General features: G+C 49.6%; 49 protein-coding genes across 49 annotated transcripts; 21 read left to right on the top strand and 28 right to left on the bottom strand.

The window, feature by feature from the left end:
- Positions 1–1,346: 1,346 nt before the first annotated feature.
- MYCTH_2130249 (uncharacterized protein) lies at positions 1,347–13,477 on the top strand (the record flags this gene model as incomplete). The annotated part of the gene is made up of 5 exons (XM_003666299.1): positions 1,347–1,397; positions 8,090–8,308; positions 8,684–8,781; positions 9,457–9,557; positions 13,458–13,477. 5 exons carry the CDS (start codon positions 1,347–1,349, stop codon positions 13,475–13,477), a joined length of 489 nt encoding a protein of 162 aa, XP_003666347.1.
- Positions 13,478–32,618: 19,141 nt separating this feature from the next.
- MYCTH_61337 (uncharacterized protein) lies at positions 32,619–33,307 on the bottom strand. The gene is made up of 2 exons (XM_003666298.1): positions 33,100–33,307; positions 32,619–33,044 (listed from the first exon to the last, which is right to left on the bottom strand). Exons 1-2 carry the CDS (start codon positions 33,221–33,223, stop codon positions 32,998–33,000), a joined length of 171 nt encoding a protein of 56 aa, XP_003666346.1. The 5' UTR covers positions 33,224–33,307; the 3' UTR covers positions 32,619–32,997.
- Positions 33,308–42,663: 9,356 nt separating this feature from the next.
- MYCTH_61336 (uncharacterized protein) lies at positions 42,664–43,358 on the top strand. Its single transcript, XM_003666297.1, has 2 exons — positions 42,664–42,879; positions 43,025–43,358. Exons 1-2 carry the CDS (start codon positions 42,748–42,750, stop codon positions 43,181–43,183), a joined length of 291 nt encoding a protein of 96 aa, XP_003666345.1. The 5' UTR covers positions 42,664–42,747; the 3' UTR covers positions 43,184–43,358.
- Positions 43,359–63,026: 19,668 nt separating this feature from the next.
- On the bottom strand, positions 63,027–64,133 carry MYCTH_90513 (uncharacterized protein; the record flags this gene model as incomplete). The annotated part of the gene is made up of 1 exon (XM_003666296.1): positions 63,027–64,133. One exon carries the CDS (start codon positions 64,131–64,133, stop codon positions 63,027–63,029), a length of 1,107 nt encoding a protein of 368 aa, XP_003666344.1.
- A 1,018-nt stretch (positions 64,134–65,151) lies between these two features.
- MYCTH_2310964 (uncharacterized protein) lies at positions 65,152–67,456 on the bottom strand. Its single transcript, XM_003666295.1, has 2 exons — positions 66,511–67,456; positions 65,152–66,450 (listed from the first exon to the last, which is right to left on the bottom strand). Exons 1-2 carry the CDS (start codon positions 67,160–67,162, stop codon positions 65,333–65,335), a joined length of 1,770 nt encoding a protein of 589 aa, XP_003666343.1. The 5' UTR covers positions 67,163–67,456; the 3' UTR covers positions 65,152–65,332.
- Positions 67,457–67,811: 355 nt separating this feature from the next.
- On the bottom strand, positions 67,812–68,973 carry MYCTH_2130243 (uncharacterized protein; the record flags this gene model as incomplete). Its single annotated transcript, XM_003666294.1, has 2 exons — positions 67,812–67,911; positions 68,192–68,973. 2 exons carry the CDS (start codon positions 68,971–68,973, stop codon positions 67,812–67,814), a joined length of 882 nt encoding a protein of 293 aa, XP_003666342.1.
- A 230-nt stretch (positions 68,974–69,203) lies between these two features.
- Positions 69,204–70,526, bottom strand: MYCTH_2096678 (uncharacterized protein; the record flags this gene model as incomplete). Its single annotated transcript, XM_003666293.1, has 2 exons — positions 69,204–70,417; positions 70,503–70,526. The coding sequence occupies 2 exons, from the start codon at positions 70,524–70,526 to the stop codon at positions 69,305–69,307; spliced, it is 1,137 nt and encodes a 378-aa protein (XP_003666341.1). The 3' UTR covers positions 69,204–69,304.
- A 5,259-nt stretch (positions 70,527–75,785) lies between these two features.
- MYCTH_2310960 (uncharacterized protein) lies at positions 75,786–77,177 on the top strand. Its single transcript, XM_003666292.1, has one exon. The coding sequence runs from the start codon at positions 76,082–76,084 to the stop codon at positions 77,030–77,032; it is 951 nt and encodes a 316-aa protein (XP_003666340.1). The 5' UTR covers positions 75,786–76,081; the 3' UTR covers positions 77,033–77,177.
- Positions 77,178–77,970: 793 nt separating this feature from the next.
- MYCTH_39279 (carbohydrate esterase family 1 protein) lies at positions 77,971–78,981 on the bottom strand (the record flags this gene model as incomplete). The annotated part of the gene is made up of 2 exons (XM_003666291.1): positions 77,971–78,350; positions 78,522–78,981. The coding sequence occupies 2 exons, from the start codon at positions 78,979–78,981 to the stop codon at positions 77,971–77,973; spliced, it is 840 nt and encodes a 279-aa protein (XP_003666339.1).
- Positions 78,982–81,436: 2,455 nt separating this feature from the next.
- Positions 81,437–82,224, bottom strand: MYCTH_2310956 (uncharacterized protein). The gene has a single exon (XM_003666290.1). The coding sequence runs from the start codon at positions 82,087–82,089 to the stop codon at positions 81,817–81,819; it is 273 nt and encodes a 90-aa protein (XP_003666338.1). The 5' UTR covers positions 82,090–82,224; the 3' UTR covers positions 81,437–81,816.
- Positions 82,225–83,067: 843 nt separating this feature from the next.
- Positions 83,068–85,779, top strand: MYCTH_2310954 (uncharacterized protein). Its single transcript, XM_003666289.1, has 5 exons — positions 83,068–83,479; positions 83,558–83,628; positions 83,763–83,966; positions 84,102–84,851; positions 84,928–85,779. The coding sequence occupies exons 1-5, from the start codon at positions 83,399–83,401 to the stop codon at positions 85,559–85,561; spliced, it is 1,740 nt and encodes a 579-aa protein (XP_003666337.1). The 5' UTR covers positions 83,068–83,398; the 3' UTR covers positions 85,562–85,779.
- Positions 85,780–86,108: 329 nt separating this feature from the next.
- On the top strand, positions 86,109–87,500 carry MYCTH_90505 (uncharacterized protein; the record flags this gene model as incomplete). The annotated part of the gene is made up of 1 exon (XM_003666288.1): positions 86,109–87,500. One exon carries the CDS (start codon positions 86,109–86,111, stop codon positions 87,498–87,500), a length of 1,392 nt encoding a protein of 463 aa, XP_003666336.1.
- A 253-nt stretch (positions 87,501–87,753) lies between these two features.
- On the bottom strand, positions 87,754–90,311 carry MYCTH_2310948 (uncharacterized protein). Its single transcript, XM_003666287.1, has 4 exons — positions 89,152–90,311; positions 88,305–89,100; positions 87,864–88,247; positions 87,754–87,796 (listed from the first exon to the last, which is right to left on the bottom strand). The coding sequence occupies exons 1-3, from the start codon at positions 89,977–89,979 to the stop codon at positions 88,075–88,077; spliced, it is 1,797 nt and encodes a 598-aa protein (XP_003666335.1). The 5' UTR covers positions 89,980–90,311; the 3' UTR covers positions 87,754–87,796; positions 87,864–88,074.
- A 542-nt stretch (positions 90,312–90,853) lies between these two features.
- On the bottom strand, positions 90,854–93,547 carry MYCTH_2310947 (uncharacterized protein). The gene has a single exon (XM_003666286.1). The coding sequence runs from the start codon at positions 93,372–93,374 to the stop codon at positions 90,954–90,956; it is 2,421 nt and encodes an 806-aa protein (XP_003666334.1). The 5' UTR covers positions 93,375–93,547; the 3' UTR covers positions 90,854–90,953.
- A 2,233-nt stretch (positions 93,548–95,780) lies between these two features.
- MYCTH_2310945 (uncharacterized protein) lies at positions 95,781–98,176 on the bottom strand. The gene is made up of 2 exons (XM_003666285.1): positions 97,482–98,176; positions 95,781–97,410 (listed from the first exon to the last, which is right to left on the bottom strand). Exons 1-2 carry the CDS (start codon positions 97,905–97,907, stop codon positions 95,854–95,856), a joined length of 1,983 nt encoding a protein of 660 aa, XP_003666333.1. The 5' UTR covers positions 97,908–98,176; the 3' UTR covers positions 95,781–95,853.
- A 2,325-nt stretch (positions 98,177–100,501) lies between these two features.
- Positions 100,502–103,832, bottom strand: MYCTH_2310943 (uncharacterized protein). The gene has a single exon (XM_003666284.1). It carries the CDS (start codon positions 103,646–103,648, stop codon positions 100,535–100,537), a length of 3,114 nt encoding a protein of 1,037 aa, XP_003666332.1. The 5' UTR covers positions 103,649–103,832; the 3' UTR covers positions 100,502–100,534.
- Positions 103,833–104,283: 451 nt separating this feature from the next.
- On the top strand, positions 104,284–106,487 carry MYCTH_2310941 (uncharacterized protein). Its single transcript, XM_003666283.1, has 3 exons — positions 104,284–105,141; positions 105,207–106,114; positions 106,267–106,487. Exons 1-3 carry the CDS (start codon positions 104,728–104,730, stop codon positions 106,328–106,330), a joined length of 1,386 nt encoding a protein of 461 aa, XP_003666331.1. The 5' UTR covers positions 104,284–104,727; the 3' UTR covers positions 106,331–106,487.
- A 1-nt stretch (position 106,488) lies between these two features.
- Positions 106,489–108,670, bottom strand: MYCTH_2310937 (uncharacterized protein). Its single transcript, XM_003666282.1, has 3 exons — positions 108,639–108,670; positions 106,729–107,892; positions 106,489–106,664 (listed from the first exon to the last, which is right to left on the bottom strand). The coding sequence occupies exon 2, from the start codon at positions 107,817–107,819 to the stop codon at positions 107,091–107,093; it is 729 nt and encodes a 242-aa protein (XP_003666330.1). The 5' UTR covers positions 107,820–107,892; positions 108,639–108,670; the 3' UTR covers positions 106,489–106,664; positions 106,729–107,090.
- A 3,303-nt stretch (positions 108,671–111,973) lies between these two features.
- Positions 111,974–112,723, bottom strand: MYCTH_2310934 (uncharacterized protein). Its single transcript, XM_003666281.1, has 2 exons — positions 112,272–112,723; positions 111,974–112,164 (listed from the first exon to the last, which is right to left on the bottom strand). The coding sequence occupies exons 1-2, from the start codon at positions 112,578–112,580 to the stop codon at positions 112,021–112,023; spliced, it is 453 nt and encodes a 150-aa protein (XP_003666329.1). The 5' UTR covers positions 112,581–112,723; the 3' UTR covers positions 111,974–112,020.
- Positions 112,724–116,414: 3,691 nt separating this feature from the next.
- Positions 116,415–119,511, top strand: MYCTH_2120970 (uncharacterized protein; the record flags this gene model as incomplete). The annotated part of the gene is made up of 5 exons (XM_003666280.1): positions 116,415–116,428; positions 118,185–118,527; positions 118,710–118,857; positions 118,994–119,159; positions 119,307–119,511. 5 exons carry the CDS (start codon positions 116,415–116,417, stop codon positions 119,509–119,511), a joined length of 876 nt encoding a protein of 291 aa, XP_003666328.1.
- On the bottom strand, positions 119,510–121,067 carry MYCTH_75197 (uncharacterized protein). Its single transcript, XM_003666279.1, has 2 exons — positions 120,550–121,067; positions 119,510–120,306 (listed from the first exon to the last, which is right to left on the bottom strand). The coding sequence occupies exons 1-2, from the start codon at positions 121,060–121,062 to the stop codon at positions 119,770–119,772; spliced, it is 1,050 nt and encodes a 349-aa protein (XP_003666327.1). The 5' UTR covers positions 121,063–121,067; the 3' UTR covers positions 119,510–119,769.
- Positions 121,068–121,199: 132 nt separating this feature from the next.
- On the bottom strand, positions 121,200–124,549 carry MYCTH_2310921 (uncharacterized protein). Its single transcript, XM_003666278.1, has 2 exons — positions 122,078–124,549; positions 121,200–122,019 (listed from the first exon to the last, which is right to left on the bottom strand). The coding sequence occupies exons 1-2, from the start codon at positions 124,280–124,282 to the stop codon at positions 121,828–121,830; spliced, it is 2,397 nt and encodes a 798-aa protein (XP_003666326.1). The 5' UTR covers positions 124,283–124,549; the 3' UTR covers positions 121,200–121,827.
- Positions 124,550–125,828: 1,279 nt separating this feature from the next.
- MYCTH_2310920 (uncharacterized protein) lies at positions 125,829–128,039 on the top strand. The gene is made up of 2 exons (XM_003666277.1): positions 125,829–126,799; positions 126,871–128,039. Exons 1-2 carry the CDS (start codon positions 126,146–126,148, stop codon positions 127,930–127,932), a joined length of 1,716 nt encoding a protein of 571 aa, XP_003666325.1. The 5' UTR covers positions 125,829–126,145; the 3' UTR covers positions 127,933–128,039.
- Positions 128,040–128,574: 535 nt separating this feature from the next.
- MYCTH_38152 (uncharacterized protein) lies at positions 128,575–129,810 on the top strand (the record flags this gene model as incomplete). Its single annotated transcript, XM_003666276.1, has 4 exons — positions 128,575–128,746; positions 129,053–129,198; positions 129,388–129,548; positions 129,711–129,810. 4 exons carry the CDS (start codon positions 128,575–128,577, stop codon positions 129,808–129,810), a joined length of 579 nt encoding a protein of 192 aa, XP_003666324.1.
- Positions 129,811–129,966: 156 nt separating this feature from the next.
- MYCTH_2310915 (uncharacterized protein) lies at positions 129,967–130,722 on the bottom strand. Its single transcript, XM_003666275.1, has 2 exons — positions 130,600–130,722; positions 129,967–130,501 (listed from the first exon to the last, which is right to left on the bottom strand). The coding sequence occupies exons 1-2, from the start codon at positions 130,637–130,639 to the stop codon at positions 129,987–129,989; spliced, it is 555 nt and encodes a 184-aa protein (XP_003666323.1). The 5' UTR covers positions 130,640–130,722; the 3' UTR covers positions 129,967–129,986.
- Positions 130,723–134,876: 4,154 nt separating this feature from the next.
- Positions 134,877–135,860, top strand: MYCTH_39555 (glycoside hydrolase family 43 protein; the record flags this gene model as incomplete). The annotated part of the gene is made up of 1 exon (XM_003666274.1): positions 134,877–135,860. One exon carries the CDS (start codon positions 134,877–134,879, stop codon positions 135,858–135,860), a length of 984 nt encoding a protein of 327 aa, XP_003666322.1.
- A 252-nt stretch (positions 135,861–136,112) lies between these two features.
- On the bottom strand, positions 136,113–139,457 carry MYCTH_2069205 (uncharacterized protein; the record flags this gene model as incomplete). The annotated part of the gene is made up of 1 exon (XM_003666273.1): positions 136,113–139,457. The coding sequence occupies one exon, from the start codon at positions 139,455–139,457 to the stop codon at positions 136,113–136,115; it is 3,345 nt and encodes a 1,114-aa protein (XP_003666321.1).
- Positions 139,458–140,009: 552 nt separating this feature from the next.
- On the top strand, positions 140,010–141,329 carry MYCTH_2310909 (uncharacterized protein). The gene is made up of 2 exons (XM_003666272.1): positions 140,010–140,571; positions 140,641–141,329. The coding sequence occupies exons 1-2, from the start codon at positions 140,282–140,284 to the stop codon at positions 140,882–140,884; spliced, it is 534 nt and encodes a 177-aa protein (XP_003666320.1). The 5' UTR covers positions 140,010–140,281; the 3' UTR covers positions 140,885–141,329.
- An 875-nt stretch (positions 141,330–142,204) lies between these two features.
- MYCTH_2310905 (uncharacterized protein) lies at positions 142,205–144,691 on the top strand. Its single transcript, XM_003666271.1, has 8 exons — positions 142,205–142,247; positions 142,309–142,643; positions 142,800–142,874; positions 143,005–143,219; positions 143,342–143,599; positions 143,680–143,973; positions 144,052–144,184; positions 144,241–144,691. Exons 2-8 carry the CDS (start codon positions 142,494–142,496, stop codon positions 144,406–144,408), a joined length of 1,293 nt encoding a protein of 430 aa, XP_003666319.1. The 5' UTR covers positions 142,205–142,247; positions 142,309–142,493; the 3' UTR covers positions 144,409–144,691.
- MYCTH_2310901 (uncharacterized protein) lies at positions 144,692–145,782 on the bottom strand. Its single transcript, XM_003666270.1, has 2 exons — positions 145,492–145,782; positions 144,692–145,418 (listed from the first exon to the last, which is right to left on the bottom strand). The coding sequence occupies exons 1-2, from the start codon at positions 145,624–145,626 to the stop codon at positions 145,056–145,058; spliced, it is 498 nt and encodes a 165-aa protein (XP_003666318.1). The 5' UTR covers positions 145,627–145,782; the 3' UTR covers positions 144,692–145,055.
- A 736-nt stretch (positions 145,783–146,518) lies between these two features.
- Positions 146,519–148,370, top strand: MYCTH_2310900 (uncharacterized protein). Its single transcript, XM_003666269.1, has 4 exons — positions 146,519–146,694; positions 146,766–147,136; positions 147,199–147,607; positions 147,678–148,370. The coding sequence occupies exons 1-4, from the start codon at positions 146,641–146,643 to the stop codon at positions 147,972–147,974; spliced, it is 1,131 nt and encodes a 376-aa protein (XP_003666317.1). The 5' UTR covers positions 146,519–146,640; the 3' UTR covers positions 147,975–148,370.
- Positions 148,099–149,680, bottom strand: MYCTH_110022 (Aldo/keto reductase-like protein). Its single transcript, XM_003666268.1, has 5 exons — positions 149,445–149,680; positions 149,073–149,369; positions 148,837–148,970; positions 148,499–148,745; positions 148,099–148,367 (listed from the first exon to the last, which is right to left on the bottom strand). Exons 1-5 carry the CDS (start codon positions 149,500–149,502, stop codon positions 148,171–148,173), a joined length of 933 nt encoding a protein of 310 aa, XP_003666316.1. The 5' UTR covers positions 149,503–149,680; the 3' UTR covers positions 148,099–148,170.
- A 653-nt stretch (positions 149,681–150,333) lies between these two features.
- MYCTH_2310893 (uncharacterized protein) lies at positions 150,334–152,211 on the bottom strand. Its single transcript, XM_003666267.1, has 4 exons — positions 151,032–152,211; positions 150,906–150,971; positions 150,746–150,851; positions 150,334–150,690 (listed from the first exon to the last, which is right to left on the bottom strand). Exons 1-4 carry the CDS (start codon positions 151,769–151,771, stop codon positions 150,652–150,654), a joined length of 951 nt encoding a protein of 316 aa, XP_003666315.1. The 5' UTR covers positions 151,772–152,211; the 3' UTR covers positions 150,334–150,651.
- Positions 152,212–153,412: 1,201 nt separating this feature from the next.
- Positions 153,413–156,915, top strand: MYCTH_2310892 (uncharacterized protein). Its single transcript, XM_003666266.1, has 3 exons — positions 153,413–153,574; positions 153,637–153,952; positions 154,013–156,915. Exons 1-3 carry the CDS (start codon positions 153,531–153,533, stop codon positions 156,638–156,640), a joined length of 2,988 nt encoding a protein of 995 aa, XP_003666314.1. The 5' UTR covers positions 153,413–153,530; the 3' UTR covers positions 156,641–156,915.
- A 1,603-nt stretch (positions 156,916–158,518) lies between these two features.
- MYCTH_90482 (uncharacterized protein) lies at positions 158,519–164,281 on the top strand (the record flags this gene model as incomplete). The annotated part of the gene is made up of 1 exon (XM_003666265.1): positions 158,519–164,281. One exon carries the CDS (start codon positions 158,519–158,521, stop codon positions 164,279–164,281), a length of 5,763 nt encoding a protein of 1,920 aa, XP_003666313.1.
- Positions 164,282–165,772: 1,491 nt separating this feature from the next.
- Positions 165,773–168,614, bottom strand: MYCTH_2310888 (uncharacterized protein). Its single transcript, XM_003666264.1, has one exon. It carries the CDS (start codon positions 167,810–167,812, stop codon positions 165,830–165,832), a length of 1,983 nt encoding a protein of 660 aa, XP_003666312.1. The 5' UTR covers positions 167,813–168,614; the 3' UTR covers positions 165,773–165,829.
- A 3,697-nt stretch (positions 168,615–172,311) lies between these two features.
- MYCTH_2310887 (uncharacterized protein) lies at positions 172,312–172,890 on the top strand. Its single transcript, XM_003666263.1, has one exon. It carries the CDS (start codon positions 172,499–172,501, stop codon positions 172,673–172,675), a length of 177 nt encoding a protein of 58 aa, XP_003666311.1. The 5' UTR covers positions 172,312–172,498; the 3' UTR covers positions 172,676–172,890.
- Positions 172,891–174,145: 1,255 nt separating this feature from the next.
- Positions 174,146–178,278, bottom strand: MYCTH_2310881 (glycosyltransferase family 39 protein). Its single transcript, XM_003666262.1, has 6 exons — positions 177,926–178,278; positions 177,569–177,858; positions 177,224–177,507; positions 175,702–177,168; positions 175,015–175,477; positions 174,146–174,941 (listed from the first exon to the last, which is right to left on the bottom strand). The coding sequence occupies exons 1-6, from the start codon at positions 178,183–178,185 to the stop codon at positions 174,787–174,789; spliced, it is 2,919 nt and encodes a 972-aa protein (XP_003666310.1). The 5' UTR covers positions 178,186–178,278; the 3' UTR covers positions 174,146–174,786.
- Positions 178,279–179,134: 856 nt separating this feature from the next.
- On the top strand, positions 179,135–181,079 carry MYCTH_2310878 (uncharacterized protein). The gene is made up of 2 exons (XM_003666261.1): positions 179,135–180,595; positions 180,677–181,079. The coding sequence occupies exons 1-2, from the start codon at positions 179,266–179,268 to the stop codon at positions 180,985–180,987; spliced, it is 1,641 nt and encodes a 546-aa protein (XP_003666309.1). The 5' UTR covers positions 179,135–179,265; the 3' UTR covers positions 180,988–181,079.
- Positions 181,080–181,820: 741 nt separating this feature from the next.
- Positions 181,821–183,509, top strand: MYCTH_2084007 (uncharacterized protein). Its single transcript, XM_003666260.1, has 3 exons — positions 181,821–182,086; positions 182,316–182,637; positions 182,749–183,509. Exons 1-3 carry the CDS (start codon positions 181,868–181,870, stop codon positions 182,775–182,777), a joined length of 570 nt encoding a protein of 189 aa, XP_003666308.1. The 5' UTR covers positions 181,821–181,867; the 3' UTR covers positions 182,778–183,509.
- Positions 183,510–184,288: 779 nt separating this feature from the next.
- Positions 184,289–186,127, bottom strand: MYCTH_2310873 (uncharacterized protein). The gene is made up of 3 exons (XM_003666259.1): positions 185,693–186,127; positions 184,869–185,607; positions 184,289–184,766 (listed from the first exon to the last, which is right to left on the bottom strand). Exons 1-3 carry the CDS (start codon positions 185,863–185,865, stop codon positions 184,554–184,556), a joined length of 1,125 nt encoding a protein of 374 aa, XP_003666307.1. The 5' UTR covers positions 185,866–186,127; the 3' UTR covers positions 184,289–184,553.
- Positions 186,128–187,151: 1,024 nt separating this feature from the next.
- Positions 187,152–188,768, bottom strand: MYCTH_2310870 (uncharacterized protein). The gene has a single exon (XM_003666258.1). It carries the CDS (start codon positions 188,613–188,615, stop codon positions 187,548–187,550), a length of 1,068 nt encoding a protein of 355 aa, XP_003666306.1. The 5' UTR covers positions 188,616–188,768; the 3' UTR covers positions 187,152–187,547.
- Positions 188,769–191,686: 2,918 nt separating this feature from the next.
- Positions 191,687–192,980, bottom strand: MYCTH_2310869 (uncharacterized protein). The gene is made up of 5 exons (XM_003666257.1): positions 192,836–192,980; positions 192,415–192,741; positions 192,232–192,357; positions 192,132–192,176; positions 191,687–192,070 (listed from the first exon to the last, which is right to left on the bottom strand). The coding sequence occupies exons 1-5, from the start codon at positions 192,836–192,838 to the stop codon at positions 192,062–192,064; spliced, it is 510 nt and encodes a 169-aa protein (XP_003666305.1). The 5' UTR covers positions 192,839–192,980; the 3' UTR covers positions 191,687–192,061.
- Positions 192,981–193,120: 140 nt separating this feature from the next.
- On the top strand, positions 193,121–195,162 carry MYCTH_2310867 (uncharacterized protein). Its single transcript, XM_003666256.1, has 2 exons — positions 193,121–193,349; positions 193,410–195,162. The coding sequence occupies exons 1-2, from the start codon at positions 193,334–193,336 to the stop codon at positions 195,056–195,058; spliced, it is 1,665 nt and encodes a 554-aa protein (XP_003666304.1). The 5' UTR covers positions 193,121–193,333; the 3' UTR covers positions 195,059–195,162.
- A 386-nt stretch (positions 195,163–195,548) lies between these two features.
- On the bottom strand, positions 195,549–196,516 carry MYCTH_2310866 (uncharacterized protein). The gene is made up of 2 exons (XM_003666255.1): positions 196,179–196,516; positions 195,549–195,792 (listed from the first exon to the last, which is right to left on the bottom strand). The coding sequence occupies exons 1-2, from the start codon at positions 196,434–196,436 to the stop codon at positions 195,622–195,624; spliced, it is 429 nt and encodes a 142-aa protein (XP_003666303.1). The 5' UTR covers positions 196,437–196,516; the 3' UTR covers positions 195,549–195,621.
- Positions 196,517–197,708: 1,192 nt separating this feature from the next.
- Positions 197,709–199,128, top strand: MYCTH_98410 (uncharacterized protein; the record flags this gene model as incomplete). Its single annotated transcript, XM_003666254.1, has 5 exons — positions 197,709–197,881; positions 198,213–198,461; positions 198,596–198,820; positions 198,938–199,005; positions 199,091–199,128. 5 exons carry the CDS (start codon positions 197,709–197,711, stop codon positions 199,126–199,128), a joined length of 753 nt encoding a protein of 250 aa, XP_003666302.1.
- MYCTH_75151 (methyltransferase-like protein) lies at positions 199,108–201,337 on the bottom strand. The gene is made up of 7 exons (XM_003666253.1): positions 201,167–201,337; positions 200,745–200,974; positions 200,554–200,561; positions 200,378–200,431; positions 200,226–200,258; positions 199,889–200,119; positions 199,108–199,679 (listed from the first exon to the last, which is right to left on the bottom strand). Exons 1-7 carry the CDS (start codon positions 201,253–201,255, stop codon positions 199,488–199,490), a joined length of 837 nt encoding a protein of 278 aa, XP_003666301.1. The 5' UTR covers positions 201,256–201,337; the 3' UTR covers positions 199,108–199,487.
- Positions 201,338–209,873: 8,536 nt separating this feature from the next.
- On the bottom strand, positions 209,874–211,659 carry MYCTH_2113028 (uncharacterized protein; the record flags this gene model as incomplete). The annotated part of the gene is made up of 5 exons (XM_003666252.1): positions 209,874–210,076; positions 210,310–210,634; positions 210,752–210,931; positions 211,194–211,321; positions 211,623–211,659. 5 exons carry the CDS (start codon positions 211,657–211,659, stop codon positions 209,874–209,876), a joined length of 873 nt encoding a protein of 290 aa, XP_003666300.1.
- A 3,985-nt stretch (positions 211,660–215,644) lies between these two features.
- MYCTH_2310857 (uncharacterized protein) lies at positions 215,645–217,584 on the top strand. The gene is made up of 2 exons (XM_003666251.1): positions 215,645–216,513; positions 216,574–217,584. The coding sequence occupies exons 1-2, from the start codon at positions 215,806–215,808 to the stop codon at positions 217,282–217,284; spliced, it is 1,419 nt and encodes a 472-aa protein (XP_003666299.1). The 5' UTR covers positions 215,645–215,805; the 3' UTR covers positions 217,285–217,584.
- The last annotated feature ends 53,013 nt before the right edge of the window (positions 217,585–270,597 follow it).

Raw genomic sequence — 270,597 nt, 5'->3', positions numbered from 1 at the left:
TGTTTCCTAGGTTAGTGCTAACCTCTTTGGTTATTTGGCTAATAGTAGCTTTATTAATCGTACTTATTTCTATAAGCTATTGAGTACTTATAGCTTCCTATTATTAAGTCCGTTTTACTTTTCGTTATATATACTATAGCTTTATCTAAAGCTCCTAGATCCGTAATTTCCTTTTGTCTATATAATAGAGGCAATCGTTATTCTAATATAAGTCCTATATATCTCGTCCTATTCTATAGTGCCTAGGCTAGGCTCGTTTTAGAACTACTATAATGCCTTCTAGATCGCGGGTTTCGATCTTCTAGAGCAATTCGGCCGCTCTATTTCCTATATTATAGACCTATTCTATAGGGCAAAGGCTTCTATCCTCATTTCCTTATTAGGTTAGCTAGTAATTATTTTTAAATTTATCGCGAAAGTGATATTGGTATATAACGAACCTAACTTAGACTTCTTCTAAAAGGGTTTAGACGAAGGTAGATTAAGCAAGATAAGCAGGTAGGTCGTCTAAGAGATTCGGTAAAGCTAAAGGGTTTATAACAACACTAGAGTTATCTCTTACAATAGTCAATGATGCTTAGTATAAGTACTATAATTATAGGTTATTATCACTAGTAAACTCCTAGAGTCTACTATAACGAGTGACTATTTATATGTATATATACTTCTGTCGATCGCTTATAGTCCCCTTCTATCCTATCCTTAGATCGCCTTTAGTAGCTAGCTATCCTCTGCTATCTTTCCCTTTTAGCAATTGTTTGCCTGTGGTAGCCTACGTTCCCTAGCGATCCTATGTCAGCCTTGCTTCGTGCCCTTCTTGATTAGTGGCTTATTTAGCCTACTACACCCTACTAGGTTACGGTATATGGTTAGCTTGTGATACGATACCTGTTACGATTTGGCCGCATAAGGCAACCTGGCGGGGCACGTAGAACCAATCACAGGCAACGGATACATGGCCAATTAGGAACAGATCATCAGGACCGAGGAATGATCCTAGATAGATCATTAGGACGCCAACATAATCTAGTAAGTTAGATCATTGGATCATAGTAATGATCCAAAGATCTAGAAGAAGACTAGGGGGAAGGAAATTATATATAGTCACTCGTTCTGGCGAACTCTAGAAGTTCACCAGTGGTAACAATCACAATCACAGTACTTATACCAAGCATTGCTAATTACTATAAGAGACAACTCTAAGTGTTATTATAAACCCTTTGGCTTTACCAAATCCCTCAGACAACCTGCCTACCTGTCCCGCTCAATCCACCTTCGTCTGAACCCTTTTAGAAGAAGTCTAAGTTAGGTTCGTCATACGTTGTTACCACTCCCTTTGTTCTATCATGGTTCAGAACGGAGGTGACTTCGACCTCGACACCAACATGGCTACCGACGTCACGGCCAAATAACTGCTCGCCTAGCTTGGTCAACTCTAGCAGCGGATCTAGGAGTTAGACCAGAGAGACAAGGCTGCTCAAGCTCGAATCAAGGAACTCGAGAACGGCGAAAAGTACTTGCAGAAATTGATTAACAAGGCCTACGCCAAAATCGAGACGCTCGAGGCTATCAAAGCGAGCCGTATTAAGATCGAACTACCTAGCAAATACGGAGGAACTAAGGAGGATCTTGTAGGATTCCTAACAAACCTCTAATCTTACTTCTAGCTTAATAACGACAAGTTTCCGGACAAAAAAGCCAAAGTCCTTTATATAGCTACAAGACTAGAGGGCAAGGCACTTAGATAGTTCGAGCCTACGTAGAATGACTATCTTACTAAGGAAGACAAAGACGACTAAGACGTATTTATATAGGCAGTCTTCTAATCTTATAACTATTTCAAAGAAGAGCTTCGGAAGGTTTTTGGCGACAAAGACGAGAAAATCCATACGTAAGAAAGACTCGCTAATCTCCGACAGACTAAGTTAGTAGCCTTTTACGCCGTATAGTTTAGATAGGATATATTTAAGTCCTAACTTAACGACGAGGCATTAATGTAATTGTTCTATAACGGCCTAAAGGAAAAGGTCAAAGACAAGCTATATAAGTACGATCGGCCTAAGACTTTAGATAAATACATCGTATAGGCTATTAGAATTGATAATCGGCTCTACGTACGAGAGTAGCAGAAACGAGGTCGAACAAATAGAACTATAGTCAAGGCTAACGACAAGAAAAAACAAACGTACGTTAGTACTTTGTACAGGACGCACCCTAGAGCTATAGATATAGACATAGCATAGAAGCAGGACCAGAAGAAGACAACCAAAGACAAGTCCAATGTTACCTACTATAACTATAGAAAGAAAGGGCACTATAAGCGAGAATATCAAAGCCTAAAGAAAGAGTAGAAGCTAGTCCCTAGAAAAGAAATCGCGGATATTGACAAAACCACTAAGAACGTTACCGAAGTAGTAGCTATAAGCTACAAAGACAAGGACAGTAATACGGATAGTCTTAGACATGATAGCAATGGTAAAGACGAACAAGCACTGTACTCCGAACTGGTCATTGTAGACCTAGAGATAGGTCTCGCCGGATAGGACATAGCAGGAGAATATATACCGCCAGCTTCGATTCTCCCGGCCTTAGGATAGTAGGGTTTTATAGTTACCTAGAGGCAGGATAGATTGTGGACGACCAATACCTAAGGAATCGAAAGACCTGGACCTAATGTTCTATTCCTCTAGGAACGAATCGAATAGTATTATAACAAAGTTTTCTAGCTTAACACGGAACTATACGAACAGGATAAACGCTTGATTCGACTTACCTAGTAGAGTAATAGAATAAGGGATGAGATAAGGGAACTCTGATATATTATAGAAACTATCAAAGGGGAACAGCCTATAACGTATAATGGGCCTGACAGCTATACCGAGTATTTTGACGATTAGCAACTTAGCTACGACATATAGAACCCCAAATACTAGTTTATACATACGAACCGCGGAAAAGACGAGTATATGTAGGAAAGCTACTAGAAGAAACACTCTTACCTTAGCATTAGAGTACCTACGGTCTACATATAGTGGGAAGGATTCGGGAGAGAATTCCAATACCTCCCAGGCAACGCCACGTGATTATACCCTCGACACGAGGCATATACGCAAGTGCCCTAGTTCTAATGTATGGCATATAAATACCGATACTACTTTCGCGACAAATTCGAAAATAATCACTGGCCGACCCGACAAGGAAATGAGGACGGAAGCTTACGCCCGGTGGAATAGGTCTACGATACAGGAAACAGAGTAGCCGAATTGCTTTGGAAGATTAAAGACCGGAGTCTAGAAAGCATCACGATAGTTCCAAAACGAGCCTGGCCTAGGTATTGCGGAATAGGACGAGATATATAGGACTTATGCTAGAGCAACGATTGCCTCTACTACATAGACGAAAAGAAGTTACGAATTCGGGAGCTTTAGATAAAGCTATAGTATATACGACGGAAAGTAAAACGGACCTAATAGTAGGAAGCCGCAAGCACTTAATAGCTTACAGAAATGAGCACGATAGACAAAGCCGCTATTAGCCGAACGATTAAAGAGGTTAGTACTGACCTAGGAAACAGGTTAGGGCCCTTCGAAGGGCCCGGAAACCATTAATGCCCACGTAGCGGCAGGTAGTAGCGCAGTATAGGAGGAACTAGCGTAAGAGACTACTATATCGAGACCTCCCGGCAGAAACATAGGAAATCGCCGCAATTTTTAGACGATAACGGCAAGACAAGCGATTATAGATAACAGCATAATGGAAATAGCATAAAATGCTCGTACTAGTAAATAGTAGAGCAGAGATAAACCTGATTTCGCCGACGCTTGTAAATTAGCTACAGATACCCTAGAGAATGAAGCGGAAGCATGGCATAGTCAAAGGACCATTTCTAACGTAATAGGTACGTAGGGAGACCGAACTAATCGATATCACTATAGCAGGGAAAACCACAGTAGTTATATTTAGCATTGTAGATATAGGTAACGACAAAGATATAATATTAGGGTTACTATGGCATGAAGATTATAACCCGGACATTAGCTAGAAGAATGGTAGCTGCCTACGACCCTAAATGGAGTCGTATTCGACTAGCGAGATAGGGAGCACGTAAAGATCGCGAGAGGACGATGCTCGAGGAAAGGCATATCCTATAGATCTACCGTAAGAGACAGGCAGTGGCAGACAGACTACTACAGACTCTAGAAGAAGCGGCAAAACGACAACGACGATGCAACAGGAGGAACGAGCTAAACCGTCGATAGCTATTCTCTCCGTTAACGAATATAGAGCACTATAACTAGAGCAGTAGGTTAAGATAGGAGAAATCGCTAGTATCGCTATAGACGGAACCAAGTTCGTATACTATTAGAAAACCGAGAGACGAGACAAGACTAGGGAAGTACTAAAGGAATATAAAGGACACCTAGCATTCGAACCGAAACATCTAGAAGGATTACCAGAACACGGCCTATAGGATTATGAGATCAAGCTTAAGGAAGGAGCACGACTAAAGTTCTTTAAGATTTACTATACGAGCTAGATATAGAATAAAGAACTTAAGCGGTATTTAGAGGAGAACCTTCGAAGAGGATATATCTACCTGTTAACATCGCTAGCAGGCTACCTAATCCTATTTATGCCTAAGAAGGATAGAAAGCTATAGTTATATATCGACTATCGGCAACTTAACGAACAGACTATGAAAAACCGATACCTGTTACCGCTAATCTCATGGCTCCGAGATTAGTTAGCAGGAGCCTAATATTTTACGCGTCTTGACTTGCCATCGGCCTATAACTATATACGGATCAAAGAAGGTAACGAGTAGAAAACGGCCTTTAGGACACCCTATAGCTACTATAAGTACCTCGTCATGCCATTCGGACTTTCGAACGTACTAGCAACGTTCTAAGCCCTAATTGATCAAGCTATCCGACCCTTTTTTGACAAATTTACGGTATATTATCTCGATGATATACTTATCTTCTCCAAGATAATAGACGAACACTAGAAGCACGTAAGAGCAGTGCTAGACGTACTATACGTGTATAAGCTATTAGTTAACAAGGAAAAGAGCAAATTCCACGTTAGGAAAACGGTGTTTTTGGGATACAAAATATCCCTAGGACAAATCCAGATAGAACCTTCAAAGGTTAAAGCTATCAAGGATTAGCTATAACCAATATTAGTCACAGAAGTACGAAGTTTCATCGGGTTTGCGAACTTCTACCGGATGTTTATCAGGAACTTTAGAGCGATCGCACGACCTTTGTACGAACTTACCAAGAAGAACGCTAAATTCCAATGGGAAGAGCGACACAAGCAAGCATTTACGCAGATCCGTGACGCCATTACTAAAGATCTAGTACTAGTGCTGCCAAACCCTAAGAAGCTATTTGAGGTAGAAACGGACGCTTTAGACTATGCTATTGGAGGATAATTAGGACAATGAGACGAATAAAGGAAGCTACATCCTGTAGCCTTCTTTTCAAAGAAGCTCGATAGACTACGTCTTAATTATCTAATCCACGACAAGGAACTACTTACGATTGTCGAAGCTTTTAAGGAATGGCGACTATACCTTAGTGGTACGATTGAACCAGTACAAGTGTATACGGATCATAAGAATTTGCGATACTTTACGACAACAAAGGAGCTTAACGGACGACAAATATAATAGGTAGAATTCCTTACAAAATTCAATTTTAAGATCCGCTATAAGAAGGGCAAAGAGAATATACAAGCGGACGCCTTAAGCCAACAAACGGATTATATGGAAGGACAAATGGAAATAACGCTACCGTTATTTAAAGAACGAATAGACAGAACGCTATATCACGAAACGTAGACACCCGTGGAAGACGATCCACTTAACTCGTTCCTAGAATGTTACGTAATCCTTTAAGAAGAAAGGATCAATAAGGTATAGTATTAAGCAACATCCGGACCACCAGTACCTAACGAAGTAGAAGAAAGAGATGGGAAACTCTAGTACCGAGGCAAAGCGTATATCTACGACAAAGATTAATAGCTACGAATGATTCGAGAGCTCTACGAATCGAAACTCGGAGGACATAAAGGAGTCACGAAAACTGTCGCACAAGTCAAGAAACACTACGACTTTCCACAGTTAACGGTACAAGTTAAGGAAGTCGTACGAAGCTACGATATCTGCAACCGAAGCAAAACAGCACGACATAAGCCGTATAGGCTACTTTAGCCACTGCTAATACCTGACAAACTATAGAGTTCGGTTATGATGGACTTCATTACGAAGCTACTAGAATCTAAGGACATAGCTATAGGAGTAATCTATAATAGTATCCTTACTATAGTAGATCGCCTAACTAAATAGGTATACTTCTTTCCCTATAAGGAGTCCTAGATAGCGGAATAGCTAGCAGACGTAATCTATTAGCAAGTCATATTAGTGTACGCTTGGCTATAGGAATAGATTACCGATAGAGATACCAAGTTCGTATCGAAATTCTAGCAAGCGTTAATACGACGATTAGGCGTTAATAGTAAGCTATTAACAGTATATTACCCGCAGACCAATAGACAAACGGAGTGACTAAACTAAGTCGTCGAATAGTATCTTCGTTCTTATATTAACTACCAATAAGACGACTAGGTCATGCTATTACCAATAATATAGCTCGCTTATAACACGACACCAACAAAAACGACTAAGGTTATACTATTCTTCGTAAACTACGGATATAAAGTAGACCTTAGACAAGGACTAGAGATCATAGTGCCGAGAGCAGCAGTCAAAGCAGAACAAATGTACGTACTATATAAAAAGCTCAAAAAGGAACTCGAGTTTGTCAAAACGAGGATAAAGAACTACTACAACAAACATAGGCTCGAGGGACCTTGCCTAGAAAGGGGAGACAAAGTCTACCTAATCGCACGAAACTTACGAACCAAACGACTAAGCATAAAGCTAGACTTTAAGAAGGTCGGACCCTTCGTTATTAAAGAACGAATTTCGACATCTAACTACCGACTATCGTTACTATTATCTATACGACTATAGACGGATGTTTTTTATATTTCACTTCTCGAACTAGCACCGAAAAACGCTAAGGTTGCTATATATATCGAAGTAAAGGACAAAGAGGAAGAATAGGACGTCGAAGAAATTCTAGATTCACGTATTATCAACAGAGAACTATAATATCTAGTTAAATAGCTCGACTTCGGACTAGAAGATAACTCATAGGAACCTGTTAAGAACCTAAATTGCCCTAAGAAACTTTAGCAGTTCTACCAGAGGAACCCTAATCAGCCGAGAGCGACGAACTAGAGACTAACCCGAAATCGGCTAGCAAGGATAGATCTAAAGGAACTTCAGGATATATAGTATCCTAAAGCTGTCCAAAATCGGCGGACAGGCGAGATAGGGTTAAAGAAGACATAGTAACTCTAGAAGTTTCTGCTGCTGCTGCCGCCTTAGCCTCCTTACGCTCTACTCGCTCCAACTCTGTCACGGAAATATGCATGCAGATGCCGCCTGAGCCACTGGCACGAACGGGCCAATCAAGCCGAAGGAATGATGGACCAATCAGGACGGGATCACGCTTGGCAAGAAATGATCCCAACAGAGGATCACTGGCTCACGATATAAGCCAGGTAAGCCAGTATAAATGATCACCACGACTGCTAGTGATCCTAGGAGTATATATACATGTAAATAGTCACTCGTTATGGTAGACTCTGGGAGTTCACCAGTGGTAACAATCACAATCACAGTACTTATACCGAGTATTGTTGATTACTGTGAGAGACAACTCTAAGTGTTGTTGTGAACCCTTTGGCTTTACCGAATCCCTTAGACGACCCGCCTGCTTGTCCTGCTTAATCTACCTCCGTCTAGACCCTTTTAGAAGAAGTCTGAGTTAGGTTCGTCACACGTTGTTACCACTCCCTTTGTTCTGTTATAGTTCAGAACGGAGGAGACTTCGACCTCGATATCGACATGGCTACCGACGTCACGGCCGAACAGCTGCTTACTTAGCTTGGTTAACTCTAGCAGCAGATCTAGGAGTTGGACTAGAGAGATAAGGCTACTCAAGCTCGAATCAAGGAACTCGAGAATCGCGAAAAGTACTCGCAGAAGTTGGTCAACGAGGCCTATGCCAAAATCGAAGCGCTCGAGACTGCCAAGGCGAGCCGTATCAAGATCGAACTACCTGGTAAATACAGAGGAACCAAGGAGGATCTCGTAGGATTCCTGACAAACCTCCGATCCTACTTCCGGCTTAATAACGACAAGTTTCCGGACGACAAAGCCAAAGTCCTCTACGTAGCCACGAGACTAGAGGGCAAGGCACTTAGATGGTTCGAGCCTACATGGAACGACTATCTCATTAAGGAAGACAAAGACGACCGAGACGCATTCATATAGGTAGTCTTCTAATCTTACGACCGTTTCGAAGAAGAGCTTCGAAAGGTTTTCGGCGATAAAGATAAGAAGATTTATACGCAAGAAAGACTCGCTAATCTTCGACAGACTAAGTCAGTAGCCTCCTACGCTATATAGTTTAGATAGGACATGCTCAAGTCTCAGCTTAATGATAAGGCACTAATGCAATTGTTCTACAATGGCCTGAAGGAAAAGGTCAAGGACGAGCTATATAAGTACGACCGGCCTGAGACCCTGGACGAATACATCGTATAGGCCATCAGAATCGATGATCGACTCTACATACGAGAGCAGCAGAAACGAGGTCGAATGAACGGAACCACGGTTAAGGCCAACGACAAGAAAAAGCGAGCGTACGTTAGTACCTCGTACGGGACGTACCCCAGAGCCATAGATATAGACGCAGCGCAGAAGCAGGATCAGAAGAAGACGACCAAAGACAAGTCTAATGTCACCTGTTATAACTATAGAAAGAAAGGGCACTATAAGCGAGAATGCCGGAGCCTAAAGAAAGAATGGAAACTAACCCCTAGGAAGGAAATTACGGCTATCGACGAAACTACTAAGGACGTTATCGAAGTAGCGGCTACGAGCTACAAAGACAAGGGCAGTGACACAGATAGTCTCGGATACGACGGCAACGGTAAAGACAAAGCACTATACTCCGAACTGGTCACTGTGGATCTAGAGACAGGTCTCGCCGAATAGGACACGGCAGGAGAGTATATACCGCCAATTTCGATTCTCCTAGCCTTAAGGCAGTAGGGTTTCACAATCACGCAGAGGCGGGATAGATCGTGGACAACCGACACCCAAGGAATCGAAAGACCCGGACCTAATGCTCTATTCCTCTAGGAATGAATCGAATGGTACTATAACGAAGTTTTCCGACTTAACACAGAACTGCGCGAATAGGATAGGCGCTTGACTTGACTTGCCTAGTAGAGCGATGAGATGAAGGACGAAATAAGGGAACTCTAACGTATTATAGAAACTATCAAAGGAGAACAGCCCGTGACATATGATAGGCCTGATAGCTACACCGAGTATCGTGACGGCCAGCAACTCAGCAACGACGTGCGGAACCCAGAATACCAGTTTATGCGAGCGAATCGCGGGAAAGACGAGCGTACGTGGGAAAGTTACTAGAAGAAACACTCCTATCTCAGCACTAGAGTACCTACGGTCCACGTACAATGGGAAGGATTCGGGAAAGAGTTCTAATACCTTCCAGGCGACGCTACGCGACTGTACCCGTGACACGAGGCACATGCGCAAGTGCCCTGGTTCCAGTGTATAATACACGAATGCCGATATCACTTCCGCGACAAATTCGAAAACAATCACTGGCCGACCCGATAGGAAAACAGGGACGGAGGCTTGTACCCTGTAGAATAGGTCTACGATGCAGGAAACAGAGCGGCCAAATTGCTCTGGAAGATCGAAGCCCGCGATCTAGAAAGCATCATGATAGTTCTAAGACGAGCCTGGCCTAGGCACTGCGGAATCGGACGAGACATATAGGACTCGTGCTAGAGTAACAATTACCTCTATCACGCGGACGAAAAGAAATTGCGAATTCGGGAGCTTTAGACGAAGCTATGGTACGTACGACAGAAAGCAGAACGGACCCAATGGTAGGAAGCCGTAAGCACCTAATGGCTTACGGAAATGAGCACGATCGACAAAGCCGCTATTAGCCGAACAACCGAAGAGGTTAGTACTGACCTGGGAAACGGGTCAGGGCCCTTCGAGGGGCCCGAAAACCATTAACGCCTGTGTAGCGGCGAGTGGTAGCGCAGTACAGGAGGAACTAGCGCAAGAGACTACTATACCGAGACCTCCCGGCAGAAACATGGGAAATCGCCGTAATCTTTGGACGACGGCGGCAAGACAAGCGACTGTGGATAATAGCATAATGGAAACGGCACGAAATGCTCGCACTAGTGGATAGTGGAGCAGAGATGAACCTAATTTCGCCGACACTTGTAAATTAGCTACGGATACCCTAGAGAATGAAGCGGAAGCATAGCATAGTCAAAGGGCCATTTCCGACGTAATAGGTACGTAGAGAGACCGAACCGATCGACATCACTATAGTAGGGAAGACCACAGCAGTCGTATTTAGCATCGTAGACATAGGCAACGATAAAGATATGATATTAGGGTTACCATAGCATGAAGATTACGACCCGGACATTAGCTAGAAGAATGGTGGCTACCTGCGACCCCGAACGGAGTCGTATTCGACTAGCGAGATAGGGAGCGCGCAAGGATCGCGAGAGGACGATGCTCGAGGAAAGGCATGTCCTACGGATCTACCGCAAGAGACAGACAGTGGCAGGCAGACCACTACGGACTCTGGAAGAGGCGGCATAACGACATTAATATCGCGACAGGAGGAACGAGCTAAATCGCCGATAGCTGTTCTCTCTGTTAACGAATGTAGAGCACTACAATAGGAGCAGTAGGTTGAGACAGGAGAAATCGCTAGTATCGCCATAGACGGAACCAAGTTCGTATACTACTAGAAAACCGAGAGACGAGACAAGACTAGGGAAGTACCGAAGGAATACGAAGGACACCTAGCATTCGAACCGAAACATCTAGAAGGACTACCAGAATACGGCCTATAGGATTACGAGATCAAGCTCAAGGAAGGAGCACGACTGAAGTTCTTCAAGATTTACTATACAAGCTAGACACAGAACGAAGAACTTAAGCGATATTTGGAGGAGAACCTTCGAAGAGGACATATCTACCCGTCGACATCGCTAGCAGGCTACCTAATCCTGTTTGTGCCTAAGAAAGACGGAAAGCTACGGTTATACGTCGACTATTGGCAACTTAACGAACAGACCGTGAAAAACCGATACCTGTTACCGCTGATCTCATGGCTCCGAGATCAGTTGGCAGGAGCCCAATATTTCACGCGTCTTGACTTGCCATCGGCCTACAACTATATACGGATCAAAGAAGGCGACGAGTGGAAAACGGCCTTTAGGACACCCTATGGCCACTATAAGTACCTCGTCATGCCATTCGGACTTACGAACGCGCCGGCAACGTTCCAAGCCCTGATTGATCAAGCTATCCGACCCTTTCTCGACAAATTTGCGGTATGTTATCTCGACGACATACTCATCTTCTCCAAGACGATAGACAAACACCGGAAGCACGTGAAAGTAGTACTAGACGCGCTACACGCGTACAAGCTATCAGTCAACAAGGAAAAGAGCGAATTCCACGTTAGGAAAACGGTATTTCTAGGATACGAGATATCCCCAGGACAAATCCGGATGGAACCTTCAAAGGTTAAAGCTATCAAGAATTGGCCACGACCGACGTCAGTCACGGAAGTACGAAGCTTCATCAGATTTGCAAACTTCTACCGGATATTTATCAGGAACTTTAGAGCGATCGTACGACCTTTATACGAACTTACCAAGAAGAATGCTAAATTCCAATGGGAAGAATAACACGAGCAAGCATTTACGTAGATCCAGAACGCCATTACCGAAGACCCAATACTAGTACTGCCAGACCCTAAGAAGCCATTCGAGGTAGAAATAGACGCTTTAGATTACGCCATCAGAGGACAATTGGGATAACGAGACGAACAAGGGAAGCTATATCCTGTAGCCTTCTTTTCAAAGAAGCTCGACGGACTACGTCTTAATTATCCGATTCATGACAAGGAACTACTTGCGATTGTCGAAGCCTTTAAGGAATGGCGACTATACCTCAGTGGCACGATTGAACCGGTACAAGTGTATACGGATTATAAGAACCTGCGATACTTCACGACGACAAAGGAACTCAACGGACGACAAATACGATAGGCAGAATTCCTCGTGGAATTCAACTTTGAGATCCACTACAAGAAGGGCAAAGAGAATGTACGAGCAGATATCTTAAGCCGACGAACAGATCATACGAAAGGACAAACGGGAACAATACTACTATTGTTCAAGGAACGAATAGACGGAACGCTGCATCACGAAACGTAGACACCTGTAGAAGATGATCCACTTGACTCGTTCCTAGAATGCTACGCAATCTTTCGAGAGGAAAGGATTAACGAGGCATAGTATCAAGCAGCACCCGGACCAGTGGTACCTGACGGAGTGGAAGAAAAAGATGGGAAACTCTAGTACCGAGGCAAAGCATACATCCACGATAAAGATCAATAGCTACGGATGATTCGAGAACTCTACAAGTCGAAACTCGGAGGATACAAAGGAGTTACGAAGACTGTCGTACAAGTCAAGAAACACTACAACTTTCCACAGTTAACGATACGAGTCAAGGAAGTCGTACAGAACTGCGATATCTGCAATCGGAGCAAAACGGCACGATACAAGCCGTACAGGCTACTTTAGCCACTACCAACAGCTGATAAACCATGGAGTTTAGTTACGATGGACTTTGTCATAAAGCTGCCAGAATCTAAGGATACAGCCACAGGAGTGACCTATGATAGTATTCTTACTATAGTAGATCACCTGACTAAATAGGCATACTTCTTTCCCTACAAGGAGTCCTAGACAGCGGAACAGTTGGCAGACGTAATCTATCGGCAAGTTACATTAGTGCATGCTTGGCCATAAGAATGGATTACCGACAGAGACACCAAGTTCGCATCGAAGTTCTGGCAAGCGTTAATGCAACGATTAGGCGTCAATAGCAAGCTGTCAACGGCATATTACCTACAGACTGACAGACAAACGGAGCGACTAAACTAAGTTGTTAAGCAGTATCTCCGTTCTTACGTTAACTACTAGCAAGACGACTAGGTCATACTATTACTAGTAGTATAACTCGCCTATAACACGACGTTAACAGAAACGACTAAAGTCATACCGTTCTTTACGAACTACGGATATAAAGCAGACCTTAGGCAAGGACCAGAGGTCACAGTGCCGAGAGCAGCAGTCAAAGCAGAACAGATGCACGTACTGCATAAGAAGCTCAAGAAGGAACTCGGGTTTGTCAAAACCAGAATGAAGAACTACTACGACAAACACAGGCTCGAGGGACCTCGCCTAGAGAGGGGAGACAAAGTCTACCTAATCGTACGAAACTTACAAACCAAACGACCAAGCACGAAGCTAGACTTCAAGAAGGTCGGACCCTTCGTTATCAAAGAACGAATTTCGACATCTAACTACCGACTATCGTTACCGTCATCTATGCGCCTACGGACGGATGTTTTTCATATTTCGCTTCTCGAACCAGCACCAAAAAACGCTAAGGTTGCTACGTACATCGAAGCAGAAGACGAGGAAGAAGAATAGGACGTCGAAGAAATTCTAGATTCACGCATTATTAACAGGGAACTGTAGTACCTGGTCAAATGGCTTGATTTTGGACTAGAAGACAACTCATAGGAACTAGTCAAGAATTTGAACTGCCCTGAGAAACTAGAACAGTTCCACCGGCAGAACCCGGATCGACCGTAGGCACTGGCTCGGACAAAACGGCCAAGTCGGCCTCCGACAAATCTAGGCCCAAAGAAGACCAGTCAAACAGGATGTTAGCACCCTAGGACCGTACATCACTAATAACGCGTACTTCGGACTCCCGTACCCTCCGTTCTTCCGCCTCTATTTCCTCTAGAGACTGCATGCCTTGACGAAACAGCTCGGAACCCTGCTCCTTCAAGAAACGTTTCTGGCGACGAAGACGAGCTAATCGACCGACAGCCGTCTGAAGTTAAGTCTGAAGGACAAAAAGGGCCTCTTTAGCATCGGCCTCTTCTTGTTCTACACGCTTTTGTTCAGACATAATCTTCGTTACTATAAAGAATCAGCTACAAACATTAAGGCAATAAACCAGGTTACGAACAAGCAGACGCTACGTCGGAACTATCGTAAGAACGACCCCGACGTACGCACTCGCTACAGCAAGAAGAGCCTAACGCCATATAATAAGCTAAGTTCCGCTTAAAACACCACGAACACGGTATGACGTCCACGCCAGAAGAATCAATAAAAGAAGCAAGCGCGGCGCGCTGTTGGGATTTCGAAGATCGGCGCTTAGAAACACGATCTGCCATCTTGTCAGTCACTAGTAGTACAGGAAAAGGGAAAAAATTACGAGGTATACATGGAAAGGATGTTGGCGCTATTTGAAACGGCCTAAAAGAGGGCTTTCGGGTCGAAAGCCTCGGAGGGAGGGCATCGTGTCACGGAAATATGTATATAGATGCCGCCTAAGCCACTGGCACGAACGGGCCAATCAAGCCGAAGGAATGATGGACTAATCAGGACGGGATCACGCTTGGCAAGAAATGATCCTAACAGAGGATCACTAGCTCACGATATAAGCCAGGTAAGCTAGTATAAATGATCACCACGACTGCTAGTGATCCTAGGAGTATATATACATATAAATAGTCACTCGTTATAGTGGACTCTGGGAGTTTACCAGTAGTAACAATCACAATCACAGTACTTATACCGAGCATTGTTAATTACTATAAGAGACAACTCTAAGTGTTATTGTGAACCTTTTGGCTTCACCGAATCCCTTAGACAACCCGCCTGCTTGTCCCGCTCAATCCACCTCCGTCTGGACCCTTTCAGAAGAAGTCTGAGTTGGGTTCGTCATAAACTCCTCTATACTATCAATACCCCGAGCGATAGCCTGTGTCATTTTCTCGAACCACATTCGCTTTTAGAGGTATAAACAGTTGACCTTTGCTATAGATGCCGCTAACTCAGCCTTAGCCTTTTCCATCTTAGCCTTAAGCTTGTCATACTGCAAAACGATTTGATTAAGTTGCTAAACCGAAATCCTAAATATATCGCACTAAGACTGGCCGCGACGAACGTATTTGAGATAACGAGAAGAATCGGAAGCCGACACCTTGCAAGACAACTTGCGAGACTCGCAGAAAGAACACGGACGCTGCATGAGGGTAGGCGTACGGAGAATCAATTAAATTAACTCGAAGCGCCGGAGGGACTTCAGATGGAAATTGCGAGACTTCGACCTCTTCTTTACATGGTTAGCCATTGTAGTAACATTGCGAAGGAAAGAAGAGAAAGGAAAGGCTAGAAACGTAACTACTTACAAATATAGGACGTTGGCGCTATTTAAAACGAACCTGGGTCTTTCGAGGACGAAAGACCTGGAGGAGGGGCATCGTGTTACGATTTAGCCGTATAAGGCAACCTAGCAGGGCACGTAGAACCAATTATAGGCAACGGATATATAGCTAATTAGGAACAGATCATTAGGACCGAGGAATGATCCTAGATAGATCATTAGGACGCCAATATAATCTAGTAAGTTAGATCATTAGATTATAGTAATGATCCAAAGATCTAGAAGAAGACTAGGGGGAAGGAAATTGTATATAGTCACTCGTTCTAGCGAACTCTAGAAGTTCACCAATGGTAACAATCACAATTATAGTACTTATACTAAGCATTGCTAATTACTGTAAGAGACAACTCTAAGTGTTGTTGTAAACCCTTTGGCTTCACCGAATCCCTTAGACGACCTGCCTGCCTGTCCCGCTTAATCTACCTTCGTCTGAACCCTTTTAGAAGAAGTCTGAGTTGGGTTCGTCACAATACCCCTTCTTTAGGGCTTTTAACCTAAAAGCTTCTTATAACTTGTTTTAAATATTACTAATACCCCCTTTTCCCTAGTAGGTAACGTCTTTCTTTTACTAGCTTCCTTTCGCTATAGCTAATTATATTCCTAGGAATTATTATAATCTTAAATATAAACGATATACTATTACTATTAAGATTAAGCAAGAGGGTTATAAGGTCGCTATACCTTATAAGTATTGTTAGAATATAAAGCTACGAAAGCATTATATAATAATAGAGGGTTTAAATAAGTGTCAAAACTATATTTGTATAGGCAAGAAGTATAGTAGTTCGAACGTTACAGATACCTATAGGTTCCTTGTTATTTTCCTTTATAGTCTTAGGTTACTAACTATCTTAGTCCTTTCAAATTTGTCGGAGCAAGAGAAGGTTTCAAGGGAGATTACTAAGACTAAGGCGTTACTTGCTTAGACGCTAAGCCATTTAAGTTGATTACATCGTTTATAGCAATCCCTACGCGATCGTGGTACCGAAGTTTTTCGTCGTAGCGTAGCTTGTCTAGAAGAGGAGGAAGAACTAGATACTCCTTTGCTAATATCGGAGATATAGACCCTTATAGGTTAGGCTTAGGCATTAGGTACTTTTGACGTGCTTAATTAGGAGTCGATTAGGTTAGATCCTAGTCCTAATTCTAGTAGGTTCCCCTCTTTTTCTATTAGGGAATAGGCTTTAAAGCCGGTTCTTATAGCCGGTTAGGATTCTACTAGTAGAACTGCTCTAGTTTCTTAAGGTAATTTAGGTTCTTAATAGGTTTCTATAAGTTATCTTCTAATCTAAAATCAAGCTATTTAACTAGGTACTATAGTTCTCTATTAATAATATATATATTTAGAATTTCTTCGACGTCCTATTCTTCCTCTTTGTCCTCTACTTTAATATATATAGCAACCTTAGCGTTTTTCGGTACTAGTTCGAGAAGTGAAATATAAAAAACATCCGTCTATAGTTATATAGATAATAGTAACGATAGTTAATAGTTAGATGTCGAAATTCGTTCTTTGATAACGAAGGGTCTGACCTTCTTAAAGTCTAGCTTTATGCTTAGTCATTTGGTTCGTAAGTTTTGTACGATCAGGTAAACTTTGTCTCCCCTCTCTAGGCAAGGTCCCTCGAGCCTATATTTGTCGTAGTAATTTTTTATTCTAGTCCTAATAAACTTAAGTTCCTTTTTAAGTTTCTTATATAGTGCGTATATTTGTTCTGCTTTAACTACTGCTCTTGGCACCGTGACCTCTAGTCCTTGCTTAAGGTCTGCTTTATATCTATAGTTTGTAAAGAACGGTATAACTTTAGTCGTTTCCGTTAGCGTTATATTATAAGCGAGTTATACTATTAGTAATAGTATAACCTAGTCGTTTTACTAGTAGTTAATGTAAGAATAGAGATACTACTTAATAACTTGATTTAGTCGCTCTAGTTATCTATTAGTCTATAGGTAATATGCTATTAATAGCTTACTATTAACGCCTAATCGTTATATTAACGCTTGCTAGAACTTTAATATAAACTTAGTATCTCTATCGGTAATCTATTCTTATAGCTAAGCATATACTAATGCTACTTGCCAATAGATTATATCTGCTAGCTATTTAGCTATCTAGGATTCTTTATAGGGAAAGAAGTATACTTATTTAGTTAGGTAATCTACTATAGTAAGGATACTATTATAGATCACTCCTATAGCTGTATCCTTAGATTTTAGTAGCTTTGTAATGAAGTCTATCGTGACTAAGCTCTATAGTTTGTCAGCTATTAGTAGTAGCTAAAGTAGCCTATATAGCTTATATTATACCGTTTTACTTCGATTATAAATGTTATAGTTCCATACGACTTCCTTAACTTATACCATTAACTATGGAAAGTCATACTGTTTCTTGACTTATACGATAGTCTTCGTAACTCCTTTATATCCTCTAAGTTTCGACTCGTAGAGTTCTCGAATCATCCGTAGCTATTGATCTTTGTCGTAGATATATGCTTTACCTCGGTACTAGAGTTTCCTATCTCTTTCTTCTACTCCGTTAGGTACTAGTAGTCCGGGTGCTACTTAATATTATATCTCGTTGATCCTTTCTTCTCGAAAGATTATATAATATTCTAGGAACGGGTTAAGTAGATTATCTTCTATAGGTATCTACGTTTCGTAATATAGCGTTCTGTCTGTTCGTTCCTTAAACAACGATAGTATTATTTCCATTTGTCCTTCTATATAATCCATTTGTCGGCTTAAGATATCCGCTTATACGTTCTCTTTACCCTTCTTATAGCGGATCTTAAAGTTAAATTTCGCGAGGAATTTTACCTATTATATTTGTCGTCCGTTAAGCTCCTTCGTCGTTATAAAGTATTGCAAATTCTTATAATCTATATATACTTATACCAATTTAATTATATCGCTAAGGTATAGTCGCTATTCTTTAAAAGTTTCGATAATTGTAAGTAGTTCCTTATTATAGATTAGATAGTTAAGACATAGTCTATCGAGCTTCTTTAAAAAGAAGGCTATAAGATATAGCTTCCCTTATTTGTCTTGTTATCCTAATTGTCCTCCGATAGCATAGTCTAAAGCGTCCGTTTCTACCTTAAATGGCTTCTTAGGGTCTGGTAGTACTAGTACTAGATCTTTAGTAATGGCGTTACGAATCTACGTAAATGCTTACTTGTGCTATTCTTCCCATTAGAATTTAGCGTTCTTCCTAGTGAGTTCGTATAAAGGTTATACGATCGTTCTAAAGTTCCTAATGAACATTTGGTAAAAGTTTGCAAATCCGATAAAACTTCGTACTTCTATAACTAACGTTAGTTGTAGCTAATTCTTAATAGCTTTAACCTTTAAAGGTTCTATTTAGATTTGTCCTAAGGATATTTCGTATCCTAAAAAGACTATCTTCTTAAAATAGAATTCGCTCTTTTCCTTATTAATTAATAGCTTATATATATATAATATATCTAGTACTACTTTTACATACTTCCGGTATTTGTCTATCGTCTTAGAGAAGATAAGTATATCGTCGAGATAATATTGTTACAAGCTAACTATATATCGCGACCTGGTAGGGTGTAGCAGGCTAAATGAGCCACTAATCAAGAAGGTTATAGAGCGAGGCTGACATAGGATTGCTAGGGAGCGCGGGCTACTACAGGCGAACAATTGCTAAAAGGGAAAGATAGTAGAGGATAGCTAGCTACTAAAGGCGATCCTAGGGCAGGCTAGAAGGGGACTATAAGCGACCGATAGAAGTATATATATATATAAATAATCACTCGTTATAGTAGACTCTAGGAGTTTACTAGTAATAGTAACCTATAATTATAGTACTTATACCAAGTATCGCTAACTACTATAAGAGATAACTCTAGTGTTATTATAAACCCTTTAGCTTTACCGAATCCCTTAGACAACCTATACGCTTGTCTTGCTTAATTTACCTCTGTCTAAACCCTTTTAGAAGAAGTCTAAGTTAGGTTCGTCACACGTTGCTATCACTCCCTTTGTTCTATTATAGCTTAGAATAGAGGAGATTTCGACCTTGATATTGATATAGCTACTAACGTTATAGCTAAATAGCTGCTTACCTAGCTTAGTTAACTCTAATAGCGGATCTAGGAGTTAGACTAGAGAGATAAGGTTACTTAAGCTTAGATTAAGGAACTCGAGAATGGCGAAAAGTACTTATAGAAGCTAGTTAACAAGGCTTATACTAAAATCAAGGCACTTGAAGGCACTAAAGCGAGCTATATCAAGATTAAACTACCTAGCAAATACGGAGGAACCAAGGAAGATCTTGTAGGATTCCTAATAAGCCTCTGATCTTACTTCCGGCTTAATAACAACAAGTTTCTAGACGATAAAGCTAAAGTCCTCTATATAGCTACGAGACTAGAGGGCAAGGCACTTAGATAGTTTAAGCCTATATAGAACGACTATCTTACTAAGGAAGACGAAGACAACCGAGACGCGTTTACGTAGGTAGTCTTTTGATCTTATAACTAGTTTAAAGAAGAGCTTTAGAAGGTTTTTAGCGATAAAGATAAGAAGATTTATACGTAAGAAAGACTTACTAATCTCTAATAGACCAAGTTAGCAGCCTCCTATGCTATATAGTTTAGATAGGATATACTTAAGTCTTAGCTTAATAATAAGGTATTAATGTAACTGTTCTATAATAGCTTAAAGGAAAAGGTTAAAGACAAGCTATATAAGTACGACCGGCCTAAGACCTTAGACAAATATATCGTATAGGCTATTAGGATCGATAATTGACTCTATATACAAGAGTAGTAGAAACGAGGTCAGATAAACGGAACTACGGTCAAGGCTAATAACAAGAAAAAACGAGCATATATTAGTACCTTATATAGGATATATCCTAAAGCTATAGATATAGACATAGCATAGAAGCAGGACAAGAAGAAGACGACTAAAGATAAGTCTAACGTTACCTACTATAACTATGGAAAGAAAGGACACTATAAACGAGAATGTCGAAGCCCAAAGAAAGACTAGAAACTAGTCCCTAGAAAGGAAATTACAGCTATTAACGAAACTACTAAGGATGTTATCAAAGTAGCGGCTATAAGCTATAAAAATAGGGATAACGATATAGATAGTCTTAGATACGATGGCGATAGTAAAGACGAACAAGCACCGTACTCCGAATTGGTCACTATAGACCTAGAGACAGGTCTTGCTAAATGGGACATAGTAGGAGAATATATACTACCAATTTCGATTCTCCTAGCCTTAAGGCAGTAGGGTTTCATAGTCACCTAGAGGCGGGATAGATCGTAGACGACTAATACCTAAGGAATTAAAAGACCTAGACCTAATGTTCTATCCCTTTAGAAACGAATCGAATAGTACTATAACGAAGTTTTCTAGCTTAATATAGAACTATACGAACGGGATAGACGCTTGATTTGACTTGCCTAGCAGAGTAGTAAGATAAGGGACGAGATAAGGGAACTCTAATATATTATAGAAACTATTAAGGGGGAATAGCCTATAATATATAATAGGCCTAATAGCTATATCAAGTATCTTAATGATTAGTAACTTAGCTACAATATACGGAACCTAGAATACTAGTTTATACGTATAAACCGTAGAAAAGATAAACGTACGTAGGAAAACTACTAGAAGAAATACTCCTACCTTAGCATTAGAGTACCTATAGTCTATATATAATAGGAAGGATTTAGAAAAGAATTCTAATACCTTCTAGGTAACGCTATATAACTATACCCGCGACACAAGGCATATATACAAGTGCCCTAGTTCTAGTATATATTATATAAATGCCGATACTACTTTCGTAACAAATTCGAAAACAATCACTAGCCGACCTGACAAGGAAATAAGGACAGAAGTCTCCGCCCTGTGGAATAGGTCTATAATATAGGAAATAGAGCAGCCGAATTGCTCTAGAAGATCGAAGCCTACAATCTAGAAGGCATTATAGTAGTACTAAAACGAGCCTAGCCTAGGTACTACGGAATAAGACGAGATATATAGGACTCGTGCCGGAGTAATAACTGCCTCTACTACGTAGACGAAAAGAAATCGCGGATCTAGGAGCTTCAGATGAAGCTATAGTACGTATGGTAAAAAGCAGAACGGACCTAACGGTAGGAAGCTACTAGCACTTAATGGCTTATAGAAATAAGTACGATTAACGAAGCTGCTATTAGTCAAATAACCGAAGAGGTTAGCACTAACCTAGGAAACAGGTTAGGGCCCTCCAAGGGGCTCAAAAACCATTAATACCTGTATAGTAGCAAGTAGTAGCATAGTATAAAAGGAACTAGCATAAGAGACTACTATATCGAGACCTCCCGGCAGGAATATAGGAAATCGCTGTAGTCTTTAGGCGACGGCGGTAAGATAAGCAATTATAGATAACGGTATAATGGAAATAGCACGAAATGCTTATACTAGTAGATAGTAGAGTAGAGATAAACCTAATTTCGCCAATACTTGTAAATTAGCTATAGATACCCTAGAGAATGAAGTAGAAGTATAGCATAGTCAAAGGGCCATTTCCGATATAATAGGTACGTAAGGAGACCGAATCGATCGACATCACTATAATAAGGAAAACCATAGTAGTTATATTTAATATTATAGATATAGGTAATGATAAAGATATAATATTAAGATTACTATAGTATGAAGATTATAACCTAGATATTAGCTAGAAGAATAGTAGCTACCTACGACCCTAAACGGAATCATATTTAACTAGCAAGATAGGGAGTATACAAGGATCATAAGCAGACGATGCTCAGAGGAAGGCATGTCCTACAGATCTACCGTAAGAGACAGACAGTGGCAGGCAGACCACTACAGACTCTAGAAGAAGCGGTATAACGACACCGACGTTACGATAGGAGGAACGAGCTAAACCGCCGATAGCTGTTCTCTCCGTTGACAAATACGGAGCACTATAACTAGAGTAGTAGGTTAAGATAGGAGAAATCGCTAGCATTGCTATAGACGGAACCAAGTTTATATACTATTAGAAAGCTAAGGGACAAGATAAGACTAGGGAAGTACTAAAGGAATATGAGGGATACCTAGCATTTGAACTAAAGTATTTAGAAGGATTACTAGAATACGGCCTATAGGATTATAAGATTAAGCTTAAGGAAGGAGTATAACTAAAGTTCTTTAAGATTTACTATACGAGCTAGATATAGAACGAAGAACTTAAGTGATATTTAGAGGAGAATCTTCGAAAAGGACATATCTGCCTGTTAACATTACTAGTAGGCTACCTAATCCTATTTATACCTAAGAAAGACGGAAAGCTATAGTTATATATCGACTATTAGTAACTTAACAAGACTTGCTATCGGCCTATAACTATATATAGATTAAAGAAGGCAATAAGTAGAAAACGGCCTTTAGGATACCTTATAGCCACTACAAGTACCTCGTCATGCCATTTAGACTTATAAACACACTAGTAACATTCTAAGCTCTAATCGATCAAGCTATCTAACCTTTTCTCGACAAATTTGCGATATATTATCTCAACAATATACTTATCTTCTCCAAAACGATAGACAAACACTAGAAGTACGTAAGAGTAGTGCTAGACGCGTTACATATATACAAGCTATTAGTCAACAAGGAAAAGAGCGAATTCCACATTAGGAAGACAGTGTTTTTAGGATATGAAATATCCCTAGGACAAATTCGGATAGAACCTTCGAAGGTTAAAGCTATCAAGAATTAGCCACGACCGACATTAGTTATAGGAGTACGAAGTTTTATCAGGTTTACAAACTTCTACCGGATGTTTATTAGGAACTTTGGAGTAATTATACGACCTTTATATAAACTTACTAAGAAGAACGCTAAATTCTAATAGGAAGAGTAATATAAGTAAGCATTTACGTAGATCTGCGATGCCATTACTAAAGATCTAGTACTAGTACTACTAGACCCTAAGAAGCCATTTAAGGTGGAAACAGACGCTTCAGACTATGCTATCGGAGGATAATTAGGATAACGAAACAAACAAGGGAAGCTACATCCTATAGCCTTCTTTTTAAAGAAGCTCGATAGACTATGTCTTAATTATCTGATCTATAACAAGGAACTACTTATAATTATTGAAGCTTTTAAGGAATGGCGACTGTACCTTAGTAGTACAATCGAACTAATATAAGTATATATAGATTACAAGAATTTATAATACTTTACGACGATAAAAGAGCTTAATAGACGATAAATATAATAGGTAGAGTTCCTTATAGAATTTAATTTTAAGATCTACTATAAGAAGGGCAAAGAGAACGTATAAGCAGATGCCTTAAGCCAATGAATAGATTATATAGAAGGATAAACAGAAATAATGCTACTATTATTTAAGGAACAAATAGACAGAACGCTATATTATAAAACGTAGACACCTATAGAAGATAATCTACTCGACTCGTTCCTAGAATGTTACGTAATCTTTCGAGAAGAAAGGATTAACGAGACATAGTATTAAGTAGTACCTAGACTAGTGGTACCTAACGGAGTAGAAGAAAAAGATAGGAAACTCTAGTACTAAGGCAAAGTATATATCTACGACAGGGATTAATAGCTACGAATGATTCGAGAACTCTATAAATCGAAACTTAGAGGATATAAAGGAGTTACGAAGACTATTATATAAGTCAAGAAACACTATGACTTTCTATAGTTAACAGTACAAGTTAAGGAAGTCGTACGGAACTACAATATCTGTAATCGAAGCAAAACAGCACGATACAAGCTATATAGGCTACTTTAGCTACTACTAATAGCTAATAAACTATAGAGTTTAGTTATAATAGACTTTATCACGAAACTACTAGAATCTAAAGATATAACTATAGGGGTAATCTACAATAGTATTCTTATTATAGTAGACTACCTAACTAAATAGGCATACTTCTTTCCCTATAAGGAGTCCTAGATAGCGGAACAGTTAGTAGATATAATCTATTGGCAAGTCGCATTAGTATATACTTAGCTATAGAAATAGATTACCGACAGAGACACCAAGTTCGTATCGAAGTTCTAGTAAGCGTTAATATAACGATTAGGCGTTAATAGTAAGCTATTAACGGCATACTACCTATAGACTAACAGACAAACGGAGCGACTAAACTAAGTTGTCAAGCAGTACCTCCGTTCTTACATCAACTACTAGCAAGACAACTAGGTCATACTATTACTAATAGTACAACTCGCTTACAATATAACGCCAACAGAAACGACTAAAGTTATACCGTTCTTCGCGAACTACGGATATAAAGCAGACCTTAGGCAAGGACTAGAGGTCATAGTGCCGAGAGTAGCAATCAAAGCAAAACAAATGTATATACTATATAAGAAGCTCAAAAAGGAACTCGAGTTTGTTAGAACTAGAATAAAGAACTACTATGACAAATATAGGCTCAAGGGACCTTGCCTAGAGAGGGGAGATAAAGTCTATCTAATCGTATAAAACCTATGAACCAAATAACTAAGTATAAAGCTAGACTTTAAAAAGGTTAGACCCTTTGTTATTAAAGAATAAATCTCGATATCTAACTACTAACTATCGTTACCGTTATCTATATAACTATAGATAGATATTTTTTATATTTTACTTCTCGAACTAGTACTAAAGAACACTAAGGTTGCTATATATATCGAAGCAGAGGATAAAGAGGAAGAATAGGATATCAAAGAAATCCTAAATTTATATATTATTAATAAAGAACTATAATACCTGGTCAAATAGCTTGATTTTAGACTAAAAGACAACTTATAGGAACTAGTTAAAAACCTAAGTTACCCTAAGAAACTAGAGTAGTTCTATTAGCAGAATCCTAACCGGCTATAAGAACCGGCTCTAAAGCCTATTCCCTAATAAAAAAAGAGGGGAACCTGCTAGAATTAGGACTAGGATCTAACCCGATTAACTCCTAATCAAGCACATTAAAAGTACCTAATACCTAAGCCTAACCCGTGAAGGTCTATATCTCCGACATTAGCAGAGGAGTATCTAGTTCTTCCTCCTCCTCTAGATAAGCTACACCACGACGAAAAACTTCGGTACCACGATCGTATAGGGATTGCTACAAACGACGTAATTGACTTAAACGGCTTAATATCTAAGTAAAAAGCGCCTTGGTCTTAGTAATCTCTTTTAAAACCTTTTCCTATTCTAACAAATTCGAAAGGACTAAGATAGTTAGTAATCTAGGATTACGAAGGAAAATAACAAGGAACCTATAGGCATCTATAATATTTAGGCTACTATACTTCTTGCCTATGCGAATATAGTTCTAACACTTATTTAAACCCTCTATTATTATATAACGCTTTCGCGGCTTTATATTCTAATAATGCTTATAAGGTATAACGACCTTATAACCCTCTTACTTAATCTTAATTATAATAGTATATTATTTATACTTAAGATTACGACTATTCCTAAGAATATAATTAACTATAGTAGAAGGAAGCTAGCAAAAGAAGGACGTTACCTATAAAAAAAAAAGGGGTATTAGTAGTATTTAAAACAAGTCCTAAGAAGCTTTCGGGTTAAAAGCCCTAAAGAGGGGGCATCGTATTATAAGCTAACTATATACCGTAACCTAGTAAGGCGTAGCAGGCTAAACGAGCCACCAATCAAAAAGGGTACGGAGCGAGGCTAACACGGGATCACTAGGGAGCACGGGCTACTATAGGCAAACAATTGCTAAAAGGGAAAGATAGCAGAGGATAGCTAGCTACCAAAGGCGATCTTATGTCACGGAAATATACATGTAGGACGCCGCCTGAGCCGCCTTCCCCGACAAGCCAATGGGACAGCAGGCACGAACGGACTAATCAGAAAAGGATCACGCTTAGCAAAGTGATCTATACGCTATAGGATCACTATCGCAGCTATAATCCAGACGACAAAGGATCACTAGATAAAGAGTGATCCCAGGATTATATATACATATAGATAGTCACTCGTTATAGTAGACTCTAGGAGTTCACCAGTAGTAACAATCACAATCACAGTACTTATACCAAGCATTGCTAATTACTATAAGAGACAACTCTAAGTGTTGTTGTAAACCCTTTGGCTTCACCAAATCCCTCAGACGACCTGCCTGCCTGTCCTACTCAATCTACCTTCGTCTGAACCCTTTCAGAAGAAGTCTGAGCTAGGTTTGTTACACGTTGTTACCACTCCCTTTGTTCTGTTATAGTTCAGAACGGAGGTAACCTCGACCTTGACATCGATATAGCTACTAACGTCACGGCCGAATAGCTGCTTACCTAGCTTGGTCAACTCTAGTAGCAGATCTAGGAGTTAGACTAGAGAGATAAGGTTACTTAAGCCCGAATTAAGGAACTCGAGAACGGCGAAAAGTACTTGTAGAAACTAGTTAACGAGGCCTATGCTAAAATTAAAGCGCTCGAGACTGCTAAAGCGAGCCGTATCAAGATCGAACTACCTAGTAAATATAGAGGAACCAAAAAGGATCTTGTAGAATTCCTAACAAACCTCCGATCTTACTTCTGGCTTAATAATGACAAGTTTCTAGATGACAAAGCCAAAGTTCTCTATATAGCTATAAGACTAGAGGGCAAGGCACTTAGATGGTTCGAGCCTATATAGAATAACTATCTTACTAAGGAAGACGAAGACGACTAAGACGCGTTTATATAGGCAGTCTTCCGCTCTTACGACCGTTTCGAAGAAGAGCTTTGGAAGGTTTTTGGCGACAAAGACAAGAAGATTTATATATAAGAAAGACTTGCCAATCTCTAATAGAACAAGTTAATAGCTTCCTACGCTATATAGTTCAGATAGAACATATTCAAGTCTTAGCTTAATAATAAGGCATTAATATAACTATTTTACAATAGCTTAAAGGAAAAGGTTAAAGATAAGCTATATAAGTACGATCGGCCTAAGACCCTAGACGAATATATTACACAGGCTATTAGAATCAATAATCGACTCTATATACAAGAGCAGCAGAAACGAGGACAAATAAACGGAACCGCGGTTAAGGCTAACGACAAGAAAAAGCAAGTATACATCAGTACCTCGTATAGGACGTACCCCAGAGCCATAGATATAGATGTAACATAGAAGCAGGACCGGAAGAAGACGACCAAAGACAAGTCTAACGTCACCTACTATAACTACGGAAAGAAAGGACACTACAAACAAGAATGTCAAAGCCTAAAGAAAGACTAGAAACCAACCCCTAGAAAGGAAATTACGGCTATCAATAAAAACACTAAGGATATTATCGAAGTAACGGCTACGAGCTACGAAGACAGGGGTAGTGACACGGACAGTCTTAGATACGATAGCGACGGTAAAGACGAACAAGCACCGTACTCCGAACTAGTCACTATAGACCTAGAGACAGGTCTCGCCGGATAGGACATGGCAGGAGAATATATACCGCTAGTTTCGATTCTCCTGGCCTTAAGATAGTAGGGTTTCACGGTCACGTAGAGGCAGGATAGATCGTAGACAACCGATACCTAAGGAATCGAAAGACCTAGACCTAATGTTCTATTCCTCTAGGAACGAATTAAATGGTATTGTAACGAAGTTTTCCGGCTTGACACGGAACTACGTAAACGGGATGGACGCTTAATTTGACTTACCTAGTAAAGCGATAGAATAAGGGACGAGATAAGGGAACTCTGATATATTATGGAAACTATCAAAGGGGAACAGCCTGTAACGTACGATAGGCCCAATAGCTACGCTAAGTATTTTAATAATTAGCAACTTAGCTACGACGTATAGAACCCTAAGTACCAATTTATACGTACGAACCATAGAAAAGACGAGCGTACGTGGGAAAGCTATTAGAAGAAATACTCCTACCTCAGTATTAGAGTACCTACGGTCTATATATAGTGGGAAGGATTTAGGAGAGAATTCCAATACCTCCTAGGCAATGCCATACGATTACACCCTCGACACGAGGCATATATACAAGTGCCCTGGTTCCAATGTATGGCATACAAATGCCGATACCATTTCCACAACAAATTTAAAAACAACCACTAGCCAACCCGATAAGAAAATAAGGACAGAAGCTTACGCCCGGTGGAGTAGGTCTATAATATAGGAAATAGAGCGGCCGAATTGCTCTAGAAGATTAAAGACCGGAGTCTAGAAAGCATCACAATAGTTCTAAAACGAGCCTAGCCTAGGTACTGCAGAACAGGGCGAGACATATAGGACTTATGCTAGAGTAACGATTGCCTCTACTACGTAGACGAAAAAAAGTTACAAATTTGGGAGCTTTAGATAAAGCTATAGCACGTACGATGGAAAGCAGAACAGACCTAATAGTAGGAAGCTATAAGCACTCAATAGCTTATAGAAATGAGCACAATAAATAAAGCCGCTATCAGCCGAATGACTAAAGAGGTTAGTACTAACCTAGGAAACGGGTCAGGGCCCTTCAAGGGGCCCGAAAACCATTAATGCCTGTATAACGGCGAGTGGTAGCATAGTATAGGAGGAACTACCGCAAGAGACCACTATATCGAGACCTCCTAGCAGAAACATAGGAAGTTGCCGCGATCTTTAGACGACGACGGCAAGACAAGCAACTATAGATAATAGCATAATGGAAACAGCACGGAATGCTCGCACTAGTAGATAGTAGAGCAGAGATGAACCTGATTTTGCTAACGCTTGTAAATTAGCTACGGATACCCTAGAGAATAAAGCAGAAGTATAGCATAGTCAAAGGGCTATTTCTAATATAATAGGTATATAGGAAGACTAAACCAATTAATATTACTATAGCAGGGAAGACTATAGTAGTCGTATTTAGTATCATAGATATAGGCGACGATAAAGATATAATACTAAGGTTACCATAGCATGAAGATTACAACCTAGACATTAGCTAGAAGAATAGTAGCTACCTACGACCCCAAATGGAGTCGTATTTGACTAGCAAGATAGGAAGCGTGTAAGGATCGCGAGCAGACAATGCCTAGGGGAAGGTATGTCCTATAGATCCACCACAAGAGACAGACAGTGGTAGGCAGACTACTACAGACTCTAGAAGAAGTAGTATAACAATACCAACGTTACGACAGGAGGAACGAGCTAAACCGCCGATAGCTGTTCTCTCTGTTGATAAATGCGGAGCACTATAATTAGAGCAATAGGTCGAGATAGGAGAAATCGCTAGTATCGCTATAGACAGAACCAAGTTCGTATACTATTAGAAAACCGAGAGACAAGACAAGACTAGGGAAGTACCGAAGGAATATAAAGGACACCTAGCATTCGAACCGAAGTATCTAGAAGGATTACTAGAACACAGCCTATAGAATTACGAGATTAAGCTCAAGGAAGGAGTATAACTAAAGTTCTTTAAGATTTACTATACAAGCCAGATATAGAACAAAGAACTTAAGCGATATTTGGAGGAGAACCTTCGAAGAGGATATATCTACCCGTTGACATCGCCAGTAGGCTACCTAATCCTATTTATGCCTAAGAAAGACGGAAAGCTATAGTTATACGTCGACTATCGGTAACTTAACGAACAGACTATAAAAAACCGATACCTATTACCGTTAATCTTACGGCTCCGAGATCAGTTAGCAGGAGCCTAATATCTTACGTGTCTTGACTTGCCATCGGCCTATAATCATATATAGATCAAAGAAGGCAATAAGTGGAAAACGGCCTTTAGGACACCCTATGGCCACTACAAGTACCTCGTCATGCCATTTAGACTTACGAACGCGCCAGTAACGTTCCAAGCCCTGATTAATCAAGCTATCCGATCCTTTCTCGACAAATTTACGATATATTATCTCAACGACATACTTATCTTCTCTAAAACAATAGATAAACACCAGAAGTACGTAAGAGCAGTACTAGATATATTACACGTATATAAGCTATTAGTTAACAAGGAAAAGAGTGAATTCCATGTTAGGAAAACGGTATTTTTAGGATACGAAATATCCCTAGGACAAATCCGGATAGAACCCTTAAAGATTAAAGCTATTAAGAATTAGCTACGACCGACGTCAGTTATAGAAGTACAAAGTTTCATCGGGTTTACGAACTTCTACCGGATGTTTATTAGGAACTTTAGAGCGATCGTATGACCTTTATACAAACTTACTAAGAAGAACACTAAATTCTAATGGGAAGAGCAACATAAGCAAGCATTTACGTAGATCCGCGACGCCATTACTAAAGATCTAGTACTAGTGCTACCAAACCCTAAGAAGCCATTTGAGGTGGAAACGGACACTTTAGACTACGCTATCGGAGGACAATTAGGATAACGAGACAAACAAGGGAAGCTATATCCTATAGCCTTCTTTTTAAAGAAGCTCGATAGACCACGTCTTAATTATCCGATCTATAATAAGGAACTACTTGCGATTGTTAAAGCTTTTAAGGAATGGCGACCATACCTTAGTAATATAATTAAACTAGTATAAGTATATATAGATCATAAGAATTTACAATACTTTACGATAACAAAGGAGCTTAATAGATGACAAATACGATAGGCAGAATTCCTTACGGAATTCAATTTTAAGATCTGTTACAAGAAGGGCAAAGAGAATGTATAAGCAGACGCCTTAAGCCGACGAACGGATCATATAGAAGGACGAACGGAAATAACGCCACCATTATTTAAGGAACGAATAGACGGAATACTACATTACGAAATGTAGACACCTGTAGAAGACGATCTACTTGACTCGTTCCTAGAATGTTACGCAATCCTTCAAGAAGAAAGAATTAACGAGACATAGTATCAAGCAACACCTAGACTAGTGGTACCTGACGGAGTGGAAGAAAAAGATAGGAAACTCTAGTACCAAGGTAAAGCATATATCTACGACAAAGATTAATAGCTACAAATGATTCGAGAACTCTACAAGTCGAAACTCGGAGGATATAAAGGAGTTATAAAGACTGTTGTATAAGTTAAGAAACACTATGACTTTCCATAGTTAATAATATGAGTTAAGGAAGTTATATAGAGCTATAACATCTATAATCGAAGCAAAACGGCACGATATAAGCTATATAGGCTACTTTAGCCACTACTAATAGCCGATAAACTATAGAGATTAGTTATAATGGACTTTATTATAAAGCTATTGGAATCTAAGGACATGGCTATAGGGGTAATCTATAATAGTATTCTCACTATAGTAGATTACCTAACTAAATAGGTATATTTCTTTCCCTACAAGGAGTCCTAGACAGCTGAACAGCTAGCAGACGTGATCTACCGGCAAGTTACATTAGTACACGCTTAGCTATAAGAATAGATTACTAATAGAGATACTAAGTTCGTATCGAAGTTCTAGCAAGCGTTAATGTAATGATTAGGCATTAATAGCAAACTGTCAACGGCATATTACCTACAGACCGACGGACGAACGGAGCGACTAAACCAAGTCATCAAATAGTACCTCCGCTCTTACATTAACTACCAGTAAGATGACTAGGTCATACTATTACCAACGGTATAACTTGCTTATAATACGACGCCAACGGAAACGACCAAAGTTACACTGTTCTTTACAAACTACAGATATAAAGCAGACCTTAGGCAAGGACTAGAGGTTATAGTGCCAAGAGTAGTAGTCAAAGCAGAATAAATGTATACGATATACGAGAAACTCAAAAAGGAACTCGAGTTTATCAAGATTAGAATAAAGAACTACTACGACAAACATAGGCTCGAGGGACCTCGCCTAGAGAGGGGAGACAAAGTCTACCTGATCGTATGAAACTTATAAACCAAACGACCAAGCACGAAGCTAGACTTTAAGAAGGTCAGACCTTTCGTTATTAAAGAACGAATTTCGACATCTAACTATCGACTATCGTTACCGTTATCTATATGACTATAGATAGATGTTTTTTATATTTCACTTCTCGAACTAGTACCGAAAAACGCTAAGGTTGCTACGTACATCGAAGCAAAGGACGAAGAGAAAGAATAAGACGTCGAAGAAATTCTGGATTTACGTATTATTAACGGGGAACTATAGTACCTGGTCAAGTGGCTCGATTTTAGACTAGAAGACAACTTATAGAAACCTGTCAAGAACCTAAATTGCCTTAAGAAACTGGAATAGTTCTACCGGCAGAACCTAGATTAACTAAAGGCAAAACCGGGACAGAATCGAAGATAGCGCCCTAGTTAATAACGTTAACGCTACCATTGAGCTATACACCTAGAGCCGCCCCCAATTCCTGCTGCTCCACCTCTTCTAATTTATCCAAAGACGTAAGACCCTAGCAAACCATCTCCGACCCTCGAAATAACAACGATCGCTTTTGACGACAAATACGGTCCAAACGAGCTAGAGACTTATCTAGACGACGCTACGCTTTTGCTAACGAATTGCGGTCGGTATAAAGAGCCTCCTTAGCATCTTGTTCTAATTGGTCGAGGCGCTTTAATTCGTCTATAATATAGGATACTATGGAAGTTAGTATAGGAAAAATATACTAATAAGGGAACACCGACAAGACGAGACTAGAACCCTAGAACCGTCGTATAACCTCCTATGATAAACATATTCGCCATAACAAGAAGAACTCTCTATTATACGGCAACAGAGGCCGCGAGAAAAACAAAAAGAACAAGGCATCACTTTGAACCCTAGCTCGTTAATAGTAGTAGCTAGGGCAATATGCTCCTCGGTCTTTACAGACCTTTTTATCGAACGCTTTGCTACACGAGACATGTTATTAGCAGTATACAGAAGAAAGAGGGAAACACGGGAGACAACTTACTAAGGGTTATTAGCGCTATTTGAAACGGCCTAAGATAGGCTTTCAGGTCGAAAGCCTTAAAGGAGGGGCATCGTGTCACGGAAATATATATATAGGACGCCGCCTGAGCCGCCTTCCCCGATAAGCCAATGGGACAGCAGGCACGAACGGACTAATCAGGAAAGGATCACGCTTGGCAAAGTGATCTATATACTATAGGATCACTATTATAGCCGTGATCTAGACGACAAAGGATCACTAGATAAAGAGTGATCCTAGGATTATATATACATATAGATAGTCACTTGTTATAGTGGACTCTAGGAGTTCACTAGTGGTAACAATCATAATCACAGTACTTATACCAAGCATTGCTAATTACTATAAGAGATAACTCTAAGTGTTGTTATAAACCCTTTGGCTTCACCGAATCCCTTAGACGACCTGCCTGCCTGTCCCGCTCAATCTACCTTCGTCTGAACCCTTTTAGAAGAAGTCTGAGCTAGGTTCGTCACATCTTAGGGCAGGCTAGAAGGGGACTATAAGCGACCGACAGAAGTATATATATATATAAATAATTACTCGTTATAGTAGACTCTAGGAGTTTACTAGTGATAGCAACCTATAATTACAGTACTTATACTAAGTATTACTAACTACTATAAGAGATAACTCTAGTGTTATTGTAAACCCTTTGGCTTTACCGAATCCCTTAGACGACCTATATGCTTGTCCTGCTTAATTTACCTCTGTCTAAACCCTTTTAGAAGAAGTCTAAGTTAGGTTCGTTATAAATATACTATAAATTTGTTAAGAAAGGGTCGGATAGCTTAATTAATTAGGGCTTAGAACGTTATTAGCGCGTTTGTAAGTCTAAATAATATAACGAGGTACTTGTAGTAATTATAGGGTATCTTAAAGGCCGTTTTCTACTCGTTACCTTCTTTAATCTATATATAGTTATAGACTAATAGCAAGTCAAGACACGTAAAATATTAGGCTCCTACTAACTAATCTTAGAGCTATAAGATTAGTAATAATAGATATTGATTTTTTATAGTCTATTCGTTAAGTTACTAATAGTCAATATATAACTATAGCTTTCTATCTTTCTTAAGTATAAATAGGATTAGGTAGCCTACTAGCAATATTAACAGGTAGATATATCCTCTTTAAAGGTTCTTATAACGAACCTAGCTTAGACTACTTCTAAAAGAGTTCAGACAAAGGTAGATTGAACGGGACAAATAGGCAGGTCGTCTAAGGGATTTGGTAAAGCCAAAGGGTTTATAACAACACTAGAGTTATCTCTTATAGTAATTAACAATACTTAGTATAAGTACTATAATTATAGGTTACTATCACTAGTAAACTCCTAGAGTCTACTATAACGAGTGACTATTTATATATATATATACTTCTGTCGATCGCTTATAGTCCCCTTCTATCCTATTCTTAGATCGCCTTTAGTAGCTAGCTATCCTCTGCTATCTTTCCCTTTTAGCAATTGTTTGCCTATAGTAGCCTATGCTCCCTAGCAATCCTATGTCAGCCTCGCTTCGTGCCCTTCTTGATTAGTAGCTCATTTAGCCTACTATACCCTACCGGGTCGCGGTATATGGTTAGCTTGTGACACGATGCCCCTTCTTTAGGGCTTTTAACCTGAAAGCTTCTTATAACTTGTTTTAAATACTACTAATACCCTCCTTTTCCCTAGTAGGTAATGTCCTTCTTTTACTAGCTTCCTTTTGCTATAGCTAATCGTATTCCTAGGAATTATCACGATCTTAAACGCAAATAATATACTATTACTATTAAAATTAAGCAAGAGAGTTATAAGGTTACTATACCTTACAAGCGTTATTAAAATATAAAGCTATAAAAGTATTATATAATAATAGAGGGTTTAAACAAGTGTTAAAACTATATTTGTATAGGTAAGAAGTATAGTAGTTTAAATGTTATAGATATCTATAGGTTCCTTATTATTTTCCTTTATAGTCTTAGGTTACTAACTATCTTAGTCCTTTCGAATTTGTCAGAGTAAGAGAAGGTTTCGAGGGAGATTACTAAGACCAAGGCATTACTTACTTAGACGCTAAGCCGTTTAAGTTAATTACGTCGTTTATAGCAATCCCTACGCGATCATGGTACTAAAGTTTTTTGTCGTGGTATAGCTTATCTAGAAGAGGAGGAAGAACTAGATATTCCTCTGCCGATATTAGAGATATAGACCCTTATAGGTTAGGCTTAGGCGTTAGGTACTTTTAACGTACTTGATTAGGAGTTAATCGGGTTAGATCTTGGTTCTAATTCTAGTAGGTTCCCCTCTTTTTCTATTAGGGAATAAGCTTTAGAGCTAGTTCTTATAGCTAGTTAGGATTCTACTAGTAGAACTGCTCTAGTTTCTTAGGGCAATTTAGGTTCTTAACAGGTTCCTATAAGTTGTCTTCTAGTCCGAAATCAAGCTATTTGACTAGGTACTATAGTTCTCTATTAATAATATATAAACCTAGAATTTCTTCGATATCCTATTCTTCCTCTTTGTCTTCTACTTTGATATATATAGCAACCTTAGCGTTTTTCGGTACTAGTTTAAGAAGTGAAATATAAAAAACATCTATCTATAGTTATATAGATAACAGTAATGATAATTGATAGTTAGATATTAAAATTCGTTCTTCGATAACGAAAGGTCTAACCTTCTTAAAGTCTAGCTTCGTGCTTAGTCGTTTGGTTCGTAAGTTTCGTATAATTAGGTAGACTTTGTTTCCCCTCTCTAGGCAAGGTCCCTCGAGCTTATATTTGTCATAGTAATTTTTCATTCTAGTCCTGACAAACTCGAGTTCCTTTTTGAGTTTCTCGTATAGTACGTGTATTTGTTCTACTTTAACCGCTGCTCTTAGCACTATAACCTCTAGTCCTTGCCTAAGGTCTGCTTTATATCTATAGTTCGTAAAGAACGGTATAACTTTGGTTGTTTCTATTGGCGTCATATTATAAGCGGGTTATGCTATTAGTAATAGTATAACCTAATCGTTTTGCTAATAGTTAACGTAAGAACGGAGATATTACTTAATAACTTGGTTTAGTTGCTCCGTTTGTCCGTTAGTCTATAGGTAATATGCCGTTGATAGCTTACTATTAACGCCTAATTATTGTATTAATGCTTGCTAGAACTTTAATACGAACTTGGTGTCTCTATTAGTAATCTATTCTTATAGCTAAGCATATACTAATGTAACTTGCCAATAGATTACGTCTACTAGCTATTTAGCTATCTAGGATTCTTTGTAGGGAAAGAAGTATACCTATTTAGTTAGGCAATCTACTATAGTAAGGATACTATTATAGATCATTCCTATAGCTATATCTTTAGATTCTAGTAGCTTTATAATAAAGTTTATTGTAACTAAGCTCTATAGTTTATTAGCTATTAGTAGTGGCTAAAGTAGCCTATATAGCTTATATCGTGCCATTTTACTTCGATTACAAATGTCATAGTTCTATATAACTTCCTTAACTCGTGCCATTAACTATAGAAAGTCATAGTGTTTCTTGACTTATACGATAGTCTTTATAACTCCTTTATATCCTCTAAGTTTCGACTTATAGAGTTCTCGAATTATCCGTAGCTATTGATCTTTATTATAGATATACGCTTTGCCTCGGTACCAAAGTTTCCTATCTCTTTCTTCCACTTCGTTAGGTACTAGTAATCTAGGTGCTACTTGATACTATGTCTCATTAATCCTTTCTTCTCGAAAGATTATATAATATTCTAGGAACGAGTCAAGTAGATTATCTTCTATAGGTGTCTATGTCTTGTAATATAGCGTTCTGTCTATTCGTTCCTTAAATAATAGTGGTATTATTTCCGTTCGTCCTTCTATATGATCCGTTCGTCGGCTTAAGATGTCTGCTTATACGTTTTCTTTGCCCTTCTTGTAGTAGATCTTAAAGTTAAATTCCGCGAGGAATTCTGCCTATCGTATTTGTCATCCATTAAGCTCCTTTGTCGTCGTGAAGTATTATAAGTTCTTATGATCTGTATATACTTGTATCGGTTTAATCGTGCTACTAAGGTATAGTCGCTATTCCTTAAAAGCTTCGATAATTGTAAGTAGTTCCTTATTATAGATTAGATAATTAAGATATAGTCTATTAAGCTTCTTTAAAAAGAAGGCTATAGGATATAGCTTTCTTTGTCTGTCTCGTTATTCTAATTGTCTTCCGATAGTATAGTCTAAAGCGTCTATTTCTACCTCGAATAGCTTCCTAAGGTCTAGTAGTACTAGTACTAGATCTTTAGTAATAGCGTTACAAATCTATATAAATGCTTACTCGTGCTATTCTTCCTATTAGAATTTAACGTTCTTTTTAGTAAGTTTATATAAAGGTCATACAATCGCTCTAAAGTTCCTAATGAACATTTGGTAGAAGTTTGTAAATTTGATAAAGCTTTGTATTTACATTACTGACGTTAATTATAGCTACTCCTTAATAGCTTTGACCTTTAAAGGTTCTATCTAAATTTGTCTTAGGGATATTTCGTATTCTAGAAACACTGTTTTCCTAATATAGAATTTGCTCTTTTCCTTGTTAACTAATAGTTTATACGCGTATAATACGTCTAGTACTACTTTTACGTACTTCTAGTATTTATCTATTGTCTTAGAGAAGATAAGTATATTATCGAGATAATATACCGTAAATTTGTCGAGAAAGGGTTAGATAGCTTAATTAATTAGGGCTTAGAATATGATTAACGCGTTTGTAAGTCTAAATAGTATGACGAGGTACTTATAGTGGCTATAGGGTATCCTAAAGGCCGTTTTCTACTCGTTGCCTTCTTTAATCTATATATAGTTATAAGCTAATAGTAAGTCAAGATATATAAAATATTAGGCTCTTACTAACTAATCTTAGAGCTATAAGATTAATAGTAACGGGTATTAATTTTTCATAGTCTATTCGTTAAGTTACTAATAGTCAATATATAACTATAGCTTTTTGTCTTTCTTAGGTATAAATAGGATTAAATAGCCTGCTAGCAATGTTAATAGGTAGATATATCCTCTTCAAAGGTTCTCCTCTAAATATCGCTCAAGTTTTATTCTAAGTCTAACTTATATAATAGATCTTAAAGAACTTTAGTTATACTCCTTCCTTAAGCTTAATCTCGTAATCCTATAGGCCGTATTCCAGTAATCCTTCTAGATATTTCGGTTTAAATGCTAGGTATCCTTTGTATTCCTTCGGTACTTCCCTAGTCTTGTCTCGCTTCTCGGTTTTCTAATAGTATGTAAACTTGGTTCCGTCTATGGCGATGCTAGCGATTTCTCCTATCTTAACCTATTACTCTAATTATAGTGCTCCGCATTCGTCAATAGAGAGAAAAGCTATTGGCGATTTAGCTCGTTCCTCCTATCGTAACGTCGGTATCGTTATACTGCTTCTTCTAGAGTCTATAGTAGTCTGCCTACTACTATCCGTCTCTTACGGTAGATCTATAGGATATACCTTCCTTTAAGTATCGTCTGCTCGCGATCCTTATATACTCCCTATCTTACTAGTCGAATATAACTCTATTTAGGGTTGTAGGTAGCTACTATTCTTCTAGTTAATATCTAGGTCGTAATCTTTATACTATAGTAACCCTAATATTATATCTTTATCGTTACCTATATCTATAATACTAAATACAATTACTATAGTCTTCCTTACTATAGTGATATCGATTGGTTTCGTCTCCCTATATACCTATTATATCGGAAATGGCCTTTTAACTATGCTATACTTCCGCTTTATTCTCTAGGGTATCTATAGCTAATTTACAAGTGTCGGCGAAATTAGGTTCATCTCTGCTCTACTGTCTACTAGTATAGGCATTTTATATTATTTCCATTGTACTATTATCTATAATTGCTTGTCTTACCGCCGTCGTCTAAAGATTGTAGCGATTTCCTATATTTCTACCTAGAGGTCTCGATATAGTAGTCTCTTATGCTAGTTCTTCCTATACTATACTACTACTCGCCGCTATATAGGCGTTAATGGTTTCCAGGCCCCTCAAAGGGCCCTAACCTGTTTCCTAGGTTAGTACTAACCTCTTTAGTCGTTCGGCTAATAGTAGCTTCGTTAATTATACTTATTTCTATAAGCTATTAAGTACTTACGGCTTCCTACCATTAAGTCTATTCTACTTTTCGTCGTATATGCTATAGCTTTATCTAAAGCTCCCGAATTCGCGATTTCTTTTTATCTGTGTAATAGAGGCAATCGTTACTCTAGTACGAGTCCTATATGTCTCGTCCCGTTCCGTAGTACCTAGGCTAGGCTTGTCTTAGAACTATTATAATACCTTCTAGATCGTAGGCTTCGATCTTCTAAAGCAATTCGGCCGCTCTATTCCTTACATTATAGACCTATTCTATAAGGTATAAGCTTTTGTCCCTATTTTTCTATTAGGTCGGCTAGTGATTGTTTTCAAATTTGTTATAGAAGTAGTATCGGCATTCGTATATTATATACTAGAACTAGGGCACTTATACGTATGCCTTATATCAAGGGTATAGTCACGTAGCATTGCCTAGGAGGTATTAGAATTCTTTCCTAAATCCTTCCTATTATATATGGACCATAGGTACCCTAATACTAAGGTAGGAATGTTTCTTCTAGTAGCTTTCCTACATATGTTTATCTTTTCTACGGTTCGCGCATATAAACTAGTACTCCGGGTTCTATATGTTGTTATTAAGTTACTAGTTATTAAGGTACTTGGCGTAGCTATTAGGCCTATTATATATCATAGGCTATTCTCCTTTGATAGTTTCTATAATATGTCGGAGTTCCCTTATCTTGTCCCTTATCTTGTCGCTCTACTAGGCGAGTCGAGTCAAGTATCTATCCTATTCGTGTAGTTCCGTATTAAGCTAGAAAACTTCGTTACAGTACCATTTGATTCGTTCCTAGAGGAATAGAACATTAGGTCTAGGTCTTTCGATTCCTTAGGTATCGGTTGTCCACGATCTATCCTGTTTCTATATAATTATAAAACCCTATTACCTTAAGGCTAGGAGAATCGAAATTAGTAGTATATACTCTCTTACTATATCCTATTTGGCAAGACCTGTCTCTAGGTCTATAGTAACTAGTTTAGAGTATGGTACTTGTTTGTCTTTACTATTACCATCGTATCTAAGACTATCTATATTACTACCCCTGTCTTTGTAGCTTATAGCCGTTACTTCGATAGCATCCTTAGTAGTTTTATTAATAACCGTAATTTCCTTTCTAAAGACTATTTTCTACTCTTTCTTCGGGCTTTAATATTCTCGCTTATAGTACCCTTTCTTTCTATAGTTATAGTAGGTAATATTAGACTTATCTTTAGTCGTCTTTTTCTTATCTTGCTTCTATGCTATATCTATATCTATAGCTCTAAGGTATATCCTATATAAGGTACTAACATATACTCGCTTTTTCTTGTCATTAGCCTTAATTATAGCTCTATTTATTTGACCTTATTTCTGCTACTCTTATATATAAAGTCGATTATTAATTCTAATAGCCTATATAATATATTTATCTAGAGTCTTAGGCTAATTATACTTATATAGCTCGTCTTTAACCTTTTCCTTTAAGCTATTATAGAATAGTTATATTAATACCTCGTTATTAAGCTAAGACTTAAGTATATTCTATCTAAACTATATAGTATAGGAAGCTATTAACTTAGTCTATTAGAGATTAGTAAGTCTTTCTTATATATAAATCTTCTTATCTTTATTACTAAAGACCTTTCAAAGCTTTTCTTTAAAATAGTTATAGGATCAAAAGACTACTTATATAAACATATCTTAGTCATCTTCGTCTTCCTTAGTAAGATAGTTATTCTATATAGGCTCGAACTATCTAAGTGCCTTACCCTCTAGTCTTATAGCTATATAGAGGACTTTAGCTTTATCGTCTAGAAACTTGTTATCATTAAGCTAGAAGTAAGATTAGAGGTTTATTAGGAATCCTATAAGATCCTCTTTAGTTCCTCTATATTTACTAGGTAATTCAATCTTAATACAGCTCGCTTTAGCGCCCTTAAATGCCTTAATTTTGGTATAGGCCTTATTAACCAGTTTCTATAAGTGCTTTTCGCTATTCTCGAGTTCCTTAATTCGAGCTTAAGCAGTCTTATCTCTCTAGTCTAACTCCTAGATTTGCTAATAGAGTTAACTAAGCTAGGCAAGCAGCTATTTAGCTATAACGTTAGTAGCTATATCGATTTCGAGGTCAAAGTCACCTCCGTTCTAAACTATAACAGAACAAAGGGAGTAATAGCAACGTATGACGAACCTAACTCAGACTTCTTCTAAAAGGGTTCAGACGAAGGTAGGTAAAGCAGGACAAGCGTACAGGTCGTCTAAGGGATTTGGTGAAGCTAAATGGTTTATAATAACACTAGAGTTATCTTTTATAGTAATTAACGATGCTTGGTATAAGTACTATAATTGTAGGTTACTATTACTAGTAAACTCCTAGAGTCTACCGTAACAAGTGACTATCTATATGTATATATAATCCTAGGATCACTCTTCATTTAGTGATCCTTTGCCGTTAGGATCACAGCTATGTTAGTGATCCTATAGTGTATAGATCACTTCGCTAAGCGTGATCCTTTCCTGATTGGTCCATTCGTGCCTACTGTCCTATTGGCCTGCCGAGAAAGGCGGCTTAGGCGGCGTTATGACGAACCCAACTCAGACTTCTTCTGAAAGGGTCTAGACGGAGGTGGGTGAAGCGGGACAAGCAGGCAGGTCGTCTAAGGGATTCGGTGAAGCCAAAGGGTTCACAACAACACTTAGAGTTGTCTCTCACAGTAATTAGCAGCGCTTGGTATGAGTACTGTGATTGTGATTGTTACCACTGGCGAACTCCTAGAGTCTACTATAACGAGTAACTGGCTAGCTATATATATACAATGGTCTGTCCCTCTTCAATAGTTATTACCAGTACTACTTCTCCTTTTACTTCGTGATTCTGCGTTGTCGACGGTGACATGCTATTATCACCAGTGACGACCTTAGTCTTGGCGGTGATAATCTTCTGATTAGTCCGTCGAGTGATTGGCTGTCGGAATGTCCCGTGTCCTAGCCGCAGCCTGCCAGGCCGCCTATATGCTTATCTGTGATACGATGCCCCTCCTTCAAGGCTTTCGACCCGAAAGCCTTCTTAGGTCGTTTTAAATAGCGCTAATAACCCTCCGCTTGTAAGTACTGTATTCTCCCTGTTTCTATATCGTAGTCGCCATATTAATAAAATGCCAATAGAGAAACGGAAGTCGTATTCTGTACGTTACTGTGCTTCCCTTGCTTAGAACATCGCCGAGAACGGTTTTGTCGTTATGCCTTGTTCTTGGTGCGCGTCTCAAGGCCTTGTCTGCAAAATGATCGCGCGTATAAAGCGTTACGAGGCCTGTGTTCGTCGAGGTCGTTCTTGCGATGGCTCTGGCATCCCGCTTTCTTCTTATAAGCTCGTCTCCTTTTTTTTTTTTTTAAGTGTGACTTCTGATGTTCTTTCTAGTAGATCGCATTCTCTAGGAGTAGCGTTGTATTAAGGATGCTGAACGTCGTGCCGAACTTGAGCTAGATAAATCCTAATGCCGTCTGGAAGAAGCCTAGCGCGAGTTGTCTAAAAAGCTTACACGGCTCCGGCGTCTTCGTCAGCAGAAGGAGTTTTTAGTGAAGAAAGGTGCCGATATGGTGGCACGTGGTCTGTCAACCTTAGATGAGTTAGAGGAGGTTGAGCGGCAAGAGACGCCTGCTATGCCCTCGTCGTAGATTAATGATGCCGTCGATGCTATTGACTAGGGCGCCGTCTTTGGTTCTGTCCTGGGTTTCCCTTTGGTTGATCCGGGTTCTGCCGGTGGAACTGTTCTAGTTTCTTAGGGCAGTTCAAATTCTTGACTAGTTCCTATAAGTTATCTTCTAGTCCGAAATCAAGCCATTTAACCAGATACTATAGTTCTCTATTAATAATACGTGAATCTAGAATTTCTTCGACGTCCTATTCTTCCTCTTCGTCCTTTGCTTCGATATGTGTAGCAACCTTGGCGCTCTTTGGTGCTGGTTCGAGAAGTGAAATATAAAAAACATCCGTCCGTAGTTATATAGATGACGGTAACGATAGTCGGTAGTTAGATGTCGAGATTCGTTCTTTGATAACGAAGGGTCCGACCTTCTTGAAGTCTAGCTTCGTGCTTGGTCGTTTGGTTCGCAGGTTTCGTGCGATCAGGTAGACTTTATCTCCCCTCTCTAGGCGAGGTCCCTTGAGCCTGTGTTTGTCGTAGTAGTTCTTTATTCTGGTCTTGACAAACTCGAGTTCCTTTTTAAGCTTTCTATATAATATATATATTTGTTTTGCTTTGACTGCTGCTCTTGGCACTATAACCTCTAGTCCTTGCCTAAGGTCTACTTTATATCTGTAGTTCGCGAAGAACGGTATGACTTTGGTTGTTTCCGTTAGCGTCGTGTTGTAAGCGAGTTGTACTATTAGTAATAGCATGACCTAGTCGTCTTACTAGTAGTTGACGTAAGAGCGGAGGTACTGCTTAACAACTTGGTTCAGTCGCTCTGTTTGTCTGTTAGTCTGTGGGTGATATGCCGTTGACAGCTTGCTATTAACGCCTAATCGTTGCATTAACGCTTGCCAAAACTTCGACGCGAACTTGGTGTCTCTGTCGGTGATCTATTCTTGCGGCCAAGTATACACTGATACAACTTGCCGATAGATCACGTCTGCCAACTGTTCCGCTGTCCAGGACTCCTTGTAGGGAAAGAAGTATGCCTACTTAGTCAGGCGATCTACTATAGTAAGAATACTGTCGTAGGTCACTCCTGTAGCTATGTCCTTGGATTCTAGCAGCTTCGTGATGAAGTCTATCGTGACCGAACTCTATAGTTTGTTAGCTGTTGGTAGTAGCTAAAGTAGCCCGTACAGCTTATATTATACCATTTTGCTTCGATTGCAGATGTCGTAGTTCCGTACGACTTCCTTAACCTGTGCCGTTAACTGTGGAAAGTCATAGTGTCTCTTGACTTGTGTAACAGTCTTCGTAACTCCTTTGTATCCTCCGAGTTTTGATTCGTGGAGTTCTCGAATCATTCGCAGCTGTTGATCTTTGTCGTAGATATACGCTTTGCCTCGGTACCAGAGTTTCCTATCTTTTTCTTCCACTCCGTCAGGTACCACTGGTCCGGGTGCTGCTTGATACTGTGCCTCGTTGATCCTTTCCTCTCGAAAGATTGCGTAGCATTCTAGGAACGAGTCAAGTGGATCATCTTCTACGGGTGTCTACGTTTTGTGATGTAGCGTTCTGTCTGTTCGTTCCTTGAACAACGGTGGTGTTGTTTCTGTTTGTCCTTTCGTGTGATCCGTTCGTTGGCTTAAGATGTCCGCTTGTGTGTTCTCTTTACCCTTCTTGTAGCGGATCTCAAAGTTGAATTCCGCGAGGAATTCTGCCTATCGTATTTGTTGTCTGTTAAGCTCCTTCGTCGTCGTAAAGTATCGTAAATTCTTGTGATCCGTATACACTTGTACTAGTTTAATCGTGCCGTTAAGGTATAGTCGCTATTCCTTGAAAGCTTCGACAATCGCAAGTAGTTCCTTGTTGTAGGTCGGATAATTGAGACGTGGTCTATCGAGTTTCTTTGAAAAGAAGGCTATAGGATGTAGCTTCCCTTGTCTGTCTCGTTGTCCTAATTATCCTCCGATGGCGTAGTCTGAAGCGTCCGTTTCTACCTCGAATGGCTTCTTGGGGTCTGGTAGTAATAGTACCGGATCTTCGGTAATGTTATTCCAGATCTACGTAAATGCTTGCTTGTATTACTCTTCCCATTGGAATTTAGTATTCTTCTTGGTAAGCTCGTATAAAGGTTGTACGATCGCTCTAAAGTTCCTAATGAACATCCAGTAGAAGTTTGCAAATCCGATAAAGCTTCGTACTTCCGTGACTAACGTTGGTCGTGGCCAATTCTTGATGGCTTCAACCTTTAAAGGTTCTATCCGGATTTGTCCGGGGGATATTTCGTATCCTAGAAACACCGTTTTCCTGACGTGGAATTTGCTCTTTTCCTTGTTAACTGATAGCTTGTACGCGTATAGCGTGTCTAGTACTGCTTTTACGTGCTTCCGGTGTTTGTCTATTATCTTAGAGAAGATGAGTATATTGTCGAGATAATATACCGTAAATTTGTCGAGAAAGGGTCGGATAGCTTGATCAATCAGGGCTTAGAATGTTGCCGGCGCGTTCGTAAGTCCAAATGGCATGACGAGGTACTCATAGTGGCCATAGGGTGTCCTAAAGGCTGTTTTCCACTTGTTGCCTTCTTTGATCTGTATGTGGTTATAGGCCGATGGCAAGTCAAGACGCGTGAAATATTGGGCTCCTGCCAACTGATCTCGGAGCCGTGAGATTAGCGGTAACGGGTATCGGTTTTTCACGGTCTGTTCGTTAAGTTGCCGATAGTCGATATATAACCGTAGCTTTCTGTCTTTCTTAGGCATAAACAGGATTAGGTAGCCTGCTGGCGATGTCAACGGGCGGATATATCCTCTTCGAAGGTTCTCCTCTAAATATCGCTTAAGTTCTTTATTCTGTGTCTAGCTTATATAGTAGATCTTGAAGAACTTTAGTCGTGCTCCTTCCTTAAGCTTGATCTCGTGATCCTATAGGCCGTGTTCTAGTAATCCTTCTAGATACTTCGGTTCGAATGCTAGGTATCCTTTATATTCTTTCGGTACTTCCCTAGTCTTGTCTCGTCTCTCAGTTTTCTAGTAGTATACGAACTTGGTTCTGTCTATGGCGATACTAGCGATTTCTCCTATCTCAACCTACTACTCCTATTACAGTGCTCCGCATTCGTTAACGGAGAGAACAGCTATTAGCGATTCAGCTCGTTCCTCCTGTCGCGATATCGATGTCGTTGTACCGCCTCTTCCAGAGTCTGTAGTGGTCTGCCTACCACTGTCCGTCTCTTGCGGTGGATCCGTAGGACATGCCTTTCTCTGAGCATCGTCCGCTTGTAATCCTTGCGCGCTCCCTATCTTGCTAGTCGAATATGACTCCATTTGGGGTCGTAGGTGGCTACCATTCTTCTAGCTAATGTCCGGGTCATAATCTTCATACTATAGTAACCCTAATATTATATCTTTATCGTTACCTATGTCTACGATGCTAAATACGACTACTATAGTCTTCCCTACCATAGTAATATCGATCGGTTCGGTCTCCCTATATACCTATTATGTCGGAAATGGCCCTTTGACTATGCCATGCTTCCGCTTCATTCTCTAGGGTATCTGTAGCTAATTTACAAGTGTCGGCGAAATCAGATTCATTTCTACTCCACTATCCACTAGTACGAGCATTTCGTGCTATTTCCACTATGCTATTATCTATAATCGCTTATCTTGCCGCCGTCGTCCAAAGATTGTAGCGATTTCCTATGTTTCTGCCGGGAGGTCTCGATATAGTGGTCTCTTACGCTAGTCCCTCCTGTACTATGCTACCACTCGCTGCTACGTAGGCGTTAATGGTTTCTAGGCCCCTCGAAGGGCCCTGACCCGTTTCCCAGGTTAGTGCTAACCTCTTTAGTTGTTTGGCTAATAGCGGCTTCGTCAATCGTGCTTATTTCCGTGAGCCATTGAGTGCTTGCGGCTTCCCACCATTAGGTCCGTTCTGCTTTCCGTCGTGCGTACCATAGCTTCGTCTGAAGCTCCCGAATTCGCAATTTCTTTTCGTCCGCGTAATAGAGGTAATCGTTGCTCTAACACGAGTCCTATATATCTCGTCCGGTTCTATAGTGCCTAGGCCAGGCTCGTCTTAGAACTATCGTGATGCTTTCTAGATCGCGGGCTTCGATCTTCCAGAGTAATTCGGCTGCTCTGTTTCCTACATCGTAGACCTATTCCATAGGGCGTAAGCTTCCGTCCTCATTTCCTTGTCGGGTCGGCCAGTGATTATTTTCGAATTTGTCGCGGAAGTGGTATTAGCATTCGTATACCATACACTGGAACCAGGGCACTTGCGCATATGCCTCGTGTCGAGGGTACAGTCGCGTAGCGTTGCCTAGGAGGTATTAGAATTCTTTCCCAAATCCTTCCCATTATACATAGATCATAGATACTCTAGTGCTAATATAAGAGTGTTTCTTCTAGTAGCTTTCCCACGTACGCTTGTCTTTTCTGCGGTTCGTGTATATAAACTGGTACTCGGGGTTCTGTACGTCGTAGGTAAGTTGCTGATCGTCAGAATGCTCGGCGTAGCTGTCGGGCCTATTATATATTACAGGCTGTTCTCCTTTGATGGTTTCCACGATACGTCAAAGTTCCCTCATCTCGTCCCTCATTCCGTCGCTCTACTAGGCAAGTCAAATCAAGCATTTATCCCGTTCGCGTAGCTCCGTATTAAGCCGAAAAACTTCATTACGGTACTATTCGATTCGTTCCTAGAGGAATAGAACATTAGGTCCGGGTCTTTCGATTCCTTAGGTGTCGGTTGTCCATGATCTATCCCGCCTCTATGTGACCGTAAAGCCCTACTGCCTCAAGGCTAGGAGAATTGAAACTGGCGGTGTATATTCTCCTGCCATATCCTATTCGGCAAGACCTGTCTCTGGGTCTATAGTGACCAGTTCGGAGTACGGTGCTTGTTCGTCTTTACTATTGTCGTCATGTCCGAGACTGTCCGTGTCACTGCCCTTGTCTTTATAGCTTGTGGCTACTACTTCGATAACGTCCTTGGTAGTTTCGTCGATAGCCGTAATTTCCTTTCCAGGGGTTAGTTTCCATTCTTTCTTCGGGCTCTGGCATTCTTGCTTATAGTGCCCTTTCTTTCTGTAGTTGTAGTAGGTAATATTGGACTTGTCTTTGGTCGTCTTCTTCTAGTCCTGCTTCTACGCTACGTCTATATCTATAGCTCTAGGATATGTCCCATACGAGGTACTGACGTACGCTCGCTTTTTCTTGTCGTTGGCCTTAACCGTGGTTCCGTTCATCTGACCTCGTTTCTGCTACTCTTATGTATAGAGTCGATCATCGATCCTAATGGCCTACGCGATGTATTCGTCTAGAGTCTCAGGCTGATCGTACTTGTATAGCTCGTCCTTGACCTTTTCCTTTAAGCCGTTATAGAACAATTGCATTAACGCCTCGTCGTTAAGCTAAGACTTAAACATATCCTATCTAAACTATATAGTATAGGAGGCTACTAACTTGGTCTGTCGGAGATTAGCAAGTCTTTCTTATATATAGATTTTCTTATCTTTATCACTAAAAACCTTCTAAAGCTCTTCTTCGAAACGGTCGTAAGATCGGAAGACTGCCTATATAAATGCGTCTCGGTCGTCTTCGTCTTCCTCAGTGAGGTAGTCGTTCTACGTAGGCTCGAACCATCTGAGTGCCTTGCCCTCCAGTCTCGTGGCTACGTAGAGGACTTTGGCTTTGTCGTCCGGAAACTTGTCGTCGTTAAGCCGGAAGTAGGATCAAAGGTTTGTCAGGAATCCTGCGAGATCCTCCTTAGTTCCTCCGTATTTGCCAGGTGGTTCGATCTTGATGCGCTTCGCTTTAGCGCCCTCGAGTGCCTCGATTTTGGCGTAGGCCTCGTTAACCAACTTCTGCAAGTACTTTTCGCGGTTCTCGAGTTCCTTAATTCGAGCTTGAGCAGCCTTGTCTCTCTAGTCCAACTCCTAGATCTGCTGCTAGAGTTGACCAAGCTAGGCGAGCAGTTGTTCGGCCGTGACGTTAGTATCTATGTCGGTATCGAGGTCAAGGTTATCTCTGTTCTAAACTATGACAGAACAAAGGGAGTGGTAACAACGTGTAACGAACCTAACTCAGACTTCTTCTAAAAAGGTCTAGATAGAGGTAGGTGAAGCGGGACAAGCAGGCAGGTCGTCTGAGGGATTCGGTAAAGCTAAAGGGTTTATAACAATACTTAGAGTTGTCTCTTACAGTAATCAGCAGCGCTTGGTATGAGTACTGTGATTATGATTGTTACCACTGGCGAACTCCCAGAGTCCACCATAACGAGTGACTGGCTAGCTATATATATATAATGGTCTGTCCCTCTTTAATAGTTATCACTAGTACTACTTCTCCTTTCACTTCGTGATTCTACGTTGTCGACAGTGACATGCTATTATCACCAGTGACGACCTTAGTCTTGGCGGTGATAATCTTCTGATTGGTCCGTCGAGTGATTAGCTGTCAGAATGTCCTGTGTCCTAGCCGTAGCCTGCCAGGCCGCCTATGTGCTTATCCGTGACAGGCGTCCTATATGTATATTTCCGTGATATAGATGTTCTAGGGTTCTCCGAGCTTAAGATCGATATCTATAAATAGCCTTTTAAGTGGTATAGCCTCTCTTATTATAAGGGAGAGCATTAGAAGTTTTGCTTTAGTGCTTAATGTTATAATAGTATCCTAGTATAATGCTTTCTATGTAATAGGACCTCCGAATAGGAAGAAGATATATCCCTATGATAAATACTATATATCTGGATTATTTATATATAAAGCGTCCTTAGCGATTATAAATATTAGACTTTCTAGCACTTGCTTACCTCTATACTAGATTAATAGGTAAGAGCTCCTAAATGAATATCTTATTACTTACTATACCTCTAATAAGTAGTCTAGTCCTAGGTTAGTCAGATATTAAGAGAGTACTAAATAGGCATATATAATATCTAAATATAGTATAACTATATAATATAGGATTAATCTAACAAGCTCTTAGTACTCTTTAATCTATATACTAGTAATGCTCCCTTCGAACTTCTTAAGTTCTTTATAGCTTAAAGGAGTTAGCTTATATACGTTAGGTATATCTAGCCTATATTTTCTTATTACCTTTCTAATATATTAGTTATAGACTAACTATATCTTATATATAGGTTAGTCTTAAATCACCCTAATATTAAGGAACTAACCGATATCGCCCTACTTATAGATATTATATCGAGCTTTAATTCCTTCTATTATATGCTCGGCTATTATAGCGTTACTTTTATAGAAGAAGACCAAGAAGATATCGATATAGAAGATTAGGATAACTCGTTTATCGTAGCTTAGGAAGAGGCATTTCTCTTTGCCCGATAGTTCTATACCTAGATCTAATAGCATTTTATAGAACTCCTTATATTATAAGAGTAGCAAGTCTCTTAAGCCATATAGAGCTCTTTGTAAGTTTACGTATTTCCCTAGCTACTTAAATCCTTCTAGTAATTTATAGACGATAGGATCGTCTTCCGGTCGTTCGGCATTAAGGAACGCTTACGCTATATTAAACTACTTGACTTCCAAGTCAAAGTATATAGCGATCGCTATTATTATATAGAATGACTACGCTACTAGAGTAGCTATATACGTACTTTCTACCAAGCTAATATCTTATAGATCTCCTTATATATAGATCTTTACCTTACACTTCTCTAAGAAACCATCCTTGTCAAACTTATACGTAAAGACCTATTTCAATAGGATAGGTCGCGGTTTTGCCTACTCGTATAGTACGATCTTCTATATTCTTCTGCTCTCTAAGTTACGTATCTCCTTACGAGCCGTATCTTTAAACTACTATCCTAATAGGTAGTTATATAGGTCTCGCTAGTTAGTAGGAACGTAAGTAAGATCATTAATATACTAACGTAGCTTATTCGAGACTGCTCTAAGGTATATAGTATCTTTCCATTATATAGTGGTAGCAAATACTATATATATTGTTCCTATACTTTAGTCCTCTAGATAAGCTTCCTATTAATTAGGTAGGTAAGTCTTATAGAATTATCGCTAAAGTTCCTTAGTTACATAAATAAAGGAGTAGTAATAATTAACCTTCTCTTTATTTTATAGCCGTTTACTTGACTAGATAGGGTCCTTAGGCTTATAAGCCTTCCTCCTACCTCTGCCTTTCCTTATAGGAGGTTACTAAATAGCTTTTCCTTCGCTTCTACCTTCTAGAGGATACGTTAGCTAATCTAGACTTCACTTAACGCTTTACTCCTCTAGCCTAGCTAGGTACGATATATCGGTAGTACCGTCCCTAGCTTCTAGCTCTTCCGTCTACTTGTCGCGTACGTTAGATTCTTCTATAGAAGGTATTCCTCCGTCAGATTCGATAGCTCCCCTGCTTTCCCTAGTATCTAGTTAGCTAGCTAATGACTAGGAAGGCCCTAATTTAAACCTTCCTACTTCCTAGTAGATATCCCCTTTACTAGCCGGTGTAGGGCAAGTTACTAAGGGCTTAGATATATATTTAGGGGTCAAGAGTCCTTTAAAGCTCTCTATCCATTTAGTAAGTTTGTCTATTACTTATATCTTTATTATAAGAGTCTCTAGAACTAATTACTTACTTATAGGCTATATATTAGAGAGCTCCTTTACCCCTAAGTCTTGACCCTGTTAAAGAGGTTAGTCTATTATTAGACTCTCTTATAATAGATGTAGCTAAGCTACTATAATAGAGTCCTCTACTAGTTATCAGGTCTATTGTAACGCTTCCTAGAGAAAATCTATATCTTAAGAATCTTTGCTAAGATCAAATTAATTAACTTCCTAGCTTGCTACTACTAGCGATAACTCTATTAGCTACTCTTTACCTAGATGGTAGAAAGTTTTCTTATCGAAGTAAACATTATAAGTCATAATGACCCTATCGAGCTTAGGTATCTAAATACGATAGATATTAGATATACGATATCCTATAAGATATCCTATTAGCCTATATAATAGCACTTTAAAGTCCTTTATATGCTGCTTAGCTTTCCTATTCTTATAGAGGATATATACCTAGTATCTATATATAAAGATGCTACTCTAGTCTAGGTATAAGTTGCTAGTTAATATAATTATTAAGCTAGGTTTATACTAGCGAAAATACTATTTAAACTAGCTATAGAGCACTTCGTTAGGAGTTCTAAACGAGTAAGTATAGCTTAGGCTTATTACGTATAAGTACGCTACCACTTATACGCTTTCTAACTAGAGCTTTATAGGTAGATTCGCACTATTAAGCATCTTGATTAAGTATAAGATTAGCTCCTGCCTTACTTACTCTACTAGTCTATTAGGCTCGTAGGTATATAAAGGTAAGAGTTTAAGATTAATACTACTTTCCATAGCCTAAGTCTAGTAGTATATCGGTACGTACCTTGCTAAACTGATCGTTATAGTATCGTTATCCTACTTAATCTTGAATAGTAAGCCTATATTAGTGTCTTACCTAGCTCTCGAAGTTCTAGATAACTCCTATAATCTAGTCTAACGACTTTGTCATTAAGAGGAAAGGGAAGAGCTTCTTACTATACTTGTCAATAATTATAAGTAACTATCGTGATCTATTAATCGCTTTAGGATAGTCGAACAGATCCTAGGCTACTTGCTAGAATAGGTATACCAACTTCTGCTTAGGTGGTATTTTCCTGGAGATAACCTTGCTTATATAAGTATAAATATAGCTCTCATACTTAATATATACCGTCCCCTTGATATAGACGTTTCTAGCGTTATTAATAAGCGCTTTTAACGCTTCTAGTCCAGGGTAGCTAGCTCTTAAGTGCCAAAGATCCTCGGTATCCTCTTTTATAGTAGGTAACGCTTATATCTAGGACCTTCTACTATATATAGCAAACATATTCTATAAGAATATATAAATATTTATAATACCTGCTTTACTAATTAAGACGTAGTCTAGGAAGCTCGAGTAATAGGAAAGTAGCTTATATTCGAGGAAGGTAAGATTATACTTACGTTCTAACTTGTAAAGGATGACGTTATTTTCTAGCGTTCCAAAACATAGTAAGCAATCTAAGCTATAGTACTAAGCGCCTACCTTAAGTAATAGAGCTTTTAAGATAATATTAATATAGAAACCTTTAATAATAGTGATATTCTTAAGCGTTAGGCTCTTAGTACGCGGTTTATATAGTCTATCTAGAACGTTCTTAATTACCTAAGTACCCCTCTTACTAATAGGAAAGGTTATTATACCTATTTTAACAAACTTAGGATCTTCTACCTTAACGAACGTCCTAGGCAAAAGGAACTTCTTATTATTAACCAAGTAGGTCGCGCTATATAAGTCTAGTAGAGTGCTTTCCGAGAGAGGATAGCGTTATAGAGCGACTATACTAAATGCCCTATAGTAAGTCGAAAGCTTGCTAAGTAGTTAAGGGCTAATAATTAATATATTAAGGGAACTAAGGTATCCTGCCCTTAATTACCTAAAATAGGATAGCTTCCCTTACTTAGTAATAAGTTGATTTTTTAGTCTAGCCTACTTTGGCTTGTCAAGCTCTTAGCAAATCCTCTTATACTCCTTATTAGAAAGGTATAAGCATTACTCGTTACTATAGATAGCTTACTTAAGCATATAATAATCTACTAGATCCTATAGATATCTTAGATACTTATAAGGATATCTTATATTATACTACTAAGCATATAAGTCTCTACCTCTTTCCTTACCGCTCTTTTAATGTGACAAACCCAACTCAGACTTCTTCTAAAAGGGTTCAGACGAAGGTAGATTAAGCAGAGCCAGTAAGCAGGTCGTCTAAGGGATTCGGTAAAGCCAAAGGGTTCACAACAACACTTCAGTTATCTCCTTACAATGTTAGGGTACTGTGAGTTGTAATTGCTATCACTAGTGAACTCCCAGAGTTCACCAGAACGAGTGACTATATACAATTTCCTTGTCCTTCCCCCTTGAGTCTTGATCATGCGATCGCTGCTACGATCCTGTAATCGTTACCCAAGTGCTCGTCTTGGTCGAAGTGCGATCACTACGATCACTTCCTGATTAGTCCTTAGGTCTTGTGGTTCCTGATTGGTTCTATACGCCTTGCCGGGTCGCCTTATATAGCCAAATCGTGACACGATGCCCCTCCTTTAGGTCTTTCGTCCTTGAAAGACTCCGGTCCGTTTCAAATAGCGCTAACATCCCCTGTCTATACGTAATTGCGTTTCCTAGTTTCTTCCCTCCTTTGCCTTCCTATGATGTTGTCAAGATAGCTGATCGTGTGAGAAAGAAGTTGAAATCTAAACCTGCTACATCGACTCTTCGTGCTAATCACCTTCTTGTGGCGATTCTTTCTTCGGATAGCCTTTTAATGATGCGTCCTTGCTCGCCGTGTGAGTCTAAAGGCCTCAGTTCATGCGAGGTCTCGAAAGCCGATTCTTCTTGATGCGCAGAATGCGTCCGCAACAAACGCTCGAATTGTGACGTTCTTAGCGTCTCCCCTGCTTAGCTTCGGTCTATCGCGGCTTAGCATTAGAAACTTGAGGATAAACTTATAGCTGCTAAGGAGCGAGTCCTTCGTCTTCGGAAACAAAAACGCATGTGGTTTGAGAAGATGATAAGGGCTATTGCTCGGGGTATTGACAGTGTGGAGGAGTTGGAGCGAGTAGAGCGTAAGGAGGCTATAGCGGCGGCGGTAGCGGAGGCTTCTGGGGTTACTGCGTCCTCTTCGACCCTATCTTGCCTGTCCGCCGATTTCGGACAGCTTTAGGATACCATGTATCCTAAAGTTCCTTTAGATCCGTCCTTGCTAGCCGATTTCGGGTTGGTCTCTGGTTCGTCGCTTTCGGTCGATTAGGGTTCCTCTGGTAGAACTACTAAAGTTTCTTAGGGCAATTTAGGTTCTTGACAGGTTCCTATAAGTTGTCTTCTAGTCTAAAATCAAGCTATTTGACCAGATATTACAGTTCTCTATTAACGATACGTAAATCTAGAATTTCTTCGACGTCCTATTCTTCCTCTTTGTCCTCTACTTCGATGTTTATAGCAATCTTGGTGTCCTTTAGCGCTAGTTCCAAGAGTAAAATATGAAAAACGTCCGTCTGTAGTTGTATAGATGACGGTAACGATAGTCGATAGTTAGATATCGAGATTTGCTCTTTGATAACAAATAGTCCTAATTTTTTGAAGTCTAGCTTCTCGCTTGGTCGTTTGGTTCGTAGGTGTCGTGAGATTAGGTAAACTTTGTCTCCCCTCTCTAGGCAAGGTCCCTTGAGCCTATATTTGTCGTAGTAGTTCTTTATCCTTGTTTTGACGAACTCGAGTTCTTTCTTAAGCTTTTTATATAGTGTGTATATTTGTTTTGCTTTGATTGCTGCTCTTGGCACTGTGATCTCTAGTCCTTGTCTAAGGTCTACTTTATATCCGTAGTTCGCGAAGAATAGTATAACCTTAGTCGTTTCCGTTAGCGTTATATTATAAGCGAGTTATACTGTTGGCAACAACATGACCTAGTCGTTTTGCTAATAGTTAACGTAAGAACGGAGATACTATTCGATGACTTGGTTTAGTTACTCCGTTTGTCTGTCGGTCTATAGGTGATATGCCGTTAATAGCTTGCTATTAACGCCTAATCGTCACATTAACGCTTGCTAGAACTTCGATACGAATTTGGTGTCTCTGTCGGTAATCCATTCTTACGGCCAAGCATGCACTGATGTAACTTGCCGATAGATTACGTCTACCAGCTATTTAGCTATCTAGGATTCCTTATAGGGGAAGAAGTATACCCATTTAGTCAGGCAATCTACTATAGTAAGAATACTATTATAGATTACTCCTGTGGCTATGTCTTTAGATTCTAGCAGCTTCGTGATGAAGTCTATCGTGACCGAGCTCTATGGTTTGTCAGGTGTTGGCAGTGGCTGAAGTAACCCATACGGCTTGTGTCGTGCCGTTTTGCTTTGGTTACAGATGTCGCAGTTTCGTACGACTTCTTTAACTCGTGCCGTTAACTATAGAAAGTCGTAGTGTTTCTTGACTTATACGACAGTTTTCGTGACTCCTTTGTATCCTCCGAGTTTCGATTCGTAGAGCTCTCGAATCATTTATAGCTATTGATCTTTGTTGTGGATATACGCTTTGCCTTGGTACTAGAGTTTCCCATCTTTTTCTTCCACTCCGTTAGGTACCACTGGTCCGGGTGCTGCTTGATACTATGTCTCGTTAATCCTTTCTTCTCAAAGGATTACGTAACATTCTAGGAATAAGTCAAGTAGATTATCTTCTACGGGTATCTGCGTTTCGTAATATAGCGTTCCGTCTGTCCGTTCCTTGAATAACGGTGGTGTTATTTCTGTCTATTCTTCCGTATAACCCGTTCGTTGGCTTAAGATATCTGCTCGTGCGTTTTCTTTACCCTTCTTATAGCAGATCTCAAAGTTAAATTCCACAAGGAATTCTACCTATCGTATTTGTTATCCGTTAAGCTCCTTCGTCATTATAAAGTATCGTAGGTTCTTATAATCCGTATATACTTATACTAGTTTAATCGTACTACTAAGGTATAGTCGCTATTCCTTAAAAGCTTCGACAATCGCAAGTAGTTCCTTGTCGTAGATTAGATAATTAAGACATAGTCTATTAAGCTTCTTTAAAAAGAAGGCTATAAGATGTAGCTTCCCTTATTCGTCTCGTTATCCTAATTATCCTCCGATAGCGTAGTCTAAAGCGTCCGTTTCCACCTTAAATGGCTTCTTAGGGTTTGGTAGCACTAGTACTAGATCTTTAGTAATGGCGTCACGGATCTACGTAAATGCTTACTCGTATTACTCTTCCTATTAGAATTCAGCGTTCTTCTTGGTAAGTTTGTGTAAAGGTTGTGCGATCGCTCTAAAGTTCCTAATAAATATCTGGTAGAAGTTTGCAAATCTAATGAAGCTTCGTACTTCCGTGATTGTCGTTAGTCGTAGCCAATTCTTGATAGCTTTAACCTTTGAAGGTTCTATCCGAATTTGTCCTAAGGATATTTCGTACCCTAAAAACACCGTTTTCCTAACATGGAATTTGCTCTTTTCCTTGTTAACTAATAGCTTATACGCGTATAGCGCGTCTAGCATTGCTCTTACGTACTTCCAGTGTTCGTCTATCGTCTTAGAGAAGATAAGTATGTTGTTAAGATAATATACCGTAAATTTGTCGAGAAAGGGTCGGATAGCTTGATCAATCAGGGCTTAGAACGTTGCCGGCGCGTTTGTAAGTCCGAATGGCATAACGAGGTACTTATAGTGGCTATAGGGTGTCCTAAAGGCCGTTTTCCACTTATCGCCTTCTTTGATCTGTATATGGTTGTAGGCCAATGGCAAGTCAAGACACGTAAAATATTAGGCTCCTGCTAACTGATCTCGGAGCCGTAAGATTAGCGGTAACAGGTATCGGTTTTTCATGGTCTGTTCGTTAAGTTACCAATAGTCGATGTATAATCGTAGCTTTCCATCTTTCTTAGGTATAAACAGGATTAGGTAGCCTATTAGCGATATCGACAGGCAAATATATCCTCTTCAAAGGTTCTCCTCCAAATATTGCTTAAGTTCTTTATTCTATATCTAGCTCGTATAGTAAATCTTGAAGAACTTTAGTCATGCTCCTTCCTTAAGCTTAATCTCGTAATCCTATAGGCTATATTCTAGTAATCCTTCTAGATGTTTCGGTTCGAATGCTAGGTGTCCTTCGTATTCCTTCGGTACTTCCCTAGTCTTGTCTTGTCTCTCAGTTTTCTAATAGTATACGAACTTGGTTCCGTCTATAGCGATGCTAGCGATTTCTCCTATCTCGACTTACTGCTCTAATTACAATGCTCCACATTTGTTAATAGAGAGAATAGCTATCGACGGTTTAGCTCGTTCCTCTTATTACATCGTTATTGTCGTTTTGCTGCTTCTTCTAGAGTCTGTAGTAGTCTGTCTACTACTATCTGTCTCTTACGGTAGATCTATAGGATATGCCTTCCCTTAAGCATTGTCCTCTCGCAATCCTTATACGCTTCCTATCTTGCTAGTCGAATACAACTCTATTTAGGGTCGTAGGTAGCTACCATTCTTCTAGCTAATGTCCGGGTCGTAATCTTTATACTATGGTAACCCTAATATTATATCTTTGTCGTCGCCTATATCTATAATATTAAATACGACTACTATAGTCTTCCCTGCTATAGTGATATCAATCGGTTTAGTCTCCCTACGTACCTATTACGTTAGAAATAGTCCTTTGACTATGCCATACTTCTGCTTTATTCTCTAGGGTATCTATAGCTAATTTATAAGCATTGGCGAAATCAGGTTTATCTCTACTCTATTATCTACTAGTACAAGCATTTCGTGCTGTTTCCATTATGCTATTATCTATAGTCGCTTGTCCTGCCGTCGTTGTCCAAAGATCGCAGCGACTTCCTATGTTTCCGCCGGGAGGTCTCGATATAGTGGTCTCTTACGGCAGTTCCTCCTGTACTACGCTACCACTCGCCGCTATGCAGGCGTTAATGGTTTTCGGGCCCCTCGAAGGGCCCTGACCCGTTTCCTAGGTCAGTGCTAACCTCTTTAGTCGTTCGGCTGATAGCGGCTTTATCTATCGTGCTCATTTCTATAAGCCATTGAGTGCTTACGGCTTCCTACCATTGGGTCCGTTCTACTTTCCGTCGTGCGTACTATAGCTTCATCTGAAGCTCCCGAATTCGCAACTTCTTTTCGTCTGCGTGGTAGAGGCAATCGTTGCTCTAGTATAAGTCCTATATATTTCGTCCTATTCCGCAGTACCTAGGCTAGGCTCGTTTTAGAACTATCGTAATGCTTTCTAGACTCCGGTCTTTAATCTTCTAGAGCAATTCGGCCGCTCTATTTCCTGTATTATAGACCTATTCTACCGGGCGTAAGCTTCTGTCCTCATTTTCTTATTAGGTCGGCTAGTAGTTATTCTCGAATTTGTCGCGGAAGTGGTATTAGCATTTGTATACTATACATTAGAACTAGGGCACTTGCGTATATGCCTCATGTCAAGGGTATAATCGCGTGGCGTTGCCTGGGAGGTATCAGAATTCTCTCCTAAATCCTTCCCACTGTACGTAGACCGTAGGTACTCTAATGCTAAGGTAGGGGTGTTTCTTCTAGTAGCTTTCCTACGTATGCTTGTCTTTTCCGCGGTTCGCGCGCATAAACTGATATTCTAGGTTCTGTACGTCGTTACTAAGTTGCTAATCGTTAAAGCACTTGGTATAGCTATCAGGTCTATTATATACTATAAGCTGTTCTCCTTTAATGGTTTCTACGATACATTGGAGTTCCCTCGTCTTGTCCCTTATCTTATCGCTCTATTAGGCAAGTTAAGTCAAATGTTTATCTCGTTTACGTAGTTCCGTATTAAGCTAGAAAACTTTGTTACAGTACTCTTTAATTTGTTCCTATAGGAATAGAACATTAGGTCCGGGTCTTTCGGTTCCTTAGGTATTAGTCGTCTACGATCTATCCCGCCTCTGTATAATTGTAAAACCCCACTGCCCTAAGGCTAGGAGAATCGAAATTAGCGGTACGTACTCTCCGGTCGTGTCCCATTTAGCAAGACCCGTCTCTAGGTTCACAGTGACCAGTTCGGAATACGGTACTTGTTCGTCTTCACCGTTGCCGTCGTGTCCAAAACTGTCCGTGTCACTGCCCCTGTCTTTGTAGCTCGTGGCTACTACTTCGGTAACATTCTTGGTGGTTTTGTCGATATCTGCGATTTCTTTTCTAGGGACTGGCTTTTACTCTTTCTTTAGGCTTCGACATTCTCGCTTATAGTGCCCTTTCTTTCCGTAGTTATAGTAGGTAACATTAGACTTATCTTTGGTCATCTTCTTCCGGTCCTGCTTCTACGCTATATCTATATCTATAGCTCTAGGGTACATCCTATATAAAGTACTGACGTACGTTCGCTTTTTCTTGTTATTGGCTTTGACTATAGTTCTATTCGTTTGACCTTATTTCTGCTACTCTTGTATATAGAGCCGATCATCGATTCTGATAGCCTGTACGATATATTTGTCTAAAGTCTCAGGTTAATCGTACTTATATAGCTCGTCTTTAACCTTTTCCTTTAGGCCGTTATAGAACAATTGCATTAACGCCTCGTCGTTAAGCTAAGACTTAAACATATCCTATCTAAACTATATAGTATAGGAGGCTACTAACTTGGTCTGTCGGAGATTAGCAAGTCTTTCTTATATATAGATTTTCTTATCTTTATCACTAAAAACCTTCTAAAGCTCTTCTTCGAAACGATCGTAAGATTAGAAGACTGCCTATATAAATATATCTCGGTCGTCTTCGTCTTCCTTAGTGAGGTAGTCGTTCTATATAGGCTTGAACCATCTAAGTGCCTTGCCTTCTAGTCTCGTAGCTACGTAAAGGACTTTAGCTTTTTCGTCCGGAAACTTGTCATTATTAAGCCGGAAGTAGGATTAGAGGTTTGTCAGGAATCCTACGAGATCCTCCTTAGTTCCTCCATATTTACTAGGTAGTTCGATCTTGATACGGCTCGCTTTGACGGTCTCGAGCGTCTCGATTTTGGTATAAGCCTTGTTAATTAATTTCTACGAGTACTTTTCGCTGTTCTCGAGTTCCTTGATTCGAGCTTAAGTAGCCTTATCTCTCTGGTCTAACTCCTAGATCTGCTGCTAGAGTTGACCAAGCTAGGCAAGCAGTTATTCGGCCATAACGTCAGTAGCTATATCGGTATCAAGGTCGAAGTCACCTCCGTTCTGAACTATAATAGAACAAAGGGAGTAATAGCAACGTATGACGAACCTAACTTAGACTTCTTCTAAAAGGGTTTAGACGAAGGTAGATTGAGCGGAGCTAGCAAGCAGGTCGTCTAAGGGATTCGGTAAAGCCAAAGGGTTTACAACAACACTTCAGTTGTCTCCTTATAATGTTAGGGTACTGTAAGTTGTAATTGCTATTACTGGTGAACTCCTAGAGTTCACCAGAACGAGTAACTATATACAATTTCCTTGTCCTTCCCCCTTGAGTCTTGATCGTGCGATCGCTGCTACGATCCTGCGATCGTTACCCAAGTGCTTGTCTTGGTCGAAGTGCGATCACTGCGATCACTTCCTGATTGGTCCTTAGGTCTTGTGGTTCCTGATTGGTTCTGTGCGCCTTGCCGGGTTGCCTTATGCAGCCAAATCGTGACATTTAAGCTATAGGAAGTATTAGTATATAAGTTATTAAGAAGATTCTATACTTCCGAGAGACTCTAGATTATATATTATTATTAATTAGGATCTCGGCTATTGTAATAAAGGTATTAAGCTCTAGAAGTAGCTATTCTATACTATTAGTAAGCTCGATTTCTATCCTCTTATTTACTACCTAGGTTAGTAGAATATATATAGCAATAGTATTAAGAAAGGCATAAAGTCCTTATATACCCTACACTTTTAGGATATTATATTAGATAGCTTACTAAAAGGCGATATTAAAGTTATAAATCTAGCACTATAGATTGACTCCTAAACGCTTAGCTATATTAAGACTAGCTATATATTATATAGTAACTATTATATAAAGCGTTATAATGGATAGTATAAATATAGAGCAAAGTGCCTAGATAATCCCCCTAATAAGGTTAATATCCTTCTTCCTATATGCTTTTATAGCTTTATAAAGTTTAAGATCTATAATATACACTAGCTAGTATTATAGCTATCCTATCTACTTACTAATATCTATAGTATATACGATATCTTTATAAAAGGAGTCTTATAGTTATACAAATTCGGCTATAATGGCTATATTAAAAGGTATTAAGTCTATAAATATCGAGGGTAATAATCCTTCTTAGAATTACTCCTAGGAAGCTAGGATAAGGTTATCTCTAGCTTACTTATAGGTTAGGCATTATAGAACTTCCAGATCTAGCTTATAGTCACTATCAAGGTTAACAAATCCCTATATACCGATAAATTTAGCCTATAACTATAGTTTAATATACTATAAGTTCTAGGAACTAGGCCCTATAAGGTATATAGAAGTCTCAACTAGGATCTCGGATATAATAGACAGATACGTCGTTAAAAGCGTATTAAAGCAGGGTAAGAGAGTTCGTAATAGAAGAAGCTACTACTAATATTGAAGATACGTCGGCAGAGGAGCAGTCAAGGCGCCGGGCTTATAACTGCCGAACGTAGTGATAAGCTTCCGGGAGCGTTGAAAGCAGTATCTGTAGTAGGTGGCTATACGAAGGAAAGAGTGCCTTGTTAAAGCTATCTATAAAGGAGACAAAAAGAGTGGTATTTATAGACAAAGGGACTGGCTAATGCGTTGAACAGCCTCATACAGCTGTGGCAAACGCGTGGCTAATACGTTTGGAAGCTCCATAGCTTCCGACACCTGGAAAGCCAAAGGCGAGGAGCCCGAAACAGTATCCTTGGCAAGAGAAGAAACAAATGGAGTATTAATTAACATACGAGTCACCTGCTCTAGTAGGTAATTAATCCAGGGCAAAAAATAAACTTCCCGCCCTAAACAGAATGCATTGACGTACGCGATGTGACTAACTAATGCCCTGACTTCCCCAACCAGTGGGGATTAGGCTTCCCTCTCTCTCTCTCTCTCTCTCTCTTTTTTTTTCTTCTTTTTTTTTCCAATCTTGTTCATGTTATTCTGTTCGCCACTCTCATGTTTCTTGACGAAACACAAGAGGAACAAACATATCGAGACGAAGGCGAGAGGGATCAAAAAAACCCAGCTTCGGTCCCCCGGCCTTCCGACCCCGACTCCCACCCGGAATCACGCCCGGTCCCGAGATCCGAATCCATCCTCCTCCTCTTCCTCCTCCTCCTCCCGCTCCTGCTGCTACTGCTGCTGCTGCTGCGTCCAGCGCTGGTCCTTCTCCCTCCTCTGCCCCCCGCCCCCGCCGCCGTGGCTACCACCACCACCACCACCACCACCAACACTATTATCACCGCCCCGTGGCCCGGACCTGTACTCCGTCGTCAGCGTGGACCCGCCGTAGTTCGTGCCGGCGCCTTCATCATCCCAATAGACAAACGAGTCGTAGGCGGAAGCCAACACGGTCTGGTCCGGAGGCGTGGACCCGCCGCAGTTCGTGCCGGCGCCTTCATTATCGTAATAGACGAACGAGTCGTAGGCGGAAGCAGACGCTGTCTGGTCTAGAGGCGTGGACCCGCTGTAGTTTATACCGCCGCCTTCATTATCGTAATAGACGAACGAGTCGTAAGTAGAAGCAAACGCTGTCTGGTCTAGAGGCGTAGACCCGCCGTAGTTCGTGCCAGCGCCTTCATCATCCCAGTAGACGAACGAGTCGTAGGCAGAATCAAACGCTGTCTGGTCCGGAGGCGTGTGCGACGGTCCGAGGACGGGCGAGCGGTCGCGGGCAGCAGCGGTGCTATTAGTGGCGCTGTCAACAGCGCTAATAGTGCTAGTATCTGGTTGGTCAGTGTCGCTGCTTACGTACGGGTGGAGGTAGACCGGCAGGGAAGACCACCACGGGGAAGGGCTCCGGGGAGGGGGGGTTGGTTGGGTAGGCGTGCGGTGTGCTGACGTCGGCAGGTCGAGGTGGCCTTCGTGAGTTGGCGTCGTGGATGTCCAGCGGTCCGCGGACAGGGCTTGCGTTGGGTTGTCTTGGAAGCCGGAGGGGGCAGGGACAGGGGAGGAGGTCGAGGGGTAGTCTGAAGTGGTGCGGTGTTCGCACGGCGAGGGCGAGCCGGGCCGGGAGGAAGCCACGTCGTAAGCTGAGCCCCTGTAGGTAGATGGGGAGCCGAGGGCGGCCGCAGTTGGACTGCTGCTATGAGGACGGGAACTGCTGTAGTCGGGCCGGCTCGCAGGGGTTGATGAAGTCGACACACCCGATTCTGTGCCAACCACGCGTTGCAGTGCGTCGCTGGTGAGCAGGACGCGAACGCCATTGCGGCGTTCCCAGGGGCTCAGGAAGTTGGCCATGTTAATTAGGGACTTGTTCTGCGATTGCAAAGCTAAGATTCTCAACGAGTTGAGGCAAGCTGATGAAGGGCCACGGCGTGCCAGGAGGGTAACAACCATGCCGCACAAGTACATTTTATATACTATGTAGGCTCATGCGTTAGGTGTACCAAGCTGCGAGCGCCATCTCTGCTGTGCACAGCTTGTGACCCCAGCATGGGATTCCCAAGTTCAATAAACCGCTGTTGGCTTTGTTTCAAGAGCGTCCTTGTATTCCGTAGTAGCTTCCAGCTTTCGTGGAGCCCCCTTTCTTGAATGAATTGACCGGGTTCTGCTCAGGGCATATCAAAACCTGTGTTGTCACACTCCCACGGTCAGGCGCTCGCGGTTCGGTACAACTGAATGTGCATTCTCCGCAGATGCAATGGGACGTGGTCAAAGAAAGCATGGGGAACAAACCACGATATTGAATGTCTTCTGCCGCTCCTTGCAGAGCTATTCTAGTCCGGGGATCTAGAATAAGGTACGCATAAAGCACACATGGTTCATGTGCTATCTTAACGTGACTGAGAATAGCGTAAAGCAGTGTGACTTCTAGGAAGAGTTCAAGTATTAGGTATCTTTAGCAGAACCCAGCTATACCTATGGTAGTTCTAATTGCAATGATGAGAAAAGAAGATCTAAGATACGCAAGGAAATAGCTGTAACGAGCGTGGATGTGGTTTGTAGGCAAACCACTTTTGGAGAGGAACTTTCCCATATTACCCGGAAACCCAACCAGTCTAAGAGCCAACCCTGACGCAATCTGCCTCCCTAAACGCCTTCCCATGCAAAATCTGGTTTTCTCTATCCAAGTCATACCATGCCCAATCCAGTCTCTTATGGCCCCGATTATTAGAATCGATCCAGAAACCAAAAAATAATGAATCTCTCCAATAATTAAGGGTGCGGTGTGTGTGTGTGCGTGTGTGATGCCCAATCTATTTCCGTATCATCCTTGAGACTCCAAACTCCGGATGATGCAGAGGGGGGAAAACCAAAAATTCAGAACACAATCTCGCAAAGAAAACGCCCCAACTCCCAAACGCCACATCAGGCAGCGTGAGCCACCACAGCTTCTTTTTTCTCTACCGAACGCCTCGGAAACCATTCCCCATGAGGCTCCAAGCGCTGGACCAGGCAACCCCACCCCTCCCCCCTGAGGGGCGACTCACACTGGTCTACAGCAATCCTGGAGCCAGTGAGCTCCTCGAGGCACGGTCACAACCCCATGCGCCGAAGTCAAACCGCTCCGCTCTCGTCGGCTTCGGCGACAGGAACTCTCGTGCTTCCCTTGCTGAGAAGACCGGCAAGGCGGTGCGGGACCGCGGCGGGAGGGGCTGTGTCCAGCCTCGTAGAGGCCCAGGTCTCGGCCAGCGAGATGCTCGAGATTGAGGGCGCAGGTCGTGAGTGTTGCCCTCGTCATCCGTCATCACATCTGGCTCCATGGTCAAGGCCAGGGGCTGCTCTTCATCATCATGGAGAAGGATCCTGTTGGCGGACCGGTAAACCCATGCAGGGCTGCGGCAGGGCGCAAGGATGGCACCGGCGCAACGTTCCTCCGTGTGTGTTGTTGAAGGGTTATATGACTGGTAGGGGTTCGAAGGAAAAGGGCGATTCAGCGCCTGGAATTCGAATTCTCCTCGATCACCTTGCGGCGGGAGCAGACGTGGGGAGGAGCTACGCGGAGGCTGGTCTTCCATCCGCAGGAGTCTGATGGGCTCTTCGATACCCGCCTCATGATCACCCTCGCTAGCCGAGGTGTAGGGTGATTCCCAGTCGTCAGTATCGCCACGCCACACTTCGCACAATGATGTGGCAACAGAACGGCAGCCATTGTCCGTCGTTGTCATGCTAGCATGACTAACAACGGTTCTTGGGTGGTGCCGAGGAGGAGACGGTCTCGTGCGTGCGCGTTCATGCCTTGCTGGCGGTGATGACTGTCGGTCTTGGACCCGCTCCCGATCGGAATTCCTCTTTCGAAACGACGGCGCCCGGGTGCCTCTTGGACGGTGGTGCTCTTCACAGTTACTCTCGTCGTGATACCGCTCCTCCTCGCTCTCCTCTCCACTGTCGTAAGCATGGTCATGACGTCCGAGACGCCTCTGACGGAGGTGGGCCCCGGCTGGCAGTGGCCAGGACGAGGAGTATTTCGGTTGTCGACTTCCACTCCCTGCCGAACTGCGAGAAACCATGGTCGCTGGTTCCGGGCACTCACGTCGTGGGTGGCGCGTAGCTGGGTCAGGCCCACCAGAGTCGGATTGGAAGTCGTCGAGCGCTTCCGAGCCAGACGATTTGCCTACCAATTGACGTCAGCTCCGCATCTCCAGCATGGCATGTTCGGATCGAATAAACTCACTTTGATGCGTTCTGTGTACATCGGTGTGCCGCTTGTGATGTCGTGGGCGTGGAGGAGACTCTTTAGAGAACCGGCGAGATGGCCTCGGCGGCGGAGGTTCCTCTGACGGGGACCTACCGCGGGAGCCAGATGATGACGATCCATCTTTGGAGGGCCTCACACGCTTCGTCTCGGAGGTCGACGACCTCCTCATAATCTTGTGTTCCCTCAAAAGAATTGCCGGTCGTGCAGGTTCGTCAGGATAGTCTTCGATGTAGGGAGACGGCTCGCGCCGGTTCCTGCCCCCAGTTGCCTTCGGCTTGTCAACCCTATGGCGCTCTTTGGAGTGGCATCCCGGAGCAGTCGCAGACCCAGATGATTTAGGTTTCGCTGCGAGTTTTTGGTGTTTCCGTTCCTCCTCGGTACCCGAGGTTTCTTCAAAGTCAGTAATCTCGTCATCGTCATGCACCCGACTCTGACCGGCTCCGCAAGTGCATCTTGCAGCTCCACGGGGTCTCGGTCTGGGAGATCTCTTCCTCTTGGGGCTCGCCCCTTTTGTCCTCCTTTCTCCCGGGCACCTCTCCCCCTCATAGACGTAGTCCACGCTTACACTATCACCTGAATCGTAGTCGGTGGTAGTGGTGGTAGTGCTTGGGTCGTCGCGGGGGTCCATGTTGCCTGAGTTTCTCTTGCAGCACAGCTGCGACGCCTTGAGGGATGTGAAAGAGAGTCTCAAACATTGGGAAGAAGGTAATGAAAAGAAGATCGAACAAGGTCATGGAGGGCAGTTCACCTGGCAGAGAAAACCTGGGAGAGAAGAGAAGGAAACTCCCACGAGGGGAAGAAGAGAATGGTAAAATATACTGGAACAGGCATTGTGTTTAGCCATGAGAGGAAACTTGGGTAGCAAGGCACGAAGATTCACGGAAAAAGGGTAGGGTGGGAAATCGGCCAAATAAGAGAGAAGCACATTTGTGGCCTTGCCTGTGTGGGCTGCACCGAGTCGGCTAAGGCAGATTGAATAATCAGAGCTTTCGTGGCCGGTTTCAAGGTGGCTTTCGTGGCTTCTGTGGGTAGGGCAAACAGCTTCTTGGCTGCTAATGGAAGGAGCGAATCTAGAGCGACCCGATTTGCAGGTTGTGTGGAAGTGTGAAGTGCTTGCCTGGCTCTCCATCTTCGCAGTGTTTTGGTGAACAACCACGTGGTGAGCGGAAACAGGCAGCTCGGGCAAAGGAGCTCCTTCCAATACGGAATAGGTCAGTATGAGGAGACGGAAACGATTTGCTCTGGAGATGCCATCACCGAGGTCGCATCAGGCCCGACTAATCGCGCGCCATGCCAGATGGCCACCTCAAAACTGGCTTCGACGCTTCAGGCGGCGCCCCGGAGCGCATTTCGTCGACGACGTGGACCGACACGGTGCTTTTCGTAACGCGGCACTTTAATTAGCAATTGGGTTACGGGCAACCCAACACAAGAATCCACAGAAGGTGTAACAAAACTAACGAATAAGATCTTGTTGCTATTTACGAAATTGTTGAACTAATATGATTTGTCTTGCTCACCTGCGGCCCAACCAGGGCGTTTGCAGCCCGAAGCATGAAAACAACTTCGATCGCAAGAATCAAAACAAACCACTCACCGTCATGGCCTGCGCTTATCTGCGAGACGACAAGGCTCTACCGGGACTCATTTCTCGTACCCATCAATGATCTCGCCATCCGGGCCCGTCGTTCCCACATACTCATACTGGAACTGCTGCCTCGGCGCGGTCGGCCGCTGCCGCCTGCCGTCGGGGTAAACCCCAGCACTGCGAGCGCCGGGCGCATACCCAGATCCAGGAGGGATGTAGCTGTCATAATCCGTCCTTGCTTCCCCGCCTCCTCCTGCTCTACGAGGCGTGGTCGGGCCGTCATTCAAGGACGCATATCCCATGTCGTTCATGACCTCGGCAAACAGCTTCTCGAACCGCCCGGGGGAAAAGCCCGAGCCGTTTTGCATCCTCGATCTCACGCGGGTACGGAGGCTGCGGTAGGACTCGTCGTCCATGGGCACGCCCGCTCGGGCAGCGCCGCCGGCACGATCGCGTCCCCCATCTCTCGTGAAAGGATCACCGTAGAGAGGATCACGCTCCTGCCGAGGTGCTGGGCGCGTGCGGCCTGTTTCAGGGGGCCGGCTTCGCTCACGGCGCCTGTGGTCACGGTCCCTGTGGTCACGGTCCCTGTGGTCACGGTCCCTGTGGTCACGGTCCCTGTGGTCACGGTTCCTGTGGTCACGGTCACGGTTGCGGTGGCTGTCGCGAGGCCGGGAAGATTGATGATATGAATCCCAATGTCTCCCACGATGTTCCTGGCCGTATTCTCGGTCCTCGGTCCTAAAGGGGGCACCATAACCATCGGTGGCACCATAATCATCGGTGGCACCATAACCATCGGTGGCATCGTACGGAGATGACCCGTATGGGTTGTATCGGTCGTACGCCATTGTCTCTGTGTGTCTGTGAAGTGCGTCAACGTGCCGGGCAACTGACCTGACTGTGCCGAAATATTCACAATCGAAAGCGAAGTTCTTTTTTATACTTTCCAGACCGCTGGTATGACACTTGTGATACCTTTGAGTTTCCATCGTATAGCTGTGGACAGGGTAAATAGATGAACAATATGATCTGATTGTGAAACAAGGCAGCCTGTTCAACGGGTATAAGGCCAATGATTCGTGGCAAAGCAAAAGTGTTTCTTGTGGTCCCAAAGACATACAGACAACAAACAGACAAAGAAAGAAAGAAAACGAGTGAGTGAACAACGAACGGGTGCGATTATTGAGCCCCTTGTCCTTTCCGTTTCCTTGGTCCTTCGGCGCCCGAACTCTTCTCTGGTTTGGCTTCGAGCGTATCCTTCTCCACCTCAACAAGGTCGCTTGAGCTTCTACTCGCATCATCGTCTGCTGACTCAGCCTTGACCTCTGCGGCGCGTGCTCCTAACACCTCCCGCACAATTCGCTTGCCCTCGTCCATCTCCCCGTTCGGAGCGCCGCAAGCCATGCACTTCCACATCCCCAGCTCAGACAATGACTTGGTCCCGGGTGGCGCTTGCCCGTTAACGAGGCGGCAGTTCGAGCAGATCAAGACAATTCGATTTTTGGCTGCTGTCTCGTCCTCGCCCAGCAAAGTATCGAGGATGCGGTCGTACCAGTGCGACTCGGCCGGAGGAGCCACGGTCGCTGGCGGATATTGCATCAACGCGGGTGGGGGCCTTCCGTCAAACGCATTCGGTGCAAACTCGGCTGATGTGTCCATGTCGAGCTGGGCTAGTTCCGGCTGGGACGGTGCGCCTAGCCGGCTGTGTGGCCTGGGCTGGGGCGTGCTGGGGCCGGGTACAGCTGGTCGCTGGATGTTCGCAGTGGGCGGTGGTGGCATGTTTGTACGTTGCGGCAATCCTTGGTGTTTCGCCTTGCCTCTTCCCTCTTTTTGACCCGCGTCGCCGCTTTCCTCGGTCGCCTTTCCCTCCTTCTTCTGCTTGTTCTCGACCCCGCCGTATTTCTCCAGCAATTCAAGGGTCGAATCGTACTTGGTTGCATCCTTCAGCTTCTGGATAGTCTTGGCTCGCTCTGCTTGGTACTCTTTGAGCCGCGCGTTGAGTTGCTCAATGCGGTATTCGAAGAGGGCGGTGGTGGTGGTGCGGACTGCCGTGATGACGATCGGGCCTCCCGCCATGCCTGTCCATTCCCAAGGTCCCATATTCTTCCATCCCACCACCAGAATCAAGACAATTCCATAAACCAAGTATGCAAACCCCAGATATAGCGTGCTTAGAACCCTGACCCGTCTGGATTTCGCCCGAGTCTGGTCGAGCTGCGTTTGGGTGGTCGTGATCTTGGCAGCAAGAGCGGAAAGGGCTTTCTCAAAGGAAGCCGGAGAGGAATCATCCTTCTATAGCAGGAGCTTTCGTTAGTCCTAGTGTTTCGCGACTGCGGCCTCTCACCGCCGCCCGAGTCCGGTGGGAAAGACTACGTACCCCCCATGGCCAGAATGAAACCATCTTTGCTGGAACCGAAAGTCGGTCGTGCGAAAGAAGCAATGAGAAAGACGGAGGGGAAGAATTAGGGGGAAGATATTTAAAGGAAGGTGTATTTGGCTCGCCAGAGACAACCGATCACGGTTGTTTCTGCGGTGAATGGCGGATGCTGCAGCTCGCCTCCCCCAGTCACGGAGGTGACAACACACCCGAGCCAAAGATGACAGGGAAGCTCAAAAGCTTGTGCACGGTGACCTCATTGGCATGCTTATAACGATATGCAGAAACAGGGAGTTCTTAGTCCAGCAGCAGCGCATGACTTCCAGTCTGCTGCTTTTAAGTCACATGAAAATCAGACAATAGCCCATCCAAGTGTCAGCGGTAGCTCTCGAAGACACGCGCATGTTTGTGACACGAGGCTAATAGGCATCGGCATCCTCTCATATGTCGAAATCAGACGTAGGCTGCTCAGGTATAGAGTTATCCGATAATCATATTTTGCACCAAGGTACTAACGTACTACGTACTACTGTGTAGTCATAACTCGTGTACAGTAAAATAATCCGTATATACGGATTATGTATTTGCAACCGGGGCGCTAGTTTTCTCCACATGGTTGCTGCCGGCGGCAGTTTCAGCACACGTTCAGCGACAGGGGTCCCATGCAGCCCAGAGCAGGACATCTGGGCGGGCGCTGAATGTGAATTCGTACGGTTAAGCGGCAGCGCAAATCCACATCATAAGCTCCCAAGGACCCAGCAGGGATGGCGAAGCTGTTCTGAACAGGAAATTAAAGTAACGCTTCGTCTTCTTGTTTCTTGACCCAAATTATCGGCTGTTTCGCCATCTCGCTGCCTCGGGACGCTTGCAGCTCCCTCCCTCAGTTGTGTTACAGACAGTGCGCTCCAGTGGGAATCGGAATGGTGTCCACTGCGCATCGAAGCAACCGATCTGCGCAACACGTTGAAAAGGACAACGAGACCTTGCAGCTGTTTCTGGATCGCCGGTAAACCGCAACCATGTTCCAGGTATGTAGATGGCTGCAGCTTCCCACAACTAAACCCCCCGCCGCCGGAACTGACAATGGTCATGGCAGAGGCTCAAGGGCGCAATTGATCGCACGATCGCCGAAGAACAAGCGAGACAACGAGCAAGTCTGGAATCGCACAGGTCTGCGTCGACACACCCGAGCGCAGAAACCCGCCGGTCACGATCTTCGAGCACCGCAGGAACTCAATCCCCGGCCCGGCGCTCTAGGCCAGCCAAGAAAGCGAGTGAAGACCTCACAGGCAAGAACGGCAATGGCAATGGCGAGGGAACCAACCCGGATCCCGCTGTCTTTGAGGCCGCTTTTGTCATCGACGATATGGACGACTCGAACGGCCCTACGCGGGTATCAACCCCATCTTCTGTAGAAAAAGATGCGAAAGCTAGCGGTTCCGAGAACGGCGCAACGAAGCCCAGTGCTGGCACTTCCGTCAACGAAGCCTCTAGCGACTCTGCCGGCGATAATGGAGTGGCAAGCAAAGCCGGTGCCGAGAACGCGGATCGGGGCCAGCCTGCCGCCACAGCGGCGCCATCGGAGTTGCCTGCAGAAGTGCGGGCTCGACTACGAAAACTCGAAAGGCTGGAGAACACATACCCAGGTTCGCACGGCCCTTGCCCCAGCTGGCCCATCCTTCCAGGACCCCAAGACTGACTTTTTTAGAACTCTTACGCTCCTACCGCATCGCACACAGCCGAGCAAAGTCCATAGAACCATTCGAGAAGGCCCTCAAGGAAAACACCCCGCTCACATCCATCAGGGATCCTGAAGCCCTCGTGGAGTATCTGAACCAGATCAACCTGAAAGGCGACATGGTCATGGAGGAGCTGAAACGCGTAACAAGCGAGAAGGAGACTTACAAGAAGAAGGCAGATGAGGCGGATAAGGAGCTGGCGAGATTGAGGGAAGAACTTACCGCTCTGAAATTTGCCCAGCCAGAAAAGGCCCCTACACCAGAGACGAAGGGCACAGCTCCTGCGGAGGAGAAGACGACCACCGACAAGAAAGCCGAGTCACCAAGGGAGAAGCCTGCGGAAGGCGAAAGCGGGGAAACTTTCTTCTCGTTTGACGACGAGATTCCCCAGCTTCAAGCGGAAGTTCAGAAGAAGTCGGAAGAGGTCGAGCAGCTCCGAGCCGAAGTCAAGAATCTAAAGGAGGAACTGTCTGTTGCCAAGGAACACAGCGCTGGCCTCGTTGAGAGCCTCGAGAACACTACGAGGGAGCTCAGCGAAACTAGAGATGCCATTGCGGTGAAGGCCGCCGTCGAGAAACAACTCGAGGCCAGGAACACGGAGATCTCAACTCTTAGCGAGCGTCTGGATAAGGCGCAGACCAAGCTGAGAGATCTTGAAGCGCAGGTCGAGAAAACGAAAGGCGAAGCCGCCGAGGCAGTTAAAGAGAAAGAAGCTCAGCTCACCACCTCGGAAAACCGGAGCAAGGAGCTGGAGATCGAGTTGAAGAAGGCAGGCGAGGCCAAGTCTTCCCTGGATGAGAAAATCAAGAATCTCACATCGGAGATCGAGACGTTGAAGAAGGCCAAGGCTGAGGATGAATCCAGGATCGAGGAGCTCATCAAACAAACACAGTCGGCACCGACTCCTGCTGTGTCTCCCGCAAGCTCGGCGCCAATCCAAGGAGAATCTCTGGCTCCTCCCCCAGCCGGCGGCGGCAAGAAGAAGAACAAGAAAAAGAAGAAGGGTGGCGCTTCGGCAGCTACTACCGCCACCGAGCCTACTCCCAGCGAGGCGTCAACCGGAGACCAGCCGGCTTTATCATCAGTAGAAGGATCTGCATATGATGAGCTGCAGGCAGAGTTGGCCCGACTGCAAGAGGAATTGGCGGAGAAGGATCAGCGGATAGAGAGGCTATCGAAACAGCGCAAGACGGAAGAGGACCTGCGAGAGGAGATTGAGAACCTTCAAGAGAATCTGATGACGATTGGTCAGGATCACGTGGAAGCAAAGGAGAGGATCAAGGAGCTAGAAGCAGAAAAACGAGCGCTAAAGGAGCGTATCGCGGAGCTCGAGAAGGAGGTTGAAACCTCGGCATCCGCAGCCAAAGGCAACACGGAACTTCAGAGCGAGCATGAGTCTCTGAAGGAGGAGTTTGAAAACCTCAAGATGAAGTCTGCGACACTGCAGTCCGACTTGGCTGCCGCGCAGCAATTGGCCCAGACCCGGTACAAGGATCTCACGGAACTTCGGGAAGTCCTGCAGAAGGCGCAGCCCGAACTCAAGAGCCTGCGGCAAGACTCGGCCGCACTCAAAACCACACGTGACGAACTTGCGGCAAAGACGGCCGAGCTGCGCAACCTCGAGAAGCGGGAGAAGGAGCTCAAGGCGGAGTTGAGCCGGGCGCAGCGCCTCGCGTCCGACCGCGAAGGCGAAATCAAGACGCTCAACGACAAAGTCACGCAAGAAACCAACGCACGGCTCCGCCTCGAAGATGAGAAGCGCATCGCAGGACGCGACCTCCGGCGTTCCGAAGCCGAGAAGATCGAGATCTCGGCTCGCGAGGAGAAGGCGACCCGCGAGCTCCAACGGATCCAAGACGAAGCAGCCAAGCTGCGCCCTCGCATCAGCGAGCTCGAGGATGAGGCAGCCCGGCTGAAGAAAGAACAGACCATCCTTCGCGAAGAACTCGAGCTCAAGGCGAGCCAGTACAGCAACGCGCAGAGCCTTCTGGGCAGCATGCGCGACCAGACGGCCGAGCTGAGCGTTCAGCTCAAAGAAAGCCAGGCGCAGTGCGAGAGCCTCGACGAGGAGCTGGCCGAGGCGCGGAAGATGCTGGGCGAGCGCACGCGCGAGACCGAGACGATGCGCCGGCTGCTGGCGGACGTGGACGAGCGGGCCGACGGCAAGGTACGCGAGATGCGCGCCAAGATGGAGGCGGCCATCGAGGAGCGGGACCGGCTGGAGGACGAGTCGAGCGCGCTGGCGCGGCGCAAGGCCAGGGAGACGGAGGAGCTGCGGCAGAGGGTCCGGGACCTGGAGAGGGAGGTCAAGGCGCTGGCGAGCGAGAAGGACGAGTTGGAGCACCGGGAGCGGGAGTGGCGGCGGAGGAGGGAGGAGCTGGAGGCGGACGAGGACCGGGCGGAAACGGAGGTCGCCGAGATGCGCACGACGGTGTCGAACCTGAGGGCGACGCTGGACGGGTCGGAGCAGCAGGTCCGGGAGATGGAGAAGAAGAACGCCGAACTGCGACGCGCGCTGGATGACTACCGGCTGCGGTATGACAAGCTCGCCAAGGAGGCCAAGTCGCTGCAGTCCAGGCTGTCGTCGCCGGCTGCCGCCAGCTCCCACCGGAGTTCCATGGATTCGACGCGGTCCGGCAGCGTGAGCGGGACAGGATCGCAGCAGGGCGGCGGCGGCAACCAGGACACCATGTATCTGAAGACGATCCTGCTGCAGTTCTTGGAGCAGAAGGACAACCGGCTGCGGGCGCAGCTAGTACCCGTGCTGGGGAAGCTGCTCAAGTTCGACAAGTGAGTTGTCCGCACTGCTTCCCATTTGCTTGCAGATCTCGCTGACAATCCCGCCATAGGTCTGACGAACAAAAGTGGCTTACTGCCATCCAGCACATCAGCAGCAGGTAGCCTGCCAACACCGATGCTCAGGCTTAGAAATCGCTTCAGAGATCAGGCTGTGAATATGCCCTGTGAGATGCGTATAAGTGATCGGCTCCTCAGCAGGAATCCGTTACGTGGAGTTTGTCATCCCGACTATCTGAAGCGCAACAGAACACTGCTCCGCTGTGATCGTCTCCATTCCGGTCCAGGATCAAACCGGAGAAGATGCCGGGTTGGGGGGGGCCACACCACCGCTCGGTGCTCTTTTCTACCGAGTTGCTCTTGCTAAAGCAACAATTACATACATGGCACATGTGTTTCCTTTGTTTATGTTCGAACCTCTCTGTCTTTGCAGACCAAGTTCATACAATCTCGGCCCCACTACTCGAACTCTTGAATCTTTTCCTCGGCGGCATGGGGGCTAGCCGGACTAACCGGAGAAATGTCAACCTCAAAAACAGGCCTGAGCCTCTCTTGGCGGGCTGCTCTCATTCGGTTCTAACTCCAACTCCGCTGCATCCAAACTCCCAATGAAATTGCACTTGTGCCAGCTGAGCCAGCTGCCATAAGAAATGCCGAAAGCCGTGGCGCAGGTTTGAACGCCGCGTTGCAGTGCCATAAGGATCATGCCGCCCGGCAATCGCGACGCGTTTATGGATCAGCCTAGCATCCAGTTATAAACGGAATACGGATTACACAATTCCGTACATGTGGTACTCCGTACCTAGGCATTCTTTTCCTTACACAATTGACAACTAGTGAGCGATTGGCATAAGCTGTACGACACCAGCGCAGCATGCACACACAGAAGGACGGGTAATAGTTCAACGGCGTCACCTCAGCGTTTTGGCTCTTAAGAGTACTGTATGTATGTACTGTACAGTACATATGTACATACATACAGAACCCGTGAACCTGGTAATCGCCCGCCAACTGCCCAACCACGACGATACGCACCAGCCAGCCATGGCCACCGAACTCCCACCGCGCTTCACGGCGGACCTGGAGCAGAGCCTCGAGCAGAGTCTCGAGGTGCCCGGCCCCGCCATGCCGACGGACCAGCAAAGCACGACCAGCAGCGCCCGGCAAAGGCGCTGGGACGACCCACCAGAGGAGGAGCCGGCGGGTCCGCCCGAGAACATCACGACCATGGTTTTTGTCAAGGCGGGCGCGCTGCGGCCCTACCTCGAGACCGAGATCATGCAGCTGGCCTTCTCGCCCGCCGGCAGCCACCTGATAGCCATGGCACCCAAGGCCGTCAACTCGCGCACCTTCAGCCGCCAGGCCGTGTTCGGCCTGCTCGTGTGGAACGCCACCACGGGCCAGCGGCTGCAGGACCCCGTCGGGTCCGGCGGGTCCAGCCACGGAATCCGGCTCAACGGCGGGTTCGCCCTCAAGCCCGCCTCCGCCTCCGCCTCCGCCTCCGCCTCCGCCTCCGCGCCGGAACCCCTGGTGGTCGCCTGTCCGTTCCTCCTGCCCAGCACGAGCCCGTACGACTCCAACGGGACGCTGATGGGCCGGCTGGAGTTCTACGACCTCGCGCGGCGGGAGCGGCTGGCCAAGCAGGACGCGCCGGTGTGCGCGCCCGTGGCGTGGAGCCCCGACGGGGTGCTGCTGGCCGGCGTGTCGATGCTCGAGCCGAGCCGGGTCATGGTGGTGCAGGTCCCGCGGGCGAGGGAGACGTACCTCAGAGTGGTCGGCGTGCTGATGCACCACCAGGCCGAGGTGACGCAGCTGGCGTTCCTGCCCGTGTCGGAGCAAGGCGGCCGGGCGCTGGTGAGCGCGGGCCGGGACGGGTTCGTGCGCGTGACGAGCGTGACGACCGGCCGGACGCTCAGGAAGATCGAGATCGGGGCCCGGGCGCCGGCGAATCTCCTGCAGGTGTCCGGGGACGGCAAGCTGGTGGTGACGGTCTAGGGTAGGGACGTGGTCCTGTGGTTCCTCGACAGCGGGCGGGTGCACAACTACAACCTGGACGCCGTCCGGCTCGGCGAGGGGTGGCCGCTCGCCATCTCGCCCGACTGCCGCTACCTGGCCTGCCGCAACGAGGAAGGGTTCGACGTCATGGACGTCCAGACGGGCAAGTTCAGGGGAGAGTTCCCCCGGACGGGCCCAACCATCACGGCGGCAGCGTTCAACAGCGATGGGACCAAGCTCGCGATTGGCGACTACTGCGGGAATCTGCAGATCTTCGACGTCGTCGTCACGGGATGAGACAAACAAACCAATCGGGTCGACTCAACAACAGAACCCCTGTTCCAAATTGGACAGCAAATCCAAGGCTGCTTTCTTCCCATTGACCAAGGGGACCCAACCCAAATGGAGAGGGGGTTGAGGGGTGAAGAGTGGGAGAGAAAAAAGCGCTGCCAACCCGGTGTCTGGTCGGCTGATCACGATCGAGTAGCATCATGTTACCACGCGAATCGATCGGTTCGTTAGCATAGACGGAGCTTGGGTGGATTATGGGAGCCCGTCACCTGCGCTTGGAAGGGGGCGGATGTAGAAGGTTCAGGTACTCAGGCCAGTACTGGTAAGCTATGTACATACATACTTGGCTGGGGAAGTGTAATATGACTGATCTCTGACGTCGTGCAACCAAGGTTTCTTCTCAAAACTCTCATAACACGCGAGCGCGCTTCAATTCTTCCCACCGAAGCCCTTTCTCTCCTCTCAGATAGTGTCCCTTCCACTAATTTGAGCCCCGGCAAGTACTCTCGCTTCCGCAGCACGATCTGACCGGCCCATCTCCCTGCCCACCTCCTCCTGCACCAGCTCTCCGGCTTCCAACTTTGGAGAGCAGTCTGCCAGGTCTGTGGGCTGGGCTATCTTTTTTTTTTTTTTTTTTTCCTTCGGGCTTATGTCATCGGGCTCTGCGCGCCGGCCGCTCCGACGGCGGCATCAAAGAAGTCCCAGGTCTCCTGGGGCGCAAACTTGACGCCGTTGTTGCCCGTGGGGTCGGGGACGTGGCCGCCCCCGTGGCCGATCCAGGTGACGGGCGCGCGGGAGCAGCTGTAGGTGGTCTTGATGTGGGCCTGCTGGCCCGGCGCGGGGTCCTGGGCGCCCTGGTAGTTGCAGCCGTTGGTCTGCAGCCACTTGTCGCGCAGCTGGCGGCCGAGGTCGATGGGCAGGACGTTGTCGGCGGCTCCGTGGATGCCTAGGTACGCCACGGGCGTCGTGCCGCCGGCGCAGCCGGACAGCTGGGCCCCGGCGATGACCGCGACGGCCTTGAAGACGTCTGCATTTATATATATTAATGGATGTCATTGGCTTGTCCAGGTGTTTCTTTGTGGGGGGAAATGACGGGGAAACAAAAGAGGAGAAGAGAAGAGAAGAGAAGAGAAGAATGCCAGAGGGAAGAAAGAGAAGAAGAAGAAGAAAAAAGACAGGATGACAAAATCAATATTACCTGGCCGAGAACAAGCCACGCTATGGCTCATGGCACCGCCATAGCTCCAGCCCGTAGCAAAGAACTGGGTCTCGTCCACGCAGAGGTCGTTCTTGAGCATGTCTACGATCTGGTCCGTAAAGGTGATGTCCTCGCCGCCCACGTTGGCCCATCCGGCATTGAGGCCGTTGGGGGCAACGAAGATGGTGCTGTCGCCCGCCCGGGACCGCAGATCGTAGAAGCCGCCGTTGGCCACGTCGTTCATGGATCCGTCGCGCCAGTGGTACCCGATCACCACCCTGTGGGCCTTGTTGGCGTCGTAGTTGTTGGGCAGCTGGAGAATGTACTGGCGCTGCTTGCCGTTGACCGTCATCGACTTGGTGCCCGAGGAAGGGGGCGCCTTGCCACAGCCAGCCGAGGCAGACTCGACGACCTGGACGGCGGCCAGAAGGGCCAGAGCGAGAGCAGGAACCGAGATCATTGTTTGCTGATACGCAATATACGGGTGATGTTTTGCGGCAAGGCGCGCAGAGACAATGACGAGCTAATAAATATTAACCCCGATATGTGGGAGGAAGCCACCAGCGTCTGATTACAGAGAGGTAGAGGTCATGTCCTGATGCCCTCCCGGCTTATTTATATTTCAAAGGAGCAGACCCAGGACTTACACGGAACACGTAGAAACAAAGGCTAAGCTGGAGACGGATACCCGGGCACGAACCTTCAACGCATCTGCCGTGGTTCCCCTTTCCAGTATGCCACCGAGGCACTTCCCAATGGAGCTATGTCAGCTAATACTTCCCCGGGGCTGCATTGAGAAAGGTCTCGAGGCCAAGCCATAGCCAAGCCTAAGAGTTGGAGAAGGTCAACCAAGGCTGGTCGCCGAGTTTCGCATCCGAGCCTCCAAATGCGACCCTGCTAGGAGGCGGGAGAGGCAAATGCCCATGAAGCGCCCCAATCGGGTTTTTACCAGCTTCATCCAGAACCGTAGCCGCACGGCCGATCAACCAGGTTGTTGTAACCGCGCTACTAGAACATAATGATGCTTCTGCTGCTGCTGCGTAGCCGCTCCCATGAGGTTCTTCACGTCGATGTGCGAATATGCGTAATTAATTAACTTTGTTCCGCTGTGGCCATAATGATCCCTTTCCTCGGACGAGACTCCGCAGGTACGGGTTGCGCAGATCCGGGAAAGCTCCGATTCAGGGACCAACGGGTCTTTGCCAACATGAAAGTCAGTATCCCGAGAGTGTGTCGATTTGTGACTGGCGCCTGGTTCAAGTAATGATGGGAGAAGGGACAAGGCCCAGACCCCCCCGAGGAGTATGGGGTCTGATGCGGAGCGTTACCATTTTGAACCATGCGAAGCAATATGTGTTTCTTGAGCCAGACTGCCCTTCGAAACCTATATCCCCCGTTGACGATTGTGGATAATGCCTAGGTCCTCTGATGCCTCCGGAATTTCCGACTCATATATTGCGATTATAGACATGGTCGCAACAAGTCGTAATTAGTTCAACATAGCCAGAGTGTACCCAAGGATCTCAATGGGCATGCTCATGTCAAGTCTCCGTTGTAGATCTGTAGTTCTGGGCCAATGGCCCTCATCTCCCCTGCCCGATCTCACATCGCTCTGTACTGTGCATACTTAGGTTCCCGAAATGAATGATGGAATGCGCCGAAAAGAATACCGGGAGTCATATCACTGCTGAAAGAGAAGGACCTATGCATGCCCTTCTATTAAATTAGATTTTAGCAGCGAACCGTAGAGGGTTAGTATCACTCACTCCCTAGGTGAAACGGGCACCTTTAGGGGGCCAAAGCCACGGGAAACAAAGAGGAACCGTCAAAACGGAATACTGTAGTAGTTGCAGTACGTGGCTGTTAAGGATTCAATCTCGGAATTGCGCTCAAAGAACTGGTTCACGAAATGCCTGGTTTTCTAGCAAGAGTCATCAGGATTTGCCCGGTGGTACTTCCTCCAGAGTATCCCCGAAGCCTTTCCAGGAGAGAAGGTACGACCCAAATAGCCAAATGCCAATCATATCAAGTAGGAGAAACCAGTTGCATTGTTATATCATTGTTATCGTTGACTAGGGACCAAGTCAACCGCCTCGAGCCCGTTGGTTTAATTAGTAATTAATCACAAAATTAAAGGCTCGACACGAGTGAGTATAAAAAGTGTAAATATATTATTAGTTAATACACATCCCGGGCTACGCCTATAATCGCGTGTTCAAGCTATTGAGAGCCAACAGCGAGTATATCAAACACCTTGACTGTGGTGTACGCTTCGCGCACCTCTCGTCGAAGCCCACAGTAAGTATGACGCTTCGCTTCAGTTATTTAGGCTGTAGGCTCGACATTGTCGGGATATTTCCAAACCAACTGCGAGAGACTTACAGCTCCAGTCACGCCTCTATGGCGGATGCAACCTCAATTGTAGGCGATATATTTAGAGGGAAAGTGCACCGCGGGAGGCCAGAAGTATGGCACCCAATGGCCGCTCGGATAAATATTGGAGGATTAACCCTTTATGTAGAAGTGAAGCTCCTTCCTTCGCTCTTCAGTGAATTTACATTTCAGAGACTCGGTCGTTAAAGCTTCGCATCAATACGTGCTTATACTCGAGTGGGAGCTAAGGATGCCTTAGGTATTTTTAATTACCCGCCTGGGAGGATACGGACCTGATCTTCGGTCTCAGAGTTGGAGCCTAATTAGTAAGCCGACAAATCAGGAATTGAAAGCACAGGAAACGCCACCTACGGCCTTTCAAGAGGTTACGCAGCCATTGAATTGTGGAATTGTCTGCTTCTTTTCTCTCTCCATTGACTTACTCGTCAATGTTCTTGTTCTTTTGAGCAGCACAACTCACTCTGGCCAGTAACCATCAACCCCCCCCCAACCCCCCAAATACGGCATCAACGGTCAGGTATGTACAGTACCTGGACCGAAGCTATCCAGGAAAGAGAAAACATGATGTATCCAAATGCACGCTCTCAGAGCACCTGCTTCACCATTTCTCAAACTGAGGGCTGCAGGAGAGTTTCAGCGTTTTCGCCAAACTCCCTGAAACTCTACTTATGGACGTTTAGACCAAGGGTCGTCGACCAGGAGGGCCTCGCGACTTATCTATTAGCAAGGACACCTTGTAGGGTGAAGAGATGGAGACTGAAGGGGCCCGCAGATACGGATTCAATCGAAAGTAGTAATCAATGTATATATGTGCCCCATATGTTCATACGCTAGACACTCCGTACTGCGTAGTGTTCTATTCTGCATAGTGTAGATAGATTGATAGATAGGCGAGTTTCTGCTAAGAGTATCCGTGATGTAAGAAGAAAACGCGCCAGGGCCACCCCGGCGCGCCACCGAAACACAGGGTCCAAAGGAGCCAAAGTGCCCCACTCCCGTCTTGGACCACCGCGTTCCGGGCGATAACGTTGGTGACGACTAAGTACACTACTCCAAGTGAAGATGCGTAGCTCCGGGGGAATGCGCCGATAGTAGGAGAGACCCGGAGTAGGCCGGGAACCGGGAGGGCGAGGCCAAACCCGGGAAAGCGGAAATGACCTGTGCGGGCGCACATGGGCACGCGCAGCGCAATATGATTGTCTTACCCCGCCGCCACGAGTTCGGACGGGACCGCACGCTTGTCTTTCGACAGCCCCCGGGAAGGGGGGGGGGGCCGCGCCGCCAGCCTTGTCGTTTATCTTTGGACGCAGCGGATGGAATGTCTCAGCTGACAAGGGGCCTGCCGTTGCTGTCGCGTGGCGTGGCAGGGTGGGTGGGTGGTGCCCATCTTCGAGCCTTGTCTTATCTTTGGCGAGATGCGGGAGAGAGTGGGCGAGTTGTTGTGCTCCAAGGGCGGAGTGCAGGACTTGGCGACCCACATTTGCCGACCGAGGCAAACTTTGTGCTTAGCGCCTGTTCCGACGACGGCAACGCACAGAAAAGAATTGGAGAGCAGGGTCCAACCCAATAGGTCATCCCATCATCCCCCGTCGACGGGTGTTCCAATCAACCAACGTTCGAGGATGCTGCTTTGCGAAGGAAGCTCAATGGCCACAGACGCCACAGAAACTTTTAAATGATCATGTTGACGATGAATGTGTGCGATCTGGGCTACACTCACGGAGTGGAGCTGCAACGTTCGTGGCCCCATGATGAATGTGACGTCGAACCTCGGGGGGGGGGGGGGGGTAATATCACGATCAGAGAGGTGACAAGGGAGCAGATTACCGTATGTACTTTACATATACGAACTAGCACAACACTAGTGTACTATGTAGTAGTGCAGTGGCATGCAGATCTTGACATGCTGCGTAGCGGAGAGGGAAGGCACGGCCGGCAGCACATGCAGCCCCTCCTCGCCATTCCAACCCCAAAAGCTTTCCGAACACCAACAGAATGGCTTGCCGAACCCTAGCAAGCTCCTCCATGCAAGCTAACTGCGGAGCTGGTCCCTGCGAGTGGCCACTCCCGGTGGGATGGCGAGCAGATGGGAGCTCCAGTTTTGGAACTTGGAATACTGATAAGAGAATTTTCCCGCGAGTTTTTTTTTAACATTTCTCTCAAGTCCCGGCGATTCGCGCTAAAGGGTCCCTTAATAGTTCGCGTTCTTGTTTTTAAAAAGGTCGGATGATCGCCACACAAATCGTTCTTGAGAAGGTCGAAGCTTCACCAGCAACGCGCTCTCGGTAGCCAGGCTCGCTGAAAGCTTCACCATCACCATTGCTTCCGGCATCGCCATCATAACATAGTACATCGTCTTCGTCTTCTTCTTCCGTCTCACGCAGTAACCCGACCTCAACCACTCCATACTACTTAGCACCACTCCTGAACGTGGTCGCCCTGCGTGGCTTCTCCAAGCATATAAACGAACAACGACCGTCAAGATGGGTTGGATAGAGACCACCAACCGGGCGGTCGCCAAGAGTCCGGTCGGTCGCTGGTTCAAGCTGGACGGATGTGGACATGTGAGCACTTCCAGCAGTGCCTGAGGGGGCCCGAGCAATGAATGCTAAAGGCTGCTTTGCCTTAACCCAATCCAACAGCCGAAAGAGAGGAAGGGCTCCTACTTCCTCACCGAGATGCGAGCCGGAATCGCCACCTTCTTTGCCATGGCGTGAGAAGAACCCCATTTCCTATGTTTCTTTTCTTGTTGAGGCCGAGCCGGAGAGTGGCTGTGGAGGGAGAAGAGGATGAGGCGGGCATGGGCGTACGAGAGACACTGACCATCTCTTTCTTTCCTCCTCGCAGCTACATCATTGCCGTCAATGCCAGCATCGTGTCCGAGACTGGAGGCACCTGTGTGTGCCGTGAGCCACCGACCGCGGGCGCGATACCCTGCGCCAACAACACCGAATACCTCCTCTGCAAGGCCGACATCAAGAAGGACCTCGTCACGGCCACAGCAGCCATCTCGGCTCTCGGGACCTTCTGCATGGGTCTCTTTGCTAATCTGTACGTCGCGAACGCCGGCATGAACAGAAGTAGTTCGGCCAATGTTCCAGCCTTTCCAAGAGGGAGAAATCGGGAGGAGGGGAGGGGATGGGAGGGAAAGGATTTTGTTGAGAGGCTAACACCTAGTGTCTTCAGCCCAGTGGGAGTCGCCCCAGGCATGGGCTTGAACGCCTACTTTGCTTACACGGTCGTTGGCAAGCACGGGACCGGCCCGGTCCCCTTCGAGGTCGCCCTGACGGCCATCTTTATCGAGGGCTTCATCTTCTTCGGTCTCGCGGCGCTCGGCTTGCGCCAATGGCTCGCACGCGTCATCCCCCGCTGCATCAAGCTGGCCACGAGCGTCGGCATCGGCCTCTTCCTGACCCTGATCGGCCTGACCTACGCCGAGGGCATCGGTCTCATCGTCGGCGGCACCTCCGTGCCCATCGCCCTGGCCGGCTGCCTCGATGAGCTCAAGGGCGCCGACGGCCAGTGTCCCGACAGCGTTAAGATGCGCAGCCCCATGATGTGGGTCGGCATCTTCTGCGGCGGCGTATTCACCGTCATGTTGATGTTGTACCGGGTCAAGGGCGCCATCATCGCCGGAATCATTCTCGTCTCCATCATCTCCTGGCCCCGCACGACCGCCGTCACCTACTTCCCCTACACCGACCTCGGCAACAGCAACTTTGACTTCTTCAAGAAGGTTGTCGACTTCCACCCGATCCAGAAAGTGTTGAACGTCCAACACTGGGATATCGGAGGTTACGGCGGCCAGTTTGGCCTGGCCCTCATCACCTTCCTCTACGTCGACATCCTCGATACCACCGGCACCCTCTATTCCATGGCTCGCTACGCCGGCCTCGTCGACCCCGTCACCCAGGATTTCGAGGGTTCCACTTGGGCGTACGTCTTCCCCCCCTTTCCCCCGGCGGGTTTCACGCGCGCGGATGGATAGTTAAAAAACTAACACTCCACATAGCTACATGGTCGACTCGCTCACCATCGCGGTCGGTGCCGTGATGGGCACTCCACCCGTGACCGCCTTCGTCGAGTCCGGTGCGGGCATTGGCGAGGGCGGCAAGACGGGCCTGACGGCCATGTCGACAGGCCTCTGTTTCTTCATCTCCATCTTCTTTGCGCCCATCTTCGCCTCCATCCCGCCCTGGGCCACCGGCTGCGTACTCGTCCTGGTCGGCTCCATGATGGTCCAGGCCGCCACCGACATCAACTGGAGATACCTGGGCGACTCGGTCCCGGCCTTCGTCACCATCGCCCTCATGCCCTTCACCTACTCCATCGCCGACGGCCTCATCGGCGGCATCTGCCTCTACATCCTCCTCAACACCCTCGTCTGGCTCATCGAGAAGGCCTCCTTCGGCCGCATCGTGCCTCCCAACAAGGACCTCAAGGAGCCCTGGACCTGGCGCTCTGAGGGCGGCATCATGCCCCCGTGGGTCGGCCGTCTAGCCAAGGACCCGAAGCATTTCTGGCGCAGGTCACCCCAGCCCTCCGTCTCGGATACTGAGGGCGTGGCCGAGCGCATCGTCGGTAAGACGGTCGAGTTTGATCGGGATGCGCCCGTGGCCACGGGCCGGGATGAGAAGACGGCTTGATTGCGATGTTTTGGTTTTTGTTTCTTTCCAAGCATGTATCTGTGAGAATAGAACGTTGGGGATGTAGCATATTCACGTAATTCGAGCGGTTGTTCAAGATATGAGAAGAGTCTCCTGAGTGGAATTGTGTGTGGTTCACATTACCCAGCCTCTCTTGAACAAATCATTGCTCAGCGACAGGCAATCAAACGGCTGCAACTCGGCCAATTTTGGTCCCGACTGCTGACTGACACCCCGCAACGTCACTTTTGCGCTTTCAAGGACTCCTTATTGTGCATACATACATGCGGAGTGGCGGCCCGCGTTTCGGCTGAAGGTCGGTCCCTAGCGGATTGTCGCAGCCGGGACGACTTGCTACCAGGACTGGAAGTTCCTCCTTGGCTTATAATATGTCTATATATTTTTAAGAGGCCGCTCACATCACTTGTTAACCCCAAGAACTTCCTAAGCCTTTTCAAGCCTATCTCACACACTCTCTCTCTCTCCGTCTCTCACTCACACATAAGCCCTCTCTCACAATTCCTCCCTCCATCCAACCTTGCTAGCCATGGTCTCCCCAACTAATAGCACTTCCATCACCATCTCGTGCCACTGCGGCGCGGCCCGGCAGACGCTGAGCGCACGAGGCAGCCGGGGCGTCTTCTCCGACGCGTTCTTCTGCCACTGCAGCACCTGCCGCCGCACGACCGGCGTCCTGTGCGCCTCGTACGCCCCGGTCTCGCCGCCGCCGGCCACCGCCACCACGGGGCTGGAAGCGTACGCACTCTCACCCACGACCACCGCATACTTCTGCTCCACCTGCGGATGCCACGTCTTCCGCGCCCGGCGCCCGTCCGCTTCTGCTGGCGCCGGGGAACGGGAGTGGGAGTGGGAGGTAGCGACGGGCACCATCACCCACGTCCCCGACGAGGAGGAGGAGGAGGAGAAGCGGGAGGGGGAGAAGAAGGAACGATACAAGTTGCCCGAGCAATGGCGCCACCGGCACGTCCGAGACACCAAGGACGGCGGGCTGGCAGTCTGGCTGCCGGCCGGGCTTTCCCGGCTCTCAGATGGTAAGGAGGAGGAAGAGGAAGAAGAAGAAGAAGAAAATCAAGAAGAGGCAGGAACCGTCGATAACGACGACGACGAGGACGACGGCAGCAGCAGCGGCGGCGGCGGCGGCGGTGAAGGCGACACCCTCCTGGCGGCATGCCACTGCGGTTCCATCGGCCTCCGCATAACCCGGCCAGCGCCGAAGGACTCGCCGCTGAACCCGGATTCGGGCTACCCGGACCTGCTCCTGGCCTACGCCAGCACGTCGCCGGCCGTGGTCGCCAACCCGGCCCACGAGCGGTGGTATCTCCGCTCGCGGGGGCCCAGGGACGAGGACGAGGACGAGGACGAGGACAAGGACGACAACGAGCGCGGGGGCAGCGACGGGTCCTCTTACGCTTACTACCTCGCCGGTACCTGCGCCTGCCCAAGCTGCCGGCTGACCTCGGGCTTTGAGATCCAGACGTGGGCCTTCATCCCCCGCCGCAACATTCTCATCCACCACCAAACTCCATCGTCGATAACGAGGAACTGCCGGCAGCCCGTCCCGCTCGACTTTGCCGCCCTCCCCCCCGGGACCCCGTTGAGGCAATACGAGTCCTCCCCCGGGCGGATGCGCGAGTTCTGTGCCCGCTGTGGCGCCACGGTCTTCTGGCACGACAAGTTCCGGCCCGATCTCATCGACGTCAGCGTGGGCTTGCTGAGGGCCGAGGGTGGGGATAGAGGTGGCGCGCGGGCAGAGAATTGGCTGGAGTGGTGGACCGGAAGGGTCAGTTTCTCCGAGCAGGCTGGAGAGGGCCGGACGGGCGCGGCCAAGGCGTGGGGAGAGAGAGTTATCCGGGCTCTGGAGGAGGGAATGGGGAGAGCGCATCGTGGACATGAACGGCATCGGGACAAAGAAGAGTAAAATGCGTGAGAAGAGCCTGGAAGGTATAAGATTGGCGACATGCTTCGTTTCTCATCTCGTAACCGTGTGGCAACACTATCTATGAATCAATGGTACATGCCCCACCGAGGGTGCAAGTAGTTAATGTGCTAACGGAAGCCGCTAGATATGGATCGTCCGGGGAATGGAATGGCCCTGGCTCGAACACAAAATGTGCAAATGATGCTTCGAGATAGTCTCGGGACTCCAACTGCTGCTGCCGTCGCTATGCTTCTGCTGAGGCGTTCATAGTGACGGCTGAGGCGTTCTGATGGGTTCTGCAAACGGAAGTCAGAACTGCGAGTTTTCCATGATATGTACGCGTCCGTGACATCTTGTCCTTACCCTGAATTTGGCAATGTATACATAAAAACGTGGCTTGCCAAAGCGGCCTTGATGGAGGATGAACCGCGACTTGACTGCTTCCTACCGAGGGAGAACAGTCCTCATACTCCGTCTTGACCTCGACAGTCTGCCGGACAAGATCATGCCTAGAAGCAGGTTCCTGAAAACGTGTTATGCGGATACCTCAACACCTCACCTTCTTGTTGGGAGGTCAGGCGGCTATGGACTCGGCCGGTTCGCCAGCTGCCGACTCTTGCTTGGCAGGTGTGCTCGTTCCGGAGTTCTCCTCCTGCGATATAAGGCTCATGTCGATCGGGCGGCCGTCACGCTCCATCATAGCCGCTAAACGAGCAGCTCGGCCTTCCTTCTTTCTCGGGACAGGTGCTGCACCCACGTCAGTTAACACACGAGATGGGATACTCGGTTCACGGAAGCACTGACCTCGGTTGTTCTCCTGAACATAAAACTGTCGCAGCAAGGTCACGGCCTCGTCTCGGCCCCAGCCTCCTTCGGCCTCGTATCCACGCTCAATGTTACCGCCGTCGCCAGGAAGCGTCGAAGTGTCAATGGGATTGGGACAGAGGTCTTCCTCGTCTCTGGTTCCGTCCGCCGGCGTCGATTTCTCCGTGACCACGTCGGTCGACGCGGGGCGGGGCTCGAGAACAGGTCTCGGGATGCCCTTGCCGTTCTGGGGCGCGGGCGAGGGAGGCGCCGAGGCCATCGAGTAAGGTGAGTTCTTATGGATGCTAAACACACCTCCGGTTCCGCCAAACTTGTCGTTGACGGCGCCAAAGTAGACCTTCTTGATCCCAAGCTGCCGGAGCAAGGATGCGCACATGACGCAAGGCTCGACCGTGACGTACAGGATGCACTCGCTGATGACCGACGGGTCCACACGGGGGGAGGGGTGCAGCTTCTGTCCGTAGGGATACAGGTGGCCGTCTCTGGGGTCCACGTCGCCCCAGGTGCTGGTCTCCTCGGCAACCTGCGTCTCGTTCGTCCGGTCGCCCAGGGGCATTCTCCCTCCCGTTGCCTTGTCCATGGCAGCAGCGCCCTTCGCTGGCTCGAGGTCGGCGGCGGGGGCGTAGGACAACAAGGCCGATATGGCCATGAGCTCCGCATGCCTCGTCCCGTTACGGGTGACGTTGGTCGCGTTCATCCCTCGGGCAATGACTCGTCCCTTGTAAACAAGCACGCAGCCGACGGGCGTCTCATTGGTTCTGAGAGCAAGTCTGGCCTGCACCATGTCAGCGGCACGTTTGGGGCTGTACCCGCACGCAAAACCTACCATATTCAGAGCCTCCCTCATAAACCGGCTGTGCATGGCCTTTTCCGCTGCCTGTTCCGGGGTCTCCCTCTTGGCGCTGACCTGCACCGTCGGGCCGTCCGGCTGCATTGTCGGTGCGGTCTCCTTCAGCCTGCTAGTCTGAGGAACCGTATGCGTCAAGGGGACCGGAGGCGCCCGTGTTACCCCTTCGGGAGTGCCGTCGCCCGAGTTGACCCGATCAGGTTGCTGCTGCGGCAAGGCAGTGCCGTCATGGGCTGTTGACTTGCCGGTTCCGTCGCCTGTGGTGCTTCCTGTACCGTCGATTACGCTTTGCAGCGCACCCGGCCACTGAGTCTCTCCTGCCAGCCCCGCCCCGTTGGCATCGAAGCGGGAGAGCGCGGCGTCTAGCTGGGCGTCGGCCTTCACCGGAGTGTCCGCAGCCGGGGCGTGATTTTCTCTCCCAGAGGGAGGAGCGCGGGGAAGAGCAGGGACGATGCTGGAGACTCGCGCAGAGGCCGCAGAGGCCGCAGAGGCGGATGCGGATGCGGATGCGGCGGGTGCCATACCGGTCTCGTTGTGGCAGCCGCCGTCGCCCACGTCGTCGTCCTTGTTGTTACTGATGTTGCGGGCCTCGCCGGCGGAAGAGGAGGATGTAGGGCCAGTAGGGCCAGTAGGGCCAGTAGGGCCAGAGGTTGAGCAGGGCAGAATTGGCTGGTCTGTTTGGCGGAAACTGGGGGAAAGCTGCACGACTCGCAATACCGTGTTGAAAGGAAACAGAAAGAGCGACTGCAGAAACGCGGTGGTTTTGAGGCCGATGGCCAAAACGGACTCGAAGAGCGTGGCTGCCATTTTTCCGCCTTGCAATGTTTTATCCCAACTCTGCACAGTCACAACTCAACCCAAGCCGCTTTCAATTGATATGTGAATCAACGGCGGGTGCTGTTGTTCAAGACGAAGGCTTGAGAAACGAGCTAGGGGTGATTTGCCTGAACAACAAAGAAGCTGTTTGTGCCATGCCAGCACCTCAACCAGATAGATAGATAGATGGTTTCTCAAGCAGGCCACGAGCCACCCAGCCGTCTAGAGTCAATGCAAGGGCCCGGGTGCGTTTGACATGCCTATTTCAAACCTTGAAGAAGATGTCGTCTATGACCCCACGGCACATGTGGCCTTGGAGCACGATCAAAAGTGAAGTGGCTCCGAAATCGACGAGAAAAAAAAGAGTGGGTCCACGGCAAAAACCGACCTTGTGAGGAACCTTGGTTATCCGTACCGGGGTGCAAAACGTACTGTACGACAACCCGAATTGGGAAACCCCCTACGAAGTAGATTGTAATCCGTATAATTAACCTCATGCAAGCAAAGCACCAGAATGGTCGCACATCCTTCGCAAAGATGCATCCCAAGGGCAACATGAACGCATCGGAAACAGTATCACGGCAAGCAGAGGGACAGTCAAGTAAAATTTACGATGGTCTGCGAGGACCTTCAATTGTCAAGCCAAAAAAGGCGGCGCTACCCTGCCCAGAAAACAACGGCAGGGAGAGAGAGAGAGCATCGCCCCTCAGACTCAAAAGTCAAAAGTCCTCACAGTCCACCAAGCCGTCCTCCTCCCGATCCTAACATACCAACAAACCACGCTCAACCAACCATCTGGGCAACAGAGCGAACTCTGAAAATAGTATATACAAGAGAAGAGAAGAGGACGACCGCATGTCTCAATCCGACCCGGGGGTATCATAGTCAAAATGCACTCGCTTGCAACAAAACAGGAAACCATTACAAGTCATATCAAAACACGCATGCGCACACACACCGGGGGTTTACACCCTCAATGTCCTCACCAACGGTGGGCGAGGCAAGATGCCCCTGGCCCATCGCGAGAGCGCAGACCGTTGGTCTTTGGAGCTCCCGGTGACCACAGGCTGGATCATGGACAAGAAATTGTCCACGACGCCAGGCTGCGCTGGTGGCGGCAAGGTGTTCGAGGCGGCCCGTGCCGCGCCCGGCAGCCCGGAGCACCGAGGTGCCAGCCGGGCCAGTGATAATGTTGTAATGGCAAGGATGTTGACGAGGCTGACTTGACGTGCCAGGTGCGCTTGCAAGGCGCAGGCGCAGAGGAAGGAGACAAGACCGAACACGGCAAGCTGGAAGCAGGATGTGGTGACAGTCACATCCTTTCCAGCAACGTTGCACCGCGTCGGCAGGGTCGAGAGCAGCATGGTTGCCCGAACGGCATTGATGACGGCAACAGCGTCTTGCTGCTGCGTGACATGCTGCCCATCAAGAACGGCGGACAATCCGGGTTGACGGCCGGCCAGCCGTTGACTGGACGCCGAGCAGCGTGCGCCACTTGGCATGACGGCACGGACGGCGACGCCAGCAGACGTGTGTTGAGACGGTACACCGGCCGCTGCTGAGAATGCGGCCTCCGTTGAACATAGTGGCGATCCGCCATGACGAGTAGCAATTGGCGCTGATGACTTAGCATATGCGCCAGAAACTAACACGTCGGATTGAGTTGCCTTGGTTGGAGCACGTGAGCGGACTGATGAGTGCGATCCGCCGCAAGGTGCCGAAACACATATTACCCTGGATCTAGGGTCCCTGCTCGGACTAACCGACGGCTGCGGGGCGTTGGCAGCCACAGCGCTGGCATAGCTGCTAAGGACAGCCGGTGACGAAGCGTGAGCAACCGGAGACTGGGCGGAAGTAGCAGCAATGACGCCCGATTCATTGGCATCAACGCGCCTGTAGCAGCCATGATCGACAACAGGTTCTTGTAGTAGCCTGCTGTGATTGGTCATCGTCTTCCGATTCGTGGATACCCGAGGGGTGCTGGGTTGTGGATCATGATGGCGCGTGTCTCCAGGATCGTAATACCGGGCAAGGTCAAGCGGCGAGACGGTGGCGTGACCCGCTGCGCCGTACGGTTGGCTGGCGGATGTTTGCGACTGGGCGCTCACGTCAACATGCGTTGCAGAGACGCTAGGTGCATTATGGTCGAGGAAGTTGTCAGCAGCGGAGGCAGTCGATTGTGGAGAGTGTTGTTGGCTGCCGAGATCCCGCATCTGGAGAACAGGGTCTTCGTCATACGCGTCAGGGCCCGGCGAATACAGGTTGAAGTCGAGGTAGTTGGTGCCAAGAGCAACGCCCGGATTAAGGTATGGAACGGCCGGATCTTGAGGCGAGGCTTCCCCGGAGACCTTGATGGAGTGGTCGGGTGCGACAATCGGCGAGGCGACAGCCCGTTCTGGCGTGACTGGGGTGAGAACTTGGGAGGGCGAAGTTGCGGATGAACCAGAGCTCGGGGACAAGAAGCTCTGAAAGTCGGTGAATGAATCAAAGATGAAGTCATCAAGCGCAGGTACAGGAGCAGCTGCGACTGGCTCCTGGTCAAGGGTGATGAACTCGTTCCAAAAGTCCTCCGACTCTGGAGGAAAGCCGAGGTCGACGGTTGGGAAAGGGAGGTTCTCGGCTGTGAGAGGCTCTGCAGCAGTCAAGTCGATCGGGGGGTCCAAGGCTGCCGCTTGGTTCGGCTCTTCTGCCTTCTTTACCCTCTTGGCAGGCTTCTGCTCAGGCTGCACCGTGGAAGCTTGCGAGGCGTTGCGCTTCCTGTGGCTTGGGTCGCAGCGGACCTTCTTCCTCTTGCACGAATCGCACGCCTTGATGATCCGCATCAGGTGGGCGTGGTCCCGCTGCTCCTTGGTCTTGCAGCCTCGAGACGCAGAGTTGGTGACATCCCGGCCATCCTTGGTCAGGATACGCATGCCGGGGTGATTCGCAAAGTCAATTTTCTGCTGCCGCGAGCTGGAAGCGCTGGACTTCTTGGAGGCAGACGACCGTGGCTTGGTCTTTGCGTCGAAGACCGCCGGGGCAAATGGTGCGGGGGATTGTGTCCAGGAACCCCCCTGCTCCGAGAGTGCGGGAGAATGGTTGAAGCTCGACGCGTAGCCCGAGTCGTGAAGGGTGGAGGTCGCCGGCGAGGCCGTCACAGGGGTGAAGGTTCCCAGAGGAACAGGGTAGAACTTGAATGTCTCTCCGGTCTGGCGGGAGTACTCAAAAAAGTCCATCGAGATGTGAGCGCGCTTGTCCTGGATAGAAGCAGGGCCAGGGAGGAGCGCGTTGATCATCTCGTCGAGCTCCGGGGTGCCAATCGCGGGGAGCCACTGCAGGGCGGCTCCGAGTGCCGGCTGGCACACGGAGAACCCGTTGAAGGCACCGACTGAGCCGTGTCGGGCCATTCCGGCCATCGGTACTGATACGTCGGAGGTAATGTACGGGGTCGAGAGTGAGGTGGAGTGGAGAAGGTTGGAAATGTCACCGAGTTGCGCAAGATCCGGCTCGAGAAAACTGGTATTCAAACAAAGCCGTTTGTGATAATAGGAGTGATGATTGATTCTTCGGCGATCCAATGAGAGGTTTCCTGCTCACGTGCAGGAGTTGGTTGGTTGGTTGGTTCAGTGATTGCCAGCTCCAGGAGCTCAGTCTTTGCCGAGTCTGCGGTGAGGTGAGCGTTGGCGGGGTGCTTGAAGATGCTGAACTCAGGCACTACCTACCTTGGGGGTCGCAAATGTTGGAATTAGCAACGCCGGGAACAGCGTGACAGCAGCCAGGCAATGCACCGACTAAACCTTGAGTTTTCGACGGGAAGGAAAGGGGGGAAAGAACAAAACTTGCGTCCGGAGGAGTCAGGCCGATATTTCACTGCCTTCTGGCACAAGAGCTGCTGCAACTGTGAGCCAGGACTTCAAGGCGCAGGCAGCGAAGGTTGTCTCCCCCAGCATTTCGGCGAGCTCAATCAGGAATAGCGCGACCCCTTCTGGGCCGCGGGACAGGTACATGGAGTCGGACAATTTTCTGCGCAGCCTCTCATCTCGAGAGCGCAGTCTGAGCATGTCCACCTTGGCAGCTATACAGAAAAATATCTTGTCGCCCGTACCATTGACCGACGAGCCGGAGCGGAGAAATGACCTGCATGGTTGCAGAACACGGCGAGTAAACCCATGCAAGTGCTTGCCCCACACGAAGAGAAACCTCAGTCTGACCCGAGCGAAGCGGCTCATGCCAGTGATGCCGCACCGCCATGAAAACGGCTTCAATTGGCTAACGTCGGATGAGTCAATCAACCATTCTGGTGCCCTGTTGCTGAAGGTCGCGCTCCGACCTTGCCGCACAGTACCAGCCATATGAGCGATACATTTGGACTCGAGTTCTTGCCATTGATCGCTCGAGAGAGACAAGGAGGCGGTTCCAGCACCGAGTGAAGAAGTGCGGTAACGTTGGCGCTCGCAATTGCCTTGTAAACGGCGGCCTCCAAGGTTTCTGTGCGTATGATTACAGAGTAATCGATGAATTACCTCTCTTGGAAAGCAGAGCATGGCTAAGCGCAATCGAGGCGCTTTCCGAGGCGGACAGATCTGTTGCCTTCGCCTGTCTTCGAGATACGGTAAGTTAGTGTAGTGTACGGATTAGTGTAGCAAGCAACGAACTACTTCCGTATGTATGTACATAGTATTGTGTGGAGAAGCGGGAATCGCGCCGACCCTGCTTACACAGTGTCGAGTCCGTCTCCCTCCTGTGCTACCCCACGCGCAATTGAGCTGAGTCAATTGAGCCAGTGCATCCTTCGACTCGGGTTTGAGAAGAGGCAGATACGAAATGCCTCTACGGAGTACGTTATTGGCTCAAATACAGGATGACTCCTCCAAATCGATATTGGGGTAGCACCTCGGGACTCCATTGAATCGTCACCCGCCGAAGCGTGCAGTGCCCCATTCAGCTGCCAGAAGCAGTAAGGTGCTTGGTGTCTCTCAGTGCTAGCATAGTGGCAGTGTTTCAAGGTTGGCTTCAAGCTTTCCACAGGCTCTTCCTCATGTCACCTTCCTTGAACCAGAGGGTGAAGTTTTTAAAGTGAATAAAAGAATCCAATGGTTTGTTGATTGCTCAACGAAGAGTTCTCTTGAAGCACCCCCAAAATCACATGCCCTTGTCCTCAAACTCCCGCTAAATCCATATCGGCCCGTTAGTTACAGGACTGCCCTCCGCGACAGAACACTGAGTTGAGGTTCTGATATATCTCAAGACGAACAACGTATCCCTCTCCAAAACTCCAAACTCCGAAAAGTTGACAAAAGCCAGAAACAAAAAAACGAAACAAAACAAAAAGGAAAAGAAAAAATAGAAAAAGGGAAAGGCCCGGCAACGCTCCCACCGAGGTCGCTGCTGACCCACCTAACCGGCACAAGCAGAACAAACCGATGATGGCAAGGCTCTGATAGCCTGCAAAGTCCAGACGCTAATGAGACGAAAGGAAATGCAAACCAGGTCAATCCTCCGCCCAACCATGCAGCCAAGCCCACCAAATCCCTGCGCCGACCATTTCGTGGCCACCCTGTTTACTAATGCACTTGTCAAAAGGAAAGGAGGAAACTGCGCCGTGCTAACAAACGAAGAAGGAGCAATGGATAACAAAGAGACCCAAGAAGAGGACAAGAAACCAAGATGGCATGAGAGCGCGATAAGCAAATAATCCACCCAGCACCTACCTACCAAACCCTTTCGGAAACAGCCCAAGATGGAACCAGAAACATCGCGACGCCCGTACCGCGCCTGCTCCCCCTTCTTTCCACAAAATGAAATTTTAAATTAAAAAAAAATGAAACAAGAAAGAAAAATAAAAAACACTCCGTCCGTTAGTCGAGCAGTGAGTCCCCTCGAAACTCAACGCACCTGCACCTGCACCTGCACCTGCACCTGCACCCGCGCCGGCGGCGGTGGGTCCGGCTCGAGCTGTCCCGCCTCACCGGGAGGAGGAGGACCCCACCACCGTGACGGCCGCCGCCGACCGCACCACCGGTCCCTGACGTGCCAAAACACCCACGACGCGACCAGGCCGGCCGCGATGCAGGCCATCGACAGCTCCAGGATGCTGGGGCGGCGGAGGAGGTGGTGGTGGTGGTGGTCGTCGCCGCCGCCGCGCGCGGCGGAGCGCGCGATGCCGGAGAGGGCGCGCTCGGCGGCGTCGACGCCGATGGCGACGCCGCCAGGGAGGGTCGGAGAGGCGGGCGGCGGCGACGGCCAGCGGCCGAGCAGCGGGGCGAGGGCGACGACGGCGAGCACGACGGCGGCGGGACAGACTCGGCGCGCTAGCGACGACGGTTTGCCGTCCGGTCGGCCGGTCCCGGAGGAGGAGGAAGACCGGGGCGACGGGGGCCAGAAATAGGCGAGGAGGGGAAGTAGTGTCGGCCTCGTCGCGCAGGACGACGACGACGCAAGTGACCTGGCGCCCATCATTGTCGGCGGCGGGACTTTGGGTGAGGAGGCATAATAAGCCTGACCACCACCACCGCCGCCGCCACCGCCGCCGCCGCCGCCCCCGCTATAGAAGTACCCCCAGAGACTTCCCGAGGAGGACATGGTGGGAGAGTAGTAGCCGTAGCCCCCTCCGGAAGGGCCTAAAAATGAAAGGTTGGTCCACGAAGAAGGATTCGAGGACGAGCCGTCTCGGCTTGGAACGCGGCTGGGGAAACTCGGCTGAGGTCCTGCTGAAGGATTGGCCACCTTCCCCCAGCAACATCTGAGCCAGGTATATGGCTCCGGGTCGCGACACTGGGGGCAGGGTTCGCTTGGAGGGACCTCTGGAAAGGTCTCGGCTACGTCTAGTTTGCACATAGCGCAGCTCCAGCTGAACCATTGATCGGAGAACTGGGCATGGCTATCTCTGAAGTGGCGTATCAGACTTGACAAGTCTGTGAATGTCTGGATACACGTCCGAGACTCGCCGTAGCTCCCGTGACAGACCCATTCTCTGCTCCTTGGGGCGCGTTGTTTGCCTATCAGTTTGTCTTTGTCAACGGGCTGAGGCGGGGTAAGGGTCATGTACGGGGTGGCGGTATAGGCGGCGGTATGGGTAGATGCGGGAAGGCTGGTGGATGTAGGGAGGCCGGTGCCTTCGAACGAGGACAGGAGTGCTGCCACGTAAGGTCGGACCCTGATTCGGTTATCCTGCAAAAGGTCGGTCTCCGTATGTGCGTCCTCGCTCCCAACCAGGATTCTACGCGAAGGGTTCAAGGATGGGTCTGAGAGCTGAATCTGGCCGGTTCCTATGCCGTCAAAGTCGGCCTCATGCCCTAATCTCTGCTGAGACGGAGCATCTTGGGATGGTAGTGTAGCTTGGAGATTGTGGGGTCCGGTGTTGACCTCTTGGTCCGCTGCTGCTCGAGCTTGCTTCCGCCTCTGATACTCTTGCTCGAAGAGAGTGAGATTCCGGTGAGTACACTAATGAATCGGCTGTTAGCAGCAACGGGGTGAGAGCAACGTCGGTGGGTGAGTGGATCCGGCCTTCTTACCTCCACCCTGCGCTCGCGGCACTCTTTACAGGCTTTCAGTTTGCGCATCAAATTGGTCTTCAGCTTCTTCGGACCCGTCAACGGGCCTTGGCGGCCACGCTTCGGTTTATCGGGTCGCGACGGGTCCCTCGCGTCCATATCATCCATGCTTTGCGCAGTGGAGTACGCAGTGCTGGCCTGAGACTGTGTCGTAGCTTGCGACGGCGAGGGAGGATAGAGGAAGGCTGCATGGTCATTTGGAATTTGGCTCAGGGATTCTGCTGTGAGCCGATCCTCCATCACCCTCCACCTGTTGTAGAGCTCTTGGGTTTCAGGGGTAGGGATGATTGGGTCCTGGTCAACCGCGCTCCGGCTAGAATGCTGCCGTACCATGCTGCCGGAGGGCTTCTGGTGTGAGGTAGACGGGCGTCTCGAGCCTGGGGGCATGCTAACTTTGAGGTACGCTGGTATCGTAAGCGGAAGCGGCGAAGGGGCTAGACAGCATCACAAGGCTGCGTAATAGTTCAAAAGCAAGTTGCCGATAGAGCGATGAAATCGAGACGGTAATACGGCCGCGGGTCAGGGAGGTATACAACGAAAGCATACTCCAAAACACAGAGTCGAATAAACGGAGAAGAGAAAGGGGGAAAGGGGCCCAAATAAGAAAGAAAGGAAGAACAAGCTTAAAAGTTGTGGATGCTGTGTTGCTGGTCTGTGAGCCGTCCTCGAGCAAGGCGAAATCGGAGGGCAGACACCGTCTCAAACATTCAAGGCCTCACGCTCGCCCGGCAAGAGACGAAATGGCGTCCCGGCTCGGGCGACGTCGCCGTGAGGTCGATTGGTAAGAACCAAGGAAAATGAGAGTGGAAATTTGACACAAATCAAGGGAACTGTGCGGTGTATAAAAAATTGAAGCGGTCGGAGTAGTTATTTTTTCATTGACAACACCGTCTTCGACGGTGTCAACGCCCTCGGCTGCATGCTGTTCACGGGCACCGGCGAGCCGCTGCCGACCTACACCACCTGGCCGAGTAGTTATTTTTTTTTTTTTTTTTAAGATCAGTGCCACAGGTTGCAGCTAACTGCTGGGTAAGCTGGGAAACGCAGCCTTCTGCCTCCTGAGCTGCCTGAGAAGGCAACCAGGGTGTGAATGTGTCTGAATGCCTGGGCAGCATTCCCATGGAGGCCTGACGGGGGAACGTGAACCTGGTGCAACCGGAAACGATGCATCAGCTGCCAGCACCCGTGAGGCTATGACATGTATGTACATCTGTGAGTGCAAGGCGAGCAGAGTACCGACCTAGTTCGCGAACCACACAGCTCCTTGGCGTTGGCGAGGTGAAGGTTAAAACGGGCAAACCCCGCTTGCGGCATCACCACACGGGCGATTGCGGGGGTGGGCCACGGGTTATTTGAATGGATGTACTCCGTAGCGTATACGTGTCATACATACATACAGTACATACATACTCCTCATGACCATCCGGATCCAAACCCGTGTCTGCTTTCTGTACGCCAAGCCTTGAACGTCATAACCGTAATTCGTGCTGAATTCAGGGTGTATGGGAATCGAGCAGCGCACTCGAGGGCCGCAACAGCAGCAAATTCGAGATATACATACGTGATCCCGTTTTCCCATTACAATAAGCCCAGCATACGTACGCCATGTCTCCTCCCCTCCAAAACCAGCTCGAGATCCCGTCTCTTTGTGAAACTCGTGATCGTCCTTGAGCACTCACTCTCTTTTCCGCGGTTCTAACAACGATGCGGAACGCGTGGGCTCTTGGCAATCCGAGTCATCCTTGACCGAGTTCTCTCGCTGCGCTGCCTCTCGCAATCAGCTGTCTCCAAATCGCAGCATAGCCATCCCCGTTTGTCTTTTTGAGAGCCATTGAGAGCCACCGACGATCGGAGATCAATGGCAGCGGGGTCGTCAGGTGGCAACGCAAAGCATACATAGTACTTGCGGATATTCCGAGGCACGGCGAGCAGCTCCTGGTACGAACCACCACCGGCGGCGAGGCTGAGGAATCTCAAAGAACAAATGAAGGTACCGGAGGGTTCCGACTTGTCACCGATTGCCCAGCTGCGCCATTGGGCAAGGTAGCGAGCCCCTCTTGCAGCCCAACGTGGCAACCGGGTTCCCCTACCCAGTTTTTTGCACACGCTCAATGACAAGCACAGATGACGCCCGACACCTATTGCACAAGGTTCGAGATGGGTAACACAAAACAGGTGCCGCGGGCTTCACGGAGACCCAGCCCCTTGCGGGGCTACTTCCGATTGGGAGGGGGGCCCTTTAAGCTCTAGGTTACTGTGTACTGTGTAATGCTCTTTCAGGCCCTCGCGCGAGAAAGAACCTTGCAGGAGCCGCCCATGCCGACCCCTCAACCTCTCCACACAGCCCGGACAGGCGCAGGATCCCGAGAGGGTGGTACTGATGAAGTCGATTTCTCCAATGCGGCGGCGGGGATCTGAGGGATCTGAGTTGCCGTGTCAGCTGCAATGGACTCACTTGGGCAACAAGCGTTGGCACTTGCTGGCAGACAACGGCCCAAACGTCACCCTTTCGCCCACGGCCGGCCGGTTTTGATTGACCTGACGAGGTAACCAAGTATGTCAGCACACCGAAGAGAAGCATCATAATGTCGTGAGGAATTTGGGCTTGCTTTATGGGAGTATGGGTCACCGCAAGGCCGGGCAAGCAGTTTCCAAGGCATGATCTTCCAGCTCAGGGAAACAAAGTCGATCCAGTAGGTAGTCACGAATAGAAGGTGATCATGTTTGATGTGCATGGTTCCAACGTTGAATGTATTTCCTCCTCGCGGGGTATTCTCTAGTCGTTACTTCATCGTTCTCATCGGCAAGAGTAATCATAGCCTCGGTTGCGCCTCCGGAAGTAGCGAGACCTACTTTGAACAACATGGTTGCAGCAAAACGACACCCAACTAGGCACGTGTCTCTCGATCTGACGATGACTCGTGGCTTCCCCGATCAGCTAAGAGGGGATTGGGGGCCCAATACCAGGCGGCGGGAGGAAGGGGGGGGGGGGGGGAAACTGAGCCACCGTGGCCTCATTCGGGCCGAGCGCTCTCCAGCAGATCGTGTGCTTCCCGACTCCAGGGCCCGCCCCCCTTTGCTGACGTGAAGCCAGGGTACCTCATCTGCCGTTTGGGACGCTCACTTTCGCGGGCGGCGGCGGCGGGTTCCGGCCGTACGTGTAACCCCCGCGTACCTTCGAGCAACGCAGGGGCTCGCTCCGGGGGCAGGATGGACCGAGGAACTTGGCCTGCGGCGTCGGACTCTAACGCAGCCTTACGGCCCCGCGTCGCTGGGTTGGCTATTCTGGGGCGGGCAGACCCAGCTGCTGGTCCATCTGGACGTGGCATCGCGTTCATCTTGGTTTCACGAGAATTGGGCCCGACGTCGGCAGGATTGTTCATAGGCGCTTGAGGCTGTTCTGGCAATCGTGGCTGCTCGTTGTTTGACCGTGGTTGCAGCACTTCGCTGTCCGTTGCAGGCGCTGCGGGTGTTCTCTCCCCGGTGTCACCTTGCGGCCTTGATGTCGCCTGAGCAACAGCCTTTTCAGGTGCGGTAATGCCCTGGGGCCCGGAGGAGGTGGAGGCTCGTGCAACCATTTCTTTGTCATTACCGCTTCCTACGGCGGAGTCGTTCGGTGTCGGGCGGGCGACGCTTCGGCGCGTCATATGACCAGACTGTAGCACTGCAGTGGCTGTCGCTTGGTCCTTTCGGGTCGTCTCATCCAGTCGTCCGTTCGCCCTGTTATGAGGATCCGAGTCGGACTGCTGAACAGCAGGCGGAGCAGCTTCATGAGAATTAATCGCCAACTTAGGAATGGATGGTTGTGGTCGGCCCGACACTGGAGATGGTCCTCCCCGATCCTCAGTGACAACTGCTCGGGCCGCATTCGCCAATATGGCAGGAGGACTGGAGGAGGGTACAAGCCCAAAAATCTCCCTGCTTTTGACGCTCTTCCTGCTGAGCTTGGCTAGTCGTGGTTTAACCTGAGCCCCAGGCAGCTCTTTGGCACTATCCTCGGAGTCGACCTTTCGAGCCTTCTTCCTCGGGCGACCCGACCCCTGATCATCCATACACTCTGTCTTGCGAGTCCGGCGCGAGGGCCTCAACGTTGGAATCTCTGTCTGAGCTTCCGATAATGCTTCTTCGTCGAGGCCACCTGAGTCGTCCGGTTCATCGGGAGCTCGTGCAGAAGCCTTAGCCCTCAATCGCATCCTCCTGTCCCGATAAGAACGCGGTAGTTCCTCAGTATCACTTTCCTCGGCGCCGGTATCATTGTCTGGTTTTGACGCGCCTGCAGGATGTACTGGTCTCTCTGTAGGCTCAGTTGAAGTGGTAGTTCCCACCTGCAGCATCGACGGATCTGCGTTGTTCCCAACCTTACTTCCACGCCGGCTATCCTGATGTGGTGAAGGCTGTGGCGGTAGAGGATCGAGTTCTTCTGAGGAGTTCTCGGAAACAGCGGGCGAAGAAGGACCTGATCCACCCTGTTGCGCCGACAAGGTAGCGTCGGCAGTTTGACAGGCAGCTCCAAGACTTGGTTCAACCGCGACGGAGTGGACAGGCCGCTCTATGTCTCTGCCTGCGGGGTTCGACTCGTCGGCTGGCGCACCCTGTGATCGTGGTTGCTTTGTTCGATTCCTCTGCTCGGAAAGCAGCAAGAGGCCACGTTTTTGTCGGCGCTTTAGTCGCAGCTCCGTTCTCTCCTCCATTGGCGGCCTTTGGGCATCTTCAAAGTCCTCCCCCGTCGGCCTCGGTTCGGCAGTCTGGGTTTCAACTGCCGTTCGCGGCAATCCGTCACTCTTGGAAGACTTTGGTGCCTCGCCCAGAGAGTCGTGGCGAGGAACAGCTATCTCATTCACTTCTCGCCTAGGTTCCCCGAATCTTTGTCTCGGGTTTGATTCAATGCTCGTGGCTTCGTCCAGGACAATCGCTTGAGAGCGCGAAGACCCTGGCACGCTGGCTTGCGCGTTGGTGCTCGATTCGCCATGACAGGTTCCCTTGGAAAATTCCAGTATACGCTGGGCCATTTCCTCGCTTTGGACTCGCGACTGGTCCTCTGACCGTCGGGCGGCAACTGTCAACAACCCACTCTTGCCAATGGAGGTCGTAGGTCGGCCAATGCCTTCGGTCGATTCACACCCTCCGCTCTGCGGCCTTGGGACTGCTTTCCCTCCATGAGACCAAAGAAGACTCTTTGATGAAGACTGAAGCGAGATCCTATCTTCGCGTCCACCAGCTTCCTCACCTGTTCTTACGGAGGGCGCCGCAACCGCCTTCTTCGGTGAACTTGAATTCACAGAAGTGGTAGAAGATGGACCCCGAACGCCACTTGCAAGTTGTCCGTTATGCCTGGTTTCATCGTTGACTCCTTGTTTGGCATCTTCCCCAGGTTGTTGTTGAGGTGTCGATGTGTCTTGCTCGCGGTAGGTGGAATTCGCTGATCGTCGCAGGGGGGCCGAGCTCAGTGGAACAGCAGACAATGACAATGTAGCACCAAATAAATTCTGAGCATAACCCTTCTTGCTCGGTGGTGTTATGTCGCGTCTACTCCGTTTCGAAGGACGCGAGTCGGGGCTGTCGTTCGCATTGCCATCGGCTTTCTGCCGCAACTCGAATGGAGACTCGGCCGGGACCACGGCCCGGCCGTAGTGTCCTGTCGGGGTCCCCAGCAGATGATTTAAGGGCCGGTGACGAGTTTGAAAATGTGCTTGGGCGCGGGGTCCAGCAACGGGGGTGGTCGGTGATGGGCCGGCCAGGGGCGGACACCCCAAAAGGCGTGCTTGACGCTGTTCCTTCTCTTTCGCCCTCTTGTCCAACAACTCCGATAAATCCTGCTCTTTGCGGCCGACGCAGTCCATGACCTGAATAATGGCGGTCCCGTGCTCCAGCTGAACTTCTTCGCCTTCACCAAACTCTTCTTCACGTGTCCAATGCAGATCTCCGACAAAGTTGCCGCGGTCATCGTAGACCATGACGCGCTTGTTGAAGGTATGGTATCTGAGGCGGCCGTCTTCCCATCTCTTCTGCTTCTTGCGGAGGTCATGGGTAAAGAGGCAAATGAACTCGAGGACCGCGGCGCTGCGTCCACCGTTGCCCGAGTCCAATGAGCCCGCAGGAGCTGGCCGCGAGGAGGTCATAGACGGCATCTTCGACAGACGTGTGAGTCGCTATCATGGCATCGCTTCGACAAGAAAAATACCAGAGAGTTGTGTGGGTGCGGCCAGTTTCTGGATGGCCCGTTGCTGCTTGTGCCCGTGGCCGTCTGCTTGATCGAACCTGGCGAGAATGACGCGAGGCGACTCCCTGACGCGTGTATCCAGGGAACGCGCTGTCACCTGATCCCGCCTACCCCACCTTCCAGTTATGCAGTAACAAGGGCTTTTGATTGGCTAAAATAATGCCCCGCTCCGTCAAACGATCCTGACCCAACGGTTGGCTGCTTTGGCGTCCCTGACCTGGTTTTGCCTCCAACCATGAGCATTGCTTCCCGCAGAAAGTTGCAAGATGCGGTTGTTTGGCTAACCAGAACCGCCACTGTGCTCCGTTTAGAGGGGTCAATCCCACGCTCGACATACCGTACCGAGCGTGCGCACCACTTTTCTGATGCCAATGCAGAGTCGAGCTAGGTTCGAGTTTCGGACTTGCAGGTTTCTTGTTGCCCCTTATGCAAGATTCGAGTGCTTTGGGGCTGTGCCACCCCAACATTGTTCGGACGAGCCGTCCTTTGGGCCAACGAAGCGAGACAGAGCTGGCGCATGTGCCGAACTGGCGTAATCCGTATTTCTTTCCGGATCCCTAAAATTCACATTTTCTCCGACACTGCATTGGCCACACTCTGAGCTCTTCTGAATATTGGTTTCTGTGATCGCAAATCGCCAATGCCGCGCACTTGTATGTGGTGGACGCTTGCTCGACAAAGCCGCTGAGGTACCAGGGACGCGCTCCTTGTTTCGCAAATTTCCAAGTGAAACAATCTCAGTTTGGTAGTTGGAACTCTCGGCACCGCTACGAAATGCAGTCTATGCAACGACAGTTTGGCAAGCTCCTGAACAGAGGCCCGGGGGAGAATGCCAAGGTTGCTGTTCTCTTGAACGATTACGAAGACGCCGACAATGTTCTTGCAAAGGTACAGAACAAAAAAATAAATGACTCAGATTTAACGTGATTTTGCTCGTCGTGTAGCTGGCTTACATGATCATCCCTCTAGATTATTGACAATGCGAGGATGTGGAGAGACTCCTGGGCTGCTCTTGCCAGCGCCCAACTGCAGGTAGTGACCGAGTATGAAGGCCTCTACGACCCCATCGCCGGAGCTTCTGATGGACAATCGCGGCACGCCGTCCCGACTCCGCAACTTCAATTGGAACGCACCTTTCGACTGAAAAAGGCGTACACCGAGCTCAAGGCGGACCTGCTGGAAGAGATGTTCATGATCGAGGAGCATATCCTCAAGCCCGCAGCTGATGCCCGCGATTGTATCGCGCCCATTCGCAAGACCATCAAGAAGCGGGAGAATAAGCGGCTGGACTACGAAAAAGCCCAGGACAAGGCATTGAAGCTCCAGCGGAAGCCGGGACGGAGTTCCAAGGAGGAGACTGCGTTAGCGAAAGCCGACGCCGAGATGGCGCGAGCCGCGGATGTGAGCGGCACCCCATCCCATACTTACCTGGCTCGTTTGATCTGAGAAGCTGACCAGTAGGACAGGAATTTGGCATTGCCGACGAGCACCTCAAAGAGACACTGCCGCCCATCATCCACGCGGCGTTTAGCCTGGTCACTCCGCTGCTATCAAACCTGGTCATGATCCAGAACCGACTGCTAGGGCTCTACTACACGACGCTGCACACCTACTGTGAGGAGGTTGGATTCCCCTCACCGCCGCCCCCGATGGACGAGGTGGTCGCCATCTGGAACGGCGCATTGGGGCCCGTCCGCAGCGAGATCGAGACCATCAGTTTCATCGCGCGCGGCAAGTCCACGCGACAACAGCATCACCATCAGTACCATCACCAGCAGCCGCAAAATCAAGAACCAATTGGCGTCGGCAACGGACCCCGGCGCTCGGCGACGGGCCTCATTTCCAGCCAACGACAGCGCATGCTTCCGGCGCTCTCCCCTTCGCCGTCGACCTCGAGCTCGGCGCTCGACCAACAGCGGGCCGACTACACCAACGCGACCGACTTCACCACGGCGACCATTTTGGGCGGAGCCGCCGTGAGCCGGACCGCAATCAACGGAGAGCAGACCCCGTCGCAGAACCAGCCGCGACAGGACTCCTCCTCTTCCTCCTACTTTCCCTCATTACACCACCACCACCAACAACAACAACAACGACGACAACAACAACAGCCACAAAAGGAGAAGCAACAGCGACAGCGACAGCAGCAGTTTCTCCCGACCCCCGCCGCCGCCACCACCACCACCGCAACCGCAGTACTCGGCAAGAAGAAGCCCCCCCCTCCGCCGCCCCCTCCCAAGCGGGCGGCGACGAACAAGCCGGACGAGTGGGTCGTCGCGACGTACAACTTCGCGGGCCAGGGCGACGGGGACCTGTCGTTTCGCGAGGGGGACAGGATCCGGGTGCTGAAGCGGACCGAGACGGATCAGGACTGGTACGCTGCTCTCCCTCTCTCTCTCTCTCCCCTCCAAGCCCAACAACCTTCTTCTCGCCCTTCCGCGTTCTTTCACCAATTCGGTGAAAGTGTACAGGAATCACTCGAGACCATGGCTGACTGCTAACGGCGTTATGTTTGTTCGCTTGCAGGTGGGTCGGTGAGCTCGATGGCGTCAAGGGTAGTTTCCCTGCCAACTACTGCAAGCCTTTATGAATGATCATGATTTTCATGGTACTGCCGATAAAGATGTGCATTTTCGACTTCTTCACAATACACTAATAATGAATGGGTTGTTGGTTGTGGACAGCAAGTTGAAGAAGCGTATGGGACATGTCGTTGGATATTTCGGAAGGGCATCCTGGGAGGGGTGGGGGGGGGATGTCATAGAATGTCAAGGGAACGGGAAAACAGCTTGAGGGGTATTGTGACTATGTTAATCTCATGGTCCTTGCGGGTGTTTATTGTTTAAGAGGCTGCAGTAGTGGAATCACAGGTTGATTTGGTGTAGATCGTCAAATTCTGTCCTATCCAGAGACCGCTGACCCTGCTTCGGCACCGTCAGTCCACCGAGAAGGGTTATTTCTGAATTTATTTCTGAATTATGAACACACCCGGTGTTGTCGAGAATCCGCTGGACTCATCTGTCATCATTGGTCTACTTCTTCTGGTTGCGATACTCGCCAAGGCTGTATGAATATTGCCGAGGGAGCGGTCTTAGCACACTCTCAACTCAGTCAATCTCGCTAGCAGTCACAAAAGAAACAGTGAAAGGCTAATCAAAACCAGGCCCTCGCTACATCGCTCAAAAGCATAACACAGAAAACGCCGCGCCTTAGTCATGCCTGGGAGGTATCACCCATGTACCCATGTTCCGTCGCCGTCTATATGGAGGCTGGGGTATCAAAAGAAATTCGGAGAGACATAAGAGAAGGCCGTCTTGCCGTTGGCACAACATGGTGTCCAGATACCTCCTTCAAATCGAAGCGACGCTCAATTCGACGGTGGGCGACGAGCCAGAGTCTCTCTCGCGCCGTTTCCCTTTGCCTGAGAACTCGGAGGCATCCATGGCGGCGCCGCCCGCCGGTGAGCCGAGACCGAGATAGCAATCCGATTCAAGCGACATGGGCGTGACAGGGCCGGGACTTCCGACGGGCTGCAGTCGCGGCGAGAGCGGCCTGTGCGTCTTGAGGAAAGTGGCGGCGAACTGTCCCCGTGGTAGTGACGGGGGAAGCCCACTCGGGGACGAGGCGCCTGATGAACTGGCCGAGCCGCTGCTGGTTAGAAGGGCGCTGGCGGCCATGGAGGCCTGCGCGACCATGTCTCTCTGGTACTGCTGCAGCTGTCGCTTGACATCGGAGTCGAGTCGGTGATGGTGCGCTTGGTCTCCCAGCGGGTGTTTGGGCACCTGAGGCTCGGAACGAATCGCTGGCGCCGCAGGCTGCGTCGTTGCCGGCGGTCGGCTTTTCTGCGGTGTCTTCCCGTGCCTTTTCTCCCAGTTGGAAGGGTAGTACTTCCCCATCGGGAGGACCACATCATCGTGGTGACCGCTCGGTATGTACGACGATATAGGGGTGTCGGGCGATGTCAGGTTGCTCAAGGGCGCCTGCTCAGGCCGAGGAGCATGCGTAGCCGGAAGAGCCCGGGGCTCTGTCCCAGATTTGCTTGATTCAGCGGCTCTCTTCTGGGAGCTCTTTCTGGCCATTTCAGCGTCGCAGTGGAAGGGGTGGGGGAAGTGAATGCGGGATTCTGGGTCTTCATGAAGTGGGAAATACCCTCTGCACAAGAGTTTCAGGTTAGTAATAAGGCTCTCAGGGCGAGTATCAATAGGTGGTAATACCCAGGAACGTCTCCCCTCGCTGAAAGGGGTTCTGGCGGGAGGTCGGGAGATGTGGATGCACCAGAGGCTGGGTCCGTCCTCTGGCTTCTGCTTCCAATTCCAGGCAATTCGAAGCCCAACGGTCTGCTGAAGCTTCCCGGAGCAACTCTAGGGTAATTTGGCGACTTTGGGATGTTCTCCAATGTTCGTGGGCGAGCGCTCACTTCTGTAGGGAGAAGCCATCAATTTAGCAGTGGCTTACGATCATAAGAGAAGCCAAGAATGCCTGAAAAGGAAATGCGTCTCAGGCGACCCTGAAACTTTGGCCCAGCGGCCTTGTGTAGGCTACTACACTTAGGGGCCCAGCAGGTGGGGGGTCCCCCACAGAAGCCCACTTCCCCGCGATCCGGAATGGGCAGTCCTGGGTCGCCCCTGGCAGGTACCACAACAGCCCCTATACGGAATACGCTGCAATCCGTAGAGTGTTGCTTGTCGCGGGTTTATATGACTCTCTCCAAGGCCGGTTTCACAGACACACTTGTTTCTGGAATTTCCTGCTCTTTGGCCTGCAGTTGTTTGCATGGGCAGACGACGAAAAAAAAACCGCGGCGAGGGACACGTGACCACCAAGGCGCATGCCGGAAGGGAAAGAAGATGGATGGCGGAGGACCGCTGGGGGAGAGAACAGGAGCGCAGGCAACGTGCCTTTGCCCAAGAGAAGATCGTTCCTAGCCGCCGAAGGGTCGGTCGCAAACCGAGAAACCATAGCGCGAGGCGGAGCGTCTTCGTACGCGGGCGTGTGGGCGGGAGACAGGATGAACTGCTCCTCCGAGTCATTCGATCTATGCGAAGCGGTCGACGCATGCGAGGCCTCGGAGGAGGTTGAAGCGGTCCGCTGGTGCGTGGGGCGCCTCGGGATTGGCAGCGGCAGTCTGAAGGAATGAGTGCGGCCTTCCATTTTGCGAGGATGCGGCAAGGTGGAACGGTTCAATCCAAGGCGTCGCAAACATGGAGATCTGTAGGGCGCGGGTGTAAGAGGACCTAAGCGGCCTAAGTTTTGAGTCAGCGAACAGCTCTCGACGCAAGACTTGAAGACTCTCGACGGTTCTAGGAAAGTGCAAGAACGAAACAGATGTTGGAGGACTCGGAAGGTCAGAAGAACTGCCAGGAAAGGAAGGCGCCCTACAGAACGCCCTCACATAACTGCCCACTCCTCGGCCTTGTACTACAAGGAAACTTGCGTGTTGCACCCGTGGGCGCATTTATAACACGGAAGCGCGATGGTGTTCTGGGCGTCGACATACCTCAGGTATAGGTGATTTGTGCAGCCGCGGGGTATCTCTATCCTCCAAATCCTCCGGTACTCTGTGTACGTACGTCTTCCCGGATCCCGCCCTGGAAAATGGTGGCCAGTACTCCGTCCAGCCCGGCCACAGTCCTCTTCTCGCAATAACTAATCGAGTTCTGGGCGCGTCGCAGAGCCGCTGATAGAGTTTGGTTGGCGTCAATAACTGAAAGTGGGATGCTTTTTCGTGCCTCGAGTCAGTTAAGGAAGTTGTCAACCAAGGGCCTCCCATGGAACCCAGATCTAGCTCAGAGCGTGGGCGCAAACGCAACTAACCGCCGGAGATAATACGGTTAGGAGAAGCCAAGTGCGGTTCTCTTGTAGAAGACGGTCAGCCTGGTGTTGGCGGATGGCGTGTCGAGCTTGGGGAGGTTTGTTGACGTTGCATGGCAGGGAATTTGGGCATTTGGGATTAAGAACAGAACATTCAAAAGTTCATTCCCGTTTTGTGGGTGTCCTCTGCATTTCACTGTCACTGGGAAAACAGAACCCAGCCCTGGTTGCCTGCGGACGGATGAAGACCAGGATTGTCTGCCGCCCCACTACAAAGATCCCTGCTCCTCGCACGAGTTGGGGCAAGCATATCCAAGGGTCTTGGTGGGGGGGGAGGGGGGCCGAGTTGGAGGGGTCACTGGCGATCATTCCATAACTACAATACGCGGTGAGAGATACAAGGTTGAGCAACTAACTAACCAACGGTGGTCTCGTCTGTAAGCGACAACCGATCTCCGCAGTACTGTGTGGTGTGCAAATATTATGAACGTACCCATCTACTAGTATACCTCTTACATGTAAGGTGTGAACTCTATGTACCTACATAATCCGTTAAGACTTATGTATGTATAGTATATACCTTATCCAGGCCTCCTGGTTCCAGGTGTTGCTAGGCGTGCCGGGAGCGGGAAAGGGCCCACCTTGAAGCAGGGGAGCCACGGAAACCAGGGAACCTCGATCATCCAAGAACACACCGGGTAATCCGTAGTTACAACATAAGTGTGATTCAAACTGCTCCAGGATGTACGTCAATGTGCGTCGGGACCTAACGGCAAGAGAGTCAGTGCTACTCTTTAGCTTATGTATGTAGGAACCACTATAATGCGTGTTTCCAGGATACGGATTACACTCCACCAGGCAGTATGCATTAGTGGTGGATTGTTCATGGCATGCGGTCCGTGGGGCAAACGCACTTCGCCAGCCCCCTGGTGGCAGCGGGTGGGTTGGGAAGCGAAACCCTGGATGCTGATCACCGCAAATCCCGCAAGACAACGGCGAACATAGCACGGTCATGGGCTGCAACAAGCCACGAGCATCAGCGCCCAACGCCGCACCACCCCGGCGCACACACGCTCAGGGTGTGCGCAATGGTATGTACATACATTCACCCTTGGGGGACGGGTGGTGGCAGCCAAAAAAAAAAAAAAAAAGACGAAATCGCAATCGACGATCACCTAGCGACTCCCAACGGCCCTTGACCCCGCCGTCAATCGTCAAGTTGATTGCGGGGTAGATAGGAGGGAAAAGGTGCCCCTCCATCTTGATGCTCCGCGGCGGTTGGAATGATGGACCAGGACGGGTGGGCTCCTTCAGATAGTGTCAAAGCAAACAGCGTAAGACGACACGCACGGATTACTCTGCTGTGTCTCGAGACCTGTCGCGTTGGCCTAGAGGACAAACTGAATGGGCTGTTGTTTCAAGCCTGAAAATTCGACCCCCAGGCCATGGCACCTGCATACTTTGTACAGTACATACATACACAGGTCTCGTTCTCGAAGGACAAAGAATGGAATACCTAAAAGGAGAAAAACACGCCCGGGGTTCGTTATCAATTCCCACACTCTAACGAGCATTTTGGTTGGCGGTTTCGCTGATTTTATAGCTGGCTGCACTCGACGAGGGAATCGGAGCGGCGGCTTGCAACTGAAGCACTGAGCGATCGACGGCTTGGCGGTCAAAGTGTTTTCCATCATACATCCCACAAAGTCGATGTCCAGGTCCACTCACTTCCGCACCAAGCGCTAAAATTGTGGTGTGTGTCTGGGTGCGGGTGTGCAGGCATCAATTGTACGCCGACACCATAAGGGTGAATCCTGATGAAGCAGCGTCGAGTTCACCTTGCTGCGTGTTCGATGTCGTGATTCTGAAGTGTGACTTCGGAGGGTCGCTGAGAGACATTCTAGGTACGATGACGTCAGGCCGTAGTGGCGGAATGAAACAAGCAGCACGGCGGCTAGCAATCCATACATGGCTACCACGAGTTGACTCCGTGCAATACTACTGCGTACCTACCTCAACTATAGTGTGCCGTCCATTAACGGATTCACACCATGACGATTGGCTTCGGTATATCTATAACCAACTGCGTTCCGTAGTGCAAGGTATGTTTGTAGCAGGACTCTCGGTATGTTACCCTCAGTAAATCTCATTAATGATAGTGCTAACCTGAGTATGATAACCCTTATATCCTTCCTAAGGTGCCAAAACTCCTCTATAACGCCAAGGCAAGAGAAATGTGCTTCAACTTGCGAGGGGACAAAAAGTGTCAGAAACCATGACGCGAAGTACCACAGGATTAATCCTCCGTCCATATGCCACCCCAAACACCGTGCTTTTGCCACATGTAGGTATCTCCCCCCTCCTATCCCTAGCTAATGTCGTGTATGTCGTCTTCAATATTGCCCCTGAACTGTCTATACGCTCCCGAGCCCCCTACCCGGCGCCCAAAACCCGGCTGGCGAAACGACTCTAGTAGTACCTGTGACGGCGCCAGTTGATGAAATACGCCAAGAAGCCAATGAACCAGAGAGCAGTGCTCGCGAACACCACCCACAGGGCATTCTTCATGCGTTGTAGGTCGTCATTTCCGTGGGGATCTACGTTGATGAACATCTAGACAGGAAGTCAGCCGGGCTCGTTCTCCAGACATCTTCACCTCAAGCATTGTAAGCGCGAAAGGAGGGAGGGAGGCTGGAACGGAGAGGGGTGAGCTCACTCACCTTGGCAAAGATGCCCAAGAGCACGGCCCACATGACTAAGAGCACCAAGTGGGACACCCAGACGAAGGTGGACCGGCGAAGAGAGGCAAAGTAGTACAGAACGACGGTCGCGGCAGAGAAACCGCCAACAATTACGGCGTAGATCCATTCGTCGCTGGGGTAGACTCTGGCCTTGCGAGCGCGGTCGATGTCGATGCCGTAGAGGGCGCAAACGGTGATGGCAAGGGCGAACTGGGCCAAGTGGAGGAGGGAGAAGTAGGGGTCGTTTCGCACGCAGTCGCGGGACCTCATCATCTTGCCTTGGATCATCTTGGCTTGGTTGGTTGGTTGGTCACGGACTCGACTTGGTGTAACAAGAACTCGACGGTTGATGTGCGGGGAACTGTCTGTTTCGAAGGTCAAGTCTTAAAGGGCGTGCACTGAGTGTGATACCTGCAAAAATGATCACTCGAATCCAAGATAGATAATCAGAGCTCGTGGTGAGCAATGAAACCTTATCAAAGAAGGCGTGAACGAGTGCAAGCATGCCAAGAAAACCATACTCGAGACTTGGCAACAACGAACAGGACGCCAGCGAATAAATACTGTATCCCGCATGATTTATACCCGGGAAGACCAGTGCTCACAATTAGATCTTAGTTGCGCATGTGTACATACATGTAGATACACTTTTGTCGAGGCCCGCTGTTGGGGCGCCAATTTGGTTCCTTTGGCGTTCTGAAACAGGCCCGGCCGCGAGATGGGACCTGATAGGCCGAAGAACTAGGGGAGTTGGGGGCCAGACGGAACGGGATGTTGAAACACATCGGCGCCGGCAACCAACCTTGCAAACTAGGGCAGGAAGTGCCGCGGTCGGCAGTTGGTTAACCAGGGAGCGGGTCATTTTCAGCTGTGGCCGCCAAACGCCAAGTCCTCTGTTGCAGTTTCTTGGGCCTGTATGTAATCCGTACAAAGAAATCTTGATAGTTAAAAAATACCTTTTTATTAGAAAGATACCAAGACATGCTAAGAAATATTTAGAATAGACATTTAGAAATCTATAGACCCAAGTTTTCTATTAAATATTACCTATATCATTAAGCAGGTAATAGAGTGAGAATTTATATATCTTAAAGTATATAGTTATCTATATAATCATTACGCGTGTAGAGGGGTTAGGCTAATATTGGGGGTTGAAGCTCTTCGCTGGCTCTACCTTGCTCTACCTGGCTGTCAAATTTGGGTGGTGGTGTGGTCTCTGGCTTGGTGTGGCCTCTGTAGTAAGAGGGGACTTGGCTTTTGGCGGTCACAGAGGGTCAAAACGGGCCGGGCCATGGCACTGCCTCTTTTATTGGCTGGCTCACCGACCAACTGTTTCCTTTCAGTTTCTCACGATAACGCGGCGAGGTTCAAAAGCACACCGAACAGCAGCTCTGTGGAAGTTACGAGTAGTGATCTCGATTAGTAGTTGCAAGATTTCATTTCGCTCGTTGTCTCAAAAAGATACTGCTTATCATGTGATAAAAACGTTCTTTTTTTAAGAGGGCAAGAGCTAAAACCCTTGTCTCACCTTCACCATCGGAAAGGCACTTAGCCTAATTATTTACCGAACTTTCCTTCTCAGAGCCTCCACCCACGTCATGGTGCTCGCAACTTACTGTGAACACTTCCATTGTATTGAAATGGCGATAGTTGAGCGATATCATTCGGTGCAGAATCCATTGGGATGCCCACGACAAAGCAAGGGCGTATTGTTTTTCCCGCAAACCGATGACCATCACAGCGGCGTTATTCGAGATACCGCAGAGCGCCTAAGGTGGTGGCAGCTGCCGTCATGAGAATACTCGCTAGTATCTCTCAAAAGGGGTGGAAGCTGGTTACTTTGTGTAACCAATTACTAGCTGCTTGCAGAGAGTCTCTTTCTAGCCGTTTTATACGAGCTGCAACAAGTGAGTCTGCAAAACTAAATAGCCTCCTTGTCCCCCCTCGTTACCCTTGATTTTCCCCCGCCCTTTCCCTTGCAATTCCAGCGTGCGAACACGCCGCCTGTATGTGCGTAGCGGGAGGCCTCGCGCCTTTCAGAATCCACACCTCTAGTTCGTACAATCTCGGGGAGAGCAAAGCGGTTGCATCAATAGTACGCTCCCTGCAGTTGATCATTGAGTTTACGGTCAATGACCTATAGCCATGGCCATAGAGCTAGCATCACCGAACTATACACACGGCAAACCCTAACAAGAAGAGCATGGCAAGCAAATGGGGGAATCTCATGCCGACCCGTATACGCGGACCCTATAGCCATCCAATATGTTGATGTTCAAATAGAGTCTCTTGGGACAGGAAGCCCTAGACCTACCGCGGCGTCGCCCCGTCTCTCGCCGCTTCGAGAGAGGCGCCGGGGGCGGGGGGGGGGGGTTGTGTTGCTGTGACGCAGCCATGGGTCGCATTTGCTGCGATGTTGCCGTCTCTACAAGTTGAGCTTGACCAAGCATTGTTGAGACCTGTCTTGGTAAACATATTCACCGAGACGTCGTCGTCATTGTTATTGTTGGCCCAAGGTTCTGACAGGAAACCTAACCTAGGGGAAACTTATCTCTACCGATGTTGCGCTTTCCATCCAAGTCCTTACCAGTGCTCACATACTTGGGAACGAAACTATAACCCTGAGAGCAACGTGGCTGTTTCACCTTGCCCGGACCGGCCCTCTCTCCTCTGGAAACCTCTGAAAGTTTTACCGGGCAATTCCATCTGAGCCCCCAGTGTTGCCCGTCCATCGACAAGTGTTTGCACATCTTGGTTCTAAAAACTTTTGGGGGAGCAAATCTCTGCTTTCCATTGTGGCTTGGACATTGAGAAATGAACCTCAACCGGCCCATGCTCGGTCAGCGTTAGAGTGAAGCGTCCCCGTCTTCTTCCTGTCCATTCACTCAACACTTGTTTCACTCACACCGAAGAATGTCAATTCTTCGGGCCTCAAAGAAACAAGCAACGCCCTTGCCCAAGGTCCACTCGACTCCTATTGCCATGATGAGTTCAAGAGGACCTTTGTGAATACCCGTGAGTTGCCCCCCTCCCCTTGACGGGACCTTGTGTTTGGCATTCTGGCTTTCCCTTTGCCTCACAAGCTTCGATTGGTCGAGAAGCCATCTCGGTGTGTATTTCGCTCATGAACATTGCTGCGATGCTCTTCTCTGACCGCCAGACTGGAAGTTACAAGGTCCGGCTCAGCCAAATTACCATGAAGGTTTCTTAGTATATATTGGGGTGCTTGCGCTCCAGAGAGCATCGAAATCTTGCGGACAGAGACAAGGAACTCGAGAATTACTTGAATACAACCAGCCCATTATCCATTTTCCAAATATCATCACTCTTCAGTGCGACGTGCTCCATCGTCATCACCCATCAGCCATATTATCCCAGACAACTGTGGCATGTCAGAGTACGGATACTGCGCTCATCCCATCCCAGCCAACTCCATTGTCTGTCACGCTCTAATCAGAATACAGGCCCAGACTTCCTGAGACCAGACGAACTGTAAGTGTTTGTTCGTCTATCCTCGTGTCCTGAGAACGAGAGAAACAACATATTCGCGCGAATACCCCCTGCCCCTCCTTTGTTTCCCCCTATACTCACCCATTTATCCACTACCTACCTATTTATCTTGCCATATACCAGCTAACACTCGCTTCCCCCTCTCCTCATTTTCTTTGGTTCAGCAAACACCCGCCTTCACCATCATGATCCGCTACATCTGCTGCGACTGCAAGTGGGACAACAACCCGGATACCCACGTGCAGTGCATCAACTGCGGACACGTCCTCAGTGCGAGCTGCTGCACTCAGGAGACGCACTACGTCCCATCCAGTCGCTAGTCTGGTGGATGGATCGAGCATGTATTAAAGGGGTCGTGGGGGGAATTGCGCTGGGAGACGACGGGGATGGCACTTCTCTCCCAAATGCAACACTCCTGCCCTTCTCGCCCGCCCCCCCTTCCATCTCCTCCACCGGCGAACGACAGCCACGGCACGAAACTGGACGACAAGAGCCGGGGGTGGAGGGAGGGAGGTGCCGGGGGATTCTTTGGTGACCCATGATACCATTCTTCCCGCCGCCTTCTCTTTCAGCCCTCCACCGGGGGAGTTGTGGCCGCGAGGTAGCGGCGAGATGGTGCTCATACGGTTCCATACGGTTCCCGGGATGGTTTTCTCGCTTGTGTTCCTTTTTTTTTTGGGGGGGGGGGGAGAGGTCGAGTGACGTGGGCCGCGGTCTGGTGAGGCGGCGATGGAATTTCCTTTGGCTTTCTGCCTCGTTTTTCTGCCCGTTTTCTTCTCCTTTTCCTTCCTATTTTGTCTTTTCTGGTTTCCGTATTGGTTTCCGTTTCCTTCTCGCTCTTTCCGGCATTCTTTGGACCATAGAGCTGTTTAGACACGTCATTGGGTGGTGCGGACAGGGCCTTTTGCCTTCCCCTTCCCTATTTCCTCTCTCTTTCTGTCTAGAGATTCTCATGGTTAGATCGCGGGGCTACCCGCAGGATATAGGTATGCATAGAGGTGGCCGGAGGGGGTAGAGAATTCTTGGAATTTCATTGATGTTGTCGTTTTACAACCCGTATACAGAGTATTGCATGCTTCTTTCCATATATGGCGTGTGATGTAACCTTTAACAACCCTACTTCAGATATGTCAAAAGCTAGCTTGATCCGAGCCATGTTCTAGTAAGATTTCAGGGTTCCCTTCGAGAGAGGGGAGCAGTGGGGGAGGCGAACTGAGCAAGGCCTTTGACAAAAGCTCCCCGCAGGGCGGGCGTCTGCTGTTGAGGATGGATGATGGACGGAGGGAATGAGGCTCATAACCCTTCCTCCCCCCTTCCTTCCCCCTCTGAATGTATGTATGTACGGTATGTACACACAAGATCGGATGTATGTATACTACAAAGTGGCGTCGTGGCGCAACTATCGGAAGGCTTTCCGCCAGGCTTTGCACGATCGAGGCGGAGGCTCGCCAATGCACGGTTCTTTTTTGTGATGCGCCAGGAACATGGGTCTGGGTCGTCAACTCGAACAACACACAAACGTTGTCCGCCAGTTCAAACGCTTTGTGGATGTGCCCTAGATTCGAGACCGGGCACCAGAAAGTAGTGCTGCGCTGGCTGCCCCAAGGCAGCAAAGGCAACCCCACCAGCGTGGCAGGGCAAGAAGAATCAGGAAGGAGTTTCCTCCCACAACCTTCACCGTTCTTTTTTGCAGAGGTCCGGTCCATGGGGAGGTAAGTACGCTCGACGTCAAGCGCGAAGTCGGTGAGAACACATGACCTCTGGCTGATGCAAGAAACACCGTTGGACAGCCACAGTGAAAATGAAGAAGGGCGAGGAAGATTGACGGCTGATTGGACATCTTTTGACGAACGCCATCATCTCCAAGCGCAATTGGGCAGCAACAAAGCCGGTGAAAATCCGCCACCGAGCCCGACTTCGGAATTGCCAACCGGGCAGTAACAAGGGACAATGTTGAATGTCCGCGTGGTATTTGTTGATTCCGAAGCAGCTGGTCGAGATGGAGGTCGGAAGTGCCGAGGTGAACTTGCTGCAACCGAGCAACAGCTAACTAGCTGGAACTCGGTAAGCAAGCTACGCTAGGAATACCCACACCATGCCTAGAACTCCAGTTTAACCAACCTGAGTGTGAGTTTACTACGTCCTCCGTTCGCTAAAGCGATCACCGCCCGATGCATACACAGCCGTCGCAACAGCTGACGCACTGCGCAGGTTGCCCGGCACGCTCGCAACCTTCGGGCCTACCAGAGATTCTCCAAGTTCCGAGTTAAGTTCTATTGACTCAAGGCCGAGTCGCATCATCTGTCACCGGGAACGATCCCGGACGACTGGGAGGCCCATGACAGCAGCCCCAGACTCGGACCGGACAAAGGTCCCCGACAGCCTGCCGTCCCCGCCCTTCGTCCACGTCCCGGGCCTCGTCAATCTGCGCGACGCAGGCGGGTACGCCATCCAAGGCAAGCCGGGAAAGGCCGTGAGACGAGGGGTCATCTTCCGCTCCGCCGACTTGACGCAACTCGAGGATGAAGGCATCGCCGCCCTCCGTAAACTGGGTATCACCCACGTCTTCGACCTTCGGTCCGTAACCGAGCTTGCAAAGGCCGGCAACCAACCGCCAGAGACGTGGGAGGGCGTGGCCCGCGTGTTTGTGCCAGTTTTCCTGGACAAGGACTACAGCCCTGAAGCCCTGGCGCTGCGCTTTCGGAATTACAGCGAGGGGACCGAGGTGAGTGAGCTGTCAAACTCAACGCTTTGAGTCGTCCAATCTATGCCACCTCACCGGCTCTTCGTGCGTCTCCAACGAACTGTCCCAAGGCCGCGGACGCGGCACTTTCTGTCCCACTCACCGCTCTCTCCATGAATCTTCGTTTTTGCATCAGCGCAACCCAGGCTGACGATTCGAGGCAGGGCTTCGTGAACGCATATGCCGCCATCCTCGCCTCCGCCGCCGAGCCCGACCACCCTTACTCGCCCTTCCGCACCGTGCTCGAGCATGTCGCCTCCTCAGCGACACCTCCCGCTCCCTTCCTGGTGCACTGCACCGCCGGCAAGGACAGTGAGTCCCACTAACACCTTCCATCCCTCTCTTTCTATCTCTCTCCACTTGAAGGCATACTAACCTCACCGCCCCCCTTCAACAACGCGGGGAGGGGGGGCAAAGCGAATAACGAAAGGGACCGGCGTCCTCATAGCCCTCCTCCTGGCCCTCTGCGGCGTCGACGACGCCACCATCGCGCACGAGTACAGCCTGACTGAGCTCGGGCTGGCCCCGCGCCGCGAGGAGATTGTGCGGCACCTGATTCAGGGGCCGGCCCTGTTCGGGGATCGCGAGCGAGCCGAACGGATGGTCGGGGCGCGGTAAGGCTGCGGCGCACACACACACAACATTCACAAACCCCCCCTCCACTCTACCAAACCCCCGCTCTTTTTCTTTTCCTTTCTCTTCCTCTCTCGCCCCCTCCCTCTTTTTCTGTTTTTCCCCTATGCTAACACTGAGGGACTTAGAAAGGAATACATGCTGGGCACGCTCGCCCTGATCCGCGAGCGGTACGGGTCCGTCGAGAAGTACGTCGTCGACCACCTCGGCGTGTCTCAGACGAGCGTCGAGCGGATCCGGCAGAACCTGGTCGTCGACCTCGCCGACGGGGAGGAGCCGCTCGATTGCACGAGGATCGATGCCGGGCTGAAGGAGCGAGAACCCCGTCTTTAGATTCAAACTTGCATGATTTGCTGCTGCTGCTGCTGCTGCTGTTCCTGCTGCTGCTAGAATACACGATAGAGTTGCCATACATAAGTATCAAGGCCGCGCTGTGCAGGCCAGGTCTTATAGAGACTAGAGACCGACCAACCGAGACTCTAGACTGGTAATTTTTATACAAGGGGGTCTTGCCCCTGGCTGGGGCTGGCCCTAATTTTACAAACACCGATTATTGTCTTGCCCTGCCATCCCACACTACCGACTTCAGCGTCACTCCACGCGCGTGGGGATCTTGACCTCGCCTCTCCTGCGATCCATATGCGGCACGCCGTACCGCCAGCCCACCGCCTTGCGCGCGCGGCCGGTGGGGCCGACGTCCTCGGAGTTGATCTTCTCGAACCGGAACTCGAACCGGTCCGTCTGGACGCGCACCATCCTCTCCTCGGCGGCCTTGGCGCGGGCGTGCTGCTTGTCGGCGAACGCCTTCTCGCTCTCGGCCGCCTCCCGGACGAAGGTCGCCGCGGCCTCGCGCGGGTCCATGCCGGCCGCGATGTTGCGCTCCATCTGCACCAGCTCGGGGATGCGCATCTTGGCGTCGGGCGGCAGGATGTGCTCGCCGAACGCCTTGGCCGCGTCGGCGCGCGTGAACTCGCGCGACTCGGAGGTGGGCACGAAGAGCTGCTGCATCGTGTAGCTGTGCACGTGGATGTCGTTGATGGGCTCGAACGGCTGCTCGCCCTCGGCCAGGTCCGCCTTGGGGAGCATGCCCAGCACGGCACGGGCGTAGGGCAACGCGAGGGGTTTGTTCTGGATGAGATTGCCTGTTAGTAAACCTATGCTGTTCAGATCAAGCTCCGACCATAAAACATTCTGGAGGGTAAAAATGGTTGTTGGTCCGGTTCAGACATTGAGCATCTTCTAACCACGGTCGAGTATTCAAGACTAATCGAAAATTTGTTGTATGTTGTATATCATCATGTAAAGCCACTATTTTCCCATCAAAGGGACGGAAAAAAAAACACCACCAAACGAAATTTGCGGACTACTCACCTCACGTTGCCACCTCTTCTCGATCTCCTTCATCCGCACCACGGCGGCGACCCGGCGCATGTCCACATGGTACTGCGCCGACACGGCCTTGAGCGGCATGCCCTTGACCATGACGGCATTCCAAATCAACTCGCGCGCCTTCTCCGAGAGCACCGGCTCGCTGCGGAAATTGGGGTTGTTGGGGAATGGCTGGTCGGGCGAGACCTGACGATATTCGGAGAACATGATTGTGCGGCTGATGTAGTTGGTCTCGCCCCATCGCGGCTCCTTGAACTGCTTTCCGATCCCCTCTATCCACTCGTTAAACTTGCGCCGCAGCTTCGTGACCTGGGGTGCTGGCGTCGTCGAGAAAGACCGGCTGCATGATGACGGTGATGACGGTGATGCCGGCGCCGCTGGTCCGTGTCGTGGCCCGAACGCGGGGTGTGGTGTTAGGGAGGAAGAAGGCGCTGGCTCGAGGTAGTTCAGCAGCTGCCGAGGCTGGCAGCTGCCACCGTGTATCCGGGGTGGCATGGTTGGAGTGGGTGCCAGATCGCGTCGAGATTGATTGTCAGCGAGCTCGGGATTGGGACTTGGGGAGTTGGGATTTTTCTCGGGGACGAGGAACAAGGGGACGTGACCCGCAACCGTCTCATTGACCAATCAGATGCCGAGCGAACTGTACAATTGAGGGTTAGGGTTGTGAGTGGGTTTCGGGCCTCGAGGGGACTGGGCCTGTTGAACTGTTTGAACCATTGTTTCCGTGAATGTGTGTACGCAACCGCAAAAACGATACACACCCTGAAGGTCGCCCCAACACAACATCTCCTCGCGTGTTTCTCCCTTACTTTCCATGCACAAACCATATTCATTAAACCCGTCGCCACTCAGTGGCCGTCATATCAGTCATTCTCACTATAAGTCGAGAGCACAGAGCTCTGCCTGCCTATCCCGATCATTCCTTCCTCGTTCTGCATTACGTAGTTTTCCCAGGGCCTTGTTTCGACTGAATTCTGCAATAATCATCCGACCGAAATCCTGTGTTTGTTCATGGTTCGTGGCTGATTGGCTTTGCAAAGGGGTGTCCTCACTCACGCCGGCTCGACGCCATGCGCGATACTACGCGGGTGCGGGATGGACGGGCGAAACAGTGGCTGCCGTGTTTGTCCAGCGCGAAGTTGTGTGGAGTCTATGCCCCAATGCCAGCAAAGGGCCGCAACGGGAAAACTGTCGTCGCCCAAGGGTGGTTGGCCCGGACTGGCTAGTGTCGTCCATGTACCGACTGGCAACAGTCGCTGCTCACTGGCCGTCCGATGAAGAGCTGTTCGGGGCTCCCCGGTTCTTCTTGGCCTTGGCTTTCTTTGTCGAAGCATCCTCGAGCTCCGAATTGGACGTGTACGACTTCCACTTTCGCCAGCCGTCATAATCGATCAGGGCCTGCATACAGCCCCATTCCATGACCTTGCGTTCAAGCCAAACATAAGTGACCGGCTGAAGACATGGTTAGCGGAGGTGATGCCAATAGATATGTGAAACATAGGTGGGTTACCTTGGTCAAGAAGTCATTGCATCCCGCCGCCAGAGCCTCGTGGCGGTCACTTAGCAGGGAACTTGCTGTCAGAGCCACGATGATGACCGGGCTCTTGAACAGCTCTCTATTCTGGAGCTTATCTTCTTCGGGCATCTCCTTCTTGGACTCATCTGGCTCGGCTCCGTTGGTGTTGTTGCTGTTATTTGCGACCGAAAATGCGCCGATCGAGTTCATACGCTCGAGGCGGCGGATTTCGCGCGTGGCTTCAAGCCCGCTCATGACGGGCAGTTGAATATCCATCAGCACGAGGTGGAAGCCGCCCGCGCGCCACTTGGTGACGGCTTCGCGACCGTTCATAGCGGTCTGCCAGCGCACTTTGAGCCGCTTGACGAATGCTTCGAGCAGCCGCAGATTGATGATGTTGTCCTCCACGATCAGCACGTTGATCGGCGGCACCCCGCCGTTGAGCATGCCTGCAGGCAGCGGCGGCGTTTCAACCGGCTTCTTCTTCTTCGGCCGAGTCGCGGGCGTCGGCCGAGGCGACGACGCCCTTGGGGGCGGCGGCGTGGCAGTAGGGGGAATGGAAACAGCGGCCGACTCCTGTGACGGGGGGGTCGGCAGGGACGGCGCGGGCGGGGCTGCTTGACCAGCATTTGGCTGTTCTGACGAGGCAGTTGAATGAGTCCGAGAACGCGGGTCCGAAGACGCTTGCTGCATACCATGGTTTGTGGCAACCGCGAGGGTGGCCGTATGGCCCCCCGCGCCGACGACGTTGAGGATCGTAGGAGACGACGTGTGCTGTCTTCCAAGCCGTGGCCGATCTGGCCTGTCGCGGTATTGCCGTGTTCGCGTCGTCCCGCCCGGCGAGGGTATCTGAGGCACCTGCCCGGTGTTGAGCACTGATATCGCGTGCGTCGTGCCGTTGGGGCCGCCGGCGAGTGTAACAGGGATATGGGCAACTGCGCCGGGTCCGAAGTAGTCGGTGCCGGCTTCAAGGGGGCGGATGTCATCGTAATTGACCGAAGTGAGATGCTGGGCATGCGGCGGTCCGTTCCTCGGGGAGGCTCGCGGCGTGCGGCGGTGCGGTACGTCGATGAGCAGTGCTTCGTCGACTTGTTGCCCCCCGGGAAAGTATGCGTCCAGTGTTCGAGCCATGGGCTCCTCCGGCCCCAACACCCGCTCCTGTGTTTGGCCCTCGCGGGGCACGATGCGCAGCGTCAAATCCGGGGCGTCGAACTGCCGGCCGAGCGTGTTTGCGTATTTTCGCAGGATCAGTTCGCGGACGTCGTCAACCAGGTCATCCTCGCTGATGGTGACGAGAGTCGGGGACCCGCCCGGCCGCTTAACCCAGACTTTGCGTGTGACCATTGCGCTGATGGGCAGCAGTTGTTCCGGAGCGCTTTGGTCAAGGTCATCGGAGTGCTCGGCGTTGAGAAGCGTCCGAATCAAAGGCGTCTGTAGGTTGGGTAGCAGGCTCTGTCGCCTCGGCGGTGCGGGCGGACACTGGCTAGTCGAGCTCGATGGGCGCAATTGAGTGTTTGTTGATGATGGGTCCACAAGGTCTGGCTGGGTGGAGGACGGGGCACTAGGGACAGCGGGTCGAGAGCCCGGGGAGGACAGCAGGTCTGGGCCCGCGGGCGGGTCGCTGAGCTGGACTCGGCGATCAGCGACGGTGGAGACTCTGGGCTTAGGTGCATCGACGGGCGCTGGGCGGGCTGTTGAGGACGGCGACGTCAATTGCTGGTCGGTGCCGGCTGGATCTTCTTGGTGGGCAGCGGAGGATTCGCCCGCTGTCGGCGGGCGACGATCTTTGCCGTGCTTGCCCGGGCCGGCTGATGCAGGCACCGGCGTGCTGTTATTAGTGGCATTTGCGGCGGTGCTCGGACTCTGGCTCGCCGCGGCGCTGGCGGCGCCTTCCACGTAGGCATTCCCTCTGCTGCTCGCGCCGCGAAATTTCGAAGACACTGTTGCTGGTTGCTTTTTCTTCGTGTCCTGTTTCAATTGCCCGTCCGGTGGTTGCGTGACTTGCGGGCTGTGGCTGCTGGCCTGATCCCCAACTGCAGTCTCGGCCAAGTCGATGCGGTTAGCGCTGGCCGGTGAGCTCGGCTCAACACTCGGGCTGGTCTCGATGCTGTGGCTGCCACTTTTGCTCGACGGGAGCGGCGGAGTGCCCGAATGGCGCCGCGAGATTTTGGCCCGCAGCTTGGACCTGAGATCTCCCATTCCCTGGAAGCCCAAGATGGAGGAATCCAGAACGCTGGCGGGCGGCGCTCAGGCCGATTCCTGAGGCACGACAGGGAAAGTCGAGAGTATGTCTGAGACTCCGGGTCAAGGAGTCGACGGCGGCATTGCTGTTGGGAATGGGGGCAATCAAACCTGATGGGAATGTTTCCCAAGCATTTGCTGTGAGGCTTCTGATTCGGCGAAGGAAAGCTTTCCTCGCCAATGTTCGAGCTCCAATTCCCTTTGTTGGAGAGCTTTTGGGCTGAGTGATGGATGGTAAAGCTAAGGCTGGAGCGTCTTGGCGGACCGCGATCCCCGCCCGGGCGTTGCAGAAGCTCCGCTGGCCAATCGGAACCGAATGCTGGGGACACGACAAGGGGGGTGCAACATCGGTATCGCTGCAAATGTGGGCGATAAGTCATTCAGATCCAAGATTCGCTTGATGTATGTATGGCAGACCGTCGTAAAAGAATCGCAAATTGTATGCATGTCTATGGACGAACTTGTTGAACCGAAATGACAAGATGTTGCAAATTCCGCAGAACCATTGATTCTTCTAGGCTGCACATCCAATACGTTAAGAGTGTGCATTTTTGAAATCTGCCCTCCTCCGTACCTGCTGTCTGCCTACTTCCGTACCTTGTACTGTATATCGGGCTGGTGGTCAGGAATTCTTGTATGCATGTATGTATGTATGTATGTACATACATACCTTGAAAACTACCTAAGCTAGGTCGGCAATTTTCCCTTGCCTTTTACCTACCACGTCCTACAACATTCGGAAGGAAGTGCATAGGTAACTCAGGCTCATATAAAGTACCTACCTGACCCAAGCAGACAACCTCAGGTACCGAAGGTGGGTACTGCTTAAGGGAGGAAAGCAGGCCATCGGCCCAGCGCCCGACAACTGCCGTCTGTCACGGTTCGAATCGTCAAAAGTTCGCCCTCCCATTGCATTTGTCGGCTTGATGTAAATCGAAGATAGCAAGCACCTCGTTCTCGACGGTTGTGAATGCAGGGGGGTGTTTATTAAGTCCTGCAGGCTCCAGGTGCAGGTCTCTGTCCTGCTGTCAGTCGCTCCTGGCGTCCTCATTCGGGAAGGCGAATCAACAAACACTTTTCCCCTGCAACATCCCTGGCAAAACCCTGGCTTCACTCACACCTGCACGCACCACGAATTGCACTACCACTAACAACTCCGTCGGCCGACAACTCCAACATCGACTTCTCTTTGGACTCTCGTGGGCCTCAATGCATTGTTTAATTGCCCTGAGACCTCTAGATGCTTCTGTTTACTCGTTTCTTCCCTTCTTCTGCTAATCGCTCCTTCAGTTCTGCGGGTCTCCGCCTTCCGCTCCCATTCTCCTTTCCTATCTCGTCACAAAACCGTTTGCTCGTCGCCCCACAAGTCCGCTTCCACACCATCAAACGGCGGCATGCCGTTGTCAACACCTTCTTGCAGCTCGGCAGTCCTCCTTAGATATAAGTCTCCTTGTCATGGACCTCGACCCAAGTTCTCCGCCTTTCCTTCTGGAACGGCACCAGACTGAAAAGAAAGAGAAAGAAAGAAAGAAAAAGAAAAAGGCGGGAACGTGATCGTTCCTCTTTACAGACACACCAACCAAGCATTCTTTCTTGAGTCCTCGGCTCTGTCTCTGTTTTAAAGGAGATCAACGTTTAACGACAAAACTTCTTCCTTAGCTTTACTCCCGGAAGCTTGAACTGGTGACCCACAGAACCCCTATTTGCTGCCCCAAACCGCCCTCAGCCGTTATCCCGACCTTCAGCTTTACCAGTCCTCGATAATACCACAACGACATCGGTGGAAGCGGGCCCTCAGATTCGGGCAGTCAGTTTCAGTCAATGGACAGCCTTACTGGCGTTATCGCGAACGTGGGCAGAGAGGTTAAGGCAGCCTTGCTCTCGGCTCCCTCGTGCTCATCGGAAAAGAGCCTGTGTGTGGAAGAGTCGAGAAGCGGAGAAAGCAGTCAGGACGAGACAAACGCCGAGTCCGACCTCAGTAGCGATGAAGAGACAGTTCTCAATACCCATCTCGATCTGCTCCAGCGGCGGCCCGAGCTCGACGAGCTCAACGAGATCAAGACAACGCCCTTGTTCACGGAAGCAGTCCGTAAGCACGCAATTTCGGTGTCGTCCAAAACCACCGAGAAACCTTTCAGTCAGTATGGCCTGTTGGGCGGCAACCTCACCGGCGACATCAGTGGTGGTGCCTCGTCTGACCCCCGTATCTTTTGGAACATTGCCGCGCCCTCCAGCTTCTTCATCTGTGGTAGCCAGGGGTCTGGTAAAAGCCACACTTTGTCATGCCTTCTGGAGAACGCCCTGGCGCCATGCAAGGCGAATGTGCTGCCGCGCCCACTGACGGGCATTGTCTTCCATTACGACACATTCACTTCCGATTCAGGCGGATCTCCTTGTGAGGTGGCTTGGCTGTCCTCAAACCCGGACATCAAGGTGCGGATCTTGTGTCCACCAACGAATATCCGGACCTTGCAAGTGTGTCTCTCTCTACTTTTTCCTTCTTCTCTCGTTCGCTACCCTTTTGCGGGAGTTAATCAAGGCCTTAGGACATGTACAAGAAGTTCCCTAGCATCAGAGTTGAAGAGCTCCGGCTCAACGAATCCGACCTCAACACCAAGAGGATGCTGGACCTCATGGCCGTCACCACAGGCGGCAATCTCCCTCTATATCTCCACGTTGCCCAGCGCATCCTTCGTGACCTACGCGTGAATCAGCAAAAGACAGGTGCCGGGTTCAGCTACACTGCATTCAAGAAGCAGCTTGCCCTCGAAAACCTGACCGAGATGCAGCTGGCGCCGCTAAAACAGCGCCTCGAGACGCTGGAGTCGTTCATGGTTGAACACCAGGCCAAGGCGTTCGACATGTTTCATGCTACGAAGAGTGCCAAGTCGCGCCGATCCGCAGCAGTAAAAGGCACGTCTTGGGAACCCCAGAACGGACACCTTACCATCGTGGACCTATCCTGCCCCTGTGTCACCCCGGAGATGGCTTGTTCGCTCTTCAACATCTGTCTCTCCCTCTTCCTGGAGCAGAACCCGTCCGGAGTTGGTCGGCTTGTCGCCCTCGACGAGGCTCACAAGTACATGACGGAGTCGCAAGAGTGCATGACGCTCACCGAGGCCTTGCTGGGGACGATCCGCCTGCAGCGGCACCTCGGCGCCAGAGTGATCATCTCGACGCAAGAGCCGACCATCAGCCCCAAGCTGCTGGACCTGTGCAGCGTAACGGTCGTGCACCGGTTCACCTCGCCGGACTGGCTAAACGCGCTGAGAAGGCACCTGGCGGGTGTGGCATCGAGCGGCAGGTTGCTCGAGAAAGCCAGGAAGCTGAATTTGGGTGATGACGGCGACGAGGAAGGTGTTGATGGCGCCGGCTCGCTCACCCTAGGCGACACCGATCCGGTGCTGGAACTGTTTTCAAGGATCGTGGATTTGCGGGTCGGCGAAGCTTTGTTGTTTTCACCGAGTGCTATCGTGGGGGTAAAGAAGAAGAGGGACGACGAGGGCGGTGCGTTGGGCGATGTCCAACGTCTCGGCCACGGGATCTTGAAAGTGCGAATCCGCAACCGGACGACGGCTGACGGGGGCAAAAGTATCATGGCAACTTAAGAGTGACTTTTGGCGTGACATGTTGGGTTGTTGGTGTATGGCGTTGTGGGAAGCTCCCGTCTCTGGGGAAAGCCGGTGTGGGGTTGCCATGATGGGCCGTATTGTATGTGCTGTATGTATTTTGCATACAGCATCAAGATCATTGGGATACTGGGATGTTGGGATGTGGCTCTAATGAGTTTGGGAATGCTCCGGTTGGATTACGATGTCATGCCTACTTGCAGAGACACTTTAATATCCAACCTAACAGAGGAGGACAGATAGTGTTCGTAAAGGTCAGTGGGGTGCTGCGGCTCTTGGTCACAAGAGAGGTTCTCGCCACATCCAATAATCCCTTATTAATAAATGGTGAGCATTGGCCCCTAAAGACCCGCAACATTTCAGTGTTCCAGCAGGCCGCTCAGCACCCGTCTGGCGACATATCTGAGGACCACACACCGAAAACGACAGCTGCGCTCGCGTCCTTTCGCGCTCGCTCAAGCAGTCAACTTACCACCTGAGGACCTCATCCTAAGATAACTCGAGGAATCCGTCACTTCACATACATTTAACGCAACTTTATACCCACGCCAACAAAGAAGCAAGCAACCTTTTTTTGCCGAGAAGTTTTCTAGTTTTCTGATTACGAGTTTTCAAGTTCGCATGGCTCCGCGCTTTGACTCGCCCCCCTCAACACCAGACTCCTTCTCGCAACCGCGGCCACGGCCACCGCGGTCGCCCGGTCACTCCGCTCAAATCAGGATACAAAACCGGAGGAGAGCGTACCTCGAGAGACACGAGAGCTATTTCCAATCAATGGAGCATGAGCTCTCAGGTGAGTTAGTTTTTTCTCGGCTTTTTGATGCTGGGATCTCACCTGTTTCAATGACGATTCATTCCCCCCCAAATTCCCTTCCCCGGTTCCCTTCCCCTAATAACACCCACAAACCGCCCGATTCACATAACCATTCATCATTTCAGGTACGGGGGTGGGGGCCTACTCACCCGGAGTGAAACGACTCATGTTTACTTCAAGGCCTCAACATCACGGAGAAGATGGACTGACCTCTCCGCGTCCCTCCCGGGGAGGAGAGCGAAAATAAAAGAAGAATAATATGCATATACTAAAAACCAACATTAGACCCCCTTCTCTATGACTTTTTGATCCGCCGGTTCCAGACCCCTGCCGAGCGTGAGGCCGAGGGCCGCGCGAAGGGGTACGCGCGCGTGCTGGAGGGCTCGCTGCTCCGGGGCGAGGAGCGGCTCGCGAAGCTGAGGGAGCAGACGGTGGGCAAAAACAATAGAAACAACAACAACAATAACAACAACAATAACAACCACGACAGCAGCCGCGACGGCCGGGAGGAGCAAGATGAGGAGGAGACGGAGGAGGAGGTGGAGGATGGTGACGGCGATGGTGGTGGTGGCTCGGGCGGAGGAGGGGTGGGCACGACGTTCAGCAGCCTGGCCGCCGAGCTGGTGCCGCCGCCCAGGACGCGCGAGGAAGGGCGGGCGCAGTGGGAGGAGTACCTGCGGGATCGGTTCATCCGGGGCGAGGACGACGACTTCGACTACTCCCTGGTGGACGACAACGAGGAGTATGATGTTTTTGAGAGGGTCGATAGGGAGGAGGCGTGGTACGTTAACTTTTTCCCCAACTTTATTTTTTTTTTTTTTTTGCGTATCTTTCCCTTTGTGTTAATTAGCCCTCGCTTCCTCGCCTATTACGACTGTAGCAGGACCCTGAGCTGGCTCCGTGCTTGGTTGAGCGTGCGATGGCTGACATTGGTGTTCGGCAGGTTCGAAGACGAAGAACCACAGTGGGCTACGAGTGACGAGGAAGGGGGAGGGGGGAAGGAGAAGATATTACAGGGTGAGACTGGGATTCAGGATTTCTAATTAGGTGATGTGTCGCCTGGTGAGTGATATTAATTACTTATTCTCGTGTCTTAATAATAGTTATCAAGTGTCAAGCTGTATTAATAAATTGGTCAATATCCCGGTCTGATTTTAGAAAGAAACTCTAACATAAAAAAAAAAAAAATAAGAAAGAAAGAAAAAGAAAAAGAACGCTCTCATTTCACACTCGCTTTGAAATACTCATCCAACAAGTCTAGATGAGAAGGGTGAACCCGGCCAATCTTGGCAACCTTCAGGTTGTCCTCGACGGTGTAAATCCTCCCGCAGTCCAGCCTGGCAATGGGCGAGATGTACTGGTCGGGGGCCTCGACGATGACGGCGATGGGTTTCCGCGAGATCTCCTCGTCATCGTACGGGCGGGCCGGCCTGACGTTGGCCCTGTACAGCACCACGAAGTCTTCGGCCCGGCCGCGGTTCGTCTTGGCCGCGTTGGTCCCGCCGTACGTGGTGATTCGGAAGCACAGCGAGTGGTGCAGCCGCCTGCGCACCACGACGAACCAGCGCGACTTGGTGATGTGCTTCCCCCCGTGGGGGCCTTGACAGCCGCTCGCCAGGGCTCCCGGGGGTGTTTTGCGGTCGAGCATGTCTGCCGTGGCCGGCTCGAACCAGTCGGTCGCGAAGATGCGGCCGAGTTGGAAGAAGCGTTTGGGTTTGTCTACCACTTTGAATTCTGTTTGATTTTTTTTGTTTAGCGCGGAGCCTTCCTGGCCGGGCTTCCGAGGAGATTCTTGCCATGTGGAATAATGCTGGGCACACTTCAGAACGTACCATCACCCTGCAGAGGTTGCGGCCCGGGAATCCCCCTCATCTGGTATTCCGTGTAGAGGAGTCGTTCGCCGTCTAATTAAGCGTAATAAGCGTAGAGTCAGCCCCTTCGCCCTTTCCGTCGATAAAGAGACTGGCGGGCACGCATGCCTTCATTCACCCTGACGTAGTCTTCAACGTCCGACGCCCATTCCCACGGCTCGTCATATTCGCTGATGGGCTCGGGGTAATCCGACGCACTCGGCCTGGAGGCCACGGCCTCTTGAGTCGGCGATGCTATGTCCCCCGTGCGACTGTTGGAATTTTCTTCCTGTGTTGGATATTGCGAGCAAAAGACGGCGGTTGGTGCGCCCGCCAGGTCCCACTCCGTTGCTGTACCTTTACGCGAATAGTCAAGCATCGTCGTAGTCGTTTTCCATGACAGGCGAGGCGGAACTAAACCTTTGGTCCTTACGATGGCGGCCTCTCTCGGGCTTGGTGGTGCATCGCACTGTATGCTGCCATTCATTCTCGCGCCCGTCCAGGGCCTGGGCTTGATATCGGAGCCCCGGGGGGGGGGGGAGGGGAGCCGTAGTTGGCTAACGAGTTGTTCTATGCCTCCAGAGTCGGGCAGAGAAGTCTACGCGCCAAGGTCGCAGATTGAAGCCGCCGGGCTGAGCGAGAAGCCTAAGGTAGGTGATCAGGCGGGGATGGAAGAGCGAACCAGAATCGAAGTCGCCGCCGACCCAATGATGAGCCAAGTTCCTCAAGGTCCAGGAGAATCAATGAGCACACTTCAACAAGCAAAGAGCCAACTAGTTAAATAAGCCAACCTTTTGCCACTGTCCCCATGGAGACATCTCTGCTTTCTATGAGGTTGCTCCAATGGAGATGTGTGCATAGGCTAGGTATACTCGGTGGTTGGTGCTGACTACTTGGTATTATGGGTAAGTTTGACCCCTGACCAGGTATTACAAGGTATTACCGCGGACCTAACTAAAGAGTGCACCAAGCTTCACAGCTAGAATCGAGACACCATAAACTACTGTTAGACCACATTGCTAGCGGATAGAGAAAATGTAATCCGTATCCTAGTTTCAATATTCTCCTAGTTTTCTATGTTTTTCTAAGGTATTTTTCTAATTACCTGACGTGGTAATTATAAATAGATAGTAGTACTGCTCGGAATACATAGCTACCCAGGGAGTTTTTCTATAGTGTCCTAGCCGATACCTAGTAGGGGGGAAAACTTTGGCTCCCTACATAGAACTATAGTAAATTCAGTTCTATTAATGGTAGTTTACTCCGTATAGTGTCTTGATTCTAGCTATAAAGCTTGATGTAATCTTCGAGTTAGGCCCCTGGTAATACCTGGTAATGCTCCGGTCATGGGGTCAGACGAGTAACGTAAAAACAGACACTGCCGATGGTGGGGTAAAAGTACAATTTCCGTTCTTGGCCGCATCTGCAATCGAGTCCATTTTTGCAGCATTCTGTGCACTCTTGTCCGGAATACACTGCTGTGAAGTACTTTCCTATGGCAGCCTCACCGACACTCCGAAGCAATGGTGCTTTGATTCTCTCTGCATTTAACCCTGGCTTCACAACAAGATCTGCCTCACCGATTGGCTACTTATGTACATACAGTACGAGGCGGTTTGTCAACTGCCAAGCAGAACAAGGGGGCGCTACTTCTATCCCTTGACATCGGAAATTCGTATGTATGTACAACCCCTCGCCCGTTATCGCTCGAGATCCAGACGAAGACTGCCAGGAAGAAAAGAACAAAACGAGCGCAGAGGAAAAAAAAAGCAGAGAGGAGGCGGAGAGAAGCAACGGAGCCGACAATGCTCTCAAACAATGTCCAAGCGGCACCTCAACATCTCAACGCCCGATGCCAGATGCCCCTTGCTGTTCGTATGTGGTTTGCCGCGTACATACATGCGTCCCTCTCCGCGGAACCGCAGCGCCGAGAAAGCCATTACAGCATGCGAAGACGGTCAACCGCCTATAAATTATTAAGAATTACACGTCTTCCGCGCGCGCGAGTTCCTTATCACAACCCTCTCATGCACTGCTGTGGCGCCTGCGCCCCCATATCGTCTTGCCGCGAATCCCACTCCCGAGAGGCACTCATTTTCCGACACGCTGTACGTGTACCCTGTTGCTGCTGCATTTCTTGTCGTTGCCGACACAGCGTGCGGGTAGCAACTCTTGAAGTCTCGGATGAGGGAGTTAGTGATCTATACCGCCTTTCCTCTCTCTGTTTCTCCCGTCATCACAGGCGACACGTGGGCTTTCAGCTCCGGCTACTCTGTCGGTGAGAGTCGCCTCAGTTGCTGCTGACCGGTCTGCAGGGGGTTCCGGGATGTTTGGGGAGCCGGGCTGCGTCTCGCTACCTGTCGAACTTAGCTGTCGTCTTGGGGAACCCGGAGGCAGCGGCTTGAGACCGAGACGACGCCGATCGCGGTGCTGGTATCCGTTCGGGCACTTGTAACGCTGACAGATGGCACCATGAACCTCTGGTCTGCGTGGAAAGTGCCCGAGGGGGAGGGGGAAGGGTCCACGTTAGGTGCTGCGGCCGGTTTGCCTCATCGGCAGATGGTTGCTTGGGAGAATTAGGCCAATGATACACCAGCTGCCGTCGTCGTCGCCGCCGCCGCCGGGTTCGAGGTCGAACTGGGGCGGGATCTTCGCTGAACCTCTTGCTGCCAGAAGGCTCGTTATTTTTACCCCGGCACTCGTAGATGTGCCTGGCAAAGGGCAGTGATGGGAAAGACAGCAACACGACTTTCAGACACCAATGCCTGTCTCCTGCCGTCGATATCCCACCGCTGACTCGGGGGACCGGCAACTGGGAAGCAAACTCGACTCGAGCATGTTTCCGACAACCGAGGTGGACTTGGCCTTGAATCTGGCGCCCGAGTCAAGCGTGCAGCGGGAGGGACCGCGGGCCCGGCAGAGCTTCAGCAATGATGCCCGGCTACTTACTTTCTGAGCAGCTAGAAACCCCTGTCTAAGGTGAATGTATGCTCTTGGTTCCAAGGTCACGCGAGATAGGAGTCACCTACTTCGGACAATTTCCGCCAGGATCCGAGGAAGGCTCGTTGGCATCTTCCGCTGCCACGGCCGGTCAGTGGTGCTTGGGAAGCAGTTCAAATAGAAAACGCCACTGGCACGGAAACACGTCTTCACCGCCGGGTGGTGGTGGTCGGTGGCCGCGAGCAAGCCATCATTGGAGCCTCCGGGGGGATGGCTGTATGTACATACATAACATGCATGCATGTATGCATGTATGTATGTGTGTATGTACTGATTATGTATGTATAGTGCATTGGACACCGCTCTGGGTGGACATGGCATCGACTCTGTGTTTATGGCGCAGAAAGGCTCTCGTCTGCAAAGGTCACAACCTGTGGATGGATGCGGAAATCAACGATCTTCGGATATCTGCTATGGAGTTCGGTCAGGGAGGAGGAAGAAGGAAGAGGCTGACCAGGGCCACCCTGCAGGGAAGATGTGGGTGGCTGTAACCCTGGTGGGGCCGGGAACCCAGTGGGGCCCGGTCCACCACACTTCTGATGGAGATCACACACGCTCTTCTTGGACCCTCCATCCAGATTGTTCTACTGATTAACCCAATCGTTTTGCGCAACCCCGCGTTACCCGCGTCGAAAAGCCCCGCGCTGCTGGGCAAGAAGACCCAGCGCACTCGATCAACATGACGCAGGAGCAATAACTACAGGGCGACGGAACCCCAAAACTTTTGGGCATCGCGAGCCGGCGCAAGTCACGGCCGCGGCACGGCAGGACCCCACCACCACCCCACCAACCCGCCAAGCCGCTGCCCGGAACGCTGGCCAGACGGTTAAAATGGAGGATAAATAGGAAGATGGGACCAGACCCTCCTCCCTTCCCGACTTCCACGCGCCCGGCCGACCCAGCGGGACGGGCCCGCCTGGAGATGATGCTCCAGCCCGCGTGCGAGCTCTCCCGAGCAGGAGAAGGAGGGAGTCTCCAGACACACACATCCTTTCTCTCTCTATATATATAACCCAGACGAGAGTGCTCCGGCCCGGTTGAGCCCGATTTTGCACCTTTCATCTGTCACGCAAAGCTCCTCTTCGTGTTTCTGGATTCTGGATTGAACACCACCAGGCGCATCTTAGTGCCCCTCCTCCCCTCCTTCCCCCCCTCCCCGCATCACCGCGCATCCCCCCCAAGAGCGTATATAAACCAACTACCCACGCAACTCCCCAAGAGTAAGTAAGAGCGGTCTCTCCAGGGACAAGCCATCCGCCATGGCGCCCCTCATCACCAACATCTTCACGGCCGACCCGTCGGCCCACGTCTTCGAGGGCAAGCTCTTCATATACCCGTCGCACGATCGCGAGACGGACATCAAGTTCAACGACGACGGCGACCAGTACGACATGGTCGACTACCACGTATTCAGCACCGAGTCGCTGGACCCGGCCGCCCCCGTGACCGACCACGGCGTCGTGCTCCGGGCCGAAGACGTCCCCTGGGTGTCCAAGCAGCTCTGGGCCCCCGACGCCGCCTACAAGGACGGCAGGTACTACCTCTACTTCCCCGCCCGCGACAAGCAGGGCGTCTTCCGCATCGGCGTCGCCGTCGGCGACCGCCCCGAGGGCCCCTTCACCCCCGACCCGGAGCCCATCCGGGACAGCTACAGCATCGACCCGGCCGTCTTCGTCGACGACGACGGCCGGGCCTACATGTACTTTGGCGGGCTCTGGGGCGGCCAGCTGCAGTGCTACCAGAAGGGCAACGGCATCTTCGACCCCGAGTGGCTGGGGCCCAGGGAGCCCTCGGGCGAGGGCGTCCGGGCGCTGGGGCCGCGCGTCGCCCGGCTGGCGGACGACATGCGCCAGTTCGCCAGCGAGGTGAAGGAGATTTCGATCCTGGCGCCCGAGACGGGCGAGCCGATCGCGGCCGACGACCACGACCGCCGCTTCTTCGAGGCCGCCTGGATGCACAAGTACGACGGCAAGTACTACTTCAGCTACTCCACCGGCGACACCCACTACCTCGTCTACGCCGTCGGCGACAGCCCCTACGGGCCCTTCACCTACGCCGGCCGCATCCTCGAGCCCGTCCTCGGCTGGACCACGCACCACTCCATCGTCGAGTTCCACGGCCGCTGGTGGCTCTTCCACCACGACTGCGAGCTCAGCGGCGGAGTCGACCACCTGCGCTCCGTCAAGGTCAAGGAGATCTTCTACGACAAGGACGGCAAGATTGTCACTGAAAAGCCCGAATAGGCGTTGTATATACATTTACATATATATATGTAAACATCTACGTATATATAAAGTTAAACTATGAAACAAAGAAAAAAATCATTGGAACGGGTATTCTGTCTATTATTCCCAACGAGAAATGCGCTGTTTATAGCTTATATGGGGTGAGATCATCAAGCATGTGAAGTGGTGATCAGCGAGGCTGGCCAGGGTCGAACTCTCCCTCTCTCTCCCTCTCTCCTCGTTCACTCTCCCCTCGTTCACTCCCTCCCATCACTCCTTCACTCCCAAACCGCGCACCAACCTATCCAGCGCCGCCTCGTACCTCGCCGGGCTGTGGTCCGTCAACAGCCCCATCCCGAATCGGATCTCCCCGAACCTCCTCTCCACGTCTTTTACATACCGCAGCACCATCCTCCTCGCCGGCCGCCCTAGCCCTTCCTTACCTCCCTCGGTCGTTTCCGGGGCCCTAAGCAGCGCCACCGTCCCCTCCACGACAAACACCTCCCCCGGCGGGACGAGCTTCTCGCTCCGCATCGCCCGCCTCAGAGTGCCGAGCAGCTCGTAACCCCACTCGTCGTCGCCCTCGTTCCGGACGTCGTGGTCGTCTCTGGCGAGGCAAGCGCGGGCGATGGCCTTCAGGATCCTCCGCCTCGCCTCGCGGGCGGCGCCGTCCGCCCGGAGCGCCAGTGCGGCGCCCTGCACGTCGTGGAGGAGCCCGAGCGAGAGGAACGGGACGATGTCGTTGCCGTTCACGATGGTCGTGATCAGCCCGCGCGTGGCGTCACGCAGGGCGGAGCACACGGTCGCGGGCGGGCCGTAGGCGTAGACTTGGATTGGGCGGTTCGGTGGGATGCCTAGATGGTAGCGTGGAGAAGCAGAAGAAGAAGATGATGATGAAGAAGATGATGATGATGATGATGAGAAGGAAAAGGAGGAGGAGGAGGAGGAGGAGGAGGTGGTGGTGGTGGTGGTGGCAGTGACAAAGGTGCGATTATTATTGTTGTTGTTGTTGTTGTTGCTGCTGCTGCTGCTGTTACCGCCGTCAACCGGCTCCGAGATCATGATGCCTAGGAGGGAGGTCACGGCAGCGCCGAGAGAATGGCCCGTGAGGATCAAGCCGTAGTTGGGGAACTCTTCGAGGGCGGCCTGGAGCGTGCGCAGGACGCGGCCGTCGCCTCCGTGGAGGAGGCGCTTGGCCGAGGCGTGCACGCCCTTGTGCACTTTGTACGAGCGGCCCTGCCAGGTCAGCTCATCGTATTCGCACGCCATGTCGGCCAGGACGTCCTCGAACCCGAGCGTGCCGCGGCAGGCGAGGACCACAGCTTTGGACTCGTGGTCGAGCGAAATGTAGTGCACGAGAGGCACGCCCGTATTGGTCGCCCCCGTGGCATCGGAACCGCCTTCTGGGTCGACAAAGGAGGCGAGGAGAATGTCGTTGGGATCGGATTTGGTGTGGTGAGCAAAGGACCGCAGTTCGTGGTGTGTGTCGTCGAGGATCCCCGACCTCGGCATCTCAGTACCGATGCCTAGGGCTCTGAGGAAATGGGATCCGTAAGACGCCGAGGCAAAGCGCATGTATCGAGCAGCGTTGCTGAGCAAATGCCGCTCGGGGAACACGCCCGGCAAAACACCACTCTGTCTGAGCGCACTCAACTTGTCGACCGGAGTGAAAGTGAGGGCGGTACTCTGGTAACAGGAAAAAAGTGACATCTCCGACCTGCTCGTGGCCAGCGTGCGGATGCTTGGTGTATCGGATTTTGACCGGCGGTGATTCCTTTCCAAGGCAACCTGTCCGCCCTCGTCTTCCGTATCAGGATCAAGCTCGCACACTTCCCGGCTGCCTGCCGTCTCAGCGTACATGGAAGTGGATTGATAGTTGTCAGTAGTGACAATTGAAGCGCCCAGAGACACTGTCGATTGCCTCCGGCTTTCCTGGATCGAGTGGTAACTGATGCGAGAAAGGCTATGGTCAAACTCCTCATGCCTCCCTTCACCGTCCAAAAACAATGACTGCTGATGGATACTGGCTGGTCGTCGGTCCGACTTCCCGGATAATTTAGCTGCCAGGGACGCAACAAATGTAGACTTAGCTTTGCCCGGCGCAGCCTCAGAACTGTTATCCTTCTTGTTGAGTCTTGGGGTTGATCTTCTGAGCACATTTCGAGGACCCTTTCTTGTCTCCCCAGAACTGGGGCCAGAGCTATGCTCTTCCCTCCTCGTCGGAACTAACGGAAGTTCCGGAAGCTTCTTATCAGTGAGCAAGCTTGGCTGACTGCCTCGTGACTGCGATGGAGGCGCGGCGTATGTTGGGTGACTTGGCTCCTGTTGGACGGAGCTGTCGGCGTCGAAATCGATACATAATCGAGGCGTCGTCATATGATGTGATGATGTAGGCGAAGCACTTGGGCCAGCGGTGGTTATGCTTTCCCCTTCGTGGTGTGACTTTTGGTGAGACGCAACTTTGCTGACGGGGTAATGCGAAGCTGGCGGTTCAAGTTGTCTCCCAGAGTCCACGGCGTGGCTGATTTCTCCATCTGTCTTTTGATAGGAGACTCTTCGTTCATGGCGACGCGCGTTTCGAAAGACGAATTGCACGGTGGCATTTTCCTTGCCAGCTTGTGCCAGGGTATTGTTGCGCTTCTCCTCGATCAGTTCGATGCCGGGAGGAGGCCTAACCTCGATTTGTCGCACGTCACCAGTAAAATCGACTGTGATGGTCTCCGAGACGGCGAGTTCTCTGGTGATAGACACCTTGGCGTTGTTTGGCAATGACTGCACGATATCACGCTCAAGTTGTCGCGCCGGCGCACTGTCGAGACTCGGATCCCGGTGTTCCGAAGAACCGAGGCTCCTGGAGAGCCGATGCCGCAGCTTTTTATCAGAGATATCAACCCGCACACCGTCGTTGAGGACAACGATGTCCCATACAACCTCATCCACGGGGGACCTGCGGTCTTCCTCCTCCAGGAGAGATCTGCACGACCTCTGCAAAAAGGCCAGAGTGCAAAGTGCTGCGACGAGGTCACTTACTCCAACCGTTTCTCCTCGCCCGGCCAACGGGGGATTGGTGATTTCTCGGCGGATCATGGCGATGATGCTGGCCATGGCGCGCGAGGAGTCGGTAGAGCCAAAGAAGCGGTCGAGAGTCGACAGAAACAACTGGGATCCCTCGGATAATGTGGATAGCGCGGTGTTGGCAAATTGGAAACCGGTTGCGGTCCAGAAGATCAAGAGATCCGCCTTGTTCTGTATCTTCTCAATGACACCTTCTATGCCAGTCTCCGTGTCTGCTTGTACCGCGCCGGCGCGGACAAGGGCAGTGTCCTTCCCGGCTCTGCTCAGAACCCCGTCAAGGATGGTACGGCCGACCTTGAGGGTCGAGAGCGTCGTGAACCTGGCCGCATCCAACCCGCTCCCCCCTATGGCGCTGGTAATCCGAACAGCGAGACATGTTGACCGTGTAGCGAAACTGACCAGGCTGGCAACCGGGCCGGGGAGGAGTGTGCTTCCGGGGTCTAGGGTTGTTTTGTTGGTGTCCTGGTCGATAACGAGCGCCCCCGAGGGTACCAAGGCATCTTGAACATCCACTGCGGCCCGGCAGTTAGTCGATATCATTCTCGGACCTCCGATCGGTGCCGCATCTTTCGCCTACGCTAGTCGTCGGAGAGGGGTGGCCGCAGCAGGCGGTTCGTCGCAACGCGGCTACTCGCACCGCAGCAGCGATTCGTCAGCGGGGTCAAATAAAAGGACAAAAAAGGAAGTAGATTGAGCTGAAATACGCATGCCTTGGGATGGAGAGTGCAAGGAACAGAGGTGAACGATAGGGCGGGTACCTGGCTTGCCAAAATCTGGGGTGGTCTGCCCACGTCAATCGATGGCCCAGTAGTGTAGCAGGGATGACCCGCCCAACATTTACCCAGATTCATGCGTTCTGAAAACTGGACCCGGTGGCACTCTCAACCGGAATCGCCAAATCGCGCTGGCCGCTCATTGCCTAAGGCAGAAAGCGGTGTGGCATGTGATGATAGGCTGTAATCCGTACAGTACGGAGTACGGATTACAGTAATCCGTACACTACACTAGTGGCAGGGGCCCCTTGCTGCTGGAGCCTGCCGCGTTCTGCTGTCGTCCCCAGCCGTTGGGGTGTCTACACTACTCAGTATCGTGGCTTGGCAAGGCGCCAGCTCATGTCGCTCGTATTGAAACACTACGCAAAAGAGTCCGATTCAAAGAAACAGTTATTTTTGACCCTCGCAAGATCAGTCAGTGGGCACGCCGAGTTACTTCGTGCCTCGTACATCGCCCGACTGCTCGACACCTGCACAACTCAAAACAATCCCAGGAGCAGCGACCGAGCACAACAAGCCCGAGCGATCTGAGCCCCCTCCAGCGACATTGCCCACCCGCCTTCGCACGCCGACCTTCCATCCCCAATCGCAATGGCCGCCCCAGGTCTCTTCTCGGACAAATACCTGTCTCCCGAGGTGCAAGCTGCTCTGCCGGAGGGTTACAAGCTGCGCGCTCTTCGCCGGGACGACTTCGACGCTGGCTTCCTGGACTGCCTGCGGGTGCTGACGACGGTGGGTGACATCTCGAGGGAGGCCTGGGAGGAGCGGTACGACTGGATTGCGAGGCAAGATGGCAGCTACTTCATTCTCGTCATTGAGGACACCACCTCCAATCCGCCGAGGATCGTCGGTACCGGTGCGCTCCTGGCGGAGCGCAAGTTGTAAGGATCTCTCCTGCCAACGCTCCGTCAGATTCGCACCAGACAACTAATACGACTTTCGCGCGGCAGCATTCACAATCTCGGATCCGTTGGCCACATCGAGGATATCGCCGTCGCCAAGGACCAGCAAGGCAAGAAGCTGGGGCTGCGACTCATCCAGGCGCTAGACTACATCGCCAAACAGACAGGGTGCTATAAGACGATATTGGACTGCAGCGAGGCCAACGAAGGCTTCTACGTAAAGTGTGGCTTCAGGAGAGCCGGTCTGGAGATGGCGCACTACCACGAGGGTCCCAAGAGCAGCAATGCCTAATAGCTGGAACGGTGGACGCAGGCGTGCAGTGCAGCGTTGAGTGACCAGTTCCGTCGCTTGGCTGCGGCAGCATCCAACAAGACAGCAACCTTTGATAGCAAACACATTAGCTACGGTCAGCAAGGAGCAGTATACACACCTGCAGCTCTCTGGGTTGAACTCCAGCATTACGCCATCCCTGTGGGAGAGGCTGAGATCTTCAAGGCTGCGGCGTCGGGACTCCTCCAGATCCAGAAGCGTGAGGGAAGAGGCTTATTTCCACTTATAGATGGGAAGGTGTGAGTGATTAGGATGGGACAGAGGTAGATCTAGAGCAGCGTTGCTTTTTTTTCCCATTGGTTCCTTGATATGCACGCATTTCCGCCCTGATCATCCGGCGTACCCGAGACTTCGGCGCGCTCGACCACAGTGATTAACAAGAAGATAAAAAGTAATTAAGATAAACACCATTTTTTGTTGCATTGCTCCGGGAGACCCCGCCCGCAGTGTCAAGCTGATAGCCCCTGGTAAAGTGGCCGACCCCTTGTGGCCTTCTGACACACTCAGCAGCAAAGCTGTCAGCCTCGCATTTCCCCCGCCTCGGCATGTGATTTTCAAGGGCCTGAATGAATCCCGATGCAGCCAAAAAAAAGCCGATTTCTTAAGACCCGACTGGCTGGCCGAGGTGAACACATGCACCCAGCTCAGCTCCTTCCATAAGACCTCGACATGCAACCACCTTCCGTAATGGTGCTGTGCAACCCCCCATCGGAGTCCCTATACGTTGCACTGACCCTCCGACACGGTAGGGCCGAATAATTACGAACCCGGCGGGGAAGCCTCAGGACTGCTCATCCAAGCCCAGATCGGGTGATTGCTCAAGAAACTAGACTGAGATATCAGATCAGCCACGCCCAACCTTGGGAGACCCTGCTGGCCAACGACCGGCCGTCTCTAACTATCCGGAGCAGTCCCCTCGTGCACTATCTGTCATCCATCGCATGCCACCGAGCCCAAGACATCTGCTTCTCCTGTCATATATGCATGATCTCCCTATGTCTTCTATCTGATCTAATATCGCCGTCTTCTGCTGAGTTGCTTCGCGTTTCGTGAGACGTGCAGCTGATCTCCTACCTGCCCGCATACATATCCCTCGGCTACCTCAGGCTTCGTTCCATACTCGGACTCCGGATATCCCCAACCCACAAGGCCCGAGGTTTAGAAGAAGTACATAGAAAACAAAAAGAAACGGCCAATCGCGTTTGCAATCAAAGTCGACAAGCTCCGTCGAAATTATGCAGAGAGCCGACGCATCTTTCAATACGATGGATCGGGACCTTCACATCGCTCTGACCCGCGTCCGCATTGCGCTCCTGCAGTGGGAGTAGGTTCCTCCTTTCCGTGAATTTCGGCTTAATATCAGACATATGATAACTGTGATTCAGAGCTTGCGAGAAACTTGGGGTTGTTCCGCCGTCATCCTCCCACCGACGAAGACGGGGATCCCACTCAAGTCGCAAGACCGGAATGGTCATCGCCAGCAAGCACAAGGTCCTCTAGCTGCCTGTTTCCACTTTAGATTACCTCTTCTCTCCTCCTCAACTCAATCATATCGAGCCCTTCTCGCACCATGGCTCCCCACACCACTGAGGGTTCCACGGCGACAGCCGTGGAGGGCACAACTCCGGAACACTGGATCATGGGCAGAAAGGAGTTCGAACGCCGCATGCCACACCACGACGGCATCAAGGCGCTTTGGGAAACCAGGTGGCGGCTTCCTGTACGTAATTCAGTACCATGACAGCTCGTCAAATCCAACGGATGGTCTCTGGGCGCAGAGATAAGCAGCCCAGACGAGACGTTTTCCATAGCATCATCCCACGTCAGACTGGACGCCAGTGCAACGATATGCTCACCACTTCTTTTTAATTGAAAGTGCAGCAAGTCCGTCTACCCGTTCCACGACGGCGCGTACGAGGACTTCGCCCCCATCTTTGAGGAGCTGATCAAGGTAGGTGATCAGACCAACCTCTTCTCTCCCGTCCCCGTCCTTACCCCCCCCCCCCCCGGCCCTCTTTTTCTTTTTTTCCCCTTCCCATAGCCCTGAGCTGACCCCTTTCTTCCTCTCAAATCACGAACAGCGAAACATCAACGATGCCTGCGTCCCGTCGTACACAGAGGCCTTCCTCCCCACTGCCGAGCGTCTCGCGTCCCTCGCCGATAAGAAAGCCACCGCCAGTACCACCACCGCCGCAAAGGAGGCTTCGGCCCTGTACCTGCGTGCCTGCGCCGTCTACCGCATCGCCCGGTTTCCGTACATCACTGCGTTTCCGGAGGTGAACGACGCTGTCAAATGGTGTGTCCCCCATGATCGTTTTCGTTTCCTTGCTTCCGGCCCTGTTTCTCTTTGCGGCCTGCTTCCTCCGGAGTCCCCAGAGAAGAAGATCGAGCAGTAGCTGATGCCGGGGCGGAACGCAGGAGGGCGTGGCAGGCGCAGAAGGAGACATATCTGAAGGCCGGTCAGCTGTGGGAATGTCCTGTGGAGGAGGTTTTGGTGGATCACAAGCACGCCAAGGGCAACGACAAGGCCCAGATTCCGGTCTACGTGAGGGTACCGAAGCTGGAGAAGGAGCAGAAGAAAAGAACAAAATGCCCCGTAGTGGTCCTCATGACTGGGTTGGACGGGTACCGGCCGGACAATACGGTGCGGTGCGACGAGTTTCTGCAGAGGGGCTGGTGAGTACTGGTCTTCTCACATTCATATTATGAACAGCTTGTCGGGAATGCTTTGTGCTGACTGAACGGGTGGGCATCAGGGGCTCCGTGGTGGTTGAGATACCCGGCACGGCCGATTGCCCCGCCGACAGCGCCGACCCTCAATCGCCCGACCGGCTGTGGACGAGCCTGCTCGAGTGGATGGGCAGCGACGGACGGTTCGACATGAAGCGTGTCATGGTCTGGGGCCTGAGCTGCGGCGGATATTACGCCATCCGCATCGCCCATACGCACCGGGATCGGCTGGTCGGGTGCGTTGCGCAGGGAGCCGGCTGTCACTACTTCTTCGACAAGGAATGGCTCGAGAAGGTGGACGGGCACGAGTACCCTTTCGAGTTGCGTGAACCCCCCCCCCCCCCCCACCAGAGTAATGTCCCGTCTTTGGATTGCAGAAGAATGCTGACTCGTCAAAGGTTGACGCCTGCCATGGCTATGAAGCACGGGTTCAAGTCTGTCGATGAGTACAAGGCCAAGGCCCAGAAAAAGTTCTCGCTTCTTGAGACGGGCATCATCCAGAGACCGTCGACCAGGCTGCTGCTGGTCAATGTGAGTCTCTCCTCGTGCTGAGGAAAGGATTGGTGGCTGAGCTAACTCTCAACAAGGGTACTCAGGACGGCCTCATGCCCGTCGAAGACTCAATGATGCTGTTCGAGTATGGCACTGTCAAGGAGGCTCGCTTCTTCTCCGGCGCGCTGCACATGGGCTATCCACTGGCCAATGGATCTGTGTACCCCTGGATGGAGGAGGTCATGGCCTCGGTGAGGGACTGAAGTCGAGAATCGGTAACCTAGTTGTCCGCGTCGCTATTTCCATGCTGCTCTGTTACCTTTTAATAGTGTTCCTTCCCGTCCGCGTCCATAGGAAAAGAAAGTTCGTTGTTGGGCGCAATCAGTTTCACCGTCCCATCCATCCACCGTCCACCACCAGGACGTGGCCGCTCACATAGGCACTCGCCTTGCTTGCGAGGTAGACGGCCGTGCCCTTGAAGTCCTCGGGGCTCCCCCACTACGGAACAAACGTCACGTTAGCATCGTCGTAACACGGACAGGTGGCCCAGATTTTAGAAGAAACAAAAGAAAGGGAAAAAAACCCACCCTTCCGGCCGGTATCCTCGCGCTGATGCTAGCCAGCCGATCCGGGTCGTTGAGCAGCGCGGTGTTCATCTCGGTCTCGATGTACCCGGGCGCGATGGCGTTGACAGTGATGCCGCGGGCGGTCCACTCGTTGGCAAAACTCTTGGTCAGCTGGCCGACGGCGCCCTTGGACGCCGCGTAGGCGGGGACGGTCAGGCCGCCCTGGAAGGTCAGCAGCGAGGCGAAGTTGATGATGGAGCCGCGGCGGCCCGTCACGGGCGACGGGTCGAGCTGCAGCATGTGCGCGCCCACGTCGCGGCAGAGGATGAAGACGCTGTTGAGGTTCACTTGGATGACCTGTTTTCCGCCGGGGGGGGGAGGAAGGAAGAGAAGAAGGAAAGTTGTGTCGTCAGCGAGGATGCCACATGCGCGTGAAAAAAAAAAAAAAGCACGAAGGGACGGGACAGTGGAAGTGCGCTGCCGTAGGGGCTTACCTCGTTGAAGTCGGAGTCCGGGAACTTCTCGCACGGGTGTCTCCGCTGGATGCCGGCGCAGTTGACGAGGATGCGGATCTGGTGGCCGTCGGCGAGGATCCGCGGTACCAGCTTCGAGACGTCCTCGGCCGAGCTCAGGTCGGCCGTGTAGATGGTGGCGCTGCGGCCCAGGGCCCGAACGGCATTGAGCGTATCCGTGGATGTCTCATCTCTCTGGACCGCGGGGAGTCAGTCGTCCATGGCCTTCAAGATGTGTGATGTCTTTGGAAGTGACACTCTAGCTTACCTGAACGAGAAGAATGTCGGCTCCGGCTTCGGCGAGGGCGATGGCGACGGCCTTGCCAATGCCGCGGGTCCCGCCAGTGACAAGTGCGGTGTGGCCTTCGAGCGAGAACATGCTCGACACGTTGCTTGTCGCCATTGTTTCTGTATTTGTTTTTTTTTCTGTTTCCCTTATCAATGAGTGCGTTTCGAGGAAGGGTATGCCACCCTGCGCATATGAACAACTTATGTTGTGTTCAACCCCTGGATGCAGAAGAACCCGCTTTGGGCCGTCTCCATGGTTGGCGAAAGGTGGTGTAAGTCGGATGACTGCATGTTCAGGGACCCTTGTATCTTGGACCCAGTTCCTGGCCCAACGCCTGCTCAACTATGTAGCGGTCGACCATGTCGAACCACAAATACGGTACCGTACGGTCACAGTTTTGTAACCGGTACGGGACAGTTTACACTACTGCAGCGGAAACCGGCAACGTTATTGGGCTCGGTTGTGGGCCAACAAAGTCCCACATTGCCACAACCGCACCGCACGCACTTGCCCGCACAAGTTCGAGGAGAGGTAGCTCGCGCGATGGCCACCTCCAGTTGCTGGCGCTAACCCCGCCTATGATGGATTTTACGGGCTCGAAAAAAGACCAAGATTTGGCACATCCACCTGCGGGGGGCATCAAGGCGCTGTTGTCTTTAGCCTGGGGTCTCCTGGGTCAGGTACACTAAATCAGCTCAACGTATGTATGTACATACCTACCTGCCTACCTCGGGTTCCACGTCACAAGTCCGAGTCTCGTGGAGAGCTCATGTGGCCTTCTCCCATCCCAGACCCTTCTTACAAACAGGCAAGTGGATTCGGGTCGATATCGGCTTTCCTGGGTCCATGTTGTACACGCCTATTCTCGTACAAATCTGTACTAAGCAGTGGCACCGACTGACGGAGCCGGGCCTTTGTAGCCTTATAATACGGGCATCTCAGTATCCGAGTCCCCTTTGCTGGGTGCACTAGGTATCGTGACTGCCAAAGAGCCTATCCGAGCCCTTTTTGTTGGATTGAAAACATTTATCCCCAAACCCCATCGCCAGCGCTTTGCTCCTTACTCGTTGCAGTCTCAACTGATTACAACTCGTTCGCACCTCCCTTTTTTCTACCACCCCTCTACCAATGGCTTCCCGCGTCAAAGCTTCGGTCCTTCATGGGGCTCGGGACTTGCGGCTCGTAAGTTGACCAGAAAACATTCAACCAGACCGCGTCGAGATTACATGGAGTCAAGCTCACACAGTTTCCAGGAAGAGCGAGAGCTGCCTCCACCCGGCGCCGAGGAGGTCCAGGTTGCCGTCAAGACAACCGGGCTCTGCGGTTCTGATTTGCACTACTTTGGCCACTTCCGCAATGGCGACATCTTGGTGCGGGAGCCCCTTACCCTAGGCCACGAATCGGCCGGCATCGTCATTGCCGTGGGCTCCGGCGTGTCTTCGCTCAAGGTCGGGGACCACGTCGCCCTGGAGGTTGGCCAGCCATGCGAGCAATGCGAGCTCTGCCGCGAGGGCCGGTACAACATCTGCAGGGAGATGAAGTTCAGGAGCTCGGCCAAGGCATACCCGCACGCCCAGGGCACACTTCAGGAACAGATAACACACCCGGCGAGGTGGTGTCACAAGTATGTCAACAGCGCCCCCCGATAAACCCCTGGAATAAGCGTCGCTGACAAGAGCACACAAGACTTCCATCGAGCGTCTCTCTGGAACTCGGGGCTCTCGTCGAGCCCCTGGCTGTTGCCCTCCACGCCACCGACAGGGCGCGCCTCGCGCCGCGCTCCACCGTCCTGGTCTTTGGCGCCGGGACGGTCGGCCTTCTCTGCGCCGCCCTCAGCAAGGCGGTCGGCGAGGCCACGGTGGTCATTGCCGACGTCCAAGAGGGCCGGGTCAAGTTCGCCGTCGACAACGGCTTCGCCGACGCCGCCGTCGTTGTTCCCATGAAGCGGCCCGACACGATCGAGGCAAAGCTGGACTTCGCAAAGCAGGTGGCGGAGTCAGTCAAGTCGACAACGCACAACGGCGGGGCCTTGGGCGAGGTTTCGGCCACGTTCGAGTGCACCGGTGTTGAGGCGTGCCTACAGGCCTCCATATATGTGAGTTTTTTTTCCGTGTAGTAAAAGAAAAAACAAAGTACCCCGGATGTGAGGATCTGACGGTGAACAGGCTACTGCCCCTGGTGGGCGGATCATGCTCATCGGCATGGGCAATCCCATCCAAACGCTGCCTATCTCGGCCGCGGCCCTGCGCGAGGTCGACCTCGTAGGCGTCTTCCGGTACGCCAACACGTATCCGCGGGTCATCGAGCTGCTGGCCAGCAAGAACCCCCGGCTGCCCGACTTTACAAAGCTCATCACCCAGCGGTTCTCGGGGATGGAGAGCATCCCCAAGGCCTTTGAAATGGCAGCTAGGGTAACAGACGACGAGGGAAATCTGGTGTTGAAGGTGATGGTAGACATGTAGGCAGCGAGGAGGCGCAGAGTGTTAAATGAATGATACATACACCAAAGATCTCGGTTTGTCGGGGAGATGAGATGAAGGAGAAAAAAAGAATAAAGAAAAAAGAAAAAGAAAAAGAAACTCGAATATTGCAGACAAAAACGACGTCTATTTCTCGTCTATCAACCCGATTTCGCACATAACAAGAACCCAGCCCTGTCTATGACTTGTCTGGGAACCCAAAGTCCACGCCAAACGGCGGGTACACGAACCGCATCAGCTGGCCTTCCCTGGTCAGCTTGTCCGACCAGTCATTCAGCAACTTCATATCATCGGCATCCAGGTCAATCAGCTTGAGGTTCTCCTCGATCCGCTCGCGAGTGACCGATTTGGCCAGGACGGTGCTGCCACGGGGGACTATCAACGCGAAACACAACTGCGTCAGCAAAAGAAAAAAAACACCTTTCCCTTTTCTTTGCTTGTATTTTCTCTTCCCGTCCCCTCTGGAACGGGAGCGATGGTAGGATAGTGAACGGGGAGGCACGTACTGTGGTAGCTCAACAGGACGGTCGACGGCTTGACACCGCGCTTCTCGGCGATCTTGACCACGGGTTCGGCCGTGAAGAGCGGGCTGCCCGTGCTGCCCAGCGGGCTGTACGCCATGATGTGGATGCCCTTTTCCTTGCAGAGATCGACAATCTCCTGCTGGGGCAGCGCTGGGTGGTTCTCGATCTGGTTGACGGCGGGGACGACGGTGGCGTGGGGGAGGAGTTGCTCGAGGTAGCGTTTGCTATACTGTCGTTGGGGGGAAAGGGGTGAGGAAGAAAGTTAGAAACTGATAAAATAAAACGGGGAGAAGGGGCCAGCGGGGCGGGGAGGAACGAACGTTGGACACGCCGATGGCCTTGGTCTTGCCGGTCGCCAGCAAGGCCTCCATCTGCTTCCATGTGTCGACGTGGTTGTGGGAGCGGATGATGTCGCGCTCGCCGTTGGGAAGCTTGGGGAAGCGGTCGTCGTTGCCTACCGCCAGCCGAGTCAACACACCGCCACGGTTATTTTTCCAGATGAGCAGGAAAGAGAGATGTGCCCCCGGGTCGGAGACGGGATGGGATGCTTGCTCACCCTCAGGGTTCATCAAGAGCGGCCAATGCACCAGGAACAAGTCCACATACTCGAGCCCGAGGTTCTCCAGGCTCTTCTGCAACCCCAGCGCGCACCGAGTCGTGTAGGTCGCCCACACCTTGGTCACCACAAAGACCTCCTCGCGCTTGACGATGCCCGCCGCGAACGCCTCGGCCAGACCCTGCCCGACCTCCTGCTCGTTGCCGTAGCAGTACGCGCAATCGATCAGCCGGTACCCGGCCTTTAGCGCGTGCACCACCGCCTCGCGAACCTTGCCCGGCTCGGATTGCCATGTTCCTGTCCGTCCGTCAGATGTTAACCGTTGCCGATGGCGAGGGGGAACTGGAGTACAGGGAGGCAGGAAGTGCTTACCCAACCCAATGGCGGGAATGTCCTGGCCGGTGTTGAGCTTGAAGGTCTTGTTTGCCATGGCTATGGTTCGGGACGAATGACCGGAGGTTGTGCTAGGTAGGATTGGCTGTCTCTTCCACCGGAAGGGACGCACAAGTAGTCGTTGGGTAGAGGGAACTCGTCTAGGGAAAGGTCGGAGTGCAAACAGCTTTGCGACAGCCGACGACGATCGTACTGGAGTCCTAGCAAAATAATAGACAAACAGATATGCCAGGCGAGGGAGCAACAGTATCGAAGACGCGAGACGAGTGTATCAAGGAAGCGGGAAGGATAGGTGGGTACCTTGGGCCTGGAAGCCGGCTAAATGGGGCGCCATCATGACACTAAGGCAGCGGGGGGCGGGACGAGGTTCGGTGCATATTGTGCCGCTGTCGAAGCACTCTTGGGTGCCGTGACCTTCCAAACTGGGCCCGTTGTTGACGATAGCCAGACCACTGGACGGATTGCTTCTCAGGCGAACTTTTTCAAGTCTGCTACGGTATCTCTTTTTTTTCTACCTTATCTTGCATTGTTACTCTCACTAACACACATTAACATAACCATCAATAGGGGCTGCTTGTGTCCCTGAAAGATGCTCTGGAGGCCTTGTTCCAAGGATAATGATCTTTCCAGAGTTGCCCCTCCTTCGCCGTTCTTCCGTCGGGGTGAAGGCGGGGATGGTGGGGTGTCTATCAGGGGTTTTGTGGCCACCCTTGCGAACAACTCGTCGAATGGTGATTTGATAGGTGGAAAAACCGTCGCTTGTGTCGGAAGTCAACAAGCTGAAAAGCTGGGCTGGGGCTCTCTTCGATCGTCATGACTGTTACAGAACTGTAATTACGTACGAAACATCTGTACGATACACGTGGTAGGCGTCCCGCTAGAGTAAGAAGTTGACGAGGATTGAACTTCGTGAGGATCTTGTCATTAACCAAGGAAAAAGGGTGCTCAAATGCTAGATATCGCATCTATGACAGCGACCGCCGTCTGACTCCCAGCAATGCTCTACATTGCCATCTAGTCAATACAGGAGAAGCCTTCAACTCCTCAATGTGAAAGCCGCCCGACCAATGCGTTGAATCCCTATTACGAATGTTTAAGATGCGGTGATCTCTGCTGACGCCGCCACGGAAAAAAGGAAAGAGAAGAAGGTCCTGTACAAGAATGGGAATAAGGGCGCAGCGCCCGGCTACCCGGCGATCAACACCCAGAGCAGGAAGAACACCATCTGGTACAGGGAGTCAGCATGATTGCTCACCAGAACCAGCATTGGGTTCACTTACAAGGACACCAAACATCTTGGCTATGAGCCAGCGGTTCCCCGAGACGCGGGACCAGTATTTGAGCAGCTCTCGTTGCGCTCCTTCGACGTTGTCGACAACCTCTTCTCTGCGTGGGAGGTCAGCAAACGCAAACATGGCCTCGACGGACGGAGGAACCTACGTGTTTGCATCGATGCGTTGGATCATCTCGGATTGTTCGCTAACCATGCTGGCGAGCTGCCCAAAGCTGCACGACTCGGTTAGCTCCCGACCTGACATTTGCCTTGACCCGACCGTCCGTGCTTACATTGATCCGAGTTCGTTGATGGTCGCTTCGATCGCCTCAATGGCCTGCCCGCGCTGTTGGATGTACGAGTTCTGCCCTTCCTCCATCATTTGCAGCTGCAGCTGCTGGTCTCCTCCCATCGGATTGAGCGAGATAAGGTCGGCGCCGGGAGACGGCGTCCCCCTCGCCGGGGTGCTATAGAGAGGGGATGCCGAGGGTGGTATGGATGCGTGGGCGTGCTGCCCCACCGTCGACACAAACGCCTCGGTCCGTGATCTTGAAGCCTGAATGTTTTTGGTTCGGATCTCCAACACGTCTTTGAAGTTTGCGCTGACATCCCCCAACTTCCCCTGCAGCAAGAGCAAGATGTTCTTGTTGTTTTCCCCCTCTTGATCTGGTTTAGGATGCAGGCGCTTCGACAGAGCTTGCAGGTTGCGGATTTCTTCGTTTAGGCGAGAGAGGTCTTGTTTGATGATGAAGGTCAACTCGTTCACCTCCACCGGGTTGTCGTCAAAGAGTGATCGCTTCTTGGCAAGTTGTGCTAGTTTTTCGAGTTTCCCCATCGTCGCCGAGATTCCCCTACCGATCTCTGCCGCGTGCCGCGCAAATTCGGACCGCCGCGGTGGCGCGCCCCCAGCGGCCGCGCTCTTCTGCGCATCGCTGAGCAGTCGCTTCGAGCCAGGCTTGGCCGCCTGTTTCCGCTGAGCGGCAGAGACGATGTGACGGAATTCCGCCGTTCGGTCGTTGATCGCAACGGCCATGGCGGCGCCGACGGTGCTCGTGGTGCGACGGTTGGGCGCTGGACGTTCTCGGTGCGACGGTTGGCGGGTCAGTCAGTGGTGGTGATTTGCTGATTCACTATGCGATCCAGGGGTCGGGACCCGGCAAATGGTTCTGTCGGTCGCGAAGGGGCTGTGCACCCGCCGATAAAGCAATTACAGACACGGCGTGTTTTCTGGTATCTGCCGAGCGTAATTGGAGGCGAGCGAGATGAAGGTTCCAAAGAAGTAGTTTTGGCGAAACCTTGCCTTCTCAGGTTGTTCTTGGATCGAGGGAATGCCACGGTGTTTCGCGCGGCGGCGCTCGGACCGGGTCGCTTTCACCAAACTTGGTCTCGCCGCAGTCAGTGCGTGTTTCGCACGGGAACTGTGCTCCCTCACTGTGGAATCGAAGAAACACCAATCTCGAAACGACCCTCCTAAACTACGCTAGCGGGTGCGAGCCTCCTTCGTATGTACATAAGTCCATTTGTTTAGTGTAGATTATGGAGCAATAAGCTTGCTCAACAGAAGAGCGAGAAGAGTTCCACTCGACTAGCTTGGAAAGCCACTTGGCGCGATTGTACCCACCACATGGGACAATGATGGTCTACGCAGAAGTATCGTAGTGTACTGTACTATATAAGGCGACCATGGCCTTGCCTTACGTCATGTGTGCACTTTGTTTTTCGCTCTTCGTTTCCTCAAGAGCACCGGCAGCAAGCGCAGGAGAGTGAGACCGAGAAGGGGACAACCCCGAGTCCGTACAAGTGCTTACGTCTTCAGACATGGTCGGTCTTGATCAAATGACAAGAGATCTATGCTTCGATGGGCACATGCGCACAGTTCGCATGCTTAGAAGGTCCCGGGATGAGGACCCTTTGTCGAGGGAGTGTTTCGTGTAGTTTTTAAGCTCATCAAGGGTTGCGTCCCCGCCGTTGCGTTTCGTGGATCCTGGCAGGCTGCAATCGGCGGATTGCCGAGACACTCCATCCCAATGTTACTTGGTTGTTAATTAACCAACACCCTGTCGACTGCAAGATCTGAATTGCGTCACCAACGAATACCAGACAGGACAGGACCTGCTATTGTTAAGAGCGTTCATTCCCGTCCACTTTAGCGTAGCATACCTGTCGACATTCTTTGAAGCTGCTTTCACAAAACACAACTGGAACAGTACGGAGTCCGGGGTAACTATTCGTATTCTAACAAGATGGACCACCTTCTATCTGGCCACTAACTACTCCGTACACTTAACTCTTTTTTGGCTGCAGATCATCTTGGCATTGCGCCACGGGCTCGCGGCCACGGTCCTGGCCCCCCGGTCCTCAAGTGAACACCCAACTCCTTCTGCAGGGCCAGGCGGCTCCAACTCGGAAACCAGTGGAGTCGGCTTTGACGGCAACCCGCTGGTCTCGTTCCCCCTTCGAAACGGCCTCGAATACTGCGTACTCCCGGGACCGACTTGTCCTTGCCCTCCACGAACCACCCCGCCGCGGCCCGATCCTCTGGCCAACCGGAATTAGCTAACAGTCTCCTGCTCGCGCTCTGCGTACACCCGTCGTCTTTTGCCGCCCACGTGTCGAACCAAGCTGCAACATTGCGATCGCGCACCACAACGCCTTGTTTCCATCGTCCGACGCTCGAGTTCTGAACAAAGGATAGGTTGTGCAAAGGCCGCCACAGAAAGGCCGCCACAGCGGTGATATCAGCGACCTTACAGGCGGGTGCGGCTCTGAGCTGCCGGGCACTCATCGCCACGATGGATGGAACTTACGGCAACATCTTCCCCGCCAGCCGGGCCATGTTAGTCGATTCCCTCTGCAGACGGTTTTCGGGTCACATATCTAATTGTGCCGCTTGAACAGGTCTCCGGCCGCACCGGCACAAACATCGACTAGCAACCTATACAAGGTGAATGTAAACCGCCAGAAGACGAAGAAATGGGCCAACTTCAAACCGCAGAACTATGACGGCGACGATTGGGGCGACGATTATGACGATCCGGTTCAGGAAGCAGACTTTCCGATGCCACCGAAGCCCCTGGGGCCACGCAGCCCGGCGACGACGGCGCCTGTTCAGCCGTCGGTGTCCAGTGCGCTTCCACGGGGTTCAGCCGAGCCGTTCGGATCCTCACCACAGCAGCATGGCTCCGGACTTGGTCGCCCACGGTTTCCGTCTGATGTGAGGAGCGGCTCCCCTGCACCGCCAACTGCGCACCCCCTTCCCTCACAGCTTGCCCAGAAGAGCACCATCGGCGCGAATGACGTGGCGGGCGGTTACGGAGCGGCACTAGAGTCCGGCGCTGGCTCTAAGCCGTGGATGGGTTCACGGTCGGTATCTCCATCGAGCCCAGGGCAACTCTCATCGCGTGACAAACCCCTCCCGCTCATCCACCCACAGCAAATGCAGGAAGAGAAGGAGGGAGAACGTCAATCGCTCGAGACTAGGGACAACACGAAGAACGACGAAGGAGAACCCCCCGGGGTTTCGAGTCCAACTGCCGAAAAGCAGAGCGGGTATAGGTCTGATGGGATGCTGGCCAGCTCTGGGAAGGACAGGCTTAATCCTGAGTCTTCCAGGGCAGAGCACGAGAAATCTCAAGAGTCTGTCCTGCCTGATTCCCCCCAGAATATCCGACGTTTCTCGACAAGCCCTCAGTTGCCGGATTTGAGTCGCATGTCGGGCTTTGGCGAGGATCTCTTTTCTTCTGCTTTCTTCCCTTCTTCAGGACTACGCTCATCTCTTTCCGACAGCATGCCACTGCCGACCTCGGGCAACTGCATACCCGAGTCCGATGAGGCTACTGCGACTGCGGCAGGAGCCTCAAACCAATCGATCACTGCCCCCGCTCGTGAACGCGTGGTCTCGAGCACAGAAACAACTACTGCTGCGGGGGCCGAAGCAGCGCCGTCGCCGCCCAGCGATCGCGACCAGGACCAGGGTCGACCGGCTGGCCTGCCGTCGCCCCGAGGTGCAGCAGAGTCTGTTCATGACGTGCCTGAGCAGCAGGCGCCCGCCGCAGACGCAGCTCGGCAACCTGCAGCATCCGCCGAAGAACAGCCAACTACCTTGACAGCCAGGCCGCATCTTCCGGGTGGCTGGGTTTCCGAGACGCCCTCGACACCCGCTGGAGTAGTCTCGCCTTCCACGACTGGCTATTCCACGAACACGCTGGAGAAGGCGACTGAAGATAGCTCGCGACCTGATGCTGTTCCTCTGGGTGTTCCCAGGTCCCAACCCCGAGAGTTGGAACAAGACGAGAAGGGTGACGGCTCTGTCCCTTCGCGTCAGACCTCGCCGCAAACATCTTCACAGCCTCCAGCACCGGCCCCGGTTTTGAATACTGAGAAGCTTAGCATGGGCTCTGCACAGGCTTCGCCCGTAGCTACGGGTCATTGTGACGCATCGCCGGCCTCCGAGACCGAAGATCCGAAGTTGTTCGGCAACTCAACGTCAGCTGAGGCGAAGACCAAGCACACTGAGATCGCTCCCACAGCACCGCTCAATGCTCGTCGAGGGACACCGGACATTAACGCTAATCCAGCGCCGGTCCTGTCCCCGCCGTCCCCCGCAGAGCCCGTATTGGATTCGGCTACGCAATCGCCGGTCAAGGACAGCGACATACTGAGCGAGGAAATCCTCAGGTCGCTCAGTCCCGCTCAACCAGCCAGTTCCCCCCAAACATCTACCGCTGCTTATCAAGCCGCTGCTGCAGAACCGGTACGCGAAAGCAGTTATCTCGGGGATGTTTATGGCGATTACTGGTCAGCAACCGAAGAAAAGGCAGAGCCAGGTCTGCTGCAGGTTGGCAAGACCATTGACGCGGGCAAGGCAGCGCAAGAGGCCGCCCCTCTTCCGACTAAGACCCCAGAAGACGGCGGCGCCGCAGAACCAGCGGATGCTGTTGGCTTAGGCGGTCTGTCTTCTCAGGCTCACGCTGCCCCGGCCAAAGCTTCCGATGTTGTCGAGCCCAAGAGCGCATTTGGTGTCGTAGGACTACAGAGACGATTCTCGTGGGAAGCTCCGGTGCAAGAGTCGCCTACAGCCAGCGCCTCGAGTGCAGCAGCAGAGCTTCCGGTTGAACAGAAATCTCTTGGTTTTGGCGTCGATACAACTCGTGCCTTGACAACGGAGAACATCAGTCTGGAAACAGGGGAGTCGCAGCCATCGCAGGCCCAGGAAGAAGCTGGGAAGTCAGCGGAAGACTTGAGAGCCGAGTTTGCTCCCGAGTTCAACCCAGCAGCTACCCTTGGAGCCAACCTAGGACTAGATCGGCCGAGCCAATCGCCTTCGCCAGCGTCCGACTCGACGAGCAAGCACGGCGAACAGAAGCGGTTGTCGCTGGCGGAAGAGAAGATTCTCTTGGAGGAGGCATCGAGTCCCTCTTCCCGATCTCCGCCGCTGGAGCAGCATCCGGCCTTTGCGAATAGCCAACAAGCACCGCGGGCCGAGCTCCCGGAGGCTGCTTCACCAAAAAGCATCCTAGGGTTCCGAAACATCATGGAACTTCCTTCGGCCGCGGAGCGTATCAAACATTACAATGAGAGCCGGTGGCATTTCTCGGCCGTCGATACGGGCTTGGACGAGTGGCTGCAAGCAATGATCCTGAAACATCCAGAGCATGCCAATGATGTGTCGTCCAACGCGGGAGCAGCAGCGGTTGTCCAGCAAAGCAGCCAGGGCGGGAGGGGGCCGACGCTGCACATGTCCAACCTTCAACACAGTCTGAGCGGACTGGGGCACTCGGGCAACCAGGTGGGCACGAAGAGCAAGGAGCTGTTGATGGCGGCGGGCAAGGCCAGCAAAGGGCTATTCAGCAAGGGGCGTAATAAGCTTCGGGGGACGGGCGACAAGGTGTTTTCCAGTTGATGATTGGAGTAAGAGTAAGCATTTCTTCTCTTCCCCTTTTCTTTAATTCCGTCTTTCTGTTTCTTTTTTTCTTTTTTCTTTTTTTTCGCATACATCTGGAAGGATAGCATCTCGAGTAACCAGGAATTGGGTGTTGTTGGCTCCGCAATCTACCTCGGGAGTATGTATGTATGTCCTGTACATACTAATATGCACAATGGAGCTTTTTAGTGCATCGTGGTAAATCGAAAAGGGAGCTGGCCGTGGCCTTCTCTCTCCCGCAGCGCGATCTGCAACAACAGCACAAGTTTGCCGTGCGGTGTTCGCGATGGTGCAGCGACCAATCCGTTTTCCGCGTTTCCCTCTTTTCCTCTCATAGCAGAAGAGGAATCGCAACAACGCAGCAGCCCACCCAGGAAGCTTGGCTTTCGTCGCCGTGTGGGTTTGTGGAGAAAAGGAACCGGCCAACCGAACAGCGCGTCTCCACCGGAGCTATTTGCGGTTAGTTACAAGCAGTTAGCGCAACGCCCTGCAGTTGGGCGAGCGGGCACGGCGGTTTGTTAAATTGGGGATCATCTCGTCCCACTTATTAAACACCGCTCAAGATGGCCCACCAACAAGACGAGAATGAGCAGGCTCCGGGATCTCCACTTGTTCTGTACGTCCGTACTGGACAAGGAATGCGCACGTCGACAAAATCGGGAGACTGGACGAGCAAGTACGAGGCTGTGACAGCGGCCGCGGGTCGTGTACTGCGAGAGAGGTGCCGGAGGTGGAGTTTGGGTGCGAATTGCTTGGGAGCCAAGAAAAGCGTTGTATTTTTGTTGTTCGATCCTGGAGCAAGAAGCTCTTGAAAGATATCCCAGCCCGTTCGCTACACAGTAGACTTTTCGTTGGATCAGGCTGCCGCATTCAGCCCGGCGCCGCCCATAGTGTAAGCAATCGCAGGGGGGAGCGAGTGGGTGCTGCAGCCGAGAACCCTGGGTAAGCTTGCTTGGACCAATCCGCGCCGCAGCTGCCCTTTGGGCCCCGAGGCAGGGGTGGTCATCCAAGTCCACTTCACCTCTCCGCATCCCCAGGGTCCTGGGCTGAGCGAGCCTCTTCTCCCCAAGAGGACCCGGATCGCGTCTTCTCATTTTTAGGTCCCTTCTTCTTCTTCGCGCAGGGCTGTTGCATCATTTCGCATGGCCTCGGCGGACATCGATCCACGGCATTTTGTTCTCTTCACTGAAGAGGCGCACGCTTGACAGTCTGCGTGCGGCAAGAGCGACGATTATTAACTAGCTGACAGCGGCAGCGGCTGAGCTCGAGGGTCCCTCCTGGTCCCTCCCCTCACCCCATTTTTATTCTGCAACAAGGTCTCAGCCCGCCGAGGCTCTGTTCAGGACTCCAGCGCATCTCGACCGCGGTCTGTGTGGTCTTACCGCGCCGCGGCCAATCGAGCCGTCCCCTAACGACGAGAGACGGAAATAACTAGCTCACTCACTCCACCAAAGTCCTCGTCCACTCGGACTTCTGAAATCGATCCGCCGTGTGCTGCATCCGCTCTTGATAAACTCGACGGGCAAGTGACTGCGCAAGGTTGTAATCGCGCAGTTGTAATCGCGCGCGGCCGAGTCCCCAGCGCCGCACAATCCCCGCGTTCGCGGCCTACCAGCAACAACCTGCGGCGGCAACCCTGCGGCGGTCGACCACGCGGCGGTCGAGAGCGAACACCTGTCGGACGGCAATCATCCCTCTGCAGCATTGACTTACCCGTTCATCTGGTCGGGCTCAGCGATCTGGTCTTCTTCGCGCCGGCGGAGAGAACCCTCGGTTTGCTGTCCCTCGCCAGCCCAATCCTCCGCTTCCTCCTGCACCTCCCTCCCCTTTCGTTTCGGACACCCAATCTGTGCACACATGGCTGGATACTCGCAGAACCCGAACTACAAGCCGCTTCCGCCACCGGGAAATTACCCCCACGGCTATCACTCCCAAGGTCAGCAGCACCTACAGCAGCAGCAGCAGCAGCAGCAACAACAACTCGGCGCCAATGCCCTCCACCGGCCGCCTTCCTTCGTAGGGCTACCCCCCATCCGCCGCGCTTCCACCTTCGGCTCCTCCCTTGGCTTGAACGCCGAGGAGTTTTCGTCCTCCGACAACAGCGCTGACGGTGCTGCCCGTCAGCAGCAACCCCAGCAGCACCCCCAGCAGCAGCAGCAGCAGCAGCAGCCCCAGCAAGCCAGTGCTCCCCCTCAAGGGACTTCACCTCCGCCAACCATGACCGGAACGCAGCAGACGACGGGCCAGTTCATGCATCCCTCGCAACCCTCCGATCAGTCCGTCCAGAACATCTACCGCCCAACCCAGGGGGCGCAGGGTCCTCAGGGGACCCAAGGACCGCCGCGCCAGGGTCAAACATGGCAGCTGCAGGGACAGAGCCCCGGCCAGAACCAGGGCTTCCCCAACCCCGCGTTCCAGCATGCTGCCTTTCACGGCCAGGGACCGGCTCAGACACCGCCAAGAGCATTTGGGGGACCACCCGGAGGCCCTCAACCGATGCCGAACGGATCCGCCTTCCCTCCGGGTCAAGGCCAACAGTTTGGCCAAGGCGGCGGTCGGCCAATAATGGTCCCGCCCCATATGTTGCCCGGGAACTTCGCTCAAAGATTCCACCTCCAAGGCGGAGGCTGGAACCTGCAAGAATCGCATCTGTCTGAGCCGCTCCATCCCACGGGCCGCCATCGTCGCTCCCCGAGCAACACGTCTTCACAGCAACAGCAGCAGCCTTTCTACGGCTATGACAAGGAAACTGGAATCTACACGCCGACGTCGCCGGCCCGGCGGCACAAGCCTCCGCAGGAGCAGCAGAATCAACAGTCCCAACAATCTCAGCCAACCCAGCCAACCCAGCCAACACAGCAAGATCAGCAAAACCAGCAGGAAAAGGCCACACAGCCTTCGGGCTTGCCCACCCAGGGGGGTCAGCCGGCCACCCCTCAGCAGGGTCAGGCAGTGCCGACGATCCAACAGAGCCCGGTGAATCAGCAGCTCGGCGGCAACGGCTTGTCGCATTTGCAGTCCCACCAGTCTCAGCAGAGTGAGTTCGGGCGCCATGGTGGTTCCCCTCACGAGAACGGCGGAGCCGACAGGCGTAACTCGGGCGTCTTCTCCAGCCTTCGGAATCGGCTTGCCGGCGGTCATTCGGAGGAGCCCCGTGGCGGCGGCGGCGACGCGCCAAAACCACAGACGGCCAATGGCGACTCTGCCTCGGTGGCGAGCATCACGACGGAGCCTGCGGGACAGCAACGGGAGCAGAACCCGGTCTTTGGACCAAAGGCCGGCTCGCCCACCCCCGACAATTTTTCGTTCAGCCAGAGCAAAGACAGCATCATCGCCCGCGGCTCCGGGACCCCCGTCGGCGAGCGCGATCAATTGGAGCCTCACCCTTCGCAGTTTGCGCCGCCTAGCAGGAAACCGACAGGCTTCCTCAACTTTGGTTCTCACACGACGCCAGTCCAGCCGGGCGGCAGTATTGCCTCTGCTGCCCCTAGGGCGGGGTCGCCGGCACACTCATCGGGCCACAAGCATACGGGAAGCACCGGAGGTCCCAAAAAGCGCTTTTCCGCACTAAAGGACGTGTTCCGATCGTCGCCTCGTGACGGTTCCAGCAAAACGGGAACTTTCACCGTCAGGATACCCGCGCAAACCGGTTCCCAGATGCAGACTCGGACGCCGCCACCTCAAGGACAGTACCAGGGCATGACGAACGGCCAGACTTCGCTCCAGTTGCAGGGTAAACCTCCGCAGACCGGCCCCGGACCTCAGCCGGGTTCCATCAACCCCCCGCCGGCTAGCTTTGGGCCTCCTCCTCCACCAGGATCGAGCAACGGCTCGCCCGCCGGTCCTGCACCCGCTACCCAGCCAGGTTCCCTAGAGCAGCAGCAGCAGCAGCAGCAGCAGCAGCAGAAACAGCAGCAATTTGCAGGCGGCCAGGAGCGCTTCCCTCCTGTTACTGGTCCCACTCAACCTGGCCATGGCTTCCTGCCGGTGCGACATCCGCCACAAGGACCCGCTCCCGTTCAGAACCAGCAAGAGAAAAAGTTAGGCGCAGGTATTCTTGGTTTCCTGAGAGGCCGGGCGGACAGCAAGTCTCAGGAACAGCCAGCACAGCAAGGCAATAATTTACCCGTCAAGGGCCAGTTCCCTCCGGGCCAGTTCCCTCCAGGGCAGTTTCCTCAGGGGCAATTCCCTCAGGGGCAATTCCCTCCAGGACAAGCGCCTTTCGCCGGGCAGCAGTTCGGCATCCGCCCCCCCGTGGGCCCTAATGGACCCCCGCCGACGGGAACCGGACAACAACAGTTCCAGCCTGGGCAGTTCCCGCCACAACCGCAGTTCATGAGACCCGGTCCCCCGGGGACTGCCGGTTCGTTCCAGTCACAAGGTCCAGCGGGGGCACAGCGGCCCGGGATGCAGATGTCACAGCAGCCCGGTTCTGCTCATGGCCAACAGCCCGGTGTGCAGGGAACTGATCCGAGGCCGTTGGTGCAGACGCAGCCGACTCAGTCGTCGGCCCAGGGCCAGCCCGGCAATGTCGGGTCGGGTTCGAGCTACCAGCAGAGTCACTTCAGCGCAGCTCAACAAGCCCGACCCCAGCAGACTCCACAGCAGCAGACAGCCGTTCCAGTCCAGCGAACGCCTTCCGCATCCATCGTCGATTCTCCGGTGTCGCACCATTCGCAGCCGGCGGCTCAGCCCGCCATGGAGAGTTCTCGGTTCCAAACGGCGTCCCCGGGAACCACGGGGCAACTGTTCGCACCGCCTTCAGCGGGCTCGAATCAGCCCTCCCACCAAGCCGTCAGTGCCCAAAACCTCGGCGCGGCTCCCGAACAACCGCCAGCGGGCTCTGGTCCCGAAGGCTCTTCACGCCTCGATGTTGACTCCGGGGAGGACGATATGCAGAGGCCCGTGTCTCCTGCATCGCAGGCCCCAGCTCCTCCTCCCTCGGGCATCCCAGGAGAGGAGATCGAGCGCGGCGTATCGAGACAGCCTACGACGAGTGGCCAGTTCCAGAATGTTGACACAAGATCGCCGTCGCGTGAGTCGCGATCGGCTGCTTCCCCTGGGCAAGAGACTCCAGCGTCTGCTCAGGTTCCGGGTTCAATATCCGGGGATTCGTCCCAAAACTCTGGACCGGCACAGCAGCCGCCCAACCAGCAGTTTGATACTCAACCGGGCCTGCGGCAGCCCGTTGGCCAGCAGGGAGGGCAGATGCCCCCCGGCCCGCCTGTCCAAGGGTATCCTGGTGGCCAAGCACCGTGGATGGCGAATCAACCCGGCGCTGTTCCACCTCCTCAGTTCCGTCAGCAATTCGGACCTGGCGGCCCCGGCCCGAACGGTGTCCCAGGGAAGGGCCAGCAAAAGGAGAAGGAACAGAGTACCATTTCCAAGTTGTTGTTCGGAGGCAAGTCGTCGAGCGCGGCAGCACCCGCCCCAAAGCCGGAGAAAGACAAGAGCTCCAAACCGTCGATTATCGGCGCATTCAAGCGTGGAACTAAGCAGCAGCCCAATGCTCAAGCTCCGGCCCAGATGCCCGCTGGTCGACCCGTCCAGGGCCCGCCTACTCAAGGAACGCTGCCGTTTGCGCCAGGAATGCAGTCTCAGCCTCATCCGCAGCAGCAGCAGCAAGCAGGGCTGCGTCCTGGCATGATGCCACCTATGCCGCAGCCTCGGCCGGGCGGTCCAGCCGCCGCGCAAGCTCCTCTTCCCCAGGGAGAGCCGCAGCCCAAGGCGGGCGTGCAGGTTTACCAACAACCCCTTCCTCAACAGATACCCCCTCGCCAGGCCCAGCCTCTGGCTCCGGAGCCTCAATATGACCAGGTTCCCATCCCGGCTGGTTATGGATATGTCCACGGCGAAGGACGCGTCGCCCCGGCCCCGGCACACATCTACGTCGGGCCTAACCCCCCTCCAGGTCAGGTCCTCCCGCCCGGGTTCCAGCCGCAGTGGGTGCAGCGTGGGATCTCGCCTGCCCAAGTTCTGCCCGTGGGCGTCCTCCCCCAGCCGGCAGTGCTCCGGCAGACCACCACCACCATTGGAGCTCCGGTCACCACGGTGTCAACGACGGCCTCTACTCCCCAGTCCCAGACGCCTGCGCCGGCTCAGGCGCAGAATGGAGCTCCCTCCGCTCCCCCCGCTCCCCCCGCTGCGGAGTCCGCCTTGCAGCAGCCCGCAGGAGTTGCTCCCGTCCAGCAACCGACCGGCGAAGTGCCGCCGCAAGTGCAGGTCCAACAAGCACAAGTCCAACAATCACAAGTTCCCCACGTTCCTCAAACCCAGTTTGCTCAACCACAGCTCCAGACCGAGCAGCAGCCTCTCGCCCCCCCGGCCCCAACTCCCTCTCCTGCTCGTGGCCAGGACATTTCGCCACAATCCTCGATCCGGACTCCGTCTTCACAGGTTCCCGAAGCGAGTACCTCGCCGTCCGAGGAACAGGCGCAGCTCCGGCCAGAGCCGCTCCGAACGAAAATGTCGCCGCCACCCCAGCTCGATCAATATAAGACTCCACAATCCTTCGCCCCTCCCAACGCTCCCGCGACGCAAGGGGTGAGCCAGCCGCATCACACGAGGAATGTCAGCGAGGACGGGATTGCTTCACTTCCCTCGCAGCGTCCCGGACGCGTGCAGCCCTTGAGCTCAGACACTGCCCCTGGCCCTGCCCATCTTGCATATGTGCCTCGCGCAAGCAACGACACCGCTCCTGGCTCGCAGCCAACGCCAGGTTGGAACAATGCTTCTCAACCTTCAGTCCAAGTGAACGCAAACGCCGCTGTGGAGCCGAAACCCTCCAGCCCCGATCCGTCTGCTGCTCAGGGATCTTCTTCTCCTGTCAACCAGTTAACGACCCCGACGCAACGCGTTGCTGAGGACAACCTCTACGACGCGACGCCGCGCCAGACGCAGTTCCCTGCGGGCCGTCGGGATTCTCAACAACGGTCGCCGCCCTCACAGTCGCGGTCGCCGCCACCGCCGCAGTCACCGCTGCGACAACAACAACCGCAGCAGCAGGAGCAGCAGGAGCAACAGCAACAGCAACAGCAACCACTGCCAAGCAACGTGCCCAGCAACACTATTGTCATCACGGCGCCCGTCGAACCGAAATCCGCCGGCCTCTCGCATGAAGTCGCCCGGCCTGGCGGACCCTTCGTCGGCACCTCTCCGTCCCCCCCAACCGCCACACCGACTCCCCCAGTCATCACTCTTGATCCTCCCAAGAGCGACGGTCGGGCTCACGATGGCCACGAGTCGAACGAGGACGTCGAGTTCGACTCGGATATGGACGAGTCCCCCATCATCCAGGACGCCTCCATCGCGACCCTGAAGCAGGCTAGCCCGTCGACCAGCCCGACGGCGACCTCGAAAGGCGGGGACGCGCCCGCGCCGAACGGCGTCGCGGCCGCCAAGGACAGCGTCGCCATCTTTGAGCGCGCCAAGAAGAAGGCGGAGGAGCAGCGCGAGATGGAGCGGCGGATGCTGCTCGAGGAGAAGATCCCCGTCTTCCCCGCCGAGCCCGACGACGGGCCCGGCAAGAAGGGCGACGACGCGCCCATCATGAGCGCCACGAGTTACCCAGGCCAGGAGTGGAACCCTTACGGCGAGGGGGGGTTCGAGGACTGGGATTAAGCGCTTCTACCTTCCCCTCCCCCTCCCCCTGTTCTTTTGTTTTTCCTCTTTTTCTTTACCGAATTGAATACAAAAAATGGGGGCTTGGTTTCCGTTGTTTTCTCCTCGAACAGGTTCTTCTTTTGACACTTTTCCTTTTCTCTTCGTTTTATTTGTGTTCTTCTGGTTCGGGCGTCGATACTCGCCGCCACGACTCGGTAAATTTACTCTTTCATGTGTCCTTTCCTCATGCCCCCGTCCGGCTAGCCGTTCAGATCTGTCCCGATATTTATTTATTTATTTTTTTTTGGTTGCTGTGTCTCTTCTCTCTCCGCCTCTCTGTCCTTGTCTAGTCGTACTTTTTCTATCGACGCTGCAACATCGCCGTCGGTGCTCCCTCTCCGTCTTCTCATCCACCTTTTGTTTATCCCGTCAAGCTCTTGCCTGTCGAGCGCGCGCCTCATACCCAAAACAAAAAGCGACAAAGTTGGTTGACATCGCAACCCGGCCTAATCTTGTCTTTACTACTCCTGCCCTCACTCGAGGGAAAAAGAGATCAGTTAGTGGTTCCTAACGTCTAATACCTATTTTGCGTGTCGTCACTACGCTCCGTCTCTTACACTGCTGTCTCTACGAGCCGTTCGCTAGACTCTGTAGTTAAATGCTGGTAATCTTAGATGACGACAACTGCAAGTTTACTAGCTAGTGCTTTAACCGACCTCCTTTTCTCGCCTGATTGTTAGATTTCATACGGTACAGAAGAGTCGGGTTATTTGCATCGAGGGCTTTTTCATCCCGTACCGTACCGACGACCGCTGGGCTGGGAACCAGTTTTGTGCCATACAAACGAAAAGACCCGGCGACACAGATCAGACCAGTCCTATTCCGTGCATCAACTCTTCTTCGCCCCACGGGGAAACAGCACTTTGGACCATTTGATTTTAAGCCGTTTCAGTCATGCACATTACGTTAATTAACCCATCCATCCCTCTGTCAACCCGAGCCCGTCCTCTGCTCTCATTAATGTCACGGAAGTACAATAGTGTGGACATGCTTGCTCCCAACCGACCCTGCTGTCCTTTCCCATACCACATAGCTTTCCAAACAACTCCCGAGAAAACAATAACAGGAACTCTAGGATGCTCCGAGGACCTCAGACCCAGGCTGTCCTAAAAAAAAAAGACGACAAAAAACATGAAAAAAAAAAAAAAGACCAACGCCAGACATCATGATGAGGAGGACGTAACGTCACTCACTGAAACGAACGGAATGTGCCAAACTTCGACCCAGCGGAAATCCCCAACGAACGCCCAAAACGCATGCATGCTGGCTGATCAACACCGTCCCGAAATCCTCCTCCTGCCTTGCCTGACCTCAGGCATTCGAGATGCAGACCCGGTCGGGAGCGTGGTCCGTAACGCGGTGAAAGTTGGGATATTACTAATACAGTTATAGAGCTGGAAGGCCTGTCCATCGTAGTGCGTTGGTAGGATATGCTGTCCAGGAAGCAGAGGAAAAATAAAAAGAGAAAAACTTTTTCTCTTCCCTTGGCTGTGCCCCGGGGTGATTTCAAAAGGTCAATGTAACGGGTGCGGCGAGAGGTACCGGCTTGCGTTGGCCAGTCTCTGTATCGAATGTGGTAGTTGTGGACTCTTCGACGGCGCTGTCGGCAACGTGAGCGGCGGTCGATGTCTCGGTGGGAACCTCCTCAGCGTTCTCTTGGTCGGCAGGGGGAACCTTATTCCCGACATGGTCGATCGATCGTTGCTGTGCCGTCACGGCAGCATCGTCCGCTGTTTCGGGCTGCGGCGTCTGGGTAGCTTCTTCCGCAGTCGGTGCTTGTGCTTCTTCGGCAACCTCTCGGGCACCGGGCGGCTGAGAGGCATCGGCGGCCGCTGTCTGCCGTGCTGCTTCGGTAGCTTCGGCAGCCTCGTGCGGATCCTCCTGTTCCGGTGTCTTGGGCAGCTCCAGGAACTGCTTGGAAGGCTCGCCCGGCCTCCGCGTGCTCTCGTGGCTCGGCCTCGGGCTCTTTTCGCCCCGCAGGCTGGGCGCGACGCTGGAGCCGGACGGATGGCGGGTGTGGCCAGCCGGCACGACTCCGCCGCCAATGCGGCTCCAGAACATCTGCTCCCGTAGGCGGACGCTCTCTTCCCAGGCGGCCTTCTCGGCATCTTCGTCGTCGGCGCGCCAGTGGCCGTCCTTGACGATGCGGAGGAAGCCGAGGAACTCGCACGTCGACCGGACCCGGCCGAGACAGTACTTGCACAGCGGGTAGCCGACCTGGGTAGTGTCGGATTCGCTCACACGGAAGCGGTGGGTTCGCAAGAACTCCTCGTCCTTGCGGGCCTCGCCGCAGAGGGAGCAAGGATTCAGCTCCGGCTTGATCACCTTCCCGAACCTCCCGGTGGCCGTGGGCGGCGTGGGTTCGACGACCAGAGACCCGTCGGTCATGGCTGCCAGCACGCTGCGGCGAGCAAGCCAGGAGAGCCCCGGTGCCGCGTCGAGCCGGAGGGTGGGCTCGATGTCCTCGACAAGGACTCGCTTGTAGAACTTTGTCTCCTTCAGATGCGGAATCGGGGTCGGAGTAGTAGTCGAGAGGGAGACGCTACTGACCGACGACGCCGGTGTGTGGGGTGTCTGTGGTGATGCTGAGGGCGGAGTCCCCGTCGTCGGGAGGGACGATGTTGACCCGTTGCCCGGCGCGGCATGCGAGGTGACCGAGCCGAGGCCGATGGCCAGGGACGCCAGACCGGACCCGGAAGAAGCCGAAGGCGCGCGGGGCGCAGATAACCTCTTTGTGGTCCGCAAAAGCTCTTTGAACTCGTTGCATGCTGCCAGATCGGTGCGCAGGACGGGGTGCAGCAGGTGGGTGAAGCTGGTCGGACACGACGGGAGCGAGGGCATCGACAGGCTCTGATGGCGCACTGCCGTCGACGGACCTGCGCCGTCGCGGGCTTCGAAGCTCTCGCCGCCGGGAGACGAAGGGAGGGTCGGCGGAGACTGTTCTTCCCGCTCGACCGCCATCTGCTCCATGACATGCTTGAGTTCGGCCAGCTGCTCTTGCTGCGATCGGAGAAGGGCCTCGGTGTCGGCCAGCTGGGCTCTGAGCTGGTCGTTCTTGCGCTGCAGCGCTTCTTGCTCCGCACGGGCGTCCTCCTTGGCCGAGATGACCATCTTGTTCGCTTCCTCGAAGAGGGCGGCCGTCAGGTTCTCGAGTTCTTGCTCGATCTTCTTCTTCTGTTGCTCCATGTCGAGGCGTGCCCGCTTCTCCTCAGCGGCGCGGGCCTTCAGCTTTGCGCTCTCGGCCTCGACCGACGCACGCCGCACCCACACGTCGCCCGCCAGCATTTCACGCTGCTCCTCCACCTGGGCTTCCAGCTCCCGTATCCTGGCGCGCGATCTTTCCAGCTCCAGCCTGGCGGCCGAGAGGTTGTCGTCCAGTGCGGTCTGGTGGTTGATGGCATTGATGAGCTTCGTGCTGAGGGTGGCCACCTCGTCGCTGAGGTCTGGGTGGTGCGGGGTGGCCGTGCTGTCTCCATCGGCTGGGCTCATTGCTCTGCTCCTGGGGTCGGGTATCGTGCTCAGATCATTCTCGTCGTCGAGCGGCGTAGGTCCGAACGGGCGCTTCGGCGATGGGGAAGAAGGGAGGGAACGATCCGGGTCAGTGGTCGTAGGCAGCAGCTCGGTGGTCGAGCTCGATCGGGCGTGGGCCGCGGAAGGTCTCGGCGAGGCGGATCTCAAGATGCTAGACAGCGACCTGTGATGGCCGAAGCTTGAGCGGCCAGTCGGCGGCGGCTGGTGTGACCAGCCAGTCACAGCGAACATACTTTTTTTGCCACGCTCTGTTAGCAGCTGCCAATCCAGCGACTTGCAACTTCCGCGACCGCCCGCAGGGAGTCCCCTCGCGCCTGCGCCCGGTTCTAGACCGCGCAACGAACTTTGCGATTTCGGGAAAGGAAGAGCTGTGTCGGGCAGTAACTGGAAGAGAACTTCCATGTGCAGGTACGTACGGGTAATCCATTTAGGGAGGTGGATGGCGGACCGCACCAGAGGCCTGGCGGGTCCGTGAAGCAAACAACGATACAGGCGAACCCCGTCTCCCCCGTTCTCGACCTCGACCTCGGCCGCGTCTAAGCGAAAAGAGCTATGTATTCGTAACCGATGCGCATTCCGCTGTGGACTAGACGAGATCAAAGGCGAGGCGCAAGAGGTTTTGCAAACGGCCGAGGGCATGCGCAGTCGAGACGACGATAGAGAAAAAAATAAAATGCAAGGGAAAAAAGGGCCCCAAAGGATCACTTAGGCACGGCGGCTGGGTATCATCGCATCAATTTAACTCCGAGATGAAAGGTCGAGAAAAGACAGGTCCTGAGGGTCTCGCGTTGTTGCAGTGTAGAACGCTGTTAGCGTAGGATAGAGTAAGAAGGCTAAATCCGGGCAGAGAGGATCGGAGGAAGAGGCACCGGCGATCAGGATCAGGTAGCGATGGAAGGATACGAGGGATGGGCGATGGTTTGGCAACCTGCAGCGACGGGATCGAGAAGCGGGAGGAAGATGGATCCAGAGGGAGGACCAACTGCTCTCGGATAGGAATAGTTCCCAGATGCGCGCCAGGGTTCCGCAGCTGGTTAGTTATTGGGTCCCACGCAGCACTGCGCGCTAACGTACCCCGTTGGTTAACGCCTGGTGGGGTCAGGTCAGGGCAAAAGAGCTGCGTGCGTGCCTGGAAGTTACCGCAGTAGTTACCAAGTACGGGTGATACACGTATCAAGCAGGTGCACGCCATACATCGTGTAGCCGCACCACAGGATTCAGGTACGCAGGTGAATCCCACCTATCACCAACAACGACGCAATCTGCTCCTGCAGCCTCGGCGGCGGGATGTTATGTATCAAGACAAACCTGCTGGCGCTGATTGTGGCGCGGACGGAAAGTGGAGGTGCCACAGCGGATTTCGGCCGAATTGGTTGAAAGTCGGCGATTTGTGGAGCGGACACGGCGCCAACGCGGGCGCAAAAAAGAGGCCGTAAAGCGAGTTGCGTCCACTAACGAGTACGACCTCGATAAAAATTTGAGACTGTTACCCATGACGCATTCCGTACAAGTACGGGCTACGCACTAGCAACCTATCACGTACTCGTACTGAGCAACTCACCCAAGGTTTCTTACCCACTGGCAGCAACTGATACTTTCAATCCCGCAGTACAGCTACTGTGTATGTACTAGTTACCTTGTGTAGCTGGACTCGAGTTGTGTGCGCTTTCCACAGATATGGAGAAACTGATGATCTGGCGGGGCTCAAATCTCTGGTTTCTTGAGGGGTTTGTGGTGAGAGAGAAAACGTCATCGACCCGCTGATTTTCTCTTTCGCTTGGCCAGCTTTTCCCTTCTGCGGAGTTGAGATCCGGGCCCGAAGATGTACTATACTTGTATGTTATCCGTCCTGTATGTATGTACATGTGTACCTTTGTATGTACTCGTACTAGACATCCATACTACTACTCCGTAGGTGTAGAAAAATACGCGACTTTTCCATCAATTCGCGCGCACGCACATCGCCAAGAGGAAACCGACAACTGAATCGGAAACCGTCCGACTCGCGACTGAAACGACGCACGCCCGTTATGGTCGAGGCGAGACACATGTCGCCGTGCTGTCTGGGCGCTGCCTCGGCACGCAGTTTAGCAAGCCTTATCTCGGCCCATCCACATCTCTGGGTCCTGCCGGTTTCTTGCCTTGAGGGTTGGCCAGCAATGCTTGCTGGTACGAAATAGACCTGTAGTGTACATACCTACTCTGTAAGGCAGCGGGTGCAGTGCACAGGCCCCGGCGGGCGCCAAGGACGCGGGGGACGCGGGGGAAACACCGATGGCCTCGGGACCCCGGCCACCTGAGGCTCCCCTTGACATGTTTCGCTTTCGTCGATTGCGAGTGCGAAGTATCCACCACACTACCGTGTTGTAGGGCCTTGTGAAACCAGGACCGGAATCTAGCTTCAGAAGTCAAGTCAATGCGGAAGCGGCAAACGAAGATCCGACTTGGCAAAAGACCCCAAGTTGCCAGTGAGAGAAAAAGGGTTGGGTAGCGGAATCAGACGGGCCAGTTGCTGCATCATCGCTACGGAGTACCGATTTCCCAATCACCCAGGGTACGGCCAGATCGCAGTGCCTCGACAACATCTATCATCAACTTATCGACTTGATGGAGCGCCTTCGACCCCGGCATGCCGCTTTTCTGTTGCCAAGCGAATAGCTTTTCTCTGCCGTCACTCAAAGCATGCACCTCCGGGTCGAGCTTTCGGAAACATCGCTCAAGGCGATGGATCAACTATCGTCTTGGGCTTTGATTCGGAGCCTTACATGATGCCTAAGTTTTTTGTTTTTTTTTTTCCTCTCCCTTTTGGCGGCTTTTCCAACTAACGAAAGAATGGAACATGACGAGGATATGATTCAGGGATAGATACCAGGACGGATTTACTGAACACACACGATCAGCACCAAAGTCATTTGTTTGTAGCAAAACATTCAGGCGCAGGCACGGTCACTGCCATGCATGTCTCGGCGCTCTCCTCCTCTGCCACATGATAGCCATCTGTTGGCTAGAGACATGCGGCGACAACACCGTTTGACCGGGTCCCTGGTGGTCGCAGAGGCAGAACGTACAGGAGCTTGCCCCGAATATACGCCGTCCAACATTCTGGTCTCCCACAACCCCAAGACGCCGCGTTTCTCGAGATCGAGCCCTTAAGCCGTCAAGCCAAACCTGTCCATACGGGGCATTCCCTGAGAGAGGACGCATACAATGGGAGGCTTCAAGTCTGTCGCCTCCGAGGCGGCTCCTTTTTTTTTTTTTTTTTTTTTTTGAAACATGGTGTGTTGGCTTTGACGACACCATGCTGGAAGACAACGTCGCGTCTGCTCTACTCAGCAGGGTCTCTCTCTGACTCGGCATGGCCCATGTGCCTCTTTGCTAACAAGTGTCCTGCCTGAGCCTTCCTGGGTAGAGGCGAAAAAAGATCTGGTCCGAACAAGATGCGTTTCAGCCTGCTTATGATTAATTAATGCTTGGACTTCGCTTGGGCCTCCCCGAGATGCGCGCTGAGCCCATCGCTCTCCGAAGTAGGGATGACCCGGGTCGAAGCCATCGGGTCTACATAGTACATCATCCTCCACATCACTTTCCTTGTTGCCTGTGCCAGACAACGGCTTGTCGGGCTTATGCTGTCTCCTCCATCCCCCACCCACCCCCCCCCCCCCCTTTTTTTTTATTTTTATTTTTATTTTTATTTTATTTTATTTTATTTTTTTCTTTTTTGGGGGGGGGCCTGCGCGGCGAGATGAGATGCTTGCAACAAGCCAACAAGATCAGTTAGACGTTGGGCATGCCTGTCATGCTCTCGATTTCTCACAAGCCATTTTTCCATTTTGTCGTCCATCTCACCTGGTCTAGCCAGGCAGACCTCCCTTGGGAGCTCAATTACGACATAAGCAAAGTAACCCATCTAAAAAAGGCATTTCTTACATCCGGGATCAAGCCCGCCGGCGGTGGCAATATAGCTAGGCGGAGCTGTGGGACACGGGAGGCCGCGCTCTCCTTTTCATTAAGCCTCGAGCCAACGGGTACCAACCGAGTTCAGTAGCTAACATAGGGCATGATGGCGGGAGGATCGACTCATTACTGCGCCTTGGGACGGCCTTACCTAGGTATACCTGACCGTGGGTCCGAAAGTCCCCGCTACTGAGCTGACTCTGGTACTGTATGTACCTGATCGGTCGCCACGCTGGATCCTCCATGGCTGAACCCTGCCAAAGCCCTCGTCACCCTCCCTCCACTAGAGCACACGGACTTGTCAATACTCTCTTTGAATGGATACCGAGCTGTGTCAGTCTCATACACACAACAGCCCCAGGGTCTCAAGCTGCCCGCCATCCGGGCTGCCCTCCGAGAAAGGCGTCGACAAGGGGGACCTGTCGGGGTCCCGTGGGGGGGCGAATCCAGAGCTTCAATGAGGGGAGAGCTCCAGCTCCGGTCAGGGCAAGTTAGGCTCATCAAGGAAACCTAGATCAACGGCCGGTAGACCAAAGGCTCCCCAGGGAGGTATAAATTGGTAGGGCTGGCCGGTCCAGTCCCCTCCCCTTTCCGTCCGGGCCATCCGCCTCTTCCCTCTGGCCATGCCAACTTGAGCAGCAAACACATGGTCTTAGAACTGGTTCCGCAGCAAGCAGCACGTCTTCGACCATGGGCTACATCATTCCCTCGCAGTCGGACCGGCCACACGGCCACCAGCAGAGCACCCAAGCACACGGGCCGCGGCGCCCACCCAGGCAACGTGAGGCGGGCGTGCCCACACCGTGGGACCCGAGGACGATAAATCTGTCCCATGGCAATCTCCCTCCTGTACGATCAGCACAGTAACTCTTGTTGGGGAACCATCACCAAGCTAACGAGCCACCCAAGCCCCCCCTAGCTTCTCCTCAGACTGGCGACTCTGAACGCCTTTGGAAGGCCCTTTCTGAGCCTGACCCGTTTCCGACCATCCCACCACCGGACCCTCCCCGGGCCTCTCCCCGGCCGGCCTTGAGGAGAAACAACAGGCTTCTCGTGCCTCTCTCGCCCTCGGGGCCCCCTCCAGACAGGCCACTGCCTTCGCCCTTCGCAACCACAGGCCCCAGTTCCCGTCCTGCCCCCGCTCCCACCGTCAGCGGCGGCTCTGTCACCGGCGGCGCAGAAGCGGCAACTGCCACTGAGTATCATCACCGCAGCAACAGTGAGCTGAGCTGTGCACGGTGCGATGGCCGCGCTCGCTCTCCACCCCCGGGCCCGGCCTCCGACCGAGACATCACGAGGCCCAGGAGCTTTGACAGGTTGGCCGGCGAGATGGACACGGGCTCACGGGTCGTCTACCCGCCTCCGGGTCTTGGTTTCCAACACCCAAGGATGGTACTACCCGCCTCCTTCCCGTCTATCCCTGGCAGGCCTGACAGGCCAGACGGGTGTCCCAACTGCCTAGTCTCTGACAGGGTCGCGGACTCGGCTCTGCCACACACTTTCCCTCATCACCCTCGCCAGCAGCAACAGCAACAGCAACAGCAGCAACACCCTCAAACCCACGGGGCGGACCACAGCCGCAACAGCAGCGACGCCCCGGGCCGTGCTTCCCTCCCCACCTCCCGGATGCCCACCAGCACCGTCAACAGCCTGCTCGCCCTCCTCGAGCGCGCGGCGGCACTGTGCCTCGAAGCCGGAGCCGACGCGGAGGCCGGCGACCCCGCCAGCAGGCACGCGCACGCGCACGCGGACGCGCACGCGGACACGCACGCGGACACGCACCGCACGTTATGCACGCCGCCCATGCCGCCGTCGCATCATCAGCACCAGCATTGTCAAGAGCCAGTGTCGGCCTTTGACTGGGATTCGGACTCGGACGCAGACTCAGATTCGGACGATTCGGAGTCCCGCTCGGACTCCTCCTCCGAGATCGACTCCGCGCGAGGCGGCGTTGGCGTTGGCGTTGACGTTGGCGTCGGCGTCGGCATTTACGAGCGCAGCTACGCCGGTCATGGTATTATTTCCAATGATGATGATGATAATAATCATGATAATCATGATGATGACGACCGCGACGACGATGACGATCATGATGGCGGTTATGATCTTCTCCGGAATGCCAATGATGATGATGAAGATGGCCGTGATCACGATAGCTCGGGCGAAGAAGAAAGTCTCGAGCTGGAATGGCAGGCGCTGCTGTTGGACTTTTGAGACGATGTGCTTCTGTCGCAAAAGTCGAGAAGGGGTGGGGTGTCAAGAAGGAAAATACGCTGGTTTGAATCGAGACTGGAGGGTAGCGAGGCAATTTGCTTACAACAAGTTGGGGGGGGGGGGGGGGGCATCATTATTCTCCTAATGTTTATTTCGTGTATGTACGGTACAGGACATATGAAGGAGAGCGGACGGGGGGGATTGTACCAATAGTCATCACACACCACCGGAATATTGAAATCATGGTGGAATTTGAAGAGGAAATGAATATTCCTGTTTCGTTTTCGCTTCCTCCAGCACCTACCCTTGCCGTTGATATCTCCTCACTCTCGTACGGAAATGGGCTCAGGTGACATCAAAGAAAGAGACGTATCGGAGTGGGATTCCACTCATTCAGAGTAAATGTGACCAAGAAAATCTAGGACCGGTGTGTCGTCCCGCGCCGTGATATAGATGGAGTCAGAATGTGTATCATCCTTTCCTCGCTGCATCAACAACTCCCCCCACTCCCGTACAGCCGATCGAGCAGTGGTTACAAAATGAGACTAGGAAAAAACATCGTCCTCGGTCGCGACAAGCTGACCGAACGTTTTGTAACCCCGCTGCCAAATCGCCAGTCCCTTTCTCCATTTCATTAGATCCCTTCAGGCGGGTTGTGGTGCAACATATGGTAGAAAGGGAGAGGAAGCGCAGCAGGCCGAAGCCTCTTCGACTTCGGAAGTAATCCTACACTTGAGGGACCAGACACCAGGCGGCCGATCTGCTCAGACCTCGTCGTCCACTTTGGCACTGGCCTCCTGCTTCTCGCTGGCAGGCTTGGCTGCCTTCTCCTCGCGCTCCCTCTCGCCCTCAACACTCTCCTTGGGCTCGGGGATCGGCTCATCAGGGATACCCCCCTTGGCCGTCTCGCTATTCGCACCTGAAACGGGGTGACGTCAGCCGATGATCTCACGGACTTCCAACTGCTGACAGAACAACGGAAAGACACGTACCCTCGACATCCGGGTGGGGAGGCGCGACGCCCGCCGGAGCATCGGGCTTCTGCTCCTGGTCCAGCGGTACCTGCTGGCCGGGAGGCAGCAAGACCTCGTTGCCCTGGGCATCGATAATCCGGGTCCGCGTCTCATAACGCGTCTTGAACTCGACCTTGCCCTTGAGGGCCTTGACCTGCTCCTCATTCAAGAGATTACCGTCCTGGTCGCGGTACTCGACGCGCTCTTCAGTATGGACGAGTCGCTTATTGCCAGCCACTGGGGCGCCGGAAACTTTAGCCTTTTCCTCCTGCGCTTGCTGCTGCTGCTCCTGCTGCTGCTGGGCGTCCACAATGGGGACCTGGGCTTGTTGGCCGCCCGCTACGGGAGGCTGAGCCGGCGGCACCTTCTTCGCATCGATCGGTTGCTGAGGTGTCTGAGAGGCGGCAGCCGAGGTGGAGGACAACGTCTTGTATGCGTCGTACTATGCAAAATCTGGAAGTTAGTATGGGCCAGATGTCTCAAAAAAATTGCCTCGAGCGCTGTTATGCTTGTGTCTTCTAGTCATAGCCAATATGTGCCCCTCCTAATAGCCTACGGCACGCTTGTTACAGGTGATCCGGCACCGTTTCGCCCATAGTCATAACGTCATTATCCCCTCTGAGGCAACTTCCTCTCCGGGATCACACCATTAGGAAGACCACTTACGCTGTCCAAGAAAGTGTTGCAATCCCAGTCCCAGGTGCTGAACAGCTTGACGCGCCTGCATTCGGCCCTTGTCCAGGGGTTTCCATATGCAAGGGGAGAGAGGAGGGTGAAAGCAATCATTGACAGGATAAGGAAACCGACGGCGCCAGCCTTGCCAATCACAGGATTCTCCCTCAAGCCGATTCCAGGAATGCGTGCCGTGACGAAATCATAGATCTGGCAGAAGGCGATGATGCCGAAGTAGAGCGCGGGGAAGTAGTGGTGGAGGAAGAGCTGGCGCTGCATGAGGAAGAATGGGAAGTAGTGCAGAGCCCACCCGAGCACGGAGGAGCCGACTTCGTAATCGAACCGCTTGAAGACGGGCTTCGAGTAGTCGTTGCAGCTGCGCTGCCAACGGAGGACGGCGATACCCTTGAACACGACGTAGACGACGACGGCCGCAGTAGCGCTCCACCAGATGACAGGGTTGCCGATGAGATAGATCTGGCGGTGGTCCTTGCCCCAGAAGTTGATGCCGCGGCGGAGGATGGGCCACGACGGAGGACGGGAGTCCCAGGCGTGGGATTCAACGAGACCAGCATTCGTCTTCCACATGACCTTCTGCAGCTCCCAGAACTTACCAAAGAAGCCGGGATTGCGGTAGTTGACCGTCTCAGCGTCCGGGCCCAGCATGGGATGATCGTTGTACTCAATGTACCACAGGCTGTTGGGAAGGGTCCCTCCGCGGGCACAGGTGACTTCCTGCTGCTCCGACGCCCACTCGGGGAGTTTCACCTTGTGGGAGAACAGCACGCAGCCGGTCATGATGTGGATGAGCCTGAACTTGGTGTCGATCGTGCGGAGGCGTTCTTGGGCGACGCCGGGCTTGGACTTCTTCTTGACGATCTCAACGCGGAAGAAGTCGTTGGCATCGCCGTCGAAACCCTCGTAACCGTACGCAGAAACTTCGTTCTGCCAGTCGGCCTCCGTGATGGGAGGGCGGACATCGTGAGAGTGGAGACGACGGTGGGTGGCGAGATGGTTCAGGCGGATGATGGCGCCGTTCTCGACGTAGTGAGGCTCGGGGAGCTTATACCAGGCGTCGGTGCCGTTGATGGGCTGGCCGTTGATGTCAAGCGGTTGGGTCTGATTCTCGACGAGCCACAGGTTGTTATCGTCCTTGTGGGGGTACAGGGTGATCTGCTGTTGCTTCGAACCGGTAGGGTACATCAGAGGGTGGGAGTGGAGATAACCGCCCTGGGTGTTGACATGTCTGATGGTGATTCGGCTACCCAGAAGAACGTCCGCCGGGACGTTCTTCATTGCCTTGGAGTTCAGAGTCGACTGGAATTCGGAACTCATGAAGCCGTCGCCATCGCCGGGATTGCGCAGGCAGAGGAAGTGGATTCCGAACATGGCCAAGTAGAAAGTTAAGGGAATGATGATGAGACAGAAGACGCGGGCCATGAAGTGCTTGGCGAAGATACGCTGTGCAGCCGTTAGCAGCCCGTCAGAGCGTGAGGAACAGGTCGGGAGCCCATACGATTGTAACGTGCTTGTAATCGCCAAGGAGAACCCAGAGCTGGACCAGAGTCAAGGAGCCGACCCAGGCAATGGTAAACAGCCCAACCCACTTGATGCTGACGGTCATACCCAGGCCGAGGCCGGTCATGACAAGCCAAAACCACCAGCTCAACCCGAAGGCCCGCGAGGGACCCAGCTCCTGCTGGTTAGTGAAAGACGTGAACGAGAGAACAGTGAAGGCGGTGGCGATCATAAGAGGAGAGTCGAGAAGAATCAGACGCGCCTGGGTGAGGAGGCCATTCTCTAGAGCAACAATCAGCAATGCGGCGCGCTAGCGTGATAACGAGGAAACAATGCGACGAACCGAAGATGATGAGACCGGCACCCATGACAGCGGTGAAAGTACGGCAACCAGCAGCCTTGAGGGTCAGGAACATGGTCGGGGCCAGGAGGATGCCGCAGATGGCCGGGAACATGCGCATGGCCACGTATGGGACGCCGGGCTCGACATAATCCTTTCCAATATCCTTGAAGTCGAAGTTACCCTTGAATCCGGCAAGCCAGCCGAAGAGCGTGATCATCAACTTTGCGAGCGGCGGGTGCACGTCCATGAAGAACTTGCCCTTGATGTACTTGGTCGCAAACCCGCCAAAGCTGTCGGTATGGTGCGTCAGCCAAGGTCTGTCACGAGCGCGGGAAGGACGAGCGCCGAGAAACATACTGGACCTCGTCGAACACGACGCTGCTGGGTTGGTAGATGCGGAACAAGCGCACAGCAGCAGCTAGCAGGGTTATGGCGAGGACGAGCTTGAAGTCGGAGCCCGGGAGCAGAAAGACATCATGGTCCTCGACGCCCTCGGAGGAGTAATCATCGTCCTTGCGCTTCGTCGCGTTCGAGTTGAGTTTCTCATCGATGCTCGACGGCGCCGGCGGGGGGGATGCCCTCGCGGCCGGCGGCTTGGAGCTCGCCGATCGAGCCATGCTAGGCGGTTTGACAACGAATTGACGTGGTAATCAGGACTTCAGCGCGGGACTGCTTCGATTCGAGTTTCGGCACGTCGGGCTTAATTCAGGGCGTGCGTTGAAACGTCGTGGCGGTTGCAGCCGCAGGCGCGTCGATCATAAAGAAACGGGGGATTAACGAGAGTCGCGAAAGGTCAAGCTCCAATTAAAAGGTTACCATCGAAGTACAAAGGATAAATGCAGAAGGTCCAATCGACAACCACAGAAGAAGAACGGCTGGTGTCGAAGGGGGTAAAAGAAAGACGAGAGAGCTCGCCAGTGTGTCTTGTCCTGGCTTCGATCTACTATAGGAGATCGCTGAGGTGGACTCGGAAAGGGGGTTGCAGTTGAAGCCTACGCTGACAGGCATCTCGCCATAAAATTGATTGAGCTGAAGTGGCCTTAACTCACCCTTGTCCTTCTGTAAACGGTCGAAGCTGGTGGGTTCCCGGGCTGTGCCAGGCATCGATTGGTTCCCTGTCGCATGGCACGAGCCACTCCCCGGTCCGCAACCCGGGGCGAGCCCACTTGATTGATACGATGCGATTCCTTGGCACGTACGAGCGGTATTCCATACTCCGTACTCCGTACACGACGAATATTCCGTACGCGACACCAAGCCAAAGCCAGCCAATGGAGTGAGCCGAGGCTATATAAGATTGTTATAAAGTGTGGTGGCAGTCGGATCGAAATCTCTTCAAGCCCTTATTGAATCCTGGAGCCTTGCAATAACGTCCGTACCTAATACTGCATGCTGCGTAATACAAGTAATCCGTATAGATTACATCCGTACACTATCGAGTACTCTGTACTCCGTACAGTGTACTACTATAGTAAGGCGTACCACGGATGCTGTTGCACGGACCATGTTCCGCCGTACACTAAACTAGCGTAGTCAAAACCTCGAAAACGACAAGGGGGGTCGACTAGGCTGTGTGGATTGCCCGTACGTGGAATGCAACCATCAACAACTCGCGCGAACAGCGGCCGTCACGGAAAACCCGAACAACAGCTTCTGCGCGTCCATCACAACAATCGGCAATCAACAAAATACGTGTAATGGCTGTGGCGGCGACGAACGGCGATGCGGCCGCAGACGCGGCGGCGGCGCTCGACAATCTCAAGCCGCCGCCGGGCGTCATCATCCCGCCACCGGGCGAGATCCGCGAGGCCATCGAGAAAACGGCGGGTTACGTGATGCGCGGTGGTGCCGGCCTTGAGCAGCGGATTCGCGACAACCATGGCAAGAACCCCAAGTTCAGCTTCTTGATGTCGAGCTCCGACCCGTACAACGCGTACTACGAATGGCGCAAAGAAGAGATCAGGAACGGACGGGGCACTGCGCTCTCGGCTGGCCGTGTCGGAGAGGCAGCCGCCGCGCCCGCCCAGGAGAAGCCAGCGGGGCCGCCAAAGCCGCCGGATTTCCAATTCTCAGCCCGTATGCCTCGTATGAGCCAGAAAGATTTGGAGATCGTGCGACTAACTGCCCTGTTCGTCGCCAAAAACGGCCGGCCATTCATGACACAGCTTGCCCAGCGTGAGGCGAGCAACCCCCAATTTCAGTTCCTGATACCCAACCACACATTCCACAACTTCTTTCAGAGCATGATTGACCAGTACACCATCCTCCTGCGCGAGAGCGGCGTCAACGGCGAGGGGGGCAAGGCCCAGCAGGAGCGGGTCGACCAGCTGCGGCAGAACGTTGCGGACAAGTACAAGGTATTGGCGCGCGCGAAGCAGAGGGCCGCGTACGCGAAGTGGCAAGAGGCCGAGAAGGCCAAGCAAGAGGAGGAAGAGGAGAAGAAGAAGATGGAGTTTGCGCGGATCGACTGGAACGACTTTGTCGTGGTCGAGACCATTGTCTTCACCGAGGCCGACGATCAGGCGAACCTCCCGCCTCCGACGACGCTCAACGACCTCCAGTACGCCTCGTTGGAGGAGAAGAACAAGGTCTCGGTCAGCTCTACCCTCCGGATCGAGGAGGCCTTCCCCTTCGAAGACACCAGCTACAACGCCTACCCGCCCCAAACATACGGCGCGCAAGCACCAGCCACGCAGCCACCCCCAGCAGCACCTGCCACCGCCCAGGCCAACAATGCGCCCCCACCGCCGGCACAGGGCGCGCCTGTTCCTCTCGCCTCGCGCACAAAGTCTGCCGAGGAGGAGAAGGAGGAGGAGGCTCAAAAGGCACAGGAGAAGGAGCAAGAACGGACGCGTGTGCAGCAGGCGCAGGCCGAAGCCCGCGGTGGCGCTGCGCCAATGAAGATCAAGGAGAACTATGTTCCGCGCGCGGCGCAACGAGCAGCCAGCAAGTTCGGCACGCAGACGGCAATGTGTCCAAACTGCAAGCAGCAGATCCCGCTCAACGAGATGGACGAGCACATGAGAAGTCAGTTCCCCTCTCCCATACTTTCTCTCTCTTCTTTTTTTTTTTTTTTTTTTCGGTGGTCGTGCTAACTCAGGACTGCAGTCGAGCTGCTCGATCCACGGTGGAAGGAACAGAAGGCCAAGGCCGAAGCCCGGTATGCCACGACCAACCTGTCTACGGCAGAGGTGGCCAACAACCTCAAACGTCTCGCCAGCCAGCGGAGCGATGTGTTCGACACCACCACCGGCCAGGCCGTCTCGGAAGAGGAGCTTGCCCGGAGAAAAAAGGTTGCGCTCCACGCGTTCGATGGCAACCCGGATGGCAAGAGCCAGGCGCATATCAATCAGCTACAGACCTTCAACCTCGACGAGCAAATTCGGGCTATCCATCAAAAGTTTGCCGACAAGAAGTGAAGGAGCCCGCATTGGGCTTCTACATTCGTGGTCTTTCTTGGTCAACCGAAACCGTTTCTACCAGTGCGGTGGCCGGGCAGCACGGCATAGGTGTGGCGAGGTTTTTCCCTTAGAAGCCATAACCACTTCTCAGCGGAGTTGGAGCGTGCGCTTGATGAGGCATGTCTTCAGCTCAAGACTGAGGCTATGAGGCTGTTACTTGGAGGACCCATGTTGCGAGGCTCATGTCAACCTGCTTCGCGGGAAAACCGGCAACGGAGCCCGTGCTAGAGATGGGAGTCTCCTGATGATGGACAGTGGCAGGCGCAACAAAGTACGTTATACGTGTGCACGCATGTACAGTACGGTAGAGACACGAGAATACATCAGGCGTTTGAGAGGGCAATTGAGTTGCATGGAATCCCGCAGAAACCAAATCACTTCTAAACCTGTGGCTATGTTGTCGCGGAATGTTCTGCCGCTGAGCGACGTCGTAGTCCTGCCACATGTCGGGAGTATTCCGTGTACTAGGATGCTCTGAACGGGCGAGTGGTCATTGCGGCTGTCCCCACCGATCCGCGGTTCTGGAAGTTACCCCACCTTGCCATCCTCAACAGCTTATCGGCTTGAGCTTTCGACAAGGCCTCCAACTCGAATCACGCGCCGTCCCGGCTCTGCCACAACTCGACCATCACACGAGTTTCTTCGACAACCTACGCACTGGAGAACATACCTCCCAGAAACAGCGCACGAAACGCGCTACCTACCTACATACATACCCCGTCGTATCAGGGACGAGTCCGTAGACCGCAACGAACGAGGAGGGGAGTCCCTCTCTCTCTCTCTCCCACCACATCGAGCGAGAGTAACACGGCCGCCGCTATCATCACCAATAGCCAAGATGGCGTCGCAGACGGATGATGCGAACACCCAAACGGCGCCTGCCGACTCGAAGCAGCAGCAGACGCCGGCGTCTTCCTCCACATCCTCCGCAACAAGGTCAGCCGCCGAGGCCGCCGCTGCCCGCCTTCACCGACCCATCCTGCAGTCACTGCCGGAATCGAGACCGCAATCATTCGACGAGATTTATGGGCCGCCCGAGAATTTCCTAGAAATCGAGGTTCGTTCAGCATCTCATCACCCTCTCCCTCCCTTCCCCCTCCCTTCCCCCTCCCTCCGGCCCCTTCCTTGCCCACCTGGACATGGAGCAACACAGCAACCGCCGCAACGCAACGGCAAAACAACGTGAAAATCCAAGGATGAAAAAAAGGAACAAGACAGGCTGACCGACGAACCCGGCCCGCGACGGTGAGATGTCGGGGCCCCGCGGGGAGAGAACACGACGACAGGTCCGCAACCCGCGTACGCATGGCATCGGCCGGCACATGTACACCGACTACGAGATCGTGTGCCGCACCAACATCCCGGCCTTCAAGGTGCGCCACTCGAGCGTGCGGCGGCGCTACTCGGACTTTGAGTACTTCCGCGACATTCTCGAGCGCGAGAGCGCCCGCGTCACCATCCCCCCGCTGCCCGGCAAGGTGTTCACGAACCGGTTCAGCGACGACGTGATCGAGGGCCGCCGCGCCGGCCTCGAGAAGTTCCTCAAGATCGTCGTCGGCCACCCGCTGCTACAGACGGGGAGCAAGGTCCTGGCCGCCTTTGTGCAGGGTACGTCTTCCTCCTTCTTCTTACCTTATTCTCTTCTCTCCTTTTGTGAGGGCGCGGACGGGCATCCATCCAGGGGACGGAAGCTGACCCATGCCGGATGGCATATGACAGATCCCAACTGGGACCGCAACGCCTGGTGACGCTGCACGAGCAACTCGCCATGCATCTCATCTCCTCCTCCTCCTCCTCCTCCTACTCCACCGCGAACACAACAACAACCACCACCACCACCACCATCATTATCATCATCCGCGTCGGGGGGGAGGCTGATGCTGTCCAAGTGGAGACTGCTGCGGGGAGAGAGAGACAGGGACGACACCAACAACCGCAGAGAGGATTCGAACGCCCCAGGGCATCCCTCGCGGCCTCCGCGGAAATTGCGGAAACGGCCGCCCAGGGGATGGCTTGAGGCGCATAAGCTGGGGGATTAACATTGGGTTTTGGCTTGACTCTCTTGACGTTTTCCCCGGCCTCTGTGCCAGGTTGGAAACACAAAGCAACTTAGGGTTATGGGCAAGGGCAGGATTGCTCATTCGGGAAGACTGCTCCAGATTGCAAGGATACATGGCTTCGGAGCAATCATGGTCTCAAGGCAGCGGAGGTGCTTATGCTAGGATGGTGTATCGTTCTATGTATTTCAGCGCGTCAATGGCGTGGGGGAGTCAAGTTGGGTTTTTGAGGGTACTTTCTTCTATGTACTGTCTCTCGTTTTTCTTTTTTTTCCCCTGCTGGTCTTTTCGTCATATTTCTTCGTTTTCTCTCATTCGCCAGGCTCTCTGGCGCAGACAGCGCGAGATATCCTACATAGCTGCAGACTGACTACTTTGAACGTATTCAGCAACGAGATCAATCTCAAACTTTGTGGCTCATCGAGAAGGTCCGTGATGCTGCATCAGAGGCGGCACAACACTCAGGGCTGCTATCCTTCACTGACAATGTTATATCAGTCAATTAATTGTATCTGGAGAGGAGACGCGTCAGGCCGGCAGGCGGCTGCAAAACAATATGCCCTCCCCTGTTTTTATCTCTCCGGGCTCATTGCGATGTGCCCATCTCGGTCTCCCTCCTTCCATATATATACATTGCATGGATAAGCGTCGACTTTTCCCACGGCCAAAGTTGCGACATACACACGTAGTGCAGGCCATCTCTCAGGCGTGCCGGTCCATTTCGTACATGTCCCCTTCCAGAGTCAGATGATAGTAGTGGGTTATGAGAAAACCATGCCGTCGCCGATCCCGTCCGCGCCCGCGTGCGTATGTATCCACGTCTCCATCCGTTCGTTTCCACTTTGTCGTCATCCAAGTTCTTTGGACAAGCACTTCTCGTTGTGCTGTTCTCTCTCTTTTTCTCTCTCTCTTTCCCTCTCTCTCTCTCTCCCTCCATCCGTCAAGGAGAAAAGGGGATGTCGAAAACGCCAATATCGCCGATCAATGCAATATCAAAGCCAAAAAAAATAAATGCAGACAAAAAAGTTGAGAAAATGTACAGAATGCCAGCCAGATGCCGCATGAACCGACCCAGACCCGCTTCTATGTCCGTCCCTGCTGCGATTCTATATGGTACAGGATAGGAGGAGGGTATCGTATCTGTCGACAGTCGATAGGCTAATTGGGGGCACGTCGAAGGTCTCAAGCGTCAAGCTCTCTAGAGGAGCGAGAGAAGCGCGAGAGAATGCCTACCCCCCCGGGGCCACGCGCCCGGACAGATCGGTTTGCCCCAGGCCAAATCAGAGGCTGTGGGTACTTAGATTAGTAGAGTGAGGTACGTAAGGGGAGATAGTAGGCTACGCTTTTTAATCTTCTGTTATACACGGTGATGGTACAGTTCGTCGCTTTCGAGGATGTTTCGTCGTAGCGCCGGGATGAGAGAGGGGGTGGGAGCCGGCAAAGTCTCAATGTTGTTGTTTTTTTTTATCACGCCGGGGTGTTGAGCAGGCGGAGGATGCCCTCGTACATGCCGAACATGATGGCCGCGCTTGGGACTGTCCGGAGCAGATGGGGTGTCATGCCGCCGTACAGGCCCATCATGCCCTCCTCCTTGAAGACTAGCTTGAAGCACTGGATGAGGCCGGTGTATTTCGGGCGGCCGTCGGCCATGGGCGCTTGACGCAGGCGGGTGCGGGCGACCTGGGATTCCCGTCAGCATTTTCCTGAAACCCGGTGTGTTGTGTTGTGGGGAGAAAGAGGGGAGGGGAGGGGGGATAGCTTCTGCTGGCAGCAGGAACCTACCTCGTGCGGGTATGTGATGACGGCCGCGACGAACTTGGAAAAGCCGGCGGCGCCAAACTTGCCCGTCCAATCGACCGTGTGATCCCACCAGTTCTTAGGCCTCCCGCTGAGAGTAATGCGCTCCTCTCTCCTCGCGAGCGACCGCTTGATCTGCTCGTAGAGCATCCAGTGCATGGTCGACTCGGCCACGCCGAGGTAGCTCGCGCTCATGCCCTTGTAGAGACCGCGAATTCCTTCGTCTCGCAACACCTGCCGGATGCAGTCCAGGCTGTTCTTGTACCTGCGCTTGGTGACGCCGCCACTCTCGAGCGCCATGTTCTTATCGAGCTGCAGGCGAGTCTTGACCATCCAGATGGGGTTGGTCGCGGTGCTGGTGACGATGCCGGCCAGGCCCCCCGCGCTGAGGTGTATCCAGGCCGAGTCCTTGTTGTCGAAGTAGTCGCCGATGATGCGCTTGCCGTTGCCGTACGTGTAGAAGTTGATGGAGCGGGCCGGGATCACGCCGACCAGGTTCGGACCGAGGCCCTTGAAGAGCGCGCGAGGGCCCTCCTGGCGGTAGACGGCGCCGAGGATGGACATGGTCTCGTTGAAATGAAACGCGACGGTCCGCAGGGGGTTCATGGGCGCGGCTATTGAGGCCCGGGACGCCTTGATCTGCGCCTGGTAGAAGTCGGACTGAAGCCTGGTCTTGAGCACATCAAGCGGCGCCGTCAGGGTCGCCGCCGTCATGCCACCGATCCTACGTCAAAGAAAAATGCGGTGTCAGCATGGCTCGGCTCGGCCTAGATTCGCTGTGTGATCCGAAACCCAAGGGCGTTCCTTACCCTCCCGCCAGCATGTGGTTCCATGATTTCGCAAATGATATCGATTGGGCCCGGTTGACGATCGGATCTCCCTGTCGCGACTCGGGATTGATATCGCCAATCTCGCGAGACTGTGTGAGCGGGGCATCGGCATGCGACATGTGCGACATGCTCTTTTCAGGGCCACCGACCATTGTCGACCTGGCGGCAGAGGCTGTCGCCATGAGATGCACCGGGATTGTCGGCTGTCACCGGATCTTGATTTCGTCCTTGTGCTCGGGTGTCGGCAACCCGAGAGTAAAGGTTAGAGGTTCCTCTTGATCTCCAGTTGTCCAGATCAACGGCTTTGCATTGTTGTGCGAGAGCTGGCTCGTGTAAGAGTCTGAAGGAGGAAACAGTTGCAATGCGGAAACGAGAATCCGAGAGATCGATATCGCGATAAGAAACCGCTTGTCTCCAACTTTTTTTTGGGTGGGACGGACAAGCGAGACGCGTCTAACTAATCCGGTTGAAAGTACGGATTACTACTGTAGTACTGGTTCGGGTCGGCTATTCTTCGGACATGCCGACGTCATCGCGTTTAAACGCTCTTAAGAAGCACGGGCCTTCAGTGCTCCCCTATTCCAAGATGGGGGAGCCTATCCCAAATAACTGCTTTTGAATACGGAGTAAGTTGTTTCCTTTCCTTACTAGAATGCTCAAAGTGCTCTGGTTGTATGGAATTCTGTGCGAGAGTGAAATACCAAGCACTTGATGTTGTTTTTGATGATAACAATGATAACTGAGCCATATGTTTCTGTTTCCACGGATAAGCGGGAATAGTGCGCTCTTTTGTTTACAAATTCAGGGGGTGAAGAGTGTTGGACAATGGACATTTTGATTGCTACACTCACATGTCCATCAGCCCAACCTTTCCATGATTCTTTTTACACATGCGCTGGGGAAGAGATTACCGCATAGGCCTCATTTTTGATCAATCCTTTCTGGCAAAACGCGTGCGCAATTTCCGCTACTGGGGCCCTTTTTTTTCCGGGGGGAGGGGGAATATGTGACGATTAATAATAATGCTAGGATAGTTCCTCTCCTCTTGAAAACAAAGAGGTAATACTCTAGAGGCCCATAATCTGCCCTCTGCAGGCCTATCCACTCTCCATCAGAGGAGTCGTTCCAGTGTATGCCAGTGTCATGAATCATCATCTCCCAAGTTCTCCCTGTCGGGCAAAAACAGGGCCGTCAACCGACACTATATGGACCTTTCCTTGGGTATCTAGGTAGCTGGATAGATGTCATTCCATGACAAGGCGGCATGGGTTGACTGGCCTGTCAGTAAATCGCAGCAGATATGCAGCGGTCTACGCCGCGCCCCTACCCTCGGTCCACTCATTGCTAGCTGTCGAAAGAACGACAAGACTCAAAGCGGTCTTGCCCTTACCAAGCTGTAAAGAGAAAAAATTAGAGACGAGATGACATCGGCAGTCATATACCGAAAAGTAGGAAAGAAAAAAAAAAGAAGGCGGGAGTTATTGGCTCTGCGCTTGCGAGCTGGAGTCAAACCAAGGCTGGTCTTGTCCCTGGCATGAGCTAATATGGTACCGTGAGATTGCACGGATTAATCGGTTTTGAAGTGCGGGGGAATTCCGCGAGATCGTCAGGACGAGTTAGCGTCAGTACGGGAGGGTGGATGTCCTGAACTGCCAAGAGAGGAGGGATCTGCCGCCGGGGATTCAATCTGCAATCTCCGGCACAAACGATCAAGGAGTCATAAGATGTTGACCAACATAATGCCGCGGCTACCCGAGAGGGGAAAAGTCATATGGATGCATCTCCCCCAGGACAATCCGAGACTTCTTCTGATCCTCCAGATTACTTTTTTCCCTTAGTTCAGGGCGTACTCCTCCTGGGCTGGAAAGACCCGGCGCAAGATGCGCTCAATGACAGCGAGCTCGCAACGGGCGACCTGGCGAAGGGTGAGGTTGTCCAGTTCTCTGCCGGTGGGCAGGCCGATCTCGTGCCACATGTAGCCAAAGTAGAGCGAGGTGTAGCAGGCGGTGCGCTGGATCTCGCTGCGCTCGACAATGTGCTTGCGGTGGACGCGGCGCGTGGTCTCCTCGCGGATGATGGCGATGTACCACTCGAGCACGTCGAGGGGCGTGCCGGGCCTGGGGCAGATGCCGTGCAGGTGCACCCACTGCTCGGCGAACCGAGGCTGGTTGAACGTGCGGGCGCGGTCGTCCTCCATGTCGGCGAGCACCGCGATGTTGTCCTTCTGCACGACGGAGAAGCCCGGGCACAGCATGGCGGCCGTGACCAGACGCTTCATCAGCTGCGGGTTGATGACCGTCTCGTGGCTGCGATGCTCGCGCTGCAGGGCCTGCTTCAGGAGCACAATGAGCCTAACGGTGGCGTCGTAGATGGCATGGCGCTGGCGGAGCGTGATGTGGTCGGCCATGTACCAGGGCAGCTTCTTGATCGTGGAAATCATGCACTCGTAGGGACGCTGGGGGCACTCCTTGGAGTAGGGAGACTGCAAGCAACCGAACCGCGGGGGGTCAGCATGATTGTGATTCAGTTTGCCTTGGGGATGCCATGCCAGCACGCAAAGACGTAAGTTAGAACTCACCCGCTGCGGGATCTCGACGTGCTTGACCAGCATAGTCATCTCCTCCTCGGTGACGAAACCCTTGAAGGTCTTCCACGGCTGGCCGTCAATCGGCGCCAGGATGACCGGTTTGGCATTGTCCCACCAGACCCCGGCAGCGAGCGGGAACAAATCCTTCATGAGAGCAGCCTGGCTCGACAGCTGTACTTCGACAGGGCGGTCACCCAGGCGCGAGGGGCGCCCCTTCTGCATGTTGTCGCGGTGGCGGTCCACGGCCCTCACGGCATCCTGCGCGCTCACAAACTCGACATAGCAGTCCTGCGTTTTGGAGGAGACGCGCTCCATGATGATGTGGACCGGCTCCTGGTTGTCATTGAGAATCTTGGAGTTGCGACCGAGAAAGGCAATGATTTCGGCGCGCTTGGTGCCAAAAGGAATCTGTAATTAGACAGGCAAATTTCAGCCGAGACTGTCGCGCATCAGTGTGGGAGAGGAAATGGTGCGTGACATACGTTCCTGATCTTGACGACACCATGGCCGACAGGCTTGGCTTGGGTAGTAGCCTCAATGAAGGGAAAGTTGTCTGGGTCCAGGGCAACTTCTTGAGCCGGGAGACCCATTGGGCCGTCAGTGAGCTTGTTGAGCTGGTCTGAGCGCATGGCGCGGATCTCGGCGGGAGCCGAGTCGTACCATGCCTGATGGACCATGGCCAGCTGATTGTTCTCGGGAACAGACGGCAGGACAAGAGCCTGGGACATGCCATGGCCGTTGATGCCCCTGGGGGGTGGCGACAAGAAGGGGTCGGTATCCGTTCCCAGGATCAGGGGCTCTTCGTGCCTCTTGGTAGCAGCACCACGATGGCCCAGGCTGAAAGCCGGAGGGGGAGGCATGTAATACTGAGCTCCGGCCCGTGGCGCAAAGTTGCGCGGCTCAGTCTGGTTGTACTGGTTGTAGACCGAACTCGACTGTGGAGTTGCACTCGGGTTCTTGCCAACCTTCTTTGGCATATGCGACGGGGTGGCCTCCATGCTCACGTACACGGCGTCTTTAGCAGCGGCATATCCGGTGGTCTGCGGCGTGTTGTACGTATTGCCTGCAGTACGGTATGTAGGCGTACTGCCCCAAGAGTAACCCGTGGCATGGGCAGACTGAGGGTACTGCATCGCGCCTCCTTGGGCGATCGGGGTCATGTTGAAAGGATCAATGAAGCCTTGGCTGCGGCTAAGCTGTATTCCATGACGGGGGCTCGGCTGCAAATAATCATTCAGCTGTCCGTTGTTAGTTTCACCATTTGTGCGGGACGGTCATCCTCTCGTTGGAGCTGTTCGTCACACTCACGCAAGTCGGATCGTGAATGCTGTCCGTGACGAAGTTGCGGCCCCGTACGGTTGAGTCGCTGTGTCTCTGGACACTGTTGCCTGTGGCCTTATTACCACCCTTAAAGGCAAAGAGTTCAGATGTGTCAGATGTCTGTTTACCAAGTATATCAAAGAACAACCCTTTTTTCAGACATACCGAGGGGTCACTGGAAGCAAACCATGCGCCGCCGTTGTTGGCCGTCACCATGTGTTCAGAGAAGCGGCCAGTACCAATGGGCGCGAATGCGTTGGAACGGCCTGACGGGACCGATGTTGCGAAGGACGCGGTCGAGGGATTCTTGTGCGGGTGCGTGGCACAACTGTTCGCAGAAGAACTGCTACTGTTAGTACCCATCGGAGTCGACGCGCCGTGGCCGGAGTAGTTGTCATCCTCGAAATCGCGAAGCAAGACGCCGCCGCCGGTGTCGTCGTTGTCGTCAGCCTCAATGACGGCCGTAAAGCCAGACCTCTGCTGCTTGATCATCTCGTCGTTACGCGTGGCTGACGAGTCCCCAGCAACCGTCGCGTTGTTATTGGGTAAAGCAGCCACCATACTCAGCGGCGAGTTCAGCGACGAGTACGTGTGGTAGCCTGCTGTGCCTGAGCATATATTGTGTTAGCCCGGTCTTGAGTCGTCTGGGTCGAGATGCTGGGCAAGTCAAAGAGAAATCAAAGAACCCGGAGGCCTGACGTGAGGCGACCGTTCTGTTCCACACTGGGATGTCAAGTGCCCGAATCAGCGAGGCGTTTGTTAAAAAAAAAGGCGGTCGAGGATGAAGCAATAAAGTTTCTGACCTAGTGATAGAAGCCGAGGAGGTGACAAAGCTGTTGTTGAGGGAAGGAGGGAGAAAGAAAGAAACAAGAGAGGGCCTGAATGCTTTGAGCTGTTTGGGGACAGATTGAAACAGCTGCGGAAAGCTGGCAGGTAGCAAAAAATGCTCGAAATGCTTGAGTGAATCAAAGGAGAGCGAGAAAGAGGTGTGAGCACGGGTATGAGGGTGGTAGGAGAAGCGAGTTCTATGAAGAATCGTGGGAAGATGCGGAAAGGTAGCGAGACGAGAAAACGTTTCTCTCAAAACTTAGGTATCTTTGTGCTCCTTGAGATGAGACCTGCTCGAAAGACGAGGTGGAAAATAACAGATGAAGATGGACTTTTCAAAGAGAAGCAGCTGCGAGTATTGCCAGTACAAGCATTCGAATATTTGGTGCTAGGGATGGATCGAGACAAGACGGCGCCCGGTGCTTGCGGCGAACAACTGTGGGTATTTGAAAGAAAAGAAGCCAGGGGTTTGTAGTGGTAGAGACGATCGATGGAGAACATATAGAAATTAAACGAGAAATGGAGGAGAGAGTTATTATCGTAGTACTCACCTGAAAATGTGGTGTTCTTTGGCAGAGTCGAATGGCGATGAGTGTCGCGAAACAATAGAGATCGATCCGGAGCTAACAGGACTGGCAGAGTTCTGGGTTGTTGCAGATATCAAGGAGAACCCAGAGACCTTTCTGATCGAGGTTGACAGTGTTTCGGGGTGCACGGGAAAGGCAGTAATGGCAATACCTTAACCTGAACAGTTTCTGGCTGCTCCGAGGAATTGTCAAGACCCTTTGTTGACACGAAGCTCTGGCAGGTTTTGGTGGTTTTAGTTCGCGGAGAGCACAACAGCGCATACTATGAACGACTTCAGCGTTGCGAGCGAGGAGTAGAAAAGAGGGAGGGTAGGGGAGGGTTATTGTTAGGCACCTTATATGAACACGAATGAATCTGTTCTGTTGCTTGGGCTATACACAATAGAATCAAGAATGCCTACAATAGAATCAAGAAATGAATGCGTGTTTCAGCGATTGTGTGGGGGAGTACAACTGGGGCTATTGGGGGAGTAGGGAGTAATGAATCCTGGTGTGCTGTTGGCGCCGATTGTTTCGATGAAAAGAGATGAATAGAACAGCTGTGACGACAATGGCCAAGGCACAAAAGGACCAGCAGCGAGATTTGTACTCCCACTTCCATGCGGAAAACGGGAAACACCCTAGACCGAGAATACTCGTGTTCTTTTCAGGCGGGGAGAGCGCGGGAGCCGAAAGGAAACTATAATGTCACGGAATCTGACTGTGCGGTCCAGGACAGGCTGAGTGCCCGCTCACGCGACGGTCACCACTCTTCAGTCAGGCTGGGAGATTGATAATTTTGATCATGGTCGTGTATATTGAGGATGTGCGAGGTGGTGGTGGTGGCATCCTTGTGGTAAAGATCCCATACAGGGCTCATTCACAAATAGCCCGAGTCCATTTCGGGCTCCTCAAGTGTGCTTTTCTCTCAACCGAAACGCCGAGCGCAATGCTTAGAGCGGACAGCAGCTCTTTGGCTTCGTAGGATGTCCCGTCTCAGAAGTAGGTGCATATATCATGTCCACGTCACCCGGGGACATTCCTCACTCAATCGAACTGAGAGAGCACAGGTTAGGGGCCAACGATAAGCTTGGCATATAGGAAGAGTAGGTCTTACCGGGGTCAGGAAAGATTCTGCTACAAACCGCGCCCGCGCATTCAACTGTTCCGAGTCGTCAGCAAGTGCCATGATGGGGGCCAGAGAGGGCACGACGTACAAATAGCTTCATCTCCGAGATCTCCTTGTCTACTTCCTCCATGAACTGAATAATAAAATCGACCAGCTTGTGCTTCAACATCTCCTCGGTATGGAAGTTCGTGATCAAGAACGAGATATCGTATCCCTGATACTTGTCAGCCGATCACCGAAGTCCACAAGGCGCATCGTTGGATGGTCCAACCTTGATGGGCTTCCGGCGAAGGATGAAGAAGGACTCGGCGCGCTGCGTCAAGAAGCGGGTGAACTTGTGAACAAGAATATGCTCAATCTCGTCGGCCTGCTTGATCTTGATGCTGATCCGTACGCTGTTGATGCTGGGCTCGATCAGGACGCGCTCGTTCTCGTTGCGCGCAATGGTGAGCGGCGTCAGCAGCACCTCGGGCGACGTGCGAGCCTCGACCTCTGGAACATTGTGCCGCTCGGCAGTTTGCGATGCGAAGTTTGAGAGGCAGAGGGCGGCTGTCAAGCTGCTCCGGACAGCCTGAAGGTATGGGCGGAGTGATTGGGACTGCGGGGGAACAATGAGAGGTCAGCGGTTGGTCTTGCGTTGCCGGCTTGCATTGGAAATGCAGGCTGATGTTGCGTGGTAAGCTTAATCTCACCATATCTGCTGCAGGAAACTCAATCAGATGGACCAGCAGCGAGTTTGGTTGTCTGCGCTGCTGTCGTCCTCGTCGTCGTCGTCGTCGTTCGTGGGTGTCACGGCCGCTGATAAGTTCCCACTTGCGGATACCTTGAACTGGGCAGCAGCTCAGCCTGGAGAAGGCGGGGCACAGGGGTTCGATCTTGAGTTACGTAATCATGGCAGCCGAACCCCCTGCCAGGAGCTCCAAGGCCGGCTTGGCTTAGCTTGGCTCCATGGCGGTCCTGTCCCGCCGTTACAACCCCGCCGCCCATTCTTTCCTCTTCCACTGTTTGCCGCCACGTCAGGTTCCAGGTTGACAATTACGCCGCGCAAGCACGTCCTGGGCAACCTCAAGTGTTCGATTTAAGCCCTTAGAGACAGGCTCGGGACTTAGTTTTCCTCCTCCTCCCCTTTACATCATCTTTCTTAATCGTCCTCGAGTGCCATTCTCGGCACTCATTCCTAGAGTTCTAAGATGGCAACTGTCAATGGTAAGGCACGCCCGGAGTTTCGGTGTCATCGTCTCAGAAAACTAATCCTGAGCCGTGTAGTGGTGATTAAGCACCAAGGAAAGAAGTACGACGTCGAGGTCGACACTTCTTCGACCGGCGAAGTCCTCAAATACCAACTCTACAGCCTGACCGGTGTCGAGCCCGATCGCCAGAAGATTCTCGTGAAGGGTGGCCAGCTCAAGGATGACGCCGACATGAGCAAGCTGGGGCTGAAACCCGGCCAGGTTATCATGATGATGGGTACGCCTGGAGAGGGGGGTCCCCAGGTTGTTCGGCCGACCGAGAAGATCAAGTTCCTCGAGGATATGACTGAAGCCGAAGCCGCACAGCAAGCGGGCGCCACTCCGGCCGGCTTGGTAAACCTGGGCAACACTTGTTATCTCAATGCCACGCTTCAGGCGCTGCGCTCGATCCCCGAACTCCAGGAAGCCCTTGCGAAGCACCAGCATACATCCATGTCGGAGGTCCCTCAGCTGGATCTTACGTACCAGCTGAAGGAACTCTTCAAGGAAATGTCGGAGACGCAGGGCGGCATGACGCCATTCACCTTCCTGAACGCCCTTCGGATGGCCTTCCCTCAGTTTGCCGAGCGATCGAAGAAGGGCCCGGGGTTTGCGCAGCAGGATGCCGAAGAAGCGTGGTCGCAGATTGTGTCGCAGTTGAGGCAAAAGCTAAAGTGGCCGAGTCCCACCGAGGGCGAAATTGCTGGCGCGACTTCCTTCGTTGACAAGTACATGTCGGGCGAGTTCTCGAGCACGCTCGAGTGTGACGACCCGGCGGCTCGCGAAGGTGGCGAGCAACCGACCTCGGCCAAGGAGACGTTTCTCAAGCTCAACTGCCACATCGACGGCCAGACTGCCCATCTGAGGGACGGTTTACTCGGCGGCTTGACGGAGAAGATCGAGAAGAGGTCCGAGGTCCTGGGCAGGGACGTGATGTACACTAAGAGGTCCAAGATCTCACGGTTGCCCAAGTACCTCACAGTCCACTTCGTGCGCTTCTTCTGGAAACGCGACGTCCAGAAGAAGGCCAAGATCATGCGCAAGGTCACGTTTCCGCACGAGCTGGACGCGGTCGAGTTTTGCACGGATGAGTTGAAGAAGGCTCTCATTCCGGTCAGGGACAAGGTGCGCGAGGTGCGCAAGGAGGAGGAGGATGTCGAGCGGGCTCGGAAACGCCGGAAGAGGAACCCGACGCTTGACAACGGGCAGGGCGAGGAAAAGAAGGAAAGCGCTAAGAAGGACGGCAAGAAGTCTGCCCCCTCTGCGGACGGCGATGTCGAGATGACGGAGACGTTCAAGACGGATGCCGAGTGGGAAGCGGAGAAGGACGCGGCGCTCCTGGAGGCCAAGAAGGAGCTGAACGCCTTGATCGACCCGGAGCTCCGGAAAGACGAAGGTGCCAACAAGTCGGGCATCTACGAACTCCGCGCGGTGGTGACTCACCAAGGTGCCAGCGCCGACAGCGGCCATTACACGGCCTACGTGAAGAAGACGGGCCCCAAGGACCCGGTGACCGGGAAGGTCGGCAAGGAGGACGGCAACTGGTGGTGGTTCAACGACGACAGGGTCACCGAAGTGACTCCGGACAAGATCGATGCGTTGGCTGGTGGCGGTGAGTCACACTCGGCGCTCATCCTTCTGTACAAGGCTATTCCTCTGCCTACGGCGGAAGGCATTCTGGAGTAAGGGGACTGTCGCCAGTGACATGCGTTGATCTGCCACGAAGGGGAAGTATGGCGGAATGGGTTGCTGATGGACCTGCTTGATATCGGGCGTACGGTACGGTACAAATGGGAGAGACAGGGAAGGGTATGAAAATCGGCTCTGGTAGACAGGACTTGACGGGAGACAACTGCGTTCAGTATCCGAGATGTATGATTGCGCATATGTACAATGAAGTGTCAAAGACACCTACGGCTACGGGTCTATACAGTCCTGATCGAGGAGGCCCTTGACTCGGTGTTGTCTTGCATTGGTACAACACATCCGGGTCAGGGACACTTTTGTCGCCCTCTTGGCTTCCGCTCTCTCCGCTCTCGAACCTTTAATCACCCCGGATCGGACGGACACCTGAAACGGGGCCTAGGAAGAATGGTTTCCTAGTCGCCGGTGTCTTCTTTCAAACACAAGGAAGGGGTCCTCTCTGGTTTCCCGCCCCTCAGTCCCCGACGCCGGGTGACCTCGCGCTTCGACGCCCCTGCATTCCCCCTCCCCCACCCGCCACCCCGCGCGTCTTTCTTCCCATTACTTCACCCCCTCGCCTGGCGTCCCTCACCATCACCGGCCCCCGACCTCATCCGAGCCCTCAGCTCGGCCAGCTTCCCCTCGATCTCCTCCTTCTGCCGCAGCAGGTCGACCTTCTGCGCCTCCAGCATGGCGACCTTTTCATCGACGGTGGCCTCTTGCAGCTTCTGTTTGGACTGTTGGATTCGGAAACGCAGCCCAAGAGAAAGGCACGGAGAGAGTCAGTTAGTTGTCTTTTTTTTAGTGTCGGTCCCGTCTGTGGGTTGCACTGCTAATAAGGTAGGTAGGAAGGTAGGTAGGTAGGTAGGAAGGTAGGTAGGAAGGTAGGAAGGTAGGTAGGAAGGTAGGTAGGTAGGAAGGTAGATAGGAAGGTAGGTAGGTAGGTAGGAAGGTAGATAGGAAGGTAGGTAGGTAAGTAGGAAGGTAGGTAGGTAGGTAGGTAGGTAGGAAAGTAGGTAGGTTTAAAGAGAACATAGCCAAAAGGACAGTGAACAGATAAGGAACACAAAACGAAAACGAAACAAATGGGACTAAAACCAGCAAAATAGACGGGGCTGCTTACGGCTTTCCACTCCTGCTGGGTCTTGAGCCCGGCGCCGTAGATGGTGCCTGTGATGATGACGGCGGCGAAGCCGATCGTGTAGATGATGCGCTTGACCTTTAGTTTCTGCTCGACGATGTCCGCCGGCAGCCTGGGCGACGAGGAGGAAAAGGCAGCCCGTGATGGGCCCCGGGCAACTGTTGCTCGTGTGGCGGCGGCGGCGGCGGCTGCGGCGGCGGATCTGGCAGCTGCCCGCGCAGTGGGGGGCAGTTGTGGCATGGTGATGTTTTCTTTTTTTTTTTTTTTTTTTTTTTTTTTTTTTTTTGTTTGGAGCTTGTGTGTGGTGGCGTGGCTCACTTCGGGTTGATGTGTCTGTGTGTGTGCGTGTTCGTATGTGTGTGCGTATGTGATTGTAAGTGCTAGCTGCTGTGTACCAGGTTTCAAGCCCAGTACTGGCGCCACAGATAGATGCAGTCCTGGTTTGTATTTCTCGTGTTTTTGCTCGCCTTATTCTTCAGTGGGAATGCAAGGGCTGAATCCGGTCCGTTCCCGGTCCGTTTATTCGCAGCACTGCGCAGCTTTTGTATTTCTGGTCCTCTTGTTCTCCTCGTCGCAATTCTTCTTCGCCAACGACCGTTACCTCCAATGCCCCCGTCGTCGTAGTCAACCTCAGCGGCGGCCTGTGGAGAAGGGAAGCTCGAGAAGGCGGCTGTCGGTGTTTGCAGCCGAACATGTCTCGGCGCCTGACGTAACCGCGCCGGCCCGTCGCAGGGGTACGGGAGCAGTTCGAACAGCTCCACCCCGCCGCCAGTGGTGGTGGCGGGCGAACCAACGGCCTTGTTGGGGACCAACCAGAAGGCCCACATCGCTTCCGTGGCTACTATGCAACCTTGTCAATCTCCATGCAATTCAAACACGCTCAAGTCGGGACGCTACAACACGTATGGAAAAGAAGGGTGGTTGAGACCTAATGGCTCGAGTCCTCTGGCGTACACTTGGTCCTTGTATTAGGCCGATTCCGCATCCGAGAATTTGTGTTCTCGAGGCTGATGTGCTTCGTCAGTTGCACCCCTTGATCGGCGTGTGTCCTCTTGTTGTGCGAAGGTGACTCGAGGGAGTAAGCGAGCTCCTGCGGCGGCTGCTATTCGTTGCCGTTCGACGTGGTGAGGTCAACCACTCAGCACGCTCACTCCACTTTGTCCGTGGGCAACAAGAGGCTTGGAACGGCAGAAACGCAAAACGAAATAAATATCTAATAAATATTATCTATCACCTTTGCAAGACCACGGTACATTGAGTTATAATATTTGAAACTTTTTTGAAGAGAGCAAAACCGACCGCCGATAAAGAACGGGCTGCCAGTCTCGAAGAAGGAACTTGTGACTCTGGGCTGGCCTCTTACTCCGGCCTCTCAGGCCACGGACCGGACGACCTCCGCCCGACGACCTCGATTGTCTCGGTTTCGGTCTCGACCGAGTAGTGTGTTTCTGCTCGTTTCGTTTTTCTTTTTCTTGTGTGAAGAGGGGGTATCAAAGCACCACGTACTCGGCCATGTCGACTCCCCGCGTCTTCATCGCCCGCCACGGCGAGACCGAGTGGTCGCTCAACGGCCGCCACACAGGTTCGACCGATATCCCCCTCACCTCCAATGGCGAGAAGCGGGTTCTGGCGACGGGAAAGGCTTTGGTCGGCAATGACCGCTTGATCGTTCCCAGTAAACTGGCGCATATGTGAGTGTTCTTGTCTCGACCATGTGCACGGGGAAAGAAAGAGGACGGGGGGCTTCCTGTTCAAACCGGACTGGGAGTAATTAAGTGCCGGTTTTGCGGCCTGGCCACATTTACGGGGTCTGGCCTATGTGTCGAGTCTGGAGTCTGGATGACATGGGCCGGGCCCAAAACAGGCCGGCCGATCCGGCCCGGGGTAGTTATGGCAAGCGGAAAGCGCGAGGCTCTGGTTTGCCCAATTATCCTCGAACGAGCTAGTTCCATGTTAACTGACCCCATTATTCTTTTTTTCGATATTGTTCCCCCTCTCCAGCTATGTCTCGCCAAGGCGCCGCGCCCAGCGCACCCTGGAGCTTCTCAACGTCGTCTACAAAGACCAGCTGCCCTGGGAAGCCCACGGACAAACTTTTTGCGCGGGCGCGCGGTGCGACGCCAAGGTCGAGGTCACCGAGGACATCCGGGAATGGGACTATGGCGAGTACGAGGGCATCACCACGCCCGAGATCAGGCAGCGCCGGAAAGAACAGGGGCTGAACCCCGACTGGGACATTTGGAGGGACGGCTGCCCGGGAGGAGAGTAAGTTAGTAAACTGCCCCGCGCAACCAGTGAGTTGCGGCACCGTCGTACTTCCTCCCTGCGCGGGTGCTTTTTCCTCTTGGTTATTACTGCCTCCCTCCCCCCCTCTTTCTCTCTCCTCACCACACACACAGGAGCCCGGCCGAAATCACGGAGCGCCTGGACCGGCTGATCAAGGAGATCCGGGAGAAGTGGCACTCGCCCGTCATGGGCGAGCACAAGAAGGGAGACGCCCACGGCGACGTCCTCATCGTCGCCCACGGCCACATCCTCCGCGCCTTCGCTCACCGCTGGACGGGGCAGTCCCTCCACGGCGGGCCTACCTTTCTGCTCGAGGCCGGCGGCGTTGGTACCCTGAGGTGAGTGAGAGATGTTCTGTTCGACATGACATGCGCCGCCAGTGCCTTGATGTCTTTTGTTGTTTGTTTGTCCTCGCGAGGTTGCTGACACACCCCTTCCCCCCCGCTGCCATGTAGCTATGAACATCAAAATATCAAGGAGCCTGCCATCCTTCTTGGTGGAGCCTTCATTGTGGATATCGCCGGTACGCTATTAACGAACTCTCCGTTTCGACCCCGGTCGTTCTCCCCTGTGTCTTCCGGAGATTGTTATGTTGACAAAAGCCGCAGGGGACGAGCCAGACGGTGGAGAAAGAACTAATGGTTAGTTGAGCTGAACTATCCGTATCCGTATGTGCCTACATACCCGCTAACTATGTCTCGAACTCCTAGCATAGTATAGTAGCGGCAGTATACACGAAGGAATAGAGCCATGGACAATATCCTAACCCGTCAGAGGCATGATTTGACACATACATTGTCTGCGTTTGTACATTTCTCCCTTCTATCTTTCCAATTCGCGACCTGGATTGTGCCGCTGGGCTTCTGCCAGCATTGCTGGAAGGTGGCCATATAATAACCCGCCTGTTCTCCCAAACGAAAAAGGGCTGTCTCCCCGATCAGTTTTGCCTGGAATCCCACGGCGATGATTCCCATCCTTCTCGGGGGATGACAGCGCACACCCCAGTCAGGCCTTGGTACCGCGGGCGATGAATATCTTTCTCTTCACCTCCTCGCCATTCTCCTTTGAAAGGTGGAACACGGCCGCCAGCTCCTGCAGTGCAAAGTCCTTGCCCACGCCCGCCTCCTCGTAGATGCGCCTGATATGCTCCTCGGTGAAGCCGTGGTGAGTTATGGTTTGCGTGGCGGGGTGCGAGGCCTGCGTACATGTTCAGGCCGTTCACATCAGTATCGTTGTGCCCAGAGAGGGGAGAGGGGGGAAGACCCCAATATAATGATGATACGGTAACGCGATGATGATGGTGGTGGTGATGATGATGGTGGTGGTGATGATGATGGTGGTGGTGATGATGATGGTGGTGGTGATGATGATGGTGGTGGTGAAGATGACAATGATGGACCACTCACATCGAGCTTTTCGTGCGGCAGAAAGTCCAAGATCATCAGCACGCCGCCCGTCTTAAGCCGCTCCGCCAGCCTTCGAGCGGCAAGAGCCGGGTCGTCGAAGTGGTGGAACCCCAAGCCGACGGCGGCAACGTCGAAGTTGGTGAACTCGGGCGAGGCGAACGCGGGCGGGTTGGGGTCCTCGGGCACGCAGAGGTTGCCATGGTAGGCGTGCATCTCAGAAGGGGTCAGACCCTAGGGTAGGGGGCGTTAGAATTTTTCTTTTCGAACTGCTGGCACACTCTCTCTGTCTGGACTTGCGGGCTGGGAAAGGGAAAGGGGACCTGACGGTGATACGTACTTGGTTCTCCGCACGAGTGTTATAAGCGGCAACCTGATATCTAGAGGTTAGTTATATTATGATGGAAGCGTGTGTGGAGGTTTTGTTGTGAGCTGTTTGTTCCCCCCAACAACCCCCCTTACGGAAGTAAACAAAGAAGAAGGGTAGCCTGCCATGTTCTCTGATAGATCGATCCCAACACACTGTGTGGTATATGGGGCCAACGCCTGGATGCAGACTGTCAGAACGAAGAGCGCAAGTGTCCGAAGCATTCCACGAAGTTGTCGGCGTCTCATGTAGGACGGGGAGCTGCTTGGCAGGTTTCGAGTTGATGGCGAAGACAGCTTACCCTCGATACTGTAGTTTTGCGTCAGCTCAAGATAAGGACGCAATATCCACCAGAAGAATAGCCTTCGATCTAAGCCCCTTGATGGAAATGACCATTTCAAGAGAGGGTGTGAAGAGCAGCCGAGTTGACGAACAACAGCTGCGGTCCGATAGAAAAAAAAAAAAAAAAGGGGGGGGGGGGGGACGGCATACCAACACCAGTGCCGCAGGCGTAATCCAGCAGCCTCACCGTCTTTTCGAGGGTTCCCTCGCTTTTCTTGGCCCTTGTGGTAGCATCATCTACGGCACTACCATCGCCGTTGTTGTTGTCGTCGTCGTCGTCAACCCAGGCCACGCCAATGAAGTCGAGCCTCGCGCGGATCTCCTCGATCAACCTGTCGAGTGTTTTCCCATGCCTCTCATCATACTCAGCAGCCAACTTGCTTAACCGAGAAAGAACAAAATAGAAGAAATGTTAGCTCCTTATTCCGTCTTGTAAGTGGGGGAGATTTGGGTTCGTTCAGGACCCTGGGTCGGGTCAGATAACCAGATGGCCGATCCCTCTGCTGGGCTGCGTGCCCGTTCCCCTGCTTGGAGAGATCAACGTCACCGCTACATGTAGATGGTCAACTCACTTGAAGTACTCGTGATTATGGCTTGAAGCGGATGCCCCAGTGCCTTTGTGGCCGTGGTGATGATGATGGTGATGCGCGTATGCAGACATCTCGTTGGCTTGGACGGGCCGTTAGCAAAGCGAATGGAAATGCTCTTCTTGTAGCGGTTTGCTAATTATTGAACGTCGGAGGAAAAATGCCACCGCGTTTCAGGATTCGAGAAAACTGGCCAGAAGAGCCAAACTGGAGGTATTATATACTTTGGAACTACGGACAGCTGTTGTTGTTGCTGCTGCTAACAGTCCAAAAATAAATTCAAATCAGCTTTCTACGGAAACATCTCGGCCACTTTTTCTCTCCCTGAATGGGACGTGGTCCACAAACAACGTTCAAGAACGGCCTCTGAGAGGATTCGTGAATAATGGCCCGAACCTTTTGGTGGATTTCTTCTACAACAGCTTCAAAGTGTGAACGAGAGGGAAAGGAAAACCGCAGGCCTTTGAAACACGACGTGGGCGACGAAGAACACGCGGTGATGTGTAATGTAGGTATGTGCGCATGTACTGTACTGTACATATATACATACAGAGGTACATACATGCAGATTAACAAACCGATCGTACGAGTTTTGCACTCACCTCTGCGTTGACAGTGCGTTGAGGGATTGCCTGTGCATCTGCACCAATGCAGTGCCCAGTTCAAAATGTGACATTCTCTCCCTTCTTCTCTTCGTATAACGTTAGCCGACAAAAAAGACCCAAAAAACGGAACCTTTCACCCGATGCGTCCGCGTGCGCGCACGCACGCACGCACGAGCAAACGCAAAGCGGTCGGACGGGTCACGACGGGACGGGAGCGGGACGGGCGAGAATTGCAATTGGGGAAGGACAATGCAACCAATACGTACCGGAGGAGTCCGAGACTCGGGAGCCCAATGAGAATGCAGGGGGGGCCTAGGTCGCAAATAATTAGCGGTTTGAATGTTAACTTGGTTACTTGGGAGGTCGGCCCCCAGCGGTGTTGCTTACTACGCAGCACCGTTGCGCGGAGCACATACCTACCTTAGTACTCCGTACAGTGCTTTGTAAAGGGGAGACCGAGAACATCGCAGTCGATGGCCTTGTCCGACCGCGGTTCCTTGCGCCAACCCTTCTTTCTCCTCCCTCCCCTCACCTCCCCCGTTCTACCATCAAAGCCAACCCCTCAAAAAAAAAAAAAAAAATTGTGTGGTGCGGTGTCGTCGGAGTCGCAAGAACCTTGAAGCTGGAACATACATAACACACGCGCGCCCGCCCTGCGAGAGGTTGGCTACACTACACTAAAGTCGAGGGCTCGAGGGCCGACTTGCAGCACGCCATTATTTTGCGCTTGACCATGATAGGCAACGACGCCGCCACCTCGGGAGAAGGTGGGATGCCCCATCCCCGACTAGTGTAAAGCAGATTTTAGCGCGTGCCTTGGGGGGGCCACTTGCACAAACGGGTACGAAGCGATCGCGCCGGGGCGACCCATGGGAAGGGAATTATGCATGACCCCGCCCTTCGGTCCGCGGTCGTTCCCAGTCACGGGAAGACACCCCTCCATCCCTCCCCCGGGGTGTGTGGATGAGTGAGGTCGTTTGGCTGTAACTATGTACCCAGTGTCTGGTAAATTTACCTTACCTTAAGCACCGGTCACTTTACGTATCTTGAGCGAACGGTCCAACGGAGGTATGTACAGTACGGATTACATACCTACCTGAGGTAGGTGTAATCCGTACAGACTTCTGCACGGATCCATACCCTTGCCTGGCACGTAACAATAGGGAAGTACGGAGTACGGTCGAGGTCGTTAACTCTTTCTCGAGAGACTCTGCAGCGCTGCTCGCCCCTCCCCTTTGTTTTTGCGGCAGTCTCAAGCTCTAAATACGGATCACTGTGTTTGCCTGTATGTATGTATGTACAATAACTCCGCACATGACATTCCGCTCTACCTTGACCCGCACTTACGCGCAGTAGTGTTATGTACCCTGTTATGCGCAAGTAACCTGTGCGACACCGACCCGCTTCCTCGGACAGCTTGCGTTCAAAAAGGAAATCAAAAAAAAAAAAAAAACCTGTCTGCTTCAGGATGCTGCAGTAGCCCTTCAAAGAGGGTAGCCGCGCTGGGTGGCTGCGGCATATTGCTGCGCTGCAAGACGAACAGAATGGCAAGAGGCTTGCTGCGGGTTGGCTGCACAGAGGGGGGGACCTGGAAGGCTGGAGACGGGAGCGGTGGCAGGGTCGCACGAAACAGGAGAGAGGAACCACGGGGCGGCACGGCAAGATGCGAGAGCACCTCCCCTCTGCTCCCCACAACTTGTTGGCTCGGCCCGTCATTCGGTCGGTCGATGGTCGTCGTTGGTTGTCGTCGCCGTCGCCGCCGCCGTCTTGGTAATAAAAAGCGGACCGCCCTGCTGTGCAGCGGCGGAGCACCGCATGCAGTGCAGTTCCGCGTAGGCCGTTTTGTTATTTGAAACCCCTTCGGGTTGGTATCCCTTGGGGCTGGCCTTTTTGGCGGGGGAGGCTTGATGATGTGCGCCTGTGGGGTCTCACAAGACTGGTTTCCCGCCCGTACCCGCTTCGGGAGGAACTGTCAGATCCCACAATTTGGGGCGGCACATCTCGGTACGCTTCAGCGTGTTACAGCGCACTGGATTAATAGCACCGCCCTCCGTCATTGGCTCGAGACACGGGCGTGGTGCAACCCCAGACGGGCCCATTGGGCGGCTTCCAACGGGGCCTTTCCCAGGCCCTTCGTTGGGCCGTAAGAGGCGTCATACCCCGTGAAACTGGGTGTTTGCCTGACCGTTGGATCGACCCATGACGGCACGCTCCTCTCGCTTGGCTCCGGCCTTGTTGCACAAGACCATGCCAGGCCTGCTGAGGTGAAAGCGAAGTGGATGTGAGGGACCACAAAAAAACACGCTCCCACGGTCCGAGATGGGGTTATGGCCCGCCATCCCTCCCCAGCCCGCAACAGGGCAATGACGAAACGACGTTCAGCTGAGGCGAGGCGCCACCATCAAGTTATCGGGCCCTCTCGTTGTCTTTTTTCCATGTGCGAGGGCGGGCAATAGGACCAAGTCAGGCTCAACAGTCTCACCGCTGTTTGCCGCGGCTTGACCATCCGTTTGACGAGGTGAAAGATGTGTGGTACCGGACCCGAGCTGCAATAGTGTCACAAACGTCGTCGACAACATGGGAACGTTTTGCGCCCGGCTTGTTCATTGTTATGCCACGGGGCTGCTGATTCGGCAACTCGGCTGTGATCCAGAAGCGTGACCAGGGGCGGGCGAAGGACACCCAGGTTCAAAACGTCTTACCCGAGCAGCCGTGGCCTAATGTACTGGGCTGAGGCAGCGCCGGTTGACTTGTCCCGACATGTGCAGCCTGCGAAGTGGTGTATGTACGTTTTGGGTGACTGAAACTGGCCCAAATCAGGCTATGCCTGCTACGAACAACCGGCTCACTCAGGCCGGGGTTGTTGTCGTTGCTGAGCGTGCCAGCGCATCGCTTGAGAGTCCATGTTTAGGTGCCAGCCCCAGGGCCTATGGGCCAGTCACGCGGAGAATCCCGGGCGGTCGGATCGACGAGCACAAAACGTGCCCTCTGCTGCTTCGGCACGACTTACCATCTCGGTATGAAAAAAAAAAAAAAAGGTAAAACTGACCGGTTGGCTCCCGCCGCCTAGTCAAGTCGTCCACTTCCAGGTTTGGCGAATTCGGGGAAAGAAGATGAGGGTTCAGATATCCTGCAGAAAGTCTGTGAAGCCACCTCCAGCGAAAGAGACCTAGGCCCAGGAGGTCGATGCAGTGGCCGGAGTAGGAGGGATGGCTGGCCGAACCCTGCAGCAGAACCACACGCACTAGAGATGGGGGAATGCCTTGGGTTGCATGTGACTGATGGCCGAGCCGTGCTTACTGACTTGTATGTATGTACATACTTGGATTGATCTTCTGCCCTTCCTTCATCCATTCCTCAAGCCTACGGGGATACAGCTTCCGCGGTTGGGATACGAGAATAGCTCGGTTTCGCCCCTCCGCGAGATTTGCCATGTTAGATGGCGAGGTTTTGGCTCGTCGCGACGAGTTCATGGTAGTCATCCGGGGAAAAGGGTGGCTTGGAGCGAGGAATCTACCTAGCTAACCGGGATTGTGCGTTAGCTGGGTCAAGGGCACGCCCGGGCGCTCCTGTTGGCCGTCGGCTTTCGGCGGTCAAGTGACTGTTCAGCCCTACATGGTACTACACACTATGCTACTTGCAGCACACTGCAGGCCACAAAAGAGAACCCTGGCACCGAGCGGATTCCCAAGTCGGGCATTCTCACGCTTGCTCCTTGTTCTGTCAGCTGACGGGACGGGGTTTCTGGTTCTCGGCGCCGGATACCGTGCCCAAAGCTTCGACGGTTTGCGCTGGCAGATACGGATACGCAACCGTGCACGAATATCGCAGGAAGGGAAGCATCCGACCAAGCTCGGAATACTGTGTACAATACATACTCAAGTACAGATGTGGCGAGGCGGGACGGGAAGTTACCACATAAGTACGCTAGTGTATGTACGGTACGTACACTGTCGGAGTGTATGTACATACAAGTTACGCGGATTGGATGTACTGCAAGTACGGAGGTACCTGAAGCTTCGTGGCCCCCGTTGCAACGCAACGTGGCGCGACAGGGACCCCTGGCCAGCTCGTGCCCCCCCGACCGCCGACCAGCGCCGCTAGCCAAGAGCGGGAACCAAAAAGCAATGCTGTTGGATTCTCTGAGGGTCCAATCAGCGGACGGGACAGGGACCGAGCAGCGACGCCCAGACAAAAGTTCGATTGGGGCCATCGCTGCTTCGTTGCTGGCTGCGCCGAGGTGTTCGGGAGAGCAACCAGGAGTGCAACCAACCCCGTTATGCTTGCTCACCCAAGGAACTGGTGCTGCAGTATGCGATACGAACAACCGCATCACGTTTGTGCTTTCCGCGACATTGCGGATGGCCCAGCAAGTCGGAGAACACTCCGTTCCTGACCTTCCTGAGACCGGAGGGTCCATTGGTTTCGGCAACAGCCAGCGGAGCCCGCGACATGGGCTACATGGCACCTTGGGCAGGCTGAAAGCCTGGCAGCCTGATACGGAGTAGTGTAGAAGGGAGGAATCCAACACCTACACTAAAGGTTCCAGCCCCGCTAGCAAACTTTTGAATCCCCAATTCTTTCGGGGACTGGCGCGCGGGAGGGATGTGGAGCGCAGGACGGGTAGATCACGTGATGGCCAAGCCCTACGCTGATTCGTTCTGGCCTGCTTGCGATGGGGCCCTTTGTGGGAAGAAGGGTGACCAAAAAGCGGGCTGGCCGAATGGGCGCACCAACCGAGAGCGGAATTGCGAACCGAGTTTTTGTACTGATATCGGTACGCCCCAAGATCGCAGTGGGAGGTGTGCCTATTTTTTTTTCTTTTTTTTTTTTTTTTGGGAGGGGGGAGAGGGGGGGTTTTGGGAGAGCCGTACACAAGGTTGCAGGCGGCTTGTTTTGACCGCTTTTTTATGCACCACGGGGGCAGGCGGCCTAGACTCTTGGTTCTGGATGGATGGCTCGCGTCGCTCGAGTGCGTCAGCAAATGCACCGATAGCTGGGCTCCGAATTGCCAGCGGTTATCCCATTTCCTCTTCTGCTAGGCTCTCAGCACATCGCAGCCGTCTGTTTGCCTGAACCGAACTGCCCACCAGTCTTTGCCGATTTGATTATATCAGACAGGGAATGATTGCCTGCCATCCCGTTCGTTTATTTTCAAAGGGGCATGGCTTACTTACGGCTTTTTTTCGCAGCACGGCTGTCACATAGAGTCCCAACCCGGCCCGAGTCAGGCTCGCCTGCAGCGAGCAGTCTTGGTTCTGTCTCGGCGCAACTGATTAATCACATTCTCAATCGCCCGGGGTGGGGAGGGAAAGAGGTAATTATGTGGTGTTGATGATGCACTCGACCTTTCTTGTGTGGGATTTAACACTAGCTCTGGTGGTAAGATGCCATCTTGAGCCGGTGCCAAGGTTCGGGGCAGACACTAATCAAAACCTTTCGTTTGGGATGTCGAAACACGGAGCGACGGGAGGCGTCAACTGATTAAACATGGTTGGGGTTCTTGGAGGGCATGGCGGTCGCATCCGAGGCTAAGGATGTGCGCCCGCATGCGAATCATCCCTCAAAGAAACTAGCGCCTCCCCTGTGGCTTCAAACCCCCTTATTAGCAAACATCAACGAGTGAGACAACCAATTCCCTTTTGTCGCCAGATTTTCCGGGAGTGGTGATCTGGGGACGAGATGCCTTACGCAGTATTATTGCTGCCGTGGCACGGGAAGGGGATCCCGGGATGAGTAAGGGAAGTGGCAAATTGCCATGCGCGAGCAAACGCTGCATCTCCGAGAGATTGCTCCTTCCAGGGCCCTCCAGCTCACACGGTCTGTTTGTTGCCGGACGTGATCTGGTCGTTTCTGACTCTTAATTCTTGACTTCTCATACTGTCCGAGTACATTGTCAAGGGAATGACGGTTCAAGCTCATTACCAAACTCCGAATGCTAATGCGCGGCCGTCTCCCGCCCTCCCGCAAACCGTGTGGGACCATCTCTCTATGGACGGGCACTAACTAATAACTCTCCTACCAAAAAGACTTCAGGGCAAGGGGACGACGGGCGCGGGACGTCCCCTGTCCCCACCGTCCCGGTGCTCTCGAGTCGCCCACGTCGCATCGGCCATGCTGTGGACTTTAGTACAACGGAGTACGGAGTAGTGGTCGTGTAATGAGTTTTCTGGGGCAAGCGGTATTACCCCCTGCTCCGCTTCTTCGCCCGGCTACACTACGCAGAGTACAGAGTACACGATTTGCTGTATAGTATACGGAGTACGCTGCGGGGTTGCCTTTTGAGATTTGGATCCAATACCAGTATTAACAGGCTCAGGGGTTCCTCCCGTCTGCAACGTCGGTTCGAATTGAGGGTAGACTCTTGCTCTGATTAACAAGCCACCATTATGAATTAGTGCGCAGTGGCCACGCTGAACGTGCGTATGAATAATGCGACTTTACACTAAGAGGCGATGCTACCCCTTGATCTGTTCCCGTTTCGCGGAAGCGAAACGTTAATATGGTGTGCTCACACCTGAAATTCGTACGTGAACTTTTCTCTCCCTCCCTGGTATGCACTACATGGTAAGGGTCTGGTCGAGAGCAGAACCCCAGGGTCAAATTAAATTGCAACAAAGACCTACGGAGTACTGCGGCATACTGTTCTACCCCAGCAACTGGGTAGTAGGGAAGTTCTTACCGAGGTTTCGACCCAGGTTGGGATGATGACAATGCATGCACATGATAAAAGGCAGGAAGCTTCGGTTAATTAATGCAGAGTTTCACGCTCGTCGGACTGCCTGAGAACTGTGCCGTCCAATGCAACTAACAAAAGCAATAGTAGCATTGTGGAATGGAGGGTCATTTACCTCGCTTTTTGAAGCGTTCCAGGTATGGGTTCCGGGGTGCTCCCAGTTAGGTACTCCTGATCAGCGCCCAGCTACACTGTCTTCAGGCTCCCGAGCCAAGATATTCGGTGAGTTTGCTCAAACCTTGCAATTTCTTGTGTTGTATGTACGGCGGCGAGACCTCAAAAGACCTCTGACACTAGGCGATCGGTAAAAACCTTCAAGCGAAGATGCTCGCCACATACGCATTTTACAGAGTACTCCATATGTAACGTCCATCTAAACAATTCATGTGCTTCGCACTCCACACATCTACATAGCTGTTCCGGCCGCGCAGTCCGTCCAATTAACGAGGCACCTATTATACGACTCCGATGACCACTTCTGGTCCCGTCCCCTTCCTGCCCACACTGCCGCCCTATGTGATGGAGTCTGAGAGAGAGAGAGAGAGAGACCGAACAGCTGCGATAGAGCCGCAGCAATTGGCGCGCTTACCAGGTGACCCAAAACCAATTCATCATCCTTCGAAGCCCGCAGCGGCCTGCCATGCGGGAGCAGTCAAGTGCTATATCAGGATGCAGATGGAGCCAGCCAATGAGAGCCTGACCCCGTCGGAAAGGCAACGGGATGAGCCTAAAAAGGTGCGGGCGGCACGCGAATCCATGCCGCAAGTTCGCTCGCCTTTTCCACCGATCCATCCGATCCTTGTCTCCACCCGGAGGATTGCTTGGCAGCGGAGAGAGGCGGCCATTCACAGGCTGCCAGCCCAAGTGTTGTTGGTATCGTCCTGCACCGCTCATTGTACTGTACGCAGCGCTGCTGGCTGCGTACTTGCGATACAATCATCTACGCTCATACAGAACCCCCCACAGGCGGGATCCCGTAGTACCGTGGTGTATATGTATATACGAGGCTCTTGGCGGAGGGCGGGCCGCCCGTCTTTTCTTTGCAGGGTGATGACGGAAGACTCTACCGATGACCGGCCATAGAGCAATATCTCTCCCACCCCCCCGTTTTGGCTGGTTGTGGCATGTTATCATGACCTTTTCCGACCTTCGCTGAGGCTGCCGGGGGCATGGGGGCCGGGGCGGGAACTGTTGTCTGCAAGACTTGCCAACCATCCAACTAGAGTGCATGCTCCCTCAAGCCTCTCAGGATTGCAGGTGCTCGACTGCATTAGCAAGAGCTTGCGCCTTCATCTTATGCGCACCGCCCGCCCCGTCACGTCTCTCCACGTTCGCTTGCAACCACCGTTTGCTACAGGCCAGGCCTTGGGGGAAAGGTGGACTGTATATCCACCTCGGTGTGCTCGCGTGTATCAATCCCTGCGGCGGGGGGTGTTGACTCGTTGCCGATCGTTTTGATCCAGTGTGACATGAAGGTCGTGAAGGCGGGGTTCGACCGCGGACGCTTGCGGGGAGTGTTGGCGGTTGGTTCGAGAGTCGTGCCCTCATCTCCGGCTGTGTGTTGCCAAACGAATCTACACTAAAGAGGCAACCAGAGTCGCCCAGGCCCTGTAGGAGACTCCTCCAAGTAGCAGTTGCGGGGAAACCGGTTGCGCCCCCCGAATGCTGACTCTGGAACCGGGAGGTCATCGTCGCCGCCGCCGCCTTGTCATGCAAGGATAGCCCGTCTTTGGCACTGCAGGCCAACTGCGACATTTTCGAGCTGCGCACTCCGTAACGCAACACACAGCACACAGCACGCAGCACCACAGTTGCGGCAGCAGCGGCGACCCACTGTTCACGAGAACATTTGCAGGCGACGTATTCAGTAGAGTAGAGTAGTGTGGGCTGGGGAAGCGGAGGAGGAGAGATCAGGTTTCGGGTAGCGCCGAACCGGATCCCTGCAACCGCTGGCTTCAGCAACTTGGGAAGGGATGCGGTGGCGGCAATCAGTTGCCCCTGCCTCTTCAGTTGGAACCACACAGTGTCCACGATTGCTTTGAGATCTGGCCATTCCTCCCGCCCGCGGAACATGGAGCATGTGTTGTGAGTGGCGCAGTTTTGAGACGCATGCTGGTATGTACAGTAATTATGTGCTACATACAGAGTACATCCACTAAGGACCGCACTAGTGGACTTTGTACATACCTACCTACCGTAGGTATGCACATAAGGTAGGTATGTACATACATACGTATGTTGAGCATCGTCGCCGCTTGTACCTCTGCCGTATTCGGCAGCTGAACAACTGGCAATCTGGTGATCTTCGCTCTCATGCGCAAGCGGGGAGGCCCGCTGGATCCCAGAGGCCAATTCCTGACTGCGTCCTGGTTTCTCGGCAGAGCGGGATGCGACGGGAAAGGCATGCGGCTGTCGGCAAGAAAGTATATCTCCCGGGCCGGTTCGCCTCAAATGGTCTAGACCACCGGAGTGGTCTTGCTGAGACACAAGTCAGCGATTGGGCATGCTGTGCCAGGCGGGGTGACTCGAGCCTGAGAGTGTGGCAGCGTTCAGCGTGCCATTGAGACCAGTCAGCAGAGGCCGAGACAAGCTATGAACGTGTGGGACGGCACGGGAAGTTTTGGTTGCTTCGATGCTGCCGCGTCCCGCTGTTTCCGTCTGACGTTGCTACCCAGGACGATCGATCGCGCGCATGCTGGGAACCCGACAAATCGATAATGAGGGCGGCAATTCGGCGGAACCATACATCCTGTCCTTCTTTGGCCGTCGTTTTTGTCGATTCCGAATGCTTCCTTGTTACTATGTTTCCATTTATCTGGGCCCCCATCTTCTCTATTGGCAAGCGGTGTCGAGCTTGATCGATACCTGCGACCTTCTGTGTTCACCTTCGTCCAAACTGCAGGCCTGAATTACCCGTACGACAAATACTCCGGAGCATGCTTGTTCTGCATTCGGGTTAACACATCAACAAACGCATACTTTCCATGACCCACGGGGTGGTGATCAGAAGGGACTGGATGCATCGCTATCGTACCACGGGTGGCATTCAATGTCAGATGCAAGGCAACGCGAAAGCCCGTGGGTGAGCCACATGTCTCACCTGGGCCGCTTGCTCCCGTCATGTTGACGTGGATCATGGTTGGGCGGGCCCCCTGAATGCTCGGTCATCAGGCTTATGGCAGGTCTCGGAGCGCCGGAGCTTCGATCGGAGCTTCGATAATTTTAATTCAGAAACCTTGGGTATTTCAGATAGGCGCAGTACCATAATCGACAGCGTGCCGTGTCGCATGCCTCAGGTGTACGTGCCTCAGATCAGGTAGGTACCTGGTAGGTACCAACCGACCGATCTCAGATGTTTGAGATGTCATTGCATTCGGGTCGCCAGGAGATGTTTCGCAGCACCAAGATGGATTCTCGACATTTCAACCTTGTGATTCGCGTCATACTTTTTTAGCCTTGGTGCTGGATGTCAGATTGTCTAAGTTATTCTTCGATACCACCAACTTCCCTCGCGGCTGGTACTACGCCGACGGTATTCTGATACCAACCTTCGAAGGCATCTAGCGAACCCACAACCCGCATTATAGGCACATACACAGGTCACTTCGGGCATCGCGACCATCACAAGGCATGGATACCGCACGTCAAACTGTCCCGACTTTGCATCCCGTCTATAAAAAAAATACCACTACTGAGAGTTGGAAGCGTCTCTCAAGTTCTAGGTGGATAGTGCAGCAGGATGCAGGGTGTCCCGATCCGCGGCGCGTAGTAACCTGCGTGTTCATGGGCTACGCCCCAGCCGTTGAATCCTTTGGCGGCTTCTAGCGGAGCTATAAGGTTTAAATAAGGAACCAACGCCTAAGGCGTCTTGTAAAGAGGCGCCCTCTCTTTTCACCAGCCCTCATGAACACACTGTGCATACCGAAGGCGATAGGAAACCCGATAAACGCATCGGGCCGAAGTCAAGGGTGTTGCTCGACGTGTGTGACCGAGCGCATTGGGACATGGCGGCGTTTCTCTATCCCGTGGTCGTTCGCTTTCTATTATCCTTCGTGCCATCAGACCTGCTTGGGTTAAGACAGACAACCCAGGTTTCATACCTGCCCGCCTTACGCAGTAGGAGCTCAAAACATTCCTCCACGTGCAGTGTGTGTATGGATAACAGTAGAGAGCGGAATATCCGAGCCATTATTATTTAGACTCGGTGCCCTCGCCCTTCTCTCCCCGCAATCTTGCACTGCCATCGCCAGATCCCTTATTTGGCCCCCATCCAACCGACACCCAACCGGTATACGTCCGTACTGCGCAGTGTACGGATCGGTATGTGGCCCAACATCGCCCCCAACAATGGGCCAAGCAATTTCGGAACTGCGACTTGTAAGCGTTTCTTAAATTCTAATAAACATTTGGCGGAATCAGCGCTACATCGTAGCACGTTTGGTAGTATCATCCCTTATCTACTAGTGCCGCAGGATGGGAGTTTTACGCAGTATAATCTCATCTGCAATTCTACCGAGCGCTGCCTTGCGCAGTCGAGACGAATGAGGATTCGGCCCTTGCCCTGCGGCCCCAACTGCGGCCTTGCCAGTGCCGCTACGCCTTTTGTGGCGTCGCAAAATATTACACCCTAGGTACCTAAGTGATGTCGTGTAGGTCCGTACATACACTTCCTCTCAAAAGTGGCATCAGCTATGGAGATTAAACCTGCAATCAATTGAGGCCAGCTGAGTGTACGAGTGCGAAACCCTGCCGCGTCAATCGCTCTGTCTGCAATTCGGTACAGTTGTGTATCGAAGTGTACCAGTAATGTCAATAGCAGCTTGGTATTAGGTATGTACCTACTCCGTACCTACCATGTAAAGTCAGGTATGTACATACTTGGTAGGAAGGAGCATGCCGCGTACAAAGTACCATTAGACCAAATGACCTATGGAGTACGAAATGCATCTTCCAAAATCTCCCTTTCCTTGGTAGGCACCTATTCTTGCAGGTTCGGGCGTGTGTCCAGTACATACCTACTGTGTACCGTATGGAGGCACCTAGAAACAACGCGTGTAATGGAAGGTACCGACAGACCCCTGGATGGGTTTCGGCGGGTGCGCAGCCGCGGGCAAGGGCTCGTACACTAGTTATGGGACCGCGGCCCGCACCTGCTCCCGGCACAAGTTCCATCGCCTCCATGATCCAGCCGTCATCCCTCCAAGCCACCGTTTCCAACGGCTGGGGACTCCTTGGAACTTCGACTTTGCCCACAGTCAGTGGCCAAGGGGATCTGCGCCGCTGAGCCTGTGACCCAACATCTCTCTGTTGCGGCGGCGGCCCTCGCCCTGCTGGAACTCCAATCATAGCAAGTACCTACAATACAAGTAGGCTGGCCCATCCATCCCTCCACTTACTTTGTTCCCAATTCTTCGCGACTTCCCCGGTGACGGTCGGTGCTTCACAACTGAATCGCGTTAAGTTGTTTCTGGGATTCCGCGGTTCTCTTTCCAATCTGCAAGCCCACGCCGGTTTGTCAGACGGCCGGTCCATCCAGACTCGATTCGGACTTGGCGCTTCCCAGCAAACCCGTCAAACCCCTTGTCCGCCCCGGGCCAGCCCGACATCCCGAAACAAAGGTTGGGTTCTTCCAGGATGCGCCGCGTCGCTCGCCAGGAAACTATTGTCGAGGCTGCGTAACGACAACTACTCGGCGATTGAAAATACCAAATTGACGAGCTAGTCACCTCAGCGACATACCAAGCCTGGGTAGTCTACTCGCTTATTTTCTTTTCCCTTTCTTGACGAACCACTCCTCGACGCTGAGACACTCGAAAACGGATCTGGTCACGTTGGCACTCCGCGGAAAACAGGGTACTGTACACTACACAGTAATCCGTACATACCTGAGGTACATCCCTGGTACACTAGGTACCCTGCCTACCGGTCTACCTGCCTTCCTTGCCCACCAACTTCCAGCTTCTTTTCCGAGGTATGTCACCTGCACGCAACACAACGGTTTTTTTTTTTTTTTTTTTTTTTTTTTTTTTTTTTTTTTTGGCCAGGCACCATTTATGGCTGGCCTCGATTTTAGTTACTCGCCGACCTTTCTCCCTTTCCTTTCCCTTTCTTTTCTTTTCTTTTTTTTTCATTGGCCACGGCTCTGGAAACGGGAGGAGTGTACATACATACATACACTTCAAGGAGGCGGTCAGAGTACGAAGGGTACAAGTGGAAAGCCAAAGTCCGCTTCTCTCTGCAAGCGCAGCCAGTGTCTTGAGCCTGGGTGACTGCGTTCTTTCCAATTCGGTCATTCGGTCGAATCCGGCCGTGCGCCCACGCAACTTCATCCCGCACCACCCTGTCGACTCTGCAACCGCAGCTCTGCGACACTACTTAGTACGGATGGACTCACCCCCCTTCCCGCACCCCATCACACACGCACCAAGGGCACGCGCATGCAGCTAACACTGCACATTACGCCCGTTTCCGTTTCCTTCCCGCTTCCATCCATGTCCCGCTCCCCTGTCGTCTGTCAGCCGGTGCCTCCTTTGGTTACCCACCGTGGCCGATCGAAACTCTTCGCACTAGCTGCTGGGACTCTTGGGAAGCGACTTGATTCGCTGCTAGGCAGCGAGCTGCGCTCTCTGCTTCGTTGCGTCGTTCCACCCTGGGGGCTCTGCTGGTTCTCATGCAGCCCCTGGGTTCCAGTTATTTTTTTTCCCTTTCTGCCCCGCTGGGTTGTGTCCGCCCGCACTGCATCCATCCATCCACGCTAACTTCGGGACCCAGGCCGTCAGCAACAAGGGAACTCCCGCTCCTGATAAAAAGGCTCGCTCCAGTTCCCGCGACCAGACATCATTACCCGTTTACTCCCCCCCCCTCCCCCCCCCAGCTGACCCGCACTTCTTTGCGCTCTATTTATTCGCCCATAGCGCCTACTTCCCCGCCACGCCTCGTGGGTTCTCTTCTCAACTCGTGACCCATATCACCGGATTCTCTGGTCGCCCGGAGTTTGCGTGCACTTACGGGTCAGAGAGTCGCCACCACGGTTTGCCTTCGCCTGGACAGCAGCTGGACGGTTGCCCCGGACGTGGCAGGGTGAAGAACACATTTGCAAGGAGTTCAAATAGTCTGGGGAGAGCGAGACATCTGCGCCGTCTCTAGTCTTGTGAAAGAACTCGTCAAGCTACGGGTCCCCCAGCCGGTCGAGGAGGGTCGCTCCGGAGCATCACCGAGGGACGTCCTCCTCTCCCATCCACACGAGCCGGTACCGGCAGTACCGCGCACAATTAGTTGCAAGCATGGCGGATGATTATCGACGAGGGAGGCTAGATCCTCCACGAAACAATGCCGAGGACCTGCGCTACCCACCTCCCGAGGGCGAGGATCGAAGGCGGCTCCCCCCAGTAGGCCCAGACGGCGCCGCGCTTCCTCCAATATCCTCCTACCCTACTTCAGGCCCCTCATACCAAGCAGACCCACGCTATCCGGATAGGAGTTACACGGCGGATCCGAGGTATCAATCAGACCCGAGGAGTTGGCAACCAGAACCTCCGGCCTCTAACGGTTACCCTCCCCCGCCGGATGCGCGGTATCCTCCACAAACGGATGCGCGCTACCCTCCGCAGCCGGACGCGCGCTACCCTCCACCGATCCCCCCCCAGCATCCACGTCAGTTTGACGACCGTAGGCCGTACGAAGACAGGCGGCAGTATGACGACCGGCGACAGTACGACGACAGGAGGCAGTACGACGATCAGAGGATGTATGACGATCAGAGGCAGTACGGTGACCGGAGACCATATCCTGATCCATACTACGATGCGCAACAGCAGCCCCCGGCAAGGGCTGGCGGGTACGGACCCGACTACTACAGATATCCGCCGCCGGCACCGTATTCTTACGGAATGCCGCCGCCACCGCCGCCGCCGCCGCCGCCGCCGTCACAGCAGCAGTCCGCACCCAGACAGAGAACTTCGATTGCCTGCCGGTATTGCCGAAAGCGAAAGGTATTTGAAATTCCTTTCAGCCCTTCTTAAGAGACTCCAAACTGACCCGACTCCTGGCAGATTCGTTGCAGTGGTTACGCGCACACCACCAACGGCAAATGTGCCAATTGCGACAAGCTCCGGATCGATTGCATATTCCAGCCGGTGTCGTCCAATTCTTCCGCCGCCTTTGTCCCGGTGTCGGCTGTTCCTGGGGGAGTCCCGCCGGGGACGCCACTTTACGGGGCTTATGGTCAGCCACTGCCCCCGTCGGCCGCCTCAGCTCCGCAAGCTCGCGCTTATCCATACCCGCCGTCTGACCACAACACTCCCCCAATGCACTCTCCCACGGGCTCATATCCCCCGTATGACGACAGAGATCCCGGGCGCCGGCGGACGCGCCCGCCAGAGGAGGAACACAGCCCCCGACCGCCTCCTCCAAATTTTCCGGCGGACGAGGACCCGAGGAGGCGGTCTCCTGTTTCGATCAATAGCAACGGCACCCCGCCTACGGGTTATCATACCTCGTATCATCAGAGCTCGTATGATCCCGATCAGGCTCCGACCGCGAGCCAGAACAGCCCCGGTCGTTCCATGCCGCCACAGCCACCGTTACGGGCACCCCAAGCGGGACCGTCGCAAACGCCGCCGCAGCCGCAATCCCAGCTCGCGCCCCAACCGAAGGGGCAGCCGAACCCGATGAGCTTGGATAACCTGATAGGCCCGGGTCCGCGTGGCGCGGTCAACGATATTGATCGAAACATGCTGGGAAGGCTGAACCGGCGGTCGTGATCCCTCAAAAAGATCTTTCGATTGGCAGTGGTATTGATGACCTCTGGGGGAGAAGGAGAGATAATACGGCAAGGGGTTAGCTGTGCGATTTTCGCAGTTCACTGCGGTCGTTGATTCGGGATATAGCCCGAATTCGTCGACAAGAATCGCGCCGCTTTGGGCAGCCTACCGAGTCTTTTTCCATCACCTCGGATGGCGAGAGAAATAGTGCAAGTCTCAATTTTTCTTCCCCGCTTTCTCAGAAATTGCTTCACCTCATCCTGCGTCATATTGCTCTGACAACATACTGTCGGTCTTGGTCATTCATGTTTTTTCCGCATTGTACGACATGTCGGGAAAAGGTGTCTTACTCTTCATTGCCGGTGGGCCGGGTTCTTACCGGGATGTGACAATGAAGTCTTCATGATACGAAAGCTGGGCCCTTAATTGTTTGCGCGGACGTTGTTGGATAATATGCGACTTTTGATTATTCATGACTTTACGGGGTGCATGGGAGAAGAACGGTTTTGCCTCACGGCACAGGTGGCTTTTCAGATAACTTTGTCTGTTTCTTGTTTCTTTGCTTTTTTTCTTTCTTTCTTTCTTTCTTTCTTTCTTTCTTTCTTTTCTTTTCTTTTCTTTTGCATTTTTTGTATTCTTTTGTATTCTTTTATTTTTCTCATTCTTTTTCGACCCTCTCTGATCAAATCTTCGAACCTTTTCGCTTTTGCGAGATTGGTTGTAAACAAGTGTGCAGGCAGTTTGATTGCGCTAGTCTAGCAGCCACCGACCTTACCAAGCTTCGGGGCACATCAATCAAGGACCAGCGTGCTACAGGTAGCACATGGTGTTCCACATTCCCTTTTCTTTTTTCTCAGTAATTCGCTCCTGATCATGTTCCCACATCTTTCTTACCCACTTCCCGTCGCCCGCCGCCCCGTAGGAGCAGGCCAATGCGATCTGCGACTCGAAGCAAGCTAGCAAGCGACTAAGGGCAGCCGTCCGCTGGCCACGCGGTTGGGCAGGAATAACGAGCGGGGGACGACAACGAGGTGACAGGCCGGCAAAGTGCCGCGAGCGTGGAAAAGGGGGAAAGCATGGACAAAAGTGAAAAGGGATCCTTTCCTTGAGGGTATCCGCTCTACTCCAAAAGTGGCATGGTGATCAATCTTGAATGCAGCGTACGGCGTGTGTGGCCGCAAATACTTCTCGTGCCCCATCGGCCATCGCGAGTGGGAGGGATGGAGGAGGGGTAGAGAGAAAGCCGGAGCAGCAAGCGGCGGTATCCCAGCAAAATCTCGAGCGTCGCTTGATTTCGCCGCTAAGGCCCGCCGCGGAGTAGGCCACTGGAACCGGGTTTCCGGGAATGGAACGTCAAGGTCGCGCTCCTTTCTCCTTTTTGCTGCGGGGGGGCACCGGTCTTACAGGTGTCCTCGCTGTCTGTACGAGTATAATAGGGAGGCTGTTGTTGCATGTGTTCTTCTCGCCCAAGATTATTAGGTTGTCATGATGGAACGACGCGCTGGGACACTATTGAATTAACTAGAGCCTCGGCGACCTCTTCGCCCCCACCATTTTGTCCTTTTTTCAATGATGCTTTTGAGAGCCCATCCATGACAACCAAAAGGCAAACGCTCCAAGGATGTGCCCACTTGCTGCGCTGCTTGCTGTCGAGCGGGCGGACCTATCCCTGATCGTCGTCGCAGCCCTCAACGCACGGCACTGTGCCGGTGCTCCACTAGCACCTAGTGTAGTGTAATGCCCGGGAGACAAGGGGCGGTGCTTTTGCGCATTTTGGACGCCCCTCCACCTCCTGTTTTCTGGGGCGAAGTCAAGATGCAGGTTCGAGACCCGGACTGTCACCATGTCCCATGTCTACATTACAAGTCAGATCGCTGAAGGTGGGCACAAGGGGGGAGCAGAAGGGGGGAAGGGGGGGAAGGGGGGAAAAGGGAATGGGGGAGGGGGTGGTGTAAGAGAGTCAATCCCTTGAGCGGTCTCTTTGATGGCGAACAAGAGATCTCCGGGGCTAGGCCAACGCTCTATCTCCTTGCACGGGCTGGAATACTTCTGGTGAAGAGCACGTTTCTTATGTGCTGCTCGGTTTACCATCCCCCGACACTTGCCGCTCTTGCACCCTGTTGGATTCCTGATGAATCATGCTAGCCATCTACAGACTTGGTGGGCACAATAAGCGGTATGCTTATTACACTACTTGGAAGAAGGCAGCCGGGTGTGAGATTAGCCATCATCAACCACATGCAATCCAACGCCTTGGCGCCCCGATGGGCTGTTTTCCTGAACTGGACAACGCGAGGCACTGCTCCCTCTATAAACCATCCTGGACGTGTTGCTAAAGCAGCCTTAAGGAGGGCAGCAAGGAGCCAACGGGGAGTTCTGATGCTTGGGGGTGAGCGCCGCTAGGTGCAGGCTCACAAGAACTGCGCATACCGCGTAACTACAATTAGGTAAAGTAGTGAGTGACTTATCACCTGGCGCATGCTTTTGCTGTGAGGCAGGTCCTCGGCGCTTGTTTCGCAAATCATTGTGCTCGAAACTTATCATGCTTATGGGCATGGGCGGGCAAGTACGTGACGACACTTTTTCAGGCAGCACTGCCGCTCCGGGAAGGAAACAGCGGAGAGGGCGTCTGAATCTTACACGCGCCTCAACCAAGTTATTTTGCTGGCCGAACGGTGCTAAAAGCGGCGACCAGCATGGAGACCAACAGGCTCGGCTGCTGCGGCGATGCGGCGATGCGTGAGGGTTACCTACGCTAACAAGGAGAGGCCTGGGGAAGGCCCGTTGTGCGATCCTTCGGGCATCAGCGCCTCGGCCATCCCGCCAAGCGAGTGAGCGCCCAACAAGCTACATCCATGACTGCCGAACGCAGTGGGAGCTCCGGGAGCGTTGAAAGCAGTCTGCAGTGGGTGGCTGTACGAAGGAGACAGTGCCTTGTTAAAGCTATCTACAAAGGAGACAAAACGAGTGGTATTTATAGATAAAGGGACTGGCCAATGCGTTGAACAGCCTTATACAGCTGTGGCAAACGCGTGGCTAATACGCTTGGAAGCTCTACAGCTTCCGACACACCCCCTAGTTGAAGGCGATAGTCGTTTAACTACGCTTTGTGGTGATACTGTTCTTGGTGTTGTGTCCTTTGTCGCTCTTACCTCGATGGCTCCTTCAGGGGGCCTGCCTTCCGTATTCGGAAGTCTGAAAGAGTCGAGTATGGTAGAGCGATTCCTTTGAAGCTATAGATCAAATATAGCCATTGTAGTCGTAGTAGCGACAGTATCACCAGTTTCAATCGTAACAACAACAACAGAATGACGCCTCCTACACTCGAATCAACGGATGACTCGTCGGGTACGCCCGTCGCGAACACTGCCACTACTAGCAGGTCGACTCCTGCTCCCGTAACACCTCGAAAGCGTAAGCGCGCTAAAGCTTCCAAACCAGCCTCCAAACCGTAAGTGTTCCTATTATCTCTGTTCGATTGATTTTATTGCCGGTTTTGTAGTTTTCTAGCGATTCTAGCGATTCAAGCAAGTTTGTATAGTTCGGCTTCTTCTAGTTAATTTAATAACGACTCTGTCATAGCTTCTAGCGCTTTGCTAGTCACGTCTAGATCGTTCAAGCTAACTAAATATAGCGACATCAAAGCTGGCGAGCTTTGCAAGGTGCCCTACAGAATATATATACGGTCGGCTCTAGTAGGACGTTCTTTCGGCGAATGTCGCGATCATTCTAGCGCTAGCTCCTGCTACTACCATTATACCCATGGTTTCTATAAGTATAAGGAGATATACGCTAATCGCTTACACGTCTGATAGCTCTTGTAATACTTATACTAACTATAACGGTAATCTTACTTCTTGTGTCAGGTTAGCAAAGGATTTAACGAAGGCTCTACTAGATAGAGCTAAGGCTTCTATAAGTCCCTAGATCCTAAACCTCTACCCCTAATACGTAGGCAAATCGCTAATAGTTACATATAAGATCTTAAGAAGTTACGTATAGTCCTTTGGAGTGACCTAAAACATACTGGTATAGATAATATAGAGGAGTACGAACTTAATAAGGCTAAACTCGCGCGTTTTATGAAGATCGCCTACTCTATATATAATATCTTTTACTAGTTAGGCAAGATCAAGGAGGCTTATAATGCTCGTATTAGTGCGCCCAATAATACGTTAGACGCTATGTCGTTACCTGGCTAGGATAAAGGCAAAGGCAAGGCTATTAATCCTGGCAATGGCTAATAATAGTAGATAGGGAGTATTAGGTAGTATTTTATTTGATGAATTTAACTTATTTTCTACCCTCTAGTTATATAAGCCTATAACTAATGTCTTAAAAATTAAGGAGAGCCTTCTAGCACTTAAAGGCTTATCGGCTAAGTCATTTAGTAAGCCTATCTACCAATATCTGACTAGTTAATGGATATATAGCTTTAAACGTTCCTTTCGCTACTTCCTAGCGTAACTATATATTATAGATATCTATATACTATAGGTAAGTATTAATACGTTCGTTCTTAGCTATTACTAGTCTTATCATTTGCTAATTGTTATAATAGATGTTCTAAGGTTCCCTAAGCTTAAGATCAATATCTATAAATAGCCTTTTAAGTGCTATAGCCTCTCTTACTATAAGGGAGAGCGTTAGAAGTTCTACTTTAGTGCTTAACATTATAATAGTATCCTAGTACAATAACTTTTACGTAATAGGACCTCTAAATAGGAAGAAGATATATCCTTATAACAAATACTATATATCTAGATTATCTATATATAATACGTCCCTAGCGATTATAAGCATTAGACTTTCTAGCGCTTGCTCGCCTCTATATTTGTCACGAGCCAACCATATACCGCGACCCGGTGGGGCGCAGCAGGCTAAACGAGCCACCAATCAAGAAGGGCACAGAGCGAGGTTGACACGGGATCGCTAGGGAGCGCGGGCTACCACGGGCGGATAATTGCCAAAAGGGAAGATTAGCAGAGAATAGCTAGCTACTAAAGGCGATCCTAGGGCAGGCTAGAAGGGGACTATAAGCGACCGACAGAAGTATATATATATATAAATAATCACTTATTATAGTGGACTCTGGGAGTTTACTAGTGATAGTAACCTATAATTATAGTACTTATACCAAGCATTGCTGACTACTGTGAGAGATAACTCTAGTGTTGTTATAAACCCTTTAGCTTTACCGAATCCCTTAGACGACCTGTACGCTTGTCCTGCTTAATTTACCTCTGTCTAAACCCTTTTAGAAGAAGTCTAAGTTAGGTTCGTTATAATATTAGATTGATAGGTAAGAGCTCCTAAATAGATATCTTACTACTTGCTATACCTCTAACAAGTAGTCTAGTCCTAGGTTAGTTAGGTATTGAGAGAGTATGAAATAGGTATATATAATGTCTAGATGTAATATAACTACGTAGTATAGGATTAATCTAACAAGCTCTTAATACTCTTTGATCTATATACTAGTAGCGCTCCCTTTAAACTTCTTAAGTTCTTTATAGCTTAAGGGAGTCAGCTTATACATACTAGGCATATCTAGCCTATATCTTCTTACTACCTTTCTAATATATTAGTCGTAGACTAGCTATATCTTATATGTAGGTCGGTCTCGAATCACCCTAATACCAAGGAACTAATTGATATTACCTTACTTATAGACATTATATCGAGCTTTAATTCCTTCTATTACTAGCTCGGCCGCTATAGCGTTACTTTTATGGAAGAAAACCAAGAAATCGTCGATATAGAAGATCAGGATAATGCCTTTATTATAGCTTAAGAAGAGGTACTTCTCTTTGCCTAATAGTTCTATACCTAGATCTGATAGCGTTTTATAGAACTCTTTATACTATAAGAGTAGCAAGTCTCTTAGGCCATATAGAGCTCTTCATAACTCTACGCATTTCCCTGGCTACTTAAATCCTTCTAGTAATTCGTGGACAATAAGATCGTCTTCCGGTCATTTAGCATTAAGGAATGCTTACACTATATCGAACTACTTAACTTCTAGGCCAAAGTATATAGCAATCGCTATTATTATATAGAACGACTATACCACTAGAGTAGCTATATATGTACTTTGCATTAAGCTAATATCTTATAGATTGTCACGAGCCAACCATATACCACGACCCGGTGGGGCACAGGAGGCTGAATGAGCCACCAATCAAGAAGGGCACAAAGCGAGGCTGACATAGGATCGCTAGGGAGCGCTAGCTACCACGAGCGAACGATTACCAAAAGGGGAAAGATAGCAGAGGATAGCTAGCTACCAAAGGCAATCTAAGGACAGGATAGAAGGGAACTATAAGCGATCGATAGAAGTATATATACATATAGATAGTCACTTACTATAGTAAACTCCGGGAGTTCACTAGTGATAGTAACTTCTATAGGAGACAACTCTAGTATTATTATAAACCCTTTAGCTTTACCAAATCCCTTAGACGACTTATACGCTTGTCCCGCTTAATTCACCTTCGTCTAAACCCTTTTAGAAGAAGTCTGAGTTAGGTTCGTCACATGTTGCTATCACTCCCTTTGTTCTATCATAGTTTAGGACAAAGGTGATTTCGACCTTGACATTGATATAGCTACTAACATCATGGCTAAATAGCTGCTTGCCTAGCTTAGTCAACTCTAGTAGCGGATTTAGGAGTTAGACTAGAGAGACAAGGTTGCTTAAGCTCAGATCAAGGAACTCGAGAATGGCGAAAAGCACTTGTAGAAGCTAGTTAACAAGGCCTATACCAAAACCAAGGCACTTAAGGGCGCTAAAGTGAGCTATATTAAGATTGAACTACCTAGTAAATATAGAGGAACTAAGGAAGATCTTGTAGGATTCCTGACGAACCTTTGATCCTACTTCTGGCTTAATGACGACAAGTTTCTAGATAATAAAGCTAAAGTCCTCTATATAGCTATAAGACTAAAGGGCAAGGTACTTAGATAGTTCGAGCCTATATGGAATGATTATCTTACTAAGGAAGACGAAGATAACCGAGACGTATTTATATAGGTAGTCTTTTAATCTTATAACCGGTTTAAAGAAGAGCTTTAGAAGGTTTTTAGTGATAAAGATAAGAAGATTTATATATAAGAAAGACTTACTAACCTCTAATAGACTAAGTTAATAGCCTCTTATACTATATGGTTTAGATAGGATATACTTAAGTCTTAGCTTAACAATAAGGCGTTAATATAACTATTCTATAATAGCTTAAAGGAAAAGGTTAAAGATAAACTATATAAGTATAACTAGCCTAAGACTCTAGACAAATATATTATATAGGCTATTAGAATCGATAATTAACTCTATATACGAGAATAGTAGAAACGAGGTTAGATAAATAGAACTACGGTCAAGGCTAACAATAAGAAAAAGCAAGCATACGTTAGCACCTTACATAAGACGTATCCTAGAGCTATAGATATAGACATAAGATAGAAGCAAGACAAGAAGAAAACGACTAAAGACAAGTCTAACATTACTTGCTATAACTATAAAAAGAAAGGGCACTATAGACGAAAATATTAAAGCCTAAAGAAAGACTAGAAACTAGTCCTTAAAAAGAAAATTATAGCTATTAACGAAACCACTAAGGATATTATCAAAGTAGTAGCTACGAGCTACGAAGATAGGGATAGCGATACGGATAGTCTCGGATATGATAACAACGGTAAAGATAAACAAGTACTATACTCTAAACTAGTTACTATAGATCTAGAAATAGGTCTTGCCGAATAGGATATAGCGGGAGAGTATATATTACCAATTTCGATTCTCCTAGCCTTAAGGTAGTAAGGTTTTATAGTTACCTAGAGGCGGGATAGATTATAAACGACTAACACCTAAGGAATCAAAAGACCCGGACCTAATGTTCTATTCCTCTAGGAACAAATCGAATAGTACTATAACGAAGTTTTCTAGCTTAATATGGAACTATACGAATAGGATAAACGCTTGATTAGACTTGCCTAGTAGAGCGATAAGATAAGGGACAAGATAAGGGAACTCTGACGTATTATAGAAACCATTAAAAGGGAATAGCCTATAATATATGATAGGCCTGACAGCTACACCGAGTATTTTGACGATTAGCAACTTAGCTATGATATATAGAACCCCAAGTACTAATTTATATATACAAACCACGGAAAAGATAAGTATATATAGGAAAGCTATTAGAAGAAATACTCCTACCTTAGCATTAGAGTATCTATAGTCTATATATAGTAGGAAGGATTTAGGAAAGAATTCTAATACCTTTTAGGCGACGCTATATAACTATACCCGCGACATAAGGCATATATACAAGTGCCCTAGTTCTAGTATATATTATACAAATGCCGATACTACTTTCGTGACAAATTCGAAAACAACTACTAGCCGACCTGACAAAGAAATAAGGACGGGAGTCTCCGCCCTGTGGAATAGGTCTATAATACAGGAAATAGAGCAGCCGAATTGCTCTAGAAGATCAAAGCCCGCGATCTAGAAGGTATCACGGTAGTACTAAAACGAGCCTAGCCTAGGCACTACGGAATAGGACGAGATATATAGAACTCGTGCCGAAGTAACGACTGCCTCTACCACGTGGACGAAAAGAAATCGCAGATCTAGGAGCTTCAAATAAAGCTATGGCACGTACGACGAAAAGTAGAACGGACCTAGTGGTAGGAAGCTACAAGCACTCAATGGCTTATAGAAATGAGCACAATTAACAAAGCCGCTATCAGCCGAATAACCGAAGAGGTTAGCACTAACCTAGGAAATAGGTTAAGGCCCTTCGAGGGGCCCGAAAACCATTAACGCCTATATAGCGGCGAGTAGTAGCGTAGTATAGGAGGAACTAGTATAAGGGACTACTATATTAAGACCTCCTGGCAGAAATATGGGAAATCGCTGTAATCTTTAGGCAATGGCGGTAAGATAAGCGACTATAGATAATAGTATAATGGAGATAACACGAAATGCTCGTACTAGTAGATAGTAGAGTAGAGATAAACCTAATTTCGCCAACGCTTGTAAATTAGCTACGGATACCCTAGAGAATGAAGCGAAAGTATAGCATAGTTAAAGGGCTATTTCTAATATAATAGATATATAAGGAGATCGAACCGATCGATATTACTATAGCAGGGAAAACTATAGTAATTATATTTAGTATTATAAATATAGGTAACGATAAAGATATAATATTAAGATTACTATAGCATGAAGATTACGACCTAGACATTAGCTAGAAGAATAATAGCTATCTATAACCCTAAACGGAGTTGTATTTGACCAGTAAGATAGGGAGTATACAAGGATCGCGAGCAGACAATACTCAAAGGAAGGCATATCCTACAGATCTACCATAAGAGACGAACAGTAGCAGGTAGACTACTACGGACTCTAGAAGAAGCGGTATAATGACACCGACATTATGATAGGAGGAACGAGCTAAACCGCTAATAGCTATTCTCTCCGTTAACGAATGTAGAGCACTATAACTAGAGTAGTAGGTTAAGATAGGAGAAATCGCTAGCATCGCTATAGACGGAACCAAGTTTATATACTATTAGAAAATCGAGAAACGAGACAAGACTAGGAAAGTACCGAAGGAATACAAAGGACACTTAACATTCAAACCGAAGTATCTAGAAGGATTACCAGAACACGGCCTATAGGATTATAAGATTAAGCTTAAGGAAGGAGTATAACTAAAGTTCTTTAAGATTTACTATATAAGCTAGACATAGAATGAAGAACTTAAGTGATATTTAAAAGAGAATCTTTAAAGAGAATATATCTGCCTATTGACATTGCTAGTAGGCTACCTAATCCTATTTATGCCTAAGAAAGATAGAAAGCTACGGTTATACGTCGACTATTAGCAACTTAACAAATAGACTATAAAAAACCGATACCCGTTACCGCTAATCTCACGGCTCCGAGATTAGTTAGCAGGAGCCTAATATTTTATACGTCTTGACTTGCTATCGGCCTAAAACTATATATAGATTAAAGAAGGCGACGAGTAGAAGACGGCCTTTAGGACACCCTATAGTTATTACGAGTACCTTATTATGCTATTTAGACTTACAAACGTACTAGTAACGTTCTAAGCCCTAATTAATCAAGCTATCCGATCCTTTCTCGACAAATTTACAATATATTACCTCGACGATATACTTATCTTCTCTAAAACGATAGACGAACACTAGAAGTACGTAAGAGTAATATTAGATACGTTATACGCGTATAAGCTATTAGTTAATAAGAAAAAGAGCGAATTCTACATTAGGAAGACGGTGTTTTTAGGATACAAGATATCCCTAGGATAAATCTAGATAGAACCTTCAAAGGTCGAAGCCATTAAGGATTAGCCACGACCAACGTCAATTACGGAAGTACGAAGTTTCATCGGGTTTACGAACTTTTATTGGATGTTTATTAGGAACTTTAGAGCGATCGTACGACCTTTATATAAACTTACTAAGAAGAACGCTAAATTCTAATAGGAAGAGCAATACGAGTAAGCATTTACATAGATCCGCGATACCATTACTAAAGATCTAGTACTAGTGCTACTAGACCCTAAGAAGCCATTTAAGGTAGAAACGGACGCTTTAGATTACGCTATCAGAGGACAATTAGGATAATAAGACAAATAAGGGAAGCTATATCCTATAGCCTTCTTTTTAAAGAAGCTCGATAGATTATATCTTAATTATCTAATCTATAATAAGGAACTACTTACGATTATCAAAGCTTTTAAGGAATAGCAACTATACCTTAGTAATATAATTAAACTAGTATAAGTATATATAGATTATAAGAATTTACAATACTTTATAACGACAAAGGAGCTTAACAGACGACAAATACAATAGGCAGAATTCCTTACGGAATTCAATTTCGAGATCCGCTACAAGAAGGGTAAAGAGAACGCACGAGCGGATGCCTTAAGCTGACAAATGGATTATACGGAAGGACGAACGGAAACAACGCTACTATTATTCAAGGAACGAATAGACGGAACGCTATATTACGAAATATAGATACCCGTAGAAGACGATTTACTCGACTCGTTCCTAGAATGTTATATAATCTTTCGAGAAGAAAGGGTTAATAAGGCATAGTATTAAGTAATACCTAGACTAGTAGTACCTAATAAAGTGAAAGAAAAAGATAGGAAACTTTAGTACCAAGGTAAAGCGTACATCTACGATAAAGATCAATAGCTACAAATAATTCGAAAACTCTATAAGTCGAAACTCGGAGGATATAAAGGAGTCACGAAGACTATCGCACAAGTCAAGAAACATTACGACTTTCTATAGTTAACAATATGAGTTAAGGAAGTTATATAGAGCTATAATATCTGCAATCGAAGTAAAATAGCACAATATAAGCTATATAGGCTACTTTAGCTACTACTAATAGCTAACAAACTATAGAGTTTAGTTATAATAGACTTTATTACAAAGCTACTAGGATCTAAGGATACGGCTATAGGGGTAATCTACGATAGTATTCTTACTATAGTAGATCACCTGACTAAATAGGTATACTTCTTTCCCTATAAGGAGTCCTAGATAGCTAAATAGCTAGTAGACGTAATCTATTAGCAAGTCGTATTAGTATATGCTTAGCTATAGGAATAGATTACCGACAGAGACACTAAGTTCGTATTAAAGTTCTAGTAAGCATTAATATAACGATTAGGTATTAATAGTAAGCTATTAACGGCATATTACCTACAGACTAATAGACAAACAGAACGACTAAACCAAGTTATCAAGTAATACCTTCATTCTTACGTTAACTACTAGTAAGACGACTAGGTCATGCTATTACTAACAGCACAACTTGCTTATAATATAACGCCAACAGAAACGACTAAAGTTACACCGTTCTTTACAAACTATAGATATAAAGCAGACCTTAGGCAAGGGCTAGAGGTCACGGTGCCAAGAGCAGTAGTTAAAGCGGAACAAATGTACGTACTACACGAGAAGCTTAAAAAGGAACTCGAGTTTGTCAGGACTAGAATGAAGAACTACTATAATAAACATGGACTCGAGGGACCTCGCCTAAAGAGGGGAGACAAAGTTTACCTAATCGTACGAAACCTGTAAACCAAACGACTAAGCACGAAGCTAGACTTTAAAAAGGTCGGACCCTTCGTTATCAAAGAATGAATTTCGACATCTAACTACCGACTATCGTTACCATTATCTATACGACTATAGACAGATATTTTTTATATTTCACTTCTCGAACCAGCACCAAAGAATACTAAGATTGCTATATATATCGAAGTAAAGGACAAAGAGAAAGAATAAGACGTTAAAGAAATTCTAGATTTATATACTATTAATAGGGAACTATAATATCTAGTTAAATAGTTTGATTTTAGACTAGAAGATAACTTATAGGAACTAGTTAAGAACCTAAGTTGCCCCGAGAAACTAGAGCAATTCTACCGGTAGAATCCTAACTAGCTACGAGAACCGGCTCTAAAGCCTATTCCCTAATAGAAAAAGAGGGGAACCTACCAAAATTAGGACTAGGATCTAACCTAATTAACTCCCAATCAAGCACGTCAAAAGTACCTAACGCCTAAGCCTAACCCGTAAGGGTCTGCGTCTCCGATATTAGCAGAGGAGTATCTAGCTCTTCCTCCTCCTCTAGACAAGCTACGCTACGACAAAAAACCTCGGTACCACGATCGCGTAAGGATTGCTACAAACGATATAATCGACTTAAACGGCTTAGTATCTAAGTAAGAAGCGCTTTAGTCTTAGTAATCTCTTTCGAAACCTTCTCCTACTCTGACAAATTCGAAAGGACTAAGATAGTTAGTAACCTAGAACTATAAAGGGAAATAGTAAGGAACCTATAGATATCTATAACGTTTGGGCTACTATATTTCTTACCTATATAAATATAGTTCTAATATTTATTTAAACCCTCTATTATTATATAACGCTTTTATAGCTTCGTATTCTAATAACGCTTATAAGGTATAGTGACCTTATAACCCTCTCGCTTAATCTTAATCGTAATAGCGTATCATTTACGCTTAAGATTACGACAGTTCCTAGGAACATAATCAGCTATAATAGAAGGAAGCTAGCGGAAGAGGGACATTACCTATAGGGAGAAGAAAAGGGGGTATTAATAGTATTTAAAACAAGTCATAAGAAGCTTTCGGGTCGAAAGCCCTAAAGAGGGGGCATCGTATCACAAGCTAATTATATACCGCGACCTGGTAGGGTACAGGAGGCTAAATGAGCTACCAATCAAGAAGGGCACGAAGCGAGGCTAACATAGGATCGCTAGGGAGCGCTAGCTACTACGAGCGAACGATTGCCAAAAGGGGAAAGATAGCGGAGGATAGCTAGCTACCAAAGGCAATCCAAGGACAGGATAGAAGGGGACCATAAGCGATCGACAGAAGTATATATACATGTAGATAGTCACTCGCTATAGTGGACTCCGGGAGTTCACCAGTGATAGCAACTTCTATAGGAGACAACTCTAGTGTTGTTATAAACCCTTTGGCTTCACCGAATCCCTTAGACGACCTGTACGCTTGTCCCACTTAATTCACCTTCGTCTGAACCCTTTTAGAAGAAGTCTGAGTTAGGTTCGTCATATAGATCTCCTTATATATAGATCCTTACCTTGTACTTCTCTAAGAAACCGTCCTTATCAAACTTATATACGAAGACCTATTTTAATAGGATAGGTTATACTTTTGCCTGCTTGTATAGTACGATCTTCTATATTCCTTTACTCTCTAAGTTATATATTTTCTTGTAAGCTACATCTTTGAACTATTATTCTAATAAGTAATTATATAGGTCTCTCTAGTTAGTAGAAACATAAGTAAGATCGTTAATATATTAATGTAGCTTATTTAAGGCTGCTTTAAGGCATATAGTATCCTTCTATCGTATAGTAGTAGCAAACACTATATATATTATTCTTATACTCTAGTCCTCTAGATAAGCTTTCTATTAATTAGGTAGGTAAGTCTTATAGAACTATCGCTAGTATTCCTTAGTTATATAGATAAAGGAGTAATAATAATTAACCCTCTCCTTATTTTATAGCCTTTCGCTTAACTAGATAGGGTCCCTAGGCTTATAAGCCCTCCTCTTGCCTCTGCCTTTCCTTATAGGAGGTTGCTAAATAGCTTTTCCTTTACTTCTACCTTCTAAAGGATACGTTAGCTAATCTAGACTTCGCTTAACGCTCTACTCTTCTAGCCTAGCTAGGTACGATATATCAGTAGTACCGCCCCTAGCTCCTAGCTCTTCTATCTACTTATTACGTACGCTAGATTCTTCTATAGAAGGTATTCCTCCGTCAGATTCAACGGCTCCCCTACTCTCCCTAGCATCTAGTTAGCCAGCTAACGACTAGGAAGGCCCTAATTCAAACCTTCCTACTTCCTAGTAGATATCCCCTTTACTAGCTAGCGTAAGGCAAGTCACCGAGGGCTTAGGCATATATTCAGGGGTCAAGAGTCCTCTAAAGCTCTCTATCTATTTGGTAAGTTCGTCTATTACTTACGTCTCTGCTATAAGAGTCTCTAGAATTAATTGCTCGCTTATAGGCTACGTGTCAGAGAGCTTCCTTACCCCTAAGTCTTAACCCTATTAGAGAGGTTAGTCTACTACTAGACTCTCTTACGATAGAGGTAGCTAAGCCACTGTAATAGAGTCTTTTACTAGTTATTAGGTCTATTATAACGCTTCCTAGAGAAAGTCGGTATCCTAGGAATCTTTGCTAAGATCGAACTAATTGACTTCCTGGCTTGCTACTACTAGTGACGACTCTATCGGTTACTCTTTGCCTAGATAGTAGAAAGTCTTCTTATTAAAGCGAATATTACAAGTTATAATAACCTTGTCGAGCTTAGGTATCTAAATGCAATAGATATTAGATACGTGATATCCTATAAGATACCTTGTTAGCCTATATAGTAGTATCTTAAAGTCCTTTATATATTACTTAGCTTCCCTATCCTTATAGAGAATATATACCTAGTATCTATATATAAAGATGCTACTCTAGTCTAGGTATAAGTCGCTAGTTCATATAATTGTTAAGCTAGATTCGTATTAACAAAAATACTATTTAAACTAGCTATAAAGCACTTCGTTAGGAGTTCTAAACGAGTAAGTATAGCTTAGGCTTATCGTATATAAGTACGCTACCGCTTATACGCTTTCTAACTAGAGCTTCGTAGGTAGATTTACGCTATTAAGCATCTTAATTAAGTATAAGATTAGCTCTTACCTTACTTGCTCTACTAGTCTGTTAGGCTTATAGGTATACGAAGGTAAGAGTTTAAGATCAATACCGCTTTCTATAGCCTAAGTCTGGTAACGTGTCGGTACGCGCCCTGCTAAACTAATTGTCATAGTATCGTTATCCTACTTAATCTTGTAGATAGCGAGCCTATATTAGCGTCTTACCTAGTTCTCGAAATTCTAGATAACTCCTATAATCTAATCTAATGACTTTATTATTAAGAGGAAAGGGAAGAGCTTCCTACTATACTCGTTAATAATTATAAGTAGTTATTACGATTTATTAATCGCTTTAGAATAGTCAAATAGATCCTAGGCTACTTACTAGAATAGGTATGCCGACTTCTATTTAGGTAGTGTTTTCCTAGAGATAACCTTGCTTATATAAGTACGAGTATAGCTCTTGTACTTAATACGCGCTGTCCCCTTAATATAGACGTTTCTAGCGTTATTAATAAGCGCTTTTAACGCTTCTAGTCTAAGGTAGCTAGCTCTTAAGTACTAAAGATCCTTAGTATCCTCTCTTATAGTAGGTGACGCTTATATCTAGGACTTTCCACTATATATAGTAAATACGTTCTATAAGGATATATAAACGTTTATAATACCTGCTTTACTAATTAAGACATAGTCTAGGAAGCTTAAGTAGTAGGAAAGTAGCTTATATTCGAGGAAGGTAAGATTATACCTATATTCTAACTTCCGAAGGATAATGTTATTTTCTAATGTTCCGAAACGTAGTAAATAATCTAAGCTATAGTATCAAACGCCTGCCTTAAGTAATAGAGCTTCTAAGATAATATTAATATAGAATCCTTCGACGATAGTAATATCCTTAAGTATTAGGCTCTTAGTACGTAGTCGATATAGTCTATTTAGAACGTTCTCAATTACCTAAGTACCCCTCCTACTAATAGAAAAGGTTATTATACCTACTTTGACAAACTTAAGATTTTCTACCTTAACAAACGTCCCTAGTAAAAGGAACTTCTTATCGTTAACTAAGTAGGTCATACTATATAAGTCTAATAGAGTACTTTCTAAAAGAGGATAACGCTATAGAGTAACTATACTAAATGCCCTATAGTAAGTTAAGAGCTTACTAAGTAGTTAAGGGCTAATAATTAACGTATTAAGGGAACTAGGGTATCCTGCCCCTGACTACCTAGAATAGGATAGCTCCCCCTACTTAGCGATAAGTTAATTTTTCAATCTAGCCTACTTTAGCTTGTCAAGCTTCTAGTAAATCCTCTTATACTCCTTGTTAGAAAGGTACGAGCGTTACTCGTTACTATATTAACGGTGTAGCAGTCTATTAGATCCTATAGATATCTTAGACGCTTATAGAGACATCTTATATTACGTTGCTAACCGCTATAAGAGTCTCTACACGAGTCTCTACCTCTCTCCTTACTGCTCTTCTAAGCTATAGGAAGTATTAGTATATAAGTTGTCGAGAGTATTCTATACTTCCGAGAGACTCTAGGTTACATATCATTATTAATTAGGATCTCGGCTATTATAACGAGGGTACTAAGCTCTAGAAGTGGCTATCCTATACCATTAGCGAGCTCGATTTCTATCCTCTTATTTATTACCTAGGTTAATAGGATATATATAGCGATAGCGTTAAGAAAGGCGTAAAGTCCTTATATACCCTATACTTCTAGGATATTATATTAGATAGCTTGCTAGAAGGCGACATTAAAGTCACAAATCTAGCGCTATAGATTAACTCTTAAACGCTTAGCTACGTCAAGACTAGTTATATATTACATAGTAACTATTATATAGAGCATTACAACAGATAGTATAAGTATAGAGTAAAGCACCTAGATAATCCCCCTAATAAGGTTTTATAACGAACCTAACTTAGACTTCTTCTAAAAAGGTCTAGACAAAGGTAGATTAAGCAGGATAAGCAGGCAGGTCGTCTAAGGGATTCGGTGAAGCCAAAGGGTTTATAACAACACTAGAGTTGTCCCTCACAGTAGTCAACAACGATGCTTGGTATAAGTACTGTGATTATAAGGGTTGCTATCACTAGTGAACTCCTAGAGTCTACCATAACGAGTGACTATTTATATGTATATATACTTCTGTCGATCGCTTATAGTCTCCTTCTATCCTGTCCTTAGATCGCCTTCAGTAGCTAGCTATCCTCCGCTATCTTTCCCTTTTTGGCAATTATTCGCCCGTGGTAGCCCGTGCTCCCTAGCGATCCTATGTCAGCCTCGCTTTATACCCTTCTTGATTAGTGGCTTCTTTAGCCTACTATACCCTACCGGGTCGCGGTATATAGTTAGCTTATAATATAATGCCCTCTCTTTAGGGCTTTTGACCTAAAAGCTTCTTATGACTTGTTTTAAGTACTACTAATACCCCCTTTTCCTAGTAGGTAACGTCTTTCTTCTGTTAACTTCCTTTTGCTATAGCTAATTATATTCCTAGGAATCGTCGTAATTTTAAACGCGAATAACACGCTATTACAATTAAGATTAAGTAAGAGGGTTACAAAGTCACTATACCTTACAAGCGTTATTAGAATACGAAGCTATAAAAGTATTATATAATAATAGAGGGTTTAAATAAATATTAAAACTATATTTATATAGGTAAAAAGTATAGTAATCTAAACGTTATAGATATCTATAAGTTCTTTATTATTTTTCTTCGTAGTCTTAGGTTACTAATTATCTTAGTCCTTTCGAATTTGTCAGAGCAAGAGAAGGTTTTAAGGGAGATTACTAAGACCAAGGCGTTACTTGCTTAGACATTAAGCCATTTAAGTCAATTACGTCATTTATAGCAATCCCTATACGATTATAGTACCGAAGTTTTTCGTCGTAATATAGCTCGTCTAGAGGAGGAGGAAGAGCTAGATACTCCTCTGCCGATATCGGAGACGTAGACCCTCACGGGTTAGGCTTAGGCGTTAGGTGCTTTTGATATACTTGATTAGAAGTTGATCGGGTTAGATCCTAGTCCTAATTCTAGCAGGTTCCCCTCTTTTTCTATCGGGGAATAGGCTTTAAAGCCGGTTTTTATAGCCGGTTAGGATTCTACTAGTAAAATTACTTTAGTTTCTTAAGGTAATTTAGGTTCTTAATAGGTTCCTATAAGTTATTTTTTAGTCTAAAATTAAGCTATTTAACTAGGTACTATAGTTCTCTATTAATAATATATAAATCTAGAATCCCTTCAACGTCCTATTCTTTCTCTTTATCCTTTGCTTCGATATATATAGTAACCTTAGCGTTCTTTGGTACTAGTTCGAGAAGTGAAATATAAAAAACATTCGTCTATAGTTATATAGATAATAGTAATAATAGTTAGTAGTTAGATATCGAAATTCGTTTTTTGATAATAAAGGGTCTGACCTTCTTAAAGTCTAGCTTTATGCTTAGTCGTTTGGTTTATAAGTTTTATATAATTAGGTAGACTTTGTCTCCCCTCTCTAGGCAAGGTCCTTCGAGCCTATATTTATCGTAGTAGTTCTTTATTCTAGTCTTAACAAACTCGAGATCCTTTTTAAGCTTTTTATATAGTATATACATTTGTTCTACTTTGACTGCTACTCTTAGCACTATAACCTCTAGTCCTTGCCTAAGGTCTACTTTATATTTATAGTTTACGAAGAACGGTGTAACTTTAGTCGTTTCCGTTAGCGTTATATTATAAGCGAGTTATACTATTAGTAATAGCATGACCTAGTTATCTTGCTAGTAGTTAACGTAAGAACAGAGATATTGCTCGATAACTTGGTTTAGTCGCTCTATTTGTCCGTCAATCTATAGGTAATATGCCGTTAATAGCTTGCTATTAACGCCTAATCGTTACATTAATGCTTGCCAGAACTTCGACGCGAACTTGGTGTCTTTATCGGTAATCTATTCTTATAGCTAAGCATATACTAATATAACTTGCTAATAGATTACGTCTGTTAACTATTCTGCTATCTAGGACTCCTTATAGGGAAAGAAGTATACCTATTTAGTTAGGCGATCTACTATAGTAAGAATACTATTATAGGTCACTCCTATAACTATATCCTTAGATTCTAGTAGCTTTGTAATAAAGTTTATTATAACTAAACTCTATAGTTTATTAGCTATTAGCAGTGGCTAAAGTAGCCTATACGGCTTATATTATGCCATTTTACTTCGATTACAAATATCGTAGTTCTATATGACTTCCTTAACTTATACCATTAACTATAGAAAGTTATAGTATTTCCTAACTTATATAATAGTCTTCGTAACTCTTTTATATCTTCTAAGTTTCGACTTATGGAGTTCCCAAATCATTCGTAGCTATTAATCCCTATTGTAGATATATACTTTACCTTGGTACTAGAGTTTCCTATCTCTTTCTTCTACTCCGTTAGGTACTAGTAGTCTAGGTGCTGCTTAATACTATATCTCGTTAATCCTTTCTTCTCGAAAGATTGCGTAACACTCTAGGAACGAGTTAAGTAGATCATCTTCTATAGGTATCTACGTTTTATAATATAGCGTTCCGTCTGTTTGTTCCTTAAACAATAGTAGTATTATTTCTATTCGTCCTTCTATATAATCCGTTCGTCGGCTTAAGATATCTGCTTATATGTTCTCTTTACCCTTCTTATAGTAGATCTTAAAGTTAAATTCTATAAGGAATTTTGCCTATCGTATTTGTCATCCGTTAAGCTCCTTTATCGTCGTAAAGTATCGTAAGTTCTTGTAATCTATATATACTTATACTAGTTTAATCGTACTACTAAGGTATAGTTATTATTCCTTAAAAGCTTTGATAATCGTAAATAGTTCCTTGTTATAGATCGGATAATTAAGATATAGTCTATCGAGCTTCTTTAAAAAGAAGGCTATAGAATATAGCTTTCCTTGTCTATCTTATTATCCTAATTGTCCTCTAATAGCGTAGTCTAAAGCGTCCGTTTCTACCTTAATGTAACGAACCTAGCTCAGACTTCTTCTAAAAGGGTTCAGACGAAGGTAGATTGAGCGGGACAGGCAGGCAGGTCGTCTAAGGGATTCGGTGAAGCCAAAGGGTTTATAACAACACTTAGAGTTGTCTCTTACAGTAGTTAGCAATGCTTGGTAGGAGTACTATGATTGTGATTGTTACCACTAGTAAACTCCTAGAGTCTACTATAACGAGTGACTATCTATATATATATATAATCCTAGGATCACTAGCGGTCGTAGTGATCCTCCGTACTAGCTTACCTGGCTCACGTCGTGAGCCAGTGATCCTCTGCTAGGATCATTTCTTGCTAAGTGTGATCCTGTCCTAATTGGTCTATCATTCTTTGGCTTGATTGGCCCGTTTATGTCAGTGGCCTAGGCAGCAGCTACATGTATATTTCCGTGACACGATACCCTCCCTCTGAGGCTTTCGACCCGAAAGCCCTCTTTAGGTCGTTTTAAATAGCGCCAATATCCTTTTCTACGTATACCTCGCAGTTTTCCCCTTTTTCTACACTGCTAGTAGCTAACAAGATAGTAGATTATATCTCTAAGCGCCGATCTTCGAAATCCTAACAGCACGCCGCGCTTTTTTCTTTTATTGATTCCTCTAGCGTAGACGTTATACCGTGTTCGTAGTGTTTCAAGCGGAACTTGGCTTGTCGTATAGCGTTAGGCTCTTCTTGCTATAGCGAGTGTATATGTCGGGGTCGTTCTTACGATAGTTCCGATATAACGTCTGCTTGTTCATGGCCTAGTTATTACCTTGATATTTGTAGCTAATCTTTTTATAATGATAAAGATTATATCTAAATAAAAACGTATAGAATAAGAAGAGGCTAATACTAAAGAGGCCCTTTTCGTTCTTCAAACTTAACTTTAGACGGCTATCGGTCGATTAGCTTATCTTTGTCACTAGAAACGTTTCTTAAAGAAGCAGGGTTCCGAGCTTTTTCGTCGAGGCATATAGTCTCTAGAGGAAATAGAGGCAGAAGAACGGAGGTTACAGGATTCCAAGGCACGTGTCATTAGTAATATACAGTCCTAGGGTGCTAGCATCCCGTTTGACTAGTCCTCTTTAGGCCTAGATTTGTCGGAGGCCGACTTGGCCATTTTGTCCGAGCTAGTGCCTATAGTCGATCCGGGTTCTGGCGATAGAACTATTCTAGTTTCTTAAGGCAGTTCAAATTCTTGACTAGTTCCTATGAGTTATCTTCCGGTCCGAAATCGAGCTACTTAACTAGGTACTATAGTTCCCCATTAATAATATATAAATCTAGAATTTCTTCGACGTCCTATTCTTTCTCTTTGTCCTTTACTTCGGTATACGTAGCAACCTTGGCGTTTTTTAGTACTAGTTCGAGAAGTGAAATATAAAAAACATCTATCTATAGTCGTATAGATAATAGTAACGATAGTCGATAGTTAGATGTCGAAATTCGTTCTTTAATAATAAAGGGTCTGACCTTCTTAAAGTCTAGCTTCGTGCTTAGTCATTTGGTTCATAAGTTTTGTATAACCAGATAGACTTTGTCTCCCCTCTCTAGGCGAGGTCCCTCGAGCCTATGTTTGTCGTAGTAGTTCTTTATTCTAGTTCTGACAAACTCAAGTTCGTTTTTAAGCTTCTCGTATAGTACGTACATTTGTTTTGCTTTGACTACTGCTCTCGGCACTATAACCTCTAGTCCTTGCCTAAGGTCTACTTTATATCTATAGTTCGCGAAGAACGGTATAACTTTAGTCGTTTCCGTTGGCATCATATTATAAGCGAGTTATACCATTAGTAATAGCATGACCTAGTCGTCTTACTAATAGTTAATGTAAGAGCAGAGGTACTACTTAATAACTTAGTTTAGTTACTCCGTTTGTCTGTCAGTCTGTAGGTGATATGCCGTTAATAGCTTGCTATTAATGCCTAATCGTTACATTAACGCTTGCCAGAACTTTAATGCGAACTTGGTATCTCTGTCGGTAATCTATTCCTGTGGCTAAGCGTACACTGATGCGACTTGCCAATAGATTATATTTACTAGCTGTTTAGCTATCTAGGACTCCTTATAGGGAAAGAAGTATATCCATTTAGTCAGGCGATCTACTATAGTAAGAATACTATCGTAGATTACCCCTATAGCCGTGTCCTTAGATTCTGGTAGCTTTATAATAAAGTCTATCATAACTAAACTCTATAGTTTGTCGGCTATTAGTAGTAGCTGAAGTAGCCTATACGGCTTGTATCGCGCCGTTTTGCTTCGATTACAGATATTATAGCTCTGTACGACTTCCTTAACTTGTGTCGTTAACTATGGAAAGTCGTAGTGTTTCTTAACTTGTACGACAGTCTTCGTAACTCCTTTGTATCCTCCGAGTTTCGACTTATAGAGTTCTCGAATCATTCGCAGCTATTGATCTTTATTGTAGATATACGCTTTACCTCGGTACCAGAGTTTCCCGTCTTTTTCTTTTACTTCATCAGGTACTACTAGTCCGGGTATTACTTGATACTATGCCTCGTTAATCCTTTCTTCTCGAAAGATTATATAACATTCTAGGAACGAGTCGAGTAGATCGTCTTCTATAGGTATCTACGTTTTATAATGTAGCGTTCCGTCTATTCGTTCCTTAAATAACGGTGGCGTTGTTTCCGTTCGTCCTTCTGTATAATCCGTTCGTCGGCTTAAGGCGTCCGCTCGTACGTTCTCTTTACCCTTTTTATAGCAGATCTCAAAATTAAATTCCGTAAAGAATTCTGCCTATTATATTTATTATCCGTTAAGCTCCTTTATAGTTATAAAGTATCGCAAATTCTTGTGATCCGTATATACTTGTACTAGTTTAATCGTGCCGCTAAGGTATAGTCACTATTCCTTAAAAGCTTCGACAATCGTAAGTAGTTCCTTGTCGTAAATTAGATAATTAAGACGTAATCTATCAAGCTTCTTTAAAAAGAAGGCTATAGGATGTAGCTTCTCTTGTTTGTCTCGTTATCCTAATTATCCTCTAATAGCGTAGTCTAAAGCGTCCGTTTCCACCTCAAATGGCTTCTTAGGGTCTGGCAGCACCAGTACTAAATCTTTAGTAATGGCGTCGCGGATCTATATAAATACTTGCTCGTATTGCTCTTCCTATCGAAATTTAGCATTCTTCTTGGTAAGTTTGTATAAAGGTCGTATGATCGCTCTAAAGTTCCTAATGAACATCTGGTAGAAGTTTGTAAACCCGATGAAACTTTATACTTCTGTAGCTAACGTCGGTCGTAGCCAATCCTTGATAGCTTTGACTTTTAAAGGTTCTATCCGGATTTGTCCTAGGGATATCTTATATCCCAAAAACACCGTTTTCCTAATATAGAATTCGCTCTTTTCCTTGTTAACTAATAGCTTATACACGTATAGCGTATCTAGTACTACTCTTATATGCTTCTGGTGTTCATCTATCGTTTTAGAGAAGATAAGTATATCGTCGAGATAATATACTATAAATTTGTCAAAAAAGGATCAGATAGCTTGATCAATTAGGGCTTAAAACGTTGCTAGTACGTTCGTAAGTCTAAATAGCATGACGAGGTACTTATAGTAGCTATAGGGTGTCCTAAAGGCCGTTTTCCACTTGTCGCCTTCTTTGATCTATATATAGTTATAGGCCGATAGCAAGTCAAGATGCGTAAAATATTAGGCTCCTACCAACTAATCTCAGAGCCGTAAGATTAGCAGTAATAGGTATCGGTTTTTCACGGTCTATTCGTTAAGTTACCAATAGTCAACGTATAACCGTAGCTTTCTGTCTTTCTTAGGTATAAACAGGATTAGGTAGCCTGCTAGCGATATCGACAGGCAGATATATCCTCTTCGAAGGTTCTCCTCCAAGTATCACTCAAGTTCTTCGTTCTATATCTAGCTCGTATAATAAATCTTAAAGAACTTTAGTCGTGCTCCTTCCTTAAGCTTAATCTCGTAATCCTATAGGCCGTGCTCTAGTAATCCTTCTAGATACTTCGGTTCGAATGCTAGGTATCCTTCGTATTCCTTTAGTACTTTCCTAGTCTCGTCTCGTTTCTCGATTTTCTAATAGTATACGAACTTGGTTCCGTCTATAGCGATGCTAGCGATTTCTCCTATCTTAACCTACTACTCTAGTTACAGTGCTCCGCATTCGTCAACGGAGAGAACAGCTATCGGCGGTTTAGCTCGTTCCTCCTATCGCAACGTCAGTGTCATTATACCGCTTCTTCTAGAGTCTATAGTAGTCTGCCTACTACTATCCGTCTCTTACGGTAGATCCGTAGGACATGCCTTTCCCTAAGCATCGTCTGCTTGCAATCCTTGTACGCTTCCTATCTTGCTAGTCGAATACGACTCCGTTCGGGGTCGCAGGTAGCTACTATTCTTCTAGCTAATGTCTAGGTTATAGTCTTTATACTATAGTAATCCTAATATCATGTCTTTATCGTTACCTATATCTACGATGCTAAATATAACTATTATAGTCTTCCCTACTATAGTAATATCGATCGGTTCGGTCTCCCTATATACCTATTATATTAGAAATGGCCCTTTGACTATACTATACTTCCGCTTTATTCTCTAGAGTATCTGTAGCTAATTTACAAACGTCGGCAAAATCAGGTTCATCTCTACTCTACTATCTACTAGTATAAGCATTTCGTGCTGTTTCCATTGTACTGTTATCTATAATCGCTTGTCTTGCCGCCGTCGTCCAAAGATTACGGCGATTTCCTATATTTCTACCGGGAGGTCTCGATATAGTAGTCTTTTACACTAGTTCCTCCTATACTGTGCTACCACTCGCCGCTATACGGTCGTTAATGGTTTTCAGGCCCCTCGAAGGGCCCTAACCCGTTTTCCAAGTCAGTACTAACCTCTTTAGTTATTTAGCTAATAGTGGCTTCGTCAATTGTACTCATTTCTATAAGCTATTAAGTGCTTATAGCTTCCTACCATTAGGTCCGTTCTACTTTTCGTCATACGTACCATAGCTTTATCTAAAGCTCCTAGATTCGCAATTTCTTTTCGTCCACGTGATAAAGGCAATCGTTACTTCGGCACGAGTCCCATATGTCTTATCCGGTTCTGCAGTACCTAGGCTAGGCTTGTCTTAGAACTATCGTAATGCCTTCTAGATCGCAGGCTTCGATCTTCCAGAGCAATTCGGCCGCTCTATTTCCTATATCATAGACCCATTCCATAGGGCAGAGGCTCCTATCCTCATTTCCTTGTCAGGTCGGCTAGTGATTGTTTTCGAATTTGTCGCGAAAGTGGTATTAGCATTCGTATGACATACACTAGAACTAGGGCACTTGTACATATACCTCGTATCGTAGGTATAGTCACGTAGCGTTGCCTAGAAGGTATCAAAACTCTTTTCCAAATCCTTCTTACTATATATAAGCCGTAGGTACTCCAATGCTAAGGTAGGAGTATTTCTTCTAATAGTTTTCCTATATATGCTCTTCTTTTCCGTGGTTTACGCATATAAACTAATACTCGGGGTTCTATACGTCGTAGCTAAGTTGCTAATCATCAAAATGCTCGGCGTAGCTATCGGGCCTATTATACGTCACAGGCTATTCCCCTCTAATGGTTTCTACGATACGTCGGAGTTCCCTTATCTCGTCCCTCATTCCATCGCTCTACTAGGTAAGTCAAATCAAGCGTTCATCCCGTTCGCGTAGTTCCGTGTTAAGCCAGAAAACTTCGTTATAGTACCATTCGATTCGTTCCTAGAGGAATAGAACATTAGGTCCGGGTCTTTCGATTCCTTAGGTATCGGTCGTCCACGATCTATCCTGCCTCTAGGTAACTATAAAACCCTATTATCTCAAGGCCGGGAGAATCGAAACTAGCGGTATATATTCTCCTGCCATATCCTATTCGGCAAGACCTATCTCTAGGTCTATAGTGACCAGTTCGGAGTACGGTACTTGTTTGTCTTTACCATTATCGTCATATCCGAGACTATCTATATTACTGCCCTTATCTTTATAGCTTGTGGCCGCTACTTCGATAACATCCTTAGTAGTTTCGTCGATAGCCGCAATTTCCTTCCTAAGGGTCGGTTTTCATTCTTTCTTCGGGCTCCGGCATTCTCGCTTATAATGCCCTTTCTTTCTGTAGTTATAGTAGGTAGCATTAGACTTGTCTTTAGTCGTCTTCTTCCGGTCCTGCTTCTGCGTTACGTCCACATCTATAGCTCCGGGGTATATCCTATACAAGGTACTGACGTATACTCGCTTTTTCTTGTTGTTAGCCTTAACCACAGTTCCGTTTATTTGTCCTCGTTTCTACTACTCTTATATATAGAGTTGATTATTAATTCTAATAGCCTATACGATATATTTGTCTAGGGTCTTAGGCCAATTATACTTATATAGCTCGTCTTTAACCTTTTCCTTTAAGCCATTATAAAATAGTTACATCAATACCTCGTTATTAAGCTAAGACTTAAATATGTCCTATCTAAACTATATAATATAGGAGGCTACTAACTTAATCTATCGGAGATTAGCAAGTCTTTCTTACGTATAAATCTTCTTATCTTTATCGCCAAAAACCTTCCGAAGCTCTTCTTCAAACCAGTCGTAGGACTAAAAGACTACCTATATAAACGCGTCTCGGTCGTCTTCGTCTTCCTTAGTGAGATAGTCGTTCCACGTAAGCTCGAACTATCTAAGTGCCTTGCCCTCTAATCTCGTAGCTACATAGAGGACTTTGGCTTTGTCGTCCGGAAACTTGTCATTATTAAGCTAGAAGTAGGATTAGAAGTTTGTCAGGAATCTTACGAGATCCTCCTTAGTTCCTCCGTATTTGCCAGGTAGTTCGATCTTGATACAGCTTGCTTTGGCAGTCTCGAGTGCTTCGATTTTGGCGTAGGCCTCGTTAACTAGTTTCTACAAGTACTTTTCGCCATTCTCGAGTTCCTTAATTCGGGCTTAAGCAACCTTATCTCTCTAGTCTAACTCCTAGATCTGCTACTAGAGTTAACTAAGCTAGGTAAGCAGCTATTCGGCTGTAACGTTAGTAGCCATGTCGATATCGAGGTCAAGGTTACCTCCGTTCTGAACCATGATAGAACAAAGGGAGTAGTAACAACGTATGACGAACCTAGCTTAGACTTCTTCTAAAAGGGTTCAGACAAAGGTAGATTAAGCAGGACAGGTAGGCAGGTCATCTAAGGGATTCGGTAAAGCCAAAGGGTTTATAACAACACTTAGAGTTATCTCTTATAGTAGTTAGCAATGCTTGGTAGGAGTACTGTGATTATAATTGTTACTACTGGTGAACTCTTAGAGTCCACTATAACGAGTGACTATCTATATATATATATAATCCTAGGATCACTAGCGGTCGTGGTAATCCTCCGTACTAGCTTACCTGGCTCATGTCGTAAGCTAGTGATCCTCTGCTAGGATCATTTCTTGCCAAGTGTGATCCTGTCCTGATTAGTCTATCATTCTTCGGCTTGATTGGCCCGTTTGTGTCAGTGGCCTAGGTGGCAGCTACATGTATATTTCCGTGACACTTAAATAGCTTCTTAGGATCTAGTAATACCAGTACTAGATCTTTAGTAATAGCATTATAGATCTATATAAATGCTTGCTTGTGCTATTCTTTCTATTAGAATTTAGCGTTCTTCCTAGTAAGTTTGTATAAAGGTTATACGATCGCTCTAAAGTTCCTAATAAATATCTGGTAGAAGTTTGTAAATCCGATAAAGCTTCGTACTTCTATAACTAACGTTAGTCGTAGCCAATTCTTGATAGCTTTAACCTTTAAAGGTTCTATCTAGATTTATCTTAGGGATATCTTATATCCTAAAAATACCGTTTTCCTAACGTGGAATTTGCTCCTTTCCTTGTTAATTAATAGTTTGTATATATATAGCACGTCTAGTACTGCTTTTATATACTTCCGGTGTTTGTCTATTATCTTAGAGAAGATAAGTATGTCATCGAGATAATATACCGCAAATTTGTTAAGAAAGGGTTAGATAGCTTGATTAATTAGGGCTTAGAACGTTGCCGGCATGTTCGTAAGTCCGAATAGCATAACAAGGTACTTGTAGTGGCTATAGGGTATCCTAAAGGCCGTTTTCCACTTATTACCTTCTTTGATCTATATATAGTTATAGGCCGATAGCAAGTCAAGACGCGTGAAATATTAGGCTCTTGCTAACTAATCTTAGAGCCGTAAGATTAACGGTAATAGGTATCGGTTTTTCACGGTCTATTCGTTAAGTTACTAATAGTCGATATATAACTATAGCTTTCTATCTTTCTTAGGTATAAATAGGATTAGGTAGCCTACTAGCGATATTAATAGGCAGATATATTCTCTTTAAAGGTTCTCCTCTAAATATTACTTAAGTTCTTCGTTCCAAGTCTAGCTTATATAATAGATCTTAAAGAACTTTAGTCGTACTCCTTCCTTAAGCTTAATCTTGTAATCCTATAGGCCGTATTCTAGTAGTCCTTCTAGATGCTTTGGTTCGAATGCTAGGTGTCCTTTATATTCTTTTGGTACTTCCCTAGTCTTATCTTGTCTCTCGGTTTTCTAATAGTATACAAATTTAGTTCCGTCTATAGCGATGCTAGCGATTTCTCCTATCTTGACCTACTACTCCTATTATAGTGCTTTGTATTCGTTAACGGAGAGAACAGCTATTAGCGGTTTAGCTCGTTCCTTCTATCGTGATATCGATGTCGTTATACCGCCTCTTCTAGAGTCTATAGTAGTCTGTCTACTACTGTCTATCTCTTATAGTAGATCTATAGGATATGCCTTCCCTTAAGCATCGTCTGCTTACGATCCTTGCACGCTCTCTATCTTGCTAGTTAAATATGACTCCATTCGGGGTTATAGGTAGCTACTATTCTTCTAGCTAATGTTTAGGTTATAATTTTCATACTATAGTAACCCTAATATTATATCTTTGTCGTTACCTATATCCATAATACTAAATATAACTACTATAGTCTTTCCTACCATAATAATATTAATTGGTTCGGTTTCCTTATATACCTATTATATTGGAAATGGCCCTTTGATTATACTATACTTCTACTTCATTATCTAGGGTATCTATAGCTAATTTATAAGCGTTAGCAAAATTAGGTTTATCTCTGCTCTACTATCTACTAGTACGAGCATTTCGTACTGTTTCCATTATACTATTATCCATAGTCGCTTGTCTTGCCGCCGTTGTCTAAAGATTATAGCGATTTTCTATATTTCTGCCGGGAGGTCTTAATATAGTAGTCTCTTACGCTAGTTCCTCCTATACTACGCTACCACTCGCCGTTACACGGGTATTAATAGTTTCCGGGCCCCTTGAAGGGCCCTAACCTGTTTCCTAGGTTAGTGCTAACCTCTTTAGTTATTCGGCTAATAGCGGCTTCGTCGATCGTACTTATTTCCGTAAGCCATTAAGTGCTTACGGCTTTCTACCATTAAGTCTGTTCTGCTTTTCGTTATATATACTATAGCTTTATCTAAAGCTCCCGAATTCGCGATTTCTTTTCGTCCGCGTAATAGAGGCAATCGTTACTCTAGCACAAGTCCCATATATCTTGTCCTATTCTGTAGTACCTAGGCTAGGCTCGTTTTAGAACTATTATAATGCCTTCTAGATTGTAGGCTGTCACGATTTGGCTGCATAAGGCGACCCGGCAAGGCGCACAGGACCAATCAGGAACCACAAGACCTAAGGACCAATCAGGAAGTGATCGCAGTGATCGCACTTCGATCAAGATGAGCACTTGGGTAACGATCGCAGGATCGCAGCAGCGATCGCACGATCAAGACTCAAGGAGGAAGGACAGGGAATTGTATATAGTCACTCGTTCCACCGGACTCTGGCGAACTCTGGGAGTTCACCAGTGGTAACAATCACAATTACAGTACTTATACCAAGCATTGCTGATTACTGTGAGAGACAACTCTAAGTGTTGTTGTGAACCCTTTGGCTTTACCGAATCCCTCAGACGACCTGCCTGCCTGTCCTGCTCAATCTACCTTCGTCTGAACCCTTTTAGAAGAAGTCTGAGCTGGGTTCGTCACATAGGCTTTGATCTTCTAGAGTAATTTAGCTACTCTATTTCCTATATTGTAGACTTATTCTATAGGACGTAAGCTTCTGTCCTTATTTCCTCATTAGGTCGGCTAATAATTGTTTTCGAATTTGTTATAGAAGTGGTATTAGCATCTGTATACTATATACTAGAACTAGGGCACTTATATATGTACCTTGTATTAAGGATATAGTTATATAGCGTTGTCTAAGAGGTATTAGAATTCTTTCCTAAATCTTTCCCATTGTATATAGACTATAGGTACTCTAATACTATAGTAGGAATATTTCTTCTAGTAGCTTTCCTATATATACTTATCTTTTTTACGATTCGTATATATAAACTAGTATTCTAGGTTCTATATATCGTTACTAAGTTACTAGTCATCAAGGTACTTGGCATAGCTATTAGGCCTATTATATATTATAGGCTATCTTCCTTTAATAGTTTCTATAATACGTCAGAGTTCCCTTGTCTTGTCCCTTATCCTATCGTTCTACTAGATAAGTCAAATTAAGCGTCTATCCTGTTCGTATAGTTCCGTATTAAGCCGGAAAACTTTATTATAGTACTATTTAATTCGTTTCTAGAGGAATAGAATATTAGGTCTAGGTCTTTCGATTCCTTAGGTATTAGTTATCTACGATCCATCCTACCTCTATATAACCGTAAAACCCTACTACCTTAAGGCTAGGAGAATCGAAATTAGCGGTACGTATTCTCCTACCGTATCCTATTCGGCAAGACTTGTCTCTAGGTCTATAGTGACCAGTTCGGAGTATAGTGCTTGTTCGTCTTTACCGTTACTATTGTATCCGAAACTGTCTATATTACTACCCCTATCTTTGTAGCTTATAGCTACTACTTCGATAACGTCCTTGGTAGTTTTGTCAATAGCCGTAATTTCCTTTCTAGGGACTATCTTCTACTCTTTCTTTAGGCTTTAACATTCTTGCTTATAGTACCCTTTCTTTCCGTAGTTATAGTAGGTAATATTAGACTTGTCTTTAGTCGTCTTCTTCCGGTTCTACTTCTACGCTACGTCTATATCTATAGCTTTAGGGTATGTCCTATATAAGGTATTAACGTACGTTCGCTTTTTCTTATCGTTAACCTTAACTGTAGTTCCGTTTATTTAACCTCGTTTCTGCTACTCTTGTATATAAAGTTGATTATCAATTCTAATAGCTTATATAATATATTTATCTAGAGTCTTAGGCTAATTATACTTATATAGCTTGTCTTTAACCTTTTTCTTTAAGCCGTTATAGAATAGTTATATTAACGCTTTATTATTAAGCTAAGACTTAAGTATGTCCTATCTAAACTATATAATATAAGAGGCTACTAACTTAGTCTATTAGAGATTAGCAAGTCTTTCTTATATATAAATTTTCTTATCTTTGTCACTAAAAACCTTCTAAAGCTCTTCTTCGAAACGGTTATAGGATTGAAAGACTGCTTATATAAACGCGTCTTAGTCGTCTTTGTCTTCCTTAATGGAATAGTCGTTCTATATAGGCTCGAACTATCTAAATACCTTACCTTCTAGTCTTATAACTATATAGAGGACTTTAGCTTTATCATCTAAAAACTTATCGTCATTAAGCTAGAAGTAAGATCAAAGGTTTATTAAGAATCCTACGGGATCTTCCTTAGTTCTTCTATATTTACTAGGTAGTTCGATCTTAATATAGCTTGCTTTAGCACCCTCGAGTGCCTTGATTTTAGCGTAGGCCTCGTTAACCAATTTCTATAAGTGCTTTTCGCCGTTCTCGAGTTCCTTGATTCGAGCTTAAGCAGCCTTATCTCTCTAGTCTAACTCCTAGATTTGCTAATAGAGTTAACCAAGCTAGGCAAGCAACTATTCGGCTATAACGTTAGTAGCTATGTCGATATTAAGGTCAAAGTCACCTCTATTTTAAACTATAATAGAACAAAGGGAGTGATAGCAACGTGTAACGAACCTAACTTAGACTTCTTCTAAAAGGGTCTAGACGAAGATAGATTAAGCAGGATAAGTAGGCAGGTCGTCTAAGGGATTTAGTAAAGCTAAAGGGTTTATAATAATACTAGAGTTATCTCTTATAGTAGTTAATAACAATGCTTAGTATAAGTATTATAATTATAAGGGTTTATAACGAACCTAACTTAGACTTCTTCTAAAAGGATTTAGACAGAGGTAAATTAAGCGGGACAAGCGTACAGGTCGTCTAAGGGATTTGGTAAAGCCAAAGGGTTTATAATAACACTAGAGTTATCTCCTATAGTAGTTAGCGATACTTAGTATAAGTACTATAATTATAGGTTAGGTTGCTATCACTAGTAAACTCCTAGAGTCTACTATAACGAGTGATTATTTATATATATATATACTTCTGTCGGTCGCTTATAGTCCCCTTCTAGCCTGCCCTAGGATCGCCTTTAGTAGCTAGCTATCCTCCGCTATCTTTCCCTTTTGGCAATTGTTTGCCCGTAGTAGCCCGTACTCCCTAGCGATCCCGTATCAGCCTTGCTCCGTACCCTTCTTGATTGGTGGCTCGTTTAGCCTACTACGCCCCACCGGGTTGCGGTATATAGTTAGCTCGTAATACGATGCCCCCTCTTTAGGGCTTTCGACCCGAAAGCTTCTTATAACTTGTTTCGAATACTACTAATACCCCTTTTTTCCCTATAGGTAATATCCTTCTTCTGCTAGCTTCCTTCTACTATAGCTAATTATATTCCTAGGAACTATCGTGATCTTAAGCGTAAACGATATACTATTATAATCAAGATTAAATAAGAGGGTTATAAGGTCACTATACCTTATAAGCGTTATTAGAATACAAAGCCGCGAAAGTATTATATAATAATAGAAGGTTTAAACAAGTATTAGAACTATATTTATATAAGTAAGAAGTATAGTAGCCTAAATATTATAGATACCTATAGGTTCCTTGTTATTTTCCTTCGTAGTCCTAGGTTACTAACTATCTTAGTCCTTTCGAATTTATTAAAGCAAGAGAAGGTTTCGAAAGAGATTACTAAGACTAAGGCGCTTCTCGCTTAGATACTAAGCCGCTTAAGTCGATTACGTCATTTATAGCAATCCCTACACGATCGTGGTACCGAAGTTTTTCGTCGTGGTATAGCTCGTTTAGAGGAGGAGGAAGAACTAGATACTCCTCTGCCGATGTCGGAGACGTAGACCTTAGCAGGTTAGGCTTAGGCGTTAGGTGCTTTTGACGTGCTCGATTAGGAGTTGATTAGGTTAGATCCTAGTCCTAATTCTAGCAGGTTCCTCTTTTTCTCTATTAGGGAATAGGCTTTAGAGCTAGTTCTTATAGCCGGTTAGAATTCTACTAGTAGAATTACTCTAGTTTCTTAAGGTAACTTAGGTTTTTAACTAGTTCCTATAAGTTATCTTCTAGTCTAAAATCAAGCTATTTAACTAGGTATTATAGTTCTCCGTTAATAATATATAAATCTAGGATTTCTTTGACGTCCTATTCTTCTTCTTTATCCTTTATTTCGATATATATAGTAACCTTAGCGTTCTTTAGTACTAGTTTGAGAAGTGAAATATAAAAAACATCTATCTATAGTTATATAGATAACAGTAACGATAGTCAGTAGTTAGATGTCGAAATTTGTTCTTTGATAATAAAGGGTCTGACCTTCTTAAAGTCTAGCTTCGTACTTAGTCGTTTAGTTTATAAGTTTCGTATAATTAGGTAGACTTTGTCTCCCCTCTCTAGGCAAGGTCCCTTAAGCCTATATTTATCATAGTAGTTCTTTATTCTAGTTCTAATAAACTTAAGTTCCTTTTTAAGCTTCTTATATAGTATATATATTTGTTCCGCTTTGACTGCTGCTCTCGGCACTATAACCTCTGGTCTTTGCCTAAGGTCTGCTTTGTATCTATAGTTTACGAAGAACGGTATAACTTTAGTCGTTTCTATTAGCGTTATGTTATAGGCGAGTTATACTATTAGTAATAGCATAACCTAGTCGTCTTACTAGTAGTTAATATAAGAACAGAGGTATTACTCGATAACTTAGTTTAGTCGCTCCATTTGTCCGTCGGTTTATAGGTAATATGCCGTTAACAGCTTGCTATTAACGCCTAATCGTTATATTAATGCTTACTAGAACTTCGATACGAACTTGGTGTCTCTATTAGTAATCTATTCTTATAGCCAAGCATATACTAATATGACTTGCTAATAGATTACGTCTACTAGCTATTTAGCTATCTAGGACTCCTTGTAGGGAAAGAAATATACCTATTTAGTCAGGCAATCTACTATAGTAAGAATACTATTATAGATTACTCTTATAGCTGTATCCTTAGATTTTAGCAGTTTTATAATAAAGTCTATTATAACTAAACTCTATAGTTTGTCAGCTATTAGTAATAGCTAAAGTAGCCTATATAGCTTATATTGTGCCGTTTTGCTTCGATTACAGATATCGTAGTTCTGTATAACTTCCTTAACTCGTGCCATTAACTATAGAAAGTCGTAGTATTTCTTGACTTATATGACAGTCTTCATAACTCCTTTATATCCTCCAAGTTTCGACTTATAGAGTTCTTAAATCATTTGTAGCTATTAATCTTTATTATGGATATACGCTTTACCTCGGTACTAGAGTTTCCTATCTTTTTCTTCTACTCCATCAGGTACTACTAGTCCGGGTATTGCTTAATACTATACCTTGTTAATCCTTTCTTCTCGAAAGATTATATAACATTCTAGGAACGAGTTAAATAGATCGTCTTCTATAGGTATCTACGTTTTATAATGTAGTGTTCCGTCTATTCGTTCCTTAAATAACGGTAGCATTGTTTCTATTCATCCTTCCGTATAATCCGTTCGTCGGCTTAAGGCGTCTGCTTATACGTTCTCTTTACCCTTCTTATAGCAGATCTCAAAATTGAATTCCGCAAGGAATTCTACCTATCGTATTTGTCGTCCGTTAAGCTCCTTTGTCATTGTAAAGTACCGTAAATTCTTATAATCTATATACACTTATACTAGTTCGATCGTACTACTAAGGTATAGTCGCCATTCCTTAAAAGCTTTAATAATTGTAAGTAGTTCCTTGTCGTAGATTAGATAATTAAGATATAGTCTATCGAGCTTCTTTAAAAAGAAGGCTATAGGATGTAACTTCCTTTGTTTGTCTTATTATCCTAACTATCCTCTAATAGCGTAGTCTAAAGTGTCTATTTCTACCTTAAATAGCTTCTTAAGGTCTAGTAGCACTAGTACTAGATCTTTAGTAATGGCGTCGCGGATCTACGTAAATACTTACTTATACTATTCTTCCTATTAGAATTTAGCGTTCTTCTTAGTAAGTTCGTATAAAGGTTATACGATCGCTCTAAAGTTCCTAATAAACATCTAGTAGAAGTTTATAAACCTAATGAAACTTCGTACTTCCGTAACTAACGTCGGTTATGGCTAATCCTTAATAGCTTTAACCTTTAAAGGTTCTATCCGGATTTGTCCTAGGGATATCTCATATCCTAGAAACACCGTCTTCCTAACGTAGAATTTGCTCTTTTCCTTGTTAACTAATAGCTTATACATATATAATACGTCTAGTACTACTCTTACGTGCTTCTGGTGTTTGTCTATCGTCTTAGGGAAGATAAGTATATCGTTAAGATAATATATTATAAATTTGTCGAGAAAGGGTTAGATAGCTTAATTAATTAGGGCTTAGAACGTTACTAGCGTGTTTGTAAGTCTAAATGGCATAATAAGGTACTCGTAGTAACTATAAGGTATCCTAAAGGCTGTTTTCCACTCGTTGCCTTCTTTAATCTATATATAGTTATAGGCCGATAGCAAGTCAAGGTACGTAAAATATTAGGCTCCTACTAACTAATCTCGGAGCCGTAAGATTAGTAATAATAGGTATCGGTTTTTTATAGTCTATTCGTTAAGTTACCAATAGTCGACATATAACCATAGCTTTCTATCTTTCTTAGGTATAAATAGGATTAAGTAGCCTGCTAGCGATATCGACAGGCAGATATATCCTCTTCAAAGGTTTTCCTCTAAATATCGCTTAAGTTCTTCATTCTATATCTAGCTTATATAGTAAATCTTAAAGAACTTTAGTTATACTCCTTCCTTAAGCTTAATCTCGTAATCCTATAGGCTATACTCTAGTAATCTTTCTAGATACTTCGGTTCAAATGCTAGGTATTCTTTATATTCCTTTAGTACTTCCCTAGTCTTGTCTTGTGTGACGAACCTAGCTCAGACTTCTTCTAAAAGGGTCCAGACGGAGGTGGGTTGAGCGGGACAAGCAGGCAGGTCGTCTAAGGGATTCGGTGAAGCCAAAGGGTTCACAACAACACTAGAGTTGTCTCTCACAGTAATCAGCAATGCTTAGTATAAGTACTGTGATTGTGATTGTTACCACTAGTGAACTCCCAGAGTCCACCATAACGAGTGACTATCTACGTGTATATATAATCCTAGTGATCACTCCTGATCACGGTGATCGTGAGTGATCGTATGGTGGTGATCACCCTGATCGCTGGTGAGCGTAGTGATCACTATACTTCCTATGTTGTAATTGGTCCTTCCGTTCCTTCGGCTTGATTAGCCCGTTTGTGCTGGTGGCCTAGGCGGCATCTGCATACATATTTCCGTGACACGATGCCCTCCCTCCGAGGCTTTCGACCTAAAAGCCCTCTTTTTAGGCCGTCTTAAATAGCGCTAACATCCCTCATATTCCTTATACATGTTTTTTCTCCTTAGTCCTCGTTACCCTTCGTGCTGTCAATCATGCCATCTAACGCGCGTAGATCCCTAGCGTCTATTCGTCGTAAGCGTTTAGCTTAGTTTATTTCTAATCACGGGTTCGTAGTGATAGCGTGTTCCTATTACGCAGAGCATAACCGAGTGTACAAGATGATTGAAAAATCTCGTCGCTACGAGGCTTGCGTGTGTCAGGGTCATGCTTACGATGGTTCCGGCGTTCTAGTTTCTTCTTGTAAGTTCCTATTTTCTTACGAGGGCACGTCTCTAATCGTAACGTAGTAGATCGTATTATACGCGAGCAACGTCATTTGAAGGCTGAAGAGAAAGAGGCCGAAGCCTTGCTACGGGAATATTAATGTAAAGCTTCTAAGGCGTTAGCCTGTCTGACTCGGGTTCGTAAATAACGAGAGTTCCTAGTGGAGAAGGGGGCAGATATGGTTACACGGGGTTTGTCGAATCTAGACGAATTGGAGGCGGTAGAATAGTAGGAATCGGGGGCCGTCGTATAACTTAACGGTGGCGTCGACGTTATTGACTAGGGCGTTATTTTCGGTTCTATCCTAGGTTTACCTTTGGCCGATCTGGGTTCTGCCGATGGAACTGTTCTAGTTTCTTAGGGCAGTTCAAGTTCTTAACTAGTTCCTATAAGTTGTCTTCTAATCTAAAATCAAGCCATTTAACTAGGTACTACAGTTCCCCATTGATAATATATAAATCCAGAATTTCTTTAACATCCTATTCTTTTTCTTCATCCTCTGCTTCGATGTGTATAGCAACCTTAGCATTTTTTGGTACTAGTTCGAGAAGTGAAATATGAAAAACATCCGTCCGTAGGCATATAGATAACGGTAACGATAGTCGGTAGTTAGATGTCGAAATTTATTCTTTGATAACGAAGGGTCTGACCTTCTTAAAGTCTAGCTTCGTACTTGGTCGTTTAGTTTGTAAGTTTCGTATAATTAGGTAGACTTTATCTCCCCTCTCTAGGCAAGGTCCCTCGAGCCTATATTTGTCGTAGTAGTTTTTCATTCTGGTCCTGATAAACTCAAGTTCCTTTTTAAGCTTTTTATATAGTGCGTACATTTGTTCTGCTTTGATTACTGCTCTCGGCACTGTAACCTCTGGTCCTTGCCTAAGGTCTGCTTTGTATCCGTAGTTCGCGAAGAACGGTGTAACTTTAGTCGTCTCCGTTAGCGTCGTATTATAAGCGAGTTGTGCTATTGGTAATAGCATGACCTAGTCGTCTTGCTAGTAGTTAACGTAAGAGCGAAGGTACTGCTTAATAACTTGGTTTAGTCGCTCCGTTTGTCCGTCGGTCTATAGGTAATATGCCGTTGACAGCTTGCTATTGACGCCTAATCGTTGTATTAACGCTTGCCAGAACTTCGATGCGAACTTGGTGTCTCTGTCGGTAATCTATTCTTACGGCCAAGCATGTACTAATGCAACTTGCCAATAGATTACGTCTGCTAACTATTTAGCTGTCTAGGACTCCTTATAGGAAAAGAAGTATGCCTACTTAGTTAGGCAATCTACTATAGTAAGAATACTATTGTAGGTTACTCCTATAGCTATATCCTTGGATTCCAGCAGCTTCGTAATGAAGTCTATCATGACTAAACTCTATAGTTTGTTAGCTGTTGGCAGTGGCTAAAGTAGCCTATACAGCTTGTGTCATGCCGTTTTGCTTCGGTTGCAGATGTCGCAGTTCTATACGACTTCCTTAACTCGTGCCGTTAACTATGGAAAGTTGTAATATTTCTTGACTTGTGCGACAGTCTTCGTAACTCCCTTGTGTCCTCTAAGTTTTGACTCGTAGAGTTCTCGAATCATCCGTAACTATTAATCCTAGTCGTAGATATATGCTTTGCCTTAGTACCAGAGTTTCCTATCTTTCTCTTCCACTCCATCAGGTACTACTAGTCCGGGTGCTGCTTGATACTGTGCCTTGTTGATCCTTTCCTCTCGAAAGATTGCGTAGCATTCTAGGAACGAGTCGAGTAGATTATCTTCTATAGGTGTCTACGTTTTGTAATGCAGCGTTCCGTCTATTCGTTCCTTGAATAACGGTAGTATTATTCCCGTTCGTCCTTTCGTATAATCCGTTCGTCGACTTAAAATGTCTACTCGTACGTTTTCTTTGCCCTTCTTATAGCAGATCTCAAAGTTAAATTCTATAAGGAATTCTACCTATCGTATTTGTCATCTATTAAGTTCCTTTATCGTTGTAAAGTATCGCAGGTTCTTATAATCTATATACACTTGTACCGGTTTAATCGTACTACTAAGGTATAATCGCCATTCCTTAAAAGCTTTGACAATCGTAAGTAGTTCCTTGTCATAAATCGGATAATTTAGACGTAGTCCGTCGAGCTTCTTTAAAAAGAAGGCTATAGGATGTAGCTTCCCTTATTTGTCTCGTTATCCTAATTGTCCTCCAATAGCGTAGTCTGAAGCGTCTATTTCTACCTCAAATGGCTTCTTAGGGTCTGGTAGTACTAATACTAGATCTTTAGTAATGGTGTTACGGATCTACGTGAATGCTTGCTCGTGTCGCTCTTCCCATTAGAATTTAGCGTTCTTCTTAGTAAGTTCGTGTAAAGGTCGTGCAATCGCTCTAAAGTTCCTGATGAACATCCGGTAGAAGTTCGCAAATCCGATGAAACTTCGTACTTCTGTAACTGACGTCAGTTATAGCCAATTCTTGATAGCTTTAATCTTTGAAGGTTCTATCCGGATTTATCCTAGGGATATTTCGTATCCTAAAAAGACTATCTTCCTGATATAGAATTCGCTCTTTCCCTTGTTAACTGATAGCTTATATATATATAGTGCGTCTAATACTACTATTACATACTTCCGGTGTTCGTCTATCGTCTTAGAGAAGATAAGTATATCGTCGAGATAATATACCGTAAATTTGTCAAGAAAGGGTTAGATAGCTTGATTAATTAGGGCTTAGAACGTTGCCGGCGCGTTTATAAGTCCGAATGGCATGACGAGGTACTTATAGTAGCTATAGGGTGTCCTAAAGGCCGTTTTCCACTCGTCGCTTTCTTTGATCTATATATAGTTATAGGCTGATAGCAAGTCAAGACGCGTGAAATATTAGGCTCCTGCTAACTAATCTTAGAGCCGTGAGATTAGCAGTAACGGGTATCGATTTTTCACGGTCTGTTCGTTAAGTTACCAATAGTCAACGTATAACCATAGCTTTCCGTCTTTCTTAGGCATAAACAGGATTAGGTAGCCTACTAGCGATGTCGACGGGCGGATATGTCCTCTTCGAAGGTTCTCCTCCAAATATCGCTTAAGTTCTTTATTCTATATCTAGCTCGTATAGTAAATCTTAAAGAACTTTAGTCATATTCCTTCCTTAAGCTTGATCTCATAATCCTATAGGCCATGTTCTAATAATCCTTCTAGATACTTCGGTTCGAATGCTAGGTGTCCCTTGTACTCCTTTAGTACTTCCCTAGTCTTGTCTCATCTCTCGGTTTTCTAATAGTATACGAACTTAGTTCCGTCTATAGTGATACTAGCGATTTCTCCTATCTCGACCTACTACTCCAATTGTAGTGCTCCGTATTCGTCAACGGAGAGAACAGCTATTGGCGATTTAGCTCGTTCCTCCTATTATAATATTGATGTCGTTATGCCGCCTCTTCTAGAGTCCGTAGTGGTCTGCCTGCCACTGTCCGTCTCTTGCAATAGATCCGTAGGATATGCCTTTTTCTAAGCATCGTCCGCTTATAATCCTTACACGCTCCCTATCTCGCTAGTCGAATACGACTCCGTTCGGGGTCGTAGGTAGCTACCATTCTTCTAGCTAATGTCTAGGTCGTAATCTTCATGCTATAGTAACCCTAATATTATATCTTTGTCGTTACCTATATCTATAATACTAAATACGACTACTATAGTCTTCCCTACTATAATAATGTCGATCGGTTTAGTCTCTCTATATACCTATTACGTCGGAAATGGCCCTTTGACTATACTATACTTCTGCTTCATTCTCTAGGGTATCTGTAGCTAATTTACAAGCATCAGCAAGATCAGGTTCATCTCTACTCCACTGTCCACTAGTACAAGCATTTCGTGCTGTTTCTATTATGCTATTATCTATAGCCGCTTGTCTTGCCGCTATCATCTAAAGATTACGGCGATTTCCTATGTTTCTGCCGGGAGGTCTCGGTATAGTAGTCTCTTACGCCAGTTCCTTCTATACTATGCTACCACTTGCCGCTACGCAGGCGTTAATGGTTTCCGGGCCCCTCGAAGGGCCCTGACCTGTTTCCTAGGTCAGTGCTAACCTCTCTAGTTGTTTGGCTAATAGCAGCTTCGTCGATCGTGCTCATTTCTGTAAGCTATTAGGTACTTACGGCTTCCTACCATTAGGTCCGTTCTACTTTCCGTCGTACGTACTATAGCTTTATCTGAAGCTCCCGAATTCGCAATTTCTTTTCGTCCGCGTGATAGAGGCAATCGTTGCTCCAGCACGAGTCCCATATATCTCGTCCGGTTCTATAGTGCCTAGGCCAGGCTCGTTTTAGAACTATTATGATGCTTTCTAGATTACGGGCTTCGATCTTCTAGAGCAATTTGGCTGCTCTATTTCCTATATCGTAGACCTACTCCACCAGGCATAAGCTTCCGTCCTCATTTCCTTGTCAGGTCGGCTAGTAATTATTCTCGAATTTGTCGCGGAAGTGGTATCGGCATTTATATGCCATACATTAGAACTAGGGCACTTACGTATATGCCTTGTATCAAGGGTATAGTCGTATAGCGTCGCCTAGGAGGTATTGGAATTCTTTCCCGAATCCTTCCCACTATACGTAGACCATAGGTACTCTAATGCTAAGGTAGGAGTATTTCTTCTAGTAGCTTTCCTACGTACGCTCATCTTTTCTATGGTTCGCTTGTATAAACTAGTATTCTAGGTTCTGTACGTCGTTACTAAGTTGCTAGCCGTTAAGATACTCGGTGTAGCTATCAGGCCTATCATATATTATAGGCGGTTCTCCTTTAATAGCTTCTATAATACGTCAGAGTTCCTTTATTTCGTCCTTCATCTCATTACTCTACTAGGCAAGTCGAGTCAAGCGCCTGTCCCGTTTACGTAGTTCCATATTAAGTCAGAAAACTTCGTTATAGTACTATTCGATTCGTTCCTAGAGGAATAGAGCATTAGGTCCGGGTCTTTTAATTCCTTAGGTGTTAGTTATCTACGATCTATCCTACCTCTACGTGACTATAAGACCCTACTACCTCAAGGCTAGGAGAATCGAAACTAGCGGTATATATTCTCCTGCCATGTCCCATTCGGCAAGACCTGTCTCTAGATCCATAGTGACCAGTTTAGAGTACAGTGCTTGTTTGTCTTTATCGTTGCCGTCGTGTCCGAGACTATCCCTGTTACTACCCTTGTCTTTGTAGCTCGTGGCCGCTACTTCGATGACGTCTTTAGTAGTTTTGTTGATAGTCGTAATTTCCTTTCTAGGGGTTAGTTTCCATTCTTTCTTCGGGCTTTAGCATTCTTACTTATAGTGTCCTTTCTTTCTGTAGTTATAGTAGGTAATATTGGACTTGTCTTTAGCCGTCTTCTTCTAGTCCTGCTTCTATGCTATATCTATATCTATAGCTCCGGGGTACGTCCTATATAAGGTACTAATATACGCTCGCTTTTTCTTGTCATTAGCCTTAACCGTAGTTCCGTTTATTTAACCTCGTTTCTGCTACTCTCGTACGTAGAGTCGATTATCAATCCTAATAGCCTATACGATATATTTATCTAGAGTCTTAGGCCGATCGTACTTATATAGCTCGTCCTTGACCTTTTCCTTTAGGCTATTATAGAATAATTATATTAATACCTTATTATTTAGCTAAGACTTAAGTATATCCTATCTAAATTATATAGCGTAGGAGGCTACTAACTTGGTCTATCAGAGATTAGCAAGTCTTTCTTATATATAAATCTTCTCGTCTTTGTCGCTAAAAACTTTCTAAAGCTCTTCTTCGAAACAGTCGTAAGATCGGAAGACTGCCTATATAAACGCGTCTCGTTCGTCTTCGTCTTCCTTAGTGAGATAGTCATTCTACGTAGGCTCGAACCATCTAAGTGCCTTACCTTCTAGTCTCGTAACTATATAGAAGACTTTGGCTTTGTCATCTAGAAACTTGTTATTATTAAGCCGGAAGTAAGATCGGAGGTTTATTAGGAATCCTACAAGATCCTCCTTAGTTCCTCCGTATTTGCCAGGTGGTTCGATCTTAATACGCTTCGCTTTGGCGCCCTTGAGTGCCTCGATTTTAACGTAGGCCTCGTTAACCAACTTCTACAAGTACTTTTCGCGGTTCTCGAGTTCCTTGATTCGAGCTTAAGCAGTCTTATCTCTCTAGTCTAACTCCTAGATCCGCTGCTAGAGTTGACCAAGCTAAGCGAGTAGCTGTTTGGCCGTGACGTTAGTAGCTATGTCGATGTCAAGGTCGAAGTCACCTCCGTTCTAAACCATGATAAAACAAAGGGAGTAGTAACAACGTGTGACGAACCTAGCTCAGACTTCTTCTGAAAGGGTCTAGACGGAGGTGGGTTGAGCGGGACAAGTAGACAGGTCGTCTGAGGGATTTGGTGAAGCCAAAGGGTTTACAACAACACTAGAGTTGTCTCTTATAGTAATCAGCAATGCTTAGTATAAGTACTGTGATTGTGATTGTTACTACTAGTGAACTCCTAGAGTCTACTATAACGAGTGACTATCTACGTGTATATATAATCCTAGTGATCACTCCTGATCACGGTGATCGTGAGTGATCGTATGGTGGTGATCACCCTGATCGCTGGTAAGCGTAGTGATCACTATACTTCCTATGTTGTAATTGGTCCTTCCGTTCCTTCGGCTTGATTGGCCTGTTTGTGCTGGTGGCCTAGGCGGCATCTGCATGTATATTTCCGTGACATCTTGTCTCTTAGCTTTCTAATAGTATATGAACTTAGTTCTATCTATAGCAATACTGGCGATTTCTCTTATCTTAACCTACTACTCTAGTTATAGTACTCTATATTTTTAGTTATAGTGCTCTATATTCGTTAATAGAGAGAATAGCTATCGGCGGTTTAGCTTATTCCTCCTATTATAACGTCGGTGTTGTTATACCGCTTCTTCTAGAATCTATAATAGTCTGCCTGCTACTGTTCGTCTCTTGTGGTAGATCTATAGGATATGCCTTCCCTTGAGCATCGTCCGCTCGCGATTCTTACACGCTCCTTATCTCATTAGTCGAATATAACTCCATTTGGGGTCGTAGGTAGCTATTATTCTTCTAGCTAATGTCTAGGTTGTAATCTTTATACTATAGTAACCCTGGTATTATATCTTTATTGTTACCTATATCTATAATACTAAATATAACTACTATAGTCTTCCCTATTATAGTAATGTTAATTGGTTTAGTCTCCTTATATACCTATTATATCGGAAATAGCCCTTTGACTATACTATGCTTCTACTTCATTCTCTAGGGTATCTATAGCTAATTTATAAGCGTTAGCGAAATCAGGTTTATCTCTACTCTATTATCTACTAGTATAAGCATTTTATACTATCTCCATTATACTATTATCTATAGTCGCTTATCTTGCTACCGTCGTCTAAAGATTGTAGCGATTTCCTATATTTCTGCCGGAAGGTCTCGATATAGTGGTCTCTTATACTAGTTCCTCCTATACTATACTACTACTTGCTGCTATACAGGCGTTAATAGTTTTTAGGCCCTTCAAAGGGCCCTGACCCGTTTCCTAGGTTAGTGCTAACCTCTTCGGTTATTCGGCTAATAGTAGCTTCGTCGATCGTACTCATTTCCGTAAGCTATCGAGTGCTTATAGCTTCCTACCATTAGGTCTGTTCTACTTTTCATCGTACGTGCTATAGCTTTATCTAAAGTTCCCGGATCTGCGATTTCTTTTCATCTACGTAGTAGAGGCAATCGTTACTCTAGTACAAGTCCTATATGTCTCGTCCTATTCTATAGTACCTAGGCTAGGCTCGTTTTAGAACTACCATAATGCTTTCTAGATCGCGGGCTTCGATCTTCTAGAGCAATTCGGCCGCTCTATTTCCTATATTATAGACCTATTCTATAAGGTAGAGGCTCTTATCCTCATTTCCTTATTAGGTCGGCTAGTGATTGTTTTCAAATTTGTTACGAAAGTGGTATTGGCATTTATATACTATATATTAGAACTAGGGCATTTATATATATACCTTATATTAAAGGTATAGTCGTGTAACGTCACCTAGGAGGTATTAGAACTCTTTCCCGAATCCTTCTTACTATATATAGACTATAAGTACTCTAATGCTAAGGCAAGAGTATTTCTTCTAATAGCTTTTCTATATACGCTTATCTTTTCCATAATTTATATATATAAACTAGTACTTAAGGTTCTATACGTTATAGCTAAGTTACTAGTTATCAAAATACTTAGCATAGCTATCAGGCCTATTATATATCATAGACTATTCTCCTCTAATAGTTTCTACAATATGTTAGAGTTCCCTTATCTCGTCCCTTATCTTATTACTCTACTAGGTAAGTTAAATCAGGCATCTATCCTGTTCGTACAGTTCTATATTAAGCTAGAAAACTTCGTTACGATACCATTCGATTCGTTCCTAGAGGAATAGAACATTAGGTCCGGGTCTTTCGATTCCTTAGGTATCGGTTGTCTACGATCTATCCTACCTCTATATAACTGTAAAACCCTACTGCCTCAAGGCTAGGAGAATCGAAATTGGTGGTATATACTCTCCTGCCGTATCCTATTCGGCAAGACCTATCTCTAGGTCTATAGTGACTAGTTCGGAGTACGGTACTTGTTTATCTCTACCGTCGCTATCGTATCCGAGACTATCTATATCGCTATCTCTATCTTTATAGCTTATAGCTACTACTTTGATAATATCTTTAGTAGTTTTATCAATAACTGTAATTTCCTTTCTAGGGACTATTTTCTACTCTTTCTTTAGGCTTTAGCATTCTCGTTTATAGTGTCCTTTCTTTTTATAGTTATAGTAGGTAATATTAGACTTATCTTTAGTCGTCTTCTTCTAATCTTACTTCTACGTTATATCTATATCTATAACTCTAGGATATATCCTATACAAGGTGCTAACATATACCCGTTTTTTCTTGTCGTTAGCCTTAACTATAGTTCCGTTTATCCGACCTCGTTTCTATTACTCTTATATATAGAGTTAATTATTGATCCTAATAGCCTATATAATATATTTATCTAGGGTCTTAAGCCAGTCATACTTATATAGTTTGTCTTTAACCTTTTCTTTTAGGCTATTATAGAATAGTTATATTAACGCCTTATTATTAAGCTAAGACTTAAATATGTCCTATCTAAACTATATAGCATAAGAGGCTATTAACTTAGTCTATTAGAGATTAGTAAGTCTTTCTTACATATAAATCTTCTTATCTTTGTCACTAAAAACCTTCTAAAGCTCTTCTTTAAAATAGTTATAGGATCGAAAGACTACCTACATAAATATATCTCGGTTATCTTCGTCTTCCTTAGTAAGATAATCGTTCTATATAGGTTTAAACCATCTAAGTACCTTACCCTTTAGTCTTATAGCTATATAGAAGACTTTAGCTTTATCGTCTAGAAACTTATTATCATTAAGTGTGACGAACCCAACTCAGACTGCTTCTGAAAGGGTCCAGACGGAGGTGGGTGAAGCGGGACAAGCAGGCAGGTCGTCTGAGGGATTCGGTGAAGCCAAAGGGTTCACAACAACACTTAGAGTTGTCTCTCACAGTAATCAGCAATGCTTGGTATGAGTACTGTGATTGTGATTGTTACCACTGGTGAACTCCCAGAGTTCGCCAGAACGAGTGACTATATACAATTTCCTTGTCCTTTCCCCCTTGAGTCTTGATCGTGCGATCGCTGCTGCGATCCTGCGATCGTTACCCAAGTGCTCGTCTTGATCGAAGTGCGATCACTGCGATCACTTCCTGATTGGTCCTTAGGTCTTGTGGTTCCTGATTGGTTCTGTGCGCCTTGCCGGGTCGCCTTATGCAGCCAAATCGTGACACGATGCCCCTCCTTCAGGTCTTTCGTCCTCGAAAGACTCCGGTCCGTTTCAAATAGCGCCATCATCCCCTGTCTGTACGTAATTGCGTTTCCCAGTTTCTTCCTTCCTTTGCCTTCCCACGATGTTGTCGAGATGGCTGATCGTGTGAGAAAGAAGTCGAAATCTAAACCTGCTGCGTCGACTCTTCGTGCCAACCATCTCCTGGCCGCGATTCTCTCCTCGGATAATCTTTTAACGATGCGTCCTTGTACGCCGTGCGAGTCCAAAGGCCTTAGTTCGTGCGAGGTTTCGAAAAGCGATTCTTCTCGATGCGCAGAGTGCGTTCGCAACAAGCGTTCGAATTGTGACGTTCTTGGCGTTTCTCCTGCTCAGCTTCGGTCTATTGCGGCTCAGCATCAAAAACTTGAGGATGAGCTTATGGCTGCTGAGGAGCGGGTCCTTCGTCTCCGGAAACAGAAGCGAATGTGGTTTGAGAAGATGATGAGGGCTATCGCTCGGGGTATCGACAGTGTGGAGGAGTTGGAGCGAGTGGAACGTGAGGAGGCTGCGGCGGCGGTGGCAGCGGAAGCTTCTGGGGTTACTGCGTCTTCTTCGACCCCATCTCGCCTGTCCGCCGATTTCGGACAGCTTTGGGATGCCGTGTATCCTGAAGTTCCTTTGGATCCGTCCTTGCTGGCCGATTTCGGGTTGGTTTCGGGTTCGTCGCTTTCGGTCGGTCAGGGTTCCTCTGGTGGAACTGCTGAAGTTTCTCGGGGCAACTCAGGTTCTTAACTGGTTCCCATGAGTTGTCTTCTGGCCCAAAATCAAGCCATTTGACCAGGTACTGCAGTTCTCCGTTGATGATGCGTGAATCCAGAATTTCTTCGACGTCCCATTCTTCCTCTTCGTCCTCTGCTTCGATGTGCGTGGCAACCTTGGCGTTCTTTGGTGCTGGTTCGAGAAGTGAAATATGAAAAACATCCGTCCGTAGTCGCATAGATGACGGTAACGATAGTCGGTAGTTGGATGTCGAAATTCGTTCTTTGATAACGAAGGGTCCGACCTTCTTGAAGTCCAGCTTCGTGCTTGGTCGTTTGGTTCGTAAGTTTCGTGCGATCAGGTAGACTTTATCTCCCCTCTCTAGGCGAGGTCCCTCGAGCCTGTGTTTGTCGTAGTAGTTCTTCATTCTGGTCTTGACAAACTCGAGTTCCTTCTTGAGCTTCTCGTGCAGTGCGTGCATCTGTTCTGCTTTGACTGCTGCTCTTGGCACTGTGACCTCTGGTCCTTGCCTAAGGTCTGCTTCATATCCGTAGTTCGCGAAGAACGGTGTGACTTTGGTCGTTTCTGTCGGCGTCGTGTTGTAGGCGAGTTGTGCTGTTGGTAACAGCATGACCCAGTCGTTTTGCTGGTAGTTGACGTAAGAGCGGAGGTACTGCTCAACAACTTGGTTTAGTCGCTCCGTTTGTCCGTCAGTCTGTGGGTGATATGCCGTTGACAGCTTGCTGTTAACGCCCAATCGTTGCATTAACGCTTGCCAGAACTTCGATGCGAACTTGGTGTCTCTGTCGGTGATCCATTCTTGCGGCCAAGCATGCACTGATGCAACTTGCCGATAGATCACGTCTGCCAACTGTTCCGCTGTCCAGGACTCCTTGTAGGGAAAGAAATATGCCCACTTAGTCAGGCGATCTACTACAGTAAGAATACTGTCGTAGGTCACTCCTGTGGCCGTGTCCTTGGATTCTGGCAGCTTCGTAATGAAGTCCATCGTAACTGAACTCCATGGTTTGTCAGCTGTTGGTAGTGGCTGAAGTAGCCCGTACGGCTTGTGTCGTGCCGTTTTGCTCCGATTGCAGATGTCGCAGTTCCGTACGACTTCCTTAACTCGTGTCGTCAACTGTGGAAAGTCGTAGTGTTTCTTGACTTGTGCGACAGTCTTCGTAACTCCTTTGTGTCCTCCGAGTTTCGACTCGTGGAGTTCTCGAATCATCCGCAGCTGTTGACCTTTGTCGTGGATGTACGCTTTGCCTCGGTACCAGAGTTTCCCATCTTTCTCTTCTACTCCGTCAGGTACCACTGGTCCGGGTGCTGCTTGATACTGTGCCTCGTTGATCCTTTCTTCTCGAAAGATTGCGCAGCATTCGAGGAACGAGTCAAGTGGATCATCTTCCACGGGTGTCTGCGTCTCGTGATGCAGCGTTCCGTCTGTCCGTTCCTTGAACAACGGTGGTGTCGTTCCCGTTCGTCCTTCCGTGTGATCCGTTCGTCGACTTAAGATGTCCGCTCGTGCGTTCTCTTTGCCCTTCTTGTAGCGGATCTCAAAGTTGAATTCCGCGAGGAATTCTGCCCATCGTATTTGTCGTCCGTTGAGTTCCTTCGTCGTCGTGAAGTATCGCAAATTCTTGTGATCCGTATATACTTGTACCGGTTCAATCGTGCCGCTGAGGTATGGTCGCCATTCCTTGAAAGCTTCGACAATCGCAAGTAGTTCCTTGTCGTGGATCGGATAATTGAGACGTGGTCCATCGAGCTTCTTTGAAAAGAAGGCTACAGGATGTAGCTTCCCTTGTTCGTCTCGTTGTCCCAATTGTCCTCCGATGGCGTAGTCTGAAGCGTCCGTTTCTACCTCGAATGGCTTCTTGGGGTCTGGCAGTACCAGTACTGGATCCTCGGTGATGGCGTCGCGAATCTGCGTAAATGCCTGCTCGTGTTGCTCTTCCCATTGGAATTCAGCGTTCTTCTTGGTAAGTTCGTGCAAAGGTCGTGCGATCGCTCCAAAGTTCCTGAGGAACATCCGGTAGAAGTTTGCAAATCCGATGAAGCTTCGTACTTCCGTGACTGACGTCGGTCGTGGCCAATTCTTGATAGCTTCAACCTTTGAAGGTTCCATCCGGATTTGTCCTGGGGATATCTCGTATCCCAGAAACACCGTTTTCCTGACGTGGAATTCGCTCTTTCCCTTGTTGACTGATAGCTTGTACGCGTGCAGCGCGTCCAGCACTGCTTTTACGTGCTTCCGGTGTTCGTCCATCGTCTTGGAGAAGATGAGTATATCGTCGAGATAACATACCGCAAATTTGTCGAGAAAGGGTCGGATAGCTTGATCAATCAGGGCTTGGAACGTTGCCGGCGCGTTCGTAAGTCCAAATGGCATGACGAGGTACTCGTAGTGGCCATAGGGTGTCCTAAAGGCCGTTTTCCACTCGTCGCCTTCTTTGATCCGTATGTGGTTGTAGGCCGATGGCAAGTCAAGACGCGTGAAATATTGGGCTCCTGCCAACTGATCTCGGAGCCGTGAGATCAGCGGTAACGGGTATCGGTTTTTCACGGTCTGTTCGTTGAGTTGCCGATAGTCGACACATAACCGTAGCTTTCCGTCTTTCTTGGGCACAAACAGGATTGGGTAGCCTGCTGGCGATGTCGACGGGCGGATATGTCCTCTTCGAAGGTTCTCCTCCAAATATCGCTTAAGTTCTTCGTTCTGTGTCTGGCTCGTGTGGTAAATCTTGAAGAACTTCAGTCGTGCTCCTTCCTTGAGCTTGATCTCGTGATCCCATGGGCCGTGTTCTGGTAGTCCTTCCAGATGTTTCGGTTCGAATGCTGGGTGCCCTTCGTATTCCTTCGGTACTTCCCCAGTCTTGTCCCGTCTCTCGGTTTTCTGGTAGTATGCGAACTTGGTTCCGTCCATGGCGATACTGGCGATTTCTCCTGTCTCAACCCACTGCTCCCATTGCAGTGCTCCGCATTCGTCAACGGAGAGAACAGCTATCGGCGATTCAGCTCGTTCCTCCTGTCGCAACGTCGGTATCGTTATGCCGCTTCTTCCAGAGTCCGTAGTGGTCTGCCTGCCACTGTCCGTCTCTTGCGGTGGATCCGTAGGACATGCCTTTCTCTGAGCATCGTCCGCTCGCGATCCTTGCGCGCTCCCCATCTCGCTGGTCGAATACGACTCCATTCGGGGTCGCAGGTGGCCACCGTTCTTCCAGCTGATGTCCGGGTCGTAATCTTCATGCCATGGTAACCCCAATATCATGTCTTTGTCGTTGCCCATGTCCACGATGCTGAATACGACTGCTGTGGTCTTCCCTGCCACAGTGATGTCGATCGGTTCGGTCTCCCTGCGTACCCATTGCGTCGGAAATGGCCCTTTGACTATGCCATGCTTCCGCTTCATTCTCCAGGGTATCCGCAGCTGATTCACAAGTGTCGGCGAAATCAGATTCATCTCTGCTCCACTGTCCACTAGTGCGAGCATTTCGTGCTGTTTCCACTGTGCTGTTATCCACAGCCGCTTGTCTTGCCGCCGTCGTCCAAAGATTGCGGCGATTTCCCATGTTTCTGCCGGGAGGTCTCGGTATAGTGGTCTCTTGCGCCAGTTCCTCCTGTACTGCGCTACCACTCGCCGCTGCGCGGGCGTTAATGGTTTCCGGGCCCCTCGAAGGGCCCTGACCCGTTTCCCAGGTCAGTGCTGACCTCTTCGGTTGTTCGGCTGATAGCGGCTTCGTCGATCGTGCTCATTTCCGTGAGCCATTGAGTGCTTGCGGCTTCCCACCATTGGGTCCGTTCTGCTTTCCGTCGTGCGTGCCATAGCTTCATCTGAAGCTCCCGAATTCGCAATTTCTTTTCGTCCGCGTGATAGAGGCAATCGTTGCTCCAGCACGAGTCCCATGTGTCTCGTCCGGTTCCGCAGTGCCTAGGCCAGGCTCGTCTTGGAACTATCGTGATGCTTTCTAGATCGCGGGCTTCGATCTTCCAAAGCAATTCGGCCGCTCTGTTTCCTGCATCGTAGACCCATTCCACAGGGCACAAGCCTCCGTCCCCGTTCTCCTGTCGGGTCGGCCAGTGGTTGTTTTCGAATTTGTCGCGGAAGTGGTATCGGCATTCGTGTGCCACACACTGGAACCAGGGCACTTGCGCATGTGCCTCGTGTCGAGGGTGCAGTCGCGTGGCGTCGCCTGGAAGGTATTGGAACTCTTTCCCGAATCCTTCCCACTGTACGTGGACCGTAGGTACTCCAGTGCTGACATAGGAGTGTTTCTTCCAGTAGCTTTCCCACGTACGCTCATCTTTTCCGCGGTTCGCGCGCATGAACTGGTACTCGGGGTTCCGTACGTCGTGGCTGAGTTGCTGATCGTCAAAGTGCTCGGCGTAGCTATCGGGCCCATCATATGTCACAGGCTGTTCCCCTTTGATGGTTTCCACGATACGTCGGAGTTCCCTCATTTCGTCCTTCATCTCATCGCTCTGCTGGGCGAGTCGAGTCAAGCGCCCATCCCGTTCGCGCAGTTCCGTGTTGAGTCGGAAAACTTCGTTGCGGTACCATTCGATTCGTTCCTGGAGGAATAGAGCATTGGGTCCGGGTCTTTCGATTCCTTGGGTGTCGGTTGTCCACGATCCATCCCGCCTCTGCGTGACTGTGAAACCCCACTGCCTCAAGATTGGGAGAATCGAAATTGGCGGCGCATACTCTCCTGCCATGTCCCATTCGGCAAGACCTGTCTCTGGGTCCACAGTGACCAGTTCGGAGTACGGTGCTTGTTCGTCTTCACCGTTGCCGTCGTGTCCGAGACTGTCCGTGTCACTGTCCTTGTCTTCGTAGCTCGTGGCTGCTACTTCGGTGACGTTCTTGGTGGTTTCGTCGATGGCCGCAATTTCCTTTCCGGGGGTTGGTTTCCATTCTTTCTTCGGGCTCCGGCATTCTCGCTTGTAGTGCCCTTTCTTTCCGCAGTTGTAGCAGGTAACATTGGACTTGTCTTTGGTCGCCTTCTTCTGGTCCTGCTTCTGCGCTGCGTCCACATCCATGGCTCCGGGGTGCGTCCCGTACGAGGTACTAACGTACGCTCGCTTTTTCTTGTCGTTGGCCTTAACCGTGGTTCCGTTCATTCGACCTCGTTTCTGCTGCTCTCGTGCGTAGAGTCGATCATCGATCCTGATGGCCTGCGCGATGTATTCATCCAGAGTCTCAGGCCGATCGTACTTGTACAGCTCGTCCTTGACCTTTTCCTTCAAGCCGTTGTAGAACAGTTGCATCAACGCCTCGTCGTTAAGCTGAGACTTGAGCATGT

Source organism: Thermothelomyces thermophilus, chromosome 6 (genome assembly GCF_000226095.1).
Source record: "Thermothelomyces thermophilus ATCC 42464 chromosome 6, complete sequence".
Lineage (NCBI taxonomy): Eukaryota > Fungi > Ascomycota > Sordariomycetes > Sordariales > Chaetomiaceae > Thermothelomyces > Thermothelomyces thermophilus.
The sequence above is the reverse complement of the archived record's forward strand: the minus strand, read 5'-3'. Positions and strand labels throughout refer to the sequence as shown.

Excerpts from the sequence above, each read along its gene's own strand:
- MYCTH_2310866 (XM_003666255.1), bottom strand. The coding sequence starts at position 196,436 with ATGCCACAACTGCCCCCCACTGCGCGGGCAGCTGCCAGATCCGCCGCC. Across the intron at positions 195,793-196,178 it reads CCCAGCAGGAGTGGAAAGCC|TCCAAACAGAAGCTGCAAGA; the intron begins GTAAGCAGCCCC and ends CGAATCCAACAG.
- MYCTH_2310892 (XM_003666266.1), top strand. The coding sequence starts at position 153,531 with ATGGATGGAACTTACGGCAACATCTTCCCCGCCAGCCGGGCCAT. Across the intron at positions 153,575-153,636 it reads TTCCCCGCCAGCCGGGCCAT|GTCTCCGGCCGCACCGGCAC; the intron begins GTTAGTCGATTC and ends CCGCTTGAACAG. Across the intron at positions 153,953-154,012 it reads GCCCACGGTTTCCGTCTGAT|AAGAGCACCATCGGCGCGAA; the intron begins GTGAGGAGCGGC and ends CAGCTTGCCCAG.
- MYCTH_2310881 (XM_003666262.1), bottom strand. The coding sequence starts at position 178,185 with ATGGCTCGATCGGCGAGCTCCAAGCCGCCGGCCGCGAGGGCATCCCCC. Across the intron at positions 177,508-177,568 it reads TGCCGGTCTCATCATCTTCG|AGAATGGCCTCCTCACCCAG; the intron begins GTTCGTCGCATT and ends TTGTTGCTCTAG. Across the intron at positions 174,942-175,014 it reads TCCCCACCCGGATGTCGAGG|GTGCGAATAGCGAGACGGCC; the intron begins GTACGTGTCTTT and ends ACCCCGTTTCAG.
- MYCTH_2310873 (XM_003666259.1), bottom strand. The coding sequence starts at position 185,865 with ATGGTCGGTGGCCCTGAAAAGAGCATGTCGCACATGTCGCATGCCGAT. Across the intron at positions 185,608-185,692 it reads AACCACATGCTGGCGGGAGG|GATCGGTGGCATGACGGCGG; the intron begins GTAAGGAACGCC and ends TCTTTGACGTAG. Across the intron at positions 184,767-184,868 it reads TCATCACATACCCGCACGAG|GTCGCCCGCACCCGCCTGCG; the intron begins GTAGGTTCCTGC and ends CGGGAATCCCAG.
- MYCTH_2310870 (XM_003666258.1), bottom strand. The coding sequence starts at position 188,615 with ATGGAGCGCGTCTCCTCCAAAACGCAGGACTGCTATGTCGAGTTTGTG.
- MYCTH_2310934 (XM_003666281.1), bottom strand. The coding sequence starts at position 112,580 with ATGATCCAAGGCAAGATGATGAGGTCCCGCGACTGCGTGCGAAACGAC. Across the intron at positions 112,165-112,271 it reads TCTTGGGCATCTTTGCCAAG|ATGTTCATCAACGTAGATCC; the intron begins GTGAGTGAGCTC and ends CTTCCTGTCTAG.
- MYCTH_75151 (XM_003666253.1), bottom strand. The coding sequence starts at position 201,255 with ATGTCTGCATACGCGCATCACCATCATCATCACCACGGCCACAAAGGC. Across the intron at positions 200,120-200,225 it reads ACACTCGTGCGGAGAACCAA|GGTCTGACCCCTTCTGAGAT; the intron begins GTACGTATCACC and ends CCCCTACCCTAG. Across the intron at positions 199,680-199,888 it reads TGCCGCACGAAAAGCTCGAT|GCCTCGCACCCCGCCACGCA; the intron begins GTGAGTGGTCCA and ends ACATGTACGCAG.
- MYCTH_2310937 (XM_003666282.1), bottom strand. The coding sequence starts at position 107,819 with ATGGCCAGAAAGAGCTCCCAGAAGAGAGCCGCTGAATCAAGCAAATCT.
- MYCTH_2310921 (XM_003666278.1), bottom strand. The coding sequence starts at position 124,282 with ATGGGAGATCTCAGGTCCAAGCTGCGGGCCAAAATCTCGCGGCGCCAT. Across the intron at positions 122,020-122,077 it reads GCAATGACTTCTTGACCAAG|CCGGTCACTTATGTTTGGCT; the intron begins GTAACCCACCTA and ends CCATGTCTTCAG.
- MYCTH_2084007 (XM_003666260.1), top strand. The coding sequence starts at position 181,868 with ATGGCGTCGCAGACGGATGATGCGAACACCCAAACGGCGCCTGCCGAC. Across the intron at positions 182,087-182,315 it reads AGAATTTCCTAGAAATCGAG|GTCCGCAACCCGCGTACGCA; the intron begins GTTCGTTCAGCA and ends ACACGACGACAG. Across the intron at positions 182,638-182,748 it reads CCTGGCCGCCTTTGTGCAGG|ATCCCAACTGGGACCGCAAC; the intron begins GTACGTCTTCCT and ends GGCATATGACAG.
- MYCTH_2310900 (XM_003666269.1), top strand. The coding sequence starts at position 146,641 with ATGGCTTCCCGCGTCAAAGCTTCGGTCCTTCATGGGGCTCGGGACTTG. Across the intron at positions 146,695-146,765 it reads GGGCTCGGGACTTGCGGCTC|GAAGAGCGAGAGCTGCCTCC; the intron begins GTAAGTTGACCA and ends CACAGTTTCCAG. Across the intron at positions 147,137-147,198 it reads CCGGCGAGGTGGTGTCACAA|ACTTCCATCGAGCGTCTCTC; the intron begins GTATGTCAACAG and ends AGAGCACACAAG.
- MYCTH_2310887 (XM_003666263.1), top strand. The coding sequence starts at position 172,499 with ATGGGCTACATCATTCCCTCGCAGTCGGACCGGCCACACGGCCACCAG.
- MYCTH_2310954 (XM_003666289.1), top strand. The coding sequence starts at position 83,399 with ATGGGTTGGATAGAGACCACCAACCGGGCGGTCGCCAAGAGTCCGGTC. Across the intron at positions 83,629-83,762 it reads GCCACCTTCTTTGCCATGGC|CTACATCATTGCCGTCAATG; the intron begins GTGAGAAGAACC and ends TCCTCCTCGCAG. Across the intron at positions 83,967-84,101 it reads ATGGGTCTCTTTGCTAATCT|CCCAGTGGGAGTCGCCCCAG; the intron begins GTACGTCGCGAA and ends TAGTGTCTTCAG.
- MYCTH_61337 (XM_003666298.1), bottom strand. The coding sequence starts at position 33,223 with ATGCCTTGTTCTTTTTGTTTTTCTCGCGGCCTCTGTTGCCGTATAATA. Across the intron at positions 33,045-33,099 it reads TAGGGTTCTAGTCTCGTCTT|ATTATAGACGAATTAAAGCG; the intron begins GTCGGTGTTCCC and ends ATAGTATCCTAT.
- MYCTH_2310905 (XM_003666271.1), top strand. The coding sequence starts at position 142,494 with ATGGCTCCCCACACCACTGAGGGTTCCACGGCGACAGCCGTGGAGGGC. Across the intron at positions 142,644-142,799 it reads AAACCAGGTGGCGGCTTCCT|TGCAGCAAGTCCGTCTACCC; the intron begins GTACGTAATTCA and ends TTTAATTGAAAG. Across the intron at positions 143,220-143,341 it reads GTGAACGACGCTGTCAAATG|GAGGGCGTGGCAGGCGCAGA; the intron begins GTGTGTCCCCCA and ends GGCGGAACGCAG.
- MYCTH_2310964 (XM_003666295.1), bottom strand. The coding sequence starts at position 67,162 with ATGGACCCCCGCGACGACCCAAGCACTACCACCACTACCACCGACTAC. Across the intron at positions 66,451-66,510 it reads TGTACACAGAACGCATCAAA|GCAAATCGTCTGGCTCGGAA; the intron begins GTGAGTTTATTC and ends GTCAATTGGTAG.
- MYCTH_2310948 (XM_003666287.1), bottom strand. The coding sequence starts at position 89,979 with ATGGCAGCCACGCTCTTCGAGTCCGTTTTGGCCATCGGCCTCAAAACC. Across the intron at positions 89,101-89,151 it reads TGAGGGAGGCTCTGAATATG|GCCAGACTTGCTCTCAGAAC; the intron begins GTAGGTTTTGCG and ends GACATGGTGCAG. Across the intron at positions 88,248-88,304 it reads TGTTCAGGAGAACAACCGAG|CACCTGTCCCGAGAAAGAAG; the intron begins GTCAGTGCTTCC and ends ACGTGGGTGCAG.
- MYCTH_2310943 (XM_003666284.1), bottom strand. The coding sequence starts at position 103,648 with ATGCCGTCTATGACCTCCTCGCGGCCAGCTCCTGCGGGCTCATTGGAC.
- MYCTH_2310857 (XM_003666251.1), top strand. The coding sequence starts at position 215,806 with ATGGCGGATGATTATCGACGAGGGAGGCTAGATCCTCCACGAAACAAT. Across the intron at positions 216,514-216,573 it reads GGTATTGCCGAAAGCGAAAG|ATTCGTTGCAGTGGTTACGC; the intron begins GTATTTGAAATT and ends GACTCCTGGCAG.
- MYCTH_2310947 (XM_003666286.1), bottom strand. The coding sequence starts at position 93,374 with ATGGCCCGACACGGCTCAGTCGGTGCCTTCAACGGGTTCTCCGTGTGC.
- MYCTH_2310920 (XM_003666277.1), top strand. The coding sequence starts at position 126,146 with ATGGACAGCCTTACTGGCGTTATCGCGAACGTGGGCAGAGAGGTTAAG. Across the intron at positions 126,800-126,870 it reads CGAATATCCGGACCTTGCAA|GACATGTACAAGAAGTTCCC; the intron begins GTGTGTCTCTCT and ends TCAAGGCCTTAG.
- MYCTH_2310909 (XM_003666272.1), top strand. The coding sequence starts at position 140,282 with ATGGCCGCCCCAGGTCTCTTCTCGGACAAATACCTGTCTCCCGAGGTG. Across the intron at positions 140,572-140,640 it reads CTCCTGGCGGAGCGCAAGTT|CATTCACAATCTCGGATCCG; the intron begins GTAAGGATCTCT and ends TTCGCGCGGCAG.
- MYCTH_61336 (XM_003666297.1), top strand. The coding sequence starts at position 42,748 with ATGCCTTGTTCTTGGTGCGCGTCTCAAGGCCTTGTCTGCAAAATGATC. Across the intron at positions 42,880-43,024 it reads CGCTTTCTTCTTATAAGCTC|CGCGAGTTGTCTAAAAAGCT; the intron begins GTCTCCTTTTTT and ends GAAGAAGCCTAG.
- MYCTH_2310869 (XM_003666257.1), bottom strand. Across the intron at positions 192,358-192,414 it reads TTCGCCGGAAGCCCATCAAG|GGATACGATATCTCGTTCTT; the intron begins GTTGGACCATCC and ends GACAAGTATCAG. Across the intron at positions 192,177-192,231 it reads TCTCGGAGATGAAGCTATTT|TTGAATGCGCGGGCGCGGTT; the intron begins GTACGTCGTGCC and ends GACTCGGAACAG.
- MYCTH_2310960 (XM_003666292.1), top strand. The coding sequence starts at position 76,082 with ATGGCCACCGAACTCCCACCGCGCTTCACGGCGGACCTGGAGCAGAGC.
- MYCTH_2310945 (XM_003666285.1), bottom strand. The coding sequence starts at position 97,907 with ATGCCCCCAGGCTCGAGACGCCCGTCTACCTCACACCAGAAGCCCTCC. Across the intron at positions 97,411-97,481 it reads GCCGCGAGCGCAGGGTGGAG|TGTACTCACCGGAATCTCAC; the intron begins GTAAGAAGGCCG and ends CCGATTCATTAG.
- MYCTH_2310893 (XM_003666267.1), bottom strand. The coding sequence starts at position 151,771 with ATGGCCGTTGCGATCAACGACCGAACGGCGGAATTCCGTCACATCGTC. Across the intron at positions 150,972-151,031 it reads ATCAACGAACTCGGATCAAT|CTTTGGGCAGCTCGCCAGCA; the intron begins GTAAGCACGGAC and ends CGAGTCGTGCAG. Across the intron at positions 150,691-150,745 it reads CCAAGATGTTTGGTGTCCTT|ATGGTGTTCTTCCTGCTCTG; the intron begins GTAAGTGAACCC and ends TCCCTGTACCAG.
- MYCTH_2310956 (XM_003666290.1), bottom strand. The coding sequence starts at position 82,089 with ATGTGCGCCCGCACAGGTCATTTCCGCTTTCCCGGGTTTGGCCTCGCC.
- MYCTH_2310888 (XM_003666264.1), bottom strand. The coding sequence starts at position 167,812 with ATGAGCCCAGCCGATGGAGACAGCACGGCCACCCCGCACCACCCAGAC.
- MYCTH_2310915 (XM_003666275.1), bottom strand. The coding sequence starts at position 130,639 with ATGAGGGGGATTCCCGGGCCGCAACCTCTGCAGGGTGATG. Across the intron at positions 130,502-130,599 it reads GCAACCTCTGCAGGGTGATG|AATTCAAAGTGGTAGACAAA; the intron begins GTACGTTCTGAA and ends AAAATCAAACAG.
- MYCTH_75197 (XM_003666279.1), bottom strand. The coding sequence starts at position 121,062 with ATGCCACCCCGGATACACGGTGGCAGCTGCCAGCCTCGGCAGCTGCTG. Across the intron at positions 120,307-120,549 it reads AGAAGAGGTGGCAACGTGAG|AACAAACCCCTCGCGTTGCC; the intron begins GTGAGTAGTCCG and ends AATCTCATCCAG.
- MYCTH_2310878 (XM_003666261.1), top strand. The coding sequence starts at position 179,266 with ATGGCTGTGGCGGCGACGAACGGCGATGCGGCCGCAGACGCGGCGGCG. Across the intron at positions 180,596-180,676 it reads GATGGACGAGCACATGAGAA|TCGAGCTGCTCGATCCACGG; the intron begins GTCAGTTCCCCT and ends TCAGGACTGCAG.
- MYCTH_2310901 (XM_003666270.1), bottom strand. The coding sequence starts at position 145,626 with ATGGCGACAAGCAACGTGTCGAGCATGTTCTCGCTCGAAGGCCACACC. Across the intron at positions 145,419-145,491 it reads CCGACATTCTTCTCGTTCAG|AGAGATGAGACATCCACGGA; the intron begins GTAAGCTAGAGT and ends CCCGCGGTCCAG.
- MYCTH_2310941 (XM_003666283.1), top strand. The coding sequence starts at position 104,728 with ATGTGGAGAGACTCCTGGGCTGCTCTTGCCAGCGCCCAACTGCAGGTA. Across the intron at positions 105,142-105,206 it reads AGATGGCGCGAGCCGCGGAT|GAATTTGGCATTGCCGACGA; the intron begins GTGAGCGGCACC and ends CCAGTAGGACAG. Across the intron at positions 106,115-106,266 it reads ACCGAGACGGATCAGGACTG|GTGGGTCGGTGAGCTCGATG; the intron begins GTACGCTGCTCT and ends GTTCGCTTGCAG.
- MYCTH_110022 (XM_003666268.1), bottom strand. The coding sequence starts at position 149,502 with ATGGCAAACAAGACCTTCAAGCTCAACACCGGCCAGGACATTCCCGCC. Across the intron at positions 148,746-148,836 it reads AGGCCATCGGCGTGTCCAAC|TATAGCAAACGCTACCTCGA; the intron begins GTTCGTTCCTCC and ends CCCCAACGACAG. Across the intron at positions 148,368-148,498 it reads CGTCCTGTTGAGCTACCACA|TCCCCCGTGGCAGCACCGTC; the intron begins GTACGTGCCTCC and ends TCGCGTTGATAG.